The 216,788-nt window shown below is 38.0% G+C and overlaps 35 protein-coding genes, 2 long non-coding RNA genes and 3 other non-coding genes across 48 annotated transcripts; 23 read left to right on the forward strand and 17 right to left on the reverse strand.

Moving 5' to 3' along the window:
* On the reverse strand, positions 452-2,057 carry LOC109712489 (protein ODORANT1-like). The gene is made up of 3 exons (XM_020236075.1): positions 1,764-2,057; positions 1,512-1,641; positions 452-1,372 (listed from the first exon to the last, which is right to left on the reverse strand). The coding sequence occupies exons 1-3, from the start codon at positions 1,897-1,899 to the stop codon at positions 634-636; spliced, it is 1,005 nt and encodes a 334-aa protein (XP_020091664.1). The 5' UTR covers positions 1,900-2,057; the 3' UTR covers positions 452-633.
* LOC109712881 (protein CROWDED NUCLEI 4-like) lies at positions 9,949-16,286 on the reverse strand. Its single transcript, XM_020236675.1, has 7 exons — positions 15,960-16,286; positions 14,535-14,744; positions 13,929-14,182; positions 13,456-13,726; positions 13,262-13,345; positions 11,367-13,159; positions 9,949-10,364 (listed from the first exon to the last, which is right to left on the reverse strand). Exons 1-7 carry the CDS (start codon positions 16,134-16,136, stop codon positions 10,346-10,348), a joined length of 2,808 nt encoding a protein of 935 aa, XP_020092264.1. The 5' UTR covers positions 16,137-16,286; the 3' UTR covers positions 9,949-10,345.
* On the forward strand, positions 16,404-17,483 carry LOC109712882 (pathogenesis-related protein 1A-like). Its single transcript, XM_020236676.1, has one exon. The coding sequence runs from the start codon at positions 16,704-16,706 to the stop codon at positions 17,211-17,213; it is 510 nt and encodes a 169-aa protein (XP_020092265.1). The 5' UTR covers positions 16,404-16,703; the 3' UTR covers positions 17,214-17,483.
* On the forward strand, positions 18,652-19,320 carry LOC109713180 (pathogenesis-related protein PRB1-3-like). The gene has a single exon (XM_020237174.1). It carries the CDS (start codon positions 18,698-18,700, stop codon positions 19,199-19,201), a length of 504 nt encoding a protein of 167 aa, XP_020092763.1. The 5' UTR covers positions 18,652-18,697; the 3' UTR covers positions 19,202-19,320.
* On the forward strand, positions 25,456-27,549 carry LOC109712435 (homeobox-leucine zipper protein HAT22-like). Its single transcript, XM_020235995.1, has 3 exons — positions 25,456-26,009; positions 26,123-26,202; positions 27,055-27,549. The coding sequence occupies exons 1-3, from the start codon at positions 25,701-25,703 to the stop codon at positions 27,254-27,256; spliced, it is 591 nt and encodes a 196-aa protein (XP_020091584.1). The 5' UTR covers positions 25,456-25,700; the 3' UTR covers positions 27,257-27,549.
* On the forward strand, positions 45,025-52,315 carry LOC109713504 (homeobox protein rough sheath 1-like). 2 transcript variants are annotated; one of them, XM_020237621.1, is made up of 5 exons: positions 45,025-46,330; positions 46,481-46,600; positions 46,760-46,898; positions 50,781-51,034; positions 51,650-52,315. In XM_020237621.1, exons 1-5 carry the CDS (start codon positions 45,890-45,892, stop codon positions 51,869-51,871), a joined length of 1,176 nt encoding a protein of 391 aa, XP_020093210.1. In that variant the 5' UTR covers positions 45,025-45,889; the 3' UTR covers positions 51,872-52,315. The 2 variants fall into 2 exon arrangements, with proteins under 2 accessions (XP_020093210.1, XP_020093211.1); XM_020237622.1 differs by having other exon boundaries at positions 45,027-46,330; positions 50,784-51,034.
* On the reverse strand, positions 52,463-56,134 carry LOC109713503. The gene is made up of 5 exons (XM_020237620.1): positions 56,037-56,134; positions 55,229-55,578; positions 54,942-55,119; positions 53,997-54,533; positions 52,463-53,861 (listed from the first exon to the last, which is right to left on the reverse strand). The coding sequence occupies exons 1-5, from the start codon at positions 56,079-56,081 to the stop codon at positions 52,746-52,748; spliced, it is 2,226 nt and encodes a 741-aa protein (XP_020093209.1). The 5' UTR covers positions 56,082-56,134; the 3' UTR covers positions 52,463-52,745.
* Positions 62,606-63,390, forward strand: LOC109712360 (EPIDERMAL PATTERNING FACTOR-like protein 2). Its single transcript, XM_020235887.1, has 2 exons — positions 62,606-62,682; positions 63,037-63,390. The coding sequence occupies exons 1-2, from the start codon at positions 62,610-62,612 to the stop codon at positions 63,273-63,275; spliced, it is 312 nt and encodes a 103-aa protein (XP_020091476.1). The 5' UTR covers positions 62,606-62,609; the 3' UTR covers positions 63,276-63,390.
* LOC109712309 (cytochrome c oxidase subunit 6a, mitochondrial-like) lies at positions 64,458-66,804 on the forward strand. Its single transcript, XM_020235802.1, has 4 exons — positions 64,458-64,640; positions 64,743-64,849; positions 64,945-64,987; positions 66,504-66,804. Exons 1-4 carry the CDS (start codon positions 64,523-64,525, stop codon positions 66,542-66,544), a joined length of 309 nt encoding a protein of 102 aa, XP_020091391.1. The 5' UTR covers positions 64,458-64,522; the 3' UTR covers positions 66,545-66,804.
* On the reverse strand, positions 67,595-69,482 carry LOC109712476 (high mobility group nucleosome-binding domain-containing protein 5-like). Of its 2 annotated transcripts, none has more exons than XM_020236056.1 (2): positions 69,379-69,482; positions 67,595-68,908 (listed from the first exon to the last, which is right to left on the reverse strand). In XM_020236056.1, the coding sequence occupies exon 2, from the start codon at positions 68,859-68,861 to the stop codon at positions 67,911-67,913; it is 951 nt and encodes a 316-aa protein (XP_020091645.1). In that variant the 5' UTR covers positions 68,862-68,908; positions 69,379-69,482; the 3' UTR covers positions 67,595-67,910. The 2 variants fall into 2 exon arrangements, with proteins under 2 accessions (XP_020091645.1, XP_020091646.1); XM_020236057.1 differs by lacking the exon at positions 69,379-69,482 and adding an exon at positions 69,032-69,332.
* LOC109712723 (agamous-like MADS-box protein AGL29) lies at positions 73,777-74,430 on the forward strand. Its single transcript, XM_020236466.1, has one exon. The coding sequence runs from the start codon at positions 73,777-73,779 to the stop codon at positions 74,428-74,430; it is 654 nt and encodes a 217-aa protein (XP_020092055.1).
* Positions 75,061-78,637, reverse strand: LOC109712724 (serum response factor homolog B-like). The gene is made up of 3 exons (XM_020236467.1): positions 78,481-78,637; positions 77,949-78,053; positions 75,061-76,857 (listed from the first exon to the last, which is right to left on the reverse strand). The coding sequence occupies exons 1-3, from the start codon at positions 78,635-78,637 to the stop codon at positions 75,554-75,556; spliced, it is 1,566 nt and encodes a 521-aa protein (XP_020092056.1). The 3' UTR covers positions 75,061-75,553.
* Positions 80,760-83,554, forward strand: LOC109713440 (riboflavin biosynthesis protein PYRD, chloroplastic). 2 transcript variants are annotated; one of them, XM_020237521.1, is made up of 3 exons: positions 80,760-81,156; positions 81,648-81,962; positions 82,806-83,554. In XM_020237521.1, the coding sequence occupies exons 1-3, from the start codon at positions 80,798-80,800 to the stop codon at positions 83,398-83,400; spliced, it is 1,269 nt and encodes a 422-aa protein (XP_020093110.1). In that variant the 5' UTR covers positions 80,760-80,797; the 3' UTR covers positions 83,401-83,554. The 2 variants fall into 2 exon arrangements, with proteins under 2 accessions (XP_020093110.1, XP_020093111.1); XM_020237522.1 differs by having other exon boundaries at positions 80,812-81,156; positions 81,664-81,962.
* Positions 84,570-87,540, forward strand: LOC109712560. Its single transcript, XM_020236184.1, has 3 exons — positions 84,570-84,826; positions 84,941-87,087; positions 87,195-87,540. The coding sequence occupies exons 1-3, from the start codon at positions 84,697-84,699 to the stop codon at positions 87,267-87,269; spliced, it is 2,352 nt and encodes a 783-aa protein (XP_020091773.1). The 5' UTR covers positions 84,570-84,696; the 3' UTR covers positions 87,270-87,540.
* Positions 88,149-90,232, forward strand: LOC109712956 (40S ribosomal protein S29). Its single transcript, XM_020236798.1, has 3 exons — positions 88,149-88,343; positions 89,756-89,855; positions 89,982-90,232. Exons 1-3 carry the CDS (start codon positions 88,282-88,284, stop codon positions 89,988-89,990), a joined length of 171 nt encoding a protein of 56 aa, XP_020092387.1. The 5' UTR covers positions 88,149-88,281; the 3' UTR covers positions 89,991-90,232.
* Positions 90,528-93,901, reverse strand: LOC109712955 (amino acid permease 6). The gene is made up of 7 exons (XM_020236797.1): positions 93,700-93,901; positions 93,374-93,607; positions 93,006-93,099; positions 92,672-92,886; positions 92,363-92,505; positions 91,215-91,442; positions 90,528-91,131 (listed from the first exon to the last, which is right to left on the reverse strand). Exons 1-7 carry the CDS (start codon positions 93,803-93,805, stop codon positions 90,712-90,714), a joined length of 1,440 nt encoding a protein of 479 aa, XP_020092386.1. The 5' UTR covers positions 93,806-93,901; the 3' UTR covers positions 90,528-90,711.
* TRNAT-AGU lies at positions 97,326-97,399 on the forward strand. Its single transcript has one exon. It is a non-coding gene; the product is annotated as a tRNA-Thr (tRNA).
* LOC109712735 (tubulin alpha chain-like) lies at positions 99,256-102,497 on the reverse strand. The gene is made up of 4 exons (XM_020236478.1): positions 102,256-102,497; positions 100,710-100,944; positions 100,257-100,627; positions 99,256-100,170 (listed from the first exon to the last, which is right to left on the reverse strand). The coding sequence occupies exons 1-4, from the start codon at positions 102,346-102,348 to the stop codon at positions 99,514-99,516; spliced, it is 1,356 nt and encodes a 451-aa protein (XP_020092067.1). The 5' UTR covers positions 102,349-102,497; the 3' UTR covers positions 99,256-99,513.
* On the reverse strand, positions 105,680-109,166 carry LOC109713496 (receptor-like protein kinase HSL1). Its single transcript, XM_020237613.1, has 2 exons — positions 106,466-109,166; positions 105,680-106,343 (listed from the first exon to the last, which is right to left on the reverse strand). Exons 1-2 carry the CDS (start codon positions 109,164-109,166, stop codon positions 106,003-106,005), a joined length of 3,042 nt encoding a protein of 1,013 aa, XP_020093202.1. The 3' UTR covers positions 105,680-106,002.
* LOC109713183 (receptor-like protein kinase HAIKU2) lies at positions 114,800-118,262 on the reverse strand. The gene is given in 3 exon segments (XM_020237176.1): positions 114,800-115,387; positions 115,476-116,923; positions 116,925-118,262. Coding segments are annotated over 3 exon segments (2,946 nt in total). The 5' UTR covers positions 118,067-118,262; the 3' UTR covers positions 114,800-115,031.
* On the forward strand, positions 127,058-129,893 carry LOC109713362 (malate dehydrogenase, glyoxysomal). Of its 3 annotated transcripts, none has more exons than XM_020237409.1 (9): positions 127,058-127,303; positions 127,510-127,794; positions 128,162-128,476; positions 128,612-128,701; positions 128,816-128,899; positions 129,043-129,078; positions 129,198-129,287; positions 129,420-129,514; positions 129,636-129,893. In XM_020237409.1, the coding sequence occupies exons 2-9, from the start codon at positions 127,579-127,581 to the stop codon at positions 129,706-129,708; spliced, it is 999 nt and encodes a 332-aa protein (XP_020092998.1). In that variant the 5' UTR covers positions 127,058-127,303; positions 127,510-127,578; the 3' UTR covers positions 129,709-129,893. The 3 variants fall into 3 exon arrangements, with proteins under 3 accessions (XP_020092998.1, XP_020092999.1, XP_020092997.1); XM_020237410.1 differs by having other exon boundaries at positions 127,539-127,794; XM_020237408.1 differs by having other exon boundaries at positions 127,579-127,794.
* LOC109712513 (hexokinase-1-like) lies at positions 130,354-135,444 on the reverse strand. Its single transcript, XM_020236109.1, has 10 exons — positions 135,128-135,444; positions 134,467-134,617; positions 134,183-134,365; positions 133,941-134,015; positions 133,367-133,510; positions 133,114-133,212; positions 132,908-133,038; positions 131,948-132,029; positions 130,982-131,296; positions 130,354-130,697 (listed from the first exon to the last, which is right to left on the reverse strand). Exons 1-10 carry the CDS (start codon positions 135,391-135,393, stop codon positions 130,620-130,622), a joined length of 1,524 nt encoding a protein of 507 aa, XP_020091698.1. The 5' UTR covers positions 135,394-135,444; the 3' UTR covers positions 130,354-130,619.
* On the forward strand, positions 136,502-143,051 carry LOC109712512 (cyclin-T1-3-like). Of its 2 annotated transcripts, none has more exons than XM_020236107.1 (7): positions 136,502-136,733; positions 137,656-137,978; positions 138,464-138,545; positions 139,687-139,821; positions 140,914-141,089; positions 141,178-141,329; positions 141,814-143,051. In XM_020236107.1, the coding sequence occupies exons 2-7, from the start codon at positions 137,779-137,781 to the stop codon at positions 142,731-142,733; spliced, it is 1,665 nt and encodes a 554-aa protein (XP_020091696.1). In that variant the 5' UTR covers positions 136,502-136,733; positions 137,656-137,778; the 3' UTR covers positions 142,734-143,051. The 2 variants fall into 2 exon arrangements, with proteins under 2 accessions (XP_020091696.1, XP_020091697.1); XM_020236108.1 differs by lacking the exon at positions 136,502-136,733 and adding an exon at positions 137,195-137,221.
* On the reverse strand, positions 143,336-144,258 carry LOC109712514 (glycine-rich RNA-binding protein GRP1A-like). The gene is made up of 2 exons (XM_020236110.1): positions 144,037-144,258; positions 143,336-143,931 (listed from the first exon to the last, which is right to left on the reverse strand). The coding sequence occupies exons 1-2, from the start codon at positions 144,148-144,150 to the stop codon at positions 143,635-143,637; spliced, it is 411 nt and encodes a 136-aa protein (XP_020091699.1). The 5' UTR covers positions 144,151-144,258; the 3' UTR covers positions 143,336-143,634.
* TRNAQ-CUG lies at positions 145,362-145,433 on the reverse strand. The gene has a single exon. It is a non-coding gene; the product is annotated as a tRNA-Gln (tRNA).
* Positions 145,525-150,879, forward strand: LOC109712756 (pyridine nucleotide-disulfide oxidoreductase domain-containing protein 2). 2 transcript variants are annotated; one of them, XM_020236507.1, is made up of 16 exons: positions 145,525-145,992; positions 146,072-146,233; positions 146,580-146,759; positions 146,942-146,999; positions 147,127-147,177; positions 147,332-147,414; positions 147,732-147,819; positions 148,173-148,217; positions 148,298-148,372; positions 148,474-148,542; positions 149,020-149,135; positions 149,328-149,449; positions 149,744-149,823; positions 150,138-150,258; positions 150,375-150,441; positions 150,556-150,879. In XM_020236507.1, exons 1-16 carry the CDS (start codon positions 145,730-145,732, stop codon positions 150,683-150,685), a joined length of 1,710 nt encoding a protein of 569 aa, XP_020092096.1. In that variant the 5' UTR covers positions 145,525-145,729; the 3' UTR covers positions 150,686-150,879. The 2 variants fall into 2 exon arrangements, with proteins under 2 accessions (XP_020092096.1, XP_020092097.1); XM_020236508.1 differs by having other exon boundaries at positions 145,526-145,992; positions 149,328-149,440.
* On the forward strand, positions 151,421-151,493 carry TRNAR-CCU. Its single transcript has one exon. It is a non-coding gene; the product is annotated as a tRNA-Arg (tRNA).
* LOC109712757 (protein N-lysine methyltransferase METTL21A) lies at positions 151,585-152,673 on the forward strand. The gene has a single exon (XM_020236509.1). It carries the CDS (start codon positions 151,685-151,687, stop codon positions 152,342-152,344), a length of 660 nt encoding a protein of 219 aa, XP_020092098.1. The 5' UTR covers positions 151,585-151,684; the 3' UTR covers positions 152,345-152,673.
* LOC109712755 (S-adenosyl-L-methionine-dependent tRNA 4-demethylwyosine synthase) lies at positions 153,147-157,259 on the forward strand. The gene is made up of 8 exons (XM_020236506.1): positions 153,147-154,133; positions 154,507-154,622; positions 155,156-155,331; positions 155,542-155,732; positions 155,845-155,931; positions 156,237-156,394; positions 156,489-156,699; positions 156,782-157,259. The coding sequence occupies exons 1-8, from the start codon at positions 153,246-153,248 to the stop codon at positions 156,920-156,922; spliced, it is 1,968 nt and encodes a 655-aa protein (XP_020092095.1). The 5' UTR covers positions 153,147-153,245; the 3' UTR covers positions 156,923-157,259.
* On the reverse strand, positions 158,098-158,828 carry LOC109712842. Its single transcript, XR_002216979.1, has 2 exons — positions 158,581-158,828; positions 158,098-158,437 (listed from the first exon to the last, which is right to left on the reverse strand). It is a non-coding gene; the product is annotated as an uncharacterized LOC109712842 (long non-coding RNA).
* On the forward strand, positions 158,825-161,257 carry LOC109712841 (vegetative cell wall protein gp1-like). The gene is made up of 2 exons (XM_020236615.1): positions 158,825-159,313; positions 160,611-161,257. Exons 1-2 carry the CDS (start codon positions 158,915-158,917, stop codon positions 160,629-160,631), a joined length of 420 nt encoding a protein of 139 aa, XP_020092204.1. The 5' UTR covers positions 158,825-158,914; the 3' UTR covers positions 160,632-161,257.
* Positions 161,264-164,444, forward strand: LOC109712840 (protein AE7-like 1). Its single transcript, XM_020236614.1, has 5 exons — positions 161,264-161,524; positions 161,747-161,850; positions 162,208-162,307; positions 163,466-163,511; positions 163,961-164,444. Exons 1-5 carry the CDS (start codon positions 161,411-161,413, stop codon positions 164,068-164,070), a joined length of 474 nt encoding a protein of 157 aa, XP_020092203.1. The 5' UTR covers positions 161,264-161,410; the 3' UTR covers positions 164,071-164,444.
* LOC109712839 (succinate dehydrogenase [ubiquinone] flavoprotein subunit, mitochondrial-like) lies at positions 164,749-170,785 on the reverse strand. The gene is made up of 16 exons (XM_020236613.1): positions 170,512-170,785; positions 169,626-169,781; positions 168,990-169,077; positions 168,444-168,590; positions 168,207-168,347; positions 167,765-167,850; positions 167,584-167,676; positions 167,432-167,495; positions 167,145-167,288; positions 166,823-167,010; positions 166,543-166,717; positions 166,276-166,446; positions 166,017-166,086; positions 165,798-165,918; positions 165,671-165,708; positions 164,749-165,169 (listed from the first exon to the last, which is right to left on the reverse strand). The coding sequence occupies exons 1-16, from the start codon at positions 170,626-170,628 to the stop codon at positions 165,067-165,069; spliced, it is 1,902 nt and encodes a 633-aa protein (XP_020092202.1). The 5' UTR covers positions 170,629-170,785; the 3' UTR covers positions 164,749-165,066.
* LOC109712844 lies at positions 173,154-175,959 on the reverse strand. Its single transcript, XM_020236618.1, has 2 exons — positions 175,738-175,959; positions 173,154-173,931 (listed from the first exon to the last, which is right to left on the reverse strand). The coding sequence occupies exons 1-2, from the start codon at positions 175,797-175,799 to the stop codon at positions 173,724-173,726; spliced, it is 270 nt and encodes an 89-aa protein (XP_020092207.1). The 5' UTR covers positions 175,800-175,959; the 3' UTR covers positions 173,154-173,723.
* On the forward strand, positions 178,346-181,188 carry LOC109712843 (glucan endo-1,3-beta-glucosidase 7-like). The gene is made up of 4 exons (XM_020236617.1): positions 178,346-178,552; positions 178,680-178,780; positions 178,903-180,091; positions 180,628-181,188. Exons 1-4 carry the CDS (start codon positions 178,486-178,488, stop codon positions 180,657-180,659), a joined length of 1,389 nt encoding a protein of 462 aa, XP_020092206.1. The 5' UTR covers positions 178,346-178,485; the 3' UTR covers positions 180,660-181,188.
* On the forward strand, positions 183,675-189,797 carry LOC109712845 (glucose-6-phosphate isomerase, cytosolic). The gene is made up of 24 exons (XM_020236619.1): positions 183,675-183,783; positions 184,281-184,339; positions 184,466-184,542; positions 184,627-184,708; positions 184,800-184,847; positions 184,948-185,103; positions 185,183-185,279; positions 185,385-185,427; positions 185,840-185,907; positions 186,134-186,218; positions 186,310-186,358; positions 186,689-186,761; positions 186,852-186,912; positions 187,394-187,460; positions 187,540-187,596; positions 187,708-187,761; positions 187,853-187,981; positions 188,177-188,240; positions 188,350-188,423; positions 188,507-188,560; positions 188,639-188,707; positions 188,906-188,995; positions 189,166-189,273; positions 189,506-189,797. The coding sequence occupies exons 2-24, from the start codon at positions 184,289-184,291 to the stop codon at positions 189,551-189,553; spliced, it is 1,704 nt and encodes a 567-aa protein (XP_020092208.1). The 5' UTR covers positions 183,675-183,783; positions 184,281-184,288; the 3' UTR covers positions 189,554-189,797.
* Positions 190,701-194,403, forward strand: LOC109712847 (guanine nucleotide-binding protein subunit beta-like). The gene is made up of 6 exons (XM_020236622.1): positions 190,701-191,120; positions 191,210-191,304; positions 191,669-192,093; positions 192,770-193,133; positions 193,531-193,644; positions 193,961-194,403. The coding sequence occupies exons 1-6, from the start codon at positions 191,015-191,017 to the stop codon at positions 193,994-193,996; spliced, it is 1,140 nt and encodes a 379-aa protein (XP_020092211.1). The 5' UTR covers positions 190,701-191,014; the 3' UTR covers positions 193,997-194,403.
* Positions 194,642-198,566, reverse strand: LOC109712846. Of its 2 annotated transcripts, none has more exons than XM_020236621.1 (12): positions 198,294-198,566; positions 197,843-198,002; positions 197,447-197,647; positions 197,236-197,300; positions 197,086-197,119; positions 196,823-196,893; positions 196,660-196,746; positions 196,487-196,537; positions 195,756-195,977; positions 195,260-195,353; positions 195,030-195,170; positions 194,642-194,931 (listed from the first exon to the last, which is right to left on the reverse strand). In XM_020236621.1, exons 1-12 carry the CDS (start codon positions 198,540-198,542, stop codon positions 194,849-194,851), a joined length of 1,458 nt encoding a protein of 485 aa, XP_020092210.1. In that variant the 5' UTR covers positions 198,543-198,566; the 3' UTR covers positions 194,642-194,848. The 2 variants fall into 2 exon arrangements, with proteins under 2 accessions (XP_020092210.1, XP_020092209.1); XM_020236620.1 differs by having other exon boundaries at positions 196,823-196,902.
* Positions 195,867-198,658, forward strand: LOC109712848. Its single transcript, XR_002216980.1, has 2 exons — positions 195,867-195,994; positions 197,833-198,658. It is a non-coding gene; the product is annotated as an uncharacterized LOC109712848 (long non-coding RNA).
* On the reverse strand, positions 208,924-212,498 carry LOC109712726 (probable BOI-related E3 ubiquitin-protein ligase 3). Its single transcript, XM_020236468.1, has 3 exons — positions 212,404-212,498; positions 209,644-210,241; positions 208,924-209,552 (listed from the first exon to the last, which is right to left on the reverse strand). Exons 1-3 carry the CDS (start codon positions 212,496-212,498, stop codon positions 208,989-208,991), a joined length of 1,257 nt encoding a protein of 418 aa, XP_020092057.1. The 3' UTR covers positions 208,924-208,988.

Below are 216,788 nucleotides of genomic sequence, written 5' to 3' on the forward strand. Positions count from 1 at the left end.
CCTGCTAACCTTGTCTTTCAACTCACTTTACGACTGGAAATCATACTATCGTTTACCAGGAAAAAAAGAAGAAAAAAGTTGCCCACCTTTGCATGTGGAATTGAGAGTGTGGGGCTTCAAATTTCCAAAGACAAATCAATCTCAATTCAACAAATCGAAAACACCCATAAAATGTGTAATAGTACCTAGCCCATGTTTTCTGACCAAAACAAGCCTTGAGGTGAAATTAAATGACCACTTTTGAACTCAAAAAAAAAAAAAAAGTGTAGCCTAATGTTTGTATGCATGTATGTAGGAGAGCTAGAGAGTAGAAATATAGGAAGTGGAAATGTAAACAAAACCAATCAATACAAAAACAGCTAATTAAATCATGCAGAAGTAATTCAGTTTCAAGATATCCAAGAACAGATAAAAGGGATAAAAAAAAAAGAACCAGGAGCACAAAAGCAAATTAAGTAACAACTCTCCCAAAAAGAGCGAGTTTAATTATTAAAAATTCATATCCAAGAAATTGAAACACCATGTTCACTAATCCCCCCTCCTCCTCCCCACCTCACTCTCCAATGCCCACAAAAATATACACCACTCATGCATGTAATGTATACACAAACTCCAGATGTACTGTAAATCTCTTCACTGCATCCCCAGACGCACGGGCTCTTCCAACACACACTGTTGCATTCCTTGGTAGCTTTGAAACATACCATTTGGGTACATCAAATTAGGACTCACCTGATCGTTCCAACTCATGCTTTGAGGTGCGTTGCTACACAACATGTTCGTCGACTCATCCTCGTAGATGCAATCATCTAACCCTTCTAGCTTGACCTGGTTGAAGTGGAATATCTCGTCGAGCTCGGTTTGGAAACCATTTGGACCATGCAGTATCAACCCTTCCTGCTCAAACGAACTCACTTGAAGCGAAGGCGCTACTAAGCTACTAGAAGTAGTTTGATCATCATACAGTTGAGCTAATTGCGGCGGGTGCAATGCGTTAGGGGGAGCTATGTAGCTTCCTCCGAGCTTGAGAAGTAGCTTCCGCATCGACACGTGGCAATCCTCTGCGGCGTAAGCGTTGCAGTGGCCGGGCCCGTAGGCGGGTGCGGTCGGGTCAGGCCAGAACGAGCCGGCGACGGCGCCGGTCCGGTTTACCCCTTCGGCGGAAGCCATGCTGCCGAAGCCGCCGTGCTCGGCAGTTTCCGCCTTAGCCTCCACCTTCCTGCCGAACAAGCCGGCCCGACGCGGCAGCGGCGGCAGCGCATGGTCCTTGACGCGCTGCTTCCCGAGGAACTTCTTCTTGAGCCGCGTGTTCCAGTAGTTCTTGATATCGTTATCCGTCCGCCCCGGCAATTGCGCCGCGATTATCGACCACCTGTAAAGCGCCGCACATCCAGCATACACACTTGCTAGCTCAGCGAATTAACATATATATAGTCACATCTATTTCGAATTAAACTAGCCAGGTAAGTGAAAGAGAAAGCAACATATGTACATATATATATATATATCACCTGCTGCCGATGCTGATGTAGAGGCTGCAGATGATCCGATCCTCGTCCTCGGAGAACCCGCCGTGCTTGATGTTTGGCCGGAGGTAGTTCAGCCACCGGAGCCTGCAGCTCTTGCCGCATCGCTTGAGCCCTAATACCAACAGATTCGATCAACAACAACAACAACAACAACAACAACAACATAAAACTCTTTCGCAGCTTGATGATCAATACATGTATTGATCATCAGTGCAGGGGTATCGGAACAGCTACCGATCTTTTGCGGCAGCGCTATCCAGTTGCCGCCGGTGCCGTGTTGCTCGATGTAGGACTTGAGCTTCGCGTCCTCCTCCGGCGACCACGGGCCCTTCTTCACGTTGGCTTTGTCGCAGCAAGGAGCCCTTCCCATGGTCGAGAGAGAGAGAGAGAGAGAGAGAGCTTCGTTGATTTGGAGCAGTGTGGTGTTAATCAGGGATTGATGATGAAGTTAAGGGGAGGGGGTTAATTAAGAAAGGGAGGAGGGAGAGGAGTGTGAGAGCTAGAGAGCGAGAGAGAGAGAGAAAAGGGGCAGAGTGGTGTTTTATTATTAGTTAGTAGTGAAAAGTGGGGGAAATTAAATAAGGTGGTGGGGGTGTGGGTTTTTCTCTCTTTTTTTTTCTCCTTGTCTTGCTTGGGCTCGAATCTCTCCATCATCCACCCATCAGCACCCTGGGCCCCACCACACAATTTCTAATTTCCCTGCGTTGCATTATACATACATATATACCTACGTACGTTGCTCACGTATATATACATATATATGTATGTATGTACTATTTTAGTCACGCTACATATATAGAACTAGTTAACGTCATTAATAATAAAAAATTATCGCTAAACATGTGCATGGAAATTGTTGGATATATGTTCCTTATATGAAATTCTGATATATGAATTGTAGTAAAAAAAATTCTGAAAAGTTTAATTTCCTCTATAGGAGAAAAGCGATATGTACAACTAATAATTTGGAGTTTTGTTTGGGCTCAGAATTGTACACTTTAGCTTCCCATAGCAATGTCAGAAATTGTAAACTTTTTTTTTTTTTGGTGAATCAATGCTTTACTAAAAATAACTGTAGTTGAATGAGGAGTAAAGCCTCTTAATTTGAAGTACTTGAGCGTTTGGAACATGCTTGAGAAAAGCCTTTAGAACTTGTGTTAATATCTTTGAATTTTAGATCTTTTATTTGTTAATTACACTTCTGATATGCTTTTATTTGACATTTAAAAGCTTAAAGTATCGCTAGCTATAGACCATTTTTGTTGTAGTGTAGTTGAATGAAGAGTAAAGCCTCTTAATTTGAAGTACTTGAGCGTTTGGAAGATGCATGCTTGAGAAAAGCCTTTAGAACTTGTGTTAATATCTTTGAATTTTAGATCTTTTATTTGTTAATTACGTACACTTCTGATACTTCTTACTAGGTGCAGTGGATTTTTTAGAAGTTGAACCAAACGGACACCTAATGTTACAACGATGATGACGAAAAATCGAACCAAGCATATGTCACTCAAGCTAAACTCTTGCTCAACATAATCAATCACTAGAATATATATATATATATAGGTTGATCGAGACCATGCATGCCCTTGATCGAGCCAAATGGGTTCACAAAAAACCTGTAATTTCTCAAACTCGGGCTTCACAGATTTTATTAATTAGGAACAAATTAATTAACCTTCAATGTGGGTCCATGGGATCAACTTTATATCTTACTTTACAACCAAAGCCGAAGTTGACAAGAGAAAGGATAAAGGTAATTAGGAAAGTAATGCAGTGCCTCGACTGAAGCGAGTGGAGAAGGTTATATGTTCTAATCATGCTAAAGTCGGGTTATTTATTTTTAATTAATTACAAATGAGTGCAACAATGTTCGAGGTGTGATGCAATGCTCGATGGATGGTTAACTTACGCTCAAAGCGACAAAATTAAACATACACGAGATGAGAACGTGGCGCACGATCCAGAATTAGAGAATAAAAAAGTGATGAAAATAACCTCAAATTTATATTAGTCGTAGTACAAAATGTGCATGAAATTAAGAGAAACGAAAGCAAGTTGTACTATGTACGTGCACTGATAGAAAAAATAATAAATTAACAACAACATAATACATGTATTTGGGAAATGACCAATATATGGATGTGGGAATTAGAATTAGAACATATTAAAACGAAATGAGCTTAGAACTAGCTAGGTTTCATACATAGTAGTTCGATCAAAAGTTAAATCTAATAGAAAATAATTCAGAAATAATTTTAATACATAACTAGTGATCAATTTATGTGGTACAAAAAAGAAAGAAAAAGATCAAATTAATAACTTGTAATAAACAAGAAAACAAGAAATCTAGTAAACAACATATAGGTTGGACAGTGGTTAATTTGCAATCTACTAATTTGTCTCGACATAATCTAGTAGGTGACACGACCATTTCTAGATTGAGGCTCTCCTCACGCCGCAGGATCACTTGATATGTAGCTAGGACTCTAAAGCGAAAAGTAGATCTCTATATTACTCTAAGAAATTTTTAGAGCTAGAAATAATTCTTGCTTCTTCCTAATTAATTTTGCTAGAAATTTTCCTTTCCATATTTGAAGTTTCAAAGATAGAGTCTAAATTAAATACACTAGTGAATCGTTCATATGGTGGAATTGACAAGTAAAGGATATATAATTAGCAAAATAAATATTTTGACCTTATGGAGTATGTAGCTCAGACAACAGAACATATATAAACATGTGACAATCTGTATTAGCTTAGGTGGTAAGGTATCGGGATGTGAATCATGAGTCAAGGATAATATTCTCCGCTTATTGATTTCTCTCGGGTCTTCGGGTTGGGTTCGGATGCATGTTGGATGGAGTACGCATGCGTGAGTCTTAAGGATTCAAACTGAAAGAATTTCTTTTGTTTTGAAAAAAAAGGTCACAATAATAGCTGATCTAGTTTTCTTATAAGCTGCTTAAGATTACGTACCATAGGCTTATCTAAAAGAAAATTTGGGACCACTTGTACTGTACAAGAAAAGTAACTTCTTATGTAGTGCTCAAAAGTCCTCGTCTTTTAACGTAATAATTAAGACGCTCTTTGGACCTTTCCCGTATGAGAAAAATGTGCGCAATGGATCGCACTATTAATTCCCGGGTAGTGGTAAGTGGTAAGCTATGTAGTCCTTACGAGAAACTACGATACCATTTGATTCGTAAATAAGTTATTTTTGCTTATTTCTAAAATAAGTATAATATTTTAGATAAATAAAAATTATATTAATGGATGAAAATTGAATTATTCGGAGATATTGAAAAAATTATGTTTGGATGATTAGATTAAAATGGTAGCAATAAGAGTAATTACATAAGCATAGCCGTTAGATGAAGGGATGTACGGTTAGGATGATAGCAGTCTCTGATTAAGAGTTGAATGGGCAGTTGGTTGAATAGTATGATCTAACGGATAGAAATGATCAAAAGGATAAATCTAATAGTCAAAAATTTATGAGTACAAAGGAATTTATACTCATAAGTGTATAGTAGCTGGACTCTCTTTCTCTCTCTATATATATTGCCAAAATAATAAACATAAAAATATTAACAAATTAATAATATTTTAATAATCTAATTAATTAATGAGTAATACTATATAAGATGATGAAGAAGCACACTAATTAGTTACTAATTATGAAAAATAAGTTAAAATAGTAATTATTTAATTACATAATTAATTATATATAATCAATTAATTGCTAAAATAGTTAATTAAATATTCATTAATTTAATAAGTCAAATAATTAAGTAGTTAATTAGTTATTAAATAAGTTAGTTGGTTATTAATTAGTTACATTTTTATAATCATTTATAACTTAATAAATAGGGGAATAAGATGGACTACTATTCTTTCCTTCTAACCGGTTATTCCAGAATAGCTCATTAAGAGAAGAATAGTATGTCTCAGTGCATGCATATTGGGAGAATAAGGAGAATAAGACTCCTTATTCCCCCTTTATCCCTGAAGAATAAAACAGGGCTAAAAGGACAAATAAAAGTGGTAGTAATCCATGTCATTAATGAAATATATGAGATTTATAGAAAATAAAGAAACCACTAAGCAATTTTTTCTTTCTTACAAGTTACATTTTGCACAACACATAACACCTTAATAAAAACTCATTTTATGATCGTTAGGTAACTGATATATAGCTATCATGAACTAACAAAGTCACCTTTGAGAAGGATTGAGCATTGGAACAAATAAGTCCATAAGGAGAGTCACTCTATATAGCATTGCACATTGAATGAAGTGATACGATGGGCTAATATTAATTTCTCACTGTAACATTTTATTATGATAACTTAATTTGGGTGGACCCAGCTCATTTCCACCAGGGGGTTGCACCCACTGCATGCTTTTTTTTTGTGTGGACCACATAACTTGTTAAGCTACAATTAGGTAAAAGTTTAGGTTTTTACTCTATCATGTTCATGATGTGCATCTGAATTGTTATTGACTGGGTCCCAACATTAGTCCCACGCACCCCAGGTGACATGGGAAGATTCAAAGTGCACGGCATAATATTGGTTGGTTAATTTCTCTAAAAGAGGAATTTGCTGAGAAGCTTCCCTAATTGTAGCCTCTTTATTTGAACAATAAATATAATATAATAAGATAAATTATTATTAACAGAGTAAATTAATTGAGTCCAAGTGAGTTCATTACATAAACACTGACTAAGTTTGATGTTTTAATTTGGCTTCGAATAACTAGTTGTATATTCCTACAATTAAAGTTGAAATATTGTTTATATACTCTTCCAATCTATTTAGAGGAGAAAAAAAAAATCCATCTCCCCAATTATTTGGTGTATCTTGTGAAACTAGGAGTCCAGTGAGATTCAAACTCAGAATCGTAAAAAGCTTAAAATGCTAGAAAACAAAGCTTTGAATAGTCTACGTTCAGCACGCTTCGAGATCATGTTGACATATTCCGAACGATCTACTACTCTAGATTGATTTGATAGACTAGGCTTATTGAAATTCAAGTAGATCGAAGATGATTTTTTACAAGCATAGAATTTTTGTGCAACAAGATTAATTACTATGCACACCTGATTTTGTCGGAGGGAAAGATACATGGTTTTGACATGAATGTAGGTAGGTTCATGCATGTGTCTATATATATATATATTTGCGTCGATTAGAAGATTTGGTAATTAATTAATTACGACGAATTAGAAAATCACTGCAGAAAGTAAAGTTGGTCGGCAGCCGCCGAGAAGTCAATGCCGACTTTTATATCAGCAACGAGAAATAAATACACGATGATGATCATCGTGATGTTATATTATTCAGGTTCATAGACCCGGTCCACCATTTGACTAGCACTCCACCATTTCTTCTTTTTGCTTTTCTTTTTTTTTTAAAAAAAAAAGTATGTATTTCGCATGCTTATATATATATGCAACATATGTAGCAATCTCACACAAAATGTACACAACGCATAGGGCTTTCATTAGTCACAAATTATATAGCTTGCATGGTGAATTAATTAAGGTTCCAAATTTGACCAGCACTTTGGTTTTGATTGGTTTTGCTACCCCCAAAAAAAAAAAAAAAATCAGTTGATTTTGTCGATCAATAGCTCAAGAAGAGATAATTAGCGAAAAATTGAACACGTACGATTATTTTCTAATTTTGGTTATACTGTTATATTAGCCTAAAATGGTAGATGGGTTGAAGATCCTTATTTTTAACGAATAAGTTGAAATCAAATTGTGACCTCTTTAAGACCATATTTAGATACATGAATATTTTATTTCGAATATTTTTTTAATTTGCTTAAGAATGGCATCATTTAATAGATGAAAAACATAATTAAACATCTGAACTGAAATAATATAAAAAAAGGCTGCTGGAGATTTTGCCATATTGACTATTAGAAATGCTACCCGATCGGAAACTTTTGAGTTTTGACCGGATCAATTCCATCAACTCGGAACTCATCTACAGGTCACGCTACGCAAAAAAAGAAAAACCATATCCGATCATCTCTTTTTTCTCTCCACTACACAGCTCGATTATATATGTTTTGTATTGGTCAAAATTCCAGACTAAGCAAGTTTTTTACAACCGTATCTCTTTTCTTACAATTTGATGAGTAGAAAATTTAGTTTTTTTTTTTTAAAAAAACAAAAGAGTGGTCTTAAAAAGGAGGGAAAAAATATATATATTTGCTTACAATAGAAACACCATACACCGAGGCCGAGGCAAAAATATAATTAACGAATTAGCAAACAACGTGTGTCGTTTATGTGATTGCGACGGTCGACAGACAGCTCGTGGACAACCACAAGTGGTGTGGTGTTGATGGCTGCAGGTCAACGATGGGTTCCGTTCCTTGCTTTCCCCCTTCTTTCCACGCGTCTACTGTTCGTGACCATTACCTACGTACGTCCCCTTAATAAATCATCACATGTTTTAAGCGGAAAAAAAAAAAAAACCTAGCTAATTTTCAACTATATGCGTCTCTGGAGACTATACATCCTACTGCAATTTCATAATATTAAAAAAATTAAAAATTAAAATTATCGAATTATTTACGCTAATCATTAATTCCAAAAACTTGAGCTATTAGAAATATATAACCAATTCATTTAAAGCGTACATATACAACGCCTACTGGTCTCGATTGTGACTCGGCACATCCAGCCTCACGCCACTTCAAACATGATATGACTCACCTAGCCTCACGTCATTTCGAATATAACTCGACCCAACATAGCTTCCCATCATAAGACAGGATTCTGACTTATTTAAGCCGACAAAAATGCCTTCGAAATTTTAAAATTTTTCAAAATAGGATAGGAGATACGTACTTCTAACTGCCTAATTTCAAATTAAGCCTTAGTTTAATGAATGGCTGAGCAATTGTTTGATTCTATTTTGGAATATGCGGCAGCGTTTGATAAAGAAATTTCTCTGATTTCTTTGCAGCAAACCAAAAGTATTAAACCAAAAGAAATTTCTCTGAAGTTTTTCTCTTTTCGTCAGCTCCTTCGTTAACATTTCGTTAAATTATATACAAAAAAAACTTTAAATATCTCATGTAGATTTATCGAATATTCACTTTAGTACCCTTTTATTTTAACTTTGTCACTAATTTAACAAAAAAAGTTAGTGGAGGGAATAATAAAAAAATAAAAATAAAATCACAGAGTACTAAATTAATATATTTTAAATCATAAAATACTAAAATAAAAAAGTACGAATCTCATGTATATTTTTCGTTTTTAGAATTCAAACTCACTATTTTTTATTTTTTCCTGAGTGCTGACATTTGTGAAGCAAAAACAGACTGTACCAGAGAAGTCCTAGATAAATTAATACTGCCCGCAAGAGATACTTAAAGTACCAGAAAAAAAAAAAAGGGGTACTTCAAAGCACGTTTGAATGATGAATCAGATTTTAAAACTTTACATTTAAGCCGAACATCAAGTTTGAAAAGATAAACATCTCCCAAACAGACCAGCAAATGTGCAAAGCTGATTCATACACTTTATTGTGAATACACATTTTCAGATACCCACCACATTACTAGCCGCAACCTAAAAAGTGCGTGCAAACCAATCACATTATAACATATCATATTTTTTTTGTTATCTTTTTCATGCAAAGTTTACACCGGAGATTTCCTCCAACCCCAACTACTAATTAAGCTTTGGTTGCCTCAATCCAATGTGAGAGAAAAGCTTAAGCGAGAAGCGACGTGGAAAAGTCCACTTCATAATGTTTATTGGTTGGAAGGGAAAGGTGTTCCTCTAGTACTTGTAATTGAACATTAAAGTCAACGCTAGAGAGGGGTATTAAAGTTTGTGCCCGTACTCGATCGCAAAAAAGTCCACGGTGGAGTTGCTGCGTCTTGTCCCGATCTTTACTGTAGCGAGCCAAGTCAGATGACGACAAGGTAATGTTATTTTTCAATTTATACATACCAGCATCCTATGTTACCAATTCATCTATAAATAATTTCGTACATATCAAATACTTGCCGAGTCCAAACTTACCAAAGCTCGAGTTGGATAGGTTTCCTTTATTAAATTATATCAAATTCGATGCTTAATGGAAACTTTAATGAAAAAAATGTCGAATGATTGGCGGTTAGAAATACAGAACCAATTCACTTAAAATATACAGACATAACATTCACGAATCTCGACTGTGATTCGGCTCAACCAGCCTCACACCAGTTTGAATATGGCTCGGCTTAATCCAATCTCTCGTCATTTCGAATATGACTAGCACAATCTATCTAATTTCCCGCTACGGACAGAATGATGGCTCCTTTATGCCAACTAATTTTTTTTTTTACAAAGAGCAAGTAAATCCAAAGCGAAGCAAATCATGTGAACTGAATAGAAAAATCTAGCTAAAATGAGAACAGTACTTCACCCATTATATATATAACTTTGTTATTTTTCCTTACAACAAGAATTCACATGGTTACATGTTTACAGATCCTACACTCTTGTGATCTAAAATACAGAGATTGAAGCAGCTGATAAACTACATCTCATAAACACAATGCACAAGCAAAGCATCAAACTGGAGATACAATTGGAACTAACACACTGTATTATTGTCCAGTTAGTTGAGGGAAAGTAGTTAAAAGTCTAACCGATATTGATGTTAGAAATTTGCGCGATCATGTGATAAGAAAATTCCACAGCTTCTCCTTCACAGGCACCTCTTTTTCGTCCTCATCATCAGCTTCATTATCGTCATCTTGATTTTGTTCTTGCTCTCTCGGAGCAAGGGCAACACCAGCTACTTGTTTGGCAATAAACTATGATGACCCACAAAAGAAAAGAATCAAAATGCAAGAAAAAAAATTAAAAACATGCTAGAAGGACTAAGTATAGCAGATGGGCAGCAATAAAAATGCTCAAAGATGTAAAGAGAAAAAAATGGTAGATATAATATAAGAAAGGATTATATATGTATACACACACACACACAAAAGATTACAAAAGCAGTACAAATTAAGAATTTTGAGAACTAGACAGAGATCAAGGAATTTTCACATGATAAAGTTAAAGACTGTTACACACAGAGAAAACCTTGGATGGTACTACAACTTTCAGAAAGTTCTTATCTAGTACCTGATTTTTGCTTTTCAGGGATCTATTCAAACATGAATTAGGTAAAAGTGTATCATCTCTCGTAAGAGAGGAATTTTCGGAACAGTGTTTTATGTGTGATCTTCCATTCTTGAATTGTAAGATTGTAAGATGTCTGCTGGTGCGTCGGTAGTATTTAGGCATGACGTTAAGTATCTATTGACACGGGCCGTATCTACCGTGTCGTATGGTGCTAGTAACATATTGGCACGAAACAACCCCCGTAAACAACCCCGTATCAATAGCACAGCTCAAAACCCTCTATTTTTTGAATTAGTAAATAATTTTTTCAATAAAATTCAAAAGATTCAATAAGGATACATAATAAACAGTTATAATATTTTATTGCTAAAGAAAATAAATATTTTATGTCATTATGTGCCGGCACGCATGTATTTTTTTGTGACTGGCAAACATCGGCATGGTCCAACACGCACCGTGCCGTACCGTGCCGGTAAGTTTTTGGCACAACTCCGTGCCACGGCACTTAAATCTTTGGTTTGCGCGACAACAAGACTGGCAATACAAGACAAGCAAAAATCAGAGACTTGTAGACAGTTCCAAAATTTGGTCATTCATGCACAACCATAAATCGTCACAACAAAGAACATACATATAGATTTTCCAAGTGGAAGTAGAAGCTACACCAGTCAGAAGTTGTTCCTTACCCATTGTCATCTCCTTTCTGAGCTGACATTTTCTGATTCTTCCGACTAGGTTCTAATTGCATGTCAGTGTGATCACGAGAGAATCTGCCATTTAGTCTCTTTCTTCCCAATGAAGGTACGATTTTGTCGACAGTTCGAGTTGTTTCGCCAACACCCTCTCCCAGCTGACTAATTTTCATATCAGTTTGCCCTTCCATCTTTGATATACTTTCAACATTTTGAGTGAAAGGTGACATGTTAGATATCATATCTAACTCTAGCAAATCTGTCCTTGAGTCCTCAGTCACTTTCACAAACTCCCGCAAATTCTTACTTTGAGAATGTTCCGACGAACCAGAATTAACATTATTCTCTGGAGAGCGCTGGAATATCACCTTAGTATACTTTCTGATCCAGGACAATGGAGTTGATTCTGGCACTGAAGCATCTGAAGTCTTTTCAGGAAGATATTTACCCATAGACTCATGGTTAGTATCAGTATTTTGTTCTTCAATAATTTCTTCCAAAACATCACCAACATTCATTTTAATGTTCATTGGAGCACTTTCCTTATTAGATGGTGCCATAGATAGTACCCTAGTCTCAGTTTCAATGTCCAAAGATTGCAATTCTTTCAGCTGTTCAATCTGCTGACTAATTGCTTCTCGATCTGCATGCAATAACTCCCTTTGCTTCTGCAGCTTCTCTCTTTGAGCATTAAGCACTTCAACGGAGCTCTTTATCTCCAATAATTCCCTCTCCCGCTGTTCACGCTCCAATGCGATCTCCTTTCTCTCATTATCAAGTTTCTGCAATTCAGAAGCAACATGTTCTAACTGCATTTCGATCGTTTTCTTCTGAGAGTTTATAAACTTGAGTTCTTCAGCTAGCTTTCGTGTAAATGCTTCGTCATTTTCCCTTAGCCAAGTTTCCAATTCTGCCCGCCTTTGATAAAAAGAATTTTGCAGATCCTTTCGCTGAATATTAATGTCCCTGGTAAAATCCTCCCTCTCTTGTTGAATTTTGCTTAACCAATTTGAATGCTCACGCTGCATATGAGACATAAATTCCTCTCGTTCACGAGACAAGGATTCAACACTACTCATGTACTGACTACGCAGATTATCTTTCTCTTGTTTAATGCTATCTTTCTCATTCTTAAGGTACTGAGCCACTGCTTTTCTTTCTTCAGCAATCATTTCGACCTCTTTCTTAAGTTCTTCCTTCTTTTCATCAATTAGATCCCATTCAATCTCGAATCTCTCCTTCTCAGCTTGCAATCGGTCTGCATCAGCCAAAAGTTCCATCTTTTGGGCTCTCAAACTATCGATTTCTTCTTTAAGGTTCTTTTCCAGATCAAGCACTTCATTTCTCTCTTCTCTAGTAATTTCCAGGTTTTCTTGTGCACGAGTAAGCACTATCTTCTCCTCCTCAAGTGAAGTTTTTGCCTTTTCTAATTCCATTTTCAATTTAGCGATATCCTCCCTTTCTCTCTGAATATTTTTCAACTCTAATTCCGACGCTTTTATGGATTTTTCTAGATTTTCCTTTTCCTCCTCTAATTGTTTTGATCTCATAGCTATGTCCTCTTGCTTCTCTGCAAGCTCAAAAAGTTGGAGCTCAATAGCTTGTTCCTTTTCCTGAATAGAATTTGCTCTTTCATTGAGATCAGCCTCTCCATGATCAAGAAAAATTCTTTTAGCCTCCATCTCATCCTCCACCAACTTGCGCCTCTTCTCCATTTCAGTCTCAAATTCTTCCTTTCTCCTCCCCAAAACAGCCTCTTGTTCATCAATAAGTTTTTGGATCTCAGCCTACATAATAATTACAAAAGGTGATGCATAAATAATTTGGGAAAAATGGAAACCTAAGTACAGCTATATGTGAATATAAAGTTGAAAGAGAAAAACCCTCACATGCTCTTTGCACGCAATGGTTTCTTGTAAAATAAGCAATTCACGCTCCCTTTTATCAAGCAGAGATTCCCTCCGAACAATAGCCTGCAAGCAATAATAACTAAATACATATGAACAAAAAAATAAATACATTTTATGTGCTCAGTGCTTGCCACTAAAATTAAATTACTGCAGAAAACATATTTGAGACATACGTCCTCCCTAGCTGCAAGCGCAGCTATCTTTAGATCCAAAGTAGCTTTCTCTTCCTTCAGAGCCTTGAATTCTCCAACAATTGTTGATTTGTCATCCTCCAATCTTTTCTCCAAGTAGATTAGTTCTTTCTCTCTATCAAAGATGCATTCCTCCCTCTGATTTAGAAGAGCTTGCTTCTCTAGTAACCTTTCTTCCTCTTCATGCAAAACCCTCTGACTATCATTAAGAAATTTCCTTTGAAAGCTGATTTCATTCTCCTTAGCTTCACATCTATAACATAATTTAATTGATGAGAACAAGATTAGCAGCAACACCAATAAACTCAACAAAGAATAGTATTGTTGCCTAGAAAATTGCCCAAGACGATCATAGTTCACTAGCAAATATAGAAACATCACAAATGCACGGGAAAATATTCTAATGGGTAAAGATAATGAAGGATAAAACAAACAGATGCAAAGAAATAGCTCACTCAGACTCGAATGAAATGAGACGCCTTCTGAGGTCATCTTCACGAGCCTCAACATCATGTAAACTTCTTAATGCAGCATCACGAGTAAGTTTAGCGTCTGCTTCCAAAGACTTTGCTGCAAGAAGCTTCTTTTCGGCCTCCTCGAATTTCCTTTGTGCAACTTCTGTTATGAGATGAGTTTCAGCCAGCTTGCGCTCATAAGCAACCTTTATTTCTGCTAATTCGGCGCGTACTTCATGCAAAGCCTTCTCAACCTACGTGGAAACCAGCAGCTTTGCATCATTATTAATGTACTAATTTAGATGTTGAAATAGCATCCTTTGACCCTTTCCTAATCTTACTACAATATAGACAGAACGCAAACATAAATGTTGTCCCAACAGAAAGTCCAAAATAGTTTTATTCATGAATTTTTATCCCTAAATTTCTTTGAGAAATGCATCAAACTAGAAGCATAACCAACATAGTGACAAATGCATGCACAAGTGCCCAATAAAGGGGAAAAAAACAAAGATCATAGTCACATTAACAGATAACTCACAAATTATTCTATGCATGGTAAAAGAAAAAATTGCCTCTGTGATGATTTGGGTAAGAAAATCTTACATTTACTACGCACTCTTTCTCAATGTCTAAAGCTTTCCTTAGGTTCTCTTCGCGCTTCTTGGCTTCAGCTAGAGCAGATAACTGTGCAACTCGTTCACGGTTGTAAGCAACCGCTGAAGATTCCGTGGATGCTTTGACTTGTTCACATTTAGATGTCCACTCCTTCTTCTCCATTATAAGAAGCCCCATGTGGTGTTGATAGTCATAGATCTACATTATAAATCATAGACATCACATGCATACAGAATGGAGAAAATTTACAAGTTATTCAAATCTAATGAGGCATTCACTCTAACTGAGAAAATAGCTGTAGTGTAATATAAGAGTTCGGAGGCCAAGCGATATATATAGATAAAAGACGGTAAAGGACTGCACAGTGACATATATGCGTGTTACAAAATTAACAATTGAATGATGTACAAAGTTCAAAATTCTCAAAACTGCTATGGGAAAAAAGGTATGTATACGAAACTGCAGTTAGGCACCTCGATAAGATACTCAATTTGTCCGCAAGCTGAGAAAAGACACATTTTGATTTCTGTACAAACCTTTTTCGTAAAATTGCAAACTATATAACCAACTCAGCAAACAATCAAGGTTTATGCTATAAGAAGAGCAGAAATATAAATGTGGTGAGACAAGTTACTCATTTTTCTCAATTACTATCAATCTCTAGGAAGCGCCGACTAAGCATTGAGGTAGGCCAAATAGGCAAGTTTTCTAACCAGACCACCACCTAAGTGCCGCCAATTTAGTTGGCTATTGCAATAAACCTTGTAACCTTGATAAGATCTAATTAGTGGTTTTACTTTGTGAGAAAACTTAGAAGTTCATATAGCGTATCACTTAATAGCTAGTATGACTGCTCTCATCAAATGCCCCACTTATGTTAAGAACACTTTCTTGCGTTAAATTGTGAGACAACCTTGGACACCCTTGAATGCCCACCAATTGAAAATCAAAATCAAATCAACCTCCCAAGAGACTCAAAGAACCTATAATGCCCCACTTTTTCTACTTTCTTTCTATTTCTTCCCCCCTCTTACTTTTCAGTGTCTTATGCAAGTTTAGTGACCAACAACAATTCATTCCCCTGCATTTCCACTAAATATGACAATCTCGACCAAAGATTGTAGTCACATTACTAAAACTAGTTACTGATTTTGATAAAATAAGACGGCAAAACTTCACTTTCACCCCAAAATGCTTTTAATTTATCACCATTTTATGCGTTTCAAAATAGAGAAAACTGAGTTATCACCACCTTTCTAGTTTATACAAGCAACTCGTCTAACCAACTCCAAGTCAAATGCATAAATTTTTCGAAACTCGCTACTCGAGATTCCTACCGTTTTGAACTCAATTTCTGGCAGCTTGGAACGTAAAGAACCCTGGCAACAATAGGAAGAAGAAATAGAAGGAGACCTCGGATTCGAGCTTGGCGATGTACGCGATGAGCGCAGCCTTATCCCTCCTCCTCACGGACTCCTCGTCGAACCCCGCCTCCACAAGCCGCTTCCACAGCGCCTCGTCCCCGCCGCCGCCGCCGCCGCCGAGGGAGGTAGCGGCCACCGGCGACACCCTCAGCCGCGGGCTCGCCATCGCCGGCACCGGAACCGTAGCTCGGCGGAGGAGAGAGAAGCTTCGGCGCTTGGGTTTTCTCCGATGAGCTCTACTTCGCTACTTGTAAATGCGTCGCCTTTGTAGCTCTTATTCACTTCGCACTACGGAGGAACAGGGGAGGGTTTTATTTTGAGAAGAGAGGGCTTTACTTTGGGTGGAAAATGGTTCGACTTTTTATGAAGCATTGCCGGTGAGATGATGCGGCCCGGTACGATTACCGCTCGCGAATCAGGACACTGCTGCATCTTTGGTTGGGTTCGACCCGAAGTACCTGATCCGACCCAATCAGCGGCTCTGGTCGGACCCGATCCGATGAGCTCTCGTTCTTTTTTCTTTTTTCTTTTTTTTTTTCAGTATGTGATCACTAATGTTACCCTGCATAGACCCTTCAAAAGGTGAAATGAGACACATTCCATTTAATGCTTCAAACGAAACGTCGATATATGTAATTTATCTTGCAAGTATGGGCACAAACGCTCCTTTACAATTTTATACCCCAGAGTATACGGTTTCGCTCTTCACAAAAAAACGAGTTGCAGCGACAACATGGGTCCATGCAATTCCAACCTCGCATCGCTATATCTTCTTATCTTCGCCGCGGCAATGGCAATAACAATGATTCCTCACAGCGGCAACGCTCAAAACTCGAAACAGGACATACTCAACGCTCACAACTCGGCCCGCGCCGCGGTCGGCGTCGGCCCGGTGACCTGGAACAATACGGTCGCCGCCTACGCACGCAACTACGCGGAGCGACGCAGGGCCGACTGCCGGTTGATCCACTCCGACGGCCCCTACGGCGAGAACATCTTCTGGGGCTCGGGGGCGTCGTTCACGGCGGTGGATGCAGTTGAGGATTGGGTCGCGGAGAAGCAGTTCTACGACTACCGCAGCAACGCTTGCGCCGACGGAGAGCAGTGCGGCCACTACACACAGGTGGTGTGGAGGGACTCCGTGCATGTCGGGTGCGCGCGCGCGGTGTGTGATAACGCCGATATCTTTATTACCTGCAACTACGATCCACCCGGTAACTTCGAAGGTGAATGGCCTTATTAGAAGAACAGTAAGAGATTAATATGGGGTTCTTTTTGTTTTTTGAATTTAAGCATGGATCTTGAATTGTGGTGTGACATGCATTCCGGTAAAAGAAAATAATAAAAACCAACAATTTTGTTGTGTTTTTTGGAAGGGGAGTCGCGTCTTAATACTTGGTATTTTACTTTTTCTTTTTCTTTTTTGAATTTGGAGATTATGGTTTTTCGTAACGGTAATAAAATTAAGGATTAATGTTCAAGTAAATTTTGGTGTTAGGACTAGTTTGGACAATGCAGAGGACGTGTTGAAGTGTTAGTACATGCATTAATATTTTTGCTGCATTATCTGAATCACTTGCGTATAAAAATTTCCATCTCTGAATGGCCAAAATAGAAATTATTTGTGTTTATCCTCCTGTCTTCCAAAATTAGTATCTGAGAAATTTTTTTGTATTGTCACATTTTGATCATTTTATTTTGGAAACACATGCAATAAATTGGGCATATATCTCAGATTCCCAAAGGATTTGCTTATCCGAGTTTTAATTAATTTGTGTATCATTCACCATGGCCACTGTATCTTTACTTTTAATGTGCCAAAAAATCCGTGTGAAAATAGGTTTACACACTACGTGGAAAATAGAAAAAGAAAAGAAAAGAAAAAACCTTCTATCATGATCAACAAGCAATTACGAGATATGCCGACCAAATCAGAGCTGTCAACATCTTATGCCTCTAATCAAATCAAGTAACGCATACAAAATAAGATTCACATTACATCAGAGTCAGAGATCTCGATACGCATGGTGAATAATCCTTGTTTGGAAATGAATCAACACATTTCATGGTGAAGTGCAAGTGATCTCTATGTTTTTTTTGTTCAATTAAAGCTGAGGAGTAAAGCGCAGAGATACGCTCGAAAGGTCGGCGACATAACTTCTTCTAATCTCATTAAACCCGCAGAAGTTTTGAGTATAGATCAAGTTAATCGGTAGGGGTAAATTTTGTGCATGGGACGATTTTCTCTTTATCAGTAGAGATATACATTCGAATCATTGGATGATGAGCAGCAGAATTATTTTGTAAACAAAATTTTTTGCGCATTAGGTGCAGAGAATATGTCGCATAGTCTGAAGCGCCAGTTATTGAGTAGCTGAGCCCACAACGTGGAGCTCTCAGAGAGTTTTTGTTGTTAACGGGCTTGCTCTGCCAAGTCCGTTGATCCGGATTAACTGACATGGGCCTATGAAAGAAAATCCATTTCCCTTTCCCTTTTCATCCCTGTAGTTACCTTTATAATATACATTTAAATTTTTCATAAAATTAAAAAATAAAATAAAAAACATACCCCTGATAGACAGAGATATTTATTCTTTTAGTTGGTGCTAATCGGTGAGATATTTATCCTTCTAATGTGCTCATAAAATTATAATAGATTTTGATTTCTTTCACAGCTTACAAATTGGTGATCACCGCGCGCGTGTGCACACATTCAGCAGAAACACAATGAGACCACCCAATTTCCAAGCCTCAGCTCCGCTATTCGCGATTGTTGTAATCACAACACTGACACATCACATTGCTTGCGCTCAAAACTCCCGGAACGACTTCCTCATAGCCCACAACCTCGCCCGCGCAGCCGTCGGCGTCCCCCCCTTGTCGTGGAACCGCACCATCGCCGCCTTCGCCCGCGAATTCGCCGACCGTCGTAAGGCCGATTGCCGACTGGTCCACTCTGGACGGCCCTACGGCGAGAACCTCTTCTGGGGCTCCGGCACGGACTTCACGGGCGCGGATGCGGTGCGGAGTTGGGTTGAAGAGAAGCAATTCTACGACCATCACACGAACACGTGCGCCGCCGGAGAGGAGTGCAGGAGCTACACGCAGGTCGTGTGGCGGAACTCCGTGCACTTGGGTTGCGACCGCGTGCTGTGCGACGGCGGCGGCGGCGTCTTTGTAGTGTGCAACTATGATCCTCCTGGGAACTACATCGGTGAGCGGCCTTATTGATCGATTGATCAGTGGATTATCTTCTTGGAACACAAATAATTAGCTTGCGGGCTATTATTTTTTTCAAAAAAGTAATAATGCCATATTAAATACAAATTAGAATCCTTTTGAGTCTTTAATAACAGTATTGTGTGGAGATTACTAAATGATCGAAAATTGCTGGAAAAAAAAAAAGAGACTCTCATAATATATATAATAATTAAGCGCATACGCACATTTATTTCAATTCATAATTAACACAAAAAAGAAAAAGGGAAGCGACACAATAGATTTCCCAAACACTGCCCAAATCCATCAAATCTAAGGAAATTTAAAAAAGGTCAACGATTATTGACCATAAGATCTCGCGGCCGCGGATCAAAGGACATGACAAGTGGACTTGCTGGAGCCGTCGGCTTCCGAGGCCGAGCCGCCTCCGGCCGGTGCAGAATACGACGGCTGAGCAGCGGCGGAGTCCGACGGCGCCACGCCGGGCCAGTCGCGGCAGTGGCAGTGCTGGCCCTCCGGGACCTGCTTGTAGACTGACGCCACGTGGCGGCCGCACCCAGCCCACGTGGTCTTGCCGCACGTGCCACACTTCACCTGGTAGCACATTTCGATCTTATCTTATTCTATCTAATTCAATTTGAAGCTCTTTATAAATACAAAGAAAAAAACCCACATAAATTGTTGCAACATGGCTCGTCGCAACATACGGGAGATAAAAACTAAGTTGGAGGCCTTGGCTTAATTGGTGATACATTTTTTGAGGAAACCAAAGAACTATTATATTGTTATAAAAACATAATTTTTGTCGTGTGATGTTTTAGTTTGGATCGATCCAGCAACTATGTAATGCAGAAATTTAAAAATCTGCAATCTAGATTTTTAAATTTACAATTAACAATATATTATTACCCAAAAAAAAAAAAAAAACATGTTTGAAACATATGCATGACCTGAATTTATTTCGTGACATTATAAATTTCTGATTATTTATGAAAAAATGTCAAAGGCTATTTAAGCCTACATTGACCGTATTAATATAATAATAATGCGTATTCATATGTATTATTTTCACACGAGGTTGTCGCAATTGGATTGGGCTATACATTGGGCCTTGATTGGTCGACCCATTTCGGCCCAAGAAATGTATGATTGGGCTTAGTTCGGGCCGGAGCTATGCTAAGTAGTAGAATTATAATCCGCCCGGCCCACTAAGGGATGGGGTTAAAATGGACAGTGTTTTCTCTCTCACACACGTGCTCGCGCGCGCACACACTTTTTCTTTCCTTTTCTTTTCTTAAATATTACTATCCGTTATCGTCTAAACAAACTACTCAATATCATTGTAGAAGTTTGATCACACACTGATCTAGCTAGTCCGTTCCTATGGAATATTCTTTCAATCAGGGTTGACTAAAACGCGCATGCGCACTTGCTAACATAATAACAATCCATAACTTCTATCCTTTCGTATGTGCATCATGAAATAGGACCCTTGGTAAAATTTTAATCTGTAGCTTGTCAATTCGATCACACGATTTTTCTATACGCTAAAATTGACATACCTGGTTCCGTGAATGAGCTAAATTCGAGCAAGCGGTGATGTAAAAGATTACACTGTTGGACCTACCAACATTAATGACATCCTAGTTTTTCTACCAATGATTAATTTTTCTAATTAGTGCTAAGGCGAATATTGAGACAAACCAGGAATCTGGAGGTTTGCTATGGAGATATCGATCGATCGATCGAAAGCGGTAGGTTCTTTCGCTGATACTTTTCACACCTAAATATGGTTGCATTTAATTTGCGCCTCCCGATATTTTTGAAACCACTTTTAATGGAAAATTCAGTATGAAACATTGCTCCTGTAACAAGAAACTCATGATTGGATTAGAGTAATCAATTATTGACTAAAACCAATCGCAATGATGACATATGAAACCTACCTGTCCATCATCAATTGACTGATACTTATCATTTTGAATAGTATAAATTGATCAATAGATGGTTGTTACAAAAAGGTGTTAACCTTATTTAACAAATCAAGGTATTGGTAAGCAAATTGATCTCAAACAAGCGTGCTTTATAGTTTTATATTAGTTTTATTCGAGTCCAAATATGTGGTTTTTACCCCATATATGTAGGTTACTTGATTAACACATGTCATGATAAGGTCTATATATACCAACTAAAACCACAATATTATTAATTAGATGGAATTAAGCAACAAAGTACAAGTTAATTTGGAAAGCGAGTGACATGCCATCTTATCTCTCTCTCTCAAAAAAAAAAAAAAAAAAACAAACTTGGAATTTCTATTTTTTGCTTAAAAATCGCTTGAAAATTGATTTTATGAGGAATCTACTAAAACATTTGGAAAGAATATGAACCAAAATAGTCCCTTACTTCCCCAATTTAGGTTATGTTTTTAATTGAGTGATTGATTTTTGTGGTCTAATTAAAGAGAACATTTAGTGGACCCATTCAAAGATATGGAGATATGGTGATGGTGATATGTAGTGATTTGGATCGCACGTGGTGTTGGAAAAGAATGTGAACCCTGTTCTCATGTGTGTACTAGGAGAATAATAATAGATTAATTAGCAAAGGGATTAAAGATTATTTAAGGTGATATAAGAAACTCACCAAACCAAGTTAGTTGATATATATATTTTTTTGGTGTGATGGGAAATTAAAGGATGTTTTCTTGCTATATGTTATTAGTTGACAAAAGACATAACATTTCGCACCATATACAAATTCTAAGTGCTTATCACTACATAAAAAAATTCTAATTAAAATAGTAAAAAAGTAAATTACTACAAAGAAATACTAATAATATCAATCTAGAAGAGTATTCGTTCCCAAAAGTCAAAAAAGACCAAGTAATAAAACTATAAGCACGAAGTTTGTAAATAAAGAGAAAAATTCAAGTGGTGGACGAATAATATTAAAGATTGATATGCTTAGCCCATGAATTTTAAAAAATTCCTTACATTTGTCTACTTATTAGATAAACACACATAAATTGCACAAGAAGCCACCTCATCTCGTGCATTCAAAAATAAATAAATAAACACACGTAAGCAAAAATTATGATTGGTCTCTCAACGTAATTGACATTAATGCACCATTGATGTTTGGTGATTCAACAATTATGTATTTAACCAATCATTTACAAAGTTATTTCTTGTGTTAAATAATCATGCTTAGATCTTTATAAAACTCAATGAGTCCGATCCATAATAAAGATATATATATATATATTTTTGACAGATAGGTAGCACGCAATCCGCTTCGTTTATTTCATTTAAAAATAAACTTAGCTGGAAATGTGAACAAGTAAAGATATATTAACTTTGAGTGGGTCTTTCCTTGTGAAAAGAATAAGTATTTTAGGTACAAAAAGCTGCTAACCTATAAGAAATGAGAATGACAAATTAAGAAAATGATGATATTGATAGCAAAAAGAAATTATTTAATATAAGCTAACTTGATTGGAACATATGAATCTGTCTAATTGGATGCAGAATGTAAATAATTCAGCTGGAAATCATAGTATTTATGAAGATGAAATTTCTCGCAAAAAAAAAAAAAAAACAAAAAGATAATTAAGATGCAAAATTTACAGATATCAGCGGCAAAGAAAACTCATGTGGCACGAGATTTTTTTTTTTTTTAAGAAATAGGTAGCATGCTACTTACTTTGTTTATTTCATTTAGAAATAAATTTAGCTAAAATTATGAATCAACTAAGATTTGAACTCGAGACCTCGGATACCAATGACCGAGCCCTTTGCCGCTTGCACTAGGGACGGTCGGTGACCCGAGATATTTAATAATCCGGTAACGCTTACTGCGCAGTTGTATCTATTAGCTAGCATTGTCAATATGAAATTTCATTTGATGTTCGCCTCTGCACTTAATCTTTTGAATGAGTAATATCACACCTCAAGAACAGTTTAAGAATTGCTTATTTTCTCCTACCAAAATGCAATCTTATAATAATATAAAACAATTGACCATCCTTGGCACAAGCAGTAAAGGGTTTAGTGGTTGGTACCTGATCGATGTTCCAATTTCGAATCCTAGTTGATTCATATTTTCAGCTAAATTCATTTCTAAAACCAGATAGTATATATACTACCCTGTCTCTTTTTCTTTTCTTTTTTTTTCTTTCATAAAAGAAAAAAAAAACAATCTTATAACGATGCATTCAATTGGTTATATTAATTACTATTATAATGTACATATACACGCAATTTTTAAACGAAGAAGAGCTTATTTTACTGAAATTTTATTTATTTAAATAACCACTAAATACTTGTTGGTGAAAATTCATGAATATAAAGAAATCAGTGCGTTAATTAATTTAATTAGATCCAAATTAATTAGCAATCGTTTTGAAAAATACTCTTTACCTTTACTTACAGCGTCGGCAAAAGGGGGAAAAAAAAGAGTTAACAGTGCCGGCCATATAGTGGATTAACGATCCTCTCGGTGTGCTTTGCGGGGCGGACGAAGAAACTGTGGATCATCTATTCACTCGATATGTATTCTGCAAGTTTATGACCGTGACAGGGATGGACGATATCCAGGCTCAAGATCTGGGGGATGATGTGCATCTCGTTCGGGATAGGTACGTGGATGGACTTGAAGGATCACCGAAAGAAGAGAAACAGACTTACAGACCTAGTAGGCTACTGGTGGAGTATCTGGAAGGTCAGAAATGATTGTATCTTTCGAAAAATCCCGTCGAACCCCGGAGTAGCGACCCAGAGACTCAACCTGCTGGTGAAAGTGTGGGATCTCCTCCTTGCCACTTAGCAGTTTTGGACCCAATCTTTACTTTTTTTTTTCTTTTTTTTTTTTTGGGTTGTTTTTCCCTCGGGGCCGAGTTGCCCCACTCTTGTACCTTAATTCATTAGTTCAATGAATAAAGCAGGTAGCGTGCTACCTTTTTCTCAAAAAAAAAAAAAAAAAAAAAATAGTGTCGGCCATATAATTTCTTTAATTTCCTCCTTAGGCTACTTTTTCCCCTTTTTTTTAATTTAACTTTTTTTTTTGGTCCACATCATGCAATTTGGCTCATTTTGCACCTTAGCTTTTGGAATTCCGAAGGGATTTAGTGATGTAACCATCTATTTCTTAGCGAGACATCGAGATCTTAATATTGATTGTTACAAATCAACTTACCAAGATTTGGTTCCATAATAGGACGACAATAAGAAAAGTTAGATTGCAACAATTATGAATTGTTAGGCAAAAAGTTTGTTTCCAGAAGTATGAACATTTACATACTTTGTCAAGTGTCTATATATATATAAAATTCCAAATCTAATAAGTATAAATATTTAAAAATATCATTTTCAGCAGCTTAATTATATTTTAGAATATTTTAGAAGTAGTTGTTTTACATAATATTAATATGCATTCTCTGAAACCATGTTAAAAAGTTATTTTATAGAAGTTCATATCTTGAGTAATAATTTCTTGTAATGCAACAATATGTTAGGTAATAATTTATACTTGTGTCTCTTTAGCCGTCATACGTCTCAAGATTCGTACAACATTATACACTGTATATTCTGTTAAGTCCTTTATTAATGCTGCACGAATCTTGAAGCAATCTGACAGCTAAAAAATCACAAACACGTTAAGATCCTGTACTTTTAAAAGTATAGGAGCTCAACTCTCTTTCTCTCTCTTTATATATATATATATACATATAGAACTATGATAAAATACTGTTAATAGTATCAAGTCATTGGTGCTATTAGATTTTCGGTCCTTAGATAATAGTGGTTCTCTNTTTTTTCTATTTAAATTCGACTTGAAAAGCTCATATATAGAACTAGGATAAAATACTATTAATAGCATCAAGTCATTGGTGCTATTAGATTTTCGGTCCTTAGATAATAGTGGTTCTCTAAAATATAGTAGGTAGTTAAAATACTATTAATAACATCAAGTCATTGGTGCTATTAGATTTTCGGTCCTTAGATAATAGTGGTTCTCTAAAATGCAGTAGGTAGTTGGTGGAATAGTATAATCTAAGAGATAAAAATAATCAAAATAGTAGATCTAATAACGAAAAATTTGATAGCATCAAACACTTAGGGCCATTAGTAACATTGTAGCCGAACTCCTGTACATATGTACACACACTAAGTCTAGCTGGTCCACTGGACTAAGTCCATGCACGAGTTGTTCAAAGTGTGGAGCATCAATTACCTTTCGTCAACTATCGTCTCTCTCTCTCTCTCTCTCTCTCTCTCTCTCTCTCATCACCATCCTTTGCTGTTAATTTTCTCCGTAAACCCATTCAAACACTTCACTCAATCATAGTTTCCTCCCCTTCTTCCTCTCAATTGTTCATTTTATTTAAGCCTACCCAAAACTCTTTCCCGGTCCCTTCCTCTCCCCCTCATCCTCCCTTTTATCATCTCCATATATAATTAACCACTGCATATATAATACATATTAACCCTAGCTGTACGTATATGCTTTTATGATCATGGATACTGCGTGCGAAGCTAACCTCGTTCTCGGATTGAGCTGCGCATCGACCGTCGAGTTCGAACCGCTCCCTCCGAATTGGTCGGCAGCGGAGCCGTCTCTCACCCTCGGCCTCTTCGAATCAGCAAACCCTAAGACGGAGACGGAAGCGAGGAAACCGGAGCTCGGCGACAAGGAATCATGCCGGGCTATTAGTGATGAAGTGGAAGAAGAAGGTATTGCCAGGAAGAAGCTGAGGCTCACCAAGGAGCAGTCGAGCCTTCTAGAAGATAGTTTCAGGGAGCACAGCACCCTTAATCCGGTTGGTGCAATTTTTTTTTTTAAAGCTCTTCTTTTTCTTGGGCGAGTGTATCATGGTCATGGGGATTTTTACAAGGTTTGATCCTTTCTTACTTTCTTTTGTTTCACTAGCAGAGATTAAAACAGGCCTTGGCACGTAAACTGAACTTAAGGCCTAGGCAAGTGGAGGTTTGGTTCCAAAATAGGAGAGCAAGGTAATTAAACTCTCTCTGTGTGTGTTTGCGAGTGTGTGTTTGTGTGGGTAGGAATTCATATGAGAAGAACATGTCCCGAATAATTATCAACAAAAGCTAGAAAAAAGGGTATAGATACACTAATAAGCCAAACTTAATTATTAGCCAAATATTTTGGCATGAATGGATTCGATTAGTAAGATTTGTCACACTCTTGATACAGTAGCTAGGTTTGATCTGGACCTCTTATCTTTCCAACACTTTGGTAGTAGAGCAGATAATCTTAAAACAATAAATAACTAAATAAACTATCTTTTTAAGTGATAGGAAGAGACCAGTTTAATGTCTCCTGTAAATATGATAGGCTTGTGTATAAGGAATTATATAGTTAATAATTAACACGACATGCATGATGGCTAGTGCATGCTCTCCATTAGCAAGGGTTAGCACATGGTTTGGGTAAGAAGATGCAGCTTTATTTGGGCTCATAAAATCGACTAAATGGATTTGCAGTGAGCATTGAGGTCCACATGGGTAAGGAAAAAAAATCAAGAATGATTCTACTAAATACCTAGAAATATGTAGAATTGGCTTCAGAAGGAATTTGGCTAGCTAGTTTAGTGTAAAAAATAACACTGTTAGGAATTTACATCTTCTAATTGAATGAGTTCCAACAAAATATGCCAAATCCTTGGTGCAAACTGATTATTCATTCCGTGAGTGGCGTGACTAGGACCTTAATACATCTTGCATGTTTCATGTCTCGTTTTTATGTATAGTTGTGAAATTATAAGTACTGTACATAATTATATATGAAAACTGTGTGTGTGTATATATATATATATAATGGTATGTGATCATGCCGAGTTTCAGGACAAAGCTGAAGCAAACTGAAGTAGAGTGCGAACTTCTTCGGAGATGCTGCGAAACTCTGAGCACCGAGAACCGGAAGCTACAAAGGGAGCTACAAGAGCTCAAGTCGCTGAAATTCATGCAACCGCTCTACACTGCCACGGCGCTCACGGTATGCCCTTCATGCAAGAGGATGATCACTTCTACACGTCTACTTAAGTAACAAACTAAGAAGGGATTAGCTAGAGATCAGTGAGTTGTAACCTTACCCCTCCTCCATTTTACACTAGGGGCTTGGGTGTTTGATTAGTTAGCTTTGATATATATATGTAGGTATAATTTGCTCTAACTAGTTGTTGTGTTACAGTAGTGCTTCTTGTAGATTGCTAGGGTACTTAACATGTACAAATTGAAATGAAGCGTGCGGTGGATTGAATTTTAGTTAGTATACATATGTATATGTTTGACCCTTAAATCTGGTTTGGTGATCAATATACATGTACAAACTTATAGTTAGAACAATGCGTACAGTACCATGATATACGGTTAATTTGATGATAAATCCAAATATATATATGTGGGTTCATCACAAATTTAATCTCAAAATTTATGAAGTTTTTCATGACATACGCATGCATGAACTCCTGTTGAATGATTATTAATTTCGTGTATATATAGCTCATGAACTTTAGGTAGCTGATTATATATTCTTCCTTGGCATGCAATTAAGGTGCTGTGATATTTTAAATGGAAGCTCAATATCATCGCTGCTCATTTATTCGTATATAATATATATAATATATATATATATATATACTATTATGTTATAATAGTTTAATTTGTTAGCGTGTCTTACACTACTAATATTCTGATTTCATTTACTATTAGAAGCGATTGCGAGGGCCCGCTCACGCATGATGTCTCTTTAAAACCATTCCTAAATGGGTACTCCTACGCACGTAAGGATCAATTAGCTCGATTTGAGTGGTGCGTGTACATATGTAGCTTACTAGAAGTGTGGAACAAGACATGTATGCACCTCTACCTATTAAAATCATATGTAATATCACTTGTCCCGTTTTGCTCTGGGCCCTCACCTTATCAACTACTTTTTAATTCTCCACCATTTCTTTAACTCTCTTAAGGTCCTATTGGTTCGATGAGATTCGCATTTTGTAATGAGTTTTGTACATATTAGGTTATGATATGGTACGTACCACATGTGTGTTGTAACTCCCCCACATACTAAATAATCAAATAAAAGATCCAAATATGAACAAATATATTTAAGTGCATGCGCAGAGACTAGAAAAAGAAGTAGAGAAAATCAAGTCCCCACATTCGTTTCGCACCCAGAAAATTAATTAGAGAAATTAATATGTCCTTCTCTAGCTTTAGGTGAGATTGATGGAGCAACAAACGTTACAACTAAAATTAGTACAATTGGTATTATAATGATTGGAATCAGTCAACAAACAAAATAATGATAGTGAAAATAATAATAATAATAATAATAATAATAATAATAATAATAATAAAAATAATAATAATTCACTTACTAAAATTGGCATTTTACTAAGCCCCCGTTTGGTTCGGGGTTAAGAAAAAGTAGCTATTTCAGGGATAGGGTTAAGTTCAGGGTTAAAATGGTGTTAAAATTTTTTTGTGTTTGGTTGGAGGTTGGAGTTAGTTTAGGATAGTGAAAAAAAATGTTTGGTTGGAGTAGGTGGGATAAGAAGATAATAATTGATAAAGAAGAAAAATGTGAGAGCTCGGGATGCGTGTGGGGTTAAAGTTAGGAGGGGGAGTGGGGTTAATGATTGATAAAGAAGAAAAAGGTGAGGGCTCGGGATGCGTGCGGGGTTAAAGTTGGGAGGGGGAGTGGGGTTAGTAAACCCCACTAACCCGGTTTGAGGTGGGGTTTACTAACCCCACCCCAAAAGAGTGGTGTTTGGGTATAAATTGGGGGTTAAGGGGTTATTCCATCCCTTAACCTCCAACCAAACGGTGGCTAAAAGTTAATGAACTGGGCCGACACATGTACGGCCCAAAGGCCTTATAAGAGGTTTCTAGCTAAGTGGGCCTATCGTGGGCCTAGTACTCTCACAATTCAAACCTCGGGCTTCACCGATCCGGGCCCCTGGTCCACGAGACCTTGGACTCCTTCGGCCGTTAATGCAAGTCACGTGCTTCGCACGTGCTCACAACTCCCGCGTTGTGTGATCAAAAGATCATCTGCATTCTGCTCTGAGCCCGCAACAAGAAGCATCACCTAATTAATACACTATCTTAAAATTTCACTTTTTGTCCTATAAATGCCCCCGCTTACATTGTTTTTGTAAAAGTACATCAGCTTAAAATTTGATTATTTAAACTGTGCGTTGCGCTGGTGCCCACACTGTGAACCATTTCTGGTACTGGATCTGCATCGATACCTTTCGACGCAGATGCTACAGTACAGTACAGCGCAGATTCTATCTTCGCTTAATTTGGAGAAAGATCAAAATTAAATAATGGCTTTGGGCTCGATTTTGAACTCTGAACTCCTGCAGGGCGGGGGAGGTCTTCTGCTTCTGCTTCTGGTTCTGGTTCTGGTTCTGGTTCTGGTTCTTCCTCATCCGGCAGCAGCAGGCAGTCAACAACCGAAACGTGGCAGAGCTGACACGCTGTCGACTCATCTGTCTTACAACAATGTCGTCGTTATGCCATTATCCTTCTCCCTCTTACAGCTCTACTCCTGCAGGCACTCCCATGATTTTGTGTTTCCTTCCAACTCTGATGCCCAGCCCTGCTCTCGACATTGCCGCGTGCCACCGCACGTGCTCCCCGCGCCCACCCTTGTCCACATTCGTCGTATATATCAAAATTAATTATATGAAGTACTTATCCATCTACGATAATTTATTATCTCTATTATCTAAATATTAATTAATCTGTAATTGTGATTTTATTATTTTACTAACAATATTTATAACTAGGCAATGTATCCAAAAAAATTCCTACACGTAATCATCGTGCATGAGATTATAGATAATTTAACCTCCGTTCCAAATCTAATCATTTTCCCACGTAGTAATAGGTGCACACTTTATAATCAATTGCCTCTGCATGAGGTTATATATAAATTTTACGTCCTAAATCTAATCATTTCTCCACTTATGTCGCGCACTTTATGTAGCAACCTAATCACGCAAAATGAGGGAGTAAATTAATTAATTAATTAACCTCCACATGGGCATGCATATATATATATATATATATATATATATATAAGAGTAACTAGCTAGCTTTAGTATGGAAAAAACAGATTTACAAATTAAGCTTGATTATTCTTTATTATTTGGTAAAATTTTGATTTAGAGTTTGCTGAATAAGTAATGCCACTTTTGATGGGAGTTCGTGCTCTGGATACGTCTGGATCGGAATTGACTCACTGTCACCACTTACTCGCTCTCTTTTGCGTACGTACAAAATGTGCGTGCTTGGCATTAATGTGACCACAACATGCCCAGCCCAGCTGATGAATATATTTACTGTACGAGTTGTTTGGTACGACGCAACTCTAGCTGAAGCAAACATTAAATTCCTTCCCAAAATAATAACTTATATATAAATATAAATGGTGTAATTAACACGTACATAGGAATCTACGTTATCGAATAGTTTAATTTTATGGTTATATATATCGATCGATCGCTGGTATATAACAATGTTAAAATTGTTTTGTTTTTAAGTTATATTGATTCACACTGGGCTAAAATCTTTAAGTTTTATGGCTGAGGAAAAATTGGTTGGAGTGTCAAGTGATTTGTACTCATGCAGTTAGTGGTTTAGCCAAGTACCAGGTTCATGCGAGATATTAGTTTTTCTTTAGTGTACTACTAGTGCTAGACTAGATGTCTCATAGAGAGTTTGTTTTATAGATAATTAGTGTATCAATGTGTAGTACATAACGTGCTTTGATTGATTCATTCATACAGCTTAAAAGGCAACAAACTAAATATTTTCCTTTTCTCATTTACGTGATTTTTCCGTCACAGTAAGATAAAAAAAATTACATAAAAATAATTTTATAGAAAAATAATCCAACTAATTATTTTGCAAAATGTGTATATTACTTGTAACAAATAAAATATTAGACTGCCTTTTTCAATGCAGAGATTCCTTCTAAAGGTGTCTATGAATTGGAGTCTAGATAGGTGATATGCTGAATCCATACTCCACAAAAAATATATCTTATCCATTTAATTTCGGATCGGATCCGAATTCGGATACTTAAATTAATAATATACTCATCGGGTTTATTTCAGTAGGTCTGAGTAGTGATTATCCATATACTATCAGCTTAAGACCATGTATGGATTGGGTACAAGTCGGATCTTGATCGGATATAGATATCTACATACGTATATTATTTTTATAAATTTAATTAAACAGTTTATGGACGAAATATAAATCTCTCACTTGAAGAACTTGTACGTGTGCTAATTAGTTGCACCAAGTCCAATAAAATCAGGATAAAGAAAAGATTCAAGTAAACAAGAAGAATTAAAAAAAAAAAGAGTAAAATAAAAAAGATAAGAGAGGAATAAATAGAGCAATCAGGATTTTTAATAAGATGAAAATACATAAAAATCTTTTATCTATAAATCCTATTAAAATTGATTCCTCAACTTCAATTTTTTTATTTACTTTTAGAGATTTTACCGGGTCTGGGTCCATGTCCGGATTTGGAAGCTCTTCCGGGTCCTACCAATTAAAGGTCAAATTTGGATCGGATCCAAGTCGGGTATGGATATAAAGCATCCGAATCAATACTCAAAACTTTAATGGATAATTTTTTTACCTGTATACTATCTCTTTTTTATCGGATTCGGTTCGGGTTCAGATAGGGTCTGAATCAATATGAAATATTCGGTATCTTGAACAGCTTTAGCTCTTTGACAATATGTGTATCTGATTATAATACTAGAGAACTATTTCCTTACGTCAAAAAAATAAAACGCAAATCTTAGAAACATCTATTTATTAATTTTAATTTTTTAAAACTTTATATAGTAAATAAAAAATAATAAAATTAGTATAAAAATATAGATTTTAGGATGCACAAAATGTATAATTTATCGGCAATTTTGATTGCATAGTATAGCGAGAAGCATAAATCATAATACAAATGAAATGCGCCCGAAGAACTAGATGCGGGCCCCACATGGGAGGACAGATGGGACGGCGGACGTGACAGTGGTGGGACCCACTCACCCCACACGCGACTGTAGCACTGCTCACGTACAGCCCCAGATGTGGATCATGGATGGGGCATTCGAGAATTTTATTTCTTTTCAATATATTTATTAAATTAAGGAAGTAAGATGCTTTATGTATATTTTTTTTTGTATATCTTCTTACATCCATCCGCAATTTAAAAGTTGATACACTCTCTCTCCTAAATGTTAATAAAAAAATTATATAACGAGTTAGTATAGGCCACAAGAGTACATTGGTGTTACAATTGTGTATACTTAAGATTATTGCATGCAATGGATGTGAAAATTTATACATATATAACATATCTTAAACCTTACAATAATCCCACAATAATTAAAAAGAATAATAATTTAAAATATAAAAATTATGTACCTACCATATTTATTAATCAATGAAAATAAATAAATGTTATCTACAAGTGATTCGATTTTCATAAATTATTAATGCTCCGATTTTCATAAATTATTAATGCTCGTGGATTCAATCATCATATTCGATATCAGAATCGATTCGCCGGTAAAATCTCGCATCACCTCAACCGAAAGTGTGCCTCCCATTATCCAATAGTCCATATTTGATTAAAAAGTATTGTGGTTGAAATTTACATAGTTCAAATGGGCGATTTTAACAAACTATTAAGTAGGGGTGGCAATCCAACTCGCTGTTCGCNGACTGCCTTTTTCAATACAGAGATTCCTTCTAAAGGTGTCTATGAATTGGAGTCTAGATAGGTGATATGCTGAATCCATACTCCACAAAAAATATATCTTATCCATTTAATTTCGGATCAGGTCCGAATTCGGATACTTAAATTTATAATATACTCATCGGGTTTATTTCAGTAGGTCTGAGTAGTGATTATCCATATACTATCAGCTTAAGACCATGTATGGATTGGGTACAAGTCGGGTCTTGATCAGATATGGATATATGTATACGTATATTATTTTTATAAATTTAATTAAACAGTTTATGGACGAAATATAAATCTCTCACTTGAAGAACTTGTATGTGTTCTAATTAGTTGCACCAAGTCCAATAAAATCAGGACAAAGAAAAGATTCGAGTAAACAAGAAGAATTAAAAAAAAAAGAGTAAAATAAAAAAGATAAGAGAGGAATGAATAGAGCAATCAGGATTTTTAATGAGATGAAAATACATAAAAATCTTTTATCTATAAATTCTATTAAAATTGATTCCTCAACTTCAATTTTTTTTATTTACTATTAGAGATTTTACCGGGTCTGGGTCCATGTCCAGATTTGGAAGCTCTTCCTGGTCCTACCAATTAAAGGTCGAATTTGGATCGGATCCAAGTTGGGTATGGATATAAAGCATCCGAATCGATACTCAAAACTTTAATGGATAATTTTTTTTACCTGTATACTATCTCTTTTTTATCGGATTCGGTTCGGGTTCAGATAGGGTCTGAATCAGTATGAAATATTCGGTATCTTGAACAACTTTAGCTCTTTGACAATATGTGTATCTCATTATAATATTAGAGAACTATTTCCTTACGTCAAAAAAATAAAACGCAAATCTTAGACACATCTATTTATTAATTTTACTTTATATAGTAAATAAAAACTAATAAAATTAGCATTAAAATATAGATTTTAGGATGCACAAAATGTATAATTTATCGGCAATTTTGATTGCATAGTATAGCAAGAAGAATAAATCATAATACAAAGGGAAAACTTCAAAAACCCCCCTGTGGTTTCGCACTTTTTCATTTTAGTACCCTGTGGTTTGAAGTGTATCAAGTTAGTACCCTGTGGTTTCTCACTTTATCACTTTAGTACCCTGTGGTTTAAAATGTATCAAGCTAGTACCTGTGGTTTTGGACTTTATCACTTTAGTACCCTGTGGTTTCACACTTTATCACTTTAGTACCTTGTGATTTAAAAAACTATAGGGTACTAACTTGATACAAAATTAAAACCACAGGGTACTAAAGTGATAAAGTGCAAAACCACATGGTACTAACTTGATACACTTTAAACCACAGGGTACTTAAGTGATAAAGTGAGAAACCACGGGGTACTAACTTGATACATTTTAAACCACAGGGTTAAGTGAAAAAGTATGAAACCACATGGGATTTTTTTTTTGAAGTTTTCCCTAATACAAATGAAATGCGCCCGAAGAACTAGAGGCGGGCCCCACAGGGGAGGACAGATGGGACGGTGGACGTGACAGTGGTGGGACCCACTCACCCCACACGCGACTGTAGCACTGCTCACGTACAGCCCCAGATGTGGATCATGGATGGGGCATTCGAGAATTTTATTTCTCTTCAATATATTTATTAAATTAAGGAAGTAAGATGCTTTATGTATATTTTTTTTTTTGTATATCTTACATCCATCCGCAATTTAAAAGTTGATACACTCTCTCTCCTAAATGTTAATAAAAAAATTATATAACGAGTTAGTGTAGGCCACAAGAGTACATTGGTGTTACAATTATATATACTTAAGATTATTGCATGCAATGGATGTAAAAATTTATACATATATAAACATATCTTAAATCTTACAATAATCCCACAATAATTAAAAAGAATTATAATTTAAAATATAAAAATTATGTACCTACCATATTTATTAATCAATGAAAATAAATAAATATTATCTACAAGTGATTCGATTTTCATAAATTATTAATGCTCGTGGATTCAATCATCACATTCGATATCAGAATCGATTCGCCGGTAAAATCTCGCATCACCTCAACCGAAAGTGTGCCTCCCATTATCCAATAGTCCATATTTGATTAAAAAGTATTGTGGTTGAAATTTACATAGTTCAAATGGGCGATTTTAACAAACTATTAAGTAGGGGTGGCAATCCAACTCGCTGTTCGCGAGTCAGCTCGTGTTCGGCTCGTTAATAAACGAGCCGAACACGGGCGTGCTGGAGTCGGCTTGTGTTCGGCTCATTTATTAAACGAGCTGAAAAATCCAGCTCGTGTTCGGCTCGTTAATAAACGAGCCGAACACGGGCGTGCTGGAGTCGGCTTGTGTTCGGCTCATTTATTAAACGAGCTGAAAAATCCAGCTCGTGTTCGGCTCGTTAATAAACGAGCCGAACACGGGCGTGCTGGAGTCGGCTTGTGTTCGGCTCATTTATTAAACGAGCTGAAAAATCCAGCTCGTGTTCGGCTCGTTAATAAACGAGCCGAACACGGGCGTGCTGGAGTCGGCTTGTGTTCGGCTCGTTTACACCCCTACTATTAAGTAATAATTTTGGATCACTAATATTTTATTTATTTATTTTAGAGAGAGAGAGAGGGACGAAGCACAGGGGGGATGGGATTGGGGCCAGGGGATTTGATTGGTGACTGACCAAAAAACAGGACCCGCGCGAATCGCGCGGTCTAAACTCTCACCCTGTCAGAGAAAAACCCCTGTCTCGTCCCCTCTCTCTTTCTCTCTCTCTCTCTCTCTCTCTCTCTCTCTCCTAATAAAACTTTAATAAAAGTGGTGGGGCACATTGATCATCTCCTCCGCACGTGTGCGTTCATCCTCTCCGTAGAGCATGTTTCGATCTTAAAAAGTGTTTAGAGCATATAAGAAGTGCGCGTAATTAAATATCTGCGCTTAATTACATAAGTAAATAACAAAGAAATTATCAAGTTTGATAGTCTCACGAATTTATGTTAATTTTCAGAACTATCTAAAATAAAATATAAATAAATTTAGCGTGATATATATTTTATAAATTTATATTTTATAGAGTGTGGTAGTTAAGATATGCACTAAATTAATTATGTACGTACCTTTGATTTTTATTTGCTTAACATCGTTCCTAGTAATTACTAATTACTAGTAACGTGCCTCATGTCATATGCATGTATGATAGATACACAGGGAACTGCTTAGTTTTAAGTTTAATTAGTAAATAAATGACTTTAGAAAGCTTTTGGCTCCATCTTTTGATATGATTCTCGCCCAGTTTTTTACGTTATTTACACGCTATCGGGACTTGCTTCGCAACGTCGAGTAAATAATTTATTAATGGTTAGAGAATTTACTGTTTTCGCTTTAATTATTGGTGTTTTGAAAACGAGACCGTCAAAAAGCAATCAACGGTGAAAGTAGAAAAAGTGAAAGGACAACATATAATGATATAACCCCTCTTACGTTGACAAGATTTTGTGCGTTACCCACCTAATTAAAGTGCATGTACGCTTTGCATTTATATGTTGTTATAGCTATAAAAAGTCTGCATACATATGTACGTAAGGAGAAGTTCCTCTCAAGAGTTTTTTTTTTTTTTTTTTTTTTTTTTTAAATAAATAGCACGCTATCTGCTTCGTTTATTTCATTTAGAAATAAATTTAGTTGGAAATGTGAATCAACTAGGATTCAAACTTGGGTCTCGGGTACCAACCACCAAGCCCTTTGCCACTTGCTCTAGGGACGGTCGGTGTTCCTCTCAAGAGTTATGAGTAGATGTATACTACAATGGCTAGAATTTCCTGACAAGTGATGGGCATGGATCGAATGATGCATCTGTAATGCGAAAGTAGCCATCCTAGTGAACGACACCCCAACCGGATGGTTGAAATCTAGAAAGGGGCTTCTGCAGGGAGACCCCCTCTCCCCTTATCTTTTCTTATTGGTGGCCGATAGCCTAGCTAGGCTGACCGAAGCGGCAAGGAACAACAACTTACTACGTGGCATTGGACCTTTCGATGAATGTCGGACGTCACTTATTCAATACGCCGATGACACAATATTCTTCAGCGAGCCAAGAAAACGTTTTCTGCGTAACCTGCTGTTCGTCTGGAACATCTTCGAGTAGGCCTCAGGCCTCAAGATTAACAAGGACAAATCGAACTTCTACTACATCGGGCACAATACACGCAAAGCCGAAAGACTTGCCAACATCATAGGTTGCCGAATCGGCAACCTACCTTTTCGCTACCTAGGGTTACCGCTTCACAACAAGCGGCTTCGCAAGGAGGACTGGAGACTACTCATCGACCGTATAGAGAAGAGAATTGACGGATGGAAAGCCAAGCTCCTCTCCTTTGGGGGAAGACTTACCCTCGTCAACTCGGTTCTCTCCAACCTGCCGCTCTTCTACTTCTCCATATTCAAAGCACCACAATGGGTTCTGCAACGAATAGAAGCTCTGCGACGAGCCTTATTCTGGAAAGGTTGCTCCAAAATCGCTGGAGGTGCATGTCTTGTCAATTGAAAATCCATTTGTACAAGCAAGAGAGAAGGTGGATTAGGGATTAAAGATATAGAATCCATGAATTTGGCTCTCCTAACCAAATGGTGGTGGCGCTTCTTCAATAAACCTAATCTCCCTTGGTGCATATTAATTAGAACTATCTACTATTGCAGAAGAAGGCCACTGCGCGAGGGCCTAGCCTTCGTCCCACATTCGCAGTGGTGGAAAGGAGTGCTCCGCTACCGTAAGGTTTTCACCTACGGTATAACCTACGAGTTAGGGGACGGACACAACATCAGAATGTGGTCTGATATCTGGATTGGCGAATCTCCCCTCAGCACGCTTTTTCTGGACATCTTTGCGAGCATCATAAACAAAGATGCCCGATTAGCCTAGTGCTGGAATGCAAAGGGGTAGCGATGGCGGTTCATTTGTCGTGGTTTCGCGGTATCCCGATCCGCTGAAAGGCGCGCCCAGCTGACAGCGCTCAAAGACCTGCTTCGACACCGCTACCCACGTAACAAACTAGACATGTGCAAATGGCGATGGACTTCGAATGAACTTTTTACTGTCAAGTCCCTCTATCGGTTCATCACTGACGCAGGACAGTTAAATCAGACAAATGACGACATTTGGAAGCTGAAAAGCTAAAAATTCCAATCAAAGTCAAAGTTTTTATCTGGCTGCTGCTCCGGAAGAGACTACTCACAGCTGATAGGCTGCTACGCCGGGGCATGGTTGTCGACCAACACTGCGTCCTTTGCGCTGTGCTACCGGAAAGCCGCGACCATCTTTTCTGCACTTGCGTCTTCGTTCGTTATTTGCTCTTTAGTGTAGGCGGTTCGCGCGTACCTGGCGACACCCCGGGCGGCGTCTGTAGGTTCTGGGCAGACACCTCTGCCGTTTCGGCTGATGCGGCGGGATCAAAAGGCCTCACCCTTCTAGCCGCAATCTGGTGGGTGGTTTGGAGGGACAGAAATAACTCTGTGTTCCAGGCGATACCGATCAATTAATATCAGCCGTTCTCTCGAACGGGTCAACCTCTTGATGAGCACCTGGACCACGCTGCGCTAATGTAACTACTAATTTGTTTGCCTTCCTCCTTCTCTTTCTCCCCTCGCCCTCTCTTCGCTTTTTCTTCTCTTTGTCTTAATCCTACGTTCTTTACCCCTCTTCGGAGGCCTTAGCTGTTTCCATCATGTATGTTCAGTTCATTGTACTTAATGAATAAAGTAGATAGCTTACTGCCTTTTTCTCAAAAAAAAGAGTTATAAGTAGATGATTTTTTTTTTTATTTGAGATAGAATGATAATATATATATTACTGTTTCATTTTTTTTCTAAAAATAAATTTAACTACAAATATAAACTCATTAGATTTTAAAATTGAATATTAGCTACCAATTAGCAAGCAATTTAATTACCACTTACATTATGGATAGTCTGTATTCAACAAATTATATAAAGTTGAGCGAGCTGATTTAATCTGCGAATCTAGCATGGGCTCAACAAAAGACGAAGAAAAAAAAAAATAGAGGTAGAAGAGGAAGGCAGGAGATGGACGGGCATGTAAAATAATCAATTATCCCAATAAATATGTGATTTTTTAAAAGCTCTTGTAAAATGGTATTTGTATTTAATTTATTATTAGTATTCTTTTTTACTGTTGAATCCGCAATCATTTAATAGGCTTGTCTTTGCCTTAAAATCAAAGAATCAGGACAAAAATTTTATGGGCACCGTACCCAAACAATTTGTTTGGGCACAGTGCCCGGATGGGCGCCGCGTGCCCGCACCCTCCCTTCCCCTCTCTTTTTCTTTTCCCAAAAATCGAGCCCATTAATTTTTTTTGGACGGTGCGAATACACACGGTGCCCATCCGGGCNCAGCGGCCCCCATCCGCATCCTCAAAAGAAAAAAAAAAATTGGTCGGCTCGGTTTTTAGGAAGAGATAGAAAGAGAGGGGGAAGGGAGGGTGCGGATGGGCGCCTCTGCACACGTGGCGCCCATCCGGGCACCGTGCCCAAACAAATTGTTTGGGCACGGTGCCTATAAAATTTTTGTCCAAAGAATCATATTCCACAAGAGAGAGAGAGAGAGAGAGAGAGAGAGAGAGAGAGAGAGAGGCTGCAAACAATTGAAAAAGAAATTTTATTTTGTAAAATTCAAAACTAAGCGGCTAGTTTTCAAATGATAACGTAAGTTGAAGGATAGATTCTATGGATGGATTAGCTTGTTTCAGTTCTTATCTTCTTGTGGTGTCGCAAACCAATTGGTCGATCCATTGTACCAGTTTGTACCACAAAGACGTGATCAGCATGACACAATAATTGTCTCGAGCTCTCCTAATCTAATGTCCAATCTCCAAACTAGTACCAATTTAATACCTAATCTCCAAAATCGATCAACATACAATAAAAAAAAGAGATTAGTTAGTTCAATTTATACATGCACCTGATAAATTATTACAGGTTACGAGAACTACTATATATATATATATATATATATATATATATGTGGTAATTAATGCATGTATATATTGGGACTGTTATTCGCTTTCTTAAGCACGGATCACCACAAGATATGAAACGACTTAAGAATTAATATTAATCATCATAGTCTCAAATTTACAATCTAGTAGTATTATTATTGTTTTTTAAAAAACAAAAAGTGGTTAATCGAATCAAATTAACTCAACATTGCTGTATGAGACCCGCGTGAGTAGATTGTGGAACTGATTGGACAGGACAGGAAGAAAATACGGGCTCTTCGTTCTGAGACAGTCCGAGGCTTCGTTCTCCGCACGTGAGGGACCCACGCATCCTTTGGATTTCCACTGTTTACCGTTATTACCATTTATTTCACCATTTATTTCCAGCACTACTTATTGCCCGGCTTCTATATTATCAAATATCAATAGTACGATACGTTCGGTACTAATAAAATGTTTATTTTTATAGCTATTTTTTTAATTATTTTTATTTATTAGATAATACTACTCAATTAATTGCTCACTCAATTTTAAAGAATTACTATCATACTAATCGTACAACTCTTTATCTAAGGACCAAAAATCTAACCGTATCAAATACTTAATGCTATTAATAGTATTTTAGTTTGGTTATACATATAGGCCAATTTGTATAAAATTCATTAGTTTTGTTTTTTGGATTTTACAGATTTAGATTGAATTTTTAGAAAACAGACAAAAATACCTTTATTTTTTTTTCTCTCTCCTCTTTTTTTTTTGCTTGCTCTTCNTAATTCTTTATTTTTCTTGTAGAAAAGTTATGTTTTATATTTTATTCTTTATTTTTTATTTTTTTATTTTTTTATTTTTTTCTCGGCTTCGCTTTCACCAGCACTTGCTTCGAGTCTTCCTTCTCTAGCACCGGCGTCGGTGTCTGTGCCATCGAATACAGAAAAAAGGATGCGACACTATTCTCATTACTGTAGTAGAGGGTTACAAAGGCGATAGATGAGAGTTAAAGAGAAAAAAAAAAATAAGAGAAAAAAAGAAGAAGAAGAAAACGTAACGCTGCCACTCTTTACTGTTGTAAAGAGTCGAAGAGGCGGTAGATAAGGGTCAGAGAAGAAAAAAAAAAGAGAGTCGAGGCGCGGCCTTGGTGGGGTCAGATGCGAGGAAGTGGAGGGAGGGTGCGCAAGCGATGGCGAGGACGAGGGCGAGGGCGAGGGCGAGGGCACAGGACAGAGACGACGCGGGCCGCCTTCGATTCTACCTCCATCGGCTGTTCAGAGAGAAAGAAAAAAAGAACGAGAGAAATAAAAGAGGAAAAAGAAAAGAGAATACGGATATTTTGGTTAGTTTTTTAAAAATTCGGTCCGAATCTCCAAAAGTCAAAAAGGGGCATACTTTTGCAAAATCTTAAAACTAATGAATTTTTATGTAAATTGTCCATATATATATAGAATTAGGGTACTATATTATTTTTAGTACCGGAGCTCCGATATTATAGCTAGTATAGGAGCCTAGCGCGCACGCTCTCTCTCTAGCACTCTAGATAGTCTTTATATATATATATATATATATATATATATATATATATATATATATATATATATATATGTATAGTTTAAAATAGAGATGTATGAACACACATTCATTGACCAATCCACAGCTAACATGGTGGACTAGGTCAATGTAATNTCAATAAATTGCTCACTCAATTTTAAAGAATTACTACCATACTAATCGTACAACTCTTTATCTAAGGACCAAAAATCTAATAGCATCAAATACTTAATGCTATTAATAGTATTTTAGTTTAGTTATACATATAGGCCAATTTGTATAAAATTCATTAGTTTTGTCTCTTGAATTTTACAGATTTAGATTGAATTTTTAGAAAACAAACTAAAATACCTTTATTCTTTTTTCTCTCTCCTCTTTTTTTCGCTTGTTCTTTTTTTTTTTTTCTTTCTCTCCGAAGAGGGAGACGGAGGCAGAGACGGAGATGACCTGCCTCGCCTCTGCCCCGCGCACTCTCGCCCTCACATGCGCACCCTCCCTTCGTCTTCCTCGCTTCCGACCTAGTACCTAGACTCTCATTTTTTTATTCTCTCCGACCCTCCTTCACCGCCTCCCCAGCTCTTTACAATAATAAAGAGGACAACCTCGTGTCCTCTTCCTCTCCTTTTCTCTCACATTCTTTTTTCTTTTTTTTTTTTTCTCTTCAACCCCCATTAACCGCCTTCGAGACACTCCATGACGGTAGCGAAGACAGCGTCACATTCTTTTCCTCCGTCTTCACCAGCACAGGCACCACCGCCGGTGCTAGAGAATGAGGACTCGGAGCGAGAGTAGGTACGAGCCAAAAAATAAAAATAAAAAAAATAAAGAATAAAATATAAAAAAATAGTTTTTTCTATAAGAAAATTGAAGAACCAGAAGAAAATGATGAATTTGTACTTCTTCAGGTGGAATGTTGCACTATTTTAAGAAAATGTTGCACTATTTTAAAAAAAAATTACACTCTTTGATAGAAATAATATACTTTTTTAGATAAAAGTTATACTTTTGAAACAAAAGTTGTACTTATTGAACGAAAATTGCACTATTTGGATAAAAAATACACTATTATTTCTCCTTCTCCTCCTGCTCTTTTTGGTAAAATAGCGCAATTTTCGACCAAATAGTATATTTTTTATTTAAAGAGTGCAACTTTTGTTCAAAGAGTACACTTTTTATCCAAAAAAGTATATTTTTTCTCTCAAAGAGAGTAAATTTTCTAAAAAATAGTACAACGTTATCTTAAAATAGTGCAATATTTTTCTAAAATAGTACAAATTCATCATCTTCTTCTTTTATCTCTAATTCTTTATTTTTCTTGTAGAAAAGTTATTTTTTATATTTTATTCTTTATTTTTTATTTTTTTATTTTTTTCTCGGCTTCGCTTTCACCGGCACTTGCTTCGAGTCTTCCTTCTCTGGCACCGGCGTCAGTGTCTGTGCCATCGAATACAGAAAAAAGAATGCGGCACTATCCTCATTACTGTCGTGGATGGTTACAAAGGCGATAGATGAGAGTCAAAGAGAAAAAAAAAAAAAAACAAGAGAAAAAAAGAAGAAGAAGAAAACGTGATGCTGCCACTCTTTACTGTTGTAAAGAGTCGGAGAGACGGTAGATGAGGGTCAGAGAAGAAAAAAAAAAGAGAGTCGAGGCGCGGCCTCGGTGGGGTTAGATGCGAGGAAGGTGGAGGGAGGGTGCGCAGGCGATGGCGAGGACGAGGGCGAGGGCGAGGGCACAGGACAGAGATGACGCGGGCCGCCTTCGCTTCTACCTCCATCGGCTGTTCAGAGAGAGAAAAAAAGAACGAGAGAAATAAAAGAGGAAAGAGAAAAGAGAATACGGATATTTTGGTTAGTTTTTTGGAAATTCGGTCCGAATCTCCAAAAGTAAAAAAGGGGCATACTTTTGCAAAATCTTAAAGCTAATGAATTTTTATGTAAATTGTCCATATATATATAGAATTAGGGTACTATATTATTTTTAGTACCGGAGCTCCGATATTATAGCTAGTATAGGAGCCTAGCGCGCACGCTCTCTCTCTAGCACTCTAGGTAGTCTTTATATATATATATATATATATAGTAGAGAGAGAGAGAGAGAAAATTGAGCTAGAATTTACCTAAAAGCATCAATCCATTGATGCTTTTAAATTTTTAGCCTTTAAATCTAAATTTTGACAATTAATAATTTTTGAATTAAATACTATTCCATCTATCATCATTTATCACCGCTGTTCTAACCCTACATCACCTTCATCCAATAATTACAGACCTAGTATTCTAACTCAATTATATTTTGAATGTAAAATGTTAAACATCAACCATTAGAATTCAGTTTCAACTTTGAATCGTAGGTTTACATGTAAAGGTACTTCAATTATAAGACAAGAATAAAGAACAACATTCCGGATAATACCGTAAACCTGTACCATCCAATACTAAAATGAATGATTGAGGTGATGCTTATACGAGTCAGAGGCAATTCCTAGTCAAAGCCACAAATCCCAATGGAATTTGAAAATACATGAATTCATATTAGGGTGGGTCAAATCTCATCGGATATCAATGCTTCTTCCGAAAGATATCTTGCTTTAATTCTTTCCAAGTATTTTGTTATTGCTCGGAGACATGATGTTAAACGTAAAAATATTTAAATATTATTTTTTTAATAATTTAAAATTTTATAATATAATGATTATTTTATATAATAACAGAGCAAAAAATTTTAAATTTGAATGTTTAAATTTTTAAAATATAACGATTATTTTATATATAGTACCAAAATATTAGTTAACGAATAAGTGTTCATTTATCCAAACTTCAAGTTCTTTGTAAGGGTAAACAAAAAAAAAGAAAAAAAAAAAAGAAAAGAAAAGTAAAAAGAATCTAGTCACACTAACATGACAACGAGCCACTTGAATCATGCGCTATCCTATAATCCTAGCTAGGCTTACTAATCTCATTTCTCTGGCCCTAGAAACTTTCTCGACTATAACTCTAGATTGTAAAATAAATACTTTAAAATAATAATCTTATGAATGACCTGTTAATATGTTGATAGAGGAATATCATATATAAATTAACCAATGCAATGCAAATTAGTAGTAGCTGCTGATATGCCTATTAAATACATTAGTAGGCCATTTGTTTTTCGTTGTTTTTTTTAATTTCATCAATCATTTAAGTAGTATGGTGTTATAATTAATCCTAAGCTCCTATTATTTTATAAGTTGGTGAATTTAATCTTCACCTTTATTATTTAATATATTTAAATAATTTTTATTATTATATTCTTGTAGGCTAAATCTATATATATATTTTTATCTGAACTATTAATTTTATAATTTTTTTTTATATTTATGATGCATGGGAGTAACAGTAAAAAAGTATATGTTTAGAGCATTGTTCCAACAGAACACTTTTATGATTAATTATACTGTCGTACTAATACATCACACATAAGTTAACTTATATGTAATACAAATCAAAGTAATAAAAAAAAAATACCATAAACCGGTAGCATTTTTCCCATGGAAACAAAAGGAGTGGAGCCTCTTACTTTCCCAAGAATCTTTCCACCCGAAAAGAGGAAAAAAACACACAAGCTATCCATTACACAACAAATCAAAGTAAGATCTAAAGCACCTGTTACAAATTGGTGCTTCCTAAGAATCTCTTTTTTCTTTTCGTCGATCCTCTCCCTTTTCCAAAGAGCCACGAACCAAGCGACAAACACGATTAAGTTACCCTCCCTTGTTATAGTTCTTAGAAGAAGAAGAAGAAGAGGAGGAGGAGGAGGAGGGGGAAGAAGAGGATAAGATATGAACTAATGGTTCTTATAATCTCTACGTAGTTACCATGTCAATGGAGCCCCACAACCATGCACCCACATGTTGTGTTGGTCTCGGAATCTCTCTTATCGCCTCTCCTACGATCGACATATCTTTTCCTGGGTACAAAGTTTTTAAAGGGTTTTGATTAGAAATTAGGTTTGGTTTGATGTGTAACTCCACATCTAGAGCAGCTACACACACCCCCACCTCCTTGTCTACTTTGATTTGACGTAGGAAAAGATGGCCACCAGATAATAGCTTTCCCTTCTCCTCCCCCTACCTCTCCTCCTCCGTAGGGATCTCGGGTCTATTTGGGTATTCCTCTACTAGGGTTCTTCTTTTTCTTCAACATAACCCCCCCCCCAATCCTAGCTACAAGCATAATCCTTGGGGTTTTTTTTTGTTTTTTTTTCCCCTTTCCTTTTCTTTTTCGTCCTCACACCACCTACTACACTTCTTTATAGTTTTATCCCCTCTCCTCTTCTTTCTTACAGTTGCTTTGTCAAATTTTTGCCACTAAAATAAGAGCGTTTATAGATGGAGGAGTACTCCCTTCTAGGTGGTAGCAACTGCAACTCCTCAAGGGGTGCTACTAACGCTAATACTAACGCTATTACCACTAATTCCTTCATGTATCTCCCATCATCTACAGCCATCGGCGCCGCCGCCGCCGCCGCCGCCGCAACAACTCCTCCTCCTTCGCCGCCGCCGCATGTGGTGGTTGCACCACCGCACATCTCCGGCCAATATGGCCGGAGCTACCAATATCCGCATAGATTCATAAACCAGCCTCTCAAAGCCGAAGCGGGGCCTTCTACTACTCAATACCCACCTCTCGAGAGAGGAGCAATATTATTAGAGCATGGAGGAGGGGCGCGCCAAGAGACCTCTCCCAGAGAAGAGGAGGCTCTTAAGGCCAAGATTATGTCCCATCCTCAATATTCCACCCTTCTTGGAGCCTACCTCGATTGCCAAAAAGTAATGTTTAATTAATTAATTCAATTCATTTCCACTACTATATATATATATATATATATATATATATATATATACTATAACTCGATCTAAACTGTAATTGCTTTATGTAGATAGAGCTAAATTAACTTCGATATGGATCTTAATTTGTAGGTAGGAGCTCCGCAGGAGGTGGTGGACCGGCTCACCGTGATGGCCCGAGAATTCGAGAGGCGCTGCCCGAGCGGCGGCCGACACGATCTGTCGACCGATCCGGAGCTCGACCAATTCATGGTGCATGCTCATGTCAACACATCTTACTTATCTCATGAATTATTCTTCAATTTGCTTAACTCAATCTTTATGTAGAAAGAGTAACGGGGATGTTAATTGTTGCGTATATGAACACTTAGGTTAACTAATTAACTGTTACTTTTAATTATGCATGTGTAGGAGGCTTACTATAACATGCTGGTTAAATACCGAGAAGAGCTAACGAGGCCAATCCAAGAAGCCACGGAGTTCCTCAAGAGAGTCGAGTCCCAGCTTAATTCTCTCACTAATGGCGCTTCCTCACGCTTCTTTACCCCAGGTTTTTATATACTAATAATTAGCCTAGCTACTCATCGTAAATGTAAGCTATATATGTTACGAAGATATCGACTTTTTTTTTTTTTTTTTACATAGCCCTTATACTACTACACAGATGAGTAGTAGAGCACCACTGTAGTTTAGGGTTCTAAAAAAAAACTTTACCCTTGAACAGTGCAACGCGAATGGGCACGGCACTAGTGGAACTGTATAGGAGACGAGAAAAAGAAGTAAAACTAAGTACGTACGTATATATTTACGAGGAGAGTTGCTCCCACATTTCACGCAAGGGCGAAAGCAAAGGGAGAAGCGATCTCTCTCTCTCCTCTACTTTAATGGAGATTCTACATCTACACGTATATGTCACTGTATATAATATAAAAATATAATAAGAACATCAAATATGAGTGAGAAAGAGAGTGACCTTCAACACATGGCGAGGCTATATATAGTGGTACCCATATCGCACAGTATCGGCCTATCGTTCATCTCCTTATATCGCACAGTATCGGCCTATCGTTCATCTCCTTATTTGTTTAGTTTATTTTAGTTCGTAAAAGTTCTTAACATTATATATATGGTAGTTTAAAGCATGAATATTAATATATTTGCATAATCCACTAAAAATGTATAGTATATCTTATGGAGGGATTGTCATGAAAACAGACGCTGGAAAGCAATAAGCGAAGCGATGTTGGTGCTGACAAGTGACGAGGGCTATATATTTATATGTTTAGGGTTACAAGGAGAATCCTACCTCGAGAATAATCGTGTAGCTTGAATGTTCACTAGGAGTTTAGATATTGCCGAGATTACGGAGCTGTGACGAGGCCAATGAGTGGGATATCTTTTGAGGAATCTAGATACTTTCCGATGTATTAGCATTACAAGCTACATTGGAGAATGTATTAGCGTTTTAATTCTTGCCGTATGCCTAAGATGCTAACGTTATCATATTTTTGGTTGAGCCATATTGCGTATGGAGTTGAAAAAGGATGCTTTTGGAACCAATAGGTCGCTGATGCTTCCACTTTTCGCTTGTCAGGTGTTCATCGTGATTCACATGTGCCGGATGGCTAGGAATCTTGATGCACAGTATGCCAGCACTTGTGTTGGAGTGCTCGCATGTGTACAAATCTTGATGCATGTTTGATGTGTGAAAAGCTGGAAGCATTAGGTTCATGTTAATATATAACAAGCTGGGTCATGTTACATCTCTTTTTATTTGATTTTGTTATATTACAATACTTGTTAACTTTATATGGCATCAGCTGTAGATTGTTAACTAGGAGAGAGATGTCATTCCATGCATGTTATGAGGAGATAAAATATTGTGAAATGCTATTAGACTCAACTCAGATGCAATTTTAAAAATTAGACAAGGTGTTAGTTGTGGTGATGCAGCTACAATGCTTTTCTACATTCTTTCATAGTCCTTTGTCACTTGCAATGTAACGCCTCCAATAGTCCCACATCGGGTGGAAAACTAATTCTAATTAGAATATATGAGAACTACGCGCTAGTTATAATAACTGGGCTCAAGCATTTTGGGCCGGTGGTTTGGGCTCAACGAGTTATTGTTGCTAGCGGGTCGGGTCGTTGCAATTGGTATCAGAGCCAAATATCAGCCGGAAGTGTGAGAGCTAAGTGCTATGCGGGATGAAGTGCTACACCAACAGATTTGGTGGGAGCCACCTTTTGAACCCATAGAAGCCACCTCTAGAATCTCACATCGCCTAGTAATTATGATGCTGGTCTGTCTGTCTGTGATCTGGTTTGGACCGACGAGGACGTCAGAGTCTAAACCTGACGTCCTAAACAGGGGGAGTTTGTAACGCCCCTAATAGTCTGCCTGTGATCTGGTTTGGACCCGACGAGGACGTCAGGGTCTAAACAGGGGGAGTTTGTAACACTCCCAATAGTCCCACATCGGGTGGAAAACTAATTCTGATTAGAACATATGAGACCTACATGCTAGTTATAATAACTGGGCTTAAGCATTTTGAGTCGGTGGTTTGGGCCCAATGAGTTATTGTTGCTTGTGGGTTGGGTCGTTGCATTCCATGTTTCTAGCAATTTACTATCTGAGTACAAATAAAGTTTTACCGTGGAATTGCCATTTCTTTTTCTATTTATACAAAATATTTTATAGCGGAATTGCCATTGCACATAATGAGAATTATTATGTTTTTCTTTGATTATTATAAATACGAAGAATGCTATTTTCATACAAGGAAAGATCCATATTGACAATCATCCCAATATAATACTTTAGTTGTTAGATTCATAAAATCACAGTTTAGATAATCGATCATTTCAATAGCCTAAAATAAAAAATCATCTCAATTTTAGTATGCATGGAGATCGAGTACATATTATGGAGTTTGGCTTATGTGAAGGACGCAGTAACAAACTATTTCTGAAGGTTTCATCCTAACTGTATATCTCACTTTTTTAATCTACTATTGTCTTTTGCAACTAAAATAAAATTACAATCTAATTAGCTAGAGATTTAATTTAAAGTGAGATGTACGTCGAAATGAAACTTTTATAAAGTAGTTTGTTAGTGCGCCCTTCACTTGAGCCAAACTCTATGCTATGGGCCTTCAAGTCAAGATGTCCAGTAGTAAGTTTTTGTTGAGTTAGACGCATTGAGCTTAGCCACGTTATTTAGGTCTAGTCACGTTATGCGACTTGGTGCGAAATCAAATCTCCTATTTCTAAGTTTTCCATAGCATATGCATTTAGGGCAAGGTTTTAAGTGCCAGTCGACACAGGCCGTATCCACCGTACCATACCGTGCCAATAAGATACCGGCACGATACACATCCCGTACCGATGACACAGCTCAAAATCCTCTATTCTTTAAATTAGTCAGTAATTTTCTCAATAAAGTTCAAAAGATGTGATAAAAAGACATAATAAATAGTTAGAATATTTTGTTGCTAAAGAAAATAAATATTTCAAGCTATTATGTGTCGGTACACAAGAATTTTTTTGACCGGCACGCATCGGCATGCACCGTGCCGTACCGTGCCGGCAAGTTTCTGGCACGATCCCGTGCCACGGCACTTAAATCATTGATTTAGGGTTTCCATTTGTGTAGCCTTTAGATGATGACTCTATTGATCTAAAGCTTATGTTTCATAGCCTTTTACTTCGTGGCTAGAGAGGGATTATTGAAATAGGTGGGATTAGCATAATTGAATAGTAAGCTGAAAAGTGAGAGAGTAGGGAGGGTCATAGGGCGTTTGCCTACTACTACTACTACTACTACTACCAAAAAGGAAGCGAAATCTTGTTAGGTGTGGTTTATATAATCTGAGTTGGAAGTTGTGAGTGCTTCTCTTATATGCCTCGGAGTGAAGGTGATAACTCTCCTAGTACTTCTTTGTAATCCTTAGGTTAATAGTGGAAGCTTCTTTTGTTTTGTTCTTCCATGAATATAGGAATAGCCGGACCACACAAAGTGATAGTGTCTTTATGGTTCTTCCTTTTCGTGTACGACTGCTCTTTGGCAGCGGGTTGTGATAGCACTCACCAAATGTTAAGCTTCACGACGGTTTTGAATTTGTTTGACATCGTGTTTAATAGGAAGTTGCTGGATGAAAACATGAAGTTGAGGTAGCTCCACAAATATGGAAGAGGATAGTACCGTACGTTATTGGAACTTCGCCTGGCTTATTTCCTCTTTTGTGTTGGAAGGAGTACGTAGCAAACTGGCAAACACCTATTGCTTGTTATTTTTGGATCTACTATATATATTATTTGTCATATCTTTCTGGTTTACAAGCAGCTTTTCTTTTTGTATAGCGTACTAAATACATCAGATTGTTTCTTGTCATTGCGTTGACGTGCTCATTATTCGCTCCTCTGGAATCAGCAGATGATAAGTGTGAAGGAGTTGGTTCCTCGGAAGAGGATCGGGATGCTAGCGGAGAAGGTGAAGCCCCTGAGATCGATCCTCGTGCAGAAGACAAAGAACTAAAGCAACACCTTCTGAAGAAGTATAGTGGCTACTTGAGCAGCCTTCGACAGGAGCTCTCGAAGAAAAAAAAGAAAGGGAAGCTACCGAAGGATGCACGGCAAAAGCTACTTAGCTGGTGGGAGCTGCATTATAAATGGCCATATCCATCGGTATGATATTCCCAGATTATATATTGCCTTCCAACCGACAAATCATTGGGGTTAGACCCCATTGATTCGCTAAAAAATTTGTTACGGACTACTAACATCACCCAAGTTGCTGTCCACTCTATTATTGGCCAAGTTATTAGGTGAATAAAGACTGAACACCAATTGAATATTGGCGTTGACAGATGAATTTTTTATACCAACTTAGAAAAGGATTTTTAACATATTTAACTCTGTAAAGTTGTCATTCAGATATATACCCTGTAAAATCTAAATTTTCATATACTTGAAAGTGTGGTTAATTTCTCACAAAAATTACCTGTAAAGTTGCAGAGTCAGCAGAATCATGGGGCACACTTTGTAGGGTTTTTTTATGTTAAATATTAAATCTTTGAAGGGTATATTATATATATATATATATATATATATATATATATATATATATTATCTCGAGATTTTGCCAGGTATATGTTTACTGGCACGAAAATAATAAAATGTGTAGCCTTTCTCGTTGCGAACAGAAATCGTAAAATGGTATTGAGATTGTTACATATTATTTTGTATTGGTTGGCAATTATGACCGGGTTTAACACATGAATTAATGTTGGTATTAAGCAGGAAACAGAGAAGGTGGCCTTGGCAGAATCAACGGGTCTCGATCAGAAGCAGATCAATAATTGGTTCATAAACCAGAGAAAGCGGCATTGGAAACCATCAGAGGACATGCAGTTCGTCGTCATGGATGGCTTCCACCCTCAAAATGCTGCTGCTGCCGCCGCTGCTGCTCTTTACATGGATGGCCAGTTCACGGGTGACGGCATGTACCGCCTTGGCCCTTAATGCACGGGTCGGAATTAGTAAGTCGGAAGCTATCTAGATGCAGATGGAATTAAGTTTATTATTCTTCAAGAAACAAATACCTTTTTTTGTGCTATAGTAGGGCATTCAGTAGTACCATCTATAGTGTAGTGGTATTGCAACTTTAGTTAAATCGGTATTGTTTCGATATCTTATAATACTCGAGTGATTCCTTTTGCTTGGCTTGGTAAGTCTTACTGTTGGTAATGTTGTGGAATCCTAGTGTAGTATTTGGTGTTAGAAGATATTTCTGGTAAAACTTGGTTCTTTTTCTTCATCATATAAAAATCTTCACTATGGTGCTGGCATTTTCTGTCTACGCTCTCTGTTTATTCTGCAAGTTCTGTAACTGTAAGACATGGTTGTGTATGCTGTTCTGTTACACATGATTGCTGAAACTATCTTATTATCAAATTCTTTTTGTCACAGGATACTATAATTAGATTGTTATTGCTTTTGTTTGTTTTAGTGATATCAGTGTGAAATTTTGTGGCTTGCACAATTTTGCCTGGTCTGAGCAGGTTCAGTAATCAACAGAATCAAATGTTACTGTTTGTACGTGTGCGACAAGGATTTCAGTTGTAATATATGTATCTGGTATCATTGTATAATTTCCTCTCATCAACATAACAAATTACATACCACATTTCTATGCAAAAGTGAAAACAAATTGGTTACATGTAGTTCTTTTCGCACCAATAGGAAACAGAAGTTGTAGCCGCAGTCATTTAACTTATTTTCTTACTTGTAAGAGCACGGGCACCATGATAAGCATGGATAGAGCTCCTTATTCCCTTTATATGTGTATCTATTTTTCTATATATATATATATGTATAGAGTTCATTATACCATCATTCAGATGCTAATATTCACCACCAAAGGCGAATCACCCTTATCGACAGTAAAAGTCTGATAGTATTTCTTCGTGAGGGTAACGACCTCGACTTTGTAGGAACCAGGAAATCCTCTGAACTGGAACTGCCCTTGATCATCGGCGTGCCCGTGAGCATGCGACAGCCACTCTTGCTTCAAAGCTATGAGCTTCTTACCAGCTTCATTAACATCCCCTTCAGCATTAACCAGGTGTGCATTGTCCCTACTCATGAACAACTCCCAGAAGCCCCAGAGCATAATCCCTTCGACCGCTGGGTGCGCGTAGGCCTCTCGAAGCACGACCTCTAAGTCGTCGGCCCGGATGTATTCATTTACAGAAGAAACATCTAGTTCAGTTAACCAAATTGGAAGGCCTAGCACACCTAACTTATCGAATGAGGCGCTCAGTATAGGCCCGACTGGGTAATCTGTGTGGGCTTGCACACCAATCCCTCCAACAACTGCACCTTGATCCTGCAAACCAAGTATTTGCTCTATATACTTCTCAGGGCATGCTCTTGTATCAGCTGCATCTTCAACATGGTAGTCATTCACAAAAAGAGTAGGAGAAGAGTCCAGCTGATTAGCTGTTTTGAACATGTAAGCTCTTATTTCTTTTCCCAGCCTATCTTGGTAGAATGAGCCATGGAGCATCTCATTGTCCACATCATAGTGTTTGAATTTACCTTTGTACCTTGTCAGGAGGCCGTTAAGACGGTTTTGAACGGCCGTCATTAAGTCGTTATTGTTCAAGCCACGAACCCACTGTTGGACGGCACTCTCGACTTCCCAGAATATGCAGTGGCCTCTCATGCTTATGTTATTCTTGTTGCACAGGTCTATAAGCTCATCTGCGTCGGCGTAGTTTAGGACCCCTTGCTGCGGTTCGGTCCAGTACCACTTGAGCTCGTTCCCAAACACTGCCCAGTTGAAGTGCTTCACGAAGAAGCTCACGAAGTCCTCGTTGTCTATGTTGGTTCGCATGATGCATGAGCCGAAGGGGAAGCTGTTCTGTGTCTGCTTCACTCTTACCATTGCTCCGGAGGGATTCTCGCCATTCGATCCTGAGAACTTCAGAACTACGTCTCGTTTCCGTACCTGTATTTTGGTGTCATATTCTGATTAGATTTGTCAGCGGATGTAAAGAAAAAAAGAACCAAATGAATTGCGAGTTGAATTGCTAATGGTTGTCCTTGACACCAGTCAAAATGAAGATTCAGCAGAAATTACTACCTTGTCTGTTAGATTCTTTAGATGCTTGAATCTTGCTTTTCTATCAACAGGAAATATCTGAAGCCCTGCAACCATCAGATCAATTCCCGCCGCAGGGCCTTGAATGTAAACTAGGACCCTCGAAGGTTGCTTCTCGATCCTAAACGCTCCCCCAATCTCGTACCACCGATCGTCGCTCGCTTCAACTTGGCCACCGTTGACCCATTGATTATCGACACCGAGCGCGGCATTTATATTTTGGGGACCATTTTTCTGAGACCCAATTCGAACCCAAGCTGTTACTTGATAGGTCACGAATAAGCTCAGCTTGTCCGTGATTGTTTGTGATGGCCCCATCCATGTCTGGGTGCGGTTCGTTACGAGAATGTAGCGACCGTTTAACGATCCGTGCTGTCCGAGAGAATCTCTTGCCATCGGAGGGAGGACGCGAGGCGAACCGTTGGCGATGCTTAGCGTGCATGGACCGAGAGGGGACCACCCATTCAGACCATCACTGAGATTGCTGTTCTGAATGATGTTTACGCCGTAGTGAACATTCTGCGAAATTGAAGGCTAATTTTTAGACCTTATATGATAATTGTCACAGGTTTCCTACTCTTATAAACAGCCCAATATTTATATCTGCTACATTAAGAACTGTAATTAATTAAAGTAAAAGAGCAAGTGAGCTGAATATAAAAGAAAAAGTTTCAGAGAGTCTGACAAAATTTTATCAGATCAACTAAGATTGGAACATAGCCAAAGAAAATAGAGAGACAGTAGTTAAACAGACAAAACATCTCGTAACAGTTTGATTCCATATCAGTAACTCTAAATATATAAAACTACATACAAGGTGTGTAGAATTACTATCTTACTGGAAAGTAACATAAAACAGATATGGGCAGCAGAGCTTCAAAAGTTATGAAAAGTTTGCCGGCAATTTCCATCATCACAAGAACTCACCTGAAAGTCCGGAGGAGATACCGGAGCGGGCTTTTCTGCATGTTTAATAACTAAACTGTTAAGAAGAAGATCAGTTCCCGGAGGCGGGCCCTCAATATATATCACGGCTTTCGAAGCAACACCGTTCAAAAAAAACTTTCCCTGCAACTGTGCCCAATCCTTATCTGTTGCCTGCAAACTGAAAACAGCTTCCATATATCAGAAATCATTCTATTCATTCTGAACTCAGCTGTTAATACAAAAGATAAAGAATTTGCATCAGTTGCTTCAGAATGAAAGAGTCTCACTTTCCGACGCCTATGTATTGATCTCGGCCATTGGGGGTTTGAACATATAGAGTTGCTCGAACATCAGAAGTCGAAACATTTCCGAATATCCTAACTGTTGCAGTGACCTCGTACAAGAGCTTTCGCTGCACCCCGCCGGTGATATCCTGCTGAATGCCGTTCCAATTTTGCGTTCGATTGGTCGCAGCAACAAAGTACTTCCCATTCAATGGAAGCACCTTGCCATCACCCATTGAATCATGCAGAACAATATTGCAGCCTCTTCCGGACCAATTATTGAGGCCATCATCGAAGTTAGGATTCACTATAATGTTTTCATCACCGTCGCCAATGTGAATAGCATTTGTCTCCTATAAAATGCATAAGGAAAAGGTAAAATTCAGATGTTTCTGAATGTAGTGATTGAAAGTAGTAAAAAAAACTAAAAGAAGAACACTATACGCAAGGAAGGCATTTTTCAGTTTGACATTCATGTTTTGGATTAAGCAATTTATAGTGTTTTCTGAAACAACTCATCAGGGTAATCACAGCAATCAGAAAGAATGGGTCTACAAAGTGTGATTAGTTAGCGCGACTCATTTTGCTTGGCCACATTCACAGCTATGGACTCCTACATAATAAACTACACAACTGAACACAAAAGGCTCAATTTTTCTTTACCTAATACCTTTTCATTCCTCAAATCTATCAAGTTTCGAAACAGTACTTCCAAGCTAGCTATTACCCACATAAATCCATCGAAAGAATATAAAACGAGAGCGTATAATCAAACAAACATAACAACAAGTAAGAAACAAACACCACAAACCTCAGACCCATACAAGCTGCAAATGTTGCTTCCTGTTTGAGCCATAGGGAACAAATAATACTACTAAAGTAGGAATTTCCTTGATGGCTATGAGCTCTTATTAGATGAAGATTCGTGATCTCCTTCCGAAATATATATACACAGCAACAATATTCTCAGTCCCTGTCTAAGTTCCAAGTTGAGGTTGGTAGTTTCATTTTGAGGTTTAAGGAAAGATAATAATATTGTACAAAAAAAAAAGCGGGACAAACCGACCAACCAATCGAATTACTCCCTGTGATAGCAAGTTAACACTGAAAGCAAAAAAGCTTAAATTAATCAAGTATGGATTCTTTAGACCTTTTCCCTTAAGGTAGTTGGTTGCTTCACCTTTGTCTTTGGATTTTGATAAGCTGTTTTGCCATTCCCATTCTTGCACTGCAATAGAAGGATCTGAAGTTCAAGTTGCATGGTCTTTTTTTTTTTTAACCCTTTTTTGAAGTATTGTGCTTTGGGAGTGGATTTGTGTCTTTGGAGTAAAGGGAAATGGTTTGTAGTCTATTTCTCTGAAGGAATAACAATGTTTTCCGTCATCCACTATGTTTTTGTCTTCAATTTTCTGCATGATTGGTGCAGTAGAAGCAAAGTATTATGTCCACTGAGCTTCAATTATCAGATTTGTGATCTGAACAGATTTATAATTGGTAGAGAAGTGAAATAATGCATTCATGTGTTATTCTCATGATTGTTCAATTTATTATTCAGCTATGCTTCTCATTTCTGAAAAATGAACTACAGCAAAATAACTCAGATTTACCACCTTTGGTATTGTCCGTGGATTTTAAATTCACTTTTGTAAATAAATTCAAGAGAAGAGGAATTCTTATATTATCATTCTAGGGAGTTATGATATACATTTCTACACAAATGTGCTTGGAATCATCTCTTAGATATGTCTTAAATTTTAGAACCGCAAGATTTTCCGATCATATCCTGTTTTGATTATCTTATTAAGTTTAAGTTTAGATCATACTTAATTTAATTAAGATATTTCTAATCTTAGTGGATTTATATTCCTAATCGTATTAGGATTTAGTCACTATTATAAGTATGCCCTTTATTCCATTGATTTGGTGCGGCGGATGAGAGAGAGTATGAGTGTATTTTTTTGAGACTAGAGTTTTGCAAGAGAGGCATATTTTGTACACTACTTTGACTATAATCGAAGTATCAGCTCCGCCTTCGCCCGCGAATGTAGACCAGTGGTCGAACCACGTAAATATTATGTGTTTTATTTTTATTCTCTCTTTCTCGATTCTTTTTTGATATTTTCAAGCCGGACAAATTTGCTTTTTTCCACTTTTGTTCTAACATCATCAATTTACTAGCTGCGACAATGAATGCTACTCTCTCTCTCTCTCTCTCTCTCTCTCTCTCTCTCTCTCTATATATATATATATATATATATAGGGTCCAGCTACTATCCTATTAATAGGATTGGGACCCTTGTCCTATCAAGTCGATTTGAATGATCGAAACTTCAAATTGATAATCGGCACCGTTGAAGTTGATCTACACAATTAGAAATGTTTAGAAACCAAATTTTGTATTATTTAAAAATCATTATCAAGTTCATCTTAAGAGTTGAAAAATGAACGGTCATAAATGAATAACCTTCTTAAAATAGAAGTTAGACTTTCTCAGTTCGTAATAAGAGTTATCAAACATTATCTTAATAGTATAAAGAATTTTTTATCAAAAATTCAAGCAATTTGGATTGCTCTACACCGTTAAACAAGAAAACGGCTCATATAGGCCGTCAAAAATTGTCGATTTTACGACACTTTGATCACATGTAAACCATCTATCAAAATTTATGAAAATTTAGTTTCTAGATATTTCAAATACAATACCAATCAACTTCAACGGCTCCCGACATCGATTCGGAATCCTCGATCATCAGAACAACTTGATAGAACAAGTGCTACTATCCCATAATAGGATAGCTAGCATTAGCTATCATATATATATATATATAGAATTAGGCTAGAATACTATTAATAGTAAAACGCTTTTTTTGCTATCAAATTTTTAACCCTTGAATGAAAAATTGTAGGGTCAGGATGATATTAGTCGATTGGAGTTGAGTGGTCCCCCTAGGGTTGAGTGGTCCCCACTGGGTTATAGTATTTAATTCAATGGTTAGAAATAATGAAAAGAGTTGATCCAAAGGCTAAAATATTGATAGCAACAATTGGATTTTGCTACTAATAGTAGTCCAGTCCAACTCTATATACATATATAGAGTTGAACTAGAATACTATCGGTAGTAAACGAGTCGTTTTACTACCGATTTGTTTTCGATGATAGAGCTTCCAAATTGACGATCAGCTCGGTTAAATATGATCTAAACTATTTAAACTACCTAGAAATTAAATTTCGCGCACTTTCGATATTGTTCTTTTATCTATCAAGTGAACAGAAAAATGAATGGCTGAAAATGAATACTCTTTAAAAAATGATGATAGGAGTCTTGTAATCAAGATCAAGAGTATAGAACTTGTTTTAAATAGTTTAAAGAATTTTCTAACAAAAATTCAATTGATTTAGATATCTTTACGCCGTTAAACGAAAAAACGCCTCTTATCGACCATTAAAATTACAAATATTGAAACCCTTTGATCATTAGGCAAATGATATCGAAAAGGTTTAAAATTTGATTTCTAAACACTTCAAGTGGTATAGATCATGTTCAACGGAGCCGATCGTCAATTTGGAAGCTCTATTATCGAAAACAAATTGGTAGTAAAACGGCTCGTTTACTACCGATAGTATTCTAGCAAAACTCTATATATATATATATATATATATATATAGATATATATATATATATATTTGTTNGAATCTCGATCATCAAGAACAACTTGATAGGACAAGTGCTCCTATCCTATTAATAGGATAGTAGCATTAGCCTATATATATATATATATATAATTAGGCCGGAATACTATTAATAGTAAAACGCTTTTTTTGTTATCAAATTTTTAACCCTTGGATGAAAAATTGTAGGGTCAGGATGATATTAATCGGTTAGAGTTGAGTGGTCCCCCTAAGGTTGAGTGGTCCCCACTGAGTTATAGTATTTAATCCAATGGTTAGAAATAATGAAAATAGTTGATCCAAAGGCTAAAATATTGATAGCAACAATGGGATTTTGCTACTAATAGTAGTCCAGTCCAACTCTATATACATATATAGAGTTGAACTAGAATACTATCGGTAGTAAACGAGCTGTTTTACTACCGATTTGTTTTCGATGATAGAGCTTCCAAATTGACGATCAGCTCCGTTAAATATGATCTAAACTATTTAAACTACCTAGAAATCAAATTTCACGCACTTTCGATATTGTTCTNAAAAGTGGCAATTTGAAAAATATGCCAAAAATAAAAGTCGGCAATTTTCAATAACTAAAACTTAAGAAAGCTAACGATCCATTTACTATACCTTTTTAGCGTTTTTAATAAAAGAACTTTGAAGTTTATGCGATCTAGTTCAAATTGCCTCGACTAGCAGCTAAGCTTTTAAAATAGTAGCTTTTGCCGAGTCCTCGTACCTCCGGAGGCACAAAGACTCATCGTGACCTCGGAGAGAGAAAGAGAGTAGAGAGAGAAACACAGAGAAACAAAAAAACAGAGAGACATAAATATATACATATATATATCCTACTACATCCGGGGTTATCATAGGAACGGCCTGAGATATATATATATAGTTTAAACTAATAAAAAGTTTAATTTTAATCATTCTCTAGGTAAAGTGTGTAATTTGTTGAATTATTAAACTGCCCATATTGGAATATGAATGACAAATGTTTGTTTTTAAGATACCCTTTGTAATAATGCTGCTCTTATAACAGTTTTAGTAGGAAGCAATGATAAAACTGAATTTGTGATCTTCACTACCTGCCATATAAACTACTAGATGTCTACCCCTACCACAAGGTATTTTTAAAACAAACGATGAAGTTAACGTACTCTCACAATAAACTGCAGTTGGTAATTAAGGTTTTAAAGCTTGTTAATTTTTATGCGTTGATTAAATGAATTTCACACATCTGTGTTGCGGGTGCCGACAGAGCTAACATTGAGCCGGCTTGGTTAGAGTGCGATGAAGTTTATATTGAGCTGGACTGGACTGGAGGGCGATGTCTCTTCTTCCCATGATTGGGGAGATTCGGTTGTCTCTCAACGTAATCTTTGTTAGTTGTGTACTTTACCAACGATCCAATAACGTACGCGTTACGATCATATTATTAAGTCACTATAAAAAGTGGTGATATAGCACTAAAATTTTCGATCAGAAATATTGATCTTGTTGTAGATAGTATAAAGAATTTTATATTAATATTTCATCTGATTTGAATACTTTTACACCGTTAAACTTGAAAACGGTAGATATCAACCATTAAAAATTAGTGATTTTGAATTCTTTCGATCACTAGGTAAATGATATGGAAAAATCGCAAAAATTATTTTCTAGAAACTTCAAATACCCTAGATCAAGTTTAACGGAGCTGATCGTCGATTCGAAAATTCTATCATCGAAAACGGCTCAGGAGCATGGAGGCCTCCATGTATATAACTAGACTGGAATACTATTAATAGCATCAAGCTATTAGTGTTATTAGTTTTTTAGTTCTTGAATTGAGAAATGTATAATTAGGATGATGTAGGCCCCAATAGTATCCTTGCCGGACTCTATATATATATATCAAATTTGATTATTTTTCAAATTAAAATTAGTAAGAGATCCATTTCACACATTAAACAACTTAATAATTTGACGGGTATAACCTTATACTTACTGTTTACAAACAAAAATTCTATGGGAAACATTATTACGACGAGAATATTGTCAAAATCATCCTTCGTTACTATTTTGACTTAAACACTAGAAGTGATGGACGGTATATTTGATGATCTACAGATGGGGATGGTGTTCCATAAAAATTTTGTTTGCTACTTCAATTGCATGAGAGTGTTATTTGACGTCAACCATTAATTCCAAAATTTCGAACAATTAAAAATACGCAACTAATTTACTTAAAGTGTGTAGACACAACGCCCACGGCTGTCTCGATTGTAACTCGGCCGAACCAATCTCACGCTACTTCAAATATAACTCGACCTGACCTGACCTCCCGCTACAGAGAAGAAGGGTACTAACCCCTCTAAGCCAACAGAGAGTTGCATTAGAAACAATCAACACATGAAATGGTTGCTAGGTTATTGCATGCGCAATGCTAGTATAATAATTCAGTGCATGTGGCTTAATAAATGAAGCAGGTAGTTTGCTATCTATTTCTCAAAAAAAATAATAATAATAATTCAGTGCATGTGCGTATACGTATATATGCATTCAGATATTCTACGTATCTCTTTCTCCTTCCACATTAAAGCACAAGGAAGGAGAGTTGGCGTGTAGCAAAGGGACTGCAACAACACAAACCACTGTTACAATGCACACCAACCCTCAGGAACAGCTCAACAAGAGTGAGCAGTAATAATGGTACAAGTGAAACAACCCAGCTCTACCCTCGTGTCTCTTTCTGGGAAGAATCCTCACACCTGGTCCCCCTTATTCTTTTGATGTAAGTTTTTGAGCCCTTTGCCATTTTTGGCAAAGAGTTATGAGTTCTTTCTCCCTCTCTGTCCTACACACAATCAGAGCCCATTTATCACATCAGATACGGCTCAAAAATAAATTTAGCCTCAGCTGCAGTAACATACAACTCAAAAATATTTTTAATATATTTACTTAATGTGTACGAACGAATGTGAAAGATATATATAATTAACATATAAGAAAAGATTGGATTTTTTTTTTTTTTGAGAGAAAAAGATAACAAGTTACCTATTTTTTTCATATTTTTCAGAAATAAACTCAGTTAGAAATATGAAGCAATAAAACTTCAAACTTGGCATCTCGAATACTAATTAGATATGGTCGGTAATCTATTGAGTATCTGTTTGAATATATTGAATCTATTTGTTTACTAAAGTATTATCTAAATCGTGCTATTAGAATAATGCTTATTCGTAGTCATGTAATAGAAATTGCTCAAAATATCAGTTTTATATTCTGTTTCAGTACAAATTGTAGATTTTTTTTTGAAAAAAACTAAACCATATTTCACCTTTAATTTGCTCTGTTGGAATAGTATCTGCCTTTTACTCGTGCTGTCTCTTCTCCCTCGTCTTCTGCTGCTCCTCTTTTATGCTTTATAATATAATTTTTGTTGCTTAGGCGCTCATAAACCTATGCTTCTGAGTTTGTTCTGCGGCTCTGAGATTTTGCGTCGCGTTCTCTCCTCCTTGTAAAAGCTCTGCTCCACTGCTGTCCTTTTTTTTTTTTATTGGCTGTTGCTTCCCTGTCCCAATCTCTGTTTTCATGTGGTTTTCAATTACATTCAATACCTGGCTCAGCTGCATATATTATTGATTCCCATTTAATCCCCTCTCTGCCCCCCACTCAGAAACAGAGCAACATAGAAAACAGAGTTGGAGCTCCCCTGCTTTCTCGTTCATCAAAATGAGTCATCTCCTTAGCCTTCTCTTGTTAGTACTACTATTAAGCTCCACCCAAGATGCACACTCACTTCAAGGTATGCTTCTTCCCAAACTAATTTCCTCTCTCTTTCTCCTACATAATAACGTTATTTGGCACTTGTTCGAAACACGAGATCAGATAGGATAAGATAGAATAGAAATAGAGTTTAGCGACTCAGAGATACGACGGGCTGTAAAAGTAACAACGGGTAGATGGTAGAATAGAACGAAAGTTCTCCGTGCAATCCCGACCTCTCAGATGTGACTTGACAGGACTATTTGATGTGACAAGATTTTTCTCACTACTCCAGCACCTCTTAGTTGCAAAACCCCTCTGCTCGCTCCAACACCGTCCTTTCATTTTAAACTATCTGATCCAATCGGTAATGACGCATTTGGTTTTGGATTAGGTGGAGAAGAGAAAACGGGGAGCTTGAGAGCTTTGATAGGATCGAGACCGCCGAGATGTGAGGGAAGATGCATGTCGTGCGGGCGTTGCGAGGCGGTGCAAATGCCGGTGATTCCTCAAGAGAAGAGAGCAGATGGTAAGGATGATTTCTACAAAGTTGTCTCTTTTAAGGATGATGGATCCAACTACAAACCCCTGGGCTGGAAATGCAAGTGTGGGGACATTATCTTTAATCCATGAAGAGTTTCTGCTTATATGAGATTTGTGTATAATTAATGCTGCTTTGTTTGAATGATGAGACCACTTCTCTCTCTCTCCTTCTCTCTCTCTCTCTCTCTCTCTCTCTCTCTCTCTCTCTCTCTCTCTCCTGTAATAATTGTGTATTCATCATGTTTTGCTTAAGCTCATCAACTTTGTGTTATGCAATAGTTTCATATGGAATTTTAGCTGCATTACATGTAAATCTTTACATATCTTTGGAACACTTATCTTTTCATTATTTAGCCATCTTTCTGAATCTAATCAAAGTAATTGTAGTCAGTACGAGATATTAAAAGCACTGTTCTTTATTTAATATGACATTCTAAGTGAGATGTTTCTAGTTCAAATCCATATCTCTCTCTGTTTTTTTATTTTTGCGTGGGTAGCAGCAGGGTGGCAAATGGAATGTGAAAAGATGGGTTCATCTTCGATTCAAGAAGAAGGATAGGGGCTTATCAGTTGTATTCAATCAGACACGCTATCTCCTTCTCCCTGAAACGTCATATCGAGTTTCGAGCATAATAAAATCTACAGTACATGAATATCTCCAGTAAAATTAACCATTGTTATATATACTCCAAAGCGTCTCAAAAATGATAATAGTAGAATTTCTGGTAGGAAATGTTATATAAAATCTACAGTATCTATTTAACAATAGTTTAAATTGTTCTTAAAGCGTGCGATGCTTGCGAGATTTAATCCTCGTATTTTTCACAAAGTGCAATTTGCGAGCGAACGATAAAAAATATGGATTGTTATAATTTCATTTGAAGTTTCTGAAAAGACGGTGTGGCTTCAATATGGCCTGCTATGTTCTAACTGAAGTGAAATTTTTTGTGAGTTAGTGCATGAATATGCAAATTCATGGGGGAAAATAGCTGATTATGTAATTTCAAAATAATTGTATCGTTATCGTTTTGGAGTTGTGGGCTCGATCAGTGACTCAGTCGCGTCGGCGTACACAGAACTGGACGAAAGTAAAATTAAAGATGACGGTTGGATCGATGATGCAATTAATCATAAAGAGGAAAAATCTAATTACAAAACAATTCGGGGACTAAAATGAAAAGTTAAAGGTTGTGGACCAATCACATAGACGTGGTAGACAAGGTCCACCATATTTTCCATCGGCTCCTCTCTCCTTTTTTTAGATTAAGCCGCATATTGAGAAAAGGGTTCGTTGAATCGAAGAGTCGAAAGGTTAGAGAAGAAGAAGCGAAGCTCACATGGCGGCGCCCATGGCGAGATCCGGTCTCCGATCGCTGATCGATGCGGCGAAGAAGACGACCTCCTCCCCCTCCACCAAGAGGGCCTTCTCCTCCTCCGCTCGCCACGACGACGCTTGTTCGTCCTCCTATTCCCCCCACCCCCCCCTTTTGGATTCTAGGGTTTGCGTTTTGTGATTGCTTGGACTCGGATTGATCGCTTTTTATCGGTTTCATACAGACGAGGCTGCGAAATGGGAGAAGATCGCGTACGCGGGGATCGTGACCTGCACCATCCTCTCCATTTACAACTTGTCCAAGGGCCACCCTCATCATCCCGATCCCCCGGTATGATTGATTTCGTGGATTTTTTTTGGATTTGATGCTTTAATTTCGGTTGTTTTGTAATGTGATTTTGTAAAAAAAATGAGATCTTTTTGCAGGCGTACCCGTATCTGCACATCAGGAACAAGGAATTCCCCTGGGGTGAGTGCCCTGATCCCTTATGTCATTTTGTCCATGTTAATTTGGAATGGGATTGTATAACTTGGCTGTGTGGTAATCGCTATTTGAAAAATGTGGTCGTACATTGTTGATCCGAAAGGTTACCAAGGGATGGTTAGGGTACGGATGTAATTATTATCAAATTTAGGGAATAGATTGTTTTTGAGAAAGAGGGCTTAGTTGTTGTTTTTGAGAAAGAGGGCTTAGTTGATTACCTCTCGACAACGGTACGAAACTTGATTATGGCGTCTGTTATTGAAAATAATGGAAGGACTTTAGTTGTTTCGAATGTAAAATATTGGGCAATGGACATGTCAAGATAAATGGCAAAAATTGATGCATCATTCATCCATATGTTCATGAAATTTTTAGTTGTCTTGATAGGAGTAGATTCGTTTGATACTGATTATGGTCTATCAGAGGTATGTGTGAAGGCAATGTGTTCTTCGCAGTACCGGTAGACAGTTTGATTCAATATTAATATGGGACAAGTAAGGCCTACAGTTTAGCATGTTGAATGATATCTCAGAGCTGTGACCTTTGGCACTTAATTTAGTTGCATGATTTCTTAAATTTTTGTTTTTATGATAGATCACTGGAAGCTTTCTCTTCAAATAAATATGTGTGATTTTATTGTCTGTTAATAGTCTGGAATTGACATGAGTGATTGGTTATTGTTGCTGCACATCTTTCTCTCTAGACAAGCTCATAAACACATAACAGAACGGATGACTAACCACTATAGGAAACACTAGAACTAAATGTAACATGTTACTGCATTCAACTCCTTATTCCTCTTATAGCACTTGCTAAAAATCTACAAGAAGAATTCTTCTTGAGTTGAATTAAGAGGACAACAGTATAGCCTAATGAGGAATGTTAACAAGTCCTTATGAAACTGATTAATGAGTATTCATTTTGATACAGCTATTTAGTCTTGAAATTTTTGGTTTTTGTGTATCACTGTGTAGATGTTGTCTATGGTCTTTCCTATGTAGGTTTTGTTTTATGCATCTATTCCTTATTTGTGGTAACAACCTCATGGCAGAGTGCATTCAGATCTCCTGTTTCTGAAAACTCTCAAAGAATTTGTGGAAGACAAAAGTGCTTGTGACAGTAAAGCAACATATGCTTAAAATTATCATATATTTACCTCCAATCTCTGAATGGACAAGCAAACTTAATAGGCATTGCATCTTCTCAAGCCGAGGAGCTTTTGACAAGAAGTTCTCTCTGTTGGCATTGTATTTGAAATGTGATATACGGTATTCAGCAAGATAAGATCTCGTTACATTTTGCACACAGTTTACCTGTTGAATTATTAATGGGCGAGATTCTAATTATTGTTTTTGTTGTTTCGTAAGTTCCTTTTTGCAATAGCTGGTTGGACTAGAGGTCTGCTACAGTTTACTTTTAGTTTGTGATCATTCGTACTCTGATTCTCTAGTATTTATATTCGTCTAACTCCTCTTCGGCACCCGGTTTCTACATTTTGCAGGACCTGATGGCCTTTTCGAGGTGAAGCACGCCGAGCATTAGCACACTCTACGGGCGTTCTGCTCTATGTCTGACTATTTTCTCTAGTCGATCAAGTGAAATTTGGCATGCCTGCGGCCAAACCAAATAAAAATTCTTGAACTCTGGTGTTGAAAAATTAGTTTGAGAGTTCACCTGTTGTCCTTATGTCTATTTTCTGGCAGCAAATCGTTGTAAGATGATTTATGCTTTGATTTCTAGTGGAAAACATTATGCTTTTGTGGTAGAATAATATTCTGATTAGTGCATTTGATTTTCATTTATAGTGAGTAGTTATATCTTTCATGCAAGGTTGTGTGTTAATGGCATACGTAGCAGATGTATTGAATCTGTTCAGATTCTTCGACACTTAATTTGTCAGTAACAAATTCATAACAAATTCAGTGGGGCTCTGTTAATATCATAAGTTGTCTGAATCTGACGGTTAAAATTAAAATCACTCCAAGATAAAAAGCGAAGTAAAACAAACTCTCGAAATTTATAACCTGTTGGTACTCTTCAGACCTGGAACTTTTTTATAGGCAACCGAACCCACAATTAGGATCGAGTCAAAAGCAATTGCGTTTAGTGCGAGCGTACCATACATGACCAACCAACCACTAGTATTAGTCAACTATGAATTCTATATACTTATATTTTTTTGATTCTGAAACTCGGATGTTGTCAATGGGTTTCGTCAACTTTGCAATGGCAATATCGCATTCTACCCTTTTGCTGTGCTTCTTTTTCATACTCTGATCTCAATATTTGAACTTTTCCCCCTAATTAAGTTGATCAATTTGAGCACTTTTGTAGCAAATGTAACGAAGTTGACGAGCAATGTAATGTCAAATATTTCTAGCAATGTAATGCTGAATTATGAGTAAGTTTTCTAATTTCTATAGCAGGTGCAAACAAGTTAAGCCATAATACAGGTCTCAGCAAGAGCAGCAGAAAAATGCCTTGTAAAATCTAGAGAAAAATTTCACCAACAAAGAAAAGAGAATGCTGAAATTTTCACACACATATATCCTCCTAAGATTCGGCAGAGACCAAATTTGTCAGCAAAGTAGCTTAGAATAAAATCTGCATGTAATAAGCTGTTATTAATTGCACTAACAGTAAAAAGGTCGTGGTCTCAGCATTTTCTTTGTTAACACGACCTATTTGGACCTTAAAGATGCTCTTTATTTGCATCTTACATTTCTTAATCTTCAAAACTATGGGATAGCAGGGAGTATGTGTGTAGTATAACCCTCTAGTAGCAGAAGTATTACATTCACTCAAAAGTATGCCAACGTGACCAGAACATAGAGAAACAAGATATGAAAACCTATCCTTTAACATCAGTGAGTTAGAAACCTCGCAACGACCCCGTGAATGTAAACCGTCATTCTGCGGATTTGTCTTTGACATTCTTCACTTCATTTTCGACGGCAGGTAACGTCGGCCGATCCGTGCGATCATCTTCGACCGTAGGGGTTGCATCTCCGTTGTTGTTTGTAGCTAAAGCGGACTGATTTTCTGAACCATCTTGCGAAAGAGTTGTGTTCGATTTCTCATTTGGCTTGTCCAAGCTGGGACTCTCCAATTCATCATGAACTCCACTCTTGATGGAAGTTGCATTTTCCTGCGTCGACTCAAAACTACCACTATAATTTTGTTTAGCAAAAATTTTGGCTGTAGTATCAGCTACTATAGAGTTAACAGGCACTTGTTCATTGCCATGAACCGATCCCTTGGTATTGTTCACACCGACAGCTAATTCTTCCTTATCACGAGCAGAGCCCTCGACAGTTTGATTCGCAATCGGAATCTCTTCAGCCTTAACATTTGGATCATTATTTCCATCGCGCTCGTCATACTTCGCCAATATAGTTAGCTGCTTCTCATCTTCCTCGTCGCCGCCGTCTTCAACTTCTTTACCGCGGGTATCTTTGTGCTCCAAATGAGGATCCTCTTTGCGGTCTCGACTATCTTTATCCTCCTCTTGTTCGTCCCCCTCATCTCCTCTCTCCATCTCCTGCTCGTCGTCTTCTTCTTCCCTCGTCTCTCCATCACGGAATTCATATTCGAGCTCAAGTTCCTCCTCGTTCTCGTCGACAGCCTCATCTAAACTACCGAATTTTTCGTCGAATAAGAGGCCCTTCCTGCCCAATTTTGCCAACTCCTCATTCGAGATCTCTCCATTGTTCGTGCCGAACTCTTGTTTCTTGTAGTAAGAGTGGTTCAATTGGAAAACAAGCCATGCGCAAACCGCGGATAGTAGGAACACTTGAAGAACATGCTTCACCTTGAGCATCTTGGTCCTTTGGATCCTGCTAGGTGATTGCTTCAACATGGTTGAGTGTACAATAATTTCCTATCTCCAAATCAAAAATCTTTCTCCTGTAACCAAAATTAGAGTTGATTTTTCCAATTTTAGTACTTTTTTATTTTCAACAAATGCCAAAAAGCTTCTTTTTTTTCACCACCGTAAACAAATTGCAAAAACAAAGAGAGTATCTTTACCTATTAGGACAATTTGCAATAATAAGGAGGCCACATATATAGCTGAATAAGCTACTAAAATGAAAGATTCAACTTGAAACAGGGAAAAAAGAAAAGATAAGAAAAGAGAACGGTAGCAAAAAACACTTTTGAAACCGATTAAAAACCCACAAAAGAAGTACTCAAAAACTGAAGCATTAACACTTAATTGAACAAACAGATCATTAAGTACAGGTGAGAACCCACATGGCAAAATCTATGAAAAGGTAGCTTAAAAGAAAAGGAAAAAGAAAAGAAAAAGAGAGGAAAAAAATCCAGAGAAAGAGAGAGAGAGAGAGAGAGAGAGAGAGAGAGAGAGAGAGGTATACCTGAAGAAGTGTTTTAGTAGAAGAGAGAGATAGGAAATGGAGAGGACTCAAAGAGGGAGGGTGAAAGAGCACTCTCCAACTACTTCTTGTGGGATGGTACTTAACATATGAGAGAGAGAGAGAGAGAGAGAGAGAGAGAGAGGGAGCGGAGTTATATAATGTTATATGAAGAGAGATTTATTTATGAGTTGTAATTAAGAATGAAAAAGAGCGAGAGGCTGTTTAATCGGTTACTAATTAAGTGATATAGTACCACAACAAAAATCGCTGAATTTATGGTAAAGTTGCTTAATTTTTTGACGCTCTTTTTATTTTCTAAAAAATAATTTAATAGTTAAATGTCTGTTTAGCTTTACTAGTGCACAATTTTTTTTTTTTTTCAATAACAATAATTTTTAACATACTGGCGGTTCCTAGCGTAAACGGTAAAAGACTTAATAGTTGATACCGAAGGTCTCAAATTCGAATTCTAATTGATTCACATTTCCAGCTAAGTTTATTTCTTAATTGATTCACATTTGCTTAAAATTCTTCGCTTCTCGAGCAATAGGAGTTTTAATATATTTATATTCTCTATAACTTTTATATTTTTTTAAATATTAAAATTGTTATTACGCAAGTTAAGAAATTATAAAAAAATGTTAGTAAACTTATGACTCCATTATAAAGAATAGTACTCTTACAATATTACCAGTTAGAAGGACTTCATCAATTACATACTTAGGCAGAAATTATGAATAATCCGTTAAAATAAAATCAAATACCTAATCATCTTTTATTTCAAATAGTATAATTAATTAAGAAAAAACTTCAAAAATCCCCCACGTGGTTTCGTATTTTTTACTTTAGTATCATGTGGTTTAAAATATATCAATTTGCTCCCCTGTGATTTTATTTTTCTCTTTTTAATATCAATGTTATTATTTTTTTCTTAAAATAGTGACAAAGTTAAAATTAAAGGATACTAAAGTAAATATTCGATAAATCTAGATAGGTATCTGAAGTTTTTTTGTATATAATTTAACGAAATATTAAGAAAAAAACTGTCAAAAAGATAAAAATAAAATCACATGAGGGTAAATTGATACACTTTAAACCACAGAATACTAAAGTGAGAAAGTACGAAACCACAGGAGACTTGTAAAGTTTTCCCATTAATTAACTATAAATCCATCATTTTAATTATAAAATTCCTATAAAATATTATTAAAATGTTATAAATTATTAACATGAACAACACTCTCACAAAAAGAAAAAAAAAAAAAAAAAAAAAAAAAAAAACTATGTGACGCGGTTTGGTGTTGATGCACTCCTTAGTCTTGTCGGTCCACGAGCACTATCTATGCACACTCCCGAAGACTTTGGACTCTGTGTAGTGGATTTAGAACCGTAAAAAAAAAAAAAAAAAAAAGAAGTGAAACCTAAATAAATAATACTTATTTCTCTAATCCCATTCTTTTTCTGTTTTTATCTTTCCGAGTAGTAAAAATAATTATTTTTCAGAGTAAGATCTAGTATGGAATTGCAGTGCGAAAAAGCATTTATTATCATATTTTGAAACAGTCAAAAAAATAATTAATTGTATCTAGCACAGCTGGCTATAAATTTGATAATTCGTATTTGAGATTTCAAATTTGAAATTCAATTTAATAAAACTAGTAGGTTACTATCTTTCTTTCTTCAAAAAAAAAATCTTCAAATTTAAAAATGATTTTAATTTTTGTCACTATAGTTTTATAGCATTATGAGAGAAATACTTAAAATTAAGTACTTTTAGGTTATGAAATATTTTAAAATACAAAAATGGATGCGTTTATCTATTGCCATATCAATTTAGGCCTAAACCAACCGACGCTACTGTTCCCAGTGATGGAACCCCAATGTTAAAAATATGAATACTATAGGTTTACGGAGTGAATACATTAATCTACTTAAGTGCTTGGCCAGCTAATTAACTATATAATAACTAGAAAAAAACCTGATGAAATACAGTGGAGATGGAATGCGAGATTGTGTTTCGCTGTTAAATCAGCGTATTAATCGATGAGTGATGGAGGCACACAGGCCGTCCTTCTACAAAAAATTTGGGTAATTAAAATATCGTCTAAAGTTAAACTTTTTATCTAGTTAGCTCTGAAGAAGCGCCTACCTACAATAGACAACCTGTTTAAAAGAAGTTGATCCGAAAACTAACAGTATATTTTTTACGGCGATGAATTTGGGACCAGCGATCATCTGCTCGTGGGACATGTTCTTGGCGGATATTTCATGTTTTATATCTTAAAAAAAGAATTTATCTTGAGGTCTGTTGAGGAGGTCAGTGGAGTTTGGGAGCTTATGCTGGAAAACAACACTCAAGGAGCAACTGAGAAAAATCTGGCTAGTGTGCCGATTTGTTGGTGGATGATTAAGTGAGAAAGAAACAGGTAATTTTTAGAAATTAATTTTTCAATACTTTGAATGAAGCGGGTAGCATGCTACCTTTTCCTCAAAAAAAAAAAAAAATCGATACTCAACTCATTTGAGAAAATAATAAGAAAATGGACTGAGCTTTATAGCCTAAAGTGACATTTTTTTTTTTCACTTCTATAGCTACTTAACTCATTTGAGACCCCGTTGTCTCAACTTTATATGGCAGAATTCATTATTTTAATAAATAAAACGGGTAACGTGTATCTAAAAAAAATAAAATAAGAGTGCTTATGTAACCTATCTATCAATTACGAAATCAATGTATATTCTCTTAAGTTTAGAGACTATATATGGATTCTCTCTCTCCAAAGCGAATGTTACTTCTCTAGAGAAAAGCAAATACGGAATTAGGGAAACGTCATTCCCTATAGAGCTACACTTGGAACTTAGCATTTTATTTGAACATTAAAACACCCATAATTATTGGGAGTCAAATAATATTCTAAGTAGGGAGAAATAACCCATTTGGAATAATAAAAAGGGAAAACTTTAAAAACCCCCCTGTGGTTTCATACTTTTTCATTTTAGTACCCTGTGGTTTAAAATGTATCAAGCTAGTACCCTGTGGTTTTGCACTTTATCACTTTAGTACCCTGTGGTTTCACACTTTATCACTTTAGTACCTTGTGATTTAAAAAACTATAGGGTACTAACTTGATACAAAATTAAAACCACAGGGTACTAAAGTGATAAAGTGCAAAACCACAGGGTACTAACTTGATACACTTTAAACCACAGGGTACTTAAGTGATAAAGTGAGAAACCACGGGGTACTAACTTGATACATTTTAAACCACAGGGTATTAAAGTGAAAAAAATTGAAACCACAAGGGGGGTTTTTGAAGTTTTCCCTAATAAAAATATAGGGGCAATTGCTTATTTATTCCTGAAAAATTTTCGACTTTTCGATTTATTCCTCTTAGAAGGCTAATATTGAAAATACCCCTCATACGTTCCAATCTATTTCTAATATACCTTTAGAGTTAAAATCTGTTAAGTAACTCTGTTATCTCTATAAAATTACTATTTTGCTCTTTCAAATATACCCTTCTACCATCACTTTCTTTCTTATTTGTCCTTAAAGTCAGGGATATAAAAAATATTTTGACTTTTGGTCTTTTCCAATATACTCCTCTATCGTCACCAATTTTTCTTATTTGTCCTTAAGTTAAGGGCAAAATTGATATTTTAATTTTTTTTAACCGTGGTAGATATTTAACTCACGTTTAACACAGGTTAACTTAACAGGAGATAACTGCGGGGGTATTTTACAATAACGGTAGAACATATGAGGGATATTTTAGAAAGAAAAAAAATATAAGAATAAATCGGATATTTGCAAATATACTAGGGGTATGTAGACAATTATTCCTAAAAATATACCAAAATGCTAATCATAGAGTTACGTGGATTGCATAATGAGCCGCGAAAGGATGCTTCTTCGAAACTATTTACTGTAACTTGCGCTTATGTTTATTTTTATAAATAAATAAATAAATAAAAGGTGAAAGGGTGCTTCGAATCAAGTTTACCTGGAATGGCTCATTATGCATCTGATCAATGTGGACAACTAAGAACATTTTTGTCACATTTGTAAGCAAGTATTAAGTTCAGTATTTAGCTACATTGTATCGATACGTTACCGTGGCGACCGATTAGGCGGGTGATCATTTATCCTCGATTTTCGTGCCGTTCGACGGATATTTGTCTCCCTGCGGCTAACGCAACCTAGTTGACAGCAAACTGGGATCTTCTGCATTCATGACATGAGGATTTTCAGCATCATTTTTTAACCATTTTCGCAAACATTAAAAGAAGCTAGTCATCTTAAGATTACGCGAATTGAAATGACTAATCCCTCGATCAAACTATATATATGATCTTCGGTTTTGCGCTCTTCCCATTCTCATGCTCACCGCAAACGAAATGTTGAGCAAAGGCAAGGCCTCGAAGGGAAAGCAAAGAATCGAATTGAAGAAGATCGAGAACGAGAATGCGCGGTACGCATCTTTCACCAAGCGCCGGACGGGCCTCTTCACCAAGGCCTGCGATCTTGCAACGCTGTGCGGGCCGGACATTGCGGTGTTGGTGTTCTCCCCCGTGGGGAAGTGCTACTCCTTCGGTAGTCCCTCGGTGGACCAGGTGGTGTACCGGTACATGTCTGGTTCCCCACCATCCTCTGCGGGCACGAGAAGTGGGCCGACGAATGAGGTGCAGAAGTTGAACCAGGAACTGATGGAGCTCAGTAAGAAGCTCGAGGCCAGTGCGGCGCAACAGGCCGTGCTGCAGGAGAGATTGAGAGTGGCTGCCCAAGCCGGCGAGTGTAAGTGGCTAGAGAATGTGGAAAGGCTTGGCCTGGAAGAGCTTCGGCGGCTCAAAGAGTCGCTGGGGCAGCTCAAGTCGCAAGCCGACAAGCGGATGAATGAGCTACTCCGAGGCGGAGGGCCTTCGTCTTCCACGACAGGATCTTCGAGAACTGCATTGACCGTTACCCCCAAAAACATGGCGAATCCATTTGAACCGATCACTTTGTATCCAGACGACTCGTCCGGTGAGGGCTTTGGCTCAGCCGGCTTCTGATCGAACCATCGATCTTCAACAAACTTTACTCGTCTCATTTGTTTTCCAGGTGCTTGTTTTTCTTCCTTTTTGGGAAAAGTAATCTTTAACATAGTTTGTTGAAAATGTTACATCTACATCACCCATTTTTTGGCGTTATTCCTAACTAAAGTAAACCGAAATTAAGATACTTGCGAGTCTCGCGGGATGTATCTCTAATTGTACCACAATCACAGCAACATCCCGAAGAACAACAGAATCCAAAAGGAAATAAAAAGGTGGTGCAGGTAAGAGAGAAGATAATTGAAAATTATGGCCAATAGGAAAGTCCCACTTTGCCAATTTCTTTAATGTCGAAATCTTCATAAAAATGCAAAACACCACCTGCAGTTATAGAAAAATATTCACAATTGCTAAGTTTATCACATGCAGGTATATGGCGTTCATGGATTAAACTAATCAACTTTAGTAACTCAACTCACATTCACAAACTCTATGAATTCCATCCATAATCACACTACTTTTACCTCAATCTATAATAAGAAGAAATGCACAAAAAGGTCAATAAGTGGAAAGAAATGCTTGGATAATCTGAGGCAAATCATAAAGTTTTATCTAAACGAAACTTTACCGGACAGTAACATAAAACGGACGTAAGCACAAGATTATAATATAATTCACCCGTCAAGATATTCCATCTCAATAGTAAACCATTCATTACAATGTCATTTCTTTCCCTCAAAAGGAAGCATTATAACAATTATAGAGAGAGACCCAACATAGAGGAACAACTTGCACAGAAGAAGATTAAAAAGATAACAATGCTAAACTGGTACCATTTTTCTTAAAAGTAAAACTAAAACACTCTTTTCAACAACAACATAGAAGGAAGCAAAACACACACAAGAATAACAAGACAGAATACTAGACTGGACTCTTTTAGCTAGGAGGAAAACGACCACATTATTTTCGACAATCCATGATAATAAAAACACCAAACTTTCTTGACGCATAACTTAGGTGCCTAAAGAAATAAAGCCAAGCATCTATCAGAGAAAGATCACTTGGTTTGCAAACACAATACCGACTGAGAGTCTTATGATAGTAGAATACTCGAGCCCGCAATTTAAACCTGCCAACATTTTCATGTGGAGGTGTTAGGATTTCTGTTGAAGCCGCTTGAGCTAGGGTTGAACCCACCATCCGATTCTGGGTTGAAGCCAGCGGAACTAGGACCGAAACCACCGCCCGTGTTAGAGCTGAACCTGCCAACTAAATTAGGATCGGACCCACCTGTTGGGTTAGGGTTGAAGCCACCCGAGCTAGGGTTGAAGCCACCCAGTAGGTTAGGATGGAAGCCACCCGAGCTAGGATTGAAGCCAGCCGGTGGGTTAGGATGGAAGCCACCCGAGCTAGGATTGAAGCCACCAGCTAAGTTAGGGTCAAACCCGAACGAGGGGCCAAAGTTAGGGTTGAATCCACCATAGGTGTTACGGTTGAACCCACTAGAGCTAGCATAAAATTGATCCACGGGGTTTGGGTTGATGATAGTTGATGGGGGGTTAGACCCACTTGATCCAAATGGATTTACCATTTGAATCGGTGGGACCCTGAGAGTGGTATTAGAAGAGGAAGAACTCTCTCCTGCTCGACGATTATTAGTCGTGGTTCTACCAGTTGGCAGCCTTGTATAGTTGTCAACTCGAACAACATTTGATGATGATGATCCCTGACCGCCGACCAACTCGTTGGATCTTGCTTCCGCCATGAGCTTGACCCGGCCAAGCGCCGCTGCGAGACGTCTCAGCTCGTCTATATTGAGTTGGTCCACTTTATTGAGCCATTGGCACTCTTGGCTCGACTCCATCGCTACCCTGATCCTCTCATCAATCGCAGCCTTTTGTGCCTTACCAGCCTCAAGTTGCCTTGCTAGCTCCATGTACTCCTGGTTCAAACGGTTAATAACTCCCCTCTGATAGGCATCCTGGTTGGTTGTCGAACCAGAGGGACCTGAACCACCAGGTTCCGAGCCCAAGGGATCCAAACAACCAGGAGCCGAGCCAGAAGGACCTGAACCATCAGGAAATGAGCTAGTCATGCTGATGGCCAAGTTGGAAGGACCGAAACCAGGAGTCGAGCCAGAGGGGCCTGAACTAGCAGGAATTAAGTCGGAGGGAACTGGATCACTAGGATCCAAACCGACTTGACCTGAAGCAGTCGACATGAACCGGTCAATGACCGGATCCACAGCTGGACTACCAAAAGAATAAGGTCTACCTGCAGGTGAGAAGACCACGACTGCAACATCAGCACCACAGAGAGTAGAGAGTTCACTAGCTTTTGAGAAAACACCATTACGACGCTTAGAGAAGCACACTTGACGAGCATCCTCATTCTCTATTCTCTTTAACTGCACCCTCTGCCGACCCCTACTAACCCTGTTGTTCTCTGCCATTAGGATGAACACTAAGAACTGATTATAAAATAAGGCGAGAGACAAAGGAGAACAAGATAATGTGGTAGGTTTGAAATAGAAGAGGCAATGGTGTTGGATTTATAGGGGAAATAGAGGACAAGAATTCAATGAAGTGACTAAATGCATGAATTGGCATGTAATTGTCTTTGACCTTTGCTACTAATTAGTTTCTATGTACTATTAACTATTTTGCAGCTGACACACCTGTCATGAACAAACGATGTACGAATTCTCTGGCGATATAAGATGACAATCGATAGCAGAATGTATGGTTTTTGATGGAGAGTCATCTGGTACATAAATCTGGATGAATCCCTTAATGACTTTGCATATTTAGCCACGCGGGAATCAAGAGTTTCCTATAACGGTATTAACGGTCATTTAACGGAAACATGAACGCGGTCATGTTTTGCTACCATATCCTTCATGTATATAGATATCTAGCAGTTACTCTGTAAGTAAAGGAGTGGGTATAACCAACCCAATGGTTTATATTTACTACATAAATGACTCGCCAATTTAGGCATTTCTGATCCTCAGTCATATCTTTTTCTAGTGAGAAGGACCTTAAACACAAGTCATGGTTGAAGAGCTGCATATGAAAGAAAAGTCAGATTTTATGAGTAAATCAATAGCTAGCATTAGATTCAACGACTTCAGTTACCATTTAAAAAGTAATAGAAAGGCACTTGACATGATAGTAATGAAGTCACAGTAAACACACGTCTTCGTCTTGTTACGTGATTCCAAATATGGAACAACTTCGAGGATGGCAAATGAGAAAAGATAATATGTAGTAAAAATGGAAATCGTGTTACTCAAAATTGCCCACAACATACGGCAAATTCTTCTCTTGACCAATTCTTTATGGATAACAAACACTATTTCTAAAGCTTGTGTTTAGTAATCTTGCTTAGATAAATTGTCCTCAGATATATATATATAGATCGTATTTATAATCAACGAACTTCAAACAGTTCAAGTACGGACAACACAACAGTTTTCCATATTTGTACATACTATATACAAGAACAACATATTAGATAAGGATATTGACGGTTACCGCAAGACGAGTCATGGTTTGACTGTTCCTGCAACAGAAATCTCGCCTCTACAAAGTGTGGTGATAACTTCTTTTCTTCCCTACAGCAGAAAGGGAATCGTTTTTCTATTTTAACTTAAATAACTCTCTACTGCATTAATTCGACCAAGATCACGATACGAGAAAGAGGGCCCTATGCATAGGCAATATCCTCTCTGATCCAAGTACACTAATGTAAACAAGAGAAACCTAATGATAGACGACTGTATCAGTAACATCTAAGTTATTGATAGATGACTGTATTTTCATTTCTGATCTAATGAGTAGACAATTAGTAGACTTCAAAGGAGCCATGCAGAGATAGGTGGATCAAGAACCTTGAAGAAAAATCGTTCACTTGAAAGGTAACAAAAAACAAAGTAATGCTTATGAACTTCGAGATAACTGAAATACTTTCCAATATTCCGCATTACTGCAGCATATAGATTGAGCCTTCAACAACAATGAATTACACATCAAGTTCTAAGATTAAAGAATAAACCCACTCTATTACTCTTCTTATAAATATCATCTGCTGTGGAAGAATTGCTTAGTGGTCCTGGATCTCCACCTAAGATGAGGACCTCACCTGTTCCTTCATCTTCAGAGTGAGACACTACAGTTTTCCTATTGTCCAGGCATGACGGCACAATGATATGGAAGAAGATCATAATTTCAGTAGTCCAAAGAAAAAAAAAAAAAAAAAAAAAACAGAGAAAGACTGCAAAAGGTCATTTCAAATGATCACTCATTGGCCTTCTTCTAAATGAATAGAAGCTAGATGCACAATCACAAGAAATTTCAAAACAAAAAAGATAAGCATTTTCTTTTGTGATATAAGAACAGAGCACGCAGCAACACACGTTACCCATCAGCATTAGCATGTAGCTGCATGGGAAGATAATTTAGAGTACGTTCCCATAGTAAATGCTAAAAAATTTCATTCAACAAAAAATTACCTTACTCTCAATAGTACTTAAATGTGGTATGCTGTCCAAAATTTCTTCCAAACAGTGACATTAAGACCATCTTTTTCTAATTCAAATTCGTATTGATAGTAATTATACGCTATCTAAATTAGGAGTCCACAGCAAGGTAAGTTTCCAAGATATTACCACCTTTCATTGAAATATTGAATACCACACCTAATGTGGAAAAGACGACGCTTCATTCATACCAGAAAATCTGATTTACATTTTCGTGAGGCACAACCTTAGATTAACAACTTCTCAATTGCATCCTGTAAATTATAATACTGGGTCAGTAACATTGTTAAAGGATAAAAAACAAAACAAAACAAAAAAGTCTACGTAGAAAGATATACTAGTTAGTTTAAGAACTACCTTAAATTGTTGTTTTTGAGTTTTTAATTGTTCCCTTGCTAGTCACAGAGCAAGCTACAACAGGTCTCGTAACACCGCAAACTCGCCCAAGAGCTTGCTTGGATGGGACGAAGATACAATGCACATTCTGGTACGGCCAACCAAGCATGTGTATTAGATAGGGAAACAAGCTTAACATCAAAAACTTACCTATCTTAATATAGGAATGTTATTGCAAAATAAAAAACAATGAACCCAAATAGTGTTAAATAATACGAAACAACTGCTATTCTTTAAGCTTTTAGAGTACAACGGTTGTTCTGTATTATTTAACACGATATCAAAGCAGGAGGTCTTGAGTTCGAGTCACGCCTCACTGCTAGCATTATCAATTTTCTCATATTTAATTCAAGTTCATGTCATGGGTCTTGCCAATAGTCTCGAACTCATAGGTGAAGTGTTAAATATAAAAATATTTAAACACCATTCTCTACAAGCTTCAACTTTTAGAGAATAGTTGTTGTTTCGTATTATTTAGCAAATAGTCGGTGATAGTAATACTAACAACAAAAGCAATTGTAACTATACTTCTCTCGTCTATTGCCCTACAAAAAATTCAAAGTTGGAACCTGCACCTGCTCTAAAATTAAATTGAAATCATAATGAGAAATAAGAGAGAGCCTAGGCCATCGATAAACTCAAACTCCAGGCGACGCAGTGAACATTTTTGACCCGTGCACATCGCAAGCTAACTAACAACTACAGGTTAAATTCAGAATATGAAATACCTCATCTCTCAGCGCATTAAATCGTGTAAAATTTCCAATTCACAAAAATTTGTTCCTGGGATAAACAAATGCAAAGAAGCGGAATAAGCATAACAACAGAGGGAATAATTAAGGGATGATTCATTACCATCTCTTCTTCTTATTCGGATCGTAAAGGAGAGGCGCGAGAATGAGGAGAGAAAGAGAGAGAGAGAGAGAGAGAGAGAGAGAGAGAGAGGTGGAGGAGAGGGGGCTTAAACCCTTTCGAGAGATTGGAGATGATGGGTAATGTGTTCGATTTGTTTAATATTTATTTGCTGAATAAGTAATAATATATAAATTTTAGAAAAAACTTTGAATACACCTTACAGATTTACGATTTCTTACTTTAGTATTACGTAATTTTATTATTTTTTTTTTATTACTCTCTCTTAATTCTTCGCTAAATAGGCAATAAAGTTAAAACCATATAGTACTAAAAGTGAATATTCGATAAATCATAGAGAGAGTATTCAAAATTTTTTGTATATAATTTAACAAAAATTTAACTAAGGCGTTCATAAAAAAAAAAAAATCATATATACTAAAATAATATATTTTAAACTATAAAATATTAAAATAAGAAAATACTAAAATACAGGAATGGAAGGTGAAATTTATCCCAAATTTTAAACAAAATAAGCCTGAGATCAAATTAGGCCGTATCTAGGTCCAATTTAACCCAAGTTAATATGGGCCGCGAATGGCCTACATTGTGAATATCTTATACACCCTACTCATATCTTTCGATCTCCACTATTCCCATCCATGGCGATCTCCTCCCTCTTCTCCACCGACCCCTCACGTCTCAAACCCTACGCGTTCTCCTCATTTTCCACAAGCCCACGTTGCTCTCGCTCAATCCGGAGCAATCGCGGCCGTCCATTTGCGATCCGATGCCAGGGGAAGGACGAGGGTTTCTACATGCGGCGGTGCGTGGAGTTGGCGCGGAAGGCGCTCGGGCGCACGAGCCCGAACCCGATGGTCGGGTGCGTCATCGTGCGAGACGGCGAGATCGTCGGGGAAGGGTTCCATCCCAAAGCAGGGCAACCTCACGCTGAGGTTACTTACCCAAATTCTTTTTTTTTTCCCTTTTTTGTTGGCAAATGCATTTATGTTGATGCAAAATTTGTGATTTTTTTTAAAAAAAATTGTTTCTTAACATACATTTTATGCAATGGAGTGTGCGGACGGATACATAAAAGTTAAAATGTATGGAAGTTACCTGAATTATGAGTCATCTGAATATAATTACGTAATATTTTAAAAGATCTTGATTTTGCTAACTAAAATTTTAGTTTATTTGATTTGTAATCGAAAGATTGGGCATCAAAATAAAACATAAAAAAATAAATAATGGGTTTTGGGTTTAAGGTTTAAGGTAGAGCCTAATTCTTCGTGAATAAAAAAAGAGAACATTGAAAATTGGATAGTTGAAGTGGTTTCTGAAGTAAAATCTGTTGTGATTTGATCCATATTCGTAAATTTTTCGCCATGTTATTATTTTCCTTTTCAAATTACTCATACTACGGAGTTCAATAATATTAGTGCAGTGTTCGATATATTCAGGTTTTTGCGGTAGAAGATGCCGGGGTATTGGCTCAGGGTGCAACAGCTTTCGTGAGCCTCGAACCTTGCAACCATTATGGGAGGACCCCGCCGTGCACCGAGGCACTTATCCGTGCCAAAATAAGAAAAGTCATTGTGGGAATGTTGGATCCGAATCCAATTGTTGCATCGAAAGGAGTTGAAAGGCTGAGACAAGCTGGAATAGAAGTTGAAGTAGGAGTAGAGGAAGAATTGTGCCGCAAACTTAATGAAGCCTATATTCATCGAATGCTTACAGGGAGGCCATTTGTTACTTTAAGGTAATATTTTATTAGTTTTGATGAGAAGAATCGTGGATTAGTTTGTTTGACAAAGAATTAGTAGTGTCTCAGTAATTATCACCGACGTTCATAGGTAACGAGGCTTCATAACTAGAAACTTATTTTTGAAAACTTGATACTTAAGTTAAATTGCTATTTGTTCTCTTTTGTCACTCTGTAGTATGCATTTCGTCACTTTTCTTTTACAGTGCTAATAAGTAGTCGGCTTTTCAGTGTAAATTTTTAGAGAAAACTAAGGTAATTTTGGATGGTTAGTAGAGACAAATGAAAGAGAGCAGAGAATCTTCTGAAATGTGTAGAAGATAGAAAGTGTGGTCATGTAAGTGTAACTGATATTACATAAAGAAGAAATTGTAATAGCATTTTCAAGATTCCTTCGGCAGCATAGTAAATACTGTAAAGTCGTCGACTGCCTACATAATTAGACCATAACCACCTAACATCGTAATGCATGCCGAAAGCCTCCACTTATGTTGAACTCAGAACCTCTTATGGAGATGTAAATATAACTAGTCAAAATACTAGTGTTTCTTAAGTTGGTAACTGGTTGGGTCTTTAAATGACTAATTGGATGTAAAAGACAGCTGATGACTCGTTGAATCTAACATGCACAGTATGCACAAAATGGTGCACGATGGGAGCTTTACAGCCTTTGCTTTCTATTTAAAGAATCAATAAGAAATAGCAGGTTAAACAATCTGCATGGTCTAATATAACATGCTGATACTTTGTATTATGTTTATTTTGTTCAACTGATACTACTTTTGGATATTTTGTATTTCCCTTCGGCATTCAACTTGATATAGTGTACACTACTGACAGGTATACTCTTTCGTTCAACGGGATGGTTCTAAATCAAGTTGGAAGAGGAGCAGAAGAATCGGGTGGATACTACTCAAAATTATTGCATGAATACGATGGAATAATAATGTCCAGCAACTTGGCCAAACTCTCTAGCTTACCAACTTCACATGAAGCTGGAGCAAATCAACCTCTTCATATTATCATAGCATCTGGTTTAGGTTCTCCATTGCGCCTTCCCTTTCTCACTAAAGAAGGTGCAGCTAAAGTAGTAATATTTGCAGACAAACCCATAACAGTGGAGTCAGAAGTTGAGGAGATTGAAGTGGTTGTCCTTGGAACTTTGACACTAAGTTCTGTACTTACTGCTTGTGGGAGTCGGGGTTTGTGCAGCATTTTATTGGATTTGAGGGGGGATAATGGAAATTTGCAGAAGCTTTTAGATAATGTTTATGACGAACACTTGGTACAAAAGGTTATCATGGAAGTATGCCCTGTTTGGAATGGAAGTAAGGAGGCTTCCTTTTTGGCATTCGGAGAGAAGTCGTTGAGATTGAACAATTTACAATCTAGAGTGTACAGTGAGAGTGTTGTGGTTGAAGGATACATATCGTAATGTTGTTGTTTTTGTTTTTCGTACAATTATATCTTAGTCTTTCAATTGAAATGTCGATGCAAATTCCTGTTGTTCTACTTATCTATCTTTGTATTCAAAATGTTAATATCGTTTTGTTCCTTTACAACTTTTATATGTTCAATTGTTTTTGAAATCTCGGGGTGATTGCGTATCAATCAAATGTGCCTTTTGTAGAACAGCTATAGAAAATGGCAGACTGATATAAGAAGGGAACTTAATGGAATAGACTCTGAAGGAATTTTCTGCAGAATCCTAATGTTCTGAAATTACTTACAGTTCCAGGAACGATCATCAGTTGGACCTCAATATCCGTACAGTTATGCGACTGAATGAGTGCGATGGTTACCTCTTGATCAAGGGCAGAGCATCCGGAAATGAGTCTACACTTTAATTAGTTTATCTTAGACTAAGAACTTCCGATATCGGTTGCTAGCAGAGTTTTTGTACATTAAGAGGGTGTTTATGAACAGTAGCATAGAAATTGTTCTTTGTTCTTCTTGAGGGATTCTTTTTCTTTTTCTGCCGAAAGTGGTGAAGAAAATTAACATTTTCTCCAATCACAGTCTTGTGATTAAATCTGAGGAGCGATTTCTTAGAGGCTTTTTTTGATCTGAGCTGAAGCAGTCCAACTGTGGGCCTGTGGCCATTTTATTGTGGAATAATGTTTGTTTATTATTGTGGATGATCAGAGTAATGTCCACCTATTAGTCATTTCAGAATTTTTTTTTTTTTTTTTTTTTTTTGTCTTGAGCATTACGTTATCGTTTGGAAAGCAAAATGCGGTGCAACCTCTTTTCTTTTGCTTTGGATAGTAGATGTTATTAATGGATTTTAATGAACTATATATATATTGTTTTTTGAAACTCTACTTAAATAGTAATTTGGAAAAACTCCCTCTGAGAAAAAAAAAATAAATTAAATTGTTTCTCCCGCACGTAATGCTGTGTCCATGAAGAACCGGGTAAGGGAAGAGTTAGATCTTTCGGTCCGCACGATGCAATCCCCCAACGGTCGAATTATCTCAACGGTCGGATTGATGCTATCTCCGCCGATCCAACGCCCAACGGTCACTTCGCCACATTTTCGAAATAATAAAAAGGACCGAAGTAGCCGTTACAGCGAGACAGAAGAAACCTTCCCAAATCTTATTCCATACTCTCCGAGATTTCCTCAAAGCTCTTCTCATAAGCGATTTGTTTCCATTAACGGCTCTCCCCACTTCCAAATTCAAACGTAGCTCCGATTCTCTTTGTTGCGAGTCCTAAAAACCACTCCATGGCAACGAGATCCCCTTCCCCAAATCCATCTAGACACTCGAATCCACACAATTCCAAAACCCCAGAAGCGATTAATCCAACAAGAAAGAGCGTCATCTTCAATTCATCTAAAACTCCCAATCCATGCGGTAAAAGTTGCTCCTTTTCCATTTTTCGGTTGTTGTCGAACTCTGTTTTTTTTAGATTTTTTTGGACAGCTTTTTGATCTTTTATGTTCTTGGGCTTGATTGGTTTCTGTGCAGATTCCCCTCTGAGGAGTTCTTGTTCGAAAATTGTTGCAGCAGCGGCGCCATCTCTGCGCTCCTCGTTTGAGCATAAAGAGAACGAGAGGGATTCGAACTCATCGAAGCCGGCGAAGATGAGATCGCCCACGGCCGCGTCTTTGAAGGGGCCGAAGAACTTCATGGCCCCGACGATCTCGGCTTCGTCCAAGGCCATCGCCGCTTCCCCGAGAAAGAAAATCCTCGGAGAGCGGAATGAGCTCGTCAGGTCTTCTTCTTTCACCTCTGTTTCTGACTCGTTCCAATCTCCTTCGATGGAGAAGATTGTGCCCCAATCTGATTTACCTCTAAGGGTATCCAATATTTCTTCCGAAGGGGTTGCGATCGAAGAGATTGGATCGAAACCTGAGGTGGGTTTTCATTCCCAAGATGCATTGAGTGGAATCGAGCCGAAAAAAATGGATCTTGAAGTAAAAAATCACCACCACACTGTTCTTGTCCCATCCTTTTCTTCTTCTTCTTCTTCTCCTTCTTCAGTTATTGCCCCTTTGGACGCTGATCCTTCTCTTCCTCCTTATGACCCTAAGACCAATTACCTCTCCCCGAGGCCCCAGTTCCTACATTACAAGCCGAATCCCCGTATTGAGAACTATCTCAATGGAGGAGGTGATATATTTGAGATGGTAGAGGGGAAAAGGCTCGAGGATAGCTTCTCCTCGGAAAGCTGTGAGGAAAGCAGTGAACATGCTGAGGAAGATGAATCTTCTTCTCGAGAGAAAAATTCTGTGGAAGAGTTTTTCTCTGAAGCAGAAGCTGAAGAATGTATTAATGGAGCCGACGCTTCCAAACCAGAATGTTTACCCAATTCGCATAGGAACCGTGTTAACTCTCGGCTTTCTTTACATCTCAGATGTGCTCCTCTTGTTCTGGTTCTGCTCATAGCGTGCCTTTGTGTTCCGTTGTCAGATTCTCCTATAATCTCCTCTTCTTCCATATTGAAAGCTCCAACTTTTGCGAAATTTCGAGAGCTGTATGGTGTAGACAACATTGTGGTTTCTGGGCTGTATCTCAGAGATTTGGCTACTAGGGTGGGGGATTGGTCAACCCAATCTTTCGCGTACTATTATACTAGTACGGGTACTTATCATAAAGAAGAAGGAAGTTCGTTTTGTGCGGCGAATTTGACAGCTTCAGCTGCAGATCCGGCTGTTGATGTAGATCAGAAGTATATTGAAAAAAACGCAATCCAAGAAGAAACAAGGAGGGAAAATTGTGAAGCGAATCAAGTTGCTGAGGAGAACATTGAGAAAGAGCCTGTTATAGAGTACGAAGAGGAGAAAAGAGGTGAAGTTGAGGTTCGGGAAGGTCAGGAGATAGTTCATGCGGAGAATGAGGCAGTGAGAGTAGAGATAGATGCAGTAGTAGTGGAAGAGGTGAAGGAAGATAATATGATGGAACTTGAGGTCGAGACGGAAGTCCACGAAGATCTGAGTGAAGATGGAATGAAAGAAGTGGCAGAAGTTGGGGGTTTCGGCCGAAATGAAGCGGAGGTGGAGATAAAGAGTGAAAGCATTGAATCTGAGCCTCAAGAAGTGGAGATCCAAAAAGATGGAGCTGAATGTAATTTGCCTCTCGCCGGCACTGTTCTTAATGATTATGATGGTTTCGATGTGAATGGCAATGGTAACACCGAGGAGCATCAAACCTCTCATGGCCTGAAGTTGGAAGAAATAATGCAGAATGGTTCGGAGCATAAGATTTCGATGAAGATGACCGCAGGATTAGCTTTTCTTATTGTATCTCTTGCCACCGCCTCGATCTTTTTGCATATGAAGCGAAAACAATCTCTCGCTGTTGCAACTGAGAGCCCAAGTCCGAAGGAGGTCACTGCTAAATCGGTTTCAGGTAGTAGTGAGAGCTATCTACGCCCCAAGGGATCTCCTTATCAAAACTCGCTCATTTATATGGAGATGATGGGTGATTCAGGTCCTTCGGAGTTGAGCACTAGCTTGAACAACAGCGCCTCGTCGTACGGGCGCCAGAGATCAAGGAAAGTCGAGGGGGAAGAGGCTTTGAGCAATGAAAAAAGGCTGAGGAGGGATTCCGCGGTTTCCTCTTCCTCTTCTTTTGGGAGTTTCACCACTTACGAGAAAATCTCTTGTAAGAAAGTAAGTAATTGATATCTATCTTTGTTCCTCGACCTGATGCTTGTCTATAATCTATATATTTAGAAGATTATTAACTTTTGGTTGTTTCCTTACCTTGTTTATGTTAGGGGAATAGAGATGAGGAGGCGATGACCCCGGTACGGCGATCGAGCAGGATAAGGAATTTAGTTGCTTCACCGTAAACATTAGATCGAATGTTGCTAGTCTAACTGCTTAAGGATATCTGGCTCTGCTAGGTTCTGAACTAATTTCTTAGCTTTAGTGCTTGTATTAGCTTTTACATGATGTCTGTTTTCGTGAAGATTTATGGTGAATGAATGAACAGCTTTGTGCTGTTCTTTTCTTAATTAGTGTTATATTTCTCTCTTCCTCTCTCTCAATACCTTCTTGACATAGTTTTGCCAAGCATTTACTTGACATAGTATGAAAGATGGTTTAGATTTTAATCTCCAGTTTGTTCTCAGTTGTGCTTATGAAGTCTCTGTACACAGTGCGTGCGCATGTACAATTTTCTTACAGCAGAAAACTAAGCTTGATTTTGTTCTCAGTTGTTTCCTATCTGAATGTTCAGATAAAATTCTTGTGCCACATGTAATTGGTTAATTTTTGGGCTATTCTGAAATATCTGAACACCCTGATTTACACACAGATCACTTAATTAGATGGATTCTTCATTTATTTTTCCTTAGTTCCTTCATTCAAAACAGTATTATTTTATTTTATGATTCATTATGGTTTCCTGGTAAGAGCATGATTTACCATGCATGATTTGAGCTTCTAAAATATTGAGAAGTCAAATAAATGAATGCGTAAAAGTGTATTACATATTTTTTTAAAAAAAAGAAAAACCTCTTTTTATCGAGCCTATGCACATAATAATCTATCTAAGCCCGGGCTTCAGGAAATGAATCTGGGCCCAAGGCCTAATTCTACGTAACCGGATTGGGCTACAAAGCTTGTAAGATTCTCTCTTCGAACAGGGCCTTGAAAGTAACCCGGCCCAGCCAATTACTAACGTGATGCTATAAATAGGACGGCGCTTGACTCGTTCCATTTTCTCTCTACACGAAGCTAGGGTTTTCCGACTCATCTCTCTCGATCAATTCGCTTCGCGATCTCCACCGCCGCCTCTGGAACCCTCTTTCTGGATCCAAAACTAGGATTTCCCCTGCCGCTCCGATCAATACTGAGGGAATGGGTCACTCCAACGTGTGGAACTCTCATCCGAAGAGCTACGGCCCCGGATCTAGGGTTTGGTAAAGAGGATCGCCTTACTCTCTTCTTCTATTTTGCTCGATTTTACTGATTAGTTCGTCTTTTTTGTGGAAATTGTTTTAGTTAAACCTGTGAGTTGATCGAGAATGTGATTTTCAATCATGTTTTTAATGTAATGTTGCGATTCTATCCCTGTATATTTGTATATTTCTGTTTGTTCCATCGATTAGTGTTGTGAATCAATGTCAGAGGGGATTGGTTTTGTTCATGAGTTTTCGTCCGCCCGTTCATAGCTAATTTTTTCGAACTTGGTGAATTTGTAGGCTTTAGAATATAACAATGTCGGGTCTTAACAACTGTACTCGTTGTTGTGCTGTATAGGAAAAAAGAACATCTTTTTTTTTCAGCAATATTGAGGTTTCTGTCCAGTGTAGGAGATAATAAATACCAGTTCCTGATTCCGGGTAATTCACTATGTAAATTTGAAGCTATATTGCTTTGTTGATGCGGATTTGCTTCTTTGTGTTAGGTCTACTTGAACCAGTAATTCATTAGGGAAGTTCCTTGTAGGATTTTAATGAGTATTTGGGTGCTTCCTCGTCAGAACTATTAAATACTTGTAATTTGACTTGACAACAAAACATCAGGATCTTTTTTTCTTTTTTTTGAGAGATAGGTAGCACGGTTCGTTTATTTCATTTAGAAATAAACTTAGCTGGAAATGTGAATCAACTAGGATTCGAATTTGGGTCTCGGGTACCAACCACCAAGCCCTTTGCCACTTGCTTTAGGGACAGTTGGTAACAAAACATCAGGATCTTAGGGAGATATTATTCAGTAGTCAACATAGGTTACAGTTATATTTTTCTGTTTTCTCACTGTTTGTTTGGCATAAAAAATGGGTAACCTTTTTTTTTTTGTCTCCTTTGATTTTTATTCATGAGATGAGTTTGCAAGCTAACCAACAATAACAACAGTTGAGAAATTCATTATGAACGCATTCCACTCCAGAAAAGAACATTTCGTTAGCCAAAGAGGTGTAGGATAGCAAGTAGGCATCAACGGTACATCTAATACTGCTTGTGCGGGGGAGGGCTGAAATTGACAAGTGTTGTAAAGCCATTACATGAATAAAGATGACCATCCAAACTAGTGGATTGAAAAAAAAAAAAAAAAAAATATTTGAATTCAACAAGTTGTAATTTACCTGATCATTAAATATGGTGTCGGCTTGTTGAATTATCATAAGCTATAGAAGGATTGCTATTCATTCTTTCCTTTTCTCAAGAAAATTAAGCTATCTGTTCAATTCCTTTTGGCACTATCATGTTGTACCATTTAACATATTCTTGTTTTATTAGTTCAAAAATTTTGATGCCGTCTTTCTATCCTTTTTTTCCTTTTTTTTTTTTCTTTGTATTCCTTTAATTAGTTTTTCGTTAAAACTTTGCAGCCGTGTATGCGGCAACCCACATGGTATGATTCGGAAGTATGGCCTCATGTGCTGTAGACAGTGCTTCCGCAGCAACGCCAAGAGCATTGGCTTCGTTAAGGTGCCATAAATTTTCACTTAGCACTTCTTAGTTCTTTACCGCATGTTCAAATATGACAAATATGTTTGATCAAATATTTCATGTTTACCTTTATACAAATTTATGGTTTTTTCTTTGGCATTTCAGTACCGTTGAAGAAGATCAGAAGCTCAAGGCAGAGTCACAGCTATGGCTTTTTTAAAAAAATTGAATATTTGATCTAGCATTGGATAGTTGCTGTAGTGATTCCATGTGTTTTTGCTTTCCTGAAGTAATTGTGGGATTTTCTTCTTTTTTTTTATTGCTACTTGGAACCATGTGGATTCTGGATGATGGTTCTAGCTTTGAATGCAACTTATGGTTTCTTTGATTAATGTTTAGATGTTTGCTTTGTGTTACGAGAGCTTAGTATGCTGTCTCTATGTAGCAGAAAATGGGTTTTGGAAACTGTGTAGTATAATGGAACACATTGCTTTTGCACAAGTGAACCTGGATCTTTAATTGGTGAATTAGGATTCTTGCAAATGTTGTGAATCAGGTTTGGTGACTGCCATGACATGTTCCGGCGAAAGTTGATAATGCAGTTATACCAGATCAGAATGTGTGGTTGTTGAAAACGGTTTTTAGGTGATTATTTATTTATTTTGTACTTTTTCTTTGTTTTGTGCAGCTGTTTGTACTGAGAAGTTGATGTCTCATAAGGAAATGTATGTTTGTTATTATGCATCATTAGAAAGTGCTAGAACTATACAGGCCTATTTGGGTAAGATAGCCATTGCAAATGTTTGGAGCTGTCGATTATTTCTTAGCTCTCCGAATTACAAATACGCTGATTGTTGTCAATTTTATTCATGCCAATCCCGATTTCGTTCTCCGTTTAAACCCTGAACGGCCTATAATTGCCGACGTCGTGAACGAGTCCCTGAATGGATCCACACGCTGCGACGATTGACACCACAAGACAAGCCGAGCTCAGAATGTTCAGCCATGTCCACGTGACGGAGAACTTACGTATCTTGGCCTGCGCCATGTACATCTGGACAGGGAAGTACACTGTGAGCGGCCAGAAGGAGAGGGCACCGATGAGGCCGAGGAAGTCGTTGAAGAAGGGGAAGATTGACGCCACCAGCGCGGTTAGTATCACGTACAGCGTTCGCCAGATCAAGCGGAACAAGCTGAAAGGAAAGTCACCCACTACGGGAAGGCTGACAACATGCTCCTTTGTAAAGAAGGTGTTGTTAGGCCACCGGTTGCGGATCCAGCCCTCGAAGAATTGATAAATTGGCTGGCAAAAGACCTGCGGACGCAATCGGAAGTGTCCATGTATATAGTTTGTCGCCAAATGCTTTTTTCTTAGAAAGAGTTGAGGAAACATAATACCTGGTAAGCTCCAATTAGGTGGATGGCAATGCAGATGTTGCCAATGTCAATAAGCCAGAAGGGATCGTAGAAGCCGAATCCAGTGAGGAAGTTACCAGGTGCATGGTTCCCAAAAGCAGCATAACCTAAGATACCACACAACATGTAAAAGAGAGTTGTGGTGGAGACACCTATGAAGGAGGCCTTCTTCATCACCTGGTTCTCTGGTGGACTCGATCTCAATGTGTCCTAACCAAAAAAAAATAAAATAAAATAAAATAATGTAAAAATTTTGATCTGTCCATTGTTGACGATTGTAGAGTCAAATGGTTTATGTTGAGCTAAATGAAAAAAGAGAGATGAACTTTAATATTTATATATATTACTCTTTTATTGTTTTATTTGTTGCACTTATCTATTTTGTGATTTAATTTTGTTACACTTTAAGGATCACCCACTAATAGTAGGTTAAATAGTGCATGTAACTGGCACCACAGTTTGGAGCAAGAACTCAGTAAACTGTTATTAAAACAGAGGAATAAAAGAAAGGATTCTGTAGTCAACCCGAAACAGTTAGGTATTAAATGGTTGGTTAGCATTGTTTTTGATGATTGTTTTTGTACCTTTTTGTCTAACTTTTCATGAGTAGGAATCTTATCACCATGGGTGGTACTCAGAGGTTCTAATTCGTTTTTTGACCCTCTTTATAGCGCACTAATAAGCGAATAAAGAAAAATGAATGATAATAATAATAATACTAATTATAAACAAAAGAAGAAAAGAAGGAATAGAAGGTCCATGAACTACATTAGAAGTGCATTTGTAGGTTAGTTTTCACGAAGTGGGGTTTTGTTTTTTGATTGCTTTTACGCCAAGATGATTCTTGCTCTTTACACTCTGTGTACATGTTTATTTTTCTCAAATGGGCATATAATTTAGTAACTAAGAAAACATCTTTTCGTGTTTGTTTATGTAAATTATCTCTGACACCTGTTTTCTCTATGGACTTCCAACTATAGAAAAGTCTCTTCATATTCATGATCAAAAAATATGATTGCACTAGCATTTGGATAAGCTTTCTCAGAGAAACATTTATTTGAACATAGGAAGGAATATGAGCACATTAAATGCAAATTCTCTACAATAAATGGCAATCTTATCTTTTTTACCTGAATCTCAATAAGAACGTTGGAGTAAGAATAAGCAAAGGCTATGTTCCCAAGGGACTGGAAGGTTCTCCACACCTTCTCACTTGCAGATACATCTATTCCTATTGTTACTCCTGTGAGTGAGGTCCTCACATTCCCCCCTTCTACAATTCGAAACAAAAGAGTTTTAATAAGATACATTATTATAGATATTATTGTAAAATCCAGATGCAAATTATTATATACCTACAATCTTTAACATGCATGTCAAATTTTCACTTATTAATTTGTAAGTTTGATCACAGTTAATTTTGGGCTTGTAAGGAGAACCTGCTATTTTGGCAATGGAGAGGCCAAGCCCAATAGAAGAGTATGTGACAGACATGACAGCTGCTACTATAGACAACCACCATAGCTTGTGGAAGTTTGGTAACTGAGACAGCAGTATCTGAATTGCTGCAAAGATGATCATGTTGATAGTGTTGGATTCGTCGCAAGCCGCATTGTGACCGTTGCGATGGAAGCAGTTGGACCTTTTGACCGCCCTGATCGCGTCGAAAGAAGATGACCAAATGTGAGATATGTATAACTCTATATGTAGGTGTTTTCTTTTTGTTTTTTCTTTCATGTAAGACAAGTAATAGGGATTGGTTTTGTAGCTCACCCCATACTGATGGCTGTTGTTATTGTGTAGCCAACTGTCACTCCAACCAGATTCACATATTGGGCCAGCGCACATAGTCTGTACTTCACACTTCCTAAAGAGAGAAGAGAAGAGGGGGGAAATTAGTCCTCACTTGGCTTTTCGCCTTCCCTTCATCTTTTTAATTAGAAAAACTTAAAATCTATAGAATCAGCTGCTTTTTGGTTAGCTTGATGCATAATAACAAAAAAAAAAAAATTGTAACTATCCGTCATCCATCTGCACACTCTATCGTGCGAAACTCGTGTTTCAAAACCAAAAAAAAAGCAGCAACGATACCGAACGAGAACTTACATTGTAACTTACTGAGATTTATATATGATTATTACCTAGGTTAGCTCTCACAGCTTCCCCATAAGTGTAGTTCCTTTTGCCATGGACAGGGTCAGGGGATCTGTAACAATCAGCAAGGAGGCTGGAGCAGAACCAAGTGATGAGAGAGAAAGCCACTAAAACTGCAGGCCCAACCACCCAACCCAACTGAGCAATTGCCCAAGCCAGAGAAAGCACTCCTGACCCAATCACAGCAGTTATTATGTGTGCACTTGCTGTCAACAGTGTCCCTAGAGAAAAAAGAAAACCAATTCTCATTCTCTTTCTGTAAGTTTACAGCTTCTGATCATAGAAAAAAGAAGCATAGAAACTGCATCAGTACCTCTTCTTTTAGGCCGGCCATCGTCGTCGAGTTCGGGTTTTTGTTGGCGACCGTCGTCGAAATCGAAGGCTTCCTCCGCGTATTTGGTCTTTCCCTCCACCTCCATTGCAGTTTTCTTGTCTCTTCTTTCTTTGTGGGAGTGGTGAAAGATGGATATGTAGTAGAAGGAGATGGGTTGGTTGTGTTCATATGGGAATGTTTTGCTTGAGGCCTACATATTTTATAGCACACATTGATTGCGATTACTTAGTTTCCTAGAATAAAAAAAAAAGGGAAAATGAATGGTGAATGGAACATTTTACCTCTCTTCCTCCTTAAATTTAGTACAAAGAATCTACCAACAGGCAAGGGACCAATCCCATGCAGTTATGTCAGTATGTCATCATGTGTAAATGTGACATTTAATCTACAGTAGATAATGGTGAAGTATCTCAGTGTGGAGATATAGTTTTTATGTATAATTTTAGTTATACTAAAATAATATGTAGATCTTTTTTCTTTTTCTTTTTCTTTTTTTGAGAAAACAGGGATATGCCCTATTTGTAATTTGTAGATCTTATTAAATGAGTATTTAATTGGGTTTTAGAAGCCTACACGTAATTGCTAAAGGGAGAAAAATGTGTAAGTCAAGTTCCGATGAACCGTGTGGGTCGGACTTGAATTTGGGCCCAGATTTGACAAGGGTCCTGATCACTTGGGTCCTACTTAATACCATTTTAATGCAAACTAAAGAAGAGGTGAGAAGACCGACTCTCTCTAGCGAGCGTAAGTGGCAAAAAGTTTAATGCTTGGCATCCGTGATTTTAAATTCGAAGCATAGTTATTTTATATTTTCAGCTGAGTTTAGTTTTTTTTAAAAAAAAGAAATATTACATTAATTCCCTCCATAAGAAGCGAGAATGAAAAATATTGTTCAACAAAAACAGGATGGTCAAGGGGGTCTAAACATTAGACAACAAATTTTGTGACATCACCCCTTTGGCTACTTCTGAATCAAACAATTATTGACACAGTGAGAGACCTACATCTCCTTGGTTGCTACAAGACACAAAGAAACGTGTCAATGGTCCCCTTGGACTACATTGATAAAGACATGATCTTTTGATCATATTTGGAATGTAACAGGGCCACCCTTCAAAATCTAGTCACGCGGATATATTGGTGCGCGCACGCGGTTTATGGTCCAAGTAAACTGATCGAGTCGAGTCAGCTCATCAGGACAGCGACTCGACCCGCAAAAACGACGAAAGCATGATCATCTTTTTCAGGCTCATATATAACATGTAAGCACCAAAAATGATCGGACTGAGGTTAGGTCTGAACCATCATATATCGGATTTGGTCGAACCCAACTGGTCCACAGATTTGTTGGGTCGGGTCTGAGAAGATGAGATGGTTGATGATAGAAGCATTAATTTGTCGGTATAAGATCAAGAAATGGTTAGTTAACCACGAAAGCCATTTATATTCACAAAGTGATACTATATACAGTATATCTGGCTTAGTATTTAAGACTATAAGATAATTCACCTCATAGATCAAATATGTAATATTGAGTAAATCAGTACCAGTATGACTTATGATGAACGACGATATAAACAATATTCGTACTAGCCACAAATTATCACTCCGTAAATGATAACTTGATCAAACACCAAACTAATCGTGACCTAACCTAAATCAGAAATAATGAAATAGGCGTGCATTACTTTCAAAAAAAAACCTTGGTCCAACCCACCACATGATTTGATTTGATCTGAAATAACATGTTCTATCTCAAAAAAGATTTAACTTGATATGAGTTGGAGCTAGTCCCAGATGCAACTTTTTTTTTTTTTTTGAGAGAGACAGATAAGTAGCACGCTACCCGATTCGTTAATTTCAATTAGAAATAAACTTAGCTGAAAATATGAATCAACTAAGATTCGAACTTGGGACCTTGAATACCAACCACCAAATCCTTTGCCACTTGCTCTAGGAACGGTTCATCAGATGCAACTTTTATAGGTAAGCTTTTTGAGGAACCTAAGTGTGCGCGCGTGTGAGCATAGTTGGACGAGTGAATGGTCCACAGGCCCCAACAAGAGAACTGAAAAGGAGAGGCGCTCATTTTGAGTACACACAATGTGGGAATCATCCCATCCCATGCAACTTTTTATCTCATCTAATCTATGCCACTGGTTTAGCCTACTTTGGGCTGTACAAGTCCACGGGTGCTCAGTGGAGATGCTGTTCTCTCTTATCAACTTAGAAATTTAGCATTACTTTGTTTTTTCAGCATATAATATTTTTTGTGATACATGCTAGGGCATGCCAAGGATTGGGAATTGAGGAGATTGTCCCTGTTTTAAACCACAAGAACTGTTACAACTGTAGCACAATCTTCTCCTATTCTCGAAAAATCTGCCCCTATATATTGTCCCAGGCATGATTTTCTGTCGGATTCACGTGTCAGTATGAGTTTGAATTGCTAATGAATATCGCACTGAGCGCCTTTCAGAATGCCTGAAAATGATGCACCTAATCTTTTCATTTACTAATCAAAAGTTTCGTAACAATTCATAAATTTTTTTTAAAAAAAAATGTAGTATAACATCCTTTTAAGTCTATGTGTATAAAAAATTTTAAACTTTCATCTCTATTTTTTTTAAAAAAAAAAATTAATTATTTTACGTGCTATCAATTTGGATCAATTCAATTTAAAAGTCACCAGCTCAATAATGTTGGACCAAAGCTTAATATATCCCAACCCAACAAAAACCTAAAATACAGTCGCATAGAACATATTGTTAGTGTCCATCTGTTTCGCCGAATAGTGTTTTGAAGTTCAAATGTAAGATTTACTTTGTCAACATCAAAATAATAATGCCTCATTCGCACGCCAAAGGGCACATACTTTATTTGATGTTTACTATTTATGGTTTATTTTGTCCTCGCATAACATGTGGAATTATTAGAAGAAATACGATATTATAATATTCGCGATAATTTTTTTGTAGAACTTAGAGCACTAAATTGAATCTTCTATTTTTAAGCTTAAAATTTTATTTTAATTTCAAATTTTATTACTGCTGAAACTAGAAGTATAAGTCAAGATAAATGAACTTCTTAATTTGCATCAACAAATTCCTTTTAATGCTTGAACCATTTTTTCAAATATGCAGGTATATGATCAAACATGTTCTTTTAAAAATTAATTAATGCCGAATAAAATAGGCCCACTCTGTGTAGATAAACTCGTTAGGTACATGTTGCGACCCGTGAGTGTATGATTTTTGTCAGATTGGTCAAATTTTTTAATGCACCATTCAGAAAAAGGTTCATTGATGTGTTGAAAACGTATCTACAACTCTCGTAATTTGTGCACTCTTCAAATTATAATTTTTTTAAAAAATGAAAAACTATCTTATAGTTGGCGCCTTGCAAGGTATTGCAATCAAATATCTCTTTGTACAATCATAATTAAAATTCACATATACTGAGTTATCATCATCATGCTCTATGACTATTACTTATATGTTACTAGAAAAATCGAAGGCCCGAACCCTTCTTTTTATGAAGCTCACTACTCTAATGGATAGAGTAATTTATTGTAATCATTTATATCAAAATTTTAAAAAATTGTGGCTTTCGTAGCTCAGTTGGTTAGAGCACCCGTTTAGTAAGCGGGAGGTCTTGAGTTCGACTCTCAACGAAAGCAATTTATTTTTATCACATGAAATTAATTTCCAGAGCAGTGAACGAATGAATATTTTTCCATAAATCCTATTGAGCTCCTTCCAAAACTTTTTGTGAGGAGATGAAGGAAATTAATTTTATACTGTTTCTCATGTCGTTTTCATTGCACAAGAGTGGATCCCTATTTCCAATATGGGAAATGAAACAACTCAACAGTCTCAATTCTCTGTGGTATCTATGACAATTTCCTTCTTTTCTCTGCAGTGAAACTAATATTTTGCTCTAAATCCCATTGAGTTTCTTCCAAAACTGTTTGCAAAGAGGAGGAAATTAATGCCCAGCTAAATTCCAACTCAACCTCCAAGCAGATCATTATATTTATAAATGTTCACCGTTGGCATCGTCTGGCCCATGAGTAGGTCGGACCCAGTTACCCAGGAAGTTTACATTGGGCCTTCTTTTTGGTGAATTACGTTGGGCCTTGCAGACACGATGATATTATGCATTTATATATATATATATGCTCACTAAGAGAAAGGGAGATTGTGCACTGACATTAATCATCTGATGATTTTTTTTTGTTTTGTTTTTTTTAGAGAGAGATAAAGGTAGCATGCTATCCGTCTTTTTTATTTTTAAAATAAATAAACTTAACTAGAAATATGAATCAACTAGGATTCGAACTTAGGGTCTCAGATACCAACGATCAAATCTTTTATCACTTGCGTTAGAAACGGTCGGTAATTTTTTTTTTTTAGTTTTTGTTCTTGTGTTTTTATTTTCTGATAAGGCCTGCAGTCCACCCAAGTGGCCAGAAACCCTCCTTAGATGAGTACTCCCGGACAAGGACCTGGCTGGGAAAGGGGCAAAAATTTTATGGACACCATGTCCAAATTTTTTTTTTTTTAGGATACTCTTGATGGGAGCCGTGTGGCACCCGAGCCACGCGGGCCACCGTCCTGCTGCTCTGCCTCCTGGGAGAGCAGCGGATTTTTTTTGGTGCACCCGGTATACTATTTTTATTTTAAAATTTTAATTTTAATTTTAATTTAATATAATAAATATTTATTTTATTATATTTAAAAAATATATGTAAAAAATAATTTTAAATCTTTAAATTCTAAATTATTTTATATATATTTTTATAAAATATCATAATATATATATATAATTAAATTATAATGTAAAAATAAAAAATAAAATTTTAAAACAAAACTAGTGCACCGGGTGCACCAAAAAAATCCAACTGCTCTCCCTGTTGGGAGAGCAACGGGACCGATGGGCCCGCATGGCTCGGGTGCCAAAAAAAAAATTTTGGACGTGATGTTCATAAAATTTTTGCACCTGGGAAAGGCCCTCCCAGTACCGACCCTTGGATGCGCTAGCTAACTCTAGTCGTTTGAATTGACGCCTGTCAAATTAGCTCTGTGATTTTTTTTGTTGTAATTATCATAAGATAGAGAGAATTCTCACAGAGGAAAAAAACAGCAGAAAAAGGCAAAGAAAAGAAGCATATTTAGTTCCCAAACGGTCCTTAGTTTTGTTCGGTACATGAGAATAATTGGGTCAAAGAGAGCATTTCTACAGCAACAGGGTATAGAGAAGGCGATGGGAAATTGGTAGTCATAGACAGCCACATACCTACTCAAAGTCTTGTATCACGACCACATATCAAAAGGACAACGAATTTATCTTTAGAATTTCAACTTTGCAATCAAACTTTAATGGTTCTCTTTCAATCAACTAGTCTGGTTACGGTTCTGAGACGAGCGTGCAAGTCTACAATTTTTTACCTAGTAGGTCCAATGATGTTGAAACAAAATAAAATATCTAATGTCGAAGCCTGAGCTGTCAAAATATAGCATAGAGGAACAAAGATGACAAACAGTAAACTCCATAACAAGAAACAAACCATCCATAGAGAGCACACTGGCAAGGGCACAGCAACATTTTAGAGATAAGGTTCACGGAGGACAAACTTGTAAGGGGCATGGCATCTAAAGATGCGGGAGAGGTTCATCAAAGATAACACGACAGAACATCAACAAGCAACCAACAACATAAGCAGATAATGCAGACACTGCTGAAAAGTACACAACAACAGACCGAGAGATGGAAAGATAAAACATCAGCTACTTAGTAGTCGTCACCTTCATCACCCTCTTCTCCCTCATTAGACTCTGCGCCAACCTCCTCATAGTCCTTCTCGAGCGCAGCAAGGTCCTCACGGGCCTCGGAGAACTCCCCTTCCTCCATGCCCTCACCCACATACCAGTGAACAAAGGCACGCTTAGCATACATGAGATCAAACTTGTGGTCGATGCGGGAGAACACCTCAGCAACGCTAGTGGAGTTGGATATCATGCACACAGCCCTCTGCACCTTTGCGAGATCACCACCTGGCACAACAGTTGGTGGCTGGTAGTTGATGCCGCACTTGAAGCCAGTCGGGCACCAATCAACAAACTGGATGGTGCGCTTGGTCTTGATGGTGGCGACTGCCGCATTCACATCCTTGGGGACAACATCACCACGGTACATCAGGCAACAGGCCATGTACTTGCCGTGGCGGGGGTCGCACTTCGCCATCATGGACGAAGGCTCAAAGGCACTGTTGGTAATTTCAGCAACAGAGAGTTGCTCATGGTAGGCCTTCTCAGCAGAGATGACAGGAGCATAGGAGGAAAGCATGAAGTGAATTCTAGGATAAGGGACCAGGTTGGTCTGGAACTCAGTGACATCAACATTCAGGGCACCGTCAAACCTCAATGAAGCCGTCAAAGATGAAATCACCTGGAAAAATAAGAGATGAAATTTTAGCAACCTACAAAGCAATTTTGCAGATGAAGCTTAAATCATGAAAAGAAGACAAAACGAACCTGAGACACGAGGCGGTTGAGGTTAGTGTAGGTGGGGCGTTCAATGTCGAGAGAGCGCCTACAGATGTCATAGATAGCTTCATTGTCGAGGAGAACAGCAACATCAGTGTGCTCAAGAAGGGAGTGGGTGGAAAGGACGCTGTTGTAAGGTTCAACAACAGAGGTGGAGACCTGAGGAGAGGGATACACAGTGAAACCCAGCTTCGACTTCTTGCCATAGTCCACAGAGAGACGCTCAAGGAGGAGGGATCCAAGGCCTGATCCAGTGCCTCCACCAACAGCGTTGAACACAAGGAAGCCTTGGAGGCCAGTGCAGTTGTCAGCCAGCTTCCTGATGCGGTCAAGGCAGAGATCAACAATCTCTTTGCCAACTGCAAGAACAGAGGGAATGAATGTTAACATACTAAATAGAATTACTGTGAGAAGAATAGGAAGGATGAGCGAGAAAATTACTGGTGTAGTGGCCACGGGCAAAGTTGTTGGCCGCATCCTCCTTTCCGCTAATGAGCTGCTCAGGGTGGAACAGCTGGCGGTAGGTTCCAGTCCTCACCTCATCAATCACGGTGGGCTCAAGATCAACAAACACAGCACGGGGAACATGCTTTCCAGCACCAGTCTCACTGAAGAAGGTGTTGAATGCATCATCACCTCCGCCAACAGTCTTGTCACCAGGCATTTGGCCATCAGGCTGCAGAAGGATGCCATGTTATTAAATTCAAAGCAGCTAAAAGCACAAGTTACATACCACAAATTTCAGGGGAATAACAAAGAATAAAATTGCATAGCAACATAAAATAGTATAGACAATTAAGTGGCATTTACATTGCTAGCCAAAGTATCCATATTAAGACGAAGAGTACAACAAGAATTGCCACACTACTGAAAAATCAAATCATGAATCTTAAATAAGAGGAAGTATATCCTCCTTTGAATGCAAGTATAACATAGATTATGTTGTAGTCAACATAAATAACAAAACTAAAGCTGACTATTTCAGTATTCCTTGGTAAGTAACCACCACTAGCCACTAGAGATTTCTGGTCAGTTGTTTTTGAAGCATAATTTTCATTAAAAATTCTCGAATGTAGAATAATTGCATTCTCAGCATCAGGATTGGCCTAATTTCCAATATATTATGTAGTCCGTGCATTAAAAATGGTAGGTCGGATGTAAATAGCAACTGATGGACACAACTTTAACTACATAATCTAACTGAGAGCAATAACAATACACTAAAATAACAGTTATTTTGCCAGATCCATCAACCAGAAAGTACAATAAACATTATATCTGAATGGTAAAGAAAATAGTCACAATATAAATATTAGCCAGTGATCGAGAAGCCTCAGCACACAGATCCATCAGGCATAGTGCATACTAAACTCTATATATAGACAATAAAAAGAAAAATATCATCGCAGCACGGGTTATCCAACACTAGAATCCCACATTACACAGCTCTGCGAACCTTTACTATAAACAACTAGATCTACCACAAATAAGTCCGATTCAGCAAAACTATGCGAAAACAAAGCTAGCACCACCAGATCCAGCGATCATAATGCATATAAAACCCTAGATCCGTACTATAGGAAACAGATCTATTAAAATCAAAGAGGCTATCTAATAATAGAATCCGACATTACAGAGATCTGCCGAACCTTCAGTGTAAACAACTAGATCTGCCACAAACAAGTCCGAATTAGGAAAAATAAGCGAAAACAAAACTAGTACCACCAGATCCAGCTATAAGAATGCATATAATACCCCAGATCCATAGCATATCTATTCAAAATCACAAGCTACATTGCATAGATCTAACAGGTTCTAATCGGAAAAACGCAGATCTAACCACAAATGAACCAAAAATCACAAAACTTCATCATAAGAAACATTTCGACAATCCACAAGCAGATTTACTTAAAAAAAAAAAAGAAAAAAAACCACAAAAATAAGGTAAACGAATATAGATCAGGGAGATCAAGGGGCGAGATCGAACCTGGATGCCATGCTCGAGACAGTAAAGTTCCCAGCACGCATTCCCGACCTGGATACCGGCCTGGCCAATGTGGATCGAGATGCACTCTCTCATCTTCGCGGCGAGAAAGAGGAGGAGATCGCAAAAGAGATCGACGGAATGAGGTGTGTAGAGAAGGAGAGAGAGAACGGGGAAAGAGCAAAGAGAAAGGAAGGGTGTATGAAGACGCCTTCCGATGACTCCTCCCCCTTCGCCTCGCCTCGCCTTTTATAGAGCGGAGGAGAGTGGAGGAGCGGAAATGGAGGGGGTCCTAGGGTTTTCTTACGAACTTTTTCCTGCATCCAAGTTCACCACGTCATCTGTAAACCCGAAAGAAATCCACCCTCCATCGCCACTTCTTCCAACACTAACCGTCCAATAAACGGTAACTTTTTGTCGGTTTACGGAATAGTGGTGAACTTGGTGCAATCCCGACCTAACCGGACCTAGCTTAACCGTGGTTAAATGGCCCGGTGCCAGCGAAGAGCCAACCGACGGTGTGATAGTCTAACCACCCACGTTTAACCATGGTTAAAGGCCGTCCAATATTTTGCCGCCCGATTTCAATTTTGGTTTGAGAAAGGCCTTGTAATTTCACGAAATAACGAATTTGCCATTCCCTCTGCTAAGATCCCGAGGTTCTTGCTCGCTTCAACGGTTCGATCTGCGAGTACGTGCAATAGCGTGTTCCGTGTTATAGAGATTTCAGCAGATCCTCAAGCCAATGAACCCAACCATATATTTTTGTGTAAAAATGTAAAGAGACCCCTCACCTAAAAATTTGTGGAAAATGACCCCTGAACTTTTTTTCTCCTTAACCAATGTTTCATTGTTTCCTTAGTTTTATTTATTTTATTCAATTCATTTCAAAATATAAATTAAAATATTATCAATATTAATAGCATTATAATCTATTGGTAGTTGACTAATAATGAAATTCCTACTTTTTTTAGCTGGGAAGTGAAATTTGGCAGAATTACTGGTAAATAAAATGATTTTTTTTTTATTTTTGCTAATTAAAATCACATGAATGAAAGTAAATAAATTTTCATGATGTGGAGATGAAATCGTAAGAATGGTAGGCTCAGACAAATTGGTTAGTTGTTAATTTAGTTCGGCCTCTGAAACCCGCCATGTTCGCTGGGCCCAATGTTAACTTGAACAAGATAAACCAATTTGGCCCAATTTTTGCTTGAACAAGATAAGCAACACTGCACGCGACGACACGTGTGATTATGTTCATGGCTTCGCGCGCTCGAAAATTATTTATTCTGCAGCAAGCAATAAGAATATAAAATTGCTGCTGCGATTTTCTGATTACACGAAATTCACTTTACGCATCCACTATTCTTTAGAACGGTTGAATTGAAAGTAGAAGAGCATCTGACTAAGCTGTTTATGTCAACATGAAACAGCAGATGTGGCAATAATTTATCGTGAGATGAGATCGATGTCCAGATCTACACTAGGGCTCGAAGCTTACACCTTTAGGCCTCGTCCTGACTAAGGATTTATTTGGAATTGTAGGGAGATTGTGTTACGTACAGTGAAAAACGACGATAAAAAAATATCTTATTTGTTTCCGTACGTAATATTGTGTTCCGCATATTGCGGTTAGTCGGTTATGATATATTTTCTGCAGTCCTATCGTAGAACGCAGAAATAAATTCCTATATGCTTTTTCTCAAATCCATTCTATCTAAGAGCATTAAATCTACCTCAATACCAAATTAAGCCTAAGTTTATATCTAGCCCAACCCAGCCCAACCACTTCACTTCATACACTTGAAAACCTATTATGTCCGCTTAAGTCAAATACTGTGTGTGAGATTATACAAAACTTCATGAAAACGACAGTTTTATTGCAAATTGGCTTATGACTTATTGAGTGTTGCCGGCCACAAACTCGACAATTTTGCTTTTTTTTTTTTTTTTTTTTGCATAGAAAAATTTTCGAAAGAACATCTGCTTAATAAATTTCAGAACAAAATAATTAAGAATGAAAATATAGATAAATTATTCACTAAGAGCCCTCATATCCATAGATTGGACTATGGCAAGCACCAACCTATCGTCATTAGGAGAGAAAGTAATAAATACATCATAACTATCATAATCTATTTGACATTAGCGGATAAAAAGAATGAGGAGAGGAAGTAGATGGACGCAATTTTGTAAACATCTAAAAACCAATGTTTGGGTCGTTCCATTTGAGGTTTTTAATGTTATACATACACTCTAATAGAAATGTATGATATACATTTCATCCATCTAAGAATGAAAGCTAGCTACACCACTAATTCATTGATGTGACGAGTTAAGTATATCTCACTTTTAGATAAATAGAGTGTATATTATATATCTTTTTGGGAGCGTACAATTAGAATTTCTCAGCATTCAATACCTTTCAATTAAGAAAAAATGTGGCGCAGAAACGTGCCACAGTAAGAAGGATTGAGGGGAATAAAATGAAGTGGCTAAATTGGTGCCCACTCTTGATTATCTACGCGGCGCATAAGTTACATCCAAGCTCCGTGATGATGAGGGAACACATGAGGATGCCACAATTTGTATATTGGACTTAATCAACGACACTCCCCTTCAACCATCATAGCATAAAAGTTACTCCCCCACTCCGCTTGTAAGTGGACTTATGGCACTATGTATGGTTAATGGAGCTACATAGCATTCAACCATCATAACAAAAAGTTTTAACTCCCCTTTCTTTTTTTTGGGGGTCCTTCTCAAAGAATATCTACCCTCCATTTGAAAGGAATCTATGTTAAAAATTGGGTAGAGAGAAATGGTAAAGTCATGAAAAAAGGAAAAGAATATGGGTTCTATTTACCTCTCCAGGTCTCTAGCTATCTATCAATACAGATCAAGACAAAAAAGTCAATTCGAAGGTAAAGGTGTAGAGGAGTACTTCAACTATAGGCAGTCTTTAAATGAGCGCCTCAACTTTAGTTATTTTGATTCATGATAGTGTTACTGATTTTAGTCGCTTTTGTCGATCACAATTTATCTGACTTTAATCACTATTTTAGTGAAGGAATATAAAAAAAAAATTAATCACTAAAATAAAGAATTCAAATTAGAATGTTGTTTGTAAAAGAAAAGAAGAAAAAAAGTAAAGTCGAGGAACCTATTTCAAATATGCTAATAGTTGAGGGGGTTCTCCATATATATTTTGCCCAATTTAAATTGCGTTGTCCCCTTAACGGCTAGCTTGTAAGGGTGGGCGCCACAAACAGAATCCAGCTAACCAAAAAAAACCTGGCTCACAAAGAGTCTGAGAAAAAAAAAAAAAAAAAAAAGTTTGAAGCGTACACTCCCCCTCATCTTTTGTATCACTCTCATCAGATAAAGTGAGATAAAAGAGCTTCAAAAAAAAAAGAGCAAGAGAATACCCAAAAGGAGGAGAATATGAATATTATTATGTAAAAGTAGGCCCACTGAAGGTATTAGATGCTGCGTGAATACAAAGCATTGTATATGATAGCTAGATTCAGCAAAATCCTTTTGCCGAAGACAAAAAGGAACGAAAATGACACAAATATATGGAGTAAAAGAGAACATTTCACGATCAAATGCTCTCCGCAGAGATAGAACTTTATCGTATAACCTCATGTAGCTAAGAATAAGATTATACTAAATTCATATATTAACTTTTCTTAAACCCCTACGTACTGAACCCCTTCTGTCCCTCAATTTGGTTCTTATTGAGGATTATGAGCTGTTCGCATCGGACTTCCACCGGTCAGCTTCGATCAGGAGTTGGACGACTTCGTTCATGGTCGGACGCAAGTTTGGGATGCTGCAGGCGCAGCGGAGGGCGATGCGTAACACTTGGGTCATTTCTTCCTTGAACGGGCTCCATGAAATCCTTTTGTCCAGAACCTCCACCGCGCCTTCCTTGGCCCCGATTTTGCTCGTAACCCATTGGGTTATATCGCGATTGTCCCCGAATTCCGGTTCGTTCGGCTTTTTACCCGTGACCAGCTCCATCAGCACCACACCGAAGCTATAGACGTCGCATTTCGTCGTGGCTTTCGAGGAATACGCGTACTCTGTCGTAGCAATCAAAATTGTTTGTGAGTAACATGAATACTCAGAAAATCTTTCTCGGCACTCGACGGTAACGAAATAAGCTAGACATAAAACTAAGGCTTATATATGAACGAATTGATACCTGGTGCGAGATAACCGTAGGTGCCGGCTATAATAGTAGTGGAAGAATCGTGATCTCCTCTAGTTTGCAACATCTTTGCAATGCCGAAATCAGCAACCTTAGGTTCGAACTCCGCATCGAGGAGTATGTTCGAGGTCTTGATATCGCGATGAACGATCGGGAACAAGAGATCATGGTGCAGGTACGCTAACCCTTGCGCGATCCCGAGCGCGATCCGATGCCGCTTAGGCCAATCCAAGGTGCTGCACCCCTTGTGAAGAGCATCCCAGAGGTTTCCATTGGGCATGTACTCATACACTAGTAGGTTGCTATCCATGCTTGAGAAGCAACAATAGAGCTTCACAATGTTCTTGTGCCTTATACTCTCCATGGTCTCGACCTCGGTGCGGAGCTCCCTGTCCAAGATTAACTGCGCAGAATTCGATCTGTCCTTTGTTTTTCTCGTCCAGAGCTTCTTGACCGCGACGCACTCGCCGTTGCTCAGCTTGATCTTGTACACCGTTCCCGAACCGCCGTGGCCCACGATGTTCTTATCGATCAGCGCCTCTATGATCTCGTGCTGATCGAAGCTTAGCCTGTGGAAGCTCGTGACGTCGTACGAAAAGGACGACAAAGACGAGATCCCCTCTTGCTCTATGACCGGATTCTTCCGACTAAACCAGCGCTGCAGGAACAAAAGAAGTCCGAGAATGCACAGGATCACACAAACACCAATGATCCAGATGTCGTTGAGACTGTTCCGGAAGCTGGGTTTGGGGCAAAGGGGGAAGATCCGATCCGTTAGGTTGAGTCGGAAAGCGACGCAGAGGTTCGGGTTCCCCGCGACGCTGTCGAGAAGACCTTCTTTGATCAGAGGGAGCGGCACCGGCCCGGAAAGGTTGTTGTTTGAGAAATCTAGGGAATTTGGTAGCAAAGTGCAGAGGCTATCAGGGATTTCCCCTGTCAAAAGGTTATTGGAGAGGTTCAAAACATTGAGGGATTTGAGTGAGGAGAGTGACTGTGGTATTGATGAATTCAGCTTGTTCCCCTGCAACGAGAGTTGATTCAGCTTAGTCAAATTTCCAAATTCGGAGGGAATTGGACCTGTTAGGAGGTTGTTGCTGAGATCAATCTTAACCAAGTTTGTGTCCCATGAGATCTCCGGCGGCAAATTGCCGGAGATCTGATTGTTGGACAAGAACAAGGAAGACAGATTCTTGGCCTCGCCGACAGATCGCGGGATCGTGCCTTCGAAGCTGTTGTTGGAAAGGTCGATGATTGTCGCGTGCGGGAGCGCGAAGATCCCCTGCGGAATCGGGCCGCTCAGCCGGTTGTTGCTCATCCTGAACCGGAGCAGGCCTGTGCATGCCGCGTATTCCGCCGGGAGCTCGCCAGTGAAGAGGTTGCTCAACACCAGGAAGTATAGGAGCTTCCCCGCCGCGCATGAATACCGAGGCAGCGGGCCGGAGAAGAGGTTCTCCGACAACTCGACAACGATGAGATTGGAGTAGCGGCCGAGATCGGGGGGCAATTCTCCAGAGAGCAGGTTCCGGTAGACGGATAGGATGACGAGCTGCGTGGAGTTGCCCAGAACTGCAGGGATCCGGCCGGTGAGCCTGTTCGTGTACATCTGCAGCACGTGAAGGCGGGGGAGGCCACAGAGCTCCACGGGGATCTCGCCAGTCAACCGGTTCTCGGACAAGTCGATGTCGGTCAACAGAGTCAAGTTTCCGAGCTCTCTCGGAATCTCACCCTCCAGCTGGTTGTAGTAGAGCTCCAATAGCTGCAGGTTGTAGAGACTCCCTAGGGTTGCCGGAATCTGCCCGACGAGGAAGTTGGCACTGAGTTCGAGGTCGGTGAGCGACGTCATGTTCCCGAGCCATGGCGGGATCTCCCCCCGCATCGAGCTCGTCGACAGGATCAGCACGCGGAGCTTCGTCAGCCCGGCGATCGACTCCGGGAGCCGCCATATCTCGAAACCGGGAATCTCGTTGAAGTTGATGAACTCGAGATTCGTGAGGTTCGCGACGGAGGTCGGGAACCACCCGGAGAAGGCGTTTTCAGAGAGATCGAGGCGGCGGAGGGACTGAAGCGGGGAGAGGTCGGGGACGGGGCCGGTGAGGGCGGTCGAGCTGAGGTCGAGTTCTTCCAAGAAGGAACAGTTGAGCAAGTCGTGAGGGAAGCCGCCCTGGACGTTGTTGCCGGCTAGGCGGAGGGTGCGGAGGTACGGCAGGGCGGTGCAGATGCCGGGCGGAAACGGCCCGGCGAGCGACCACAACGACACGTCGATGACTACGACATTGCCGTCGGCATCGCACGAGATCCCCGAGAAGTTGCAGTAGGCAGCAGGGCCGGCCGCGGAGTCCCAACGGGTCCTCAACTGGCCAGCGAGGGAGTTCTTCATCAGAGAAAGAAAGCCTGACTGCGTGTCGATGACCGCAGCCGCACGAAGGGAGAGTTCGGAGGAGAAGAAGAAGAGAAAGGAGATAAAAAAGAGAAGCAAGTAAAGAGTTTTCATGGCGCAAAAGATTTTGCTGCTGCTGCTGCTGCTATAGTTGATGATGATGAATTGTTTGTCTTTCTTTCCTTTGGTTTGTATGGGAGAGAGCGGGGGCGGGGGTGTTAAAGGGTATATAAATGAGAGGAGTGTTGGTGGGAATCCACGGCTAAGGAGGGAATGATATAAAGGGAGCTGGGTTTGCATGAGGAGATATGTATGCATATGTTTTTAGCAAAAAGAAGCTTTTGGTGTTATGCTCACTTGATGTGTGTACAAACGTGTGTTGCTCTATTTTGTGTCAACATCTCCGTTACTATCGCACGTGTTTCTGCAGCGATTAGGGGATTGATTATGAAGAGATCGGGGCACTTTGTGTTTGGGCCCAAGTTTGGCTCCCCAATCTCTCCCCACAAACGTAATTAAACTTTTCCTTCTAGAATCAACTGGTTGGCCTCGTACTTTCACTCCGCGTCTTATCGCTGAACATTCCTTCAAATTTTGATCTTAACATTCCCAACTAAATATCAAACAATTGTTATGATATACGACGTAAAATAATGTTTTACCAATTAAAACTTAATTTAGATTAATTGACTCTAATACTGTATTATTTAAAAATCCAAACTAATGGACAATAGATTAGGAGCAATTTTAATGAAATGTCACCCCCCAAAATGATGTTCAAACTTAGCCGTAAAGTTTGGAAATTGAAAAATAAAAATAAAAATTAAGGTATAGTCTGATTTTTTCGGTCAAACCAGCGTACCGTATGTTAAGTGACGGGGGTTTGAGGGACGAACGAGCTAGTAGGGTTCGGAGTCTCCGAATTCCTCTCAAGGTCAAAGTTTTCTGCTGGCTAGTACTCAAGAAGAGGCCCCTTACAGCTGATAATCTCGTGAAGAGAGGGTGGACTGGCAATACAGCCTGCATGCTGTGTAGGGTACACGAGAAGACTGTGGACCACCTGTTCGCTCAATGCGTATTTATCAAGTTTATCATGGTGATAGGGATAGAGGGTGTTCAGACTACAGAGCTAGAAAACGATGTATCCCACGTCTGAGATAGGTGGAAGGTCAATAAAGGACGGCATAACACGAGACATAGCCTTCTGGATTTAGATCCGTGCTGGTAGACCATTTGGAAGGCCAAGAATGACCTGATTTTTCGAAACATCCAACTAGATCCTATGTTGGCAGTACACAGATTAATACAGCTGCGGAAATTCTGGGATCTACACCTCCGTAGTTAGAAGAAGCCTTACCATTGCTTCAACTATTTGATATTTTAGCAATAATTTTAAAATCGATAAATTTTGATGTATAAACTATGTAGGTTTTTTTTTTTTTTTTTTTTTGGCGATTGTCATGTTTCTTTATCGAGACCCTGGTTGCCTCACCCTTGTAGCCTAGTTCATCCATTCAATGAACGAAACAGATAGCATGCTACCTTATTTCAAAAAAAAAAAAAAAATTGACGCATTTATAGCCTAATTATAAAGTGTTTATTATTATCAAAAAATATTTAAAGATTTATTTCTATTGTGTTAATCATCATTATTATTAATCTGGATTTAGATATTTTCCTCTCTCTATCACTCTCTATCTCTCTATGTGAATATAACTAACATGCACAGTAACTAAACATCTCTAAAGAAAACTCTATAGAGCATCACACGCGTGGTTTCTAGAAGAATAAAACGCTTGAGAAAATAACTAGCGTAGATAAATAAATAATACAAGAATAGTTTGAGAGTAATAATAAAATAAATATTTTGGAGGGGCCCATGTAAAAGGTTTAGGCATATTCATAAAATAACGAGGACTTTATTTATTTAAATACTATTTACACTTCATTAATGGATCATCCTGTGACAAAAAGTATTTGATGCTCAACTTGGTTGTGGGGTCCTAATCACACCCAATAATAGTCGTAATCATCATCGTTTACACTTTTCAAAGACATGTAAGAAAGCGACACGTGGAATTATCGAGAAAAAAAATTATGAATAAACATTAATTATATCCCGAGGAAAAACAAAAAAATAAATTGCAAATATATAACTGGAAAATATTAAATTACATAATCGATAACAAAAAGATTGATAGAATTTGATAAAGTTACATAAAGGCTCCTCAACAATAGGCCATTTTAAAATTCGCCTTCTCCATTTTAATTGGTTCGTTAATTTTTTTTATTTAAGTTAACTTTGCTAAATAAATTTAAAATGTTAGACGAATTTTTTAAACTAACAAAATTGCATATTTAATTATCTGTGAATGACTGATATCTGATGAAGTTATTAATTTGATTAAGCTCTAATTTGAATTAAATAAATCAAGTGTCACGGGATATTAAGAAAAAAAATATTGATTACTTTAAAACAAATTGAGAAAAATAGGCATACTAGAGGGGATCTTTTGTACATATTTATGAAAAGAGATTCGTGCATGTTCATCTTACACCTAAAGATATAAGGGTTGATACAATCCATTAGGTTTTGGTAACATAGTTTTTATAAAAAAATAAGACAAATGGAGGCCACAAAGAGTTTATGAGTGTAAGTTTTACATCTTGTAATAAAGTAGAGTTAGGCTGGTATACTATCGGTAGCACGGAGGTTTTCGTGCTACTAAGTTGTTTTCAATAATGCGGCTTTCAAATCGACGATCGGTTCCGTTAGACTTGATCTATACTATTGAAAGTATTTGAAAACTAAATTTCATAATTTTTCGACATTATTTGGCTAGTGCTAAAAATGTCTCAAAATTGACAATTTTAATGGTAGATTTGATACGTTTGTGAATTTAACGGTGTAAAACAATCCAAATTTAATTAAATTTTTGTAGAAAATTCTTTTCACTATTTAGAGTAAGATTAGTATCTCTGATCTTAAATTAAAATCTTTTATCATCATTTTTTAAGAGATTTTTATTTTCAGCCGTTCATTTTTAGACTACTCGTTTGATAGATAAATGATGCCGAAAAATTATGAAATTTAGTTTCCAAATACTTTCAATAGTGTAGATTAAGTCTAACAGAGCCGATCGTCGATTTGGAAGCCACGTCATCAAAAACAATTTAGTAGCACGAAGGGTTCTGTACTACCAATAGTATATCAGCCGGACTCCAAAGTATATCTCCATATAATTATTATTTACTGAGGAATTTTTCGTAGGCATATATATGTATATTTATATAAAGGCCCAAGTACAATTGTGTCTTATACCAAACTGATGTTTGTGGCCCAGGAAGAGAGAATCCTTAGTGGATAAGGGTGAGTTCAATGTGCCAAAGAAAGATGCCCACTTGAAAAGCACTTGTTTGGATCAAAAAAAAAAAAGAAAAAAAAAAGAAGTATTTTTTTTAAAAAAAAGAAAAAGGAGTACTCCAGAGGTGGTGAGGAGGGGAAAAGAGACGGTGACAAGTCATAAATATCAGCCCCCTCTATCTTGCTTGTTAAATTATTAGTGGCCCTTCGAGCTTGGGCCATTAAATAAAGCACTCACGATTCGCCACGAAATATCTAGAAAGGAGCTTATAGGGTTCTCAATTAACTTTGCTTTGGAGCTAAAATAATCTTGTAGTTAAGCATGGATATGGTTCTTAGTCAAAGTGAACTCATGCAAAGATAGAAAATAACAATAATAAAGCAAGACCAAACAAGTCTATTGAATATAAATTTAATAATCTCGTGTAAAACGTTGGTCTACCTTTTCGAGAAGTTACCTATTTCATGTTGTAATGGGAAAAAAAAAAGAAAGGCACTAAGCTCAAAATCTATGCGATTTACCAAAACTTTTTGTTTATCATATTAATCTTTTGAATAATGTATATCGTTCTAGCCGCTATGTCAAAAGTATTTTTTTCATCTTAATTAATCTTTTATGCACAATTATTAACATCACTCATAAATAAATAGTCACTAGATAAAGTACCCATGATGGCACACATAACCATGGCATGCAGTGTTGTAACATGGCGATAGCAAAGTCCATGGAGTCACACAGCATTACCTCCTAGTGGGAGAATGCTTCTTTTAGGAGGAACATTGCATCCACTCAAGTAGTCCAAAGGAAGTGTCATTTGATGATCTCGGAATAAGTTGCATCACCATTCACCATAGGGTGTATTTATTTATCCACATATGTATAAACTACGTACTTTACACACACAAGATGGAGCACTGGTGAAAAAGTTTATGTCTAACTAGATAGAGCAATGATCTCCCATAACTTATTCCTATATATATAGTGATCTATTACCAATTTAGTCGACTTTGCCTTAAGATGACTAACTCTAGCTACTTCGAGTCTCAAAGATAGATTAAAATTTAGTAGAATTAACGCAACTTATAAAACTGGTAATACAAAGTATGGGATAATATATACCAGCACGAAGAATATTTTGGGCTCATACATTTTTATGATGGTGCGGAATCAGGTCAAAAAGCGATTATCGTCGGCGACAAACACGAAAAAATTAGACTATTCAAAGTTGAACACTCTTTATTTCTCGAAAACAAATAAAAATTTAGCAGGTCGTAGTAGTGCTTTAGACCACTAATTATCGTAGAAAGATGGCGATTGTATCTTTATTAGCGTTTCAACATGACAAATTAAGTAGAAATGCATTAAGAATGGGAGAGCTTTATTAGTTGAAGGCCAACAAGATGATTTAATTAGATTAGACCAGTGATCAAGAGTTAGTCATATGCTTAATTACTTTGGTCATTCTAGCTCCCAAATTTGACTAGCATATTGTAACCTATATTGTTAGTGTTCGTAACCTATTTTAATGCTCCAAAACAAGCTCTCCTTTTAATCTTTCTTCTTTTTCTTTTTCTTTTCTTTGTAACTACCCCCTCAGCTTGTTTGATGTGGTTGATTTAATTTACTTAAACGGAGTGTTTGCATTCCATATATTTATGAGATTTGTACAAAAAGTTAGGCTGGGCCTCATTGAAAAAGTTGGGCTGGGTTTCAAATAAAATAACTGGAAAAGATGGGTTGGGTCTTAGGGCCTAAGTGTTTGGCCCATTTAGTTAACTTGTCTCGGCCTCCGCTTCTTTTGTTGTTGGGCTCTGGGCCTTAAAATATAAATCTATTATTTTTCGATGCTATTTGGTTATCCCAATCAACTATTAATTATGTGGAACTGGGCGGGCTACTAGCGGCTAAGAGATTGGATCCAAATACAGTATGTTGGCCCTCCATATCTTAGCCCAATTACACTTAGTTGTTCGAACTTCAAAACATTTTAAAAAATTAAATAAACTTTCTATGTAGCTCAAAATTTCGGTAGTTCTCCTTAATAATTGATGGTTATGTAAAATCAAACAACCCCTGATTTTTCCTCAACACTCACTAAAGAGGAATCACGGATTTTAAAAGGTCTAGTGATTATGATAAGCTATAATTAGTTATAGAATTACACGAGTATTGCGTTCGGGTTGTTAATTTGAAAGGCTAAATTGGCCCAGCAATATGATTAGCTATTTGATTGTCACCACAAAAGTTTCTATTTGGAGCTACTGCATTTACATGCTGTCAAATGGATCGCGCAGAAGCTCTAAAACCGGAGCTTATGAGGTGAAGCAGGTAACATAACGGACTCGCGCACCTCAATAATTTTTTTTTTTTTTTGAGAGAGATAGATAGCACGCTACCTGCTTCGTTTATTTCATTGAGAAATAAACTTAGTTAGAAATGTGAATCAACTAGAATTCGAACTTGAAGTCTCGGGTGCCAACCACCAAACTCTTTGCTACTTGCTCTAGGGACAGTCGATTCACCTCATAGTTGGGCCAAACATGTCCTAGTTTACTCTCAAACCATGTACTCTATCAGTGATCACTCTTTCTACACCAACACACAGATGCAAGTAGTTCATAGATGTTGAACAGCGCCGTTTAGATTCAGCAACTCTGTCACTGATGTGGGTCTGAGCAGTTTATTTTACCCACCCGTAAGAAGATCTAATCCGCAAGAGGGTTCCGACAAACAATACTAATACTCGGATAGTATTTACAATCGCTCTCCTGTCGTATCCATAATAATAACTATTAAACAACCATACTGGGCTGTTCTACTACTTGTCGTCCTTGGCATGCGCAGCATCGGAGGCCCGGCCGCTCCCGGCATCCTCCAGCATGTGCACGACGGTCCTCATCGACGGCCTCATCGTCGGGAGCCTCGCCGTGCACAGCACCGCCACTCTCAGCACCTTCACCGCCTCCTCCCTCGCCCACCCCTCGGCTATTCTCTTATCCACCGCGCCCATCACCTTCTCCCTACTGTCCATGCTCTCGCATATCCAATACACGATATCCTTGCTCTCCCCGTACTCCGCCTCGATCGGCTTCCGCCCCGTCACTAACTCCATCAGCACCACTCCGAAGCTGTACACGTCGCTCTTCTCGTTCACCTTGCAGGTGTACGCGTACTCTGCACCACATCAATCAGCGCGGATATCAGACTGCCGGTATAAGGATGGCAATGAAATGCGAAAAAGGGGTGGAGGGCAGGAACGTACCGGGAGCAATGTACCCGTGGGTGCCGGCGATGACATTGGTGGAGGATTCCTGATTCGGCGCAGAGTGGAGGATCTTCGCGAGGCCGAAGTCGGCGATCCGCGGCTTGAAGCACTCGTCAAGTAGTATATTGCTGGATTTCACGTCGCGGTGGAGGATAGGGCGGTCGCAGCCGTGGTGGAGGTATTCTAATCCCCGCGCCGCGCCGACCGCGACCTCGTACCTTGTGTCCCAATCTATTGTGCCCAATTTCTCTCCGGCCGCCGTATGCAGCCGATCCCACAGGCTCCCGTTCGGGAGGTGCTCGTAAACGAGCAAGCTCGAGCCGTCGCTGGTGATGCTGCAGTAGAGCTTCACGACGTTCACGTGCCGGATCGAGCTCAGCGTCCCGACCTCGGCCTCGAATTCGCGGCACCGCAGCGACGACATGCGCCGCGGAGCGCCCAAAATCGCGGTGGCGCCGCCGTAGTTCTCTTCTGCGTAGGCGCTGCAGGGGCTGTGCAGTATGTGCTTCACCGCGACTACTCTTCCGGTGGATAATTCGGCGCGGTAGACGTTCCCGGAGCCGCCCCTGCCGATGAGATTTTCTCGCCTGACGGAGTCTATGATCTCCTGCTCGTCGAAACTGAGAATGCGGAACGATTTCATGTCCCACGAATCCTTCTTGGCGACGAACCGGTGGCGGTCGCCGTCTGCGTGATCGGCGGATCGCCGCTTCACGACGAAGATGAGGAGCGCCACCAGCAGGGCGGCTGTGGCAAGGAGGACTGCCAGGACGGTCCGGAGCTTGCCGTGCGATCGGCTGCCGCCGGACGAAGCGCACCGAGGGAGGAATTGCACGTTCTTGTTGTCGGCACAGAGGCCAGGGTTCCCGATGAAGCTCGAGCTGTAGGCGGCGATCGAGAGCGCCGCGGGGACCGGCCCGTCGAGGCGGTTGTCAGAAAGGTTCAGCGAGCTGAGCTTTAAGGCAGACAGACTCCCCGGGATCTCGCCCGAGATTTGGTTATCGGAAAGGTCCAGCGAATTCAGGCTCGAAAGATTGCGGAGGCTCCCGGGAATTGGACCGGAGAGATTGTTTCCGGCGAGATTTATCGCAGTGAGCGACGTGCACGACCCGACGGATTCGGGGATCGCGCCGGAGATAGAATTCCTCTGCAGATTGAGCGTGATGAGGCCCTTCAGCTTCCCAATTGTCGCCGGGATCTCTCCAGAGAGCTTGTTGTACGACACGTCGATCGCAACGAGCGACGAGGCTTGACCGATCTCCGCCGGCAGCGCACCGGAGAACTGGTTGTCGGCGAGGAATAGCTGGTTGAGCGACTTCGCCTCGCCGACCCCCGCGCCGATCGGGCCTTCGAACCAGTTGCCCGCGAGGTCGATGATGTTGACTTGGGGCAGGCTCCAGATTCCGGCGGGAACCGCGCCGGACAGCGAATTGCTGCTCAGTCGAGCAATTCGCGTAGCTCGGCGGTATCCCGCCGGTGAAATTGTTCTCCAGCATCAGCAGCTTGAGCATCGTCCCCCTCCGGCACATGTCCGGCGGGATCGGGCCCGTCAACATGTTCGTCGACACGTCGATGAAATTGAACTCCGCCCAGCTCCCCAGCTTCTCCGGCAGGCTCCCGGAAAGCTGATTCGTGTAAAGCGATAGGTTCACGAGATACTTAAAATCCCCGAACTCCGCGGGCACCTCGCCGGAGAAGTTATTTTGGAAAAGCTGGAGCGAGACTAAGTTCGTTAGGAAGCGGAGCTCCGAGAGATTGCCTTGCAAATTGTTCATCGAAGCGTCAAAGAAGGCGAGCTCCGAGAGGCTTCCGAACCCCGCGGGGAGGGTCCCGGAGATCGAATTGTTGTACAGCTCGAACTGCGTGAGCTTCGTGAGCTTCGCGATCTCCGCGGGGATCGATCCGGAGATGAAGTTGTCGGAGAGCTCGAGATCCTGAAGCTCGGCGAGTTCGCCGATCCAATTCGGGAACTCGCCGCCGATGTTGGCTTCATAAAGACGGAGCGAAGTGAGCTTCGTGAGGTTGCGAACCACATCGGGAAACGGACTCCGCGCGAAACCGTTATCCCCCAGGTTTAGGATCACCAGCCCGGTGAGGTTACCGAGCGAGTTCCAGGGGAAGGGGCCCGAGAACAAGTTGTCGGAGATGTTTAGCACTCGGAGATTGCTGAGGGGCGTGAGATCGGGGACGGTTCCGGTGAGGTAGTTGAAGGCGAGGTCGAGGTGCGCGAGAAAAGTGCAGTTGCGGAGGGAGGGGGTGAGGGCACCGGAGAGGTGATTGGATCCGAGGGAGAGGGTGGTGAGGGAGGGGAGCTGGCACAGGGAGTCGAAAGGTAGAGTTCCGGAAATGCCCCTGCCGCTGAGGTCGATTCCGGAAACGGAGCCGCTGGAGTCGCAGTCGACGCCGGTGAAGTTGCAGGGGGAGTTGGTCGGCGCCCACGATTCGAAAACCTGGGGAGGTGAGTTCGCGCTCACCAGAGAGTCTCTCAGATCCAGGAGGATCTGCGCCTCGGGATTCGTGCTCGATTCGATCGTGGGGAGCGGGGAGAGGAGGAACAGGAGGAGTAGTGAGAGAACGGAGGAGGGCATTGTGGGAAGAGAGAGAGAGAGAGAGAGAGAGAGAGAGGAGTTTGAAGCGAGAAGAGGTTTCGGTGTGGCTTTTTTTAATGTCGAGGAGGTAGTACGTGGGAATGGGGGGAGGAGTTTGCGTCTTTTTGTTTGGTGTGGATTGGTGAACCCAATAGAGGACACTTGATTAACGTGGAGTCACAAAAGAGCCGACGAATTAATATTGCGTACACCTGGTGCGTGCTTAAAAAATATTTATCCAATCTGTTTCTTGCTTACTTTTTATATTATATTCAAAATAAAGACGTGTTAACTTATCTGAACTATAAATCTATCCAAAATTTTAAAATTTAAATTTTATTATTTATTTTTTAATTTATTTAATTTGAGTCACTCAATGATGAATTTAGTTATATTATTATTGAGAATTTTAATGTTCTAGAAGATGAAAATAGCGAATATAAAGTACACCCCGCGAATCAAAGATGGATTTTTTACTTGAGAATGGACAGATTCATCGAGTGTGATTGTGTTGGTGGCAGCGACGAGTTAATTCAGATTGGACAAAAATTCGGTACGAGCATAATTCGAATAAAATTCGTTGTCTAATTTTTAAATTTGTTGAAAAATACGGTTAAAAAACGGATTCGGTAATTACTCGAATACGTGATTTATACGGATATTATACGTTTACCAATTAAAAATTTGGGATGAAAAATTCGGCTATTAAATTAAGTTTTTTCTCTCAGGATTTATGCTATTAGCATAAATACTAATATTTTTTAAAAATATAAGACTAAAAAGCTATAAAATTAAGCTAATTAAGTAAAAAAAAATAACAAACTATATTATGCCCCAAAATAAATAAATAATTAAGCAAATAAAAAATAAAGATAGTCCATATTTAAATATAAAATATAGAAGGTTCACATAACATATTTAATTATTATAATTTATATTTATAAATAAAATATATTTAAAATATATTATATAATAAATATTATATAATAATGTATTTATATATAAAAATTTTCTATATATATATATTTATATATATCAAAGAGAGAGAAATCCACTGCACTCTCTCTCTCTCTCTCTCTCTCAGGCGGTCCACGAGGTGAAGCCCGTCTCGTGGACCGCGTGCAAAATGGCATGAACCCCACAGCATGAACCCCGCCATTTTTTCTGTAACTTTTCGTTTTTCGCTCATGCAGAGCGGAAAACGAAAATCCAAATTTTCAGCGAATCCGTAAAAAAAACTTTCTGAGAGATTCGCCGCCACGGCCATCTTGCTCCCGGCGCCGGCCAGGGCGGCGGAGGACGACGACGANGCCATTTTTTCTGTAACTTTTCGTTTTCCGCTTGAATGGAGCGGAAAACGAAAACTCTAATTTGTCCACGAGGTGACGCCCTTGGGCGAGAGGTGATTCGCCGCCACGGCCATCTTGCTCCCGGCGCCGGCCAGGGCGGCGGAGGACGACGACGACGACACGGACGAGTTCGGCGAAGACGCGACCCGCGAGCGTCATTTTTTTGGGCGAATGATTCGCGAATCATGAATCATTCGCGAATAATTATTTTTAATGAAAAAAAATACCGGCTGTTCAGTTCACTTTTTTAAAAATTCTCGAATAATTCACAAATAATTCGCGAATTAACTAACTATGATCAGAAACACGACACTTTTCATAAAAATAAGGGTAAACTTCAAATACCCCCTTATTATTTCACACTTTTTCATTTTAGTATTTTATAATTTAAAGTGTATCAATTCAGCCCCTGTGGTTTTGCACTTTTTTACTTTAGTATCCTGTGATTTAAAGTGTATCAAGTTAGTACCCTGTGATTTTATTTTTTTCTTTTTATTTTTTAATTCACTAATTTTTTTCGTTAAATCAGTGATAAAATTAAAATTAAAAGATACTAAAGTAAATATTCCATAAACCTAGATAGGCATCTGAAATTTTTTGTATATAATTTAACAAAATATTAAAGGAAGAAAAAAACAGGTAACAAAGTTAAAACTAAAGGGTACTAAAGTAAATATTCGATAAATCTAGATAGGACATCTGAAGTTTTTTATATAATTTAACAAAACATTAATAAAAGAGCTGATGAAAAGAGAAAAATAAAATCACGGGACACTTAATTGATGCCCTTTAAACTACAGAATACTAAAGTGAGAATGTGCGAAACCACCTGATACTAAATTGATACACTTAAATCATAAAATAATAAAATAAAAAAATACGAAATTACAGGAGTGGTGCTTAAAATTTTTTCTAAAAAAATAAACAACAATATTTTCCAAAGACGTATTTGCATCTTAAGTGAATGTTTTCTTTTTTGTTTTCACAAAAATGTATGCAATTCAATTTTTTCTAATTTGTATGTACATATAATATAGGGAAAACTTCAAAAACTCTTCCTGTGGTTTCACACTATTTCATTTTAGTACCCTGTGGTTTAAAGTTTATCAAGTTAGTACCCTGTGGTTTCTCACTTTATCACTTTAGTACCCTGTGGTTTAAAGTGTATCAAGTTAGTACCCTGTGGTTTCTCACTTTATCACTTTAATACCCTGTGGTTTAAAGTGTATCAAGTTAGTACCTTGTGGTTTCACACTTTATCACTTTAGTACCCTGTGATTTAAAAAACCACAGGGTATTAACTTGATACAAATTAAAACCACATGGTACTAAAGTGATAAAGTACAAAACCACAGGGTACTAACTTGATACACTTTAAACCACAGGGTACTAAAGTGATAAAGTGAAAAACCACAGGATACTAACTTGATACATTTTAAACCACAGGGTACTAAAGTGAAAAAAATTGAAACCACAAGGGGAGTTTTTGAAGTTTTCCCCATAATATATGTAGTCCACTGAGTAGGTCCCCCTTTTGTCGCTTTCTAGAGGTTAGTGATAGTGATATGATCCGAGCTGTGCGACGCCTTCTAGCCGCCCTGGTTGACTGCGGTGCCTCTGTATTGTCGTGTCAAGCGGCACAGCCGTGCACTGGTGTGGAAGCTTTGCATTTATTCATTTATTTTTTAAAAAAAATAAAATAAAATAAAAATAACTTGCTTGTTCCAGATGGATTCAACTATCTTTTATCTTCTAAAATGCCCAGAAAAGCATATTGGAGATAATTTAATTTTTGAAAAATTACAAATTTAGTCTCTAAATTATAAGATGAGTGATATATTGATCTTCAAATTTTATTTTGTTATAATTTAAAATTTTTAAATTTTTTATAATTAAGTTTCATAGTCTTATTTGGTTGATACAGCAGTGATATAATATTTTAATTATTTTTATATTGGCGGCATATTATCACCCTGTCATTTTAGTTGGAATGTGAGACTTGAGTTGTTAGCAATAATTTAGCAAGTTTAAATAAAAATTATAATAATTTAAAGTTTGAGGATAAAAATGACACAAGTTTCAATATTTATAATTAACATATATACTCGGATATTTTGTAGTTTAAGTTTGTAAAATTCCGTCAACTTATATTATAAAACTTAATTTTGGGAATAAAATTGTTATTCCAAATGTTTGGATTTGCTACTAATTAAAGGAAAAATTAAATTAAGCATGTATGTAATTGCATTATTGATTGGTTTACAGTAGAAAAAACTTTGATTGATTAAATCAATCGTCCAATCTTTATTTAGTTTGGTCGACCAATTTCAACAATACACAACCAAAAAGTTCCAATAGATAATAGATAAATAATAACAACAGTTACATAGGATTGATAAAGTATTAATCATACCGATCGTTTCTAGAGCAAGTGGCAAAGGATTTGATGGTTGGTATTCAAGACCAAGTTCGAATCCTAGTTGATTCATATTTTTAGCTAAATTTATTTTTAAATAAAATAAACGAAATGAATAGCGTGCGACCTATCTCTTAAAAAAAAAAAAGAAAAAAGAAAAACAAATATTAACCATGAAATTATAAAATATAATAAAACCATACAATACTTAACATAACCAGAGGGGAACAAAAAAGAAAAAGTTGATAGGTGTGGACAATTAAATGATGGTAGGTTCAGGATTCTAGAAGATGTAGCTCTGTTACGATTATGTGCACCAGTCAAAGAGCCAATTGTCCATCTATCTAACACGTGCAAGTGCATCAAACTTTTTCTTTTTTTTTAATTAGGATAAATTTATTTAAACTATGTGGCTAGTGATCCGTTTCTCAGATTTTAATTTTTTATAACTTATGATTAAAATTTATAGAATTATTTTAATTAGATTTTATAGTATAATTTAGTTGATCAAATTTAACATCTCACAGATATAAAAATAATATAATATTTTAATTATTGTCGAATTATCAATCACAATACTGTTACGTCTTTCAGCAACAATAATCTATTAATATTTAGTTAATTAAATAATATTACGGAGACTTGATTATAGTATTCGAAAGTACAAGTTAGAAATTAAACCTAATTAAAATTTATGAATCAAAGTACTTCACACCTCATTGTTTGAGGATGAAATGTGTAATCTATTATTTTAATAGGGCAATTGCCTATATACCTCTGAAAAGTTTCCCGTTTTCTTATTTACCCCTCTTAGAAGGCTAATATTGAAAATACCCTTCTTATATTCCAAGTTTTTCTAAAATACCCCTAGAGTTAAGTTCCGTTAGTGAGCTGCCGTTAGCTCTGAAAAATTACCATTTTGCCCATTCCAATATACCCTTGTACCGTAACAAACTTTTCTTATATACCCTTCATATAGCAAATACTTTTCTTATTTACCCTTCAGCCGGATCCGGAGCAGAAGGCGTGCAGGGGTCCGATGGAGCTGCGGCCCTCTTGCTCCTGGCGCTGGCCAAGGCAGCGGATGAGGAGAAGGACGACGAGAGCGGCGAGAGATGGGATCGTCGCTGCGGCCCTCTTGCTCCCGGCGCCGGCCAAGGCGGCGGAGGAAGAGGACGACGGCGACGACGAGAGCGGCGGCGGAGGAGGACAACGAGAGCGACGAGATGGGTGGTGTTGGAGGTGGAGGTGTGGGAGGTGGTGGTGGTCTGGGAGGAGATGAGGCGAGGAGGTGAGGTAGAGGCGGAGGAGCCGGCCGGTGGTGGCGGAGGAGTCGGCCGGTGGTGGCGACAAAATTGAGGAAGAAAGAGAGGATAATCTTAGGGATTACTATAATAAAGTAGGGACAAAATAGGTATTTTGTTCAGGTTTTAACTCTAGTATAGATTTAACCCATGTTTAACCCGAGTTAAGCTAACAGGGGATAACTGCGGGGGTATTTTGGAATAACGGTGGAACGTATGAGGGACATTTTGGAAAGAAAAAAAAAGTAGGGGTAGATCGGATATTTCCGAACGCATGAAGAGTATATAGGCAATTATCCCTATTTTAATAATCCAACAAAATGACCGAGTGTTCTTAGCACAAATAGCAAAAGATTTGGTGGTTGGTATCTGAGGTCTCAAGTTCGAATCCTAATTAATTCATATTTTAGCTAATTTAGTTTTTTAAAAAATAAGCAAAATTGTAGCATTCTAATTCTCTCAAATAATAATAATAATAATAATAATAATAATAATAATAATAATCTAACAAAGTGCCTATCACTAGGGAGGAAAAAGCACTAGTCGCATGGGGGGAATTTATGATCCTTGTGACGTGTTTTGCTTTGACCAACTCACTACATGTATAGTGATGTGGCTACGCCTACACTTACCGGAATTGCTCATTTTTTCGGAGAACTTAAAACCAAAAATTTCTTTTCTTTTCTTTTCTTTTTGTTCGTTTCATTTTTTTCAAAAGCTTTGGTTTTTTCTGCTAAGTTTCCACAACAAACCCGTGAACTTTTCTTCAAACATGGAGGCTCGAATTTGTTGAAGTTTTGCACTCAATAAAGGATCTAATTCAATTCAAGTGAACCTAGCGATTACCACTCCACCTATTGAAGTGAATAGTTCGTTAAGTTTTGTAGGTTTTTTTCCCTTAAAATTTGATTTCGCAGGGTGTTTAATTCAGTTTTTACTAAAAAGAGAGTCAGGAAAATATAATTTCTCAAAGCTCATTTTAGCTACCTAGAATATAAATAGTTTTGGACATTTTCTCATGCTATATTTGGCTAATATTTTAGATAAATTACATATATATTTTTTCAGCACGATGCATTGAATTCGTATTGCATGTAAGACTGTAAGTGACACATAATATATATCTATAGAAATAAAATTTAGGGCTTATCTAAGATCTCTAAATAGTAGAAGCTAAAAATGATCGTACATCTCAACGCAAGTGGCAAAAAACTTTGATAGTTGGAAGGCTCAAGAAATCTAGTTATTTTATATTTTTTACTAAGTGCATTTTTTCTAAAAAAAGAATGAAAATGGAGCATATTATTTCTCTCTCTCTCTCTTAAAAAAGAGTAGTCTAAAAAATTGCAAAATATTAAATTTTTGTCACAAATTTAGATCCTCCATAGCATTTTTCATGATACACTATCTATTAATATCCTGTACTTTCCACTCTGGAGAGATCTCTGTGCCTACAAAATCTTTTAGCATTTCTTTGAGCTAGAAAGGCCACTAGGATCAATAATTTATCTGAGAAACAAGGAATTGGTGAAAGAAAAATGGCCCCCAATACTCAGAATAAATAAGCAATTCCTTTTAGATCATATGATCATCTTTCTCAGAAAAATCTTTCACTTTTCAGTAAACGAAGTGTCAAGAAGGTCTAAAAAGTGAATCAAACTGCACCACCTGTTTTCACTTTTTTTACTTTAAATATCAAGCATGTGGTTTCGCACTTTTTTACTTTAGTACTCTGTATTTTAAAGTGTATCAATTTAGTACCCTATGGTTTTATTTTTTTCTTTTTGTCGGTCCGTTCGTTAAATTTTTATTAAATCTATACAAAAAAAACTTCAGATACCCCACATATAGTTTATCGAATATTTACTTCAGTACTATTTAATTTTAACTTTGTCACTGATTTAATGAAAAAAATTAGTAAAATAAAGTAACAAAAAGAAAAAATAAAATAATATGGTATGAATGTGATACATTTCAAAACATAAAATACTAAAGTAAATATTCGATAAACTAAAAAGAGATGATATTTGAAAATTTGTCTTTTATTACTGATTTAATGAAAAAAATTAGTAAAATAAAGTAACAAAAAGAAAAAATAAAATAATATGGTATGAATGTGATACATTTCAAAACATAAAATACTAAAGTGAGAAAATACAAAACCAAAAAGAGATGATATTTGAAAATTTGTCTTTTATTAATAAGTATATGACTAAAAATATTGTATAAGACACCGTTTGATTCGGGTATAAGTAAGAACTAGCTATTAAGAAAAATAACGTTTGGATGAAAATTGAACGTTTGGATAGATAATATGAAGTAAGAAAAATAGTGGGTAGTTATATATGAAAAATAGAGGTGTTGGTGTGGATAGTTATACCAGCTTATTTCAGATATCCGAGAACTATTATTTTCGGATAAAAAATTTACGTTTGAGTATAAAAAGTAGGGATAAGAGGTTATACCTCCCTTTATCCCCGGTCCACACGGATTTTCTCTATGTTGACTAACTGGGTATTAGTTCACACTTCACACCACTCTTTCATTTTCGTTTCTTTAAATGCATCTGCTAGTGGGGCAAACAATGAATTTATTAATAATCCTGTTTGGCGATAGTCGATAGACATAGAAATAGTATTTAAACGAATTTTCGCTGATGGCTTTAAGACTTTGAAAGCTAATTATTGAGTTAAAAAGGCTCCCTGATTGGAAAAAATAGTAAGCGATGGCCCTCTTCATGGACTGCTGTGATATTTTGCTACAACCGATGACTAGAAATAGCATTCGAAAGCCTCCAAATAATAAGAGATTTTAATTCAATGGTTCTGATAAAACTGTAAGAAATACTTCGATGTTGTTAAATATTCTAATTAGTATTATTTTGATAGCGATTTATCAAATAGTATTATATCTTACATTGCGTCAGAATAAAACGGAATTTGATACCAAATCACAATCCTCTTTAGTGACTAATAAATTGAAGTCAAAGAAGGTATGTTGTTTTTTTCCTCCCAAGTCTTTTCATGGTGCAATTTCTTCCTCTCGCTACTGTGCCCCGTCACGTAGCAGCACATGGTTTCCTCCGACAAGTTTCTCTAAACTTGCTTGGTTTTGTTCTAACTTTTTTAAATCAGGGGGAAAAAAAAAGAGAGTGAAAAAGAGAGAAAAGAGGGGTAAAAAGAAAAAAATTAATATACGTATGATTCAAAGATTTATAATATTTTAAAATTATTATATATTTTATATTTCGAATAGCAAGCTTGTCAAACACTTAGCTAAGTTGCAAGAACTAGTATATTCTTATTCATAAATGAAAGTGAGAATATCTCGTAATTCATGATAATCTAATATTTCTATCATCTAGAAATATGAAATATATAATGATTTCACTAATTCACTAACACCTTTTATAACTTTCAACTTGAATCGAATGATAATAATTTGAATATTTTCAACAAAAAATATAAGAAATTATCAAAATATTACAATCCCTGCTCTGTTTTGTTTGGAATAAAAATTTTGGGATGAAAGGGAAAGTAAAAAAAAAAAAAAAAAAAAAAAAAAAGAGAAAGGAAAGGAAAGGATTGGTTGGAGTGTGGCCCAAGCCTACACGATGAAGTTGACGCAATTATGGGCTGGGTAATAGCAACTAAGACCCAATTTCCTGCAATTCACATTTAAAGCACGGCCCATTTAGCCCAATAAGGATCAAACCAAATGGGCCCCAAAATTTCCGTACCAGCCCATTTCGAGTAATTACCAAAACGTGCTCGGTCCACGGATGACGTGGTGAACAAGGTGCGTCCAAAAGTTTTCTGCTGGAGGAAAAGAGAATTCAATAAAAAATGCAGTTTTTTTTTTTTTTTTTTTTTTTTTTTTTTTTTTTTTTTTTTCTTTTGCTGCTGCTGCTGCTTCGCCGAGATCGGAGAACCACAACAGCAGGATAAGGATTCGAACGCCGCACGCATCCCATCCCAATCTCCCCATTTTATTATTATTATTATTATTAACCTCAAACGCATCATCTCACATTTACATATACATAAACACACCCAGATCAGCCCCCCGCTTTTAGTCGCGATTCCGATCCCCGAAGATGCAGCCGAGCGGAGAGGCGTCGCGCCGCATCGCCAAACTCGCCGCTCATCTCCGCCCTCCCAATCTCCAGGTCTGCTTTTCCACTCATTTTCGATCCCGCCACTCTCTCAGTGCAGAGATGGAACTTCGTTGTGTGTTCTTACGATGCTGAATTAGTGGACTTCGCCTGTAATCTTAAATTTCTCAGATTAATAAGAATTCAAAATTTAGTGCGCGCAGAAACATTAGTCTTTCATGGCAATCATGATGAGTAATTACTTTAGTTTTCTACCATAGTTGTGATAGATTGCGTGATATCATGCTAGTTCTGAATGGAGTTTATCTGTACGGGATTTTGGTTCGAAGATGGAGGAGAAATGGTGGCTGAGGCGCTCTGACTGCCGGGCGAAAGGAGGGGCGCCCGGATTCAAAGTGGCGATATTGGGCGCCGCCGGCGGGATCGGTCAGCCGCTCGCAATGCTGATGAAGATGAATCCTCTCGTGTCGGTTCTCCATCTCTACGATGTCGTCAACTCCCCCGGCGTCACTGCCGATCTCAGCCACATGGACACCGGCGCCGTGGTAATTTCAGTCGAATTTATCTTTCCTTTTCATTAATTTTGAAGTTACTATCTCATATTCTCATTGCAGGAGTTATTCTTGTATAGTAGGCAATATGGTATGTGTTATGGTTCATTGCAGCTTCTTGGAACTTAAATAATTCATGGTGTAGTTTTTTTCAAACTTAATATGATTTTTTGTACCTATTTAAAGGGTCCTGTTTTCACTGTGTTTGACAAATTATGATTGCTCGAACTATATTCTTATCTCTACATGCAGCTACACAAGTTCCTGCGACTTAGATATGGCTCATTAAAACGAATTATTAAGGTGGTAATATTCTAGAATCTTAAACATGGTAAATTGTAACTAATTCGAACTTATCCAGGTCCGTGGCTTCTTGGGCCAGCCACAGTTGGAAAGCGCACTCACCGGAATGGATCTCGTTATCATTCCTGCCGGAGTTCCTCGAAAGCCAGGAATGACGAGAGACGATCTGTTCAAAATCAACGCCGGAATTGTTCGGACCCTTTGCGAGGGGGTTGCTAAGTGCTGCCCCAATGCGGTCGTGAATTTGATCAGCAACCCCGTGAACTCTACCGTCCCTATTGCTGCTGAAGTTTTTAAGAAGGCCGGAACCTACAATCCCAAGAAGCTGCTTGGAGTGACGACTCTCGATGTAGCGAGAGCCAATACATTTGTGGTGTGCATGATAAACAGAACTTGCTTACCGCACTAATATCCATATTGGCGTTAGATCTTTTTTCTTATAATTTGGAGAATTACGAGTTGCACCATTCTCATTGTTGAGTTGATATGTTCTTGATGTCGCTTGTAGGCTGAAGTGTTAGGGATTGATCCCAGAGATGTTAATGTTCCTGTGGTTGGTGGACATGCAGGTGTTACAATATTACCTCTCCTTTCACAGGTAAAGAGGAAACACTTTTTATTGATGTTGCTGATTTACTTTCTCATTGAGGGTAATTTGGAGTTCTTTTACATCCATTATTAGTTTGAGTTGGACTGTTTTAACTTCAACCAGGTTAATCCTCCTAGTTCGTTCACGCCTGAAGAGATTGCATATCTCACCGATCGCATTCAGAATGGAGGAACGGAGGTTGTTGAGGTAAAATACTATTTTTCCTCGATATCTGACTTAATGCTGTTTGCCATCAATTTATGTCGCTAAAATTTCTCGTCATTGTTCCTGCTATTCGTACGCACTACTCATTCAGTTGAAACTTTTTCATTCCCCTTTTCTCAATGCAGGCAAAAGCTGGAACAGGATCGGCTACTCTCTCGATGGTTCGTTGCTTTGTGATTTTGCTTTACTTAATCGGCTGTCTTCTTTTCTTGCGCACTGCAGCTACCAATAACATATTACTGGTGGAATAAAAAAACATAAATAAATAAAACCTCTGTAGGCATATGCTGCTGCTAAATTTGCCGACGCATGCTTGCGGGGATTGCGAGGAGATGCCGGCATTGTCGAGTGCTCTTATGTAGCTTCTCAGGTTCTTTTCGTCCCTATCATTCTTTTCTCCTTCCCCACGCATATTTGATTTTATGAGATTATTATAATCTTCCAATTTCCTTTTTCTTCCTTTTCTTTTTTTTCTTCTTCCTCTTTACGGGAGATGTTATAGGTCACGGAGCTTCCATTCTTTGCCACAAAAGTGCGGATAGGACGACAGGGAATCGACGAGTTTTTGCCTCTTGGACCATTGAATGAGTTTGAGAGGTCTGAAGCTTAATTTAATTGCTTTGTTATTGAATTTTTGAGTTTTTGCCCGTAATTTTTTTTAACAGAATATTTTTACCAAATTTACCAATATGATTTTCTCTCTCCTTCACAATTGCAGGGCTGGTTTGGAGAAGGCAAAGAAAGAGTTAGCCGAGAGTATTCAGAAGGGTGTCTCTTTCATTAACAAATGAAGTGATAAGTGAGTTAGAAGCCTAGCTTATCTGCTATCAACCTTATAAGATACTAATATACATAAAAATGTCTGTTGATTATTGTTACGCACTCCTATAGAAAAGTTATATGAGTACTGTAATTATGCTACATAACATTTGAATTTGCAAGATCTTGTTTAAAGGTGCAAACTTTTCATGAATAATTACTGTTTCTTGCATGTTGGCTACTAGGGGATATAAAAAACATGTTCTAGCTTCTTCCTCAGCTCACAAGCTGTAGACCTTTGTTGTCAAAACCTTGGCTTCTGCTTCTCCCTAAAAAGCTGAAGCAACTGCTATAGAAATGGTACCAAATGAGCATTCAAATAAGCTTTCAATAGCTTGTGTTGCATTAAATTTCTCAGGCACCAAATTGAATTTCGATTTGCCACTTTGGTTCCTGAAACTTAGTTTAGGTCTGCTCTCCACGCCAGCTAGAAACTAATTTCAGCCTTACGGATTTAGACATGAGTTTGTGAACACCTAACTTGTGTTGTTGGAGCAGAATAAAGAGTTACCAACAGGATGAACCACAGACGGAGCACACGAGTTTTACAGAGTTTCTGAATTCAGTGCAAGAGTAGTAAATATTGGCTCATAAAGAGGAACTAATAGCCTATTGAATTGGATTTCCACTGAACAATAGTACACACTATAAACTTTTCACCACCTAAGACAAAAATAATGTGAGCTAATAACACTCACTATCTTGTTATCATTATCTGCGTCTGCTACTATACAATAGGTTTCATTATCTTCTTGCTCAAAAACAAAAAAAGTTAATAAATAAAAAATAAAAAGAGGGGGTGATACCCCATGGATTTGGAAAGAAGTCAATACGTGTGTGGAAAAAGGAATTCTCAAAGCTTTTTCGCGATGATTGCGGAACGTTAGTTGGTTATGCCGGCATTAAATGTCTCAGAAGGAACTCTTCTCTTAACAGCGTCTGCATAGCTATAGCCGAGCTCCTGCAGCAATTCAGGAGAAGGAAAAACATGTTAAATATCATCAAAGAGGTAAAAAGAACAATTGACATCTTTTCTGATAAACATGCTTAAACAACTTCTCTCTACAGCAGAAGCAAATACTTCAAATTATAGCTTTTGCTTTCTAGATCAAGATTGCTTATTTCAGTTTCCCAACCACAACAGAAGTTCTAAAGTTTTGTTTGCCAAATGCTTTGTTGTAGAGAATCTATTCCAGAAACCAACCCAAATGGGCACTTAAAGCATCAGAACTTAGCATTTCTTACGTTATGTGAGTTTGATGCTGAAAGCAGTGCAGCTCCGATTCTTGAGACATCATTAAAGTGCTGGATCACTACATTAGTTGCGACTCTTTCACGGAGCATCACCTCCACTCCATTATGCAAATACTCTCGGAATAGTCGGTAGTGCTCGTAGATGTTACCCTCCACTGCAACAGCTACCTTCTCATCTGCGCTATCCTTTCCAATCTTCTTTAGGATCCCCAGTATTCCAGCTGCAGCTAAATAAGCGCCACGTCTTGTTACAATCTCACACACCTCAAAAACAAGTTTGCGCATCCTCAATGTAGTATTTGGAATCTGGATGAAACAAAGAGCAAATAAGATTAATATTAGTTCCTGAGATACGTTCAAAACTTGCTATATTGAGTAAATCAGCAATATTGGTCATGAAAAGCAAAAGTCACATTACTCAGAGAATGTAAAGTACACACACCATCCAAATGTTACTTGGCAATTCAAATATAATCTGAGTTTGGCTTCTGGTTAAAATTTCAGCAAAAACTAAATGGTTTCCAGAAAAAAAAAATATAGAATTAATATTCCATTATTTTATAGAAAACCCCATAAATATAGTTTATAAAGACAATTAAGTTTAATAGAAATTTTAAATCAAACAACTAGATAGCTGTGCTTCAAATTTAAAAAATTATAGTGCAGAGACCTGTTCAGGGAGTAGATTTGAATATGTTTGGCCAAAAAGCTGATGACTCAGTATAAATAGACTATTGCACTTGCTCAACAAATTAGAAAGTTGGTGCATGCATGATGGATAAAATATTATACCTAAATCTGATATTCTGGTTAAATAGTCTTGTTAGGACTGACCAATTTTTGGACACTCCAAATAAGAAGCATGCTCTAAACTTACAAGGTTCACTCCATTATTATGATATCATACCCCTAACATCTTTTTTTTTGATTAAACAGGGTTGAACCCTATTTGCATACCCCTAATATCTGATCTAGTTTCTCTCCAACAACCATAAGGTCCTCTGACATGTCCTGATGCATTGCAGCCATATCAGGAATTCTGCAAACAAGCATACATATTAAAGATCCATTGGTCATCAAAAAGTCATGATGAATTTGACTGAAGCAAATATTATAATAAGTACAGAGGCCAAAGCTAATGCAATAGACATAAGATAATGGCCAAATTTACACATGGATAATAAAAAGATACTGCAAGATAGCATAAAGAGAAAGCAATCTCTACTGAAATAAGCTACAGAATGAATAATTAATCTTTGGCCAGGTGCTTGATCCCTGCGGTTATGAAACTTTACAAAATCTAACAAGGATTAGGTTATTTTTAAGCAGTTGGTGCATGCCTTCGATACAATGTGGAAGAATGGGACAAATGGATGATAATGAAGTGGATGAAGAATCAAAGGTGGAAATGCTAAGTGTTTGAATAGAAGAGAATTTAAAACAGTGAAGACAATATTTTGAAGTGTCCTGGCAACTCAATTTACAGGCAGACACAGAAAAATGTGACACACTTTGCTGCTAGCTAACTACTCAATTAAGTTATTAATTCTTTTAAGAGTTGAGGCAATTGTTGAACCAATATCAATGAAATATTGCAGTCATAGATCAACTATAAGAAAAATGAGCAATAAAGAGAGCTCAATTTTAGTTTAGCAGCAAAGAGTGGAATGATCTAGTAAAAGAACAAAACTTCACTAATCCAGTTCATTCCCAAAATAGATCTGAAAAGAAAAAAAGGGTACTGTTTCCCCCCACCCTTTTTTTTCTAGTTTTGATATTGGCATTTAGTGCAAACTGCACCAGAGTACCAATATTAATGCTTTATACCAACAGCATCTCCAGTTCTCTGGCTCAAGATGGCATCTTAATTTTATGTTACTGTTAACAGAAACAGGCATATGGTGAAAAAGAGCATACTTGAGCACAAAAGGTATTCTAAGCTTCGATGGGATGGTGTCACCAAATAAAGCAGTTTCTTCAGCCATTTTTAATAGCACCCTTCTAACAATATCTCCTAAGTATACTCCACAGACGAGCTTCGCAAAGATCTGAAGATGAGGTAAGTTTATGTTATAAAACAAACGGATCATTTATTTGCAAGAGACGAGAGCCAAGAATTATACCTGCTCTCCAGGGTTGGCACTGGCAGCATCTAAATCAGTATCAAATTCAGTTATAGGAAGATTAGGTGACTTGAAATTCCCCAATTCCATGTTAATAATCTGGAAAAGGAGCAGCACAACTCGAGACAATTCACAGCACCAGATCAATAAAAATTTTATAGATTTGCTTGGTCTACTCTCATCTGCGCTTATCCAACAGAAAGGTAACATGGTCGTATTGGAGTAATTCTATAAGAATGAAAGAGCTACTGACCGTATCTCTGTGCTTGTTATGAGGATTTTCTCCATTAAAGGGCTCTGTGTAGGCAGCATTAGTCTTCATTCCCAACATAACAGCAGCCACAGTTTCCTTACAGCAGTATCTACCTCCAGCCAGTATCCCGACGGTATCATTAGCCTGATTACGATCATAGAAATAGACCTTAAAATAGCATTCTACATATAAAACATGTTTGGCCTGGCTTCTGGAATATTTCCTCTTCTCTTGAAAACAGAATCTTTCACAAACCAGGCATTTGACCCACAAAAAGTTTAGAGCTTTCAATATTAATAATCTCCAACATAAAGCTTCTTAAGCTACATCGAGAATCTGTTGAGTAGAATTTAATGAAAAATGTTGTCGACACTTCTTTAAATAACTCTAATAAAAAACTCTTTAGTAGAGCTCCAACTGACCAAATATTGTTATGTATATAACAATCATTACAATCACAATACACAATAGCCAAAATCAACCGACTGATCGTATGGAAAAGAATAAGAAACAAGACAGTAGGCAACTACAGATGATGAACCAGAGAAAAGGTACTAAAGAAGGTGAATATTACCAGTAAAGAGATGCGCATCTCAACACCATGTTTCTCCAAAGCCTTGTTCATGGCTGCCACAGCGTCTCTTCCCTCCTAAATCCATTTCATAGGGTCAAGGCTAAATACAAGCATTACAATAAAAGCCACTTTTAGCGAACAAACCATGTCCAATTCTTGAATCTGGAAAAATCGCCAGGTTTTAAGTAGAAAATCATCCTCCCCGGCAAGAGAACCAATCAGCTATTAGAGTTGAAGCTTACCATCTCCTTAATTGAGAATCCTATGGTCCACTCAACACTGAAATAATCTGATTCCAAGTCTTGAACAACAGGAAATGAAAATGTAACGCCGATTTCCCCTGGCATTCCATCATGAGGGCCCATATTCGCATTGCCCGTAGATATGAACTTTACCAGCTCTGCAGCTATAAAATTGTATAATTCCTGAAACAAATAAATGTAATCCTCGTTTCTTTTTCTTTTTTTCCTTTAGGATCCCCTAAATCCAAAACAAGTTCACTATGGTGACAATAATGATTTCTCACCTCAGATGTCCCAACCATCAACTTAGGTGGCACGGGGACCTCAGATATTTCCTTTTCAACAACACGAGCATCATTTCCACCTAGTAATAAGCGAATCATCCGAACACTTGCTGGGCCAAACTGCAAACCATAGAATAACCCTTCCTCGCAACTGCAGTCATAGGAAAGAAAAAATAAAATCCCAACTAAATCTTTCCATGAAAACCCAGGAACTTAGGACTAATCCCCTTCTCATTTTAGGGAAATGAACTACATGTATATTTGTCTCCTCTTTCAATGCATGCATAGGAAACCACCCCATAATATTCCCACTCAAAAAAAATTGCTTCGCACTATAGTAGTGAGCACCGTTTTGTAACCGTTCTAATACCTAATCATTAGAAGTAAACCACTTTCATGATACTTGCAACTATTTATAACGAAAATACAATTCCTTACTCCAAGCGAAGCTCTCTTTTGCAACAAAGATCCCCATATAAAGCCATTTAGCCTTTAGGTGATTATCAATACCATACAAAAAGGTTTAGAATCAACATTATGAGCAAGGAGGAAGGTGATCCAACCCGAATCGTAGTAAATGGACTAAAGATTGATTCTGCAACATCATACACTACATTTCCAACCAAACTATCTCAAAATCGAAGAGGGGATCACGAATTACCCGGTGGGGAGAGATATAGAAGGATCCGCGATCATTCTGAGGCTGGTCCTTCCCTCAGAGGCGATCCCGGCTCTCATCTCGTCGGCCATGGCGTCGGCCACCGCCCACAGCCTTTCCACCGACGTTTCGCACGGCTCCTTGAGCTCCCTCATTATGAGCTCGGCGCGCCTCCACCGTCGCGAGCTCCGGCGATACCAGAGCGCCGCGGCGGCGAACGCAGCCCCCGCCGCCACCACCGCCGCCGCCGCCGCCGCGCTCTTCCTCATCCGGTGGTTCCTCCTCCACCTCGTGGATGTGATCGTGGAGCGAGGAGAGCGGGGGAGGGTAACGTCGCGCTCCCTCATATTCGGCAACTGCATTCCGCTTGTTACCGATTTCGGAGGCGGGGTTTTCTCTCATTCCGTTTCCGCTTGGCGGAACCGCGTTCGTAATTTGCACGTTGCTCACTTTACCAGTAATTTTTAAAAATTTTAAATTATTTAATTTAATTATTTATTTAATTTAAAAAGAAAAACTTAAAAAAATGTCAATTTTTTTTAAAAAAAATTATAGGCGTTATTTCAAAATTGCCTAGGCCTTCAGTTGAGAAGAATAAGGCTAATGTGGCAGTAGAAGAATAAGGCTGATGTGATAAATATATTTTTAAAATGATAAATTATAAATTATTGATCGAAAATACTAATTGAAGTAATTAATAGATTCAACTGTAAAAGTATGAAAAAAAAAATATGACTAAAATTTGGATAATGATTACAAGATGATGTTGAAAATTACTGTTCGTATATTAAAATAGTTTTACTGTTTGTCGTACAAAATATCTGTAAATTATTAGTTTCTCTCAAAAATACATATATTTTAAATATATTATTTTAAAAGGATTGTATGTCAGACACACATGCCGTAAAAAAGAATATCAAGAAATAATTACATTGGGAAGAACATAAAATTTTTGTAAAATACACGCAATGTCATGGACTCGAAACGAAGACGCAAATGCTCTACTAATTACCACCTGAAATTGTGTCAAACTAAATTAACTTTAAAATTAAATAAAGATATGTTAAAATAAATAACTCCATGAGCTAACATCTTTTAAAATTAACAAAATCCACAGTTTTATCTGCTGAAAAAGAAGCTTTCAAATTCATTTAGCCTAGGCTAACATTGACATATGCGGCATTTACAAATATTTTCGTCACCGACTTCATTTTAAAGACTTCGAACACCGAACTCCAAATAAAGTCGGCGCAGCGTCGTATTTCTTCACCTATCTACTGCCGACTCCTGAAGTATTTTAATGCAAGCGAGAGGTGTCGAACGATCGCTACAACCCGTAGCAACATACATTAAACTCATTCTATTTTGACTAGGCTCGTTCCGGGTCGCTCCGATTCGAATCACGCCACTTCTCTCGACACCGCCGTAATAAAATGAGCCTCTTTTATGCGGCGCCACATCGTTCCCCGCGAGAGAAACCCTAGCTCCCTTTTTCATCGCGATCCCCCCCCCCTCCTCCTCCTCCTCCCCAAATCTCCTCTGAAAGATTCGTGTATCGATTATAATTCTCGTCCCCGTGTCATCGCCGGTGGATTCTACGCAAAATTAGGTAAATTTTCGATCCTTTGATTTATTTAGCTGTTAATTCTTGAAGAATATAGGTGTATTTCTCTTCAATGCGTGTATATGGTTGCATGATTTGGATATTCTGAGATCTTTGTCTCTTTTGTTTTTTTCTGCTCTGCTTTCTATTGCTGTTATTGGTTTTCGACGATTTAGGGCTTTCGCAAGGAAAAAGTAAAGGGGCCAAGGCATTTTCTTCGAGTCAAGTCCTATGTGCGATGTCTAACAATATTTTTTGGTTCCACTTCTCCTCATCAATTTGTGGGGATTTTTTCTCGATCGTTTTGCAGCTTCTCTCTATATGATATCTGATTTTTTGGGATTTTTTTTTTTATTTTATATCGTTATGTTTTTCTCTTTATATCTTTATATTCCATTACCGATCGCGTTTTTACTTTTTTTTTTTTCCGATCAATTTCTAGGGATCATTTTCCATCTCTTTTCTCTTGTAGCGGTTGTGGAGGTGAATTACATGTAAGTGTTAGGAATCACCTTATCAGAGACAATTGCCGAAAACTGATGGAGTCACTAAAGGCTTTGGCATCACTAATGACAAGTGATCAGAAATTGATCAAAAGATCGGATTATAGCTAACAATTTATATTTAAAAAATTTCTTTTTTCTGGCTACAAACAGCATATACCGATAACCTTGACATAGAAGTTTGTTCTCAATTATTTAGTGAACTAATTCTTTATTTTTATTGCAATTCAGATGGCAATAGGAACATAATAGTGTTTTTTCTTTTGTCCTGTAATTTTCAAGACATAATAGAACTATTTGGTTTGTAAAATATAGGCTGCGAGTCGCAAGATGTATGTGCCATTTCCTATTTCTTTCTGTTGGTAATCTACTGCTGGTTTTTCCTTAAATGATTATGCTGCTAAATTCTTATTGCTGATTTTCAGGAACTTGCTGTTGAATTCATTGACATAAACAGCATACAAAGTTGAAGACATTATACAGCACATTTTGTTTTGTTTTAACTGACACTTTGAGAAGGAAACATTCGAGGAGACGAACCCTTCAGAATGGTTGAAAGTAGTTCATACAGGTCCTCCATTGACAGGCATGAGGAAGAAAGTTGTCCTGGTTCTTCTTGGTATTTTAGTCGAAAGGAAATTGAAGAAAATTCTCCATCTAGGAGAGACGGCATCGATCCGAAGAAAGAGACTTATCTTCGAAAGTCATACTGCACATTTTTGCAGGATTTGGGCATGAGGCTGAAAGTGTAAGGATAATGCACTCATAAAATTTGCAGCTGTTGTTGTCTTAACTTATGTTTCAGTTTATTTGGGTCTCTGATTTTCATTCTTTTGTTGAAAGCAAAGATATATTTCTTCTGATACAAACTGTATGGTGCTCATCTCTTGTCCTTTTTTTGAATATATTGTTGCATTACTGTGAACTCTGCATGCCTACAAATCCCTCTGACGGAGACAAATGCTTCCTAAACCTTGCAGCAAGCTGCTTCTTCTTCTTCTTCTTCTTTTGTTGGCCTAGGGTGTTTGTTGTTTAGGTAGTGCATAGATTGTTGTCTCACTTGTAAGTATCTAGGATTTTTTTTTTGTCTCATTGGTTGCTTTTTACAATGTTACTTGGAGAAACTTACAGGTTGTTTTCTTGCTCAGAGATATAAAAAGGGCAGTCCAGAAAAAGCTGTTTAATTCTGTTAATGCAATATCCAATGGTGTTAACATTTCTTTTTTAATGTAGGCCTCAAGTGACTATCGCCACTGCAATTGTGTTCTGTCATCGTTTTTTCCTACGCCAGTCACATGCCAAGAATGATAGACGAGTAAGTTTATTTAAAGTATTTGTCAGTGGCTTTTTGTTTTTGTTTTTTTTTTTTTTTTGGTGTCTGCATTTTTTATAAGACCTTTAGATTTACAACTTAGTAAATTGGATCCCAATCATGACTTGCCATGATACGGGTGCCATCCAAGTCTTCTAAAGTAGTCAAAGACCAGTGAGTTTTATTGGAATGCTTAAGCAGATTAGCTGTTGTCATGTAGCGAATCTGTGAAGATTTGGTGCGAAAGTTCCTTGCGGGGCAATTTTGGGCACATTAGATGTGGTGATTAAGCATGGCAACATACTAACATGGGGGCCCTGTGAAAATTACCCATGGTGTCGGTACATATGGGAAATATTACATGAAGTACAATGAGCGATTCCTGATTGCTCACCCATATAGTGTACTTTATGGGTTTTTATTCTTCTCCCAAATAATCCAAGTTGAAGTTTTCACTTTTAGCACCTACTTGCTACTAGTAGGTGCAATTGCGGCTTGCCCTGGAGCATGATCTATCTCTCTCTCTCTCTCTCTCTCTCTCTCTCTCTCTGTGAAATAAAAAGAAAGATTTGAACAGTAACAGTTCTAATGTCTGCTGATGTGTGCAACCTCCTGCTCTATTGCACTTTTTCTTTTTTTCACTGTCATATGTGACATTTATGCAATGAGCATGGGCATTCTTTTACTTGTTGTGCATAGAAAGGAAATTTAAATAGTTATATTTTGTTTGGAAGTCATTATTTTTCTTTGGTTCTTGCTGCTAACCTTGGATACCCTTTGTTTTTACATTACATTAGCTAGTTACTTCTAAATATGTTCAGAACATGAAAGGTAAAAGGTGAGATATGCTCACTCATAACCAGCTCCAGCGTTACTTCTTACCTTCCTATACATGTACTTCAGTTGTTTATAAGAAACAAAAATATCTTGGTCAATCAACATAAATAAGAGACAAGAACTTCAATGGACTTTTAGGGAATGATGTGATCGCCATTTTCTGGGAATGGGAGATCTTGAGGTGAAAATGCTGGAAAAGCTTATTAAGTTAGAGTTATAAAGAAACTACTACCTCAGATGTTAGTTTGGGAATGATTTTGGGTTGCTTTTGCTGGATTTTAGCTTGTAATTGCTGATGTGTTTGCAGACAATTGCGACAGTTTGCATGTTTTTAGCCGGAAAGGTTGAAGAAACGCCTCGGCCCTTAAAGGATGTTATTCTTGTTTCATACGAAATCATTCATAAGAAGGATCCTGATGCTGTCCAGAGAATCAAACAAAGGGTAATTGATTTGTTGTGTTTTATAGCTGCATTCCGTCCTTTTTCAGGTTTGTAGTCAACGCTTTTGTTGCTCGCACCCGACTATAATTTTCTGCTTCCTGTATGCACTAGTTTCCTGAAGTAATAACCATCTAACTGTCTCTCTCTCTTAAGAGAATTCTTACTTTGTTGATCTAAGTTTGTCTGCGATCTTTCATTCATGTTAAATCTTATAGTACTGACCTGTAATGGATTTGAATATCCATTAATTTAGTAAGATACATTGATTGCCTTTAAAAAATTTTTGCAATGTGTTTAGCCACTTGTTATTTGCTGTTAAGTTATTTTTTCCACCTTTTAACTATTTTTGGAACCTGTAGATGATCAATCTGAAAGGAGGATAATTTGGACCAAAAAGGAATAAATAGTTTTGCAACTTGAGGGGTAGAAATTTGTACCAACAGGTTGACAACTCAAAAGGTTTGATTTTATTGCTCGAAGTGGGCTTTTAGACCCCTCAATGAAGAAGCTAATGAAGCTTATACTTCTGAATTTATAGGGTACTCGTCAAGGGATTTTAGTAATTTAACTTGAACAACACTGGTATAGAAGCTCCTTTTGGTCCAAGCACTCCATCAGGTCATACACCTGGTGTCCATGATTGTAGGTTATTTATTAGCAGGACTTGATAGCCTATTCTTATTCATTCTGTGTAGACCTAAACCCGAACTAATTTTCTCATGTGTCTGACACATTTCTTTGTCTCACTTAAGGATTACGTAATGTAATGGCTGTGCTTTCCTTAGGATTGTTTAGAGTGAAAAAGGTAGACCCCCTTTCCCTTCACCTCCAAATGCCAATACTTCCTCTTTTTTATCTTTATATCTTCTTCAGTGAACCTCCCTTTTCTTACTTATCGAAGATTCTCTTTTGGTTTGTCTTTTCCCTTTCCACTGTAATCTTTCCTCTTTCATTTATCTATTTTACCAATATATTCGATTTTTCTGTCGTTTTTAAGTTTCCTGATGTTCTTCTTTTTCATGCATCCGCGTGTTTACTTTTGATTAATCTTCAAGAGTGACAGTCTTGACAATGGCAATTTTGAACTTTGCAGGAAGTTTACGAACAGCAGAAGGAACTTATTTTACTTGGCGAGCGAGTAGTACTTGCGACCCTCGGTTTTGACCTTAATGTTCACCATCCCTATAAGCCCTTGGTCGAAGCGATAAAGAAATTTAAGGTTGCTCAACATGCGCTCGCCCAAGTTGCGTGGAACTTTGTCAATGATGGGTATGCTAAAGCTACCATTATATCTTCTTTCTGAATCTTAAAATTTTAAATAATGTGTATTTACTACGCATTAAAAGGGGGTGTGCAGGCTACGCACTTCGCTTTGCCTGCAATTTAAGTCCCACCATATAGCAGCTGGTGCTATCTTCCTTGCTGCCAAATTTCTTAAAGTGAAGCTTCCATCTGACGGTGAGAAGGTCTGGTGGCAAGAATTTGATGTTACTCCACGGCAGTTGGAAGGTTGGTACGCTGGATAGAAGTTCTTCAAATATGTAATTAAACCAATCAACCCTTTCATTAGTATAATATTACACAAGCCAACACACACACACGCACGCACGAGAAAAGGAAATAGTCAGAATTATATTTACCTTGTCTGTACTACAGTGCATTTTGAAACAGGTTCCTGAACTTTTGGAAATTTGATTTTTCTACCCAACCTTACAATTTTTTAATTTCAGAATATTCTATCTAGTTTTCTTAGAACATGATGATACCAATTTGTAAGGTTAGATAACAACATTAGAATTGATGTTCAGGTACCCATTTCAAAACACACTATATCTTGGGATTACACTATATCTCAGGAATACACGATCTTACCAAACGGGATACTGTACTAGGACATGCACAAAAATGTTACGCATCTTATTTTTTCTTTGTGCTTTGCGAGTTTAGACTGCAAATCTTTTTACTTTAAGTAATTTGTTTGTTTCTCTGTCAGAGGTCAGCAATCAAATGTTGGAATTATATGAACAAAACCGTGCGGCACCACCCCCACCCCATGCAAACGAAACAGAAGGGAGCTCAGCCAGTGGGCCCAGCCACCAGCCTTCTGCCAGAGTTCCAGGTGCAGCTTCTGAAGAAGTTCCTCCACCAAATGGAGGACATTCTCAGGTGACAACAAAACCTCCTACCATGCATCACTCTATACCGATAAGCTCGTCAGCTCAACCTCTACATCATGATCAACCTTACCCAGATTATTATAAACAAAATGAGTCCCATAGAATACTGCAAAAAGACAGTAACGACCGTGAGAGCATTAAAACTAAAACCAGCTTTAGTGAAGGTAAAACTGAAGCTGGTATTGTAGAAGAGCCTGAAGCGCGGGCCTTTACTGGAGCAGATGAAGCCAAAGAAAAACCTTCTGCTTTTGATTCTATGAAGAAGATTGACAAGGATAAAGTAAAAGCTGCTTTGGAGAAACGAAAGAAGCTAAAAGGAGATGTTGCTCGAAAAGTTGATCCGGTGGATGAAGATGATCTCATTGAGAGGGAGTTAGAACATGGCGTTGAATTGGCTGTCGAGGACGAGAGGATCAAGCAGGAGAGGAGGCAGAAACCATATCATATAACAGAAAACGGAAACCTTGGAGTAGAGAGGGCATTGGAGGGTGCTGAAGAAGGGGAGGTGTCGATGGATGGTCGAGATTATTGCTCTCCAGAGCCAAGCAGTCAAAAGAGAAAGGCGACAACAAGCCCTACCAGCAAACATTTTGGTGGGAAGGATGGGTATGATGGCCAGCATTATCATGGGCCCTTCTCAAAGCGGCGTGAAGGTTTAGACGATGCACGAATCGCCAGTAGATTCGAACGCGGCGAGAAGGAACATAAAAGGTTCAGACAGGAAAATCAAGTTTGATTTACAGGCTGTGGTATTTAGCTATGAGTTTCTTATTGCTTCCTGGCGTGAGCTGATAAGGAAAGAAGCCTTCAACCTTAGCATATTTATAACCGCTTAGCGACGACGGTATGCTCTTTAACTATTCTCTACAATTCCTGCTGCTCGTCATTTGGGAGGTTGTAACGAAACTTTACGTTCTGCCGGATTGTATTTCTCTAGGGAGACTTATATGAGGTACCATACTGAGACATGTTTTATTTTTTTTTTTCACTCTAGATGTTGGATGATGTCTCTCTACAGGCAAAAATATAAAGATACTTGAAAATTTCGAGCACATCCACATTTAGTAGCGGTGTTCTCTCTAAAAATCTCATCGCCTCTCAGGTTGCAGAGCTCAGTGATCACAGGTTGAAGTTCGAGGTTAACGAGAGCTTACGTTTTCGTTTATGATTTTATTTAGGTAGTAATGGCTAACACCTGGTTGTTTGCTGAAATTGTTAAAGTATTTATGAAGTGTTGGTTTAATTTCACTACCAATTATTACGACTATTTTCAATGGCCATCGCGTTACATAACCAAGGAGGAAAAAAAGGAAATAAAAAATTAACTATCTCAAAGTGAACAAATTATTTGTACGATTTTTTTAAAACCAAAAAGTTCGTAGCTGCATCAGCTACGCTCCAAGCACATCACAGTGAACGGTCAACAAATTAACACAAACTATTGCTATTTCCATTTGTTCGCTAGATCCACTTCCATACCCCATCGGAAACAACATCAAACCAGACAAAAACAAAGCTGAGAGATCCAAGAACACAACATAACGCACGCGGTCAAAAAGGAAACCCTAAAACCATAAAGATCCGCAAACTAGTGAAGCATAGAAAGGAAACAACTACGGTACTCTGTCTCTCTAGCTTCAACTCCTCCAACTCCCATCCGAAGCCCCGCCCCCACGGGAGTAGCGCGATCCACCGTCGTAGCCTCCTCCTCCTCCGTAGCCACGATCGCGGCCGCCGCCTCCGCTGCGGTTGTAACCTCCGCCGCCGCCGCCGCCGCCGCCGCTACCGCGGGACTGGGCCTCGTTGACGGTGATGCTCCTCCCGTCGAGGTTTTTCCCGTTCATCCCCTCGATGGCATCCCTCATCGCCTGCTCGTTCGCGAAGGTGACGAACCCGAACCCCCTCGACCTCCCCGTCTCCCGATCGTTGATGATCTGCGTAGGTAACAAATCCTCAAACCCCGATCTCAGATCCGGCTCTAAAATATATATCAAGTTCACAGAAAAAAGAGGTTAAAAAAAGAGAAACGAAAAACGAACCTTAGACTCTAAGATCTCGCCGTAGGGTTTGAACGCTTCCTCGAGGGAGCGGTCGTCCGTGGCCCAAGCGAGGCCACCAACAAAGCAGCGGAACTCGACGTCAGCGGCTGCCATCGGAGAAGGTGGAGGGGAACGGAAACCCTAACCCTAGAGCGGAGGAGAAAGAAACAAAGAGAGGTGGAGGCGAAAACCAACCAACCTCTATGAGAGCACGAGAGATCTAGGGTTCCAAACGACAACCATTTATAGCGCGCTAAAACTGATCTCAACCGTTGATGTAGGAGGGTCACAGCTGTAGCGGTGATCGTACGGTGGAGATGATTTATAATGTTAAGCACCAAAATTAGTGCTCCTGGAATACACGTTAATTAAGGATAAGATATAAGATTAGGAACAGGGGAGTGGGCTTTAATTCTATGGCGTGTGGTAACTTTTTAATTTTACAAAGAGCGTGGCCCATTAACGGCCCACTAATGCTTTATGATTTTTTTGTCTTTTTGGGCACGTGCTATTGTGGGGCTCAAGGCTCGCCGTGGCAACACTATCTACGGTTACAGCAAAACCTTCATGTGGTCCGTCTTTGCTTGTCCGAATTAGAGCAACGACGTGGTTGTTGTTGATTGAGGGTCACGAGGTCCTTCTAATATTAATAAATTAAATATATATTAGACAAAAATATATAAAAAGTATATTTTTATATTTTTTCATAAAATTATAGGAGATATATCTCATCATTTATATAGAATCAAATATGATATTTTTTAATTATATATATATTTTTTATCGCATGTAATATAATCTCATTATAATTTCTAATGGAATCCGAGTACACTGGCATTGGACAGAATAGTGAAACCTAACTTCCGTGAGGCCTACGTGGCATGCGTGTGCAAATTCATCTGACGTACGGTACGAACTCTCCACCATACTCTTAACAAATGCGAAGTCGAGTCTGAGTTTTATTGTATGGACGGAACTTGCCTGATCAATAGATCAAGTAAGATCGATCGGCAAAAGGCTTGGTGGTTGGTACTCGAGACTCAAGTTTGAATTCTAGTTGATTTATATTTTCAGCTAAGTTTATTTCTAAATGAAATAAACGAAGCAGGTAGCGTGCTACCTATCTTTCAAAAAAAAAAAAAAAGTAAGGTCGATCGGACTGTTTACTGTTTGGTGTGAATTCATAACTAATCCACCATTTCAATTATAAAAGAAAATTATTAAAACCTGTTAATTTGTTCTAAGGCTGGGAGTTTTTTTTCTTTAAGAAATTAGAAAACTTTTACCAAAAAAAAAATTAAAGGCAAATATAAAAAAAAAGGCAAAGGTCCCACCGAGATTTGAACTCGGGTTACTGGATTCAGAGTCCAATGTCCTGACCACTAGACCATGGGACCTAGGTAGCTTAACACGTCCTAAACATTATATAAAACAAGTAATTTGCATTAACTATTATTTTTTTTAAATTTTGTTAAATAAAATACGACGAATGCATTATGCATCAGACGTGGCAAAGATTCAGATTCGCATGTCGTACTAACGCGGCGGTAGTCTTTGTCGTGTATCAATTAAAGAAAAAATCCCTCTGCTCGTCACTCGTCAGTCGTCACCCGCATGAACAGTGTGCAGTATCGTTCTCCGCCTACAGTACCCGGACGACACTTCGAAGTAGAGAGCAAGCGAAGCTCCTCCAATGGCGACGCTCCTGCTTACTCGGCGCTTCGCTTCCTCCTCCTCCTCCTCCGTCGCCCGGAGGAAGTGGGGCGCGGTGGTCGTCGGCGGCGGCCACAACGGCCTCGTCGCCGCCGCCTACCTCGCCCGCTCCGGCCTCTCCGTCGCCCTCCTCGAGAAGCGCCACCTCCTCGGCGGCGCCGCCGTCTCCGAGGAGCTCGTCCCAGGCTTCCTCTTCTCCCGATGTAGCTACCTCCTCAGCCTCCTCCGCCCCTCCCTCATCCGGTAAACCCCCGATCTCGATCTCTCTAGAAATCTCTAGACCTCTTCTGATTTGATCGTCTTTGGTGAAATTGGGGCTTAGGGAGCTCGAGTTGGAGAGGCATGGTCTCAAGCTTCTCCGCAGGAGCCCCTCGTCGTTCACCCCGTGTCTCGATGGGCGATATCTCCTGCTAGGGGCCGATGCGGAGTTGAACCACTCGGAGATCGCGAAGTTCTCTAAGAAGGACGCATTGGCGTACCCAAGGTGATAGTAATTTTAGACAACATCCTTTCATTCGGAGCATGATGCGTTAATGGCGTATCCAATCGCGAACGAGTGATCGACTCTGTAGTCGTTCTCTATTCTCTGTCTCATTTTGTATTTGAATTTTTTCCAGTACAAACACCAATGAAATAACTGAAGAGAATGAGCATTGAGAGAGATCACAAAGATAAATGTAATGTTATGCACATAAAACGAAGGAGTTTTGTGAAAATTTGATGAAGCCACTACAAAGTGCTACTCTTTTTGTCCACTAGAAATAACGAAACTTCATTATTGTTTTCCACAAGTTTCATTGGGTAATGATTTTTATTTTTTGGTCGGTTAGATATGAAAAGCAACTGGAGAAATTCTGTAAGTTCATGGATTTTCTTCTTGATTCGCCACCGCCAGAAATAAGGCATGAAGCTCCATCTGTAGTTGACGGCATGAAGGATATGCTACATAAATCTGCATTTTGGAGCCGTTGCCTCCAACATGTTTTAAGCTTGGGGCAGAAGGACATGATGTAAGTGATTTAAATTATTTGTCAGATTCCAGCACCTTTTCTATTGACCATCTGTTTTCTGAGCCTTTGGATCATTATATGTTTCACATTATATATCATTGGTATTAGCACATTTAATCAACTCTTTTGCTATTTGATGTGTTACTCAGTGATTTAGTCCTCTGCAACCATTCTATTGGCAGGGATTTCTTGGATCTGCTACTTTCACCAGCGTCAAAGGTTTTGAACAACTGGTTTGAGGTCATCATCTATGACAAAATTTCTCCAAATGGATCATCAGCATGGAAAATCCTGTACTGTAAATTTGACCTGCTGCCATAGAGGGTGTAACTGTTAAATCTGATTTATATTGTTTTCCTGCTTGTAGACAGAGGTGTTGAAGGCAACACTTGCAACAGATGCTGTAATTGGTTCTATGGTAAGGATTACCTATGTGTGCCATATAAAATCACTCTCATTAATTTGTGGAAACATAATAAGAGTTTCTTCTAAGTTGTCATATTTAGTGAGATTCTCTCTTGTGCAAATTTTCTCCTGTAGATTTGGATTTTTCTCACTAAATTCTTCTGCAGGCAACTGTCCACACTCCAGGCTCTGGATATGTTTTACTGCATCATGTAATGGGGGAAACTGGTGGTGAACGTGGTGTTTGGTCGTATGGTTCTGTCTTTCTATCCTCTTTATAAGTTTATACTTCTTATAGGTTTTGAGTTTTTATTTGCCGCCATAGGACCTTATAACTGTGCTGCAACTTAAGATCCTTGCTTGGTATTCATGCTTTCTATATTAAATTAAACAGGTTCAAGGTTCATCATTGATGTTTGAAACAATGCAAACTTTTGACTCTTGACGTCTTTGAAAAATCATTGCTCATATACTTGATGATCAGCATAGAGAATTCCAAACACTGAATGACTATTCTTTATTAGATCTCATTGGCAAACCCAACAACAAGGGATTAACTTGCTGCAGGTATGTTGAAGGTGGAATGGGCTCAGTGTCCCTGGCTATAAGTAAAGCAGCTCGTGAAGCAGGAGTGCATATTATGACAAATGCCGAGGTTTGCTTCCTTTAACTCATGTCTTTCACCTGCATAGCCTATTGAAGCTGCATCTTCTTTTCTTTTGAATGTCATTTGGATCTCACTAATCAAGTGGAAATAAGAATTTACTAACTTGCACATCTAGTGTGTTTGATTAATTAACAATCATCCGTACTTCTTTCCCTCTATGAATCATTTAAATTCCATGATGTTCATTTTGTGCTTTGATATTTTGCTAGTGAAAACAATTAGAGATTTTATGACAGCAAGGATTTCATGCTTGCATTGCAGCCTTGCAATTTCTTTTTTGGGGCCTTACCATTATATTCCTTGCATATTGACAATACATCAATTATTCTGGTCTTGTATAGGTTGCCCAAGTGATCGTCGATGAGAATAGCAGAGCTGTAAAGGGGGTAATTCGCATCTTGATAGATCCATGTATGGATATTCTTTCTGGTTTTATTACCATTTTATAATTGATGGATCATCTCAGGTAGTGCTGGCTGATGGAACAGAGGTGCATTCATCAGTTGTTCTCTCAAATGCTACCCCATATCGAACATTTGTGGTAATTTACTGGTGCAGATAGAAAATTTATTTCTACATAATGTATGCACGATTACAAAGTAATAATTTTTTTTCAATGATTTACGTCTTGTTCTTATGTAGGAACTAGTGCCTCCTAACTTGCTTCCAGAAGACTTTATCTCTTCTATTAACAATTTGGACTACAGCTCAGTAAGTTTTCCCTTTTCCCCTCATAAGTATTTTGACATACGAATGGTTTATATACTTCAAATGTATCCTTTTACTTAAAATGGTTGATCTCCTTGTTGAGGTAATTCAACCTAAATAAAATGTGTTAGAAGGCCTAAAATCATAGGAATAGGGAAATCTGCTGATACTTCAACTTTAGAGTAGAAATATATAGGTCTTGTACCACAGGAGGCATTGTACTTTGGAACTGTTTTGTAATCCGTGCTGTTTTCATCCCAATTATTATTTTGACTCCTTTTTGATATTGAGTAATCATCAAGTGATTATTATGCATTCAGGTAAGTTTAATTCACATATTAAAACTCATGATAGTCCATAGTGTAAAATAGTTACATACAATTCTAAAGTCAGGCTTTTCAAATTTTTTGTTCATCTCATGATAAGTCATAGTCCATACTATTTCCTGAACATAAAAATGTGCTCTGTTCTGAAACACAGGGAACGACAAAGATTAACTTAGCCGTTGATAGGTTGCCCCAGTTCCAGTGTTGCAAAGGTAACCATCTTGAGACAGGTCCTCAGCATGTGGGAACCATACACATTGGATCTGAAAGGTTCACTGACTAATTTAATTTCAGTTACTTTTTTTGAACTGGTCTTATTTGCTCATTTATTTGACTCGATTTGATTCAGTTCTTTCCATTATGTTGAATACATCTGTATGTCTTGCTGTATATATCTAGGGGCTTTGATCTTTGTTCTGTCCTCTGGACTTTTTAGCTAATATCTTATTCTTCATTTTTAAGCATGGAGGAAATTGATGAAGCCTACAAAGATGCCTTGACTGGTGTACCATCTAAAAGACCTCTTATTGAAATGACAATTCCCTCCGTCTTGGATAGGACGATTTCTCCGCCAGGTATGACAAGTTTGTGACTATTGTATGATTGCATTCATATTGAAGTAAATGTAAAAAAAAAAAGTCTATTAGTTACAAAAGAGCTAGTTAGCTCTGAGCAAGTATTGAGTAAATGGAGCATGCGTGTGTCCTATTAATAGCATCGATTATCTTAGGTATTGAGAAATTTAGCGTAATTACGTTGATATTTTTAGGCATTGCATAGGTCCAGTAAACTGATAATTTTTTTTTTTCATTTTGGATAATTGTTTGCATATATTAACCTATCTCTGAAATTCAAGTAATTAATGTTCTCTCTTTTAGGCCAGCATGTGATTAATCTCTTTGTGCAATATACACCCTACAAACTTGCAGAAGGCAGCTGGCACGATTCGAATATCAGAGTGAGTTGGTCTTCCAGTTGTGTTTGGCTTCGTGTGTTTTCTTTTGGATTTTTACGAGGCATTAAAACTTTGAGCTTAACATTGAGAACGATATTTGTTTCAAAACAGTTAAAGATATAATCATTTTATTCTCGTAGGTTTGAATTCTTTACTTTTATCTACAAAATGGCTGGCCCAGTCTCAAAATTTTTCTGCTATTTTTATATGTTAAACCGGCAGTGAGTTTAGGGCTGCAATTTTACACTTCTCGAGAAGCAACTGTCTGAGGTTTGAGGAGATGCCTGAATTATTTGAAGTGTTTTAATCATTTTCAGGAATCATTTGCACAACGGTGTTTCTCATTGATCGATGAATATGCACCGGGATTTAGTTCATCAATTATTGGCTATGACATGCTGACCCCTCCTGATCTCGAACGAGAGATCGGCCTAACCGGTAATATTTTATAGCATGTATTTCATGTGCGCTTGCCTGCTACATAATTCTATTTGTATATATACCTCTCTACTCACTAATGCATGCAATCAATCTCCTGCAACGCGCCAAAACAGGAGGGAACATCTTTCATGGCTCCATGGGCTTGGATTCTTTATTTTTACTGAGACCGGTGAAGGGATGGTATGGCTATAGAATTAAAAAACCCCCCAATTTAATGCAGTGTCACAAACTTTTTCCATAACATACTATTATACTATCTTACTTGGGTTGTGAGGGTTCAATTTGGTCATGCAGGTCCGATTATAGAACCCCGTTGAAAGGGCTATATCTGTGTGGGAGCGGCGCGCACCCTGGAGGCGGTGTGATGGGTGCTCCTGGGCGTAATGCAGCCTCTGTTGTTATTCAAGACATGAACAAAGTCTGAATGAAATGTTAGGTCCCGAAAGATCTAGTATGTAAAAACTAGTCCCGAGTCATTTCTTGTCAGATCGACTCATATGCGGCTGCATAACTTAATATCGACGCCATCCTTGGCCCTCTCATTTCCATGAGGTCGTGTTCAAGTCACTATATTCATCATTTAATGGGCTAAAATCTTGCATGTTATATCTTCAGTTATTTTGTTTGTCGGTGCAAGAGTCATTCTTTATCCGACTTATGACTTCCGAGACTGTTCCCGGCCAGCTTCCTATCAAAGTTAAATAGCATAGCAATACACCCCATAGACCATCTGCCTTCTCTCTGCCATTCCATTATTTTTTTTCTCTCTCTCTTTTCCTGGGTATTTGCCTATTTCTTTTGTATAGTCTGAGGCAGCTCAATCCGAATGTAAGCGATTTGGGGGAAAAATGTGATTTCTCGAAGGAAACTGAAAAGTGATATAATTTATCAAAGATACTTCTGAATTCTTTTTTTTTTTTCTTTTTTTTTTTTTTTTTTGAGAGAGAGATAGGTAGCACGCAACCTGCTTCGTTTATTTCAATTAAAAATAAACTTAGCTGAAAATGTTAATCAATTAGGATTCGAACTTGAGTCTCGGGTACCAATCACCAAGCCCTTTGCTAGTTGCTCTAGGGATGGTCGGTGATTGGGATAGCATCAACGATGAAACACATTTATTTGAACATACAGTATTCATTAGGAACACCTTCTAGCAAAAGCGCCTGTAGCTCAGTGGATAGAGCGTCTGTTTCCTAAGCAGAAAGTCGTAGGTTCGACCCCTACCTGGCGCGACAACACATTTTTAATGTCTTTCAGAATTTTTCTTTTTCCCAATTCCAATGTTTAAAAGTTTTTTTTTTATTTTTACTTTTTCATATTTGGGGAAAATCTAAAACCCGCTTTTCTAACCAAAAACTAACATAATGCCTCATTCGCCCTAACAAGACGACGTCGCCGCCCTTGACTCTCACCTCTCACAGAGATGGCCGGCTCCGACTCCGACTCCGACTCCGATGGCGACATGGCTCTCCTCTCCACCCTACTCGAAGAAGATACCGGATCACAAGGAAACCCTACCGGAGACGGAGACGGAGTCGGAGACGGAGGCGCCGTTGAGTCCCACCACCTCCGATCCATCGACGCGGCGATCGTGGTGCGGCAGCTCCCCTCGCGAGGCCTCTCCTTCCAAGTCGGCCTCGCCGCCGCCGCCGCCCTCCGCGCCCGCGTCGTCCTCACCGACCTACCCCACGTCCTCCCCAACCTCCATTTCAACGCCCGCGCCAACGCCCCGCTCCTCGCCTCCCGCGGCGCCGCCGCCGTGCGCCAGCTCCGCTGGGGCGAGCGCGACGACCTCCTCCCCCTCGCCGCCTCCGAGGGCCCGTTCGACGCGGTCCTCGGCTCGGACGTGGTCTACTACGACCACCTCTTCGACCCGCTGCTGGAAACCCTAGGGCACCTCGTGAGGGGGGAGGTGGCGTTCGTAATGGCGCATCTGAGGAGGTGGAAGAAGAGGGACGCGGTGTTCTTCCGCAAGGCCAAGAAGGTGTTCGACGTTGCGGTGCTCCACACGGCCCCGCCGTTGCCCGGGAGCCGTGTCGGGGTCGCCGTATATCGATTCACGGAGAAGAGAAGGCGACGATGACACGGGCGATAATTTAGTTGCTCGCTTTTGATCCTGAGTCGTTTATAAGCTGTTCGATGAAATGCGGATGAGAGAGAGAGAGAAGGAAAGCACCTACTTTTGTTGCTTGGATAAACCATTTCTCCTTCAATTTGATTCTGCCAGATGATAACGCAGCAGATCAGAACGGGGAAATAATTTGGGCCATAAATGTTTTGTTTTTAATTTGTTTCACAGTAACCCAGTAACCCTACTTTGGATCCAAACTCAAAAATTTTCAAAATAAATGTTTTGCAGTTTGAGTCTTTTATGCCATTTATTTCCTTCCAAATATACCAAATATATGTAGCAGAACCGGAAGAAATTCAATTCCGCAGCTAAGCAAATGAATGGCTGAAGAAATATAATTTTTCTTAAATTTTAATTCACTGCATAAGCACTAATTCAGTCAAACTTTTATAAATTTACTGAAAAACGTAATAATAGTATATAAAGCTCCGCAACATTACCCAGCCCTCCCTCTGTATCCAAGCAGTTGCAAGTTACGTATTAATATCACTGTTTAGACCAAGCTCAAACTTAAAAAAAGTTTGTATACAAATTCGGAACTTAGATAGGACTCAAGCCAGGGAACATTAAGGCTGAGAGTTTCACATCGTGGGTTACATATTTTTTCGATAGGTTGGTACCAACACAAATTCATAATTTAAAATTATTTTTCAATTTTATAAAATTATTTAAATAAAATATAAAAAATAATAAACCCTTTAGCCACCAATATAATACTTGTCACTTTGTTCGCAGCTCAACGGTCCCACATGCGCCGTCGCCAAAACCCCCTTCTCTGTCGAATCCCCGAGCTATTAAACCCCTCGCGCCTCGGCGGAGGGCGGAGGGCGGAGGGGCACCAACAAATTCCAAAATGACGGACGCGTCCCTCTCCTCTCTCCCTCCCCGCCTCGCCTCCGCCTTCTTCCTCTTCAAATCCCTCCGCCTCCGCCGCCTCCGCATCTCCGCCCCCTCCCCCGCAAACCCTAACCCTAAGATCTTCTTCGCCTCCCACACCGGCACCTCCGAAACCCTGGCACGCCGCCTCTCCCACCGCCTCCGCTCCCTCGGCCTCCCCTTCGACCTCGTCGACCCTAAGCACTACGAGCCCGAGGACCTCCCCAAGGAAACCCTAGTTCTCATCGTGGCCTCGACGTGGGAGGAGGGGAGGCCGCCTCCCAACGCCGAGTTCCTCGCCCGGTGGCTCGCCGAGAGCGCCGAGGACTTCCGGGTGGGCTCGCTGCTCCTCTCCCGATGCCGCTTCGCGGTGTTTGGCGTCGGATCCGGAGCGTATGGCGAGGCCTTCAATGCGGCCGCGAGGGACTTCTCGCAGTGGATGAGGTCCCTCGGCGCCACTGAGATGCTTCCTGTTAGCGAAGGGGATGTGGACGGGGGAGATGTCGACGAGGTGTTCGATGCGTGGAGCGAGAAGGTTATTGGGTTACTGAAGGAGAAAGAGGAGGAGGGAAACGGCAAAGTTATTGGGTTACTGAAGGAGAAAGAGGAGGAGGGAAACGGCGAGCTTTTGGGATCGGGGGTGGAAAGTGACGCGTCTGATGGGATGGAGGAAGAGTCAGAGGAGGAAGCAGATGTCGAGGATTCGAATGAGGTTGATATGGAGGACATCGCTGGGAAAGCTCCTTCAAGGAAATCCTCGGTGACTTTGGTGAATGGGAAGTCCTCGGGGACATTGGTGAATGGAAAAGGTGATGGTTTGAGAGAAATGGTGACACCGATCATTAGGACGAGCTTAGAAAAGCAGGTGAGTGTTTTCTCTATCAAAATTTCATCTCGGGCTGCTATTGTTTACTGTTTTCTCGAGTTTGAAGTTGATGCTTCTAGCAGTAGGATCTGAACCTTAGTTGTATCCCTGAAAGCGCATACCACATTATGAACCGAGTACTGCCACTTGGATGTTGTGCCAAACATGCTTGCTGATGCCATCTCTGTTTGAAATTTGTAAATGTTAGCTGACAATGCATGTTCTGTGCTATTGCTATGTTGGCAGTTTTTTGTTGTCAATTGTTGTTTTTAATTTTTTTTCTCTTCGGATCTTGCATTATGGATGAATATATAGTTGCCGTGCTCCATTAGGTAAACTGATATTTCTATCTTTTCTTGCGTCATATTCACAGGGTTATAAAATAATAGGTTCACATAGTGGAGTTAAGCTTTGCAGATGGACCAAATCACAGCTCCGAGGACGTGGGGGCTGTTACAAGCACGCTTTTTATGGCATAGAAAGTCACAGGTAAGAGTGTTCATTTTGGCTGCAAAATTGAAAACTAAACCAATTGAACTAAGACAGTTTTGAGACAGTTTTTTTTTTTTTTTTTTTCTGTTTATTTGGTTCAGCTTGGTTCACAAACTTTCTAAAAGAATCAAACCGAAAATTAAATAACAATTTATATAGAGACATATTGTATATGCATAAGAGATGTAAAACTTTGTTTCATATGTTTATATAAACAATGTCGATTTAATGAAGACATATATGATTACTTTAGTATGTAATGATTTGTTATCATCAATCAATTAAAGAAATCCAACTTAAAGAAAAGGCTTAAACCAATTAATCAAATGTAACCAGACCGAACAGAGCAAGTGATCAGATGATGGCTTTTAAGACTGACTGTCACTTGGTTATCATATTGTATTGCCATATCAGTGTCAGTGTGCCATGCTGCATTTTCTCAATGAGGGTGCCCAAAAGGTTTACTTGTTTCATATTTGAAGTATTTTGCTTTGATTTCTCATGGCTTATCCTATGACATGTTGGAACAGGTGCATGGAAGCAACTCCAAGTTTGGCCTGTGCAAATAAATGTGTTTTTTGTTGGCGTCATCATGCAAATCCAGTTGGAAAGAGCTGGCGATGGAAGATGGATGATCCCCTTGAGATCGTAGATGCTGCAATTGACCAGCATACAAAAATGATTAAGCAGATGAAAGGAGTGCCAGGTATCTCATAAATGCTATTCAGTGGTGTAGAATATTGCGGCATTTGTCTCCCTAGGCTGTACAGTTAAATAATTATGAACATTATAGTTCCCATACATTTGAAGCATTTTGAAGCAAAATTTGCCCTTTCACTTTGGCGACAATTGTGCGTCAAGTATGGTGTTTTTATAACAACTTTTTCTTATGGTGCTCTCTTCTTCCATCATTCAGGCGTAAAGCAAGAGCGGCTAGATGAAGGTCTTTCTCCTAGACATTGTGCCTTGTCCCTTGTCGGTGAACCAATCATGTATCCTGAGATAAATACCCTAATTGATGAGCTGCATCAGAGACGTATATCAACATTTCTTGTTACCAATGCTCAATTTCCTGATAGGATAAAAATGTTGAAACCCATTACCCAGGTCATCTTTCGATTATATATGTAATATCGGTTGCTTATATGGACCTTAAACTGCTCATAGTGTGACATTCTGGTATTATTTTCTTTTTAATTTTTTTTTTAAACTATTGCAGCTATATGTCAGTGTAGATGCTTCCACAAAAGAGAGCCTGAAGGCAATTGATAGACCATTGTTTGGCGACTTCTGGGAGCGTTTTCTTGTGAGTTTCTATGAATATTATATGGAATTTTGTTGTGTGAGGCTTTCTTAAATGTTTACTAGAGGCTATCATATTGAATGAAATGTGTATTTTTAATTTAGGCTTTTGCTATATGAAACCTAAGAATTAAATACTTTGTGTATCTAGTATTGGGAAAACTTCAGATACCCCTCGTTGTATAGGTTGATTCCTAATCAAGCCAAATTGCTCTTGGACAGACTTATTATCATTCAATCAAGTGAATTTGCTATTGCTATAAGTTCACACAAATCTGACATGTATTTTTTTTTGTTTTCATGCGATAGGATTCTCTAAAGGCATTGCATGACAAAGAACAGCGAACTGTTTATCGTTTGACTTTGGTTAAAGGGTGGAATGCAGAGGAGATTGATGCATATGCAAACTTGTTGACCATGGGAAAACCTGATCTAGTTGAAATCAAGGGTGTGACATACTGTGGCTCGTGAGTAGCTTTAATTTTATATATTTTTCTTTTTCATCTGTTCCTCCTGAGCATCATGTGCATCCTGCTGATTTTGTGTTACTTAATTCTACAGGTCTGCCACATCAAAATTGACAATGGAAAATGTCCCTTGGCATTCTGATGTTAAAGCTTTCTCAGAGGCTTTGGCAGTAAAAAGCAACGGCATATATGAAGTTGCTTGTGAGCACGTCCACTCTTGCTGTGTCCTTTTAGCAAAGGTCGACAAGTTCAAAGTCGACGGTAAATGGTATACATGGATAGACTACGAGCGGTTCCAGGAGCTGGTAAAATTTTCTTCTTTACTTTAGTTTGTTTTACATTGTTACCGATCAATATTACTTAGTCACTATACTTTTGACAAGTCAGGTGGCTTCAGGAACGCCTTTTAGAACTGAAGACTATACGGCCCTTACACCTTCTTGGGCTGTTTATGGTGCCGAGGAAGGTGGTTTTGATCCAGGACAATCTCGTTACAAGAAGGAGAGACGCCATGGAGCTCGGAGCTAGTCTCTTTTAAACGGCCCTAGTTTGGAGTAGCGAGCAGCCAAACTATTCATGAGAAGATTTCTTAAACAAACATGAATATGCCAGTTCTGCCGTACGGTATGCCTAACCTACGTAAAATGAATTATTTTGTAGAATAGTTTTGTATTGCATAATTCTTAAAGATGCCGATTTATAGATATTTCGCAATCTGTCCTTTTCTGTATGAATTAATTCATCAGGATGGTTTGGCAAAAATATAGATTATCTCAATTAAATGAGAGAACGGGTCGAAGCAAAAGCTCCAACGTGAGTCTGGCTTATTCTTCTTTATTATTGTGAGGCTTTTTGGATTTGATTACTTACCGGCTGCCAGTGAGTTGCCTTATTATAAATTTAGGACACCAAGTTGCTTGCCTGGTGGACTTCCATCCTAAAAATTCTTTTCTTTGGTTGATGCTCCTGTATCTAGAGTTATTCTGTATCTTTGGCAATAAAAAGCAACGTGCGCAATTGTTAAACGTATTGTCATTCTTAGAATAAAGTCTGCCAGATTCATGAACTTAGGAAACACGAATTCGGCATATGCTGATTTGGATCGTAAAATAGTTTATCGCCATCTACGTATCTTTGCCGACAACTTACTTGCAGTTATTCTAGTTAGGTTCAACGATTCTGGCTGTTTAGTAGTTTTGAGACTTTGTCAGCATAGATCTCACATAGAAGTTAGAAATCCAAAATCTAGGAAATAGGGCAGTTGAATCCGAGTTGTGTAATATGGCAATGAATACCGTTGATTAGAGGTCTGAGAATCTCTTTCGTCGAGTAATTGATTACTCTGCAGTCAGATAATCAAACACGTTCTACTCTGAGATTCTTGCAGTTGTGAATCCTGGACCCAGATTATAGAGGACATCTTTTTTTGGATTAGTTATTCTATCCATGAGATTAGCCTTTGGTCCCTAGTTTTGAGGCTCTGCTTTTGCCTCAAAGGCAATTATTTGGCCTTCGTACCACTTTCCAGAGTTTTCATTGTACATCTTAAACATTCTTGTCCCTACAGTGTGGCTAAACAAGCAGTAATCCACCAACTCCTGTACCATTGCTATCGCCCCGAACTGATGAGCGTCAAACTTGTATACTTAATTTCTCTTGATAGTAATTGAAAGAAAGCGAACTCGTGTAAGCATATTTAAAAGTAACATAAAAACTTGTATAAGTTTAGCTATCGATGACGGGTAACATCAAACAATCCATAGATCGAGCAAACAACGGATGAGCCAACTGTCTGAAGCATGGCTCCAAAATTAAGTTCATAGCAACCTCATGATTGGCCCCTGATTTTGCTTTTACGTTTAACTTTTGAACTGAACATATAGTAAAAAAATTTTTTTACAAAACTTGAAATTAGAGCTTCCGTTGCTGAAGAGTGAAAGCAATCTCTATCAACCCGCTGTGTTTTGTATGCGTGCGAGTGGAGAGTTTACTGTTGACATCCTGACTTCAAGGGCCCCGAAAGGCCGGCCACCTTTGACCCTCCTTAAATAAGGGGAAGTTTAGTCAACTAGTCAAAACCATCTTATTTATTTGCTCACATTTGTGTCTTCCAAGGACACCTTCATTGCATAAAGCTTAATAAGAGTATTTCCTAAAGAAAATATCTGTAACCCAAAAATTCTAACCTGAAACTTTAAATTCTATCTTTCACAGGCGGTCAGAACTCTTTGAAAAAGTACATTACTGAAAATGCTTCCATTGCTTTCTCAAACAGCTTCGCCGAACACCTTACTCGACTGTCAACAGAGACTTTTTTTGGTCTTTTTAGCAATTCCAAAGATTACAGGCTGAAAGTGGTAAAGCAACCAACAAATTACACCCCTGGTGAGTAGTCTCCTCTCTCATCAGAATTAGCAAAGAAAACAACGACACCAAAACCTTTCCGAAAAAGCTAACCACACCTCAAAGAGAGAGAGAGAGAGAGAGAGAGAGAGAGAGAGGGTCAATGTGGATAAAATCATGAGCTTTTACGAGGTTGTTGGCTTTTTCTCCTTGTTCTGCTTTTGGCATGGCTTGTCTCTGCAGCCACGGCTTTTTTATCTGCTTGTGAGGCTGAGAGCTTCTCTCCTCGCTTTTCCTCCTCCTGCACCTGCGCCACCGCCTCCTCCTCCTTCTTCTTCTTCTTCTTCTTGGGTTCTTCCTCTCCCTCTTCCTCTTCCTCATCTTCATCTCCCTCCTCCTCTTCCTTTGTCTCCTTCTCCGCTACCACCACTTTCCGAGGCCGACCTCGCTTTCTCGCGGCCGGCGGAGCCGTCGGCTTCTCCGATGTTTCTCCTGTTGATAGAGTTGATCCCATCTTGTGTTTCTTCCTCCCCATCCCCCTCACTCGGCTCGACCAAACGTATCAACAATATAGAGGTACTGATCAAATACGATCCTTGCTAAGAAGATACACCTCTCAATCCTTTTCAGACTCTATTCTCCGATTCAACAACTTCAGCAGGTTTAACCAATCCACCGAGAATTGAATACTGGTCAATCGAATTAGCAGTAATCAGAATAAATATACACAGTTGAGAGACCATACTTACAGGGATTTAGATCAACTATTTCTCTCAAATTCCCCACCAATCGCAGATAATTGTAGTTTTCTCTCTCTCTTTCTTCTTCTCAGAATCTGAGAGGGGATAGAGCAGGAAAGGAAGGGCTACGGAAGGGAGGAAGAAAGGGCGAAGGCACTATCCGCTATTATTATTATTATTATTATTAAAATAAAAGCCCAGGCTCCCCAGTTGGTCCCTGATTGATTAATTATCCTATCCTTTGCTATTTACTAAACCCACTGCTCCACTTGAGTATTTGTTCCCTTTTTCGCTAGTAAAATATTAAGCCTGTACGTATGTTGAGTCTTTGGGTATTCTATTTATATAGAGACATCGTTAGTACATCACCGGCACTTCTAAACTACGCTGAGGGAGCTAAGAATACCAAAGACTCAACATACGTACAAATTAGATAGTGAAAGAAGGGGGAGCATATTTGCGACAACTCAGTGCGCAGAATACGTTTACACTATCGTGGTGATAATGGGCTCCAGTACGATCATTTTTGAAAATCTACACAAAGGGGCGATAATGGGCTCGAGTCCGATCATTTACCGGCCTAGCCCAGTAGAACAACATCAATTTTGAACTCGGAACAAGCAGAGCCCAGGTCCACCCACTACTCGGACGTCTCCACCCTGCTCAGCATTTTATACATCAACTGTTCTTAAATAATATAAGATAAAATAACTATTTTTCTTTATCAAAAATCTTACACAGATATGTTTTCTGCACATAGAGATATTTTTAGTAGGCTCAAAATATGAATTTAAATTAAATCAGAAGAACTGAATAAAGTCATAAGTCTGACGAATTATAAACTCAAGACCAACAGTGTATTATTACTCTTTTTATTTTCCTCTCTCATTGTATTTAGGACCAATTGTGTCGAACAATGAACATACTTTTTTCTTTTTCGATCGTTAAGATGATAACAATGCGGAATTAATCGCAACAGTCCCATTTTTTTTTTCTTACTTTTCCGGATATGTAAAAGATCTAACTTAGAACAATTTTGTAGTATATCATGTGTCAATAGAACCCAGAAAAATAAAATAAAACTGTTTCAGCGTCTCTTTATACAATTATACAGAAAATTTTATGTTATACAGCGGCAGAATACGAAATACTAGTACGCTTTGTACACGCGTACGTCCGAAGCATCACGGCCGTGACTCGTGGTGAACACGAGGACTCACGTGTGGGGCCCACGTGTTCGCCACACATCCGGGATATATAACCGTTACACCGAAGAGCATCACGTGCATGTTCAACACCTGGCGCTCTCACTGCCGGTCAGATTTATTCAGTCCACGCCCCTACCCAACCCGAAAACAACCGGACCCGGAAATTCTTACGTAGACCAGGTTTATGATGGACCGATTCCCTAAAACAAAAAATGGGGGATTTTTTTTTTTCTTTCCTTAGAACGTTGGCAATAGCTATTAGTCATTATATTAAGCATTCAATTAAATTTTCTGTAAAAATAAAAAAAATACTATGGGTATATTTATATATGGGTACAAATCTAATACATCACACATTTTAAAAATCACAAACACCTTTTAAGTATTTAGTATTGAAAAGAAAATATTGATAAATATATATAAAAAAAGATAAATAAAGTATAAAATTTATACTTAATAAATAGGTGTATGGATAATATTGTACTATATAAAAGTTGTTTGCTGATACATCCAAAGCATATGACCGGTTCTTTGATGACGTGGCGAACGATGTCCACCTAATAACCTCCGGTTCACAGTGGTTAGTGCTCCACTTCTCCCAGCCAAGCTATACAAGCTGTTCATTGACTGCGGCGAGCTCCTTCTTCGCCTCTAGAAAGAGAAAGGGAAAGGGAAAGAGAAAACGAGAGAGGGAGGGTAGAGAGAGAGAGAGAGAGAGAGAGAGGATGACGCTGGGGTTGATCAATGCGAACCCCGTAGTGCGCGAGACGAAGAAACGGATCGCGCGCGCGGAGGATCCCCACCCCGACGACGCCGTAGATCCCCTCGACGTTTTTGATATCCTCAAATCGATTCTCCTTTTTTTGTTTTTTTGCCCTAGATTTTTTTTCTGAGCTATTAGTTTGCTTCGAATCGATGCTGCGTAGATCGTAATTATGTAGGAATTTGATGATTTTATCTCGTTTTATTTTATATTATTACCCTCGTTTTTCTTCGGGGTTTTTTTTTCGATATATATATATATATATATATATATATATTTCCTTAACTTGGGAACAAATTCGGTGAGGGATATTAGGGATCCGGAGCATCCTTACTCGTTGGAGCAGCTCAGCGTTTTGTCGGAGGAATCCATCACTGTTGATGAGAAGCTCGGCCGTATACAGTAAGCGATTCGAATGCGCTACTACTATTTCTTTCTTTTTTTAGATTTTTTCTTTTTTGAGATCAAGAGTGTTTACTCTGAATTATTTTGATTGTTACATGTCATTAATTTGTTGGATTTTGGATTGCATCGGAATAGTTTTCATATACATTGGAATAATCTAGAATCTTTGGTAACGTTAATTGAGCATAGATTATTGTGATTAGATCACAAACATAAATATTTCTGTGTTCGTAGTTGTAAATCTGGAATTATCGTGCAATATCTAGGTCCATTGTTAGTTCTGATCTAATGTTTGTGGGAGTGACTTTAATTTTGGGTCTCTGCTTCCTGTGCTAACATATGTGGCATTTGCAGGATAACATTCACTCCAACAGTCCAACACTGTAGTATGGCGACGGTTATCGGTTTGTGTTTACGGGTTAAGTTAATGCACTGCTTCCCCCCACATTTCAAGGTTAGCAATTAAGTGTTACCTTAACACATTTGGATATGGTGGAAAAGATTGAGAAGTGCTCTTTTGTGGGTTTTCTAAACCCTGCAATGTTTTTTTAACCAATTTTGATTATTTTGAGATCATTGAGCTTGTTTTGTGTCTCTAGGCAAGTTTCGTTACCAACAACAAGGAAAATTGACTAAAATGATTGTGTCGATCTACGAATTTGTTGATCGTGTAGATCTAATGTTATAGGCATATCCTTGGCGGTCATCGAAGGCTTTGTGAACTAAAGTTGGACGGAGACATTGGTGTTGGTTACGATCCTTTCTTCACCTTTTCCCACTTTGTGATGATGTCCCATATATTTCTAGTTTACTATTGTGGATCCTTACCTAGGCTTTTGGGGCTCTATGTCGTTGCAGTTTTATTAAACTGGTCTTGCCTTCTTTATCTGCTGGATCTCTGCACGTTTATGTTCAAAACATCTAAACGAAGTAATTGTATCTATGAAGATGAAAATAAGAAAAGATTGTAATCATTCTGCACAAGTCTTTTTCCTCATGACATCTCATATATTGGCCTCTAAGGTTTTCGTGTTTGTATGGTATTCATCATTTGTAATGTTGGATTGTTCACCTAGAGAAGGAACGTGTGTTACTTATTTATACCTATAGTGCTTTTGATCTCTAGGATTTATTCTATGTTGTTATGCAGGAACCAATCCTTGCCATCTGGGTTTCTTAGAAAGGTTTTGAGGAGAACTCTTTTATTGCTAAATTATTCATTATATTTCTCAAATCATGACATTCAACTCTTTCGTTGGATGCCCTTGAACAAAATCCTAGCCTTTGGGAACAAAAATAGTCTGCTGGACATTGAACACCATTATCATATTCATCAGGATTAATTTTCATCTGGAGGATATGGCTCGTAGGGCCTTGTACACGAAATAGCCTTTTCTTAAGCTTTAAGTTATTTACTTCTGAATATGTGGTCTTTTTGCCAACACAATTGCTTTTCTTCCCCTGAATATGTTCTTGAGGCTTCCGCTCTCAGCCGGGTCTCAATAGCTGTTCTCCTTGTAAGACAATTTCCTGTTGTCTTAATACATTTACACTATGGACTCGAGCATTCACATATGATTCTCTTCCTCATTTTTGGCCAAATGAACTGCAGGTTGACATCAAGGTGTCTCCAGGATCCCTAGCGAATGAGGAATCAGGTGCGCACACATTCGCCATAGAAGTACTATTATCTTCTGTTACTGATATTGTCAATACTAACTAAAAACTGAGTTTGACTGATCAATATAGCTTTTAACATGGGCAGGTTCTACAATATTTTTTTAGCACGTTATGACTAACTTTGACTGCAGATTCTAGAATATGTACCTAGCTTTACGAGTGTAGAAATGCTCCATTCGTACTGTCTTTTTGTTAGTTAGTCTGTTTTTAACTACCCCTTCTGCCATTGTCTTACCTTCTATGTGACCGTTTTAATTTTTTAAAGTTCCCATTCTTTTTCCACACCAATGCTTATGTATCTTGAGAGTTTTTCCAGCACATTATATCATGTGTCAAAGTTTATTAAAAAGATGGTGAACTGAAATTTTTTACTTTTAGAGAACTTTGCCTGCACGGCATTGACTTAATGTTAACCTTGGATTTTCAGTTAACAAGCAATTGAATGACAAGGAAAGAGTTGCTGCAGCTCTGGAGAATCCAAATCTTCGCCAACTTGTCGACGAGTGCCTTTACTCTAATGAACTCTACTCTTACTAGTTCGTCTCTGAAGCCATCTAATTGTATAGTAGTTATCTGTTTTCTGCGACTGCTTGTTGGGCTCGTATTTAAAATTAGCCCGTCTGTTTTTCACTAGTTTGTCTCCAAATCCTCACTGTTGTTACCTAATACTTATAGCTTATATCTCTTTGTGAGCACTATCTTGCTTTCTGAACCAGATGTGTTTCGCTTTTATCATATGCCCTGTGATTTAAAGCGAACATTTCTGTGTTCCAAGCTAAATTTGATGGCTAATCTGTACGACGGTTGTTATCTCATTTTCAAATGTGAACATTGTTCTCGGGCCTGTTTGGAGAACAGTGACAACAAATCTCTCGCTCTTATGGGTTCTTAAGGAAGTCCATATTATTTTATTTTCTTCTGCTCATTGTTGAAAAGTTGCCACCGTATTCCAATCTCATTACTTTAGATGTAGCAGCATCTGCTGCCTTTGCGATATTGATAACGCAACCGTGGTCTTCACGTGTTATCTCAAGGTATAGTAATTTTACACCATAATCACTACTGATGGATTAAACAGGTTGTTAAAGGTTGATACCCGATACATATTGGCTAAAAAATATGTAACATATGAATTAGCAATTTGATGGGTTTCAGTAGCTTTTAAATAATACGTTGTAACAGAATCACACTGATCATGTTCTTCGCAATCTCAAGTAAAATTAAAAAGTAACCACAAGCACCGCTATTTCTATTGCGTACAATGATCCAAGAAGATACACATGCAGTTGTACACTAGGAAAATTTGCTATTATTTGAGATGGAGAAATGCAACTTCATTTGGCATTAGTCTAGCCATGGCATTGAAATAAGAGGCATTTGGGTATCAATTATCAACTATACCCTTTGAAATAAAGCAAATGTATGTTCTTCAGAAAAATGGCAGCTGCACCAACGCTTTATTTGTAACTTGCAGATCAGTCCGCTATCAGTTGGCCTCAGGAAAAAATCGACAAAAGATCGACAATAAGGGTTCTAGTAAACACGCGCTTTTGGTGGGAATGACTCGATCTCGTCATCTAGAGTGTTCATATGGACAGGCCGGTACGCTAGCCTGACCTTCCCGTTCTCCCAGTACCTGTATGTGGAACAAAGAGTTGTATTATGTAGACAGAAGATGCATAAATAGAATTTTATAGAAGAGAGCCCAAGCGTCCATACAAAATCGTGCTAGCAAGAGGGAAAACGTTTCCACAGGGAAAAAATGAAAAAAAGAGGGGGAAAAACTGCGAGAATGGTGCACTGTAGAAAGTTACTTGGCTGCTGATTTTACATGAAAAAGTAAGTGATATAATTTTTCTATTTTCCTCTTCTTTTTTCTTTTTCTTTTTTTTTTTTTTGTGCAGTGGGTAACTCTTTATTTTCTTCTTAACAAGCTGCCTGATGGGAAAAGAAAAGAAGATACTGATGACTGATGACTGATGACAAGGTGTAAATATAAGCTACTAGAACATATAACTTGTAAGCTTTTAATATTTACAATATTGAAGTATGGTGTAGGATGATGATTTTTGTATCATATTAATATTTGGCAATGGAAAGTTGCTTAAGCTAGAGTAGTTAAATAATCTCTACTTACCCTAGCGTGTGTTTCATCCAGTTCTCATCATCTCTTTTCTGCAAGAAAGAATTCAAACATCAAGTAAGAATAACGAGCACAGGGGCAACTGAGAATAACAAACAAGGTCAGAGAGATCAAAACACACGGTGAAATCTTCACGAGCATGAGCTCCTCTGCTCTCCTTCCTTGCCTCAGCCGAGTGCATAGTTATACATGCATTTATCAATAAATTTTCCAGCTCCATTGTCTCTATCAAGTCCGAATTCCTGCAACAAACGTTACAGCTCATATAATTCAGATGCCAGGGCAATGCATGTGTAGAGATATGAGGTCGCATTGCAAATTCATTGTAGAGGGATACTACCATATTAGACTACGGTCACGAACATTGACATCACGAAAACTCTCCCATGCCTTGTCAATCAGCTGGCAACCTGATAAAGTTACAGTAAAAATCAGCCCTTTTTAATTTTACTAGAAAGGCAAACTCAATACTTCTTCTACTAGACTATTACTATTTCAACTGCAAAAGCTTTTCGTTTATTGGTATATTAATAGTAGGAACTAAGAGAATTTGGGTCAACCAAAAATGGAACTTTCAATGTACAATTCATAAAGGGTACCTTCTTCTAATGTTTCCTGGGTTCGGAAAACAGCAGCATTATTCTGCATCACACGTTGCATGTTGAGACGGATCTTTGAGGTTGGGAGTGAACCATTCGAATTCCGCAACTTATCCAACCAGGCAATGGTCTGCTCTCCAGCATCTTTCTCAAGAGCCTTCTGGTTCTCTCCTGTAAAATTTCATTTATATGCTCAACAAATAATGATGCTAATAGTCACATAGAATTGGTCATAAACAAAAATGTCCAAGTTACTGAAAAACTTGCCTGGCTTGCAAATCTCGGCAACCCTGTTCGCACAAGCTCTTCCAAAAACTACTATGTCAAGCAAAGAATTTGCACCAAGCCGATTTGCGCCGTGAACAGAAGCACAAGCTGCTTCCCCAGCAGCCATCAGACCAGGAACTACTGCATCTGGGTCACTGCCTTTTATATGAACTACCTGCGATCCCAAGAAACAGAGATAAGAAGAGACTTAAGAATGTATATGTAAATGTAGCTATGAGAAATCGTTTAGGATCAGTAAGTAAATCCAAGTCAATATTACCTCGCCATGATAATTAGTGGGGATACCACCCATATTGTAGTGCACAGTAGGCAAAACAGGAATGGGCTCCTTTGTTACATCAACTCCGGCGAAAATAGCAGCTGTTTCAGATATGCCAGGAAGTCTTTCCTTCAGAACTTCCGGGGGTAAGTGATTCAGGTGCAAATAGATGTGATCCTTTAAGGGGCCTGCAGAAAATCAGAATAAACCAGGTATATAAAGAATTATTAAGAAACAGAACATGGACAAACTCAGTTGCATTCAGAGTTTAAGCTGGAAATGTTCTTCTTTTTTTCTTTGTTCTTTTTTTAATAATTCTCACCTACACCACGTCCTTCTCTAATTTCCATCGTCATAGACCTTGAAACAACATCACGTGATGCAAGATCCTTGGCAGTGGGAGCATATCGTTCCATGAAACGCTCACCTTCGCTGTTCCTAAGGATACCACCTTCACCACGAGCTCCTGAAAGATTAGAGGTAAATAGATGAATAATGGGATACCAAAATGTCAATATTTATGAAGCTTTGCATGATTACATATCAGCACAAGATTATACTGATATAACAAAATAAAGAGCAAAGAAACAAGGCAAAACATTTGATAACCTTCAGTAATGAGGCATCCTGCACCATAAATGCCTGTAGGATGGAACTGCACAAACTCAAGATCCTGGAGGCCAACTTTCAAAAAGTAAATGAGAAGAGAGATAGATGTAACAAACTACAGTCATATATTTGGTATAAACAACATGACTGACCTCGAGAGGCAACCCAGCACGTGCGACCATAGCATTGCCATCCCCAGTACATGTATGAGCTGAGGTTGCCGAGAAGTATGTTCTGCCATAACCCTAATGGATGAACCAAAACAAACTCATGATAGCAGCCAAATTTACAACAAAAGAAAGTTTATGTAATAAACTAGAAAATATAGCTCACCCCAGTAGCCAGGATTGTATTTTTAGCACGGAAACGATGAAGAGTTCCATCCTCCATATTTAATGCAATTACCCCCTGGCACGTTCCTGAAGTACAGTTTAGAAGGATTATAAATGTTGAATCAAGAAAATTGCCGTCAAGATATAATTAAACACAAGGATACTTGACCAATTTTCTTGTTTGAGAGGAAAGAGAAACAAATAAATAAGAAAAGAAGTCTCAGTATTAAATAAATACAGGGTGCTAAGAAGCAGCATGCTAGAAACATTCCAGAGAAATGGCATACACTTCTTAACAGTGTAAAGGCATTTACCAATACATAACCTGGGGCTGCAAGAATCCAACAAAGAGGACTTAACAGTTGAAGAGAAAAATTACTTATATTGGTCATTCAATAGAGAGGCATAACATACTTGAGACGAATGGTATATGAAGTTTTTACCTTCACGATCAATGAGAAGATCCAAGGCAAAATATTCCACAAAGAACTGAGTATTGTGCTTCATTGCTTGACCATACAAAGTGTGCAGCAAAGCATGGCCTGTTCGATCAGCAGCGCATGCACAGCGATAGGCTTGACCACCTGAAGATTTCACAAAGCCATGAAATTTATTAAAAATGGAAAAACAGAAGCCTTTACAAAAAATAGCCAAAAAGGCCGCAACTTCTGAATCTTCACCTTTTCCAAAATTCAAACTTTGGCCTCCAAAAGCACGTTGATATATCTTTCCATCTTCTGTTCGGGAAAATGGCAGTCCATAGTTTTCAAGCTCAATAACTGCTTTTGGTGCTTCTCTGCACATATACTGAATAGCATCCTGATCACCTGACAAGCTCAAAAGTGGCTGAATGTAAGTAACACTCAAACATTTGGTATTCAATAACAAGTATTAGTACCATATAAAACACTAAGCTCAGCCTCTGTATTTTGATGAAAGAGAAACAAATTTAAGTAATACTCTCTATAAAGGAGGAGAGTTTTTCCAAAATCCTCAGCAAAAGAAAATAAACTCTCAGCAACTATTTCTCATAAAACAACAAATCTGAACAGAAATTTTTTTTGGTTTGTAAGTTTTTTTTAAAATGTCAATCTGTCACTAGATAGCTCAAGTGGGAATGTTCTGTGTGCCAACTACATTAGTTAAAAGACTAATAAATTTTGCAATATGCTGAAGGATATGATTACAGGAATACAAATCATGACAAACTTGAGAAAGTGATTTACCTAGCCAATCGCTTCCTTTGACAGTATCATACATATGCCACCTCCAATCATCCTCAGTCATATTTCCAAGAGCAGCATTTATACCACCCTGCATGGGCCAAAGCATGTTTAATTGCATAAGACAGTGAGGCCTGACCGAAAAAAACTTATTTGGCATCAATAAGAAAGTGCATGTTGACCATTATTTGCATCGTCAGGCCTTCTCATCAAACATACATTGTGGTTAGTTTTAACTATTCGGATTATTTAGAACTTTCTCTTACAACAAGTAACCTGAAACATGTATAATTTTACAATCCCAAAGTACTTAAGCTTGTCATCATGTTTTGTTCTTGTTCTACTTAATTCTTCTGTATGATTTTATTTTATTTGCAATATACTCTAATATTTTTGACTATATCCACTGTATGTTATTCTTTTTAAAAAAAAAAACTTTTGTGAATTGCATATACAAATGCACATGCACCTGCCTACAACACTGGTGCTTCACAGTGCCTTAGCTGCCCACAGTTTATATGTTCTTTAGAACATTGGTGTATCAAATATCATGCAAGATCCGAGCATTAAAATATCGTATAGTGTTAAGAAAATCAAATTCAGATGGCAATTAGTAAAACATAGTAAATAATAACATACCTGCGCAGCAACTGTATGTGAGCGAGTAGGGAAAAGCTTGGTGATGCATGCAGTGTTAAACCCATGTTCCGAGAGCCCAATTGCAGCTCTGAGCCCTGCACCACCAGCCCCTACCACAACCGCATCATAAGTGTGATCCACAACTGTATACGACGACTGTCACAAGCCCAAATAGTCAACAACCATATGTGGATGATTTAAAACATCTACAAAGCTCAGATAATCAATTAGCTGCACAACAATATGCAAAATGATCTACATAACCCCACAAAATTTAAGATCAAATGCAGATAGTGATTGCGCTGGGAATATCAGACCTGCTAAGGGTTGAAAATAATTAGAAAAAAAAAAAACCACTATATTAACAAACAGCCAATACTTTAATGCAATTTAACTATACAGAAAAAATTCCAAGAGTACATTTCAAGCATCAAATTATGCAGCACCAATATCGAATGCCATCCTAGGGTAGTATTTGAAATAAAACAGGTGAAAACAACAGAAAACATACAAAATCTCTGGCTCTATCCAGCTATATTACTCAGTGTAATATTCAAATCGAAACGTTCACTGTCTACATCCAAGTAAACGAGTATCTTAAAAGACAAACAACAAATTTCCACAATATAATTTGAATCAGAAAAAACAGATGAAAGATCGAGCTTAGCTAAGCATAAGAAGCCCAGATAATCTAATGCTTAGCCCAGATAATCTAACAAAAAAAAATCAAAACAGACACATCACATTAGAAAATCAAAAGAACAAGAAAAAAATGCGTTAACTAGGGTTGATTCGTGAGCTCAGATCCAATAACAGGAGCACAAATCCACGAAACAAGCTATAAAACCTAGATGGCATCAAAATCACAACGGATCAAAGCAAATACCGAGCTTGTGGAGAGGGATCGCGAAGAAGGGGGCGATCGCAGGAGCCCTTCGCCTCCGATCGGAGGCTGCTTCTTCGCGGAGAGGCGCAAGGCTCGAGATAAACAGCTTCGCCACATCTCTCCTCGATCTCTCGCGATCAAAGATGCGTCGCTCTCTCACTGTTTTAAACTAATTTAAAATAATTTTTTTTTTTAGAATCGCTTCGGAAATGGTGGAGGGGAGGAGAACGGGAAAGGAGTCGACCACGGCGGGAATGGGGACTCCCGTGGGAGGAAAAAGAGCACTCGTCGCACTAGAAGCTCCCCAGTGATACAACGTTGACCTTGTATTTGCACGAAATTGCGATCATGCCACTTATCAATGTTTGTGATTGGATTGGTTAACCGTGACAAATTTGTTAAGAAATTTTTGCATATTATTGTATGTTTGCATACGTTTTTAGTGCTAGTCAATGAAATTTTTGCATATTATTGTATGTTTGCATACGTTTTTAGTGCTAGTCAATCCTAGTATTTACTATTTAGGCTTTGTTTGGAAGTACTGTAAAAACAAGTATTGCAAAGAAATAGAATATCTTAGCTGTGATATACGAAATCTTAGTAAATTCGAAAGGTGGCATTAATGTTTCGCCAAAAATTTTTATAAAATGATGTTTGAATGTACTTCTTTTAATTTTAAAATACATAACCTTAACTCTGAACGTCTGTAAAAACAAGTATTGCAAAGAAATAGAATATCTTAGCTGTGATATACGAAATCTTAGTAAATTCGAAAGACATCAAAACAGTTTCGCCAAAAATTTTTATAAAATGATGTTTGAATGTACTTCTTTTAATTTTAAAATACATAACCTTAACTCTGAACGTCTGTAATTTTAAGTAAAATCAACATGAGATTTTACCTCTAAAAAAATACAAAGCTGATATCTTCTCTCTCTATATCTCGAGTGGTTAATTTATTTTTGTCATAACTGTTTTGATGTATTATATAGTTAATTTAAGGCTACTTTTTTTAATCAAAACTATTTTAGATGTATTATGTGGTAAATTATAGATGTATTTTATACGATAAATTTTTTTTGTCAAATTTGTAAATTAANTTAGTTAGTAGTTAGTTCATATCTATATAACGGGGCTTAAGAGACTTAAAAAAAAGATGATAAGTGGGATGATATATTAAAGTTTGTGCAGTAACCAAAAATAAACCCTATATAGATATTCAGAGGTACCGTGCACATACATTTTCATAAACAAGGACAAATGTACGCATGTGACGCCCCTTTTCCCATACAAAGTTAAGTGTTCTCATATAACAGGGAGTGGCGATGTCGTAATATTCTGCGAAGCCAAGGGCAAATGTCGTACCAGGACCACAAAGCCTGGGGTAGCGACGGTACGGGAGGTTTCGCGCTGAGGAGAAGCGCTTTTGTAGAACGCTGTGGTCATAACGGAGGCCACGACTCTGGCCGCAGCGAACGAAGCGCGGCGCTTCTAATTTCCAAACATTGCAACCGAGGAAAAAAGTCGCAAAGAGGAATTGGTGCTCCAATTCACGACAAACCACGAGAGGCACCACAAATTTCACATTTCAAATTATCAGAAGCTTGTAGAAGGGAACATTATGATTTATGCGTAGCGTCATTAATATCTAATCATATGCCATTGTACAAACAATGAATGAAATGCGTTTTCACACAAGGGGAAACAAAAAAAATTTCTGTGAAAACTCTTACCAACTCCCCGTTCTCTTCTTTCTCCTACTCTAACACAGTTTCTTTTTTAGGGCTAACAATGACACATCATCTTCAACAACTCATGACACCAATCATTCAATTTAAAGAGTGAGGACCAAGGTGGAACTAAACTAAAAGTGCGATTTACACTTAAAATAGAACATCTTAGGAGACCATATATAGTATTCTACTAATAAACTTTAGAGAACAGAGAGGGCATACTTGTTTCTTTAGCAATCTAAGACCCCTCAATCACAGTTACATAGTAGACACTAATTTAATACATCTTACCGAACAAACCATATTATCATGTACAATAGAAGGGCATTTGGATTGACGGAATTGCATTTCATTCATAAATTAGGTATATTAACAGGTAGATATATTAGTCTTACCATCCATAGAAAACAACTGAAAAAATCAGGTAGATAGAGGTGGACTTAAACTTTCGAAAACAAATTCTCTTTGACATGGCCCGAAGCCATTTGTCGGAGAAAGACCCAAAATTTAGCCTTCGAATAGAAGTGAATCTCCCTAGCTTGATGGCAAAACCAATATATTTTACTTTTACCAAACTTGATTGCAAACCCAACTACAATTACATCAATCCAATCGCCCCCTGAGAAAAAAAGAAGATTGCTGTTGCTTCATACACAGAGGACTCACCAGCATTTTTATAAAGCAAAGTCGAAGAAAGAATAAATAAAGCCAATTTTAAACATGGATCTTTAACTAAAATTTCATTACCATAGTTCTGTGAAATTACAATTCCAGTTACAGTAAGCCGACAAAAAACTTCATGTCAATAAAAACATGGTACATAAACATTTAAAAAGAAATCATTATGCTGCGCGCAAAAGAAGATCTTATACTATTTCTCAAAAAAAAAAAAAGAAGAAGATCTTATACTAGAAAATGAAAAAACATAAATTTGTTATTATGATAGGAATATGAAACTACATAAAAACAATGGAAGATAAGTTAGAACTTCGGAATGTCTGTATGCTAACGGAAAGAAGGACTCCATTGTGTATGGAGTAGGAATAACCCAGCATTTATTTCCATTTTCCAGTATCTAACCATAGTGATACGAAAGGCAAGGAAAAAAATGCAACCTAATGACAACTCCGAGATTATGCTCATCAGCATTGATTATGTGAGAAGATCAAGGTTCATTCACGAGGTATGAAACTAGAAAGGAATACTTTTACAGTTCAGTTGAAAGTTCTCATTGTGCGCATCGGTGTAATGAGCACATAATGGTATGTCGATTCTGTGTAAGTTTGGTTGAAGACGATCTCCCCTTCAGCAATTTGAGTAGAAAAAACAGGTCATACTTCTAACTCTCCAAGAAAAGCATGAATATACAATTGTACCAAAGTGCAAAGCATGTTGGTGATCACAGTGTAATAGCAAAGTTGAGAGTAAGCGACTATACCGGTGAACCAAAAATGAGCTTAAATGCTTGCCAAAAATCTCTTACATGGACAAAGGTAGCAATAATCTTCTCTCCCTTTTCCTAGCCGACATTCTCTGCCTGAAAATATGCAGACACATAGGAAAAAGAATCCCCAGACATATAATAATGGCCGAGAGCCTGAAATATCTGAAGTATAGTGTCACATAGGAAGATACAATGAGAAAACAACATAGTAAGCCCCATGACACAGCTCCAATAATGTCCCTCCTACAAAATATAGCAAAAGATTTCACATTTATATCACAATAATAAAACAAGTATAACAGTTTCAAAGCAAGATAAGTGACTAGAAATAAAAGAGGCTGAGGGCATATAGTTGGCCGTAGAATGTGGGTTGAGAAAATAAAAAAAATGGCGTTCCAAGGTAACATCCAAATTGTAGTAATTACCAGTCTGTTTATGAATATTTTTTTTTGTAGAGATTCAATACTTTTCAAGAACTCGAAAAAACTAACAAGTTCGGTTTATTACAAACTTCCAATCCAGTTTATATTCTTAGCTCATCCTATATAGTACCGGGGAAATGAAAGGAATGTCCATTTTTTGACAACAACAGTTGAGGAACTACTTAAACCATTACATTGAACAGAAAAAACATGAAAAGGTAACCTCTAAAAGATCATAACCTCAGGCATGTTATGGGTATAAAGGATTTTCTTACGTAATAAGATATTGTACAACATGCTTTCAAAAAAAGACAAGTTTAATTAGTTTAGTACTACAATAGATTCTATGTAAATAGAAACAAATCAGTTGAAAATGAATCATAATGAAGGCAAGTTCTGGAATGTCGAATCAAACATCTGATTTCCATCTCAGACAAACAAGTAAAGAAAAATAGAAAAGAAGCGGATGGCGAGTGATCAATCAAATCTTAGTCATCTTGTTGAGAAGACTTTGTTACAATAACATGGGTCGATGTATCTTGTAAATCACTAAGTTAGGACGTTTAAAACTCAAAACAACGGTGCTTAAGAGGAGGGTTATCAATCAGCAGTCTTGTAAACCATCGCATTCAAATAATGAAATAAGGCGGACAACATACAGCAAGTTGAAGTAGGAACTAGAGAAGATATGGTAACAAGTCAAACCTCAATACTAAGTTACAGTAAAATCGAAACTCAATAAAACCATTGGCAGAGATAACTCTGCTTGTGTGAATTTGAGATAAGGCGCTTTCCTTAAAGATCTTTTTCGCACAAATAAATCCACCCTAAGATATAATACAAATCTTTGATGAGTAAGTTTGCTTATTTAACATTTAGATATAAACTTCTAGCATCTGAAAAAGACCAAATGATTCTTGTAGTGACTACACATGCTGAATTTTCCTTTTCAAGATAAAGTAGGGCATCCTTGTCTCAACATCACGAGTAGCCCAGTAGTTTTTTATACAAAGTAAAAAATGCACACTCTACACATGTGTACCGCACCATCTTTAGATTCAATTGGAGGAAGGAGGGAGGCAAAGTAACAAGATCTGCAAGACCCTAATGGAACAGTGAATCAGAAAACACAACACTGTTCTTGTTTTACTTTTAGCGGATCTAGATTTTAGAACGACAAGAATTGCTTAACTTCTGGGTTTATTTACTCTCTCATTTGGAACATCTAGGTGCTGAAATCTAATCATAGACCACAACTAATCCACAAAATAGATAATTTAGTATATCACATTTGTTTATATTCACTAAATTAAGTACAAATTAAAATCATACAAATACAGGAATAATTCATCACCAAAACTTTGTGAGACAAATCCATGCCACAAATGGTACACGTATATAATAAAATCTACACCAAAACGATTAGCACACCGTGATCATAATAAAAACCCTAAATCAATCGCGATTTCCATAACATGTTCTCAATTAAAGAATACAAATAACAGTCCACGAACCCTAGATCGATTTATGCACGGGGAAGGCGATTTGGATCAAAATGGACGTAAAATTGGGGAATTAATAGTTGATAAGACATTAATAAAGGGGGATTTTGAGATTTGCGACTCACTTGTGTTGAGATCGGATTTGGTAGTCCCTTAGCTGCTCCACGAGCTTCGACCGAGTTATCATCTCCTCTCCCCCCGCGACTCGGGGGGGCGACTCGCCCCTCCTCTTCGCGCTCTACCGAGTCGACCGATCCGGCGAAGAGCGAGTCCGGCGAAGAGGTCGGAGTGGGTGGGAAAACAAGGACAGAGATTTGGATCTGCGAGGTTGAGCTCGCTCGCGTCGCGGAGAAGCGCTCTTTTAATTAGTGGCTGCGGCAAAACCCCGTTTCTCTATTTGGCCCAGTCAAAAGCAGGCCCATCTCTTATGGGCTTTGGGCCCATCTACTTCCATTACCTTCTGGTTCTTGTTAGAAAATTTTAATTTTGAATTACACTCGAGTACAGAGCACATTAACTAAGTAATCAGTAAATTCTTTATTTATATATTTATCTCACTTTAAATTGGAGCAAAAATGTAGAAAAGGTGAGATACGTGATCATGATGGAGCTTTCATGGATTCGTTTCTTAATGCCCTTTACTCGAATCATACTCATTCTGTTTTTAGGTACATGATATCCGATTATCTATCTTGAGATCAGAGATTTGAGCTTTTGTATATGTGAAAATTTAGAACTCGACCTTCCAACTTTAGGTTCAATATATATAGATCTTTAGAATGGACTATTACAAAACAGCCCAACAGGCACTATCAAAAATTTTTTTAAAAAATATTATATATTATCAATGGATAACAACTTATATTCAATTGTTGTTACTACTGTATAATGCCGTAGCTGGTTCAGATATCATTTTTTAAGCTATATTTGAATAATCTAAACTATCTAGTGGAAGAATGTTGAATTGTTGGAGCTCTTTAACCTTTGTGGAATTTGAAAACAAAGTAGACTTCTGAAAAATTAGCAAAAGCTACCTTCATCTCACAGCTCGTATAGAATAGTAAGTCCTATAAAGTTACAAAAAGACTTTTGTGTTTCTTTCAATGTGCTGTAAAAAGTTTGTTTGGATGGTAGTGATATAAATATAAGTTACACATTACATATTCAAAAAAGCTTCTACTATAAGAGAAATTCTACACTATCACATTTACACCATATCATCAATAACAAGCCAATCATATTTATTCTTTTCAAACAAAAGTATAATAAAAATATTTTTTTTACAATCATGATAGGACATATATTTCTAAAATAAATATTTAATTAATTTATTACGCCACGTCACTAATATACCCGTCGTATTCTCGAATTTTTCCTACTAGAGAGCCTCAATAATATATGCTACAGCTTTTCATGGCACTTTTGTAGAGGGCCGTGACATACAGCTTACTTGCTGACGAATTAAGCTCCCAACAGGAAAAAAAAAGAAGAAAAATATGAGCAAATATTAGTATGCTGACTCAAAAGCATACGACTAAATAAAACAAGACATGCACCACGTACTTAACACAATTGACTAAAAATTTAATTATTTATATTCAAATTTTCAAATGAAATTATAATTAATTTTATATTTCTAATTAAATTTATTTTTAAATATAAATTAAGTGGAGTATATTATATTTCTCTCTCACACCAAAAAAGACTTGCAAATTTATTAGTGGATTGAACAAAAATAATATAAGAAATTGAACAAAAATTATACAGGCATCTCCCTAGAATAAGGAAGTTTAATCCACCAGTTACGTTATTGGATGGTCGTTCTTATAGTAAATCTTTATTTTTCTAGACACAGTGTCCATATAGATGGCAAATTATTTGTTTCCTTTTTCAATCCACTCAAAAGTCATATTCTTAAACAATCACGATCATTTTCTGATGGCCAAGTCATTTATTGACATCACATCACTCTTTTCCAGGCAACGTCTTTATTGGGCATCATTAAACAATTCCGAAAAAATTTTAAAAATCACTAATAACTCGCCAGTGCCACATGCCCGCATGTTGATGCACCATCTATAATTGCGTGCAATCAATCATTTAAGCCTTCTATTACTAATTGGGAGAATTTTGTGGATAGTCTCCTTGTACTAATCCTGTATTACAAATCAATCCTTATGCATTTTTTAAATAAGATTTGGATGACTAGCATAGCTGGTTGATACTCTAATTATTTTAACTTATTATATTTCTCTTTGATATACAGAAATAAAAACTCGATGATCTATTTAAATAAAAGGAACAATTTACTTTCTCTTTCTTCCTCTCTCTCTTAAAAAAAAAAAATTTAATATCTTACAAATTTTCTCAAGATTTCGTACGTGAAAATTGAACTCATTAACTCCCAGCACCTAATTAGTTGGTCTTTATACTACTTGCATAAAATTTATTTATGAAAATTTAAAAAAAAATTTAATCTACACTACAAATAAATATTATTTTTAAAAAAAATAATATTAAAAATAAATGTAATAAAAATTTAGAACAAAGATAATAATTTAAATTAAAATCCGGAATACCAAATTACCGTATAAGTGTACGACCATGCATACATTTATTTACCTGCGGCGGCTGGGCCAGCTGTAACGGCTACTTTCTTCGTCCTCCGGGACGCTTGTCGGATGGCCCCTCGCCGAAACACGTGGGCACTCTTATCCCCCACTTCGCATTACCCTCCCTCGTTTCACATCGCACTACTAAAAAGCTCATTCGCTCAAGAATCTTCGTTAATTTCCGCCCTTTTCTTCTTCTCTCCCTCTCTCTCACTGTCTCTCTCTCTCTCTCTCAAACCTTTCTTTCGCCACGCCCAAGCTATGGATCGAAGGATTCGTCGCTTCATCCTCCTCCTCCTCTCTCTCCTCGTCTCCTTCAGCTTCGCAAGTAAGCTCCTCCCATGTCGACGATCCTCTCCCAATTTTCCTTCTTCTTCTTCCTCTTCTTAATTTCAAGATTTTCTTTTTTTTTGTAATTGTTTTTTTTTTTTTTTTTTTCTTTTGGGGGGTTTAAGAATCGCAGTCATACATCGGGGTGAACTACGGGGAGGTGGCGGACAACCTCCCGCCGCCGGACGCCACGGCCCGGCTGCTGAAAACCACGTCGATATCTAAGGTTTCGAAAAATTCAAACTCGAAACCTTCTGTTCTGATTTGTTTTTTTTTCTTTTTTTTTTTGGTTAAAAATATTTAAGTTGTGGGGGAATGGGGGCGTTGTTGTTGTATTCGAATGAATAGGTGCGTCTGTATGGGGCCGACCCCGCCATCATCCGCGCCCTGGCGGGCACGAACATCTCGCTCGTGATCGGCGCGGCGAACGGCGACATCCCCGCGCTCGCCACCGACCCCTCGGCCGCCACCCGGTGGATCGCCGCCAACGTGCTCCCCTTCGTCCCGGACTCCCAGATCTCCGTCGTCGCCGTCGGCAACGAGGTCATCGAGTCCGGCGACGCCACCCTCGCCGCGCAGCTCCTCCCCGCCATGCAGAACCTCCTCTCCGCCGCCGCCGCGGCGGGCGGCGCCGCCGCCGGGATCAAGATCTCGACCGTCAACACCATGGCCGTGCTCTCCCAATCCGACCCCCCCTCCACCGGCGCCTTCCACCCGGAAATCGCGTCCAACCTGCAGCAGATCCTCGGGTTCCTGCAGAAGACCAATTCCCCCTTCATGATCAACCCCTACCCCTACTTCGCCTACCAGAGCGATCCCCGCCCGGAGACCCTCGCCTTCTGCCTGTTCCAGCCGAATTCGGGGCGGCTCGACGCGGGATCGAAGATCACGTACACGAACATGTTCGACGCGCAGCTGGACGCGGTGAAATCCGCGCTGGGGAGGGTCGGGTTCCCCGACGCGGAGATCGTGGTGGCGGAGACGGGGTGGCCGTATCGCGGGGACGCCGGGGAGGCGGGGGCGACGGTGGAGAACGCGCGGGCGTACAACGGGAACCTGGTGGCGCACCTGCGGTCCCAGGTGGGCACGCCGCTCATGCCCGGCCGCTCCGTCGACACCTACATTTTCGCGCTCTACGACGAGGACCTCAAGCCGGGGCCGACGTCGGAGCGGTCCTTCGGGCTCTTCAGGCCGGACCTCACCCCCACTTACGACGCCGGCCTGCTGCTCTCGGGCACCGCGCCGTCGACAGCGCCGTCGAGCTCGGGGCAGGGGAATTCGACGTCGTCGGCGGCGGCCGGGTGGTGCGTGCCGAAGGCCGGGGCGACGGACGACGAGCTGCAGGCGGACTTGGACTACGCGTGTGGGCAGGGCGGGGTGGACTGCCGGCCGATACAGCCCGGTGGCCCGTGCTACCTGCCGAACACGGTGCGGTCGCACGCCGCCTACGCCATGAACCAGCTCTACCAGATGTCCGGCAAGCACCCCTGGAACTGCGACTTCCAGCAGTCTGCCGTCCTCACCTCCGACAACCCCAGTCAGTCCTCCCTCCCTCTCTCTCTCTCTCTCCGTCTCCCTCTCCATTTCTTATTATTACTATTCAGCAAAAAAAAAAAAAAAAAACTATATATTTTAACATTAATTAAAGTTGTATTACTTGGCTTAAATAAATTCAATAGTTTAACATAATTGTTTAAATTAAACATAAGATTTTACTTGAATGAACGGTATGCTATGCTGACATCTATGTTCGAAGTGACATAATAAATCAAAAGAATAAGATCAAACAGTTTTCTATCTCTCTTAAAGATTTGAACTGTATCTTTAAATGTATGCTTCTACTTTATCACATATAACCACCGTTATTGGATAACTCTGGTAAAGCTTTGTACTTGATAAAACAGAGGATTGGAAATTAATGCAATGTTTCTAATCAGAGTCTAAAAAAGGAGGGATTTTTCTTTTTTCTTTTTCTAAAAAAAAGCAGCTTTCTTCTAATGTTTTCAATTTCCATCATAGCGTCTATTAATTATTTTAATTAATAAGTAGCTTTCTTTTTTTGTTCTCTTGTAGGTTATGACGGATGCGCGTACACAGGACGCTAAAATAATAGTGTATGGTTTAAGACGAAATGTGCTTTAGAGGTGAATAATATAAAGGTGTGCATAAATAAGATGCTCTTTACCTTCTTTTTCGTTCTAATAGCGCGGCATAATTGGTCCATGTATGTAAGGAATAAAGTGCGGGAGAATGTGCGGCGAGAAACTAACGATAGGGGGTAACGCATCCTCTCTTGTTCCGTACATTTCTTTGCGCTGTCCGTGAAGCTTTTTGTATACAAGGTTCCAAATGTATTGGTCCATGTTATTTTGTTATGTAGCGCGTCAATTGTAGTTGTGTTACAAGGAATTGAAGTTAGAGAAGCGTGTGTGAATAGTATCAACTTTAGAGGTATGAAATTAGTAGTAAAAATAGCCTAAAAGATGATGTGTTGGTGCTGTTGTTGCTGTTATGTCATTGATATGTAGCTTTGTGAATGCATTATATGGGTTGTTGTGTTGTGATATACAATATTATGGAACATATTTTAATTTTTTAAATGGGGACAGTTTACTGACCCTTGGTTCTTTGCGATTTTTGAAGTACAGTTGCTATTATTTATAGTTTTATGATGGAGAAAAGAGTGATGCAGTGATGCAATGAAAAAGCAATGCAGTTCTCTGTTTCTTCCTTTTCGGCTCTTTGATTTGTTGGTTTGTTATAGCATCGGCCTTTTTGGAGAGATTGTTTATGGACCACTCGATTGGTGAATCGCACCAAATTTGATAATATTATTTACTTATATGATCATATAAACAATCTGATGCATGAAAAAGTGAAAGTATTTTGCATGCGTTTGGAAAAACTTAGTAGATGTATCTCTCTCATCACATTATGATAGATTGTCCCTCTAATAACAGAGATTATATTCTAAGATTTGGAAATGAAATATCATATTAGATTTACTTTCATTATTATGTGCCAGTACTCGAGAACTGCCCTGCCCATTGATCGCAACTTTTGCTAAGAAAGCAGTAGTTCTAAGATTTTAAAAGAGTGGTCGTAGAGAGAACAGAAGCCCAAAGGAAAGAAAAGGCAGAGGTTGTCTAATCATAAATTGATCAAGCAGTTTGCTGAGAGATGAGATTTCATTTAACAATTGAAATTGTGAGGTCCTAATACTATGAAAAACTGTGAGAGTTTTATATATGATTAAAACTTTAGCATTAATAACTGGATTTAAGTCATTTAAATTAGTGGTATAAACTCAATAAATCCTTAGTATTAGTAAGCTGAATCATTGAATTTGATACTAGAGTTGTATTCCTAGCCGAAAAAAATGAGATGGATCTCACATCTTTCCATTAGGGCCTAAACAATTTGTAGTATTCGGTAGACATAGAAGTTGATCAAATATTTAGTATAAAATCATATTCGGCCTTACCGATTGGGTTCATCTTATACATATTGGAGTCGGAAAATGTGATCAAATATCTTGTATAGTAGATCGTATTCAGCCTTTGAATTCATCTCTTTAGAATAAAAAAGTATCACCTAGCATGTGAAAATATATTATTCTACCAAATTATGAGTGTAAACTTTTTAAAAATCAAACTCTGGAAAATTTAGTCTGACATCCAAACTGCTCCTATTTTTACATGGCACAGCATGCAATACGCAACTATTTTTGTTGGGGCAAGTTTGATTTGAATAAATTTGGCCCAATTGATCCATGGTAATTTTCATGTTGTAGACTTTTGTACGGCCCGGCCCATTGAGAGCCACAAAATGTATTAGAACCGTACTAATATTATTTATTTAAATCTTAAAAAATTCACATATAATGTCTTATTAAATAAACTAAACTATATAAAAAATTAAAAATATCAGAAAATTTCAATTAAAAATATCATATTAAATATCTGATAAATTACTATTTTAATAGGTTAATTAGTCGTTTTAAATTGCTCACTGTTCCAACACTTATTACCTAATTAATTTGGACGAAGCGTCCAGTAATTCTATTCGTAGATTCCCATCAGCGAATCTGGACCGTTGATCGGTAAAAAGACGTCACCTGTTCGATCGTCGGCTTTTGCACGATCATCACTTGGCGCAGCTTCTTCAACCTTCCACGAGAACTCTGACCGTTGTGAGATTGCACGGCGGCAAAAATGGACGGTGTATCTCATCTGCTGGCACCCGTACAAGTACCGCTGCTACCGCAGCCGTTCGTTTTGTTTTCCGAACATATTTTACACCAGAAATTTGATCATGCACCCAATGCACCGTGCACCACTCCTTTTATATTTTGTTAATTTACTGATTCTATATTAGCTATGATCAGTTACTTATTCAGATTTATTTATCACAAACTACTTAATATTATGAAATTCAATATATTCATTAGTAATTAATAAAATTTATTTAATTTTTGAAAAGTAAGGGTTAAAAAATTGCCCATCAATAAAAAATAAAGTTCGGAAGATTTTTTAGAATACGATTATTATTGAAGCGTCTTTGTATATTTTCTTTTATTACATAGATTAAGTTACTAACATTCTATTTATAAAATATCCGGTTAGTAATTTAATGCTCAAAAAAGTTTTGAGGTTTTGTGTGCATTTAAAATTTAAAGTTCGAATCTCCTGCTTCGAATTTAGTAAATATAAAAAAAAAAAATTTAAAAAGATCTTGCTAGAAATAATGTAGAATTAATATAGATCTCACATTATTTTAGTTAATAAAGAATTTTTCGAACTATTGTCTTTTTGAATCCGCCTATCTGATCTTTACAAATTTTAATTTAATTATCTAATATTTACTTTATTTGATTTGAGTAAATTCATGTCTTTTTAATTATAAATTTTAATTGTGTTGTTTATCTTTATATAATTTATATAATTATAAATTTAACTAGTTTAAATTTATGTCTTAGGGGTCATCAGATTACTTAAATTAAATAAATTAAAATTTAAAAGGTTAGATAGTCGAATCAAAATGATTTATAGTTTAAATAAATAATAATCACGGTGCAAGGTGCACGTGGTGCATGCAATAACATCTTCCGAGCAGGGTATTATATCCAATACGAGGGGCGAGGAGACGAGGTATGTAAAGAGGGGTCGAGCGATCGAAACGAAACAACAGTCTATAGTTCTACTTCCTCTCGCGATCGAAACCGCAAAGGTAATCTCTCTAAGTTTCTCTGTAATTTTGATCTTAATTAACGAAGCATTTTTGTTACAATTTTCCCTGCGATTTCTCGCTCTTTGTTGCTTTTTTTTGTTTCCCTCTTTTTTTTTTTTTGGATCAGCGATGTACTACGATAAACAAGCATAATGCTTTTATTTCTAAGATAAAAGATTTAATTTTTTTTTTTTCTCTTGAACTATCGAAATCGCAATTCAACTGATACCTGAGCCAAAAAGAGGGCAACTGTAAATCTCACATGGAATTTTGTTGTAGGATTTGATGGGTATTTTCTAAAGATATTAAAAAAATCTAGTGGGATATATGGGCAATTATAAATTTTAGAGTGAGGTACCGGTATTTAATGCAGTGTAGGTTCCAATTAGCTCATAGAATCATGCTAACTTTCGATAAATCTCTATAGTGTTGATATAGATGTAGATTTATTTTCTCATTATGGATCGTGCTATGAATAGCTTGCAATGATCTTGCAGGTCTCAGTATGGCTTCAAACTCACTGATCTGCGACACGGAGCAGTGGAATGACTTGAAGGTCAAACCAACAATTTAACATCTCGCATTTATTGGTCTAATCAGCTTGATTCCTGTTTCTTCTGCTCTTTGTTTTATTTTCTAAGATTTGTGAATGAGGCACATCTAACGTTATATCACCATTCAGGGTCATGTTAGCGAGATACAGAAGACGCACTTGCGCGATTTGATGAATGATGTTGACCGATGTCAGTCTATGATGGTGTATGATGCTTTTCATCGGAAACCGTTCTAATAATTGTCCAGATTTTGAGTTCATTATCGACGATTTGATTTCTGATGTTTTAGGGAATATGATGGGATAATTTTGGACTACTCGCGGCAGCGTGTGCAGCAAGATACTATCGCGAAGCTTTTTGAATTGGCGAAGGCAAGATCAGTTCCATGCTTGTGTTCTATGAATTTATTCTGCTTGAACAATTCTTAGAAAGTCTAAACACTTTTTTATTAAACCATTGCAGGCGGCACATCTTAGAGAGAAGATTGACAGAATGTACAATGGAGAACGTGTATGCATTGTTTTTGGGTGCAGAATTTGATGAATGAACGCTTATGCCGCAATTTCCTTTTTATGCGCAACTATTTGATACTATCGTTTGATTCTCTCAGATAAATAGTACAGAGAACAGGTCTGTGCTGCATATAGCTTTGCGAGCCCCAAGAGATAAAGTTATTTGCAGTGATGGGAAGAATGTGGTACCAGATGTTTGGAACGTGTTGGACAAAATTAAGGAGTTCTCAGAAAGGGTTCGAAGTGGTTCATGGGTAAGAAGTAGGCTAGTTATTTTGACCGTTCGTACCATGAAATGTCTAAATCTTAATTTTAATTGATCCTTTGTTGCAGGTTGGAGCAACAGGAAAGGCGCTAAAAGATGTTGTGGCTATTGGTATTGGTGGTAGCTTTCTAGGGCCTTTATTTGTACAGACAGCTCTGCAGACCGGTAAGTTGCATAGTCAGCTTTAAGTATTGTAAACTTGTGAATCTCTGATTTTTTATAATGGATTGCTGATCAATTTGTGTTCTATGACTCACAAACATTTTTCAGATCCAGAGGCTGCAGAATGTGCAAAAGGACGACAGCTTCGATTGTGAGTGAATTCATTTGCTTATAGTTTCTTGTAATTGTTGTGATAAATGGAATGTCATTATTTAAACCATAAGATTGTAAATTTTAACTTTATCGGATTCCCATCATCGAGGTTAGCACGGTTGCGCAACTTCCTATTGAAATCAGTTTCTTTGTTTAGTTGCCTGCAATAAATCACAGAACATGCCAGAGAGGACAAGCTTGTTGGAATTTTTGTGAAATGTACTCCGTTTATCATTTTACTAATCTGTCTATCATTTTACTAATTTATTGTGTTCAAAATGATGTTTTTCTTTTGTAATATCTTTTAAATTTCCAGGATGATAAAATATGTCAAAAAGCAAATTAATTTTCTCATTGAACATAATGCAGAAAATCTGTCATCTGCTAATATGTTAACCATCTTTCTGCAGCCTAGCAAATGTTGATCCAATTGATGTTGCCCGAAACATCAAAGGTTTAGATCCAGAAACAACATTAGGTCTCTCTCTCTCTCTCTCTCTCTCTCTCTCTCTCTCTGCATGTGTGCTCGTTTGTGTATAGATGCGCATGTGTGTCCTTGTAACCCTCTCCGTGGCATTAATATCCTGTTCTTTTTTTTTTGCCTTTCGTACCCTCTCCGTCATTAATATCCTGCTCTTTTTTTTTTGCCTTTCGTTTTCTCTGCTTTTTAATAATGTATTCTTTTCTATTTCTGGCAAAAACAGTTGTTGTGGTTTCAAAGACTTTTACAACAGCAGAAACAATGTTGAATGCTCGAACTTTGAGGCAGTGGATTACAGCTTCTCTTGGGTTAGCATGATTTCGCCTTTACTTGTTTGTAAATCTTCTCTCCATAATTTCTCCATCTGATGCAAATTTATTATGTTTCTTCCGGTTTCAGGCCTCAAGCAGTTGCAAAACATATGGTGGCTGTCAGTACAAATCTAACGGTACTTCTGGATTTTCCATTGCAATCCGACATAATAATAGACTGCATCTACTCTTAGTTTAACTTAGGAACCTATTATCTCATACTTCTTGTTGACATTTTCAAAGATTGTGAGAAGTAGAAGCTATAAATTCAAGATATGCATCCTTAGGGTAATATATTATAGAGGCAATTATCCGAAACCTGTTGTGCATACCTTTCCAATTTTGTTATTTGTTTGCTTAAAAGTTAACGTTTCAATGCAATGTCATTAATAGAAGTGTAAGGCCTACTGATTTGCTTCATCCTTATTTTATTCTATATGCTGATTACAAATTATTTGTTGACAAAGCTCGTAAAGGAGTTTGGGATCGACCCCGCTAATGCTTTTGCTTTTTGGGATTGGGTTGGTGGTCGCTATAGTGGTAATTATTCTCACCCTTTTTCAAAGTTCTGGTCGCTGAAACTTGTTGGTTTATTTCACATCTCTGATGAAACTGAATATCATTTTGCAGTATGTAGTGCTGTTGGTGTGCTGCCTCTCTCTCTCCAGTATGGTTTTTCAATTGTTGAAAAGTATGTCAACCCATGACTTCTCTTACCTCTGCCATTTAGATTATCAGGAGATTTGGATTTTATGTAATCTGAGTTCCACCTCCTATTGCTTAGATTACTGGACCTCTTGTACAATGTAGGCTGCTTGCTGCAAACAAAAGAACAAAATGACTATTTATTTCATCGTTGTTCTTACTACTGTGCTTGCTTGCTTTGGGGTTTTTTTGTTGGATTATCATTGTCTTACTGTCGTTGTCTTAACGTCATAGTATTAATCAATACTGATCTATTATGAGGAACAGTATTTAGCAATTGTAAGACTAATTGTCTAAATTTGTGTTCCTTGAAGAATATCATTATATTTTTTCTTTCTGTTGTCTTAATGTCGTAGTGTTAATCAATAGTGATCTATTATGAGGAACAGTAAGTAGCAATTGTAAGATTATTGTCTAAATTTTTGTTCCCTGAAGAAAGTCATTATTTTTTTTCTTTTCTGTTGAAGATTTCTGAGTGGAGCTCATAGCATCGACGAACACTTCTATTCAACCCCTTTTGAGAAAAACATACCTGTAAGTATTCAGATGTCTAGACAAATGTCATCTTTTTTTTTCTTATCTTATTGTTTCATTATTCTCTTTTCTGGTCCAGGTACTTCTTGGTTTACTAAGTGTTTGGAATGTTTCATTTCTTGGATATCCAGCAAGAGTGAGTTTGCCTGATGTTCTTTGCTCATTTTTCCACTTTTACCCTTTATATGTGTTTGGTTTGCAAATTTTAAAATTTCTTGGTCTAAAAGAAATTCATTTCTACCTTTAGGCGATATTGCCATACTCCCAGGCACTCGAGAAATTTGCACCACATATCCAACAGGTATTTAAGTTGATTCTGGCCTAGCTTGTACATTATCATTTCCTTCTGTTTGTTTTGTTGTCTTTAAATTGGGTTAATTTTAATGCTATAGGTTAGCATGGAAAGTAATGGCAAGGGTGTCTCTATTGATGGAATTCCACTTCCATTTGAGACTGGTGAAATAGATTTTGGAGAACCTGGAACAAATGGTCAACACAGCTTCTACCAGTTAATCCATCAGGTAAGGGTGCTCTTTTGGAAACCAAAGTTGAATTTAATTGCATGTAGTTTAAGAAATTAGAGTTGTACCTTGTTATTGACTTTTGTTAAGCGTACCTACTGGTTAACTGTAGCCAAATATCTGATTGTTTACTTGTTCAAATTACTAAATGTCTGAAATGTGGATAATTGAGAAATTAATCATGAAAACTTCCAGGGAAGGGTTATCCCTTGCGATTTTATCGGTGTCGTAAAAAGTCAGCAGCCTGTTTATTTGAAAGGTGCCAATTGCATCAATCTCCCTATATTTGTTGTGGCTATCTTCTTTTTTTTTTTTTCACTTTGACAGACTTTGCTAAAATACGATATTCTAATGTCTCTGTCCTGCAGGGGAAATTGTTAATAACCATGATGAGCTCATGTCAAACTTTTTCGCTCAGCCAGATGCGCTTGCTTATGGGAAGGTACGTCTATCTTTATCACAGAGTTTCTTGAACCAACAGTGTTTAAGTTGATTTTTTTTAATTGAAGTTTTCTGTTGTTTCAGACTCCAGAACAGTTACTAAGAGAGAATGTCCCTAATCATCTAATTCCTCACAAGGTGATGTAACTTTATTTTAGATGATTGTTTTTGTAGGGTTTACTTGTCTCTTAAACTTGGTGCTTTTATTATTTGCAGACCTTCTCTGGCAACAGGCCGTCCCTGAGCTTATTACTCCCTTCGTTAAATGCTTATAATGTTGGACAGGTATTGATTTATGCTGTGGTCTGCTTTCTTCCTCCATCACTAACCTGATAGTTGTTATCAGATATGCGCTTTATGTCTTTTGTTGATAATAAAGAGCTTGTTAAACGCATGCTTAGCGCTCACTATTTTGATTCGTGCATCTAGATTGCCCATGACAGTAGTAACAACGTGATTCTGATATTGTTTCTTGTTATTCAGCTATTGGCCATCTATGAGCACAGAATTGCAGTTGAGGGCTTCATATGGGGGATCAACTCTTTCGACCAATGGGGTGTGGAGTTAGGCAAGGTTAGTTTTGTGATTTCCTTTCACATCTTTCTGACTGCTGGACTCTTCATATCGAGTTAACTTCAGTTCATACATCTATGCAATTATTCAGTCATGTGTTCTTATGTACTATCCCAAGCTTTCCTCTGATTGTTTAACACATGAAATGCACCTTGTCACCAAAATTTCAGTCGCTGGCCACTCAAGTAAGGAAACAACTGAACCTATCTCGGACTCAACGGAAGCCCGTTGAAGGGTTTAACCACAGTACTACCACTTTGTTGACAAAATACCTTGAGGTATGTTTTGCCGAATTTCAATAATGCATACATCATGTGTTGATTACATAAATATGCATATAATTTACAATAATTAGCTAGAAAGAACTACTTTAAGAGAGAATTTCACAAATAACAGTTTTCATAGCCCATGTGTTCGATATTTACTATTTGAATCAAGACCTTTTCAATCAAATATTATGTCGTTAAAATAGCCTTAAAGAATAATTAGTTGAATAATTTCTTTTTACAGGTCGATCCTGGTATCCCATGTGAAACCACTGTTCTGCCTAAGATGTAATCTGACCAAGATGTGTTAACCTTGTATTATGCAGAGTGAATCTTGGCTAAGTTTTTTGCCCCCTCCCCCCCTGAAAATAAGTTACATGTATGTGACTTTTACTGGGATCTCTGCTCCTTTTGTTTTTTTTTCTCCTTCATGTAACTAGCTTTGCAAATAAACTTATAAATGGTCAACATACTCGCTTTGGAGCAATATTTATTTGGTTGATCGAGTAAAAATGTTGTGGTACAAATTCTATTCAGTAGAATTGATTTTGAATTTACAATTGTGATTTATGATCTGTGATCGAAGGCCATTTTGAGAAGCTGCGCTGCCAAGTCTGGCGCAGAAAAATGTTGATATTTTCCCAGCTTAATGGTGAAGATCTTATGATGGATGGAATAGTTGCTAAACAACCTGTATCTCAGTATCTGCTTTTCGTCTTCCACTATGGGCTTGTTTGGTTTCGAGGCCATCTAACACTATCAGCTAAAACGAAGTTGTGACGTACATATACTGATATTTTTTTTTTATTTTCTAGTGAGATCATAATATATCATAACAGACTTACTGTGTGGAATGTAATATCATGTACAAAATCAAACTTGACAAAAAATATTTTAATCGCATATAATGAAATCTTATTTACATTCCCAGGCCATACACGTAAGCAGATACAAGTGTTAGAAATTATATATAATTTTGTAAGATGGATACAAATATGAATTTGATGTTGACATTGAATATTCAACGTATTCTGGATGCGTTGCATCCTTGTGTTTCATTCGTTCCTCCGTACAGGGAACAGATTGTAGCTTTAAATAAATGAATTATAAGAATAAGAATGAAACAAGAGAGGTAATCGAAGATTAATATAAATACCAGGATTAAGATAATCTCAGGAATAAAATAAAACCTGGCAAAAGACAAAGTGTAATTTTTTATTTTATATAAAATTCATCTCCTTGCTAATTATGCTCTTTATGTATAGACACCCAATATACGAATGGTAGGCCTGAGAGGCCCAATTCCTCCTCTACCCAATACGTTATTGACACGTGTCCCCGCAGTGGACTACACGGCTACGAGACTGACACGTAGACCGTGATACGTAAACGCGTTACACCGAACACGACCGTACCGGCCCTTAATACACGCTCTGACGTCATCTACGCACTCCTGCTCCCCGGTCTCCTCCTCCAACGGTCGCCACGGCCTCCCCCCACTTCCTCGTCTCTTCTCTACCAAAACCACTTCGCTCTTTCGCCCGTTGGTCTCCTCACCCTCCATCCACCAAACCCTTAGATCGATCGAGTTCTCCACCACCTTCCTGAGTCTCCTCCGCCGCCGAAACCCTAACAGCACTCGACGAGCTACGATGGCGAATTAGGGCTCGGACCGAGCTTCCCGAACGCTGTCCGTGGCGGGAGACCCCTGAATTTTTAATTTGAGCGGCGGGGACGAGATTGGGGTTTCGTAATGTCGGTGGCCGAGCTAAAAAAGCGGCATGTTGCGGCGATGGAGACCGTGGACGCTCTGAGGGAGCGGGTGAAGCAGAAGAGGCAGCTTCTTCTCGACACCGACGGTGCGGTTCTTCTTTCTTTAAGGGTTCAGTATTCGTCCTAGTTGCTTCAATCGCTATCTCATCGATTCTTTTGGGTTTCCTTGTTGCAGTTAAAAGCTATGCTAAGAGCCAAGGGACGACGCCGATTAGCTTTGGCTCGACGGATCTCGTTTGTTGCAGGACCTTACTGGGACATACGGGGAAGGTATTATTAAGTTTCTCACTTGATTTACCGATAAAGATCGAATCTTTGCCGTTTTACTTCTATTACTGAATGCTATACTTCTCATGTAGCACTGTGTCAACATTTATGTATACTTTATATAGCCTAGTGCTATATCAGTTTGTTTTGAATTTAGCATAGTTGAGCTGATACTTTAGGTCCTCTTGTGTATCCTGACAAATTCCAAATTCTAAGAGCATATTGAATTTTATGTTATCGAGGTTGAAAGCCATTTGTGAGTGCTTTGCAGGATATTTGTAGATGCTGTCTCCATTGAGGTACTCTATGCATACAGATGACTTCTTATGTATATTCTGAAAAGGATTTTATCTATGAAACCTTACAGGTGTATTCACTGGATTGGACTCCTGAAAGGAATCGGATAGTTAGTGTTGCGCTAGACGGGAGGTTAATTGTATGGAATGCTTTAACAAGCCAGAAAACGCATGCAATTAAGCTAAATTGCCCATGGATGAGGGCATGTGCCTTTGCACCTAATGGTCAATCTGTTGCTTGTGGTGGTCTTGATAGTGCATGCTCTATTTTTAATCTTACCTCACAAGTTGACAAAGATGGTAATATACCAATAGCGAGAGTACTCACTGGGCACAAGGGCTATGTTTTTTCTTGTCAATATGTTCCGGATCAGGAAACGCGCCTCATTACTGGGTCAGGCGATCACACATGTGTTCTCTGGGATGTCACAACCGGTCAGAGGATATCTGTGTTTGGAGGTGAACTTCCATCAGGGCATACAGCTGATGTACTGAGGTAGTTGCTTCGACTCTCAATCAACATTGATATACATGAGCTTGTTACTATGTGCTACACTTCACGACTCATTTGTTCTCACCGCAATTGCAAACTCGTCTCTATTCTAATCTTCGCCAGAAAGATTGTTCCCTTCGTTATTTTCGAGAAGTCTTTGCTTCAGATGCAGAAGAAGTTTCAATAATCAATATATGCATTCACTACTTAAAATGACTTTCCTCACCCTGGATCTGTTCATGAAAATTTCCAAAGCAGATCTTACTGTGGGATCGGAATGTAATCATATGGGTAAATTCAAATTGTTTTAGAGCAAACTTCACAAAAGGTTATATATTTAGCCATTTGCCATGGTTTCACATCAGTATCTATCCACTTCCCTGTAGTTGTCGAGGTTTGTATTTACATATGCCCCAGTGCTTGGGGCAAATGCCAGGGGCGGATTGTTCTGTTGGTCTAGTACTTAAATAGCCTTTCAAAATGAATGGATAAACTTCAATGTTGCTGGTACATGTGCTCCTATAGATAATTCATGAAAATACTAAGAGCAGTAGTTCATTCATGTAGATTGATATTATTATCTCAGCAAATCTGTTCGATTAAGAGGTGGTTGTGTTCTTGATTTCTTGAAAGTTAAACACCTTTAGTTATTTGTAATTTGGTGATTATTTTTTGACAGTGTTTCGATCAATTCTTCAAATTCAAATATGTTTGTTTCGGGTTCATGTGATGCAACTGCTCGACTGTGGGATACCCGGAAAGCCAGTCGGGCTGTTCAGACATTTCATGGACATGGGGGTGATGTTAATTCTGTCAAGTTCTTCCCTGATGGCCAAAGATTTGGTACTGGGTCTGATGATGGCACATGTAGGTTATTCGATATGAGGACAGGTCATCAGCTTCAAGTATACACTCGGCAGCATGATGCCAATGATAATGATGTCCCCATTGTTACTTCTATTGCGTTCTCAATATCAGGAAGGCTTTTTTTTGCTGGATACTCCAATGGTGATTGTTATGTCTGGGATACACTAGTGGCTGAGGTACTATTTTTTTTTTCTGTCCAAAAAAGAATACTTTGGTGCAAGTAAAATGATAGAATATGGACAGAAGCCACAGAATCTCTAATTCCCCCTCTGCTGAAAGGCATACGCTCTCTTTCTTATTCAAAAGTTGCCTCAACTTTTTACTGCATCAGAGTTCTCTTCAGTCTTCATATTTGTTCACACCGGTTGGTTTGTAGATCTAGCCCTTGTAGGAATGTATTTGCACACACATACATATAGAGGTAGATCTTCAAAAAGATGTTTTAGTGATTTTAGAGAATGCCCTGCTACATGTGCATCAGATTTATAAAAACCTTAGCTTTGTTTTCATCCTTTATGTTCCTCTATATTGTTGAAAAATTGATGGTTTATGTACATTTTTGTTCTTTGTCAGGTAGTTCTCAACTTAGGCACCCTTCAGAACTCTCACGAAGGCCGAATAAGCTGCCTAGGCTTGGCGGCTGATGGTAGTGCCTTGTGCACGGGAAGCTGGGACAAAAATTTGAAGGTAAACTTTCCTTGATTGACTTGGTGCATCTAGATGCACATTGACGCTTGACACTTCAAGTAAAGTATTTTGGAGTTTTACAGGTAGAAATAGATACCCTGTATGGCTGAACCATAAGGAAATCCTTCTAGCCTATATTAGCTTTTTGGAATGTGAAAGTGGATCAATTAAATAGTTTTGTCCGTTTACTATTTGCTTGTGCAAGGAATTTTGGAATGTAAGTCTCTAAAACTTAGATCCCATATAGTTGTACAAAGGAAACTTCAACTGGATGCAGGTTTTTTTATTTGTGTGCATGTGTGTTTTTTGGGTGCAGATTTGGGCCTTTGGAGGACACAGGAAGGTGATTTGAAAAATCAGCCGTAGATGTGTGTTTCATGATGAGGATCTCAGTTTGGAACCTAACTCAGACCAGCTTCCAGGGAGCATATAGTATTTGGGTAAAATGCGGTCTTCTGTACCATGTAAGCAAGTTGTAAACATATGAAGTACTGTAAATTTCCTTAAATGCACCACTTGCCACCTTAGGTATAAATAGCATGAGAATCAACAGCACTGCTCGCAAAATCATAAGCACTCATGATGTATCATTTGATTCCTGTAACTTCTTTCTTTCTTCCTTGATACTCGTGGTTTGCAGAATATGATGTTTTCCAGCCGTAGGCTAGAGAATATTCAATCACTGGTATCCTCTGATTTTGTATATGATATGACTCGATGATAAATAAAATTTCAGTTGTGTCTGGGCATTCCTGGGTATTCTTGAGTCGATGTACATAATTTATATAGTTACTTCAATTATTTTTGGCAAAATCTGGTCTATGTGTCAGATGTTTTATTCAAGGAACACAGTCTGACCAATCAGACCTCGACAGAAGTTCTTTCTTTGATGATTGTTGAAAACATGAACTACTCACAAAGAATTTTGCATATCTCTTATACAAATAGCGAAGGCAGTTAGTGAAGTGTAAATAGTTAGTGTTCTAGACTTCAAAAATTGCAAAGCAAGGAAAGGAGATTTCACCATTAAACTGGAAGCTTTTGTGGACCATATGACAAGATTCCTATCTGGACTCAATCACAAGGTGGTACCTAAAATACTTATCTGGACATAGATGACCAGATAGTACCCATTGGAAAAAAAGCCGACATTGATATTTGCAGAGCAGTTAAAAATAATTGCAAGACAATGTAACATGAGACCTCAAGAGTGGTAGCATAGATTTTCAAAACCCATATGTTCTTTTCTTTCCAACTTTTCTACCATGTTTGCTATTCCCACACCACCTGCAGTAAGAACATAAAACATTGAAGGTTTTTAACCATGGATGTGAGATGTGAAATGTGAGACATCATCGTAACAATGGAATGGAGAACAACATTACCTAAACTGATTGCACTGACGAAGATGGTTAAAGCCAGTATGAAGATGATCAGTGATGCCCGGCCTAGGAGCACTATTAGCCTCCTCACAATGTGTTGGCCAGTGAAGGCCGCGACAGTAGCCAGGAACACAAAGTAAGAAGCTGGAGAAATAACTAGTTAGTCACTTAGTTTGTGCATACAACTGTGTTGTACTAGCTCTCTGGGTAGAAAGTTGTCTGTTTCTGCATACCATATGGAACTGGGAAGCGATCGAGAAGGTAATATTGTATGACAGACATTGAAGATGAGAAGGTCATTGCGAATGTTGATGTTGCACTTGCTACCTGCATAAAAAAATTTATGATGCGTTAGAAGTGCATAAAAGATCTCTGAAGTCAGAACCATTTCAATCTCTTGAGCTGCTGAACCACTTTTGATGTTCACTAAAGAAATAGCCAGTACTCGGCATTCTCTTTCTTATAATATTAACTCTAATATAAATCTTACCTAGAGAAATCAGCCTGTTGATATTTAGTATTATATTGGAGTCTTTGTAAATTTTGTAAACTTGAGTTAGCTCTATGCATGATAATGCTCCAATCTCAAGAAACAGTGAGCTGATTAACTTCAGTTGATCTCATAGCTTATATATTTTCTCTTGGTGTTCTTTTTTTATCCTGTAAATTTTATTATGTTAGCATCAGTCTCTTGTGAAGAGCAAGTATTATTATGGAAAAACGTCTAACCTGAGGAGGAACTCCCATCTCAAGAAACAATGGCCCTAAGATAAACCCTCCTCCGAGCCCAAGAAGTCCTCCAACAATCCCTGCTAATACTCCACAGCAACAGTAGAGGAACAGCTGGTGCATCTTCCAAGTTACATCTTGCTTACCCCTGGAAGCAATGGTCCTCTTCCCCTTGCACAGACAGAGAGCTTCGTAGAGTGTAACAGAAACGGCAATTGGCACCTTCATGTTACAAAACGGTCAGTTATTTTGCCTTCATATTGTTCATTTATGCAACAATTATATGTTTTATATTTCTTGAAATCAAGTTTTCAGACAACTGAGTAAAGTTTAACACAACTTGCTGAGATTCGTTTGGGATGAAAATTAGGGAGAGTGCTTCTCTCTTAAGTACTACTAAATTTTCTTGAATTTAAGTTTAAGACTAGTCGAAAAGGACATTTCAAACATGCTAGTTTTTCTGAAACTAGAGCCTTGGGGTGATGAGGTCTTGGACGTCAAGGCAGTTCAGAGCCTGCATACAGGAGTCTTACTGAGACAGCTTTGAGCACAGCACCATATATTTCTCAGGCCTTAATTTGTTCCTGATTTATAGTGGTACATATTGGTCAATTGATAAAAACAGTTGCATAAATAGACTAATTGTTACAGCTAACCATGATGATTGCTTGAAACTATTAGCCATGTTTACCACTTAGTAGAGAAAAAGCTTCAGTACTATAAGATTATACCTGCATGGTGTTTAGAACCCAGTACCCTATAGAGCAGGTTGTGGCATATGTCTGCAATGTCAGAGGAAAGAGAATAGTTATAAAGAACTGTAGTATCGTTGATACTACGACAAAAAACTAGAAGTGATAGCTGAGAAAATAGATTCAGAGTGAGCAATCTTGTGAGTTCTCACCTTTACTATCTGCACTGCTAGGAATGCCACCCAGACGAATAATAGCAACGTTAGCTCCTTCCAATATATATTATCTTTTATAGGCACCTGTTGAAATAGATTCAGTGTGAGCAAACTTGAGAGTTACAGTAGCTAAGAAATGTTCTGGTGGTTTTGGAACTACCTCTTCATCCGGTGAAGACCTAAGTTGTACATTAGGAGTAGGTGCGCTTGGTAATGGCTTGTACTCCAGCTCTGGGCCATCTAAAGTATTAGAAATGATAATAATTACAAACTTGTCTTTGTTAAACGATTTATCTGAAAATTTAATAGGTTTTGTATCCTAGATGGTTGTAGTTATTCTGTATGCTAGAAGGGTTGTTTCCTTGTCGAGATAACTTTATATTTTCATGTTGAAGACGATGGAAGTTTTATGTTTGTACTTGCCATTGGTTTGTGATGCCATCAGTTTAGCAGCTTCCTGAGACAAAAGAGAGCCCGTGAAATGTTAAAAGTTGTTTGATAGAAGATTTGGAACTGATGAATGTAAGGGAGATTTATCTGGAATGTTAAACTTTCGAATGTAAAGGGTTATACCTGTTTCATTGTGGACTCCTTTTTCCATGTCTCTATACCCTTAAAGAGTGCCTTCGTAGATGTACCTAAGACCAGCCAATACAATACAAATTAAAGCAGTGTCTGTGTGATTTGTGAAATTGATTTTAATCGGAGTTGAGGATAGCATTTGGATTTCACATAAACGACACTTTGATACGAAAAAAGCAACGTGTACATAGGTATCATTTACCTAGGAAGAGGATAATGAGGAGAACAGTAACCATCCAATCTGGGAAGATAACATTAAAAGCGACTCCAATGCTGATACCCAGCATGAGCATAGGCTGAAATAGTAATGCAAGGTCATAATCAATGATTGGCAGGTCCAGTGTCGGATGCCGCAGTCTCAGATTGTAGTAAACTGTCGATCCTGCGGCGCCCATGATCATACCTGCGAAAAGAAGTGCATTAATCTAATGCCAATTAAAACAAAGAAAGATCCAATAAGAAAAACATATTAGCAGATAATCTCTCAGTGATGTTCATGAATAAGTAATCTCGCAGGGGTATGTAAGTAAATTCAAGCATCAAAGGACAATCCTTATATACTAACATGATGTTTTTTGTGTTTCCTAGTATGTCTTACATTTGGAGACGGCCGTCGATGTTTTTGGGTCGAAGCCAATGATCAAGGTGAGCATGGGCACAAATATTCCACCTCCGCCAACCCCCCCGACGCTTCCGAGAGCGGCCCCAAGGAATCCGATGATCGAACCCAGTACGACCCTCCATCCAAACTCAAGGTCCTGAGCAATTCAGTCAAAATCTCAACCGCAAGAACATGCAAATTACATGAAGAAGAAGAGATCGGTAGAACTACTGGATTTCTAGAATAACTTCTATACTCGTGAAGTAGAAGTCAAACGTTTGACTTGCACATAGTCAAGAGCTTTTTGACCAATGTGAGCTTCTCAATTATAAGCGGAAGCTTCAACTTTAAAGCGGCCGCTTTCTAACAAGAAAGCTATCAAAGCCTGCTTTTCATATGGCTTTTGCTCGGGCAATTGTAAGAAGTTAACTTCGAATGAAACTCATACTGGCCAAACACGCTTCTTCGAAGAATCGCCATTGTTGAAGAGGCTATCAAAAATGTTGCTGAGGATGTATTTGTAGTCCCTCTCTCCAAACCCCTTGTAAATGGAGCTAATGCTATTGTTGGTGCTTGTTTCATTGAGGGAGTATGCGAGGGGCCTTTTCGCAAATACTGCTCTCAATCCCATGGCTAAGCTACAATAAAAAACCAACATTCCTACTATTCTCCAGCTTTTCTCCTTTCTCACACCCATTATTTCTCTCCTCCTTAAAAAAAAAAACACTAAAAACCCAACTCAAAAAAGTGTTTGTTCTCCCTCTCTACTTCACTCACACTATATTATGCAAGAGGAATTGGGGATGTTATTCATTTTTCTCGCTCTCTCTTTCTCTATGTTGTGTTACCTCCACCATTAGCATTTGTATGGTGTAATTCTCTCCTCTCTTTCTCTATGTTTCTCGTTTATGGTGTTTTTCTCTTTTGTGTTGTAGTAAAGCTTCGTAGAAGCAGAGGCTTCTGCATAAACGTTACGTAAAATTGTATCCGTACTCCTCAAACTATAGGCCGTATGGAAATACGCCCATCAACTTTATATCTTTCGCCTTCTTAATTAATTTTAGTTTTCTTTTTTCTATTTAAATTAGTTTGAGTTAGTACACCAAGTTAAATTAAAAATTTTATTAAATTCAATGACTCTACCATCTATTAGTTGATAACTGTTGCATTAATTAATTTACACCTGGAAAGTAGCTAAAACTATTAAAATTTGAAAAAATTACTGTTCATTTTTTTAAAAAAATCTAAATTAATTGATAACAGTCATTAAATTCGGTAGAAATTAAAATAATCGTCAACAAAAATATAGAAAAAAATGTCGATAGTGCCATTTCAAAATTTCCTACAGGTGAGCTGTCTCCATTTGTTTTTTTTTTTTTTTTAAGAGAGAAATAAAGCGAAGCTTCTTAATTAGGTTAGACACAGGCTCTGGATTCCCCCTTAATGTTGTGTACGTTTTTGTTTGTATAACTCCGTACGAACGCATTGCATTATTAATCTTTTCCACGTTCATTCTCGAGATGCTTTCACCAAGCATTATAGAGGAAACTTCGGGTAATGTGGGATGTTGATGGTTACAAAAAGCCTGATGTGTACGAATTCTTTTTAATTTATTTTCTATTGTTTTATTGCCAAACAAATCATGTAAATACATAAAAGAACAAAAATAGTACGTACTAATAATAATAATAATAATAAGGCTTAAATTTTTGAGTTGGTCCGAGCACCTTTAATACAGTATTAGAGTTTATTGCTTGCACGCCTCCTCCCATTCTTGGTTTACAGTACATCTATCTATAAAAATTAAGCTTAAGTTCTCAGGCAAAGCCTTTTAATGTATTATTATTCTCACAAACAATCCAATTCTTTAAAGCTAAGCCATTTTATCATGATGTAGCTAATATGTTATTAGTGCTAGCTAGTTAATATTATTTTTAAAGAAAGCTCATGATCCTCCCACATATGCACCATGTATGAAAAGCTTTTTTGATTCATTCCATGTTTCATGTACTAAAGAAAGCGACTAATTAATTAATTAGTTGCTGAGGAGTGGAAGATGATGCACTCAATACTCTTCTTTTTTTTTTCCCCAAGTAAAGCCCCACAAATTAAGAATCATGCCCCAAAAGAGCAAGTCAATCACTAAAAATAGCAAAAGAGGCTCAACCTTTTCTCTTTAGTTATCATTTTCTTTTGCCACCCCCACCATTAATAAATTAACTACATGCATCAGAACTTTGGCAATTTCCAAAGAGGCAACAAAGACAACACTATATGGTCTTGGGTGTGTGGAGATAGTGGTGAATGTGTGATGGTTTCAACTATTTGTGCAACCTTGTAGAATAGTCCCTTTCCTCTCTTTTTCTTTCACCTTTTGTGGATTCTTGCTTCAAAACACCAATAAACAATGTCTTGCTTTTGCCCTACTCCACCATGCTCCCAAGTACATTCATGAAAAGTGAAGTCATGGCAGAGTTATCGAGAGTAAACAATGTTATCTGTACGTTCTTAAACTAGACGTAAGATGCAGAGTCTACTCATCTAAAAGATTATCTTATCTCTCTAGTTTTATCATCAACTTTTTTTTTTTTTCTTTTATTAAAATCTATTTTGGCTTCTTGTGATCTAGGATTGAAACGATGTAAGATACACAGCTATATATAAAATGTATACATAGCATTTTTCAAAGAAAAAAAGATAACACACCACATGTTGGTGCTGGTGTAATACATCATCTGTAGGTGGGAGAGTTATGCTTGTTCCCTTTTTAATTGAATAAGGGCATTGAAATGCCCACCAAATTAAAAGATGGATGATACATTGGAGAAGGGGTGTTGTCCAAGAGATCGACCATATATGTTGTCTTTAGGAGGTGGTGGTGGTGTTGGTGGTGGTCCAAGGACTAGTGCAACTAAAATCTTATCTTGGCCCCTCCATCCCATATATACCTTAATTTCTAACGGACAGAAAAAAAAAAAAAAAAAGCTTCCCCTAGTAGGATGATATGGGCAAATGAGTTGTCATTATTAAATAATGTGCCCACTGTTTTAAGAATATAATCTAAAATACATTGCTTAATTTAGACGTAATAACTAGTGAATGACTCAGAAAAAGAATGAGGGTGCATGGTCATTGTGGATAGGAAAAGAAAGGAAGTAGGTCCCTACCTCCTGCTTCATTTTCTCGACTAATCAAAATATATTTGAGATAAATTATTATTATTAATATTTTTTATTCTCGATTTTTACCTATCATTCTATTTGAATGGATTAAAATTGAAGCTCTATCGATCTGAATCCATTTGCGTCCCTAATTGTGAAGGAAAGGGAAGAGAAGAGTTGGTTTGCTCCCATCATCTGATGCTCCATTCTCCATATATAGTTGGTAATCATAATACCACAAACCCACCACCCTTTAATTCATGAACACTGGTGAGGCATATCCCACGCATTATATCACCCCACCCCACCCCACACCCTTTCTGTTTGGGGTCTCATCACACCACAATAAAAGCAGGGGCGTGGGCCTCGATACTCCATGCCTAGGGCTATTATCATCACGTCAACACACACATGTACACACACACACACAAAGAAGAAAAAAAAAATGATAATAAGAAAAAAAGAAAAAGAAAAGAAAAGAAAAGGAAAAAGTGAGAAATTTGGATAAGATTTTAAGAAGGGTCCGTGTTTGTGTAAAATTGAGTCTATGTGTCGGGTCCCCCCCCCGTACGTCTCTGTCCTTTTTGTTGGTGGCAGCGTGCGTGATGCGTACGTACGTCAAATTTTGGACTCCCCAAAATTGTGGTTCATGTACCCACAGTTATGGAGATTTATAGGCCTATGTGAACTACTTATTTTAGAACCTATATTTTTTCACTAAATATATATATATATATATATATATATATAAACAAATTAACTCAATCTTAACCAAAGCCATTATATTTGAGCCTAGCTAAAGTTAGATATAACTAAACCGAAATTACTTACCTTGTAAAATTTAAGGTGTACCCATTTCACTAAGCTCCTAGTTTCGTTTAATTTTAGTGTAATATCAGAATAGGCGATCAAATTTTCGAAACTTATTTTGACACAATTTAATTCAATTTATAATAAAAATTAAGTATTTGAAGTTAATTGTACAATCCTAAAGTATGACTCAAGTAGCATAGGGTGCGCACATGGCATTTAATTCGCAAGATGATAATTATTGAGCTGACTGGGAGTCAAATTGCACGAGAAATTTATGGTGACATGCATTTATTAAAAATCTTATTTTTCACCCAGTACAAAACGATTATTGATATCAGGGGCCGCCTATTAAAATTATCATATATGCTGTGTGAAAAATGAACTCATGTAATAAATTCAATAGTTTAAGCTCGCCAAACAAGAAAATCTGTAGATTCCGCGCGCAATCTCAAACAACCCCTAAAAACTTAAATTGATCGAAAACACCGACAATACCGCACGGAGGTTCGAACTGATGACCCCAGTAGAGAGTAGTGCATACTCTAATCACCTCACTAGAGATGGGGTCGCAACTGATTAATTCAACTAAAATGTATACTTGTCAATAAATGTTGAGTGCTTATTTATGAATCTAGTTATTTGGTGGTTAAGGAGAGTCCGTTATTGAAAAAGTTAGTTTGTTTGAAAACTTGGGAAGTAAAATTATGTTGCCAGGTATTGTTTAAAGCGTCATAAATGTAAAAGACTCTTAAAAAAGGAGCAAAACAAAAGTCCTAAATAAGAGGACTAATGTGATTTTTATTTTATTTTTACTTAATCATATAACAGTTACTAAAAATTTTCAAAAAGTGTTTCTGCTTGATCAATAGAAAAGGTAGGTGAAAATTCTCACCATATGAAAATTATACTGTAATTGACTAAGCTATCATATTATGTTCAAGAGAATGACGCAATGATAAATTATATGGTTGATTTGATCATTTCTTAGATGATATGGCGTTTTAATTTTACCGGTCTTAAACATCAATATTCGTTTGTTAAGAAATTATTAAAGTTTACCAAAGTAATCTGATTAAAATAGAAATTAAATTTGCATGATTTAACTGGAAAATAATATTGAAGTTCCACTACCAAACTTTTACTATAAGTTAGTGCCCAATGAATATGATGTAACTTATATCCAATAGTTCCAAAATAGAATGGCCCACATTCCTTTCATATATGACATATGATCTCATCGATATACACTTGACCATAGACCAAGCCAAGAGATCATCAACTACATGTGTATATATATATATATATATAATTAGGCTGGAATACTATTAATAGTAAAACGCTTTTTTGCTATCAAATTTTTAACCATTGGATGAAAAATTATAGGGTCAGAATAATATTAGTCGGTTAAAGATGAGTGGTCTCCCTAGGATTGAGTGGTCCCTACTAGGTTATAGTATTTAATCCAATGGTTAGAAATAATGAAAAGAATTGATCCAATGGCTAAAAAATTGATAGCAAGAATGAAATTTTGCTACTAATAGTAGCCCAATCCAACTCATATATATATATATATATATATATATATATAATGTGTCCATTCACCAGGTTCTTTTCTTTATCCCCCTCAAAATTTTAAACTTCACAATACTTTTCCTCTTTTCTTTCTTTATATATTTTTTTAAAATAATCTTTGAGGTGTGCTCCACATGATCTGAATCATCAAGTGATAAAAACACTGAGGAGGAGGAGCTCTCATGCATGTTTATATGTCCACTGCAGTACCATTAAAATAACCTGCACAGTACTCTCCACGTAAATATTTCCTTATTCGTTGCCTCAGAACAAAGTGTTTGGAAAAGCCATACGAAAGTGGTGGTGCATTAACTTGTCTACATTTGTGGTCCAGTGTCACAACTCACAAGCAATGTCGAAATTTAATTTATATGATTTTTTTTTTTTTTGAAAGAAAAAAGAGACCCTTCCTCTAGAATATTTCTCGATCATACTTAAAAGAAATCGCAAAGTTTTTTACGAGAGCAAAAACTTTCTAATTTCTCATTCGTAAAATATTTCCTCACTGCTTCTCGTGTAGCTTGATAAGTCGTTCTAAAAGTCAAGCAATTTGTCACGTATTAAGAGTTTTTGGTAAGACATCGAATTTATCGGAGATAAATTCTCAATTGCTGTTTGTTACCTCCACAAAATATTACACTCAGATGTCATTTTTCACCACACAATTAAAGTCCTCTTTCATGTTCCAAAGTATTAGCATATATATATCCATGTGAGTTGTAAAAAAAAGCTAGAATAAAAAAATTAGGTAGGGAGAACATATTCTATATCTCTACCCCAGTATCCAATCTATATGTGCTCTCTCCACAAGCAATGATGATAAGGTTCTTTTAATCATAAAGTTGGACATTATGCAATTAATTAGTTCAAAGAGCATGATGGATGGATCATCAAAGCCAAGAATAATCTAACCCAGTTAACACATCATATTTAAAAAAAAAAAAATCAAATAAACATTCCTAGAGTGCGTAGGCTATCCACTCCATCCTTTCTCCTTCTCCTTTTTTTAAAAATCTTTTTTTTTATTATTTTTATGTAACTCTCCTTTGCCATTTCTCTAAGAAAGCCAAGGGAGATCTCTTTGAGGGCTCCACCACAACATATTGGAATGCATGTCTCTTGTGGAGGAGCAAAAGGACCCACCAAATTAATTAAGCGTACCCCCCTATCTGACTATAGCTTTTGAGTTTTTCCTCATAGGTTTTGACACTAATATCAAAGATCATTATCATATATATATATATAGAGAGAGAGAGAGAGAGAGAGAGAGAGAGCTAGGCTCCTATGCTTTCGAAAGTACGGGAGACTCCGTGCTTGTAAGTTGTTTTCGATGATGGGACAACCGATTCAGCGATCGGTTCCGTTAAATTTGATCTACGCTATTGGAACTATTTAGAAACCAAATTTCATAATTTTTTGATTTCGTTTGTCTAGTGAACGAGTAGCATCAAAATGAACGGCTGAAAATAAAAATCTCATAAAAAACAGTGATAAAGGATTCAAATTTTAAATCGAAAGTATTGATCTTGCTACTGATGTTAAGTAGAATTTTCTATTAAATTTTCATGTAATTTGGATACTTCTACACCGTTGAACTTAAAAATGTGCCACATCGACTTTTAAAATAGTCATTTTTTAGACCTTTTGATCGCTTAATAAATGATGTCAAAAAAATCTAAAATTTGGTTTCTAGATAGTTCCAATAGGGTAGATCATACCTAACGGAGCCGATCGTCGAATCGAACGTCCTATCATCGAAAAGAACTTAAAAGCACGGGGCCTCCCGTACTTTCGAAAGTACGGGAGACGGACTCTCTCTCTCTCTCTCTATATATATATATATAGAGAGAGAGAGAGAGAGAGAGAGAGAGAGAGAGTTGAACTAGAATACTATCGGTAGCAAATGGGCTCCGTTGTCATCCATTTATTTTCGATGATGGAGCTTCCAAATCGACGATCGACACCGTTGAACAATATCTATACCACTTGAAGTGTTTAGAAATCAAATTTCATACATTTTCGATATTATTCTCTTATCCATCGAGTGGACACAAAAATGAACGGCTGAAAATGAATATTTTTTAAAAAATGATGATAGGAGTCCTGTAGTCAAGATCAAGAGTATAGATCTTATTTTAAATAGTTTAAAAAAATTTTCAAGAAAAATTCAATTGATTTGGATATTTTTACACCGTTAAACGAGAAAAAGCCTCATATCGACCATTAAAATTACAAAATTTGAAACCCTTTGATCATTAAGCAAATGATGTCGAAAATATTTGAAATTTGATTTCTAAACACTTCAAGTGGTATAGATCTTGTTTAACAGTGCCGATCGTCAATTTGAAAGCTTTATCATCGAAAATAAATGGGTGGCAACGGAGCCCGTTTGCTATCGATAGTATTCTAGCTCAACTCTATATATATATAGAGAGTGAGGCTATTATACTTCTGGAAGCACAGAGCCTTCCGTGCTTCCAGGTCGTTTTCCATATTGCGACTTTTGAATCATCCATCGGTTCCGTTAAACTTGATCTAGAGTATTTGAAGTACCTAGAAAATAAATTATGCGATTTTTCGATACTATTTGTCTAGTAAACGAAGAGACTCAAAATCAACGGCTGAAAATAAAAATATTACAAAACGTGATAATATGACATTAAAATTTTAGATTAAAGATATTGATCTTATTTTATATAGTATAAAGAATTTTTTATCAAAATTTGACGTGATTTGGATATTTCTACACCGTTAAACTTACAAATGGCTTACTACGGCCATTAAAATTATTGATTTTGAGCCCCTTCGATCACTAGGCAAATAATATCGGAAAATCATAAATTTATTTTCTATGTACTTCAAATACTCTAGATCAAGTTTAACGGAACCGATTAACGATTCGAAAGTCGCAACATCGAAAACGACCTGGAAGTACGGAAGGCTTCGTGCTTCCAAAAACGTAGTAGCCTCACTCATATATATATATATATATATATATATATAGAGAGAGAGAGAGAGAGAGAGAGAGAGAGAGAGAGAGAGAGAGAGAGAGAGCAGGACTGCTGTGCTCTCCGTGCTCCTGAGCCGTTTTCAATGATGGAATTTTCATATCAACGATCAGCTCTGTTAGACTTAATCTAGTGTATTTGAAGTTTCTAGAAAATAATTTTTGCGATTTTTCGATATTATTTATCTAGTATTCGAAAGAATTCCAAATTAATAATTTTTAACGGCCGAAAATAAAAGTGCTATAAAAAGTGGTAATATAGATACCGGCTACGGTGCTTGTAAAAGCACCAAGCACTTGGTGCTTGTAAATTTTTTACTGTTAGATCGATACCTTTGATCATTTTTATCCGTTAGATTATACTATTCAATCAACTACCCACTCAATCCTAGGGGCTCACATCATCTAATTGCACATTCCTTAATCCATGGGCCAAAAACTTACAAGTACCAATGACTTGGTACTTTTAAAAGCATAGGAGCTCAACTCTCTCTCTCTCTCTCTCTCTCTCTCTCTCTATATATATATATATATATAACTCCATTACATAAACATGCAACACACCAATGATTAGTTTATGCAATCTTGGATTTACTCTAATAGCTTTTATATGTATTAAAGTAGGGGGGGGGGGAAGGAGATAACGAAAGGGACTAATTACAAAGGCATTTGTTTGTTTAAATAAAAAAAATATAAAAGAGACTTATGTAATTATGTATATGGTTGATGCCCATATGGCCATATATATGTATATATATTTGACTAGTAGATTAACACGTGAGAAACAAGAGGTGGGAATTGGATTAGACGCAATGTAACATTTAATGGACCAAACAAAAAGCATCCAATTATGGGGGAGATCAATTGAAGGTTACAATCATATTATAGAATAATAATAATTATTATAATAAAATGGTCCCCAACACATGATTAGTATAAAGTGGTAACGGGTCGGATTCAATGTGCGCTGGAGTTATGTATTCAGCTGTCCAATTTCGATGTACACAATTAATAAGGTAACATTTTAATAGGTGGACATAAATATTTCTGCTTAAGAAAAGTGTTTTAAAACTTATTTTGCTATCATGTGATTTAAAAAAAATTATGTTTAAATACTTTTTAATAATTGTTTCATTATACAAGTGGCCTATGTGTACAGACTCTGTTATTATATTTTCATGTGATTCTTTCAAAAGACAACCAAATAAGACATAAGCTAAAAAATTTACATATCACGCAAAATGATCTCTTTTTTTTTAAAAAAAAAACTAGCTTAACTTATTGGACGGGGATCTCGAATCGAAACCCGAACTCAAATCCAAAATCGGGTCGGTTTGATTCGTCGTACGAACCAGATTGTGGATCAACATTGGCTCCCCGATGAGTCGGACTCGGGAACAGTTCCCCACACGAAGACCGTACACGTGGCGCCCCGCGGCGCACGGAACCCACGTGGGCCCACGGGTTCCCCACCGTTTCCTTCACGTGGGACGCATCCCCATTCTCCCACCACTCCCCCCCTCGCTACGCGACAAAAGAGGCGGCGATTACTACTCCACTCTAAATAGTAAATACCCTCCCCAACGAATTTCCCGCCAAATCGTCCTCGTATTTTGCGGCCCATCTCTATTCGTCCCATTAAAGCCTCGTCGGTTACTTACACGATTCCCGCATACAGTAACTCATGCGACCGCTTCGTCGCTTCCTCTTCCCCCCGCACCCACCGCTCCTCCTAAACCTACTCGAAAACAAACGCCTTCTCCTCTCAATTAATACAAAATAAAAAAAAACAAAAAATTTAAAAATATGGATATATAAAAGAAAGTTCTAAAAAATCCTTTCCAAAAAAAAAAAGAGTATATAATCATGCATTTTTCGCCTTAATTTTATATTAATTGCAGTGTTGTAAATTTTGAATCATCAATTGTTCACGACATGTGAGAGCCGAGTTGGGGTTTTGGATGGAAGGAGCCCACAACGTCGAGCAACAGGAGTACAAATTACAATGGAGGGTGGCGGGGCCCACGTGCCGTGAAGAACATCACACGTGGCACGTGGCCGTGCGTTGTTTTCGTTTTCGTTTTCTTTTCTTGGATTTTCAGATTTTTATCAATACAATGTTTTTGCTGCGCTGGAAAGCCAGGTTTGGAAAGTGTGCAAATTATTAACGCCAGGGACGCAATGAAACTTAACCTGACACTACCGTCCATTGTGGGAAGGTTATCACGAGTAAATCTAATTTTGACCAATTCCACTCCACTATTATACTTCACACTTTTACTACCGTCAAAATTAAAACCAAGTAAACCAATTTAAAATTTAGAACAAATCATAAAAATTAGATAATTACGACATGAACTTGTAACAAATTTCAACTGCAACAATTTGGACAAAAAATAATATATATAAAATTTATTGTTGTTGGAACGATAACGTCGAAATATTAATTTTCGCCAGCTTCTAAAATTAATTTGAAGTTATAGTACTACAATCAAAGAAAAAGAGCACAAAATCAAGAGGGGGGGTTAAAATGTTTCTGCAATGTTTTGTTTTTTTTTTTTTAATACTATATTTATTGATGATTTGAGATTTAGGACATGTTTACACTCATACTGCCGTTCTTGGCGCTCTTACAAACGGGGCAGGCGTCAACCGCCGGCGCGCACATTGCGCAGAGGCAGAGGTGCCGGCACGGCAGGATCAGGACGGTCGGCTCGCCCTCTCCGCAGCTCCTGCACGCTCTCCTCTGCCTGCTGGCGCGCTGATTCCTCGCCTCCTCCGCGTCCGCGTCCGCGTCCGCGTCCGAGGCGTAATTGCCTCCGCAGCAGCAGGACTCGGCGTCTTCGGCGGCGGCGGCGGCGGCGTCGTCGTTCTCGTGCGGCTTGATCCGGGATTGCGCCGCCAGCACCTGCTCGAGGTTGGTGCGGAGGACGTTGGCGGCGGCCTCGTTGCTCTGCGCGAGGTCGCGCCATATCTGGTTCTCGACGCACAGGCTCTTCACCTTCTCCTCCAGCGCCCAGTTCAGCTTCGTCATCCGCTCCATCTCCTCCTCCTTCGCCTTCAGCCGCTTCGCCAGCCCTTCCTCCGCCGCCGCCAGAACCTGCCTCGCGAACCGCCCGCGCCGCTCGATCAGCTCCGCTCTCACTTTCGCCGCCTGCCAAATTCAATCAGCTTTTTTAAAATCATCAAAAATTATATCATCCAAAAAAACGATCTACTGAGAAATTAATTAATTATTTAATTACATGGTAGAGAATGAGGCGGTCGACGTCGAGCATCTGGTGGTGGACGAGGGCGGAGATGTCCTCGCCGAGGAAGGAGACGGGGGGTGTGGAGTCTCTCGGGCGCTTTCGCGAGAGGATCGCAAGCGCCGGACCGCGCGGCGAAATTGTTGAAGGTGAGGCCGCTCTCGGCGCCGCGGCGGCGGCGGGATTGTAGAAAGGGACGTACAGAGCAGCGGCGGCGGCGGCGGCGGCGGAGGAGACGAGGGGGCGACGAGGCCGGTGGGGGATCGAAAGGTTGGATCGGTTCTCCGCTGCGTCGGCGATCGCCTGCTCATGTTTTTTAAGATAGAAAAAAATGACAAGAGAATGAGAAAAGTTGGGGGGGGGGGGTTTAACGAGGAGCGGATTGCGGTGATATAAGGAAGATCTGCTGGTGCTCCTGCTGCTGCTGCAGCATGCGGTTGGTATGAAGTTGGTACCTGTTTTTGAGGAGTTGGGAGGGGAAGAGGTGAAGATGGTGGGCTTCAACTGCCATTTCAGAGAGGCGATTTCTGTGTCGTGGGTTGTGGGTCGTTTCTGCGTGCGTTCCCTCTTTCTTTTCTTTCCTTTCTTTTCTAGTTTTTAGAGAGAGAAAAAGAAGAGGAGATCCGAGGGGAGGAGGGGGTACATGCAATACAAATGGGTGGGAGGAGGGGGTGATGTGAGGGGGTTTATTTAGGGGTTTGGTTTTAGAGAGAGAGAGAGAGAGAGAGAGAGAAGGAGAAATTTTGGGAAAGTACTAAACTGGCCAACCAAGAAAAAAGATATGTTGGGAGAGAGAAAAAGATTTGCTGTAGTTTGACCCAATAATAGCAGATCACTATATCTTCTAATTTTAGACCACGGTTTACAAATTCTTTTTAATTTATTTATTTATTTTTATTTATCACCATAAAAGGACACAATTTCTAATTTCCTCGAGTGAGATGAGATTATTACTAGCTACTAGTGGGGGGAGGCTATTTCGGGAATACGGTTCGGGCATTTTAGGAACGGCAGAACGGGACAAAGAGAGATACAGGAGACTATTACGGAATTTGATTCTTTCGGGTGCAACCGGTGCATTATTAATTGGACGGCAGAGATGGAGGAGAGGAATAAGTTACGGTTTCGGTCGTACCATAATTGAGATGATGCGGTGCACCCGGTGCAGGGAGACGTGTGGGCCAGGGATAAGGCGCGGGGTCCACACCGGCCACGGGGGATTGGGCTGGGCCCCACGAGGAGGAGGAGAGAGAAAGTGAGGAGATGGTGATGGTAATTAGTGGGGCCCACCGGAATCCCCGCTTTTCGCGGCGGGACCCACGCGCGCCCCGTGCGCCTCCCCTGACCCCTCTCCGCCCTGCTTCGGGAGGAGGAGGAATGCGTCGTGGTCGGAGTTAATATCAACGAGCGGTTCGGATTTTTCTCGCTCTTATCAACAACACTTTTTTAACTTTAACGGTAATAAAGATAAAGATGAAACGAAACAAATAAATGTTTACGTTTCCACGGCCGAGGAAAAAAAAAAAGGTCCAAATGATAACCGCAGAAAAGTAGATGCGAATATAATTCAGACGAAAGTTTGAAATAAGTATTATTTGAAGATTAATTATAAACTATATATTATAATATTTATACACCTTGAATTATGATGAAAGATTACAATTGTGGAAGCAAATTAATTAATTAGACTTTGGAGAAGGGAACAACTAACAAATGACGAGTGATGCTTAAAACAAACATTATTAATAATAAGTATTCTTCCTTGTCTCACCGTCGAACATTCGGACTCTCGGCGTGTACAAGGATTAGCTAGCTAGGAAATTAGTTTGGACCCTTCCCTTTAACTTCCATTTGAGTTTTACTTTGGTTTCATCTCACAGTAACATTCACTAAGAAAGGAAATTAAATGTACTCCAAAATGCTACATTGTCATCGAATATTTGTTTTTTTTTTTCACTAATGCACACGATCCTTCAATCCAAAAACAACAGCATATACGACATTTGGCTGTAGCATTTGTTTTGGCGCAAATTTTTCGATCTTAGGTGGTTTAATTAATGGACCTTAATCTATGCTCTCTTTGTAATTATCCCACCCTTACAAAATGACATCTCTAGAGTAAATCACTCTTTAATGCACACAATGTGTACATAATGCTCATTGTGAAGTTTTGTATAAAAATAAAGAATAATTCCCTCTATACAAATGCAAGTGGATTTCCTTCGTCAATACTACACGAAGTAGAAAAGCACAATAATAGGCTTTTTGATCTTAGTGTAGCATACATAGGTGCGCATAAAATTTATATATATATATATATCGTGGCGGTAGAATAAGAGCTTAAATATTTGTCACATAAGCTTAGTTAATTAAATATTTAGATGATGCCACCTCGGGTCTGCCTTTACGACTACTACCGTAATCACGGACTTTCTCGGTCGCCCCACATTGTGATAGGATTAGGGGGTGACAAGCTTGTCTCCTACTACTTTTTAATTAATGCTTTGTGACTCAAAGTAAACCATAATTTTATTTTCGAAAGAAAAAAAAAAAAAAAAAAAAGGTGTTCATTACGAATTTCGAGCGACGCCGTACAATCACGCGGGGCCACTAGGATGCAACAGTGATTCCCACTCCGTTATCCTAGAATCGCTTTGGCGATCGGACTCGGAGTGGGGTTGGGGGAGGGGATAAGAAAAAGAGAGAACGAAAAAGGAGAAAGGAGCGAAAGAGGAAAAACATAAAAAAGTAAAATGCCCATCAAGGAGCATATCTAGAGGTGCATGGATTCCGCGCTTCTTCAATAGCACTATAACCATGGCTCCATTATTGCCCCCATCAACCCCAACCATATCACAACCCACTTTTGCTTAACTACAAATGTCACAAGGTATTAAAAGACTAGGGCCATTTCTTTTCTTTTTTTTTTTCTTTTAAAAGTTTAAGGCATGATATTGAGCACATTAACTTAGGTGGATCTAACATGATTCGAAAGCGACTTCTTTGGAGAGTCGCGATCTTTCGATGAGAGATATCGCGACCGTCCAAAGAATCTTGCGGAGCGAGAAAAGAAGGAGAGAGAAAAGGATACAATATGTGTGTTTGTGCTTCCCCCCTTTTTGGGCATTTGGAAGCACCTTGGACTTGTGGGCACACAATACCCTTATTTACCTTTTTCCTTTACCCCTGCATTCAACTATCCAACTTAAAGCTGAATCACTTAATCCACACAACACCCCCAACCCCCTTTCCTTTTCTTTCTTTCTTTTTTTTTTTTTTAAAAAAAAGAATTTTGCCCCTCCTTATTTGTTCCACCACCATTCCCCTATTTGGTGAGAATCTCACTGACCCTTCACTCTTCTTTTTCCTCCCACTTTACTCTCTTCTATGCTTCTTATCTCTTTCACCTTTTTTTTTTTTTTTTTTTTTTTTTTTTGATTTGCCCTCTCTCTCTCTCCTCTCTCTCTCTCTCTCTCTTCTCTCTCTACTCTTCACTACATGTTTGTTGCTCCCTCATTATGGTTTTTTGGTCAGGTAAATATCATATGTTCAAAGCTAAGGTTTGTACCTGTATTCTGACACACTCAGGCTCCTCACTTTGAAAGTTAGTTGTGAGGCAACTTCTCTGCCACTAACTCTTAATTAACCAGAAACTATTCCCTGCACCAGGTGCATCCACACATCTCAAGCACTGCACTCAATAGTTCATAACAAAATGCCACACTCAGAATCTAGTCTAATAGATGCGACTTAAAATACCGACACGACCCATACTGAGACATTAAGGCAGTGTTTGGTTGGGAAATAGGAATAGGGATAGGCTCTTATCCCTTCCTTATACCCAAATACTAATTTTTTATTCGAGAACAGTAATTTTCAGTTATCTATAATAACCGTTTATAACTATTCCCACCAATAACTGCATTTTCTATATAAAACTACATAATATTTTTCTTATTTCATATTATCTATCCAAACGTTATTTTTCTTATCCCCGGAAACAATTCAATTTTTATCCAAATATTTTTTTTTTCTTACCCCCATATTTGTACTTATCTCTGTAATAGCTAGTTCTTACTTATACCTGAACCAAACGGTACCTAAGTAATCGCAAACAATTATCTACTGTAGTTTTTCAGATGGCGTTAAACGCATTCGGTGAACTAAATTCTGATTCCGAGACCTCTAATGCGCGGTGTAAGGGTGCGAATGCGAAAAGTTTCGCTGGATGAAGGAAGGTTTGGTCTCCCACTCTCATCATCATTTCGTGCGCTGGAAACATGCCTTACTTGCGCGCTTAAGGGGCCCTTTCAAATGAGCTTTGCTTTGAATTCATGCGTAGCAGAATCCTCCAGATGTAGTTTTCATAGACAAAGTCCATAAGATAGAGGGGGGGGGCTCACAAATAACTCTCTTTATAATGTTCTCTTTTCTGCGCAGAAACAGTCATGTGTAGGCCCTCCATATATATATACATCCTCACATCATTAGTGTGAGGCCTCACCGACGACGCCGACGACTTTTTCGAAGCCTCTAAATAGTAAAAATAAAGATGACCAAGAAAATTAGACACAGAGAAATATAAAGTGAAGAAACCAGAGATGCAGATATAAACTGCAAAAAAATTAGGCAACCAATTTAAATTGGTTGGTTCATATGGTACTTGAAAGGAAAAGGAGCTATTTTTTTACAATCATGTTGATATTTAAAAATATCTCCAATTTTTAGAAGTCAGAGATTGGGATCTAGAAATTTAGAATTGAATAATGATATATGTAGACACCAATAAACATCAAAGATTAGGAATACAAGTAAAGAGTTGATTCGTAAGTGGAGATGCCAATTTAGGCCCCAAACTTTGGAAAATCATAGCAAAAGGGTTTTTTATTTGGCTGGAAATTAAGGATAAATTTGGTATGTTTTCAACAAATTTGTTGATTTGATACCTCCACGAAATGCAGAGAAATTAACTGATAACTGATTAATTTCTTTTAAAAAAAAATCAGTAAAATGAGATGATATTATGATAAGAACAATAATTTCAACTATTATACATACTATAAAGAAGTATTATTTACCTTTTATACATGCAATATCATAATTAACATTTGTTTATTAACTATTCAGAATAAAATTTTTGAGTGCTTAATTACCTCCATACCATACAAACTGAACCATAAAAATAAGCGATTGATTGATCGATTTAACTCGTTTAAACTATTCACATTCAAAGTTAAATAGTACCATTAGGTGAGGATGTTTGTCGCATTCGCAGAAACCGAGTTCGCTCCAACAATAGTGCAATGAAAAGTGAAACAAATGAAGCAAATGAAATATGCGAATGCGGTCCTTTAAAGATAGATCAGATAGGCAATTTTGCACTACTTGAAAGGACTTAAGTTTTCTTTTCTACATTGACAACTATTTGTCATGCTGGGCCTAATTAAATTGACAAGTTTCCTAGGTTTGGTAGATCTATGGTTTAAATAGTACAAATTTGATGGTTATTGATTGATGGTAATTGATATCTTGGTTAGAAAAGAGGCAGAGATAATGCTAGGATGGGATTTAGATCTTTTGATTTGGAATATTGGGTGTGTGACAAAGCCAAAGAAAAGGCCACAGAACCTTACAAGTTGTTCCAACAAGGATCCCCACACCCAGTATCACATTCCAAGATTGTGCATCTGAAAGCAAGAGAAAACCTACCAATCTCCACATGTAAAAGGAGAATTCATTTTCAGAGAGGTCATTATGAGCTCCCTATTGACCCTTTATATGCCTTGTTGTGACAGGAGCTGGGACAGGACCATATGACAAAATTAATTACAATAATTCAAAGTAGGAAAATATGGATGAGTGGAGATAATGTTCAGTTTCCTAAAGTTGAAGCAATATTTTCAAAAATGAAGGCCATCTATCTGTGACTACTTAGGAAGCTCTAGCTCACTGTGATTTTCTGGGAATTGTCAATTCAGAAGAGGCCCCAGTCACTTAGTCATAAATAGGAGGGTGGTGCAGATGGATATAGTGACTGGGGAACATAACTTATGTCTAAGGAGACTGATCAGTTCAAATCCAACAAAGGCACAAGTAATTGAAGTGATGACTCAAAAAAGCATGTGCTCTGTGGCCAATAATAGAAGCATATAGAGCAGGGTATGGAACATGATGTGAAAAGGAAATCAAGAGATCAGTGCTTTTTTCAAAAAAAAAATATAGAAGCTAAGAAGCTTCTGTCTATTATAGCCTTCATACAAAAATGTTCCCAATTAGTAGCCACTAACTCAAAACCAACAGTTGCTTTTAGTAGTAGCATTTGCACCAAAGGAAAAGAGAAAAAGAAGAATAAGAGGAAGAAAAAATAGAAAAGAGAGAGAGAATCCATTAGATCTCGCTTTCTTACATTACTCCGTGTTTTCAACTTTAGCATCACCATTTCTTGTGCTTTGGTTTGCAGAATCTGGTCCTAATCAACTGCACCAACATGTTATCCACTCCCATGTGTCATTATCTCACTCGAGACCAAATATGCCCAATATAGTTCTCGCCACTAATTAAATGGATGCATACTATAACTTGTCATAGTCTACAATAATAATATATTAAGCTGAGGCAAGTCCCTGAGAAAGCCTATTCTTTTAAAACATGTCTTCTATACGCCAATCGTCAATAATCGTGCATTAAATCTTTATTTCACTATAACATAGTTATCTAATCGGAAAGTCCTTTTTCATTCACCATCTTTTCCCGATTCTCTGATTGCTCCGTCCAACCGAATTGAAGCTACACATCCCTTTTTTTCATTTTGAACTTTCGTGTGTCTGTGCCGTGCATCACACGGGATTAAAGCTAGTGATCATACGAAAACCCTACTATCTTATTCTCGTCTCGCTTTAAAATTCCGCCGACAGCTATCTAAGCTTAATTAGTTTTTTTGTTTAGCAGAATCAGCGCACTAGTGCGAGGGATTTTCCTGAAGAATTCTTTCACATCACTAGGTCATTTTACCTCTAGAGCACATGCCAAGTCTTAGTAGTACCATCAATTGCACTACAAGCCAGATGTACTGCATTTAGATCTCTCAGAAAAAGATAAAGAGTTTTCAGTGCCAGCAATGTCATTACCCATTATAATACATA

The sequence above is a fragment of the Ananas comosus genome, linkage group 7 (genome assembly GCF_001540865.1).
Source record: "Ananas comosus cultivar F153 linkage group 7, ASM154086v1, whole genome shotgun sequence".
Taxonomy (NCBI): Eukaryota; Viridiplantae; Streptophyta; class Magnoliopsida; order Poales; family Bromeliaceae; genus Ananas; species Ananas comosus.

What these genes read in the sequence shown, in the direction of transcription:
- LOC109712476 (XM_020236056.1), bottom strand. Translation starts at nt 68,861, where the DNA reads ATGTTGAAGCAATCACCTAGCAGGATCCAAAGGACCAAGATGCTCAAG.
- LOC109713504 (XM_020237621.1), top strand. Translation starts at nt 45,890, where the DNA reads ATGGAGGAGTACTCCCTTCTAGGTGGTAGCAACTGCAACTCCTCAAGG. An exon ending in CGGAGCTCGACCAATTCATG is followed by an intron (nt 46,601 to 46,759) that starts GTGCATGCTCAT and finishes ATGCATGTGTAG; the next exon opens with GAGGCTTACTATAACATGCT. An exon ending in CTCACGCTTCTTTACCCCAG is followed by an intron (nt 46,899 to 50,780) that starts GTTTTTATATAC and finishes CTCTGGAATCAG; the next exon opens with CAGATGATAAGTGTGAAGGA.
- LOC109713180 (XM_020237174.1), top strand. Translation starts at nt 18,698, where the DNA reads ATGAGACCACCCAATTTCCAAGCCTCAGCTCCGCTATTCGCGATTGTT.
- LOC109713362 (XM_020237408.1), top strand. Translation starts at nt 127,232, where the DNA reads ATGCAGCCGAGCGGAGAGGCGTCGCGCCGCATCGCCAAACTCGCCGCT. An exon ending in GAGGAACGGAGGTTGTTGAG is followed by an intron (nt 128,900 to 129,042) that starts GTAAAATACTAT and finishes TTCTCAATGCAG; the next exon opens with GCAAAAGCTGGAACAGGATC. An exon ending in CCATTGAATGAGTTTGAGAG is followed by an intron (nt 129,515 to 129,635) that starts GTCTGAAGCTTA and finishes TCACAATTGCAG; the next exon opens with GGCTGGTTTGGAGAAGGCAA.
- LOC109712844 (XM_020236618.1), bottom strand. Translation starts at nt 175,799, where the DNA reads ATGATAACTCGGTCGAAGCTCGTGGAGCAGCTAAGGGACTACCAAATC. An exon ending in CAAATCCGATCTCAACACAA is followed by an intron (nt 173,932 to 175,737) that starts GTGAGTCGCAAA and finishes TATATTTTGTAG; the next exon opens with GAGGGACATTATTGGAGCTG.
- LOC109712435 (XM_020235995.1), top strand. Translation starts at nt 25,701, where the DNA reads ATGATCATGGATACTGCGTGCGAAGCTAACCTCGTTCTCGGATTGAGC. An exon ending in AGCACAGCACCCTTAATCCG is followed by an intron (nt 26,010 to 26,122) that starts GTTGGTGCAATT and finishes TTTCACTAGCAG; the next exon opens with AGATTAAAACAGGCCTTGGC. An exon ending in TTCCAAAATAGGAGAGCAAG is followed by an intron (nt 26,203 to 27,054) that starts GTAATTAAACTC and finishes GCCGAGTTTCAG; the next exon opens with GACAAAGCTGAAGCAAACTG.
- LOC109713496 (XM_020237613.1), bottom strand. Translation starts at nt 109,166, where the DNA reads ATGCATACATATCTCCTCATGCAAACCCAGCTCCCTTTATATCATTCC. An exon ending in CTACGGTTATCTCGCACCAG is followed by an intron (nt 106,344 to 106,465) that starts GTATCAATTCGT and finishes TTGCTACGACAG; the next exon opens with AGTACGCGTATTCCTCGAAA.
- LOC109712514 (XM_020236110.1), bottom strand. Translation starts at nt 144,150, where the DNA reads ATGGCAGCCGCTGACGTCGAGTTCCGCTGCTTTGTTGGTGGCCTCGCT. An exon ending in GCGAGATCTTAGAGTCTAAG is followed by an intron (nt 143,932 to 144,036) that starts GTTCGTTTTTCG and finishes TTACCTACGCAG; the next exon opens with ATCATCAACGATCGGGAGAC.
- LOC109712512 (XM_020236107.1), top strand. Translation starts at nt 137,779, where the DNA reads ATGGTTGAAAGTAGTTCATACAGGTCCTCCATTGACAGGCATGAGGAA. An exon ending in TTGGGCATGAGGCTGAAAGT is followed by an intron (nt 137,979 to 138,463) that starts GTAAGGATAATG and finishes TTTTTAATGTAG; the next exon opens with GCCTCAAGTGACTATCGCCA. An exon ending in TCCAGAGAATCAAACAAAGG is followed by an intron (nt 139,822 to 140,913) that starts GTAATTGATTTG and finishes TGAACTTTGCAG; the next exon opens with GAAGTTTACGAACAGCAGAA.
- LOC109713503 (XM_020237620.1), bottom strand. Translation starts at nt 56,081, where the DNA reads ATGGCTCAAACAGGAAGCAACATTTGCAGCTTGTATGGGTCTGAG. An exon ending in CAATACATAGGCGTCGGAAA is followed by an intron (nt 55,120 to 55,228) that starts GTGAGACTCTTT and finishes AGCTGTTTTCAG; the next exon opens with TTTGCAGGCAACAGATAAGG. An exon ending in TAAAGAATCTAACAGACAAG is followed by an intron (nt 53,862 to 53,996) that starts GTAGTAATTTCT and finishes ACCAAAATACAG; the next exon opens with GTACGGAAACGAGACGTAGT.
- LOC109712724 (XM_020236467.1), bottom strand. Translation starts at nt 78,637, where the DNA reads ATGATCTTCTTCCATATCATTGTGCCGTCATGCCTGGACAATAGGAAA. An exon ending in AGATGATATTTATAAGAAGA is followed by an intron (nt 78,054 to 78,480) that starts GTAATAGAGTGG and finishes AAGTTAAAATAG; the next exon opens with AAAAACGATTCCCTTTCTGC. An exon ending in AAACCATGACTCGTCTTGCG is followed by an intron (nt 76,858 to 77,948) that starts GTAACCGTCAAT and finishes TCCTAATGGCAG; the next exon opens with AGAACAACAGGGTTAGTAGG.
- LOC109712882 (XM_020236676.1), top strand. Translation starts at nt 16,704, where the DNA reads ATGGGTCCATGCAATTCCAACCTCGCATCGCTATATCTTCTTATCTTC.
- LOC109712757 (XM_020236509.1), top strand. Translation starts at nt 151,685, where the DNA reads ATGGCCGGCTCCGACTCCGACTCCGACTCCGATGGCGACATGGCTCTC.
- LOC109712755 (XM_020236506.1), top strand. Translation starts at nt 153,246, where the DNA reads ATGACGGACGCGTCCCTCTCCTCTCTCCCTCCCCGCCTCGCCTCCGCC. An exon ending in GCAGATGAAAGGAGTGCCAG is followed by an intron (nt 155,332 to 155,541) that starts GTATCTCATAAA and finishes TCCATCATTCAG; the next exon opens with GCGTAAAGCAAGAGCGGCTA. An exon ending in ACTTCTGGGAGCGTTTTCTT is followed by an intron (nt 155,932 to 156,236) that starts GTGAGTTTCTAT and finishes TTCATGCGATAG; the next exon opens with GATTCTCTAAAGGCATTGCA.
- LOC109712735 (XM_020236478.1), bottom strand. Translation starts at nt 102,348, where the DNA reads ATGAGAGAGTGCATCTCGATCCACATTGGCCAGGCCGGTATCCAGGTC. An exon ending in GTCTCGAGCATGGCATCCAG is followed by an intron (nt 100,945 to 102,255) that starts GTTCGATCTCGC and finishes ATCCTTCTGCAG; the next exon opens with CCTGATGGCCAAATGCCTGG. An exon ending in TGCCCGTGGCCACTACACCA is followed by an intron (nt 100,628 to 100,709) that starts GTAATTTTCTCG and finishes CTGTTCTTGCAG; the next exon opens with TTGGCAAAGAGATTGTTGAT.
- LOC109712360 (XM_020235887.1), top strand. Translation starts at nt 62,610, where the DNA reads ATGAGTCATCTCCTTAGCCTTCTCTTGTTAGTACTACTATTAAGCTCC. An exon ending in AGATGCACACTCACTTCAAG is followed by an intron (nt 62,683 to 63,036) that starts GTATGCTTCTTC and finishes GTTTTGGATTAG; the next exon opens with GTGGAGAAGAGAAAACGGGG.
- LOC109712846 (XM_020236620.1), bottom strand. Translation starts at nt 198,542, where the DNA reads ATGGGTGTGAGAAAGGAGAAAAGCTGGAGAATAGTAGGAATGTTGGTT. An exon ending in ATCGACGGCCGTCTCCAAAT is followed by an intron (nt 197,648 to 197,842) that starts GTAAGACATACT and finishes TTCTTTTCGCAG; the next exon opens with GTATGATCATGGGCGCCGCA. An exon ending in AGATGGGAGTTCCTCCTCAG is followed by an intron (nt 195,354 to 195,755) that starts GTTAGACGTTTT and finishes TTTTTTATGCAG; the next exon opens with GTAGCAAGTGCAACATCAAC.
- LOC109712840 (XM_020236614.1), top strand. Translation starts at nt 161,411, where the DNA reads ATGACGCTGGGGTTGATCAATGCGAACCCCGTAGTGCGCGAGACGAAG. An exon ending in GAGAAGCTCGGCCGTATACA is followed by an intron (nt 161,851 to 162,207) that starts GTAAGCGATTCG and finishes TGGCATTTGCAG; the next exon opens with GATAACATTCACTCCAACAG. An exon ending in CCTAGCGAATGAGGAATCAG is followed by an intron (nt 163,512 to 163,960) that starts GTGCGCACACAT and finishes TTGGATTTTCAG; the next exon opens with TTAACAAGCAATTGAATGAC.
- LOC109712881 (XM_020236675.1), bottom strand. Translation starts at nt 16,136, where the DNA reads ATGGCGAGCCCGCGGCTGAGGGTGTCGCCGGTGGCCGCTACCTCCCTC. An exon ending in AGAAAGAGTGCGTAGTAAAT is followed by an intron (nt 14,183 to 14,534) that starts GTAAGATTTTCT and finishes GTTTCCACGTAG; the next exon opens with GTTGAGAAGGCTTTGCATGA. An exon ending in CTCATTTCATTCGAGTCTGA is followed by an intron (nt 13,727 to 13,928) that starts GTGAGCTATTTC and finishes ATTATGTTATAG; the next exon opens with ATGTGAAGCTAAGGAGAATG.
- LOC109713440 (XM_020237521.1), top strand. Translation starts at nt 80,798, where the DNA reads ATGGCCTACATTGTGAATATCTTATACACCCTACTCATATCTTTCGAT. An exon ending in CAGGGCAACCTCACGCTGAG is followed by an intron (nt 81,157 to 81,647) that starts GTTACTTACCCA and finishes ATATTAGTGCAG; the next exon opens with TGTTCGATATATTCAGGTTT. An exon ending in AGGCCATTTGTTACTTTAAG is followed by an intron (nt 81,963 to 82,805) that starts GTAATATTTTAT and finishes CACTACTGACAG; the next exon opens with GTATACTCTTTCGTTCAACG.
- LOC109712309 (XM_020235802.1), top strand. Translation starts at nt 64,523, where the DNA reads ATGGCGGCGCCCATGGCGAGATCCGGTCTCCGATCGCTGATCGATGCG. An exon ending in CTCATCATCCCGATCCCCCG is followed by an intron (nt 64,850 to 64,944) that starts GTATGATTGATT and finishes ATCTTTTTGCAG; the next exon opens with GCGTACCCGTATCTGCACAT. An exon ending in GAACAAGGAATTCCCCTGGG is followed by an intron (nt 64,988 to 66,503) that starts GTGAGTGCCCTG and finishes TACATTTTGCAG; the next exon opens with GACCTGATGGCCTTTTCGAG.
- LOC109712756 (XM_020236507.1), top strand. Translation starts at nt 145,730, where the DNA reads ATGGCGACGCTCCTGCTTACTCGGCGCTTCGCTTCCTCCTCCTCCTCC. An exon ending in GGTGAACGTGGTGTTTGGTC is followed by an intron (nt 147,415 to 147,731) that starts GTATGGTTCTGT and finishes AACTTGCTGCAG; the next exon opens with GTATGTTGAAGGTGGAATGG. An exon ending in ATATTATGACAAATGCCGAG is followed by an intron (nt 147,820 to 148,172) that starts GTTTGCTTCCTT and finishes GGTCTTGTATAG; the next exon opens with GTTGCCCAAGTGATCGTCGA.
- LOC109712841 (XM_020236615.1), top strand. Translation starts at nt 158,915, where the DNA reads ATGAGCTTTTACGAGGTTGTTGGCTTTTTCTCCTTGTTCTGCTTTTGG. An exon ending in AACGTATCAACAATATAGAG is followed by an intron (nt 159,314 to 160,610) that starts GTACTGATCAAA and finishes TATGTTATACAG; the next exon opens with CGGCAGAATACGAAATACTA.
- LOC109712560 (XM_020236184.1), top strand. Translation starts at nt 84,697, where the DNA reads ATGGCAACGAGATCCCCTTCCCCAAATCCATCTAGACACTCGAATCCA. An exon ending in TAAAACTCCCAATCCATGCG is followed by an intron (nt 84,827 to 84,940) that starts GTAAAAGTTGCT and finishes GTTTCTGTGCAG; the next exon opens with ATTCCCCTCTGAGGAGTTCT. An exon ending in AGAAAATCTCTTGTAAGAAA is followed by an intron (nt 87,088 to 87,194) that starts GTAAGTAATTGA and finishes TGTTTATGTTAG; the next exon opens with GGGAATAGAGATGAGGAGGC.
- LOC109712843 (XM_020236617.1), top strand. Translation starts at nt 178,486, where the DNA reads ATGGATCGAAGGATTCGTCGCTTCATCCTCCTCCTCCTCTCTCTCCTC. An exon ending in AAACCACGTCGATATCTAAG is followed by an intron (nt 178,781 to 178,902) that starts GTTTCGAAAAAT and finishes TCGAATGAATAG; the next exon opens with GTGCGTCTGTATGGGGCCGA. An exon ending in CCTCACCTCCGACAACCCCA is followed by an intron (nt 180,092 to 180,627) that starts GTCAGTCCTCCC and finishes GTTCTCTTGTAG; the next exon opens with GTTATGACGGATGCGCGTAC.
- LOC109712845 (XM_020236619.1), top strand. Translation starts at nt 184,289, where the DNA reads ATGGCTTCAAACTCACTGATCTGCGACACGGAGCAGTGGAATGACTTG. An exon ending in GGTTTTTCAATTGTTGAAAA is followed by an intron (nt 186,913 to 187,393) that starts GTATGTCAACCC and finishes TTTCTGTTGAAG; the next exon opens with ATTTCTGAGTGGAGCTCATA. An exon ending in GCAGCCTGTTTATTTGAAAG is followed by an intron (nt 188,241 to 188,349) that starts GTGCCAATTGCA and finishes TCTGTCCTGCAG; the next exon opens with GGGAAATTGTTAATAACCAT.
- LOC109712726 (XM_020236468.1), bottom strand. Translation starts at nt 212,498, where the DNA reads ATGGTTGGGGTTGATGGGGGCAATAATGGAGCCATGGTTATAGTGCTA. An exon ending in CTAGATATGCTCCTTGATGG is followed by an intron (nt 210,242 to 212,403) that starts GCATTTTACTTT and finishes CTCTCTCTAAAA; the next exon opens with ACTAGAAAAGAAAGGAAAGA. An exon ending in ACCGCCTCATTCTCTACCAT is followed by an intron (nt 209,553 to 209,643) that starts GTAATTAAATAA and finishes TGAATTTGGCAG; the next exon opens with GCGGCGAAAGTGAGAGCGGA.
- LOC109712847 (XM_020236622.1), top strand. Translation starts at nt 191,015, where the DNA reads ATGTCGGTGGCCGAGCTAAAAAAGCGGCATGTTGCGGCGATGGAGACC. An exon ending in GCTTCTTCTCGACACCGACG is followed by an intron (nt 191,121 to 191,209) that starts GTGCGGTTCTTC and finishes TCCTTGTTGCAG; the next exon opens with TTAAAAGCTATGCTAAGAGC. An exon ending in TACTGGGACATACGGGGAAG is followed by an intron (nt 191,305 to 191,668) that starts GTATTATTAAGT and finishes GAAACCTTACAG; the next exon opens with GTGTATTCACTGGATTGGAC.
- LOC109712513 (XM_020236109.1), bottom strand. Translation starts at nt 135,393, where the DNA reads ATGAGGAAGAGCGCGGCGGCGGCGGCGGCGGTGGTGGCGGCGGGGGCT. An exon ending in TGATGGTTGGGACATCTGAG is followed by an intron (nt 134,366 to 134,466) that starts GTGAGAAATCAT and finishes TATTTGTTTCAG; the next exon opens with GAATTATACAATTTTATAGC. An exon ending in CAGCATCAAACTCACATAAC is followed by an intron (nt 130,698 to 130,981) that starts GTAAGAAATGCT and finishes GAATTGCTGCAG; the next exon opens with GAGCTCGGCTATAGCTATGC.
- LOC109712955 (XM_020236797.1), bottom strand. Translation starts at nt 93,805, where the DNA reads ATGGAGGTGGAGGGAAAGACCAAATACGCGGAGGAAGCCTTCGATTTC. An exon ending in TGGCCGGCCTAAAAGAAGAG is followed by an intron (nt 93,608 to 93,699) that starts GTACTGATGCAG and finishes TTTTTTCTCTAG; the next exon opens with GGACACTGTTGACAGCAAGT. An exon ending in CTCCATTGCCAAAATAGCAG is followed by an intron (nt 92,506 to 92,671) that starts GTTCTCCTTACA and finishes TTCGAATTGTAG; the next exon opens with AAGGGGGGAATGTGAGGACC.
- LOC109712723 (XM_020236466.1), top strand. Translation starts at nt 73,777, where the DNA reads ATGTTGAGCAAAGGCAAGGCCTCGAAGGGAAAGCAAAGAATCGAATTG.
- LOC109712489 (XM_020236075.1), bottom strand. Translation starts at nt 1,899, where the DNA reads ATGGGAAGGGCTCCTTGCTGCGACAAAGCCAACGTGAAGAAGGGCCCG. An exon ending in AGCGCTGCCGCAAAAGATCG is followed by an intron (nt 1,642 to 1,763) that starts GTAGCTGTTCCG and finishes TGTTGGTATTAG; the next exon opens with GGCTCAAGCGATGCGGCAAG. An exon ending in TACATCAGCATCGGCAGCAG is followed by an intron (nt 1,373 to 1,511) that starts GTGATATATATA and finishes GGCGCTTTACAG; the next exon opens with GTGGTCGATAATCGCGGCGC.
- LOC109712956 (XM_020236798.1), top strand. Translation starts at nt 88,282, where the DNA reads ATGGGTCACTCCAACGTGTGGAACTCTCATCCGAAGAGCTACGGCCCC. An exon ending in GGCCCCGGATCTAGGGTTTG is followed by an intron (nt 88,344 to 89,755) that starts GTAAAGAGGATC and finishes AAAACTTTGCAG; the next exon opens with CCGTGTATGCGGCAACCCAC.
- LOC109712839 (XM_020236613.1), bottom strand. Translation starts at nt 170,628, where the DNA reads ATGTGGCGAAGCTGTTTATCTCGAGCCTTGCGCCTCTCCGCGAAGAAG. An exon ending in CAAAGGAAGCGATTGGCTAG is followed by an intron (nt 168,591 to 168,989) that starts GTAAATCACTTT and finishes TGAGCTTGTCAG; the next exon opens with GTGATCAGGATGCTATTCAG. An exon ending in ATACAATCCTGGCTACTGGG is followed by an intron (nt 167,677 to 167,764) that starts GTGAGCTATATT and finishes TTCATCCATTAG; the next exon opens with GGTTATGGCAGAACATACTT.